A 237,241-nucleotide genomic window follows, 5' to 3' on the forward strand; every position below is an offset into this window, starting at 1 on the left:
TCAGTGACCAAAACACAATCTGGTTGTCTTACATCTACGAATATTTGAAGTTAGGACTTTCTTGCTTAAGTGATAGTTCATTTCCAGTTACTTCTTTGAAGTTCTCTTCAAACTCAGAACTGTGATTTGCTTGAAATCTGGACAGCTTTGTGGTATATATCTGACCATTACTACTGAGAGGAAGAAAAATCAGGAGCTGGGTCTTTGATGGAAAATCCATATCTGCAAGGCTTTCGGGAGGAAATGTGTTTCAAAGTCTGGGCCTCCTTAGTTCAAACTAATTTCAAACATCATTAAATCAGTTGATTTTGATTCCTTCTTTGTCTAGTTCTAATATTTAGTGACAGGTTTTTTTCACTGCACCTGCAAGTTATCTCTCTCTCTCTCATAAAATTGAGAGTTGCTAACATGTCCTTACCTCTGATTCTATCCTCAGCACACAGAAATCTGGTCTTGGAATTTACCATATTGGGTAGAGTTCCCTGGAAAATTCTGTCAGAGGACTAATTGCCATTTCTGGACAGGAGGCCTTCTGTCCACCAGTGTCTTGCATGGCTTTAGGGTTCCTTGGGATGCATTTAGAGCAGGTTTGACTTCATCATGCTACAGATGTACTTTAGTTGCATCTGGATACTGTTTCTAATGTTCCAACTATCCCCAGGTAGAAGGAGATCAGACACCTGCTGTTATACATCACCTCCTGGAGGTCTTACGTCCCCATAGAACAGCTACGTGCAACCTGCCTTACTTTGTCCTTTAATGTCTCAACCCCTCATGGCTTGAGCAGCAGATTGCTTCTGATAACATCTTTCCATCCACAAGACACCCAGTGTCAAGAATCCTACTTGCCTAAAATCCACCAATGGAATTAGCTTCGAAACCTAGGTGAGTACCATGCTACACCTCACAACAGATTTGACCCACTGTTCACACGTGGTTGAATTACTGTGAAGAAACTGGCCATGGGCAGATAAAAGCTGAGGTGAGAGGCCTGCAGACAAGAGCATGTTTCTTATGAGAAAGTCATAGATCACAAAAAGAAATATTTTATTAAAGGAATATTATCAAGCTTGGAATATAACTCAGTGGTAGAGTGCTTTCCTATTGTACACAAGGCCCTAATTTCACTGGTTAAAGAATAGAAGAGGAGGGAAAGAGGGGGAGAGAGAGGAAAAAAAGAAAATAAGAGGAAAGAAAAAAAGGTCATTCTAAATGTCTGTCTTAGACAGCATTTCTATTGCTGCAACAAAACCCCATGATCAAAGAGCAAGTTGGGGAGGAAAGGTTTTATTGAACTCACCCTCCTACATATTGTTCATAAACCAAGGAAGTCAGGACAGGAACTCAAGCAGGGCAGGAACCTGGAGGCAGGAGCTATTCAGAGGCCATGGAAGGTGCTGCTTACTGGCTTGCTTCTTCTGGTTTGTCCAGCATGTTTTCTTATAGAATTGATGACCACCAGCCCAGAGATGGCCCCACACACAATGGGCCGGCCCCTCCCTCATTAATCACCAATTGAGAAATGCCATCCAGCTGCATCTCATGGAGGCATTACCTCAACTGAGAGTCCTTCTTCCCTGATGACTCTAGCTTGTATCAAGTTGACACACACAGTCAGTACAAAGTTCATAGCCACATCTCTGGACCCCGATAAGGAAAGGGCTAGAAATTAGGGCCACATGAATGGGGAGACCATAGAATGAGCTTGACAATTGCTGGCCTGGAACTGGAGAATAAATTTTAGTGAAAATAATATAATGGATTATATATGGCCTCTGAATAGCTCTGGCCTCCTGCTTCCTGACCTGCTTGAGTTCCTGTCCTGACTTCCTTTGCTGATGAACAGCGATGTGGAGGTGTAAGTTGCATAAACCCTTTCCTCCCCAACTTGCTTTCTGACTGTGGCGCTTTATTGCAGCTGTAGAAGCCCTGACTAAGACAGACATTTATAATATCTAATTCCAACATCTAAATATAGTAAAGAGAAGGGGTGGGAAGCACAGTCAAGAGTGGTAGAGCTGGGGGTGGGGAAGACAAGAAAATATGCCAATAAAGGACAATCGTTCAAGAAGACACCTGTGAGGTGAGATAGCCCAGGTAGACACAGCATAACCTCCATCATGAATTTCCAAAGTAAGAAACAAAACATGTAGTGTTGTCTCTTCTGTTCCAGCTGATTCTCGTTTTCTCGGGGAAGCTCATGTACCCAGAACGGGATGCTGTTGTTGCAAACAACCACACAATAAAGACTTGAGCCTCATTCTCAGGTTTGTAAAGTAATGAACAACAATATGTGTGAGTTAAAGATGCTAACTGTGTCTAATGGGAGACATATGTTAGCAGGAGAGCAGTTTAGATGGAGCCATACAGTTTGTACTTACTAAAAAAACTCCCTTTGGTTGTATTCTCTGTAGATTTTCCTCTTAAAAACAGTCTTCCTTGAGATCTACACATATGTGAACATTCAATCCAAGCTTCTGAAACTGTGGACTTGTCATCTCCACAGGTCACAAAGCTGAATGTGGTGGTCACAAAACCATTGGCACTAGCAAAAGGTTTCTGGACATGCAGAAACCAAAAATAAAGTGAAAAGCAAACAGGTGAATGAACAGAGTTGTGTCAGGGCTCACCTGTGACATACACGTTCCCTGGAGCTTGCCCTCTAAGCATGTATGTTCTTTCCATGTGTGTGACATCACACCTCACAACAGCAATGAACACTGAGGTATTTTCAGATCGAGCTGGAAGCTACTATACGTTGTTCTTTGCAATGTTTTACTACGAATACACCCAGAACCATAATTTTTAACAGCAAATGGGACTTTTAATATTTACCTACCACTTCCAGGACATAAGCATCAAACCATATCTCTTAATCATATCACGTTAGACAAACAAGTGTATTCACTTAATTAGTGTAAAAATTTGTCTTGTCTTCAATTAATGACAAAGTTGTATGTATGTCAAATAATGGTTTTGAAATACATTGATTCATAATATACTATGAATATATGTTTTAGTTATATACGTGTTTTTCTGTTACTGTATGCTCAGGCATGCATTTAAACTTCTTGGGTAAAAACCAGGTCATAAATGAGAATGGTCAGGAAGCCGTGATCTACATTCTATGGAGTTTTCCACTTAGGTCATTGCTGAACATTTCTGTAATAACCTTTGAAACTCTGGTACAGCTCTAATTAAGCCTTTGTCTAGAAATCCCAAGCGGAAAATCGTTTCTCCAGGCTGTCAGAGAAGTATGCTTCTCCTTCTCTGAGCTTTCCTTATCACTCCACAGTAAAATTAAATTTGGCTTTAAGATTAAGAAGGTGATTTCACAAATAATTACTACCAACGAAATCAAAGAAATCACCATTTTTAAGTTGTGAAAATAAAGCTTAAGAGCACAGTTCTCTGTGTATCAGTGTGTTTGCATTTATATGTGTGTATCTGTGTTTGTGTGTATGTTAAGTGAACTTTATTATATATGCTAATATAGTGACAATTTTCACTTCAATGTGATGAGAACCCATGGAGAAACGCAATGACTGGAGACTGAGGTGCCACATAGCTCAGAGCAGTGAGACTGACCCACGTTCAACTCATCTTAGGAGCAGAAGTTATCAAAGCTAAATATTCCTGTGTTATGCTTGAATGGCAGTAAGATTCTCTCCTCTCTGTCTCTCTCTCTGTCTCTCTGTCTCTCTCTCTGTCTCTCTCTTTCTCTCTCTCTTCCCTTTCTCTCATTCTCTCCTCCCCTCTCTCTCTGGAAGCTGGAAGGTAATAAGGGTGAAGGCACAAGGAAGGTTTTGACAAGGTGAATATGACTGGGTTCAATCCTTTGCACAATTGTAACCTGATGAGACCTATTTTTAAATTATTATTATTATTATTATTATTATTATTATTATTATAAATGTATATTTTTATTTACATTTCAAATGTTATCCCCTCTCCCAGTTTCCCTTCTGTAAACACCCTGTCCCATCCACCCTCCCACTACTTCTGTGAGGGTGTTCCCCCACCCAACCACACACCCCTTCCTTTACATTCCCACCCTTACATTCCCCTACTCTGGGGCATCAAGCTTTGGCAGGACCGAGGGCCTTTCCTCCCATTGATGCCTGACAAGGCCATCCTCTGCTATATATGTAGCTAGAGTCATGGGTCTGTCCATGTGTACTCTTTGGATGGTGGTTTAGTCCCTGGAAACTCTAAGTGATTGTCATTGTCATTCTTATACAGTTGCAAACCCCTTCAGCTCCTTCAATCCTTTCTCTCACTCTCCATTGTGGACCCCTTTCTCAGTTCAATGGTTGGCTGTGAACATCCTCCTCTGTATTTGTCATGCTCTGGCAGAGCCTCTCAGGAGACTATCATATCAGGCTCCTGTCATTATGCACTTCTTGGCAACAGCAATATTGTCTGGTTTTGGTGGCTGAATACGGGCTGGATCCCCAGGTGGGACAGACTCTGGAGGGCCTTTTCCTCAGTCTCTACTCCTAACTTTGTCTTCATATTTCTTTCTGTGAATATTTATAATCATCATCTAAGAAAGACTGAAGCATCTGCACTTTGATGGTCCTTCTTCTTCAGCTTCATGTGGCCTGTGGATTGTATCTTGGGTAATCTGAGCTTTTGGGCTAATATCCACTTATCAGTAAGTACATACCATGTGTGCTGTTTGTGTGTGTGTGTGTGTGTGTGTGTGTGTGTGTGTGAGAGAGAGAGAGAGAGAGAGAGAGAGAGAGAGAGAGAGAGACAGAGACAGAGACAGAGGGAGACAGAGAAAGACAGAGGGAGACAGAGAAAGACAGAGAGATTGGGTTATCTCACTCAGGATGATATTTTCTAGTTCCATCCATTTGCCTATGAATTTCACAAAGTCATTATTTTTTAATATCTGAGTAGAACTCCACTGTGTAGACACACCACATTTTTCTGTATTTATTCCTCTATCCAGGGACATCTGGGTTCTTTCTACCTTCTGGCTATTATAAACAAGGCTGCTATGAACATAGTGGAGCATGTGCCCTTCTTAAATATTTGAGCACCTTTTGGGTATATACTCAGGATTAATATAGCTGGGTTCTCAGGTAGTACTATGGAGGTTCTGAAGAACCTCCAGAATGATTTCCAGAATGGTAGTACCGGCTTGTAATCTCACAAACAATGGAGAAGTGTTCTTTCTCCACATCCTTGCCAGCACCTGTTGTCACCCTAGTTTCTGAGCTTAGCCATTCTGACTGGTGTGAGGTGGAATCTCAGGGTTGTTTTGATTTGCGTTTCCCTGATGACTGAGGTTGTTGAACATTTCTTTAGGTGCTTCTCAGCCATTCTCAGTTGAGAATTCTTTGTTTAGCTCTGTACCCTATTTTTAAATAGGACTATTTGATTCTCTGGAGTCTTCTTGAGCTCTTTGTATATATTGGATATTAGCCCTCTATTGGATGTAGGATTGGTAATGATCTTTTCCCAGTCTGTTGGTTGCCATTTTTGTCCTATTTAAGTTGTCCTTTGCCTTACTGAAGTTTTGCAGTTTTATGAAATTTTATGAATATCAAGTTAATTCTTGGTCTTAGAGCATAAGCCATTGGTGTTCTGTTCAAGGAATTTTCCCTTGTGCCCATGTGTTCGAGATTCTTCCCCACTTTTTCATCTATTAGTTTGGATGTATCTGGTATTATGTGGAGGTCCTTGATCCACTTAGACTTGAACTTTGTACAGGGTGATAAGAATGGATAGATTTGGGGACTGGAGAGATTGCTCAGTGGTTAAGAGCACTGTCTGCTCTTCCAGAGGTCCTGAGTTCAAATCCCAGCAACCACATGGTGGCTCACGACCACCTGTAATGGGTTCCCATGCCCTCTTCTGGTGTGTCTGAAGACAACAACCTTGTACTTACATAAAACCAATAAATCTTAAAAAAAAAAAAAGAATGGATAGATTTGCATTCTTCTACATGCTGACCTCCAGTTGGACCAGCACCATTTGTTGGAAATACTATCTTTTTTCCATTGGATGGTTTTAGATCCTTTGTCAAATATCAAGTGACCATAGGAGTGTGGGTTCACTTCTGGGTCTTCAATTCTATTCCATTGATCTACCTGCCTGTCTCTGTACCAATACCATCCAGGTTTTATCACTATTGCACTGTAATACTGCTTAAGGTCAGGGATGGTGATTCCCCAAGAAGTTTGTTTATTGTTGAGGATAGTTTTCGATATCTTGGGTTTTGTGTTATGAAATGAATTTGCAAATTGTTCTTTCTATTTCTATGAAGAATTGAGTTGGAATTTTAATGGTGATTGCATTGAATCTGTAGATTGCTTTTGGCAAAATGGCCATTTTTTTTTACAATATTAATCCTGTCAATCCATGAGCATGGGAGATATTTCCAAATCTGAGATCATCTTCAATTTCTTTCTTCAGAGTCTTGAAGTTCTTGTCATACAAATCTTTCACTTGCTTGGTTAGAGTCATGCCAAGGTATTTTATATTATTTGTGACTATTGTGAAGGGTGTCATTTCCCTAATTTCTTTCTCAGCCTGTTTATCCTTTGAGTGGGGGAAGGATACTGATATATTTGAGTTAATTTTATATCCAGCCACTTTGATGAAGTTGTTTATCAGGTTTGGGAGTTCTCTGATAGAATTTTTGGGGTAACTTAAGTATACTATCATTACTATCATATCATCTGCAAATAGTGATATTTTAACTTCTTCCTTTCCAATTTGTATCCTTTTGACCTCCTTTTGTTGTCAGATTGCTCTAGCTAGGACTTTGAGTACTATATTTAATAGGTAGGGAGAGTGGGCAGCCTTGTTTAGTCCCTGTTTTTAGTGGGATTGCTTCAAGTTTTTCTCTGTTTGGTTTGATGTTGGCTACTAGTTTGCTGTATATTGCTTTTACTATATTTAAATATGGGCCTTGAATTCCTTATCTTTCCAAGACTTTTAACATGAAGGGCTGGTGACTTTTGTCAAATGCTTTCTCAGCATCTAATGTGATGATCATGTCGTTTTTTTTTTCTTTTGAGTTTCTGTATATAGTGGATTATGTTCATGGATTTCCTTATATTGAACAATCCTGGCATCCCTGAGTTGAAGTCTACTTGATCATGATGGATGGCAGTTTTGATTTGTTCTTGGATTCAGTTTGCCAGAATTTTATTGAGTAATTTTGCATTGATATTCATAAAGGAAATTGGTCTGCAGTTCTCTTTCTTTGTTGGGTCTTTGTATGATTTAGGTATAAGCGCAATTGTGGCTTCATGGAAAAAATGAGTAGTGCTCCTTCTGTTTCTATTTTGTGGAATAGTTTGGATAGTATTGGTATGAGGTCTTCTATGAATGTCTGATAGAATTCCGAACTAAACCCATCTTGCCCTGGGCTTTTTTTGGTTGGGAGACTTTTAATTACTGCTTCTATTTCTTTAGGAGTTAAGGGACAATTTATATGCTTTATCTGATCCTGATTTAACTTTGGTGCCTGGTATCTGTCTAGAAAATTGTTCATTTTATCCAGATTTCCCACTTTTGTTGAGTATAGGCTATTTTTTTAGTAGGATATTTGTTTTATATGCTGAGAATAAGACAAGATACCCTATAATGTAATTACAGCTGGGTAAGAAGAGATATACATGAGATGTGTCTGGTTAAAAGCATGAGAGCAAGGGGCTCTGAAAAGGAACAAGTAGAAGCTAAGGAAGGAAATGAGGCAAATAAGTAGCTCCAAAGAGAGCATAAAAAAGGTCTGAAGTGGAGGGCCCATGCCTTCTGCCTGTACCGGTTAGCCATTGAGGCGCTGTGCTGTTGGCTCTCTGAGTCCTTTCTGATCACTTCTTCATATGGGAATCCTATTTTTAAATCTCTGGCTTATACCCCAGGCTTCATCATGCACATAGGCACACAAAGTATCCTATGCATTTCAAAAACCAAGACCTTTTTTTATGAGAAAAGGCCCTGTAGTTTCCACTGAATTGTAATTGCTAAGACCTGGAAATTGCAGTAAGAGTTATAGTCCTTCCCACTTATCAGCCCACACTCTGAAATGCAGCTGGTATATCTCATGGTAGAGGAATTCACAGCTGACAAGCAATTTTTGCTGGACCTTTCTTCAAACCAACCCTCTCATTCCTTTACCTCCGCAAAGAAAGCTCATTTGTAGAAGTGTTTGGAAAACAAAGGTGCTGTGCCTCGGTTTGTGGCTTCATAATTACATTCTGAAAGTAACTCAACTGAGGGACACAGAAAGAGTGCACCCCTCAGACAAGACAGAGTGGTATGAATCCTCCCGAGAAATTACAGCAGTAATTAATGAATTCTAGCAGCTGCGTTTAAAAACAAAAGAGATGACATGAACAATGAAGTTTCAGGTCAGTACAACTGTAAGCACACAGTTAGAATAGCTGGTAATTCCTTTTCTCAGCTTCCTTGTTAATTAACACCAGAAGCCGGATTTCCTGATGGACTGCAGGATACCACGTTAATTTTCTGTAGGACAACAGATGTTCATCATCCATTGCTCCTTACAGGTTCCTTATTTAATAATAATGTTGAGATTATTGGCTACAAATACATCAGAGTAAATGGCCCAATGAGATCAGTATATCCACAACCCTAGAGACACTTTAGCCACCCAAAGCTCTGTTGTTTGACACGTACTGAAACCATATATGGACCATGCACGTTTTAGAATAAGAGCCTGTTAAAATAAACACCTTCCCTACATCTGCTACATGACAGAGGGCACACTAGCAATGAACCCACTAACCATCCTAAGCTCTGTTCACCCAAATTCAGGGGTATCAACAAAAACCCTAGTGGCAGTGAAATGAAGCTCAGAACCAGGTTTGGCTTCAGAAAAGGATAAAATATGCCCATGGCTGGGACTCAATCTTGGTGTTCTAAATCTCACCACATGGCAAGCACATGATAGAACTTGGGCACAAACAAACTTAACTAATTAGTACACTGTTTTATGCTGCTAGAGAGCAATAACAGCAACAGCAGCAACAGCAGCAACAGCAGCAGCAGCAGCAACAGCAGCAACAACAACAACAAAAGATCCCAAAGCAACACTGTACTGGTGCAGGATGATGTCATTACACAGGTGAAAGTAGGTTCAAGATACAACAAGACCTGTCATTGGACATGAAGGAAGGGTGGATGGGAGAAAAGTTTGAGAGGGAGGAGGAGACTGGAACAAGAGACAGGGAGAAGCAGTGGAGAGAATATGAAGGCAGATGTTAAGATTCCTCACTGCACATTTACAGATTGTTATGAATATTCTTAAGGGATGGATGTGGACAGGGCTCTGTATATCTAGGTGGGCAATTATATCTTATCAATTGGATCAGAAGTTATTGTGTTGTGTGTTCTTTCATGTGGCAATTTAAGTTCAAGAGAGTGTGTGGTGGCTGGAGACACTAGGCTGTCACAGAATTGGGATGTATATTTCTGGCATGGTGGCAACCTGCCTTGGGAACTAGATTGGTAGAGAGAGGTTGTTGCCAGGCTCAGAGAGAAGCCATCAGCAGTGTGATATGGGGTAGAGCAAAGCAGGTGAGAGGTGTTGCTGACTGAGATGAAGGTATCTACCAGATATCTTGGGGCCCTATGGTGCCAGGTCTAGTGCAGGGTAAAAGACAGCATTCTTCATAATTTTACAGCAACATACTGGGAATACAAGTTTTCTCATTTTAAGTAATATGTAATCAGGACTCACCATAATTCTGTGATCAAACTGTATTTTGTGTATAGGTTTAGCAAGCTCCCTGAATGACTTCAAAATAGCAAAGGGACCAGAGAATCAGGTGATACCCATAGGGTATCACTATTCCAAGATGGAGCACTATTAGCTCAGAAAAATAGAATTGCTATTGTAGCTGCTCTCAGGGTCTTCCCTGCTTCTGATAGGAGAAGATGATACTAATTGTGAGTCTAATACCATGGAATGCATGTACGCGCGCACGAGCACACACACACACACACACACACACACACACACGTGTTATTTTGTGTGTGGGGGGCATATTGGCTACCCATGAGGATAATTCTTTTGAGTATGAGTTGACATAATGACTGATTTCTAATGACTAATATATAGCAAATTATAGGGAGCTTCATTGATAGTGCCAGGAAAATCTGATTGTGCCATCTCTTAAAACTTTCTTTTTGATCTGCCCTTTTCCTCTTTCTTAAAAGAAAACCAGAATGCCTGGTTGTGTGAGCCATCTTATGACCAGGACTTCATGGCCTCAGTTAAAGACAGTACACAGTTAATCTGTCAGCATCCATTCGAATGTGGAAGTGTATTGTCTTCTTGGTAGTCATCGAGATGGCTACAGTCTTGCTTGATACACAGTAGCCTTTTGAGACCACTCAATTTAGGGGACCCAACTAATTCAACTTCATACCTGAAACTCAAACATCTATAAAGATGATAAATTTTATTTTATAACTCACAAAAAGTTGGTCTAATTTCTAATGTAACCACGGGTAATAAAATTTTGGTATGATCCCTAATATAAGTAGCTCAAAGTTTTGGTACAACTTTTAATATAACCATAAACAGCTCAAAGGTTTGATGACTCAATAAATCTGTTTAAACATCAGCATCGAAGGACAGGTCTGCTGAGATAGAACACTCAAGGTACCCTGCAATTAGCCAGGGCACTGTCAAGAAGTTTCAAGCTGTGGCATACCAGGGGAACACTCAGATGTTTGGTAGCCAATTCCCTGAGATGAAAGGGAACTTAGTTCAGAGGAGAGAACAGCCAGGATTGATAGAGAATTTGATTTCATAAGTCAGAGTACCAGAGACAAGAGAACTTGTAGATGTAAATTGCATTTGCCTGATGTAATTGTCATCTCAAAGGTTACAGCTGAATAAGCTCACCCTATGTAGTTATTTCTAAACTCTGGATGGCTGGTGAAAATCAGCTGTTCTGTCTCAAACTCCTCTCCAAGCTGACTGATTTAATCTTGCTTCTCTCAGTTTCTCACCAAGTTGCTCTGCTCAGCCTCAAACTAACTCTTGCAGTTTGTTCTAATCTTTTGGCCCATTCTTATTCTCCGGCTTTAACTGCCTCTGCTGACCTGCATTGAAGCACATAAACTCACTAAGGAACTCATTTCTACTGCACTGCACTCACTTCACTGACTCCCTACTGACTCACTCTCTCTAGCTGCACTGCTATGAAATAGCTTCTCTTTCCTGTGCTATCCTCCTGAGAGTTGTCCTGTCTCTGACTCATCCTGTCAAATCCCTCTCTGATTCATCACGTTGTCTGCCCCTCAATTATATGTCACTTTCAATTATAGCTGTTTCCTTCTAGAAATTAATTCCACCTTAAAGATGCATACTAAGGGCATGTCTATACTCCAGCCTGAGGGATTAAAGGCATGCCATTCCAGCCTGATCACACAGACTTAGCAGGTCTCTGGATGTGCTCCCTTGCCAGAGCAGTCACATTGCTGTACTAAAATTTTTTTATGAAAGTTCTGCAAGGGAAGAAATCTCTGGACATTCAGAAAATGCCTCTGAGAACTACTGCTGACAAGGATGAGAACCATGGAGAAGGTTAATGATAATATTGCCCGGAACCCAACAGGGAGAATGGGAAGGCTGGTTCTGTCACTTAGGATGGAAACTCTAATGCTTATGGGAGTTAGGCAATGTATTCAGCATAGATGGCTACAGTAAGTAGTGGTAAGCTTCACCTGATGTCTGCCTCAATCATGCTAACTAATTCTTCAAAGGTGAGTCTGAAAGCATAAAAGAGTATCCAAGGGTATTATCTGTGACTCAGTGAGGGTCTTGACAATACTCATAGATTCATATCTCTGGGGATTCAAAATATCCAGCACACAGTTTCATAGTATTCCCAGTGTCTAGGATCTAGTCAGGAATGCTAGGGGTACAGAGGCATAATGTATGACATTCAGTGAAAAGAATAAACAACCAAGTCTTACTCAGAACTGAGAACTGTCAGAATCACCATGAGGGATAGCAAAAGATTGTACGGTAGATACTGAAATCACTGTGTGGTTAGACATTGTCTTAGTTGGGGTTTTACTGCTGTGAACAGACACCATGACCAAGGAAAGTCTTATAAGAGCAACATTTATTTGGGGCTGGATCACAGGTTCAGAGGTTCAATCCATTATTATCAAGACCATAGCTTGGAAGCATCCAGGCGGAAGAGCTAAAAGTTCTACATCTTATTCCGAAGGGAAACAAGAGGAGACTGGCTTTCAGGCAGCTAGGACAAGGGTTGTGAAACCCAGACCCACAGTGACACACTTCCTCTAACAAGGACACATCCCTTAATGGTGGCACTTCCTGGACCAAGAATCTTCAAACTACCACATATGATAAAGACCAATGTCCAACTTACCGAGATGAAAACATAATATGTAAAGTTAAAATATTTTAGATAATATGAATAACTAACGGTATGGAAGGGTATTTGAATAATTCTGATAGCCTGTTAACCAATACGTGAATGAAGTAGAGAGAGGAAGGAGAACCCCCTCTAAAGGGAAGAGCACTGAAGAGACTTCAGTCAATGGATGCAGTGGCTCACGTCTCTGCATATCTATTTGTCCCCTGGTGTTCTCCTCCACCATCTCCTTGTATAGAATGTTCATTCAGATCCTTGGACCACAATCATATTTGACTGATGAGAACTTCATTTCACTGTGTTTAGGAAATATATCACTGGGAATAGAATTTTAAGTGATGAACCTTTAACTTCTGTCCATTGAAACTGTTCCTCTTTCTTCTCATTTGCACTCACTCAGACAGGGATTTTGCTGGACTCACTACTTTTGTCCCTAGGGACATGCATGCTTTCGCTTCCCTGGCTTTTATAATTTTTCTCTTTTGCACCTCCTTGAACAGTTTAGTGACCATGTTTTAATAAGTTCTGGATTTTGTTCAGCCTCTCCTGTTCTGATGGTATCGAGTTCCTTGTGTAGAAGAGCTTACAGTTTAATTAAGTTGGGAAAATGTTCTCACTATTTAAAGACTGTGTGTATCTCCTTCCAGTTACTCATATATCACTGGACAATTGAATGTCGTGATTATCCTCCATACGACCATTGGGTCCTGGTTCAAACCCATTTCTAAGGAAAGACCAAAGGCAGAAACACTCCAAAGGCTCCTTAGGCAAGAGCATGCCTGGCACAGTTGGAGTGAGACCAAGAGAGAGAATTAAGGTAAGAATAAAGTGAGCATGCTTGTTCTGAGCAATACAGGAAGGCTGTGAAGCCGGGCAGGAATGTGTATTGACATGTTCTGTGACACATGTCACCACAGGCTATAGCAGGAAGAACAAAAGAGACAACAAGGCGCCACTTCCAGGCACAGCCACAGGGTGAGATTTTGCTACCATGGAGATTTTGTTTGTGTGGTTACTTCAATGCCTGTGTCTTCCCCTTGGGGAAGCTCTGCAAACTAGCACTTTTTTTAAGGCTCGAATCAGCTGGGGTGAGGCAAGAAAAGACCTTGCAACCTGTTAGCTGTTCAATAGACATTTGGTTAGTAATCCAGTAAGGGGAAGGGTGAGCGACTGATGTTTAGAAAGTATAATTTATACTTCTTTCCGTTTCTACAACTGTCCCACATCCTTGTGGATCTGCATTCGATAAGTCTCAGGGTATTATTTCCTGCTTCTGACCAACTTTCACACATTCTTTGGCATAAATTCCCCTAAAGAAAATTTGTAGAAGAGGAAATAAAAAAGGCCTTCTAGACTATCAAGGTTAGCTCTTTGAAGTCTAAACAGTGGACACAGAGTCTCAAGGTTTACATATTGCCAAAAACTAAATGCACACAAGAGAGAAGTGGTGATGAATTTTCCTGTCCTGTGGGAAATAAAACTGGATAATAGAAGTCTATTTATAGTCAGAGCTGTAAAGTGCCTCTGGGAAAGCAATAATATTGGGGCAAGTGATCTTGTTTTCTTAAAATTTTAATTAAAAAAAAAAGAAGAAATCTCAGTTGCATTTGCCATCCATACATAGAAGGAACCAAGCCTATAGAGTTCACCAGGTCTGAACCCAGTCCAACTTTCTGACCTCCAGCAGCATAGGTAGTACACCAGCATAGCATGAGTGGTAGGGGAGACTGAACCATAGCAATGTACCGCAATTGGTTGGCAAGACTCGATACATTTTACAGTGATACATTTTACAATGATACCTTTTACAATTGATACACTTTAGTTTATTCTCTAGTGACCCCTTATTGGGTTGAAATTTAGATTTTCCTATTTACATAGCTCTAAGAAAAGTTTAAAATAGAACAAGAATGGCTCCCATCCTTTTGATTGTTTCACCTCTGAAGAGACCTTTTCTTGGAGAATAGAAGACATTTCTCTCACTGTCAAGCAAGTTCCGATGACTAACTAAAAACAAACCCTGACTTTTCTTCCTGAACAATTTGCATACAAGCCATTTGTTTATATAGGTGCAAAGGCTTCAAGATGCTGCCATTCCCCAGTGACACCCTCAGTGTCCATATTTTTGACCAGCATTCCCGGAGGTGCCAAAACAGGCTTTCTGTGCTCCTTTCAGGACAGAACAAACTGAAAGTGAGATGGAGATTTAAAACTTAATCAAAGGTTTTTCCCTCCTTAAGTCTATGTCTCAGGTTAAAAAATAATAATAATAAATAATGTGAGGTCCGAATTGAACTTCTTCCAGGGCCTCCTAAATGAGACCCACAGAGGCAGTGATTGATGTAAAAGCAAGAGGCGTTTAATCATTCTGACATGTCGGGGTCCTCCCACTTCAAGGGGAGACAACCCTGAAGAGGTATAAACCTTGCAAACAATTGGGACAGAATTCAAACAATTGGGGCAGAATTTACATAGTGGTAACTAGGCAAGGCACTATGGGCATTTGGTGAAGCAAAACAACTTTAAGATCAGACTCAGTGTACTGTTCAAGACTTTCCAAGGAGGGTCAGTAGAAGCCACAGGTACTTTGTATGATGGTTTGGCTTGTAGCTGTTCCAGGAACTAAACCAGCTTTTTTCTTCCTGGAAGGGAGGGGTTCTTGTGCTGGGAAGTTTGTAGTAGGAATTTTCCCACTGGCCCCAGACTGGCCCCAACTCTGACTCTTTCACTATCACTACCCAAAGTAATTTTGCGAAGTTCTAGAAAAAATAAATATAACAGATGAGTTATGACTGCTTCATATAACCAAGCATTTGTTTTCCTCCAAATTCGAATCAAATTATTATAGGCAATTACTATCTATTTTAATTTATCTATTGTTATGGTTAATCTTGATTCTCATCTGAAATCAGCATAGAAACAAACTTGTGGAATCATCTAAGTTAGATCCATTGAGGAGGAAGATTCAAACTAAATGTGGGTGGATCCATCCCATGGGCTGAGACCCTGGTCTGAATAAAACGAAGAAATTAAGCTGTGTACAAGAATGAATCTCTGCTCCTACATGACTGCATGGGGGTGTGGTGACTAGGTGACTCGAACTTCTGATGTCATGCCTTCACAGCCAGGATGGACTATACACTCAACTTGTGAGCTAAAATGTATCTGCCCTACATTAAGTTACAGTTTTAGTTTTTCATTTTTAAATGTTAGTAAGAAGATGAATAGTTAATGCTTATAGTATCTCACCTCTCAATACAGCCTTGGGCATTGTTTTAGTAATACTATTACTGTGATGAAATACCACCCTTGAGGAGGAAAGAGTTTATTTCACTCAAAATTCCATATCACAGCTCATCATTAAAAGCAGAAACTCAGTTATATGGGCAGAAACTCAGGCTAGGCAGGAATCATGAGGTAGGTGCTGATGCAGAAGCCATGGAGGGTGATGCTTCCTGGCTTGCTTCACATGGCTTGTTCATCCTGCATTGTTATAGAACCCAGGACCAGTCAGCTAGAGATGGTCCCACCCACAATGGGCTTGGTTCTCCTGCTTCGGTCACTAATTAAGAAAATGCTTTATAGGCTAGACTACTGCCCAATTTTGTGGAGTCATTTTCTCGCCTGAGCTCTCATATCCCATTGATGTAACTTATGTCAAGTTGACTTAAAACTAGCCAACACATTTATGTTTCACTGAGATGGTTTAAGGAGTGTTCTCCTGCCCTGAGGAGGATCACAGAGTCATAGACCTCATGTCTATGGTGATCTGAGCTTGACACCTCATGTCTGTGATGATCTGGGCTTGATTTAGTGTCCTGCTGTCATTGCCTTGAAATTATTCCTCCTGGGGTTGGAGATTTAGCTCAGCTAGCAAGCGCAAGGCCCTGGGCTCGGTCCTCAGCTCTGAAAAAAAAATTATTCCTCCTTTTTTTCTTAACCTTTTAATTGTTTCTTTGGAATTTTAAAAGCAAAATACATTTATTTGTAAACAATGATACATTTAAAGTTATAACTTAGAGTCGACAAAGCAAGTTTCTTTGGGGTTTCAAATTCCTAGTTATGCTGTTCTTTGAGATTGAAGACAATAAATTAGGATTGTCCAGAATTCTCAGAATTTTCAAATTGTATTATTTTAAACATATCACTAAAAATTACTACACGCTATTTTAAATAGCTGTAATACTTTTTAGTGACTAAAACACACTGTTTAGTGTAGCTTACAAAGAAGTACATCCTTTTACAGGAAGTGAAAGAGTAGAACGTAGTCAAAGCAATTTTAACACAGACTAACTAATCCAAGTTGGCCCAAAGCAGCCTTCTCAGGAGAGGGCAGGTGGCCCAGACTGTGGTAGTAAAATTGCAGAGATTAAGAAATGGGGCAAAGGAACTCAGCAATGAAAAAGACAGTAGCGGGCATCCAGGAAACCCACAAATATCCCTGACTTTCATTTTAACATTACCTCCATGAGGAGTTTTTTTTTTTTTTTTCATCAATAACTAGTGGAAGGGCCAGACCCCAGGGCCTCCCTCTTTCTAAGCCTGATGATGAAGGAAGAAGGTCAGAAAGGATTTTTTAAGATTGACTTTGGGAAAATTTGCCAGAAGAGAATAGTCTGAATAATCAGGAATTGACATTTTTTTCCTAATTTTTCCTACTAAGTAAATTTCTTTCTCTCTTGCATATGTATATTCCCATTTGCATATATGTGCATATTTATATACTTTATTGCATGTACCCACATTTTACACACACACACACACACACACACACACACACACACACACACACACACATTTAAAGTGAGAAAGAAAGAGAGAGAGGGAGAGAGAAGGAGAGCTCTTAATTATATAACCTATGCTGGCACTGAACTTACTATCCTCCTTCTTCCTCTTCTAAATTCTGGTACTACAGGCAAGAGTCATCATGTGCTTTTTTTGACATAAATCTGTTTGAATTGTAACATATAATACTTTTGTGTCTCCCAGTGAAGTGGGCTAGATAAAAATTCAAACCTACAGGCTCCTTCCAAACTACATCTGCACGGCCCAGAGTTAACCCTGTGGCACAGTTCTTTGGACCCAAATCCCTCTGGAGAGAGCTGGTCTTCTAGGAGTGCTGATACACTTAAGATCACAGGCTCACTTGCTTACAAAAGGGACAGGCTCCAGTCAGAGAGAGCAAGATCAGATAACACCAGAAATAACAAGACGTCGAGAGGCAAACACAGGAACCTAAGCAACAGAAACCAAAGCTACTTGGGATCATCAGAACCCAGTTCTCCCACCACAGAAAGTCCTGGATACCCCAACACATCGGAAAAGCAAGAGTTGGATTTAAAATCACATCTCATGATGATGATAGAGAACTTTATGGAGGACATAAATAATTCCCTTAAAGAAATATAGGAGAACACAGGTAAATAGGTAGAAGCCGTTTAAGAGGAAACACAAAAATCCCTTGAAGAATTACAGGAAAACACAACCAAACAGGTGAAGGAATTGAACACAACCATCCAGGATCTAAAGATGGAAATAGAAACAGTAAAGAAATCACAAAGAGAGACAATTCTGGAGATAGACCTGGGAAAGAGATCAGGAGTCATAGATGTAAGCATTAACAAGAGATAGAATAGAGAATCTTAGGGGCAGAAGATACAGAAAACACTGACACTACAGTCAAAGAAAATGTAAAAAGCAAAAAGCTCCTAACCCCAAACATCCAGGAAATCCAGGACACAATGAGAAGACCAAACCTAAGCATAATAGGTATAGAAGAGAAGGAAGATTCCGAACTTAAAAGGCCAGTAAATATCTTCAACAAAACTATAGATGAAACTTCTCTAACCTAAAGAAAGAGATGCCCATGATCATACAAGAAGTCTACAGAACTCCAAATAGACTGGTCCAGAAAAGAAATTCCTCCCATCATATAATAATCAGAACACCAAATGCACAAAAAAAAGAAAGAATATTACAAGCAGTAAAGGAAAAAGGACAAGTAACATATAAAGGCAGACATATCACAATTACACCAGTCTTCTCACCAGAGACTCTAAAAGCTGGGAGATATCATATAGACCCTAAGAGAACACAAATGCCAGCCCAGGCTACTATACCAAGCAAAACTTTCAATTAACATAATGGAGAAACCAAGATATTCCATGACAAAACCAAATTTATATGATATCTTTCCACAAATCCAGCCCTACTAAAGATAATAGATGGAAAACTCCAACACAAGGAGGGAAACTACACCCTAGAAAAAGCAAGGAGTAAGATTCTTGCAACAAACCCAAATAAGAAAGCCACACAAATGTAATTCCACCTCTAACAACAAAAGTAGCAGGAAGCAACACTTTTCCTTAATATCTTGTAATATCAATGGACTCAATTCCCCAATAAAAAGCCATGGACTAACAGACTGGATACATAAACAGGACCCAGCCTTTTGCTGCATACAGGAAATACAGCTCGGTGACAGTCACTACCTCAGAGTAAAAGGCTGGAGAGAATTTTTCCAAGCAAATGGTCCCAAGAAAAAGCTGGAGTAGCCATTTTAATATCAAATAAAATTGACTTTCAACCAAAAATTATCAAAAATGATAAGGAGGAACACTTCATTCCTGTCACAGGAAAACTCTACCAAGATGAAGTCTCAGTTCTGAACGTCTATGCTCCAAATGCAAGGGCACACACATTCATAAAAGAAACTTTACTAAAGCTCAAAGCACACATTGCACCTCATACAATAATAGTGGTGGACTTCAACATCCCACTCTTATCAATGGAGAGATCATGGAAACAGAACCTAAACAGAGACACAGTGAAACTAACAGATGTTATGAACCAAATGGACTTAACAGATATTTATAGAACATTTCATCTTAAAACAAAAGAATATAGCTTCTTCTCAGTATATCATGGTACCTTCTACAATATTGATCATATAATTGGTCACAACACAGGCCTCAGGAGGTACGAGAAGATCACAGTAATCCCATGCATCCTATCAGATCACCAGGGACTAAGGCTGGTCTTCAATAATGGCAAAAAACAACAGAAGCCCCACATAAACATGGAAACTGAACAAAGCTCTATTCAATGATAACTGGGTCAAGGAAGAAATAAAGAAATTGAAGGCTTTGTATAATTTAGTGAAAATGAAGGCATAACATACCCAAACATATGTAATACAATGAAGGCGGTGCTAAGAGGAAAATTCATAAAACCTCCAAAAAGAAACTGGAGAGAGCATACCCTGGCACCTTAAGAGCATACCTGAAAGTTGCAGAATGAAAGGAAGCAAATGCACCCAAGAGCAGTAGACAGCAGGGAATAATCCAACTATGGGCTGAAATCAACCAAGTCAAAACAAAGAGCTCTATACAATGTATCAACAAAACCAGGAGCTGGTTCTTCCAGAAAATCAATAAGATAGATAAACCCATAGCCAGAATAACCAGAGGATACAAAGATGGTATCCAAATTGACAAAAATCAGAAATAAAAAGGAGACATAAGAACAGAAACCCAGGAAATCCAAAAAAATCATCAGTTCCGACTACAAAAACCTATACTCAACAAAACTGGAAAATCTGGATGAAATGGACAATTTTGTAGACAGATACCAGGTACCAAAGTTAAAACAGGGTCAGATAAACTTTCTAAACAGTCCCATAACTTCTAAAGAAGTAAAAGCAGTCATTAAAAGTGTTCCAACCAGAAAAAGCCCAGGACCAGATGGGTTTAGTGAAGAATTCTATCAGACCTTTAAAGAAGACCTACTACCAATACTCTTCAAAGTTTTCCACAAAATAGAAATAGAAGAAACAGTACCAAATTCATCCCATGAAACCACAATTACACTCAAACCTGAGCATACAAATGCCTAAAAAAGAAAGAAAACTTCAGACCAATTTCCCTTATATCGTTGCAAAAATACTCAATAAATTTTCACAAACCAAATCAAAGAACGCATCAAAACTGTCATCCATCATGATCAAGTAGGCTTCATCCCAGGGATATAAGGATGGTTCAATATACAGAAATTCATCAACATAATCCACTATGAAAACAAACTAAAAAAAAAAAAGCCCACATGATCATTTCATTAAATGCTGAGAAAGCATTTGACAAAATTCAACACCGCTTCTTGATAAAAATCTTGGAAAGATCAGGAACTCAGGGCCCATACCTTACGTACAGTAAAAGTTATATATAGCAAACAAGTAGCCAACATCAAACTAAATGGAAAGAAAATTGAAGCAATCCCACTAAAATTAGGGACTAGACAAGACAGCTCATACTCTACCTACCTATTCAATATAGTACTTGAAGTCCTAGCCAGAGCAATTAGAGAACAAAAGGAGGCCAAAGGGATACAAATTGGAAAGGAAGAAGTTAAAATATCATTATTTGCAGATGATGTGACGGTATACTTAAGTGACCCCAAAAATTCCATCAGAGAACTCCTTAAACTGATAAACAACTTCAGCAAAGTGGCTGGATATAAAATTAACTCAAACAAATCAGTAGCCTTCCTCTACTCAAAGGATAAACAGACTGAGAAACAAATTAGGGACACAACACCCTTCACAATAGTCACATTTAATATAAAATGTGTAACTCTAATCAAACAACTGAAAGATCTGCATGGCAAGAATGTCAAGTCTCTGAAGAAAGAAATTGAAGATCTCAAAAGAAGAAAATATCTCCCATGCTCATGGATTGGCAGGATTAATATAGTAAAAATGGCCATCTTGCCGAAAGCAATCTACAGACTCAATGCAATCCCCACCAAATATCAACTCAATTCTTCATAGAGTTAGAAAGAGCAACGTGCAAATTCATTTGGAATAACAGAAGACCCAGATAGCAAAAAAAAACTATCCTCAACAATAAAAGAACTTCTGGGGGAAATCACCATCCCTGACCTCAAGCAGTATTACAGAAAAACTGTGTAGTATTGGTACAGAGACAAGAAGGTAGATCAATGGAATAAAATTGAAGATCCAGAAATGAACCCACACACCTATGGTCACTTGATCTTCAACAAAGGAACTAAAGCCATCCAGTGGGGTTCGGCATTTTCAACAAAATGGTGCTGGTACAACTGGAGGTCAGTATGTAGAACAATGCAAATTGACCCATTCTTGTCTCCTTGTACAAAGTTCAAGTCCAAGTGGATCAGGGACCCTTACATAAAGCCAGATGCACTCAAACTAATAGAAGAGAATTTGGAGAAGAGCCTTGAACATATACATGGACACAGGGGGAAATTTCCTGAACAGAACACACCAAACACTTATGCACTAAGATCAAGAATTGACAAATGGGACCTCATAACATTGCAAAGCTTCTGTAAGGCAACCAACAGATTGGGAAAATAATACTCTTGTGGTAAAAAAAGGGGGGGGGAGGGAACTGTTCTGGAGCATACCCTGGCAGTTGGGCTTTTGCTATTTCTGGCTCCAGTGGACCATTGGAACTAGCAATAATTTATCTCAGCAGCTCCATGCTGCCTCAAGTACTCTCTGACTAGGCAAATCACTGCCACACCAGTTTCATACAGAGACTGCCTATCTTGCAGCTCTCTTACTGTGAACTCTGTTCACATTTCCAGCATCCACCCCCTGGTACCAGTGGCTGCTCCCCCTGTTAAATGTCTACTGCTGCTCTGTTTACATGCTCAACATCTACAGACTAATAGTTACGGTGTAAATTCTCAACGACCCGTTAAAATCAAGACTCAACACACTGCACCTCAACCATCAGATTTATACGTTAAATTCTCAATCCACAAGACATGCGTATGCACGTATGTATTTATTGTGTAATAAACTTACAACCAGTTGATAAGGATATAAACCACCCACCTAGATAAGATAAATTTACCTACAGAAATCCATCCCAATTACCTTGGCAATTCAAGACCACCCAGATCTGGGTCATCTTTCTGTCTCTATCTTGATTCTTCTTTCTTCTCCTTCTCTACTGCCTTACAAAAACTTTGTCTCTGCCTTATTTTTTACTGTTCAATCATGGCCTTGATGTAACTTGTGCCAGCCCTCACCTGCATATAGACATCAACCTACTTAACCTTACTACAAAATGGGGTACAGAGCTAAACAAAGAATTCTCAGCTGAGGAATATCGACTGTCTGAGAAGCACCTAAAGAAATGTGCAACATCCTTAATCATCAAGGAAATGCAAATCAAAACAACCCTGAGATTCCACCTCATACCAGTGGAATGGCTAAGATCAAAAACTCAGGTTAGAGCAGATGCTGGTGAGGATGTGGAGAAAGAGGAACACTCCTCCATGGGTGGGATTGCAGACTGGTACAACCATTCTGGAAATCAGTCTGGCAGTTTTGCAGAAAATTGGACATAGTACCTCCTGAGAACCCAGCTATAACATTCCTGGGCATATACCTAACAGATGTTCCAACATATAGCAAGGACATATGTTCCACTACGTTCATAGTAGCCTTACTTATAATAGCAGAAGCTCGAAAGAACCCAGATGTCCTTCAATGGAGGAATGTATACAGAAAATGTGGTACAAATACACAATGGAGTACTACTCAGCTATTAAAAAACAATGACTTCATGAAATCATAGGCAAATGGATAGAACTAGAAAATGTCATTCTGAGTGAGGTAACCCAGTCACAAAAGATCATACATGGTATGTACTCACTGATAAGTGTACCTTAGCCCCAAAGCTCAGAATATCCAAATACATTTCACAGACCACAGAAGCTCAAATAGAAGGAAGACCAAAGTGTGGATGCTTCAGACCTTGTTAGAAGGGGGAACAAAAATACTCACCAGAGGAAATATGGAGACAAAGTGTGGAGCAGAGACAGAAGGAAAGGGCATCCAGAGACTGCCTCACCTGGGGATCTATCCCATATACAGACACCAAGCTCAGACACTATGGCAGATGCCAAGATGTGCTGATTGGCTGAAGCCTGATACAGCTGTCTCCTAAGAGGTTCTTACAGAGCCTGACAAATACAGAGGTGGACACTCATAGCCGATCACAGAATTGAAAATGGAGTCCCTAGTGGAGGAGTTAGAGAAAGGACTGAAGGGACTGAAGGGGTTTGCAACCCCATAGGAAGAACAATATTAACCAACCGGACTCCCCCTCCAGAGCTCCCAGGGACTAAACGACCAGCCACAAAGAGTATACATGGAGGGACCCATGGCTCCAGCCACATATGTAGCAGAGAATGGCATTGTCAGGCATCAATGGGAGGAGAAGCCCTTGGTCTTGTGAAGACTCATTTCCCCAGTGTTGGGGAATGCCAGGGTGGGGAGGCTGGAGGGAGTGGGGGGAGAACACCCTTATAGAGGCAGGGGGAGGGTTTCTGGATGGGAAACCAGGAAAGGGGGTAACATTGGAAATGTAAATAAAGAATATATCCAATGAAAAATTCCAACCTAAGTAATTTCGACAGTCATTCTCCATTTTTACTTTCTTTGTCTTAGTTCCTTTTTAGTTCTCTTAACATTCTTTATCAAGTGCCCTGTATTCTGCAGGAAGAATGCACTGCCCCAGACATACATCGGCCCACACTAAGCATTCTGGACAAAAGACAGGAGAACACCACTGGGAAGCAAGAAGCACTTGTAACCATGGGTCCTGAGCTCTAACTGCTGGTCATCTGCTGTGGTGGTTACTGACCATAGAGATGCTGTCCCATGGTTTTCCTGGATTTTAACATTTCTTTCCCTTTGATTGCCATGTGCATCACAAATTATGAAACATAAAGCAAAAAAATAAACCAAACCAAACCAAACTACCACCACCACCACCACCACCACCACCACCAACAACAACAACAACAACAACAACCAGTTGATCACATCAACACACACAGTCCTCAGAGTAAGAAGTCTAATATTAGGCACACCCTGAAATATTACTTATCTATGCTAAGCGTGAGGAGCAACTCCCTGAGATTCTAAATGGATCTCAGTAAAAAGAAAGCTCAAATTCCAAATGGATCTAACTATAAAGAAAGCTCATAGGCTGTCAAACTAAAATGCTATTGATTTTAGAAAATCAGAGAAGTGTAATACAAAGATTCCTAGTCTCTACATCAATTACAATTAAACCCCAATGTTGGAGCGCTTTCTTCACAAGACACCTTCTTGAAGGAAAGAGGAAGGAAGGAGTTCCTGGGTGCCCAATTCAATGCATTCAGAGAAGAGACTCAACAAAGAGTCCAGAAGTAGAGGCTCTGCCATGTCCTCTATGTTGAAAAGTATCCAAGGGGGACGAGTGAATGGACATCTCCCAATTACACTGAGCCCTAGTGTCTGTTCTTGATACTTTCACAAAGTCCATCCTGTGAGGTTATTATGAAATAAAAGGCTTGCCCATACTTTTGGTCAAGTTCCAGGCTCCATACTGTTGTCGGTTAATATATCTCTAGTGATCTTCATTTGAAAAACAGAAATACCAGTTCACTAGAACCAGGGAAACTTATAATTGGACTAATGGTTCTTTTTCAATAAGGAGGAAGCTAATTAAGTAATAATCAGTTTTAGGAGCCTCCATTGCATGACAGATTTTTTTTTTCCCTGACAGTTAGAAGCCTGCAAGTTCTGAATTAATTTGTATGGCTATAAGAATGGCAAACTTATTAGTGTAACTCACTCTAGCTCCCAAATTGTCTCACACTTCTGAAAGAACAGTAATGATTAAAAAGTTCTATTTTCTTCAAATGCTCAACAGCTCTAAGGTTGGCGTAGGGCATAGTTTAAAGGCAGCGATTCTTGCTCTTGGAGGTTCTGAAACATTGAAAATTAAAAAAAAAAAAAAGAACTTTCCTAAAAATGAAGCAGAATGTCCCTGTGTGGAGCAAAAACTGTGCTTTCCTGGGAACCAGATGACTCAGAGTTGTCTAAAATCCAGCCTTGCTTGCGCTGTAAGCAGTTAAGGGCAGCAATCCGAGGGGGCAGAAAGTTGCCAAATTTGACTATTTTTCAGGTAAAAGAGGAAAGCATAAAGATCCAAAGCACAGATCACTCTGGGTGCTGTGAGAGGGACAGGAAGGGGCAGGTTTCCCATGACGTCATTTCCTCAGAGGTCCATTGCAATCCACACACCTGTGTTGCCGCGGGAGCAGGCTTTGTCACAAGGATCGCTGTTTGCTCAGAAAAACGCAGTCTGACCTCTACCTCACATAAGCTCTTCAGATGTCAGCAATTTCTCGGACACACCCTGCTCTGATTTGGGCTCTTGACTTCTAAGGAATGGTTATATGAAACCAGACAAATAAACAGACCATTCTTGACGTAGAGAAGTCAGATCTTCCCAGAGAGACTTAGTTGTAAAAAGATTCTAAATATATCCAAGAGGAGTCCTAAGTGTGATATGCTGGGCACCTTACTCATTTATTTCTGAGTGTTGATGGGGGCAACTGAAGCGTGGGCCGAAAACAGCGGTGACTCCTGCTCTAAGACACAACTGAGCAAATACCTGGGAAGACTAGGAGAAGACAGCCATGAAGGTCATGTGATCAGATACCTCTGTTATGTTTGCTTAACTCAGCAACAAAAATAAAACAATTACCTGAGCTGATGTCACGACTGTTGCTTATGAAACAAAGAACAATGCCATCTAGACACCTCCATTTAAAGAAAATCTTTTAAGTCTACTGCTGCGTGTAGGCATACGCTCAGCAAAATTATTGAACCGAGGTACAACTTCTCTATTTCTATTATCTATTTTCAAATAATCAAAGAAGTCTCACTTGTAATTGTGGAGAAGGAGCTTTGTGTTTGAAGGAGTTATCTCGCTCTGCTGGGAGGACTTCTGAGGAGCACCAGGCAGCAAAGTCCTCATTTATCTGCTTTCTCTGCACCAGGCCTGTTTGTAGGGGGCTGCCTGGTCAGGTCATGTGCCCTCCTTAGAGAGCAGCCAACATCTGCTGGGTAGTAAAGTCCCATGTATAAAATCTCGGCTGCTTCATTCTATGTTGGAAATCCCTTGGGAGTCACTCCAAATTCAGAGCTTGTCATGGACTGACTGGGACAAGCCCCTTTCATCCATGCTTTCTTCCCCTCAGACTTGTTCAGCCTCCAAGCTTGATGCAGTGAACACTCTGACTCTTAGGAACTTGTGCTTGATTGCTTCTGGTCTATAGTGCTTTCATCCTGACTCAGTCTCTGACTGTACCTCTTTGAGCTCCCTTGAGAATCATTGTTGAAACTGACCATCAGATAGCCATTCCACCCAGATGCTGTCTACCCTCTTTCCATTGTCCTTGTCCCATGATGCTCCTCTCTCTACCTTTTCTTACTTCAGACATGGGAGTCAGTATCAGGTTTCCTACCTTAGCTTCTGCTGTGTTTACACACACACACACACACACACACACACACACACACACACACACACTCATCCTGAAGCCATGTGGATTTATGTCACTCATGGCTCTGGGCTCTTTAGTTAATGCAGTACTTAGAACAACAGAGTTAAAAACAAATATGTTTACATTTGGTGACAAAGCAATGAATGGACTTACCTTCCTGCCAGGACAGCACAATAACAACTCAGAGAATTAGGGTTCAGACATGAATTAATTTTCCTCAATAGAACCTTGACACATGCAGCTAGTTTTTCTACATTATAGCAGGCATCTATGAAATAAACACAAACTCAAGGAATAGCTAGAACCAGGCAGGGAGTTTGAGAATCACACTGTGGTATGTTCCAGCACACTGGGGCAAGAGCGGGGTTTATTAAGACTTTGAGCTTGAAATCTGGGCAATTGCAGCTCTCCAGGCTTTCTCCTGACTCATTTTGCCCTCTGAAACATCATTTTAACACCCTTCCATACTTGTCTTTAATGTAGAAAGGGAAGACCCACAATTCCTGTGAGCTGGGAACAGTAAGTAGGCTGAGCTGGTGTCAAGCCAGAGCGTTCTCACAGAAAGCTGAGATCCCAACCCACCCTTAAATGCTTGTTCATTGGGTGTTTAATATATTTGAAGTCAATTCCTCATACTAAGGAAACTCTCATGGTCCACAGTCCCTCTCTCCTGTATCTCTCTCCATTTGGAAGTCCTTCAGAAATTCATGTCTTTCTAACTACATCCCTAGATACCCAGTACATTGCTTGGAGTTCTGCTTCTCATATTTTATAACATATTCCATTTGTGGTTGAAGATGCTAGAACAAAAAATATATCCTTGTACTATGAAAAAAAATCCAAGATGGACACAACTGTATAAAATCCCAAGTCATGAAATGAAAAAGGTTAGTAAATAAATTATGAAGCGAAATATATGGAATTTTTACATACCTCCCACCTAATTCTTAACTCAATGTATTTATTGTAATGCCAATATCAGTGCATAATTCCATTTTCAGTTAACATAATATAGCGAACCCCAGGTTCCTCCTCATTCATCAGATGGAGAACTGTCTGAAGAATCCACTCTGTCTGCTCTCTGACATCCAAAGTCTCCTAGATACTGTAAGTTACGCCCAGAGTCCAGCAATGTAGACCTGCTTACACTCTCCCTCTGCAACAATGCCTCAGACATGATAATACGCTGTTTTCTCCACTTTGAATGTGCCCACGTCCAGCAGGGTGACATCATTCCCCCAAATATCACACGAGGACAGTGAGACAAATAAAGAGAGAGTCAATAAAAACTGCTTGGGAAATGCCTGTATATTGACACACTTGAGAAATAACTTCCGGGTGACATAACTTGCAGACAATTTTACTGTCTGCGAGAGTAGGCAAAGAGAAATGTGCTGTGAGCAAATCTAACGGGAAGTGTTTTACCAGATTGCTAACATCTACTTGATATTCAAGTTTACAAGAGATTGGACTCACGTTAACAAGATAGTAAGGAGGGGGGTTATGCTTACATATTGATAAATCACGTAGCCAAGAACAAACCTCTGCATTCCATCGAAAAGATGCAAAAAGCAGTCGGCTCTAGTAGCAAACATGGACAGACAGCCCCGCTGTCGGCACACTGCAGGCAAGGGCTGCTTTGCTTAGAGTGGCGAGAAATTTGACATATTTCATTAAACTCCTGATTCAGGACAGTTTTTTTTCCTTGCTTTATTTCCCCCCTGAAGAGCAGGTCCTCACTCTCCTTCCACTTGTGATATAATTCAGAAAGAATAATATCATGTCTTAATTTAAAATGAGTGATGTGCTGTGGAGTCTCAGGCCATCCATCTCTCAGAGCTGGCAGCTTCCTTTCACCACTTATCCTATCGTCCAAAACACGTTTAAATTAAACACATATCAGCAGTAAATCTGTCAATGGCTGCCTTATTTATGACACTATTAGAAGAAACATTGATGCCCTTTTATAAACAGTGATAGGCGTGTTCCGATTCCTTCAGAGCTGAGATCAAAGCAGCTGAAATGGACTCTGATCCCTCACCAAGTTCTACTGTTTTGATGACCTTCAGGGTAGTTTACTAAATGTGTGCTCACACTCATAAAATACAGACAGGCAAAGGCAACATGGAGAAAGGCCTCCGTTTTGTGCACCAAAACTTGGAAAATACAAAATTATAAAATAACTCAGGGATTTGAAGGAAGGGAAAACTGTGGAACAAGATGGTTTAATCAGATGTCTAGAATCTGACCTACCTTTGATTTATGGTGCCTACAAAATTTAGATAATTTAATCTCAAAAGCTGAAAGAGGAAAACTGTTTAAGCACCAGCATGAACTAGTGAAGGCATGCAAGCCAAAAGACCACCTTAGTACAGTCACACCAAGGCAACCTACAGTAGAGCAAATATGCATGATGCCAGCCTGCAGTAGTGCAAGTATGCACAATGCTAGCCTGCAATAGTGCAAGTATGCACAATGCCAGCTTGCAGTGGTGCAAGCATGCACAATGCCAGGCTGCAGTGGTGCAAGCATGCACAATGCCAGGCTGCAGTGGTGCAAGCATACACAATGCCAGGCTGCAGGAGTGTAAGCATGTACAATACCAGCCTGTAAGCATACACATTGCCAGCCTGCAGTAGTGCAAGCATATACAATTATAACCTTCAGTAGTACAAGCATCTACAAGGCCAGCCTGCAGTGGTGCAAGCAAATTTATTTAAATTGTACATACATTCACATACAAGAGTACACAGTAGGTGATTCTATGATCCTTATCCAAAATGTGTGAAGTGATCAAGAAATCTTTCTTCCAGCAATGCTCATATTTAGCTGTTTTTCTTGATTGGCCTTAGTGACAGCAGGGTCGGTGTCTGCCTTTAGAATAAGCATTCCACTGTTGTTTTCTGTGCCTGCTCTACCCTGTATGATGGGTGAGTTAGAGACGGGCATCTTGTCTCTTTAATAAACTTGGAATCAGATGGAGACAGAGCATCGGGGGTATAAACGCTCTGTGGTCCTCACCTTTCTTGGGTTGGACAAGGACCCATGCCAGCATGAGGCTCTTGGATGAGTAAGAATATTTCCCTTGGGTTATAAATAATTTACAGTTAAACAACAGACAATAGAGACTTTTAAAATATGGTAACAACGTGTTTGACACTACTGAGAAGCAGAGAAAATTTCTCCTCCCTTTAAAACCAAGTGGCTTTGATTGCCTTGATTAATAGAGTTCAGTGGGGGTGTTTTGTAGCTCTCGAGGTCATAAAAGGCCATGAAACTTCTAACTTATTTATTGAAATACAAACAGTTGTAGCCCCTTGGCACTTCATAAGAAATATGACTACCCTGGCTTGTTGTAAGAAAATCCAATCCAAAATAAATGAAAGTAATATATTGAAAACATTTCTGCACCCCATGTCTAGTGTAGCATTGTGAACAATAGTTACTATATAAAGCAACCTAGCTGTCAATTCTCAGATGAATGGATGAGGAGAATCACACACCTCCCCCTTCCTGGTAAACACCAAGGGTTTGGGAGGCCATCATCATCAAGGTACCAGCATAATTAGACTCAGGAAGGGATCTACTTTGTGGCACCATGATGACTCCTCTGTGTGACTTAACTAGTGATATATAGTCTTCCTCCCCAAACACTAGCAGGTTAGGAATCTGGTTCTCTACAGGGATTGGGGGAAACAACAGGGGCAGTGTATTCATCCACTACACAGTGAGTACAGGTGAGGTACTCAGCTTGGGGCAATGAGGTCTGGGGCATGTGTGTGTGTGTATGTGTGTGTGTGTGTGTGTGTGTGTGTGTGAGAGAGAGAGAGAGAGAGAGAGAGAGAGAGAGAGAGGGAGAGACAGAGAGAGACAGAGCGACAGAGAGAGACAGAGATACAGAGAGATAGAGAGACAGAGAGAGACAGAGACAGAGAGACAGAGAGAGAATGTATATATGTCCATTGAGTGTATATTTTGTGGCCTTGGAGGTTGACATTGTGGATTCCCACAGTGAGGGTCCTGGGAACCAATCAGAGACCTTTTGCAAGAACAGCAAGTACACATGAACACTGAGCCCCAGAAAGAAAATATTTAGGAGTATATTAGAGAAAATCCTTCAGACAGACACAAAATGATTACAAAATATCATAGAGACATAGGACCAAATAGAAGGGGTTGAGAGCACACATAGCCCAAAGAACACTGAGTGCATTTGAAAAGAGTCATCATTTGAAGCATTTTAAATTCTTAAAGAATTAAGATGTGATAATAAATTTGAAAGGTAAGATACAACAAGATGCTAAAGTGCTCAAAGATCTTTCACAATTTGGAATTGGCAAGGTTGAGTGTACTGTAAGAGGTAATTTATACCGATTTTCTAACGGACGAAGAACACAATGCACAACATGATCCTCAGGTGCTTTAAAGACCCCCATTCATTGTTGTTATTTGTTACTGCAGAAGACATCAAAGGTAAGGAAGGAATAGATGGGACACTTAAAATCAAACAGTGAAACAATATTTTAAGCTCAAAGATATCAATGAAATGAAATAAAAGTTTAAATGTGTACTAATCTTCACAGAATTCAAGAGATGCGCCTTAAATAAGATGTGGAAATTCAGGAACAAACACTCTAAACAGAAATGTCTAGCATGTCATGACCCTGGCTGAAGAGGAAGGGAACTTTCAGACGAGGACTACTAGGCATCAAGAGGAACATTTTATAGCAAATGAGACCCGGCCTCACTGTAAAGACGCAGCAATTCTATAACACATTGTGTACACCCCACTAACCTGAACCCAGATAAAAGCAAAGCATTGGGAAATGAAAGGAAACGCAGACCTCCCCTCCTGCCATGGGGACGGGGTGTCTAAAGCAGCTGTCTCACTGGCAGACCGAAGAAATGCAATGTATGGAACAGTACCTGATCAAAGTGGTCAGCAAGGTGGGCCTTGGTGGCGAGTGCAGAGCCATGGAGGGACATCTGTCAAACTGACCATATGTTGAGCCCAGAAGCCATCCTGAAGTTTGGTGTCTGTGAAATGCAAGCTCAACTCTGACCCTAGTGGAATCCCTAGTGGAATTACACTAGAAATCAGCTATAGGAAAAAAATGTTATCTAGTGACCTCCAAGGCATTCAGTAATGCAACTGTATCAAAGTAAAGGGTCCAAGTGACAAAGAAGAAATCGAATGGAAACTAGAAACTGTTATACTGGGTATGAATCTGAGAAGTCATCTGACCTGAAGGCAACATGTGGGGATGCCCTCAGAGGCATGGGAGGTTATCAGATCATCCAGGACCTAGTTTTACAAAGAGATTGTAAGTTGACTGATGGGGATGCTGGGCAGCAAACTCAGGTCCCTCCTCTGGAAAATCAGCAAGGATTCTTAGCCACTGAACCATTGCTCTGACCTCTTCTTAGGCCTGACGTTTGGACTGGGGTGAGATGGGATCTCAGTATCTAAATTTGCATTTCTGTGATGAATACAGACGTTGAGAACAAGTTAGCGTGTCTGTTGGTGGTTTGGACTTCATCTCTTGAGAACTGTTGGTTTGTTTTATGTGTGCAATTATCAGCAGGATTTCTCGGTTCTTTTAATGTTTGAAGTTCTTCGAATGGTCTAAATATTAGTCCTCTGTCAGATGTGTAGCTAGCAGATTCCCGCTTGCCCTGTAGGCTGCCCTTTCCCTCAGCAATTTCTTTTGTTGCACAGAAACTTTTTAATTTTATGTAATCCCACCTGTCAATTGTTGGTTTTATTTCCTCAAGTATTATGGTCCTTGTAGGAAAATCCTTGCCTTGTAGCTTGAAGTTTTTTTTTTTTTTTTCCTTGAGCCCTTTCAGAGTTCCTGGACTTAAATTAAGTCTTAGATCAATTCTGAATGACTTTTTCATTTAGAATGAAAGAGACTAGGGCTTCATTTCATCCTTGTACATGTGGAAACTGGTTTTGTCAGCACTCTTGGTTAAAAGAGGCCATCTTTTCCAGCTTTAGACAACTCTGTCACAAGTCAGGTGTCTATAACTATATGGGCTGAGTTCTCCATTTTACTTCACAGGCTGACATGGCTGTGACATGCTGGTTTTGTTGCTGGGGTTGTAATGTTAGCACAGGAAACCTCCAACAACTTTTGTTTTCCTTGGGATCACATTGGCTAAAGCGTAGTGATTCATGTAAGAAGGTTAAGAGAAAAAGAAAAGGATTCAGCTCTTACTGGAGCTAAGGAAACTGCTAAGATTTTGCCTTAACAAAGCATTTTAAGTCTCTCTGACTTTACCTCACATTTGCAACTAACTAAAACCCAGTACCAGTGTATTAATAATGTTTACGTTGAAACTGTCTGTTGATTTCGGAGTCAGAAGATAAGAAATGTAAAATGGGAAACTGTGTCAAGAAAGAATGTTCTGTCAACACATCCCTGGGCTCTTGTGTATCAGGAGCGCAGAGCGCTTAGCCAGTTGAGGGTGGCTACCTTGCCTGAATCACGGGAAGGTCTTCCTTTGCTGGCAATACCTATGAAAGTTTAAAGTAGGTTTTAGAAGGGAAGTAAGAAATGAAGCTTAAAAGAAAATCCTGGGGCTTTCACTGTGATCTTCTATAATTTCAGAGCTAGGGTCTAGGTTTCCAGAAGGCTGTGTTATCATCCTTTCTGTGGTGTTCCCTTTTTTCTAGATCAGTGACTCCCTTTCTGGAAGAGCACATCTACAGCACTCTCAGTATCATTCATCTGAGGGTTTTGTGTTTAGTTGAGCAAAGTATTAGGTGGAAGGATATAAAGTTTCCAAAGAGATTAGGTTGATTTAATGTCATTCTGTAAGTGTGGAGTTATTAGAGAATGGAACATGTGTAAATAACTCCAGATCCCTATCTACTGTGGTAGTTTGTAATGGATACCAGGCTACTGGAAAGGAGGCTGCATGCATGGCCGCATAGCCCTGCAAATCCAGAACAGAATGTTTTGCCAGAGAGATAGATTCTCGTGTCAGACTAGAGACACGATTATTGATTAGAATGGAGATGAGAAAAATTCTGCCCAGCCACAGAGAGATGTGTGCAGACCTCCAAGATGAATGACGCCCCCACAGTATGGCAGACTTCTGGCTTTGAGGTCAATGAATTCAACCCCTCTGAGTTTTCAGGGATAAAAAAAAAAATCTATCAGTAGATGAAGTCAAATTTCCATCGCTTCTCGGCCTTTTGGCTAAGATCAAGTGTAGATGAAGTCAAATTTCCTTCTCCTGTTTTAAACAGGTCAAGTATACATTAGAGGAGGAGAGGGGATGGGGCAGATCTTAAACAGAGAATTTCAGGGCATTGCTGGGCCATACTTTAAAACTTTCGAAGACTCTACAAAGTCAGTTGTTAAAGTTGGAATTCTGTTGGTTCCTTTCTATTTCTGTTCTGGCAGGTTTTGTGTGTCAACTTGACACAAGCTGGAGTTATCACAAAGAAAGGGGCCTCTCTTGGGAAAATGTCTCCATGAGATCCAGATGTAAGGTATTTTCTCAATTAGTGATCAAGGGTAGAAGGGCCCATTGTGGCTGGTGCCTTCCCTGGGCTGGTAGTCCTGGGCTCTATAAGAAAGTAAGCTGAGCAAGTCAGGGGAAGTAAGCCAGTAAGCAGCATGGACTCCATGGACTCTGCATCAGCTCCTGCTTCCTGACCTGCTTGAGTCCCAGTCCTGACTTCCTTTGGTGATGAACAGCAATGTGGAAGTGTAAGCTGAATAAACCCTTTCCTCCCCAACTCGCTTCTTGGTCATGATGTTTGTGCAGGATTAGAACCCTGATGAAGACAATTTCTTTATCCTAAAGACATTCATTTAACTATTCAACTCCTTTGGGAGTTTATTTTCAGGTACTTTTTTTAAAAAAAAGGTTTTGCTGTGTTCTGCTTAAATGTTGAATGTGGAGAAATGCAGTTGAGAGCACCTCACTTGCTCCTCCAGCACGAATATGTCTTTTTCCATGTTACTGAATATAACGTCTTATTGGGCCTTTAAAATCACTCTAGGGCTTTATTAACACACACACACACACACACACACACACACACACACACACACACACACACACGCACACACGCACGCGCACACACACACACTAGAATGGAACTGATTTGTTTCTTTGTCATTGGTTTCACGTGTACACATTTATATTTCTCTGTTTAAAAGAGAACTACTTGAATCCTCAGCTTACTTTTAAGTAGCTGTATCTATCTATAGGCCCTTTAAGGAGCTGATTTAGTTCCTTGTGAAATTTGGACATTCGTTTCTCATCAGATACAGGGCTGGCAAATATCTTCTCCTGGGCCAAAGAATGTCTTCTTTCTTCTTGACTCCTTTAAATAGGTGTGATTAAAAATTCTGCTTTCAAGTCTGTTTCCGTTCCATTGAGACTATATTGAAACAAGTCAGTATCTGTCTCAACATTGAGATTTTAATAGCTGGGAGGTGGTGGTGCACGCTTTAGTCTCAGCACTCAGGAGAGGCTAGCCTGGTCTACAGAATGCTGGGATACATAGAGAAACCCTGTCTCAAAAAACAAAACAAAACAAAACAAAACAAAACGAAACAAAACAAACAACTAAATAAATGTAAAATGTTTTAACTGTGTTTTTCTAGTGATTTTTTCAGTTCTGGGTCTTAAAGTTTAACTCATGTCTACTTTGAACTGATTTTTACTATTTGTGTGGGTAGGTGTTTTGTTTTTGGTTTGGTCCTTTGGTTTTTCAAAGCAAGATTTCTCTATATTGCCCTGGCTGTTCTGAAACTCGCTCAAACTCAGAGATTCACCTGCATCTGCCTCCCAGGTGCTGGGATCAAAGGCTACACCACTGCCCAGTTCTTCGAAGTTTACTTTATTATTTTTAATTATGTGTGGGCAGGCGTATCTGCATTTTGGTATATGTGCAGAGAAATTCAGGTGCCAGCAGAGGCCCGAGTTGCTGAGTCCCCTGGAGCCAGAATTACCCGGTCATGAGCATCCACCTGACAGGGGTGTTGGAAACAGAACTTATCTTCAGGAAGAGCATCAAATGCTCTCAACTCCTAAACCACATCTCCAGTCCCTCTGTTTGATGTTTTTAAGGATCTGGTTCTACTCTTCTTCGTGTAAATAGATGGTTTTCTCAATACTGTGCATTGGTGGAGCGGTGTTTCCCTTCTGTGTGTTTGCGGAACCTTTGTTTAGGTAGCTCCATCTGCGACGTCAGCCTGTATGGGGGACACTGCTTTCCCGTCAGGACTGTCGGCATTCTTCCAGCATTGCTGACCATTTGGTGATAAATCATCTGAGTTTGCATGTGTTTCACATGCTTCTCTGGATAGGAATATTGTTTTTCCTCTCCAGATTAGGAAGTTGTCTGCCATTATTTCTGTAAATAGGCTGTTTTTACCTTTTTCTTTTTGAACTTCGACAATGTATGTTTGGGTGTGTGCCATAGCACCATTAAAAAGCTCTGGGTTTTCTTCCCCTTTTGATTTTTCTGTTCATTCTTTTCCTTTCTTTTACCCCTCTCTTTTGGTGGTTCCAGATGACTTGTCTTTGAACTGAAAGGCTCTGCTCACTCACATCAGCTGCTGAAGCTCTGCAAAGTTCCTTGTTTCACTGTGTTCCCTGTGTTCCTTTATTTCTGTTTGGCTCTTGCTTATCTGGGCTGAGCATTTTATATTTTGCCTTTAATCTTTGTTTCACAGCTCTGTTTCTTGTTCATCTCTCCTCTGTTGTGATTCACAGAGTTTCCTTAGGGTGATTGTTTTGAAGTCTTTATTGGGGAATGTGCAGATGTTAATTTCTTTACTGTCTGGAATGGAGACCTTATTTCTTTTCCAGTCATCACAGTCTGTGAGCATCTGTGGTCCTTGTGACTTTGTGTTGATACTTGTGCTTGTAGAAATAGACTCTCTTCTAGAATTTAGATTGATTTACATGTGCGAAGTTTTTTACCAGTCATCCTGTCCAAGGATTCTAGAGTGACCAGCTATTATAGTAAGATCACAGAAAGGAATTTTTGCTGGTTTTAGATGGGCAGCTACATTTTAGGTCAGTGGGTAGATGGACTTGGTGCCTGGGTTCCCAAGTGTCCATATTATGTCTTGTGTTTAGGGCCAAGTCTAAAACCCAAGTCAACTGGGATAGGATTAGACCTTTGATGTGCATGAACAGGCCTGATGACCTGCTCTATAATGGGAAAAGGAGTCTTAGAATTTAGATGTCCAAAAGCCAGTCTGGATTCTGGACCTACAGGAGCTGGCCTATATCTTCAGTTTGTTTAGAAACTTAGTATATAGGTCCCAACTTGGAAATGGGGACAGACTGGATTTAGGGCTGGACTAAAATAAAAATTTCTAAGAGTAGGACTAGAAGTGGCGGCAGTGACGTCCACCTCTTTCTTCATCCTTATCTGTCCCTTGGAGTTGATCCTAGAGTTTGGAGAGGACAGCCTGTCCCTGGGACAGGTTGAGAAGCTAGGGCTTACGCCATATGCTGAGGTCACTAAGACACATTGTGAGGAGCAGCCTCCCTCCATCTTCCACTTAGACACAGGCTACCTATGTTGTACTATCTGGGCCTGGACTTTGGGGTGGGATAACTCTCCCCACTATGTGTGATTATCCTTCCTAACATCTTCAGCGCTCTTTCTTTCATTTCAGCAATCCACCTGATGCGAGAGCATCTCTTCCAGAGTCCTAAGATTTTGAGAAGAAGGTATTTCCTTGAAGGAATGCTTGTTCAAGTTGATATTTGTGTGAGGGGATGAACATATGGGACTCCCATTGTTCCATTCTGAATGTCACTTGAATACTTTCTTTGTACATGCTGTGATACTCGCTTGGATTTTGTGGTTTTTAAAGATTAATATGTATGAAGGTATTTATGAAAATTTCTTGTGATTTGATACCCTCATTTCTTCATGAACAGTGTCATTATAATCTACCTGTGCTGACTTTAAGGAAGAGACAAGTAATTTTCCTCATTCTGTATAATTTCTGAAACACTTTGGTATTCATAAGTTTAGTCAGTTAGCAAACACTTATTAAAAATCTACTGTAGAGCTAGGCACTGTGGTAAATGCCCCTAACCCCAGCACTGAGGAGACTGAGATAGAAAGATCATAGGTTCAAGGCTGGCCTGAGTTACCTAACATGGACACAGTTTCAGAAAAGAAAAACAAGAAACCAACTATCTAAATACTCACAAAGCATACTCCATGTACCTGTGAGGTCTATGAAGACCTTTCAAACATTTTGTTAATACATTCAAAAACCTATTATAAATGACCAAATCAAGCCATGCTTCTGAGACAAGTTGTCTTAAATGATAACAGGAAATTACCTAACATGCTCTGGTTGATTAAAAGACAGAGATAACTTCAGGGTAGAGAGACTTAGCGGTATGATAAAAACAGATTTGCACCTTGGCTTGGGGAAACTTAGAAAGCAAAACCTAGGGACTACGTTATGATAAAGGCAGAGCACATTACAATGGGAACAGTTCATTTCTGCCACAGCAGGTCTTGTGGAAAAAGGAACACAACGTTTTCTACCTTCACAGGAAGAGACTCTGGACCATCCATCCAGGGAGATGGAGTTGGCAAGGCTTTCTCAGGCAGGAAGTGTCTTTCCCAACATCTTGGTTGATAAAACATAAACGTTTTCCGGGGATAGTGGGTGTAGTGGTTCAGTGAAGTGTAAGCATTCTGTACACAGGCCTGATGAACCAGGGCATTTGCTGCAGAATAATGTCATTGTGAAAGCAGAAAAAAATGGAACATTCAAGACAGACCTGGGAAATGTTTCCAGCCATTACCTTTAATTTAATAAATTCTACCAAATCTCCTGGATAGCTCAATCTGTATCTTCCCAGGAGGGTCTTACATTGATGAGTTCCAAGTGTGGAAATATAACAATTTGAGACTGTTGGGTTCAGACCTAAGAGAGTTAGAGTCCAGAGATCTCAAATGCATGAGAAAAAGGAAAAGTACCAACATTTTATATGCTATAAAATCCCAAGGAACTGCTTCTCAGAGCAGCCGCAGAGGTGTGTGTTCTTCCTGGAGTGTGTGTGTGTGTGTGTGTGTGTGTGTGTGTGTGTGTGTGTATAAATATATATATATATATATATATATATACGTATATATATATATATTCTCATCTGATGCATGACTGTGCAAGAACAAACATGAGGAAGCAGTGGTAACACATGCTTCTGAGGAACACATTAAAAGAGAGATGCTACCAGAGGCAACAACCGTGGAGAACCAGTCATAGGTTTCTAGACTCTTCCTGCTCTATCTGAATCTCCTCAGCACGCTTCTGAAGGTTGTTAGAGATTCCCCAAAGAGAGCTACAGAGAAGAAGTCATGTGGTGTTCTTAGGAGGCCCTAGTGTTTCATCATGGACTCCCTAAAATCTTCCCCAGGTTGAATAATTCCTGATAAAAGTGGAATAGTGCTCAGTGCATGTCCACAGATCACTGTACGTCCACAGATCACACTTCAGGTCCACAGATCACTGCACATCCACAGATTGGGAGCAAATACTAATCTCCCTGTGGATCAAAGGTAAGAATGCTTGTTTCTAAACCCCCAAAACAAAAAATAAATTCTGGTATTCTAGCAATCTGACTTGACAAAAACGTAGAGACTTTTATTTATGATGAACTGTTGAAATCCTAAATGCAAGACTTTCAGCTGCGTGGCAGTATCCTAGAAACAGCTGGAAGGTGCAGCAAGTATTACTTCCATTTGGCTGATATATCACATACTGTGGGGATATGTATATGTGTGTGTGCATGTATGTATGTATATGCATACATGTGTATGTGGGTTTGTTCATGTATGTATGTGTATGTATGCATATGTGTATATGTTTGTATTCATATATATGTATGTGTGTGCACACATGCATATGTGTTTACATGTGTGAGGACACATTGGTGTGTATGTATCATACATGTGTTTGTAGAATGTATAAAAGAGTGATAATATTTGAATCAATATTAGCACCTAGAAAAATTGGGAGAGAAGCAGATTTTCACAAGACATTAACTGGTTACAAAGGCTGTCTCATTTTGGGTTGATTTGATTAGCAATAATCTTTGAATCTAATTTCTCAGGTAATGCCTCTTTTGTCACTTTCCAGGGTGGAAAGCTGATTAGCATCTAATTTACATTTTTATTAGCCCATAAAGCTTTTCTGGCTTGTGTCCTTCTATCTATCTCACGCCCAAAGCAATACTTACTGTCTAATAGTAGCTAATGCAGGCTATGTCAAAGGTCTGAGTGAATGCTAGGGCTCTCTTTTTTCGTGTCTTACAAATGATACATGCTTGACGCTTTGCCTATGGGAGTGTAAAATAAGATGATTCTAAGGTATGACCTATTATCCTGTCTCAGTCTCCAGACCAAAAGCCTAGACATGAGACATGGCCTCCGCCTTTAATAAAAGAAGCTGCCGCAACATGGAACACAGTAATTGGGAACACAGACTCTCTGGTTTCAACTTATGAGAAAACTACTTTTGAATGCCACAGGAGAGGTAGTGTCCCTAAATTGGATCTTAGCTATTTCAGACTGTATGTTTAATAAAAGTTTAGCATCATAAACTAACCACATGACAAATGGATGTCAGGTTCAGCATGAGTGAGTGGTAGCTCAAAGCGCACATGTAAATATATACAATTAATTCTGGTTTATGGGAATAACTTTGTATGCTGAACTAGAGCATACTGATCATGCTCATCTCTGTCTGAATTATTGTGGCCTTGAGGGTTCAAATTTCATAGATTAATTTAGGATATATTTCTTGATCTGAAAAAATTTAGTGAGAGAATTGCCAGTCGATAATAGCACTCCTTGAAATAACAATATCTGGATATATCCTGGTATCTGTGTGAGAGAAACTGATCACATAAACACTTCTCATATGTCCCATGTAAGACAGAGTTTGGTATTTGAGATGGGTGATTGCTGTGGGCTAGGCAGTGGTTAACTCAGACTTGTTTCTTGAAGCATTAGCCTCTCAATACTCTAAAACAGAATGCATTTAAAACTGTATATTAAGCACATAATTGTGCTTAAATGTGATAATTAGTGAGCTTTGATTATTAGGTGAGTTTAACCCACTGATTATTGTTCTTAGAAGATAAGGAGGCAGAGGCAGCTGCACAGAGGTGGGACCATAACCACTGTGAGAAAGTCCCACCTGCAAACCAAGCAGTAAGCTATGGAACAAACCAAACTTCTAATGCTATGGCTTGGCCCTTAAAGGTCTTCTTTCCAAGTGCGTCCGTTTGACGTTTCTTTATTTTTTTTTATTGTTCCTAATAAATTCTAGAGCGGTGTCTCACCTTGGAATGTTCTGGGAATACCTAGGTTGCGAGGGTCAGAAGTACAGATTGAAGGGTATAGATCATGCTTCCAGAGGGATGATCATGTTCTGAAATTAGATTGTGAAGATGTCTGTCCAGCTCTGTGACCATGCTAAAGCAACAATGACTTGTGTGCTGTGATTTTTTACAATAGACTCGTTAAATCTGCAATGCCTAGTCAGAAAGGTATCATAGTCTTGAAGAGGCACCAGGACCCCATTATGCCTTATGGTGAAGATTCAGACCTGCACAGGCAGTGTTTTCTAGACATGTGATGTGTTAAACTTCCATCTCCCATGCTCCAGGCTTCCATTCCTATCAGGTGAAATGACAGCCATATTTGGACTAAGAAAAGGATGCCAGCCTCCGTAAGGGCAGCAGCTTTTCCAGTTACTCATTTTATCGTCTTGGATGATGTTTCCAGATTCCTCTGTACTTTTGGGGTTTTTTTGTTTGTTTTTTCTCCTGACAAAGGAGGAAGAGGAGGAGGATTAAGAGGAAGAGGAGGAGGAGAACTAAAGGAGACTTAAGTCTATATATTTGGGGCAAGATTATTGAAAGGTCTTGGGTTGGGATTCAAGGAGGACATTGAAGCAGAATGCCCCTTAAAGTAAGAGATTTTTGAGATGTTATTGTTTATTGTGTTAACAGAGCGTGGTGGGGGCTCAGAAGAGAGTTCAGTGCTATGAGATGAAGTAGGTGTCCCTTCTTATGGGCCTCAGAAAGAGGAGGTCCCACAATACTGTTTGTAGTCAACCTTTCATTCCTGGGTGGCAGATGAGGCTAGGAGCCAGGGCTGGTAACCTTCCTTGGGGGAAGTGAATATTCAGGTGGTCTCTGCTCTCCTGCATTCTGAGGACCTGTGGAATAGGAAGAGGCTGCTGCCGGCGCACATGGCCCCTCAGCCTCCAGCCCAAATCTGATAAGTGTCACCTCGGTGTGTAAATTCTTAATTGTTTGTTGCAATTTGTTTGTATTTCAGATAAAGTTCACAGGATACTGGAGGCAGCTCTGGTTCTATTATGCTATAAATTCATCAGAAAAAAGGAGAGAACATATGAGCAAGATAGTGAGGCAGACACACATTGTAATTTAAGCATTCTCTTGTCTATGCCTCTGGGGAGAAAACTAAAGCCATTACAAAAGAAATAATGTGGAGAGTCTTGCAAGCTTTTTTGGTAAACAAAACTCTCTACTGAGACACTGAGATGATTTAGTTAAAAATGGATTGAAAAACCATCAACTACATTTCAGTGAAATCAGAAATAAATTCCAAAATAACTGGAAGCGCTTCTGGGCCATGCTTGGGTAACTGTTTACAAGCCGAAAGGGGAACAGGCTGGGGAGAACACCTTCAGTGTGTTTGCCCCACCTGCACATGCTCTCCCAGTATGTAGGCCTATCTGTGAACAATGAAACACCCCATCTCCACATTGCATGGGCATCCTGGCTGCTTTTCCTCTGCTAATGCAAAGGGACACACAGATGCCCACTACTGTTTTGTGTACTGTCAGTCACAGAAAGAACAGTGGAAACAAGTTTGACAGCATTCTACAGATCTAAGTAATTAGGCACAGAGCAGTCTGTGTGTTTGGTGTGTGTCTGTGTGTCTATGTCTGTGTGTCTGTGTGTCTGTGTATCTGTGTGTCTGTGTCTGTGTGTCTATGTCTGTGCCTGTGAGTCTGTGTATCTGTGTGACTTTGTCTATGTGTCTGTGTGTCTATGTCTGTGTCTGTGTGTCTGTGTCTCTGTGAGTCTCTGTCTGTGTCTGTTCCTGTGTGTCTGTGTGTCTGTGTGTGTGCCTATGAGTCTGTGTGTCTGTGTGTCTGTCTCTGTGAGTCTGTGTCTCTGTATGTGTGCCTGTGTGTCTGTGTCTGTGCCTGTGTGTCTATGTCTGCGTGTCTGTGTCTGTGTGTATGTGTCTGTGTGTGTCTGTTTGTCTATGTCTGTGTCTCTGTGTGCCTGTCTGTCTGTGTGTCTGTGTGTATGTGTCTGTGTGTGCCTGTGTCTGTGTGTCTGTGTGTGCCTGTGAGTCTGTGTATCTGTGTGCCTGTGTGTCTGTGCTTGTGTGTCTGTATCTCTGTGTGTCTGTGTGTCTGTGTGTCTGTGTGTCTGTGTCTCTGTGTGCCTGTGTGTCTGTGTGTCTGTGTGTATGTGTCTGTGTTTGCCTGTCTGTCTGTGTGTCTGTGTGTCTGTGTGTCTGTGTCTCTGTGTTTGTGTGTCTGTGTCTCTGTGTTTGTGTGTCTGTGTCTGGTGTGCCTGTGTCTGTGTGTGCCTGTGTCTGTGTGTCTGTGTGTGCTTGTGAGTCTGTGTATCTGTGTGCCTGTGTGTCTGTATCTCTGTGTGTCTGTGTCTCTGTGTGTGCCAGTGTGTCTGTGTATCTGTGTGTTTGTGTGTCTCTGCCTATATGTCTGTGCCTGTGTGTCTGTGTGCACTATTTCTCACTGGGTTCTCACACTCAGACAGTAAGGACCAAGTAAAGTTATCTTTGAATCAGTCAATGATGCTATAATAGTTCAGGTAACGACTCTTGTACTTTATTTGTAGCTATCTGAACATATTTTGTTTGTAGATTGTGAAGATCAGCCCTACTTTAGCAGTAAGTCTGAGTCATTGTGAAATACTGTCCCATTATTTATGAAATTATGGCTTTGATGTTGGGTGATATAAATTAAAATTCCTGAAAGAAAGCTGTGTTTCCCTATGTCCAAAAATCTCCCGGGAAAAGTCTGTGTCCACAGTTAATGAGGGAAGAGCTGGTATTTCAGTACCATGGGGGGATTGGAACATACATACCTTGGGCTAGTGTTAGCCTTCTGGAATAACCATTCCTTGCCCCATTCTCTCTATGGACTAACATCTCCTAAAAACCTCTTAGATCAGTGGTTTTCAACCTTCCTAATGCTGTGACCCTTTGATACTATTCCACATTGTGGTGACCCCCAACCATAAAATTATTTTTGTTGCTATGTCATAACTGTAATTTTGCTCTTGTTATGGATCATAGTACAAATAAATACCTTTGTTTTCCGATGGTTTTAGGTGACCCCTTTCCATCCACAAAGGGGTCAGAAACACTGTCTTAGAAGCTACTAACTTAGGAGAACCCTAAGAGTGTCTGTCATCAGATAGCATCTCATCAGTAGAATAGCTCCTTCAATCTCAGCGTACCTGCCTCTCTGGTGTACCCACAAATGTGTTTCAAAATTGCCTTGATTTGTAATTTTCTTTGTTCTCTAAAACTATGAAAAACTTCAACTAACTGTTTCTGCATTGGAATGTGGAATTTGGGATAACCTACATCTCTGTTCGTGGGCCATGCTCATTCAAAATGGCTCCAGAATAAAGCATTTATTTTCCTTAAGATTAGAGCTCTGGTTTAACAGTGACCAGGGTAGTCTCATCTGATTAATTTCTTCATTATCTGAATGCCCCACACAGTGGTTGGAAGTCAATTCTCTAATTCTTAGTCTCTTTGCTGTATAAAGTGAGGTTAACGGTTATTTGAGGGGAGAACAAACAGCACACTACACTAACAACAGAGAAAGAACAAGCCTAAGCTTGTTCATGTGAGCCACCATGTGGTTGCTGGGAATTGAACTCAGGACCTCTGGAAGAGCAGTCAGTGCTCTTAACCACTGAGCCACCTCTCCAGCCCCATCAACTTCCATTTCTAAGCGCACAGCTTTAAAAGCCATGCAGTGAACGCAAACTTCTCCAGTAGTTAGTTGACAGCTATAAGCGGTAGTATCCCTGATTCACGGAATGTCACTTCTGTGGTTCCCACCGGCAGTACTGAAGTTGATGCACATTGCTTTTCTTGCTACCCATGCCTATGATGTTTGCTTTACTTTATAAGTTAAGTGCAGTCCACAGTTAGATAATAAGATACATCAATTACAACAGGACGTAAGAAAACTTAATCTAACGTTGAGAATCGTTTCTAGAATTTCCCATCTAATGCTTCCAGACCAAAGTTGACTGTGGCTAACTAAAGCCTCAGGAAGGGAAACCACACTAAAGGAGAGGCTGCTTCATGGATACTGCAGAATTCTACCGGAAACTAATGGACCGGGTCAGCTGACTCCCATTCTGACTGAGGAGAGAATAGATTGAAAATATTCACTGCAACTGTGAGTTCTGAAGTGAATGAGCCATGAAACTTTACATTTTTTAAGATGTATACCTTTTATTTTTATTTATGTATGTCTGTGTGAGTATGTGGTACGTGTGTCCAGTGGCCTGGAGCTGGAGTTAAGGTGGCTGTGAGCTGCCTGACGTGACTGCTGGGAATGAAATAGCTCTCAACACTTGGCTGCTGAGCCATTTCTTTAGCTCAAACATTTACAATTGAATATGGTGGTGTAGGTTTATTTTTTTTGTGGTTCTTTTGGAGGGGGACAGATAGCATTTCAGTGCATTATTTTTCTTATCTGACCAATAACTTAATTAGTATGCTTATGCTGTGTAAGAATAGGACAATGGGCGTTGAGTCCAAACACATTTCATGTGTAGCTGGTTACTGGCTATAGGAGTGGTTGAGCTTTGTACACTGGGTAAGGAGGGGAATCGGGTGACACACTAAGAGATTAGCACTAGTAGAGACCTACCTGAATTGTTTTATTAGAGTTTGCCCTGAGCAGGTGGAATCAATGATCTGTCTGCCTCTAATTCACAGCCTAAGAAAACAGGGTCATTTGAAGATGCTGAAGAGTCTGGCCTGCTAAACAGCACGTGCAAACACATCAGCTCACTAAAGGTCGGGCGTCCTTCAGAGGAGTGCAGCAGCCATTCACCAGTTCTTCTACTAGGGTTTCTCAATGTTTATGGCTCTAGTTGAAATTTTATACTTTAGACAGCGAAGAAGAAAATGCTTTTAAGTAAATGTACTGAGATTTTTTCTTTCCTCATAAACAGTGAAAACTGATGCTATACATTTAAGACAATATCTCTGGATATCTGTATTAATTTTGTAGTAACAAGAAAGAATAACATAAAGGGAAATCTTCTGTTCTCAACATGATACTGTTACCTGTGAGGACCTGCGGGGAGGCATCATTATTAGGCGCCATGGCTCAAATGTATTTCAGATTTTACATATGGCTTTATTAGTGTCTTTGTTCCCACTTGTTAAAGGTTCAGTTGGATTTGGGATATGAATTTTTTTAAGTAACTATTTAATAAGGAGGTGGAAAGCTGCTCTTTATTACTTGAATGAGCTTCGTAAGCTGACACGTCTTAGTAGAGTACGAAAGAGGTGGGACTTTGAATACGATGACCAGGATTCCAGACAGAATCTGTGCTCAATGGCTCTGTAATTGTAAGAAAGTTTCTCTTAGGAGACGTGATGTTCTTACCTAATTTAGCGGAGATGATAAAAAAACTATTCCTACTCGAGTGTGTGTCAAGTGAGCCACACACATGTTTTAGCAGTGCTCTGTTTAAAGTGTAATACTCGATAAAGTTATGACTAGATTGGATGCCTTCTCATGGCTTTGTCTTGCTGACGATGCATCCAGTGTCCCCACCCTCCAACTACCCATGATTACTTGGCTCCTGCAGCATCTGTGCCTTTGTGAGTGCTAGGTCTGCAGCCTGTGTGCTCACACTCTCAGGTGGTCTCACTTCACTCAGGTCTCTGGTTCAGCATCATGGTCCTTCAGAGCCTCTGACGTAGAGCTCACATAAGTATCGTTCACTACTCCATAACTGCCCATACTTCATCGGTCTACAGTACTCACTGGCAGCTCAGATTATATCATATCTTCCTTTCCTTATTGTCTGACTCTTGTTTGAAACTGTGCTCCCCAGAAACGGAGATTTTGTCTGCTGTCCTGGCCCTGCCGTCTCAGCACTCTGAACAGAGCCTGAGTGTATTTTTGTGTTTTGTAAATGCTTTTCCAAGTGATAGAAGAGGAGAGATTAGAGAACAGGCTTGCATCTCACCTCACTCTGTAGGAAGCAGTCTTCAGAGTGTTTTCTGTGGAAACTTTAATTAAACACTTTACTAAACCTATAGTTACTTTCTAGGAGTTGAAGCCAGAATCTTGCATGTGTCAGGCAATAGTCTACCGCTGAGTCACCTCCCTAATCCTTCGATTAGTATTGTCCAAGTAAAGAAAGCAGCTCACGAGAGTCAGTAACTTCCTCAAAGAAAGGAGAGAAAGCTGGGGCGGCCATGCTGCCTGAATGCAAAGTGTTTCCTCTCAACCACAGTCCAGCACCTCTTATGCCCAGGTACCTTTATATTAACTGATGTTTGGCTACATTGCTAAATAATGCATTGAACTCATTATAAAAATCACATTTACATAGCCAAATTTTACTGTCAGAGTAAATGAGTATGTCCAATGGTTAGAAAGAAAAACAACAACAACAACATAGTTCTAGGATCTGAAAACCAGCGTCTCGCACAATGGCAAACAATTAGAAAAGGCAAGTAACATTTTTTTCTTTTCACATGATGGAGGCAAGACTCACCTCTGGGTGTCCAGCTATTGCAGCTATGTGGAGGGCTGTGAGGCCACCGTATCCCACTTGCTGAACATCTGCTCCGCTGTGCAACAGTGAAGTGATAAGTTCCGGGCTGTCCTGTAATGAGACACAACTTGAGTGTTTTTTTCCATTAGCAGCAGATGGTGAGGCTGTGCACAGGATGCTGTTGATTTCCTGGTTATAGGAGGCTTGGGTGTTCAAAGAAAGCCTAAGTGTGACTTCTGAGAAAAGATTGCATCGGCAAGCAGAACGGCTCAGGTGACTGAGACATCGGGCCAAATGGCAGAATGGAGCAGCAGCAGTCAGCCCTTGCCACGTAGCCAGGAAAGGTGGAAAGAGTTCCCGTCCGTGGCAAGGTTGCTCAGCAGTTTCAATCTTACAAGTGTCACCCTGCAAACATGACTTCTCGGTAACCAACATCAACCCCGAGTCAGCCACGAGCTTACAGGGAGAGGGCAAAATTGAAGTTTATTTTTCTTTTGAGAATGAAGATGAAACCTTTCTTCTAAGATGAAAATGTAACAAACACAGAATAAACCACAATTCACTGGACTTTCGTGGTAATTCCATAATTCTTCTTTCTAGTACGATGGCATCATGGGACATGCACAGTAACTCAGTATTGTTTAACTTGGTTCAGAGCATGAGAGGGTGGTGTGATAGCCCCTGCATTCACAAACCCCCAGATGCCAGTGGAAACACAAAGTTCTCTCTGCTTCACCCTCTATTAAAAACCGAAAACAGGTATTATGGTGGTGCATGCCTGCAATGCCAGCAGTTGGGAGGCTGAGGCCAGTCTCTACCTCAATAAATAAATGCTTCATAATAAGTAAATAAATAAATGCATAATCTCAATGTCTCTAATACTTGGCCTATGGATACACGGGTGTCAGGAAAGAGGAATCTTTACAAGATGGATCATTTATGAACTAAATCTCGTAATTTCAAAACTCAATAATACAAATAAAACTCCACTGCTTGCAAACTATGTTAACTCTTTAACATCACCCTATACACACATATGAAGGTTTTTAAAAAGTAACTTAAGGGTTTAAAACTTAGGCGAAGACCTTCAAAATACAAGAATGTTAAATACTTGTCCAGCAAGTCTTCCAGTTTGCCTTTCTGTTGTCATGACCAAAATAACTGGGGAAGAGAGGGTTTGTTTCATTTTTTTCTTCTGAGTCACAGTCAGTCTTTGAAGGAACTTACACAGGAATTCATGGCAGAAACCTGGAAGCAGGAACTATGGTAAAATGGTGCTTGGTAGCTCTCTCGGTCTCTTTCTTATACTCCCCAGGACCGACTGCTCAACAGTGAGCTGGGCCTTCTCACGCCAATCACCAATCAAGACAATTTCTCACAGACACCACTGTGGTGGTCCCTTCTTCCCAAACGATTCTAAATTGTGTTCATTGGACTAAACCCAACTGGGACACATTGTCTCTTCCCGCTTCACCCAAATACAAACAAACAAACAAACCCTCTTTTTCTCCACTCAGAAGACACCACACTGTGATCAAGTGTAAGCTCATTTCCTATCGCCTTGCCTTTACTGTCTGATCTTCTGGAATATGCTATCAGCGCTGGAGAGGGCCAGTCAGAACTCTGCCGTGGCTCGGTCCACTCTGGGCTGTCTAGTGTAGGTCCGATCTGGTCTTCACTATGATCTCCTCCTAATCCTGATTCTGTTGTTTACCTCAGAAGGTGTCACTTGAAGCAATTTTCTTGAAGCTTTCCATTCTCAGACTCTGCTTCTCAGATGCCTCTGTGGGCATTCGGGACCATACAGTGAGCCTCCTTGATAAGTTTAGATTGAGGCAGGGCTGGGAGTTGAACTTAGGCCTACTAACTCTGAACAATGCGATTTTCTTAACAAACCAAGCTACCCCTAGTCCCTGACTCCCATCTCCTTCTTATGTTGTGATAGACTGTAATGGGACTCACATAAGAAGTCTGAACTGGGGCTGAACAAGGAAGTGCACCCTTCCCACAGCCTGCCAATCTCTGCCCACTTATTTCGGAAGCACCGAGTCCCAGTGTGGGTTCCAGCATTGTTTGCCATGTTATCTAACATCTGCTTATTTATCATCTGTCTTGTTCCTTAGCCACGGAGAGTGTGAGCCCTAAAATGGAGAAAGTGGGGGGATGAACAAAGCATTCATACCAGGGCCATGCAGGACTGTTTTGAAGGCTCAGCTAACTCAGGCTTGGAAGTGAAGGCGCTCCAAGAAGTAACACTGTCTGATGTAAGGACTGAGAGAAGATGATGTTTGTAAGTTAATTATATATCAATGTACGAGCATAAATGTTTAATTAAAGCGAGGGACTGTTATTAACACCGTTTATAAAAGTCATCGTTACTTGGAAATTTCGGTTGAAAACACCTCCCCCCAATGGGATTGTTTTTTTTTTTCCTCCTTTAAAGAATTTTTTATTACTTTCTTGACCAATTCCCATTTGGGAAAAACGCAACCCTTAGTCAAGTCATTTGTACAAATAGAAAGACGACTTGGATTAAGAAATCAATTTAAGTTAATGAACCTTTTAATCTCTCCTCTGAATCATTGCTTCTTAGTTCTCATCTTGGGGTTGTACTGTGCTTTTGTTTGTCAAAGCTGGTAATGAGGGCAGTGACTAGGGCCGCATGTAGAAAAGAAGAAGGGGATGCCCCAGAATGCTTTACCACACACAGAATAGAGCTTCACCCCAGGCTTAGTTAATCCATAGTGCCCACAGAGTTAATGCTAAATAGCTCCAGTAGGAGAACAGCCTTTGGAAGCTATGGGGCACTTGCTCTGGGGTCTGTATCCAGGATGGCTGAAAGGAAACTCTCAAGTTGTTAATCAACTGCATATGCTGAGGAGGCAGAAAGCACTGGGCTGGGGAGTGCAGCTGTCAGCAAGCTCAGGACCCACAGAGGAAGCCTCAGAGCTCATGACCCAAAGGTCTGGGTTTATGGAAAAGACCAAGGGCTATCCTCCCATCTCCTTCCACTTTGTAATAAACATGTACATGTAATATGTACATATGTAATATGTGTCCCTGACATAATATGTAACAAATACAATCTGGGATGAGATCTTAAGAGAAACGCACAGAATGGAATAGATAAATCACCTTTCTGCATCAGCTTCCAACTTAACGAAATGCTGAAGACCTGAACTAAAAACGGCTGCTCCTGAACCTCTAAAGACATGTCAGTAAGCAGGTGAGCCACAGTTTTCCTGTGCGCTGCCTGTGAGGCAGGTTCCGGGCTAAGCTGGGTGATCTCGTCTTTTGTTCCTTTGAACTCCCAGGTGACCTTATGAACCCTATTAAGGCTCAATGTTTTCACTCCAGGATCTGCATATCATCTTAGGAGCACACAGTATTGAAATATGAAGGCTGGATAGGCAGAACTCTCTCGGGAAGGATTCAGGAAACAAGCTGCAGGGTTTTTGTTTTTGTTTTTGTTTTTGTTTTTGTTTTTTCTGAGAGATTCCCATTTCAGCTAAGTGAGCCGACTGAATTAATTTAAACAAAAAACGACCGAGTTCAAGGAATCTGAGCTTACAAAATGACAAATGGCTTCAAAAGATGTCTGTGAACAAAAGCACACAGCACATACTGTTAATTTAGGCAGCACAGAGACATGGTAACGTGGCTTTGTTTTTCTTTGTGAGAGTGGATGTCTCCCTACTACCGGTTGCCAGTAGGAGGAGTGAGAAGGATCAAACTGCTGAAAAGACTCTTCCCTCCTAAGTGTTTTGCAAATCAAATTTGCAATCAAGCCCATATCTGAAGTCAATTTGTCAAATATTTGCATATGGATGTATTTCCAAAGAGCGTATTTTTTCTGGTATCAACTGGTTGTTTCGCTCAATGTGTGTGTGTGTGTGTGTGTGTGTGTGTGTGTGTGTGTGAGAGAGAGAGAGAGAACAAATTCTTGCATAAGAGAATTTTACTCTTAATAAAACGAGAGCAGAAATCTATGTATCAGCTAAAACTTTTGATGTAGTTCCCAACCTTTTTCCTGTTACAAACCGATGACAGGCCCATTTCATTTTATTTTCTGTGTAAGATAGGTAATAAACAAGCGTCTAAAAATTGTTTCTTAAAAAAATTAAATTGCACAATGATGGTTGATTTTATTAGCATTTTCCTTGTAATAGTTATTTTGCTAGTACTAAATAGGGTTTGTTCTTTAAAATCTCCCAAATCATCTAACCAAACAGTCGATTATGTTTACTCCAGCTTTTCTTTTACGGGAGGAAGGGACACTAGAAATAAGCCTTGGCGCCTTGCGCATGCTCAGTGAAGAATAAGCGTTAGCACTTTGCGCATGGGTGGCTGTAACTAGCTACGTGTACACCCCCCACTCTGCTTTGGAGATAATAAAACTGGAGGAAAGAGGGAAAGATCAGATTTTTATGAGCATGTAGCCCTTGCTAGAAAGTCTTAAAGCTGACAGATAAGCACTAGCTTAGCTTCTAGGCTGCTGGCACTCTTGAGGCTGAAACACATTAAGGTAATGTCCAAATACTTGACAAGTCCTGGACGCTATTCACCCAGGACCCTTTCGAGGTTCTATATGGTAAAGAATCCAAGGAAAGCCCTCAATTCTGACGTTGAGAGTTCACAGAGCAACGTGTAAAACACACAAATAACCCAGAAATTATGAGTGCTGCACTAAAAGATAATATAAAGTTTAAATTGGAATCCAAGATTGAGTGCAATAAAATCTGGGAGCTCAAGAGGGCTTAAGGAGGCTCAGCTTGTGATGATTTAAAGTACCTAATAACGGTGCGACGAGGAAAAAGAACTGAAAAATATTTTAGCAGGAAAATTAGAAGGAGAAACGGAGATATGTGGGAAGGGGATAGAGCAGTGCTCTCCAAACCCTTGCCTGGAAATACCTGCATGTGATTAGAAAAAAAATATTCATTTGCCTGTGATGGCTAAATTTATACTTTAATCTGACCCAGCTCACTGCAGACAGGTATTAATCAGCTGATGTGGGCTCCTGGTGAGCACATGGACTTTACACGAGTTTTGTATTTAAATGGCACCAGTGGCTTTGCCTGCTTTTACATCTGTGAAGGATCCAGGGCTTCTCTGGATGCTGGGGTGGGGGTGGGGGGGTGTCTACTTTGCTTCTTAAGAGCCTACCTTTCAACCATTTTGAAGAAGTTACAGTCAGTGCCCTTTCCACAGCAGATAACATAAGAAACTGAGCAGAGAGATTCTAAAAATGGAAATTCAGTTTCTGTGAGGAGTGGAGGGTAGAATGCACTGCAGGAATACCAGGACACCACAGCATTCAGAAACGTCCTGCATGGCAGTGTCACAGTGACTCTCAACACAGGTGTCATTATAGAAAAGAACTCCAGGCCGAGACAGAGTCCGGAGTCTCACAAAGCCCCTCGGCTGTCAATCAGCCCCTCTCTAGTCCTTGCAGCTGCATTGTTATCCCTTCTCTGCCTTTCGGGGGGGGGGGGGTGTTTGTCAGACATTATCCTGAAGCTGCCCCTGTTTGAGTTTTGCAGAAGGAGTAGCAGACATTAAAGAGAACTTAACACTTAGCTGCCAGTTCTCCAGCAAGCAATTGGTGATGACCAGGCATTGACTCTAGATGCACAGAACAGCTTTAAGGTATCTGCAGGCAGGATAAATTGAGGGAAGTAAAATCTGCATCGTGAGTGCTAAGTAAGTTTTGCTTATGGAGTCAGCATGATGTAAGTAAAACCACCGGTGTAGAGTCCCAAGGACAATCTGCAAGACCATGTTGGTCGGTGGTAGGAACTGTCCTGACCATGATAACTGGAGTGGGAAGAACTGCCCACTGTGGGCGTCACCATTCCCTCAGAAGGAGACACTGGAGTAGATCTAAGTGCTAACAGTACATTGAGCACAAGCGTGTTTTCTCTTCCTGACTAGGCATGTAATGTAACCAGCTCCTTCCGGTTCCTGCCACTATAACCTCCCTGCAACGGGGAACTGTAAACTCAGGTTATGAGCCAAACACCCTTTCTCCTCTGTATTGCTTTTGTCAGACTATTTAATCAAAGCACAGGAAAGGAAAATAACACAGTGGGAATGTGTGTCCCTCTCTCCTCATGGTGTAAACTTGTAAGATGTCTGTGAGTATGGAGGGTCTTTGACAAGCTAATGACTGCTTCTTTCCAGACCTACAAACAGGGAAGGGTGCAGTAAAACTCTGTCATAGACTCACAGGAGATGGAGAATAAGCTCAGGATTTGGAGATGGGGTCAACTGTAGCAGGTCATAATCACTTTTCTATGATCAACCAGGCATCTGACACCCATCTTCATTTCGTGCTTCTGTGAAACACATACTAGCATTTAGAGTTTTATGGTTTGCTTTAGTGGCCAAGGAGATGATGCCCATTCAACATCTGAAATTAGTCAGAGTGGCCGACTGAGGGAAAGTCCCTGTGGATAGAGTGTCATATCACTTACATGTCATATGAACGTATATGATTGACAGTCTTGAGGGTCACTTCCAACACCAAATATTCCAAAGCACCTGTTGTAAGCATTCTGTCTAAGCTCCACCCCCACAGTTACCTGGCAACAGTCAGATATGCTCCATCCCCCAATCATCTGGCCACATCCAGCTGTGACTGACACTGTAAAAGGGGCTGCTTACCCCCTCCTCACTCTCTTGCTCTCGATCTTCCCCTCCTCCCCCTTTGTCCCTTCTCTCCCCATTCCCCTCCCTCTTTTGATCCACGTGATCATGGCCGGCCTCTTCTCCTTTCCTCTTTTTCTCTTCTCTCTCTCTTCCCTCTCCCTTGTCTCCTTCTTCCATTAAACCTCTCCATGTGGAGAGGTTGGTGTGGTTTGTCCGGACGGGAGCTGAGATTTCTACCCCAAGACCCCGTCTCTTTTAATACCAGTACTGTGGTGTTGGGGTGGAGTAAACATCAGGACACAATGTTGTCCTTGACCCTAACAAAGTCCTTATAGAAATGAAAAGGTCAGACCTTGTAAACGGCCAGGTGCAGAGCTGGAAACCCATTTCTCGTCAGTCTGGATGGACGGAGCCCTTTTAACATAAGGGCACGGATATGTGACTTGTTGCCTAGAGAGAAATATGAAAATTGATTTGTTTGTTGCAGGGGTTGTCTAAAGCACTTCACCATCTTCCTCCGACTTAAAGAAAAATGCCGTTCAGACTTGTGAAAGTGTCTGTCCACAGTTCAAACCCACGCCTGTGCACTTGAATTCATTGACACTGATTCGTAACTCACAAACTTTCCTCACACGTACGCAACTTTGCATGGATGCCGTGTGCCACAGTCGACTTGGCTCACAGGCTTTAATTCTTCCAACATCATAAGATTCTAGACTCTAGATTTCAACTGGTTCAGTGGCTGATGTGTGTAATCTCAGCACCTAGGGAATTGAGACAGGAGGACTGCCACAAATTTGAGGCTACCCCAGACTACAGAGTAGATCTTGTCTCAAAAATGCCAAGCAAAATGAAAAAAAAAAAAAAAGCCACGCAGTTACAAGTGAATCCATCATCATAAATCACTAGTGGAGAGCTGAGGTGACAAGGTAGTCACATGGGATCCTACAGGGGAGTAAAAACTACTGATGCGGTAGCTCTGGAAGAGGCTAGGCAGCCAGCTCCCGTTGGGAAGGAGGGGATAGAAAGCTGAGTCTGTTCTGAGGGATCAGGAAAGTCTAGGCGGCTCTTGCCCATCGGTAATGCAACACCATTTCTGCATCTCGAAAGCTCAGCTCAGCTTGATCAGTAAATAAATTCCACCTTTCCGCTTGACAATTCATTACCTTTACTGAGCTGCTACTGTACGCTGAGACCCGCCATAAGTCGGGACCCCTTTGAAATCAAATGAAGTACAAGCAGAATGAGACTCCTGTTCACTTGAACAATCTCCTTTATCAGATTCTATGTTTAACATTTTCTTCCCTCCTCACATACACTTGTTTCTTAGAGGTAATCAACTGTCTGATCGCATCAGGGAGTGCTTTCAAGACTCCTCCATTAAACGCAATTCCCAACTTGCTGTATTAAGAAGCACTTGTTGATATCCCAGCTAACTGAACTACTTGGTTTAGAAAAGAAGATCAATAGAAATTCAGAGATACGGAACAAGCATCTACAGGGCTCGTCGCTCCTGTGAATGTCAGCAGGCTCCTAGGAGCAAATCCTTAGAGAGAAATTGGGTCTGATAGGGTCTTCCTTCTGGCCACTCAGCACCTCACGTCCCTACCTCAGAGGGATAGCTCTGGCTTGAACAGGTTCCAGGCCCAGGCACTTACCGCCACAGACACAGCAGAGGTGTAGCAGGGACAGGCCACGCTCTGTGCGGTAATTTAAACTGACTTCACTGAAGGCTTCATCAGAGCTGAAAAGGCATGGGGTACATGATCAGAAACTCACCTCGTAGCATGTTGCCTTTGTTTGAGAAGTTGTTCTGTAGATTCAGAACTTTATTTTGCCTTACATCTTTGCTCTTGGAAGAATCGCTTTTCAGTGATAGGAAGAAGTAAAATTTGGTGAAAATAATATTAATCGTTGAAAGGCTCCAGTTAAGGTAAAGATTCAAACACACACTGTGTTCTGATATAATTAAATAAATATATAATCTAATTTTACCAAACCCCTTATAAAGAAAGTACAGATGTGTAAAAGTCAAATGGTTTCCTTTACATTCAAACATTTGTATTATATTCATAGATAAATTAGGATATTCACAAAGTGAAGAAAAGGAGGGAGGAAGGTCGGGTGATAGAGAGGGAAAGGGGGCATTGTGCTGTGTTTGATAAGAAGGTGGGAAAAGGGATGTAACCCACATGTATGACATGTCCTGCCTGAGGCCACGTTTCCTTGCACTCTGGCTGGGTCAGCTGCCTCAGATCACAGAAGATACAGCTGGCCGCTGGTGAGCAGAGGAATGGTGGCATTAATAAGTTTCAGCCTTTGTCCTATCAAAGCCTTTGCTCCCCAGAGGGCCCTGGGAGCCACAGGCAGACTTTCAACAGGAGGTTAGAGCTAAATTTTTTGACCTTTTTAGGTCCTTGGCACTCCCAGGACATTATTCAGTAGAAAGATCATGTCCTTGGCCTCCAGGTCAGCTTCAAGGGGCCTCCAGCCTATTTTAATCTTGGCAGCTCTAGAGATGTCTGGTCTCTGGTGTGGGGTTCGGGGGATCCTATCACCTTTAAAGTACTTACACTTGAAAGGCTCAATAAACGCGGCCCATTTACATCAAGGCTTCCAGTTAAGAACTTCAAAGGCTATTGGAATTTCGAAATAGAAAAAGTTCTATTCTCCTGGGTGCTGCTAAAAAGAGCAGGCCTCTAATTCCAGGGACCCTGAGAGGCCCCAAGAAAAGCTTTAATTAGCAACTTTAAGCTCTGTGGTCTGTTTTCATAGACAGGGGGATATTCATCCCCTGAACAAAACAGGCTTAGCTGCCCACACTAGAAAAGCATTCAGACCACATAAGTTCGGTCCTCACTCAGAGGGACTGGGAGATGGTTTGATCTGAACCAAGTTGTGTCACCACAGGCTGGGGATGAAGGTCACTCTACATTGCATATCCCGAAGTGGAAGTCACATGGGAACGTATACAGTCTTAGAATGAAACAAGTCACGGGTCGAACCATTTAGTAAAATATTTGGTTTTACTTTTTAAATTTTGTGCTCTGTGTTTGCATGTGGGTATGAGCACATGTGGGGCTGGGAGGCCCTGGGACTGTAGTTACAGGTGACCACAGGATGACTGATATATTTAAAAAGGCACTTGTGTTCTCAGCAAGAGCATTGTGTGCTGTTAAGCACTAAGCCCTACAAGTCGTTTCATTTACCAAACACCTCGGTGGGGCTAGCAGGGTACAGAGAGGTGGAGAAACTTCCCCACAGTTTTCAGCCACATCTGATGACATTCTGAGCTTGTGGATTGGCGGAAGCTACTGACCAATTGAGTTTACTGGAGCTGATGTGAATGAACATGGGTTTGGAAACGAGATTTAGGTTACCCAAAATCCCTTGCTACAGCATGGTAACAACTCAGAAAAGTTTCGATAGTAAGAGAAGAAGAATCATAACTCAAGGCATTTTTCAAATACATTGGCAGAAATATTAGGTGAGAAAATAGAGCATTAGGTGAGGGAGTTAGAGCATGGGGGATGGGTGGCTCACAGCATGGGGGATAAGTGGATTACTCAGATACTATCTGACAGCATTCCTACCCTTTCTTGGTTGGTTGGTTGGTTGGTTGGTTGGTTGGTTGGACACTACAGGTCTATCCTTACGTCCCAGAAGATTTACCTAACGATCCCAGAGATGGCTGGTCACATCCAGAAGAGGGCATTAAATGATTTTTTTTAAGGGGGCTAAAGATGCCCCAAGGTAATTTTTCTCTGGACTTACAACATTCCAAATGTCTCGCTGAGGATCTAGTCAGTAGAATGTTTCAGTGAGTGATGAAATACTTCTCATGAGCCTTTGCTCACAGAAGCCAGAGCACAATACGAAGCCACAAGTCCCCACTTCTAGCTTGTGGGACCCATGAATGGACCCAGAGACAGGTTTGGTGGCAAGAACTGCCAACACCCTCTGGTCATCTGTCAGGTCCATTGCTGTATGTATAACCTTGGCAATATAATATAAATGAAAGTTAACTTTTACCCAACTATTCCAACCTGGCTCTTCTCTCAGTATACCCACCTAAGTTCAAACAGTTAGGTCAAAAGTCCCATCCCTTGCTATTCTGGGAGTTCTTGTCAGTTATTTAGTTCTGTCCGTTAACAGAGGCCCCCTTTCCCTTGGCCACCCAACAGCACTTTTCATGTCCTATGATGTCATTTTTAGGGTAAATGATACTTAAGAAAGCCTATCTGCTCAACCCAGGGCATCAGAAACTCTTCCCACCAGGAACTGGACGCATGTCCTGCATAGTTTTTGAAGACAGAGAATCCAGTCTCGCTTGCTTGCAAAGCAAGGACATGTGCAATTTAAAGTCTTGGACAGATTGTAACCTGAAGTCCCCAGAGGGGGAAAAACCACACCTTCCTAAGAGACTGCAAGGCCCAGTGTCCAATACAGCTCAGTGACTGGGGCGAGCTGGGACTTTGTTGTCTTGGGTTATATTCAGTTGCTTCAGTGGCCACTTAAAGCTTCCTTTGGTGTCTGACCTAATATCCTCATCTCAAGTAATACCCTGCTGCATTACACTGCTTCGGAGCCAGCCCCTCGCAGAATGTGATACCTTTATATGGTTTCTGAAAACCTTTGTCCGTTTTCTTTTTCTTTTGCTACTTTTAAACACTTCTATTTCACTTGCATTGTGTCCTTGTTAGCACTTTTATTAGATTGACAAGAGTTATTTTGGGAAAAGGAATCTCAACTGAGAAATGATTTTCTCAAATTGCCTATGGGCAAGCATGTACGCCATTTTCTTGATTACTGATGGATGTGGGAGGGCCTAACCCAATGTGGGTGGTACCATTCATGTGCAGGTGGTCTCAGGTTGTATAAGAAAGCAAGCTGAGCAAGCCAGGATGTGCAAGGCAGTAAGCAACATTCTTCCATGGGCTCTGCTTCAGTTCCTGTCCCCCAGGTTCCTGATTTGAGTACCTACCTTGGTCTTGATCTGCCACAAATGATATTTAAGACAAATAAACTCTTTCCTCTCCAAATCCCTTTTTGTCAGTGTTTATCACAGCAATAGAAACACCCTTTAAGACACTCTGTTTCTGTATGTTTTTAAGTCAGGAGAAATTTTAACAGGGTGCCAATGTTACTGGCAAAAGTACCTTCAAATCAGCTTAAACTTTAACATGAAATTTGAAATACTGCAAGGCTACCTCAGGTACATTGTAATTTTCAAATACCAATGACTTATGGAACAAACTTTTCTGTCTCAGTTTTAATCTGTTTGGGCATGAAATAGACATACACGAGCTGATAATGATGCTGTTGAATTTTGAAAGTTGTTGAGTACAAAACGTTCAAAGTAATGTTTTGTTCAGTGAGAAAGCACAATGTGTGCAAGGAATTAAAAAGGAGATAATGAAGTCAGTGTGAGGAGAGGCACCTTCTATTCACCTCCTGAAAAGCCGCTCTGGGCCCTGCTGTACTCCTCTCAGCAGCTTTCAGAACCACAGCCAACTGTGGGATTTGGGTGTTGCCTAAGTCGCCCCAAACACTGTAAGATGACCATTCTGAGGAAGGGTGAACAACTCTTAAGGTTTCAAGAAGCCTTGGGAAGCCATGTGTTCTTCCACAAAGACTCAAAGCATTGTCTGAAATGTTTGCATAGCGTTTGTGCCAATAATCAACAAAACAAACACAAACACTGCCAAAAACAGAGACTGGAAACCAAATTCATGTTGTCACAGGTTTGCATCTCAAATTCTGTCCTTTTATTGAGGGTATCTCCCTCTCCCTTCCCTCCACCTCTCCCTCTCCGACTGTCACTCCCCCTCCCCTTCCTCTCTGTCTGTCCCTGTCTCTCTGTCTCTCTATCTCTCTGTCTCTCTCTGTCTCTCTCTCTGTCTCTGTTTCTCTCTCTCTCCCTCTACCCCCGTCTGTCTCTGTCTCTGTCTCTGTCTCTCTGTCTCTGTCTCTCTGTCTCTCTCTCTCTCTCTCTCTCTCTCTCTCTCTCTCTCTCAGGGCTTAAGGCTCTCCACACCTCTTTATCCACATACTGTATGGCTTCTTACCTTACAGGCTCCCACTCAGTCCTCCTCTTCCCCTCCCCCCTCTTTCTTCTTCCAGAAGACACTGCCTCTAATGTTCTTGTTCCTCTCCTTCTCAAAAGCAAAGCTAAGCGGTGAAGTCAGAACCAACCTAAATCAATGCTTTAGAAAAAAGCAGACTGTTAAAGGCTGCTAGTAAAAGTCCTACAATGTCTCAGCCGTCAAAACCTCACAAGACCTTACACCAAGCTTATTATTATGTAGCCACTCTCCACCACCTGCTCTCTATGGCAGTAATGGATGAGTTTAGAGCCTAAATTTGTTTCAACCCTCTCTGAAATAGTAACAGTCAACAGATGCTTCTGAAACAGATAACATGAGAAACAGAGTAAAGGGACCACTCAAGATGGGAATTCGGTTCCATAAACAGAGGTGGGAATGAGTGAAAATGATTCTTGTTGTAAGTGTGGGGCTCCGACGTAGAAGGTATTCAGTAAACATGCTTGTGGATATTCATGGGACACTTGTTGGAAAAGATCTGGTTGGTGATTTCTGTTTCACTGCTCCATGGGACTCTGCAAAGCACTGAATAAGAAGGCATAACTAACCATGTGAAACACAATAGAAAGATGATATCTTAGTTGGGGTTGTTATTGCTACGAAGGAACACTATGACCCTGATAGCTCTTACAAAGGAAACAATTAATTGGGGATTTCTTACAGTTCAGAGGTTTAGTCCATTGTAGTCATGGCAGGAAACATGACATCTATGCCAGCAGACATGGCACTAGAGCGGTACCTCAGAATTCTACATTTGGATTCTTGGGCAGCAGGAAGAGTGAGGGACACCGGGCTTGGTTTGAGCATCCGAAACCTCCCTATGAGCTTATGGGGTGGGAGTGGTGTCCATTTTCACTCAAACCATCATATTGTACTTCCTGGCCCCCATAGGCTTCTACCTGTATCATAATACAGAGCTGCATTAGGTCCAACTTTAAAAGTCCCCATCCACAATCTGTCATCATCTCTGCACTGTTTAAGGATCCAAATTTCAAAGTCTCTTCTGAGACTCATGGCAATCACTTAAGTCTAAACCCTATAAAATGAAATAAAAAAGTGTCTCCTGGACTTCACAAATAGTGGCACAGGATATACATTCCCATTTCAAAGGGGAGGAGAGGGATCTCAGTGAGGAAATAACAAACTAAAGCAAGACTCATAACCGTCTGGGCAGAGGCCAAACTCTGCATCTCCATGTGTGAGGTCAAGCACTGTTCAGATCTTTAGCTCCTTCCAACTTGGTTGACTATGACATGCTTCTTCCTCTTGGGTTTGTTCCACTCTCTGTTAGCAGCTTTCCTCAGCAGCTACCCCATGACTGTGGCACCTCCGTTTTGGGTCTCCAAGTCAATCTTGGCTTCACCTTTACAGCTCTACACAATGGCTTCTCTAGGCCTCTATTCAGGGACACCCCTGACACATGCCTGGCCTTATCAGCTTTCCTTAGTCATGGAGGAAGATTCCATCGTTCTTGTATCCTTGACAGTAAAGACCGAGCCACGTGGTGGGTGCTGCAAAGCTCTGGTGCTTGCTGAGGCTGGAATATGGTCTCCTTGTTCAAATCAGTTTTCACCAGCTTTCTATTTGTAATGATCTCCTTCATTGCCTAAACTCGGCTGTCCTTGAACTCATTCTGTATGTCAGGCTGGCCTGGAAATTGGTGATCTGCCAGCATCTGCCTTCTGACGGCTGGGATTAAAGGTTTGTACTACCATGCATGGCCCTAAGCTTTTCTTTAATCAATTCCTCTGCACAAGTTGAAAGCTCAGCTAGGTGGTCGTCTTGGTGGGAGTCTTGGTGGAAGGTCCCCACCCCGTTTATCCCACTTAGCATTTTGCTTTTCTTCAGTCTGTGTACACTTCCTAGAGTCCCCTTTGCCCTCAACCTGTGTGTTTCATCTTTTTAGTTGCTCATCCTATGCCTTTTCATAATACATCTGCATAAGCTTGGCCACTAATAGCCAAGCAACAGAGTCCATACTAGACGGTCTGAAAATCTCCTCTGCCAAAGCTGTTAATCTATAATTTTTCAATTTGACCTCAGGAAGATTTTGGGGGTGGGGGGCAGGGGCAGATTGCAGCCACATTCTTCACCAAATGTTTTCTAGGCCACATATTAATATTCTTCCCTCTCTGAAACCTCTTGAGCCAGTCCCTCCACTTCAAATCACCCTCTGTCTTCCAGGGCGTCTTCAGCACCACAATCTTCCAGACTCCTACTAGTATGGCCCATTAAGCCCCCATGTAAAGTGTCCAAAGAGTGAAATGGTATTACAGCAATATCCCACTCCTACAACCAACTTCTCTCTTAGTTAGTGTTTTTATTGCCATGAAGAGACACCACAGTCATGGCATCCCTTATAAAGTAAAGCCTTTAATAGGGGTGGGCTAATAGTCCAGATGTTTAGTTCATTATCATCATGGCGGGAAGCACAGCAGTATCCAGGCGGACGATGTCCTGGAGAAGAAGCTCAGAGTTCTACGTCTGGATTCTCAGGCGTGAAGAGGAACGAGAGACCCTAGGTCTGGCTTGAGCATTTGACATCCCAAAGTCCTCCTCCAGTGACACATCTCCTCCAACAAGGCTACATCTACTCCAATGGGGCCACACTTCCTCATAGCGCCACTCCCTATGAGCCACTAGGGGCCCTTTCCATTCAAAGCACCACAGGTTTTGGACAGTCATCTTCTTTCCTCTCTTGCATTTTCTCTACGTTCGGGAAGACTGATTAATTTTTATCTGCTTTGCTCAATATTTCGTCCATCAGTATACCACATCAGCCAACTTCTCAAACATTTCACTTTCGTAATTTCCCACTTGTGCTTGTGTCAGATGTCCTCCGAGAGAACGAGGTCATGGATAAGAAGTTTAATTGGATCACACAGCAGCACACTTTTATGGCTAAGAGTTAGAGGCTAAGAAAAGAGTTTATTACGCTTCAAGGCAGAAAGTAACCTTTAGGTACAGAACTACCCTTTTAATAATTAAGGAAATAATTTACTATTAGAAAAATATTCATGAGTGTGACTTAATCTTAATTAGGAATGCCATCCAGGACCCAGAAAGCACTATGAACTCATTAGAATGTATTGTTGGTGAGGGGCATAGCAGGTGATAAAAATGCAAGAAGGATTCAGAGAATAAATTGAGCCCCAGGCATTAGAACATGCAACCAATGCCCAGTTGTCAAGGAATATGATGCATGCAGCTCCTTTAGAAGACGTGACGGGAGAGAAAACAGGTTGCTTCAAGATCTTAAATATTTTAATTGTGCTTAGCAGAACAGAAACATTTGACTGGATATTGATGGGAGATGAGAATTGTGGCTGAAATTTAGGATGTAACTTTTTGAAAAGATTTCATCCCCATTTTAAGTTCAGCCAGTAATTTTGCTCAGAATTGCATCTCCAGACGTTGCAGGATATGCACTCTCCGAGTTCACTTATTTGGCCTGCCTTAATAGAAGTCGCCAGAGTCCCCTGTGGATGGAGTCTAAGAGGATAAAGACACCTTAGCAGCACAGCATGCATGTGGTAGGCACCAGCTAGGCAGTTTCTTTATCGTTTTAGAGGTAACATACCAGTGTTATTCATAAACACAAACACAGAAAATCCTCACAGGGTGGAGATGCACTTCTAGTGATCTCTTAGAGCAGAGAGGAGTCTGGCCCACGGATAGATAGATGGTGTTGTGAAGAAGTGAGTATTGAACTGATAACTGTGGAGATGAGAAGCAGCAGAGGAAGTACATTGTATGTGAACGTAAGTCACATTGTATGTGAACGTACTGCTCTGCCTTCCCTCCTCTGGCATCTGTTTTCATCTCATTCCTGCCTCCTATTTATGACTTCAACACATGTCCAAAGCCACAAGTGAACTTGATTTTGCATTAGAGAAGAGAATGGACCATTTCCATCCCCTTCACCTTCCCCCCACATCAGGGTCTCACTGCAAAGCAGCTGTAAACTGCCACAGACACAAACTGAATTAGCCTGAGTGCCTTATGTCTTTTCTGCACTCTAGTTAAAACCAGGGGTATTATGCGCGTGAGCGGATGAGGTGGTGGCTCATTGCGTAGTTGACCTTCTCTAAATGAATAAGACCAGCACCTACTGATAATGTCAGAAAAAGCTTCCAGGAAATGGACAAGGGACCACAGACTGAGCAGAGAACTCTGCCCACGACTGTGCTAACTGCACATACGTGGACAGGGATCCGACCCTTCATGCAATCTGCATCCTTAGAGAAAGGCACACTCCCAGGCACCCGGTACAGCTGTTTGCCACAGCATAGCTCCATGCTACACAATCTCTGATTAAGGTTGCGGCATGAAGGCTCTATGCATCTACCACCGAGCTTCCCAAAGGTGACTCTGTCATAGCTCAGCTGATTTCTCCAACAACCCTGAACACTTTGTTGGATAAACCACCAGTTAAGACCGTTTAGATTCTCGGCACAGCCTCCTTTCTCTCCCCTGTCATCTATCATTTTAATCCAAAGAGAAGAAAGTTCTCCGAGCTCGACCCTGAAAGCAGTTGACTTTCCAGATGGAGCTGTCTGAAGTGACAGAATCAGACAACAGGCTCACCCTGACTCCGTGGGCTGCACCAGATACTGACTTCCTGCCACCTCATCATGAGTCCTACCTCTCTCTGGGAAAAGAGAACCAGGTATAGCTTCTTGGACGTTATCCTTACAGATTGGGGTCCTCTGATGAAAGACGGACCCATTGAACTGAGAACATTAGCAGATACCTGTCACATGGTGAGAATTTCATGTGCTTCCTAGCACCTGAGCGCGATGTGGTACTATGCAACCAGCGATGCCTCAGTGGCCTCTCATCCCATCCTGCGTGTGAAGACCTGAGAAGCCCCGTTAGTTCTGTTGGCGAGGCTTCGATAAATTAAGGGAAGTTGGTGACATTGTTCCCCAGCCATGCACTTATGATATCTGAAATTTCTTTTGAGGAACATGGCATTTGGGTATGACTCCTTTTTTCTATGTAAAATAAGAATGGTCTTTGTTAGGAGTTCACTATGTGAATGAGAGCTGAGACAGACCAGGACAACTGGCCCACGTCTAACTTCTTGGTTGGTGTGCTGGCTGTTTTATGTGAACTTGATATAAGCAAGAGTCACTGGAGAGGAGGGAGCCTCAATTGAAAAAATGCCTTGGTAAAGTGGGCTGTAGGCAAGCCTGTAAGGCAATGGTTTCCAACCTTCCTAATGCCGAGACCCTTTAGTACAGCTCCTCCTGTTGTGGTGACCCCAACCATAAAACCATTTTCATGTCATTTCACACCTCTGATTTTGCTACTGTTACTAATCATAATATAGCTAATATAAATATCTGTGTTTTCCAATGGTCTCTGAAAGAATAGTCCCATACCCAAAGGAATGACAACCCACAGATTGAGAACTATTGCTCTATGGCAATTTTTTTCTTAATTAGAGATTAACGGGGGGAGGGCCCAGGTCATTTCGGGTAGTGCTATCATTGAGAAGGTGGTCCTGGGTTCTGTAAGAAAGCAGGCTGAGCAAGCTATGAGGAGTAAGCCAGTAACCAGCACTCCTTCATGGTCTCTGCACCAGCTCCTGCCTCCAGGTTCCTAGCCTGCTTGAGTTCCTACCCTCACTACTTTTGATGATGAAATGTGATAGGAACCCATGAGTGATGAGAGAAGCCCTTCTCTCCCCAAGTTGCCTTGGATGTGAAGTTTCATCACAGCACTGGTGACACGAAGACGTTTGGAGAGCTTGCTACCTTGAAGCACACCTAGTTTCTCAGAATCACATTCAATTTCTCTAGGAGGTTGTTGGCACAAATTGGGTTCCTGCCCATCTTGTCTAAACATTGTGTTCAGACTAGACCAGGATTGTTTGTTTTCCTTCTTTGTGTTACGGAGCAGAAGCTGATATCACACATATTACAAGAATGAGGGTAAAATGATACTCTGTTCCACGGCAAGATGGCCTTCGATGTCTACAGATGTCTACTCTGTCCCCCTGGGAGATTGCCTCAAAGTCTACAGGTTGAGGAGGTTGATAAAACTTATCCTAGCCCTCCAGGGAGACTCAGGTTAGTACAAGCAACCCTTTCAAATAAGCAGTGCTGTTGGTTAGTGGCACAGACTAAAGAATTTAGTGATTAATTCCAGAGCAGGTTACTTGGAACACTGGCAGTTTGTATTCTGTTTTGTATTCTATTTCCCAAGCTCTTCTCCCTCAACTTATCTGAGGACAGAATGTAGGATATAGTATTCTGAGGAAGCTGTGACCTTTCAATTTTGGGAGCCGTATGAGTGCTTATGAGCAGACAACTTGGCATTCTAAAGTTTAGTCTGGTTACACCTAAGACCTACCTTAGACTGTCTATAGCTAAGGCTTTATGTTTAAATGCATGACAGACCTAAAAACAAAATAATGGAGACATGTATTTTGAAAAGTCAAAACTCTGACTTTACCCAAAGATGTGCCTTAGTTCTTGAAATTCATTTTCTTTGATCTGCAGGTTATCCTCCAGCCTTTCTATGATAATAGCGTAAGATTCACTAACTTTCTTCTTCCATTCATCTGGAAAAGAAAAACAAATGGGATTGATTCATAATTGCATTTTGCAAAAATGTAGATAGAGATCATAGCATACAAGTAATCAAAACCCTGCTTTTTATTCTCAAATCTACAATACTTAATTTAAATGACTGATTGTGGGTTTAATGCAGATGTTTATGTTTGTAATGCAATCACTTTGGGATTGTAGTAATTGAGAACCCATTTGATATTGTACAATATATTTACATAAAAGAATATATTTGACTTATTTCATTTGATTTTATTGCATTTTAATTGCAGCAATCTCAATTCTAGACAGTGTCTTTTAGCTTTTAAATGCTAGATACTTAAGATACAATTCTAAAATTTCTATATCTAATAGTTCTTCAAACTTTCTATCGTATTAGACCAAAGGACTAAACTAATATTTTTTTTACAAGAAATTCTCTGTTTTCCTTCAGAACTCTTTCAGAGAAAAGGAGTAAGTTCAAATAAACTCGTTAATATACCCTGCATTCAGATTGGCACACATCACAGTGACTTAACGCTCATTCACTCTTACAATTGAGTCGTGGTGTGTAAGAAAGTGAGAAATGTTAGCAGAACATGGTGAAAGTCAGAATAGTTACCAGAACAAGTCTGTGTTGGTCTGGATTTGTAATTCCCCATTTTAAAGAAGTCTTTGCTTTTCTCCTGTGCTGCTGCCCTTCACGGTACAAGATTCCAAGTCCTAGTGCTGTGACAGACCGGTTGAAAATATGTTGATAGTCTGGCTAAAAATAAGCCAAGTGCTGAACGGAATGTCATGCATGGATGTCAGAGAGCAAAGCGGAGTGTGCCTTCAAGGGTGAACTGATGGAGGAGCGGCTGGGCTTGTTTTAGGGGAGCTGCCTGCAAAATAAACAACAAATATTTCAGTTGTGCTATTGGTTTCCATCAGTCGATTGCCTGTTCATCCACACATGCCTTCCATGTAGACGAGTTCCTCAGGGAGTGAACCTTGTAAAGGGTTGGTGATTCTGAGCTCCACTGAAAGAGACTCCAGCCAGCCAGCCAGTGTTCAGCATCTTTGGCACCTGGGGAACAGTGATTACGGTGGAGAAGCAGAAATTCCTACCAACCAGCACTGGGTTGAGACCTGCGTGTGTTTCTGTAGGGACTTAGGGGTTCACACACAACATGACCATTTCAGTTGATTATTCCTACCTTAGAGTCACTGACAAGAAAATAGGCACGGAGCTTCATAAATATCAATTTACCAGGAGAACAAGGGAGATCAGGAAAAAATTCTCCTGGGCTTGCCATTTTAACATTGTTTTCTCACACATTCCTGGGCACTAAACAGAGTTCACGTATTATGATTTTTGATGTCAGTTCCAGACAGGGAGAAGTCAGTACCGAACCATTGGACACTGAAGTCTGAGATTGCTGTGTTAGTTATTTCTGATATACTGTGTCCTGAGTTATTCCACACAGCTTCCATTTACTTCACACTGTTGCCTTTTTTCCATGCACATTTGCACTGAAATAAATGAACTCGATGTGGGATGGAAAATAAATGAAAACAACAAAGAAAATTTATTGGTTATTTTCTATATATTTCTTCTAGGTGATCTCACTGCATATGGGAGCTATAAATTCCCATCTTGAAAATCACACTTAGCTTTAATGTATCAGGTGTGGATTTCACATTTACCATGGCCAAATATTCAAATGACTCTTCATAAACAAATGCTTGGGTGAGTTAAGGAAGCCTCATCCCTCTTCCTTAGCCAGGAAAGGAAAGATCCCGGGGGAAGGGCTGCCCTCCTGATGAAATACAGTTGAACTCAGTACCTGGCTCTGTATATATGTCTACCCTTGGTGGTTAGGACTCTCTCCTTGTCAGTATAGACCTAACTTAGATATACATAGTTTATGCATATACAGTGCAGGGTCCCCTGGCCACTTTGGTCTATAGTTCTTCAGTTTTCTCATTTGAAAGCTAGATACACTCAGTTTACCATCTTGTTCTCAGTGCTGTACACCCTCCATGCAGCTTGTTCTAAGCACTGGGAAACCCCAATTCTCTCTGTTTTCAGAGCCTAGCTTCTCTCAGACAAGCCGTTCTCAGGTTCATCAACCCAGGAAACTGAATTCTCCAGTATTTCTCAGTCTTAAACCACACACTATGCCTTAGGAATGATTCTCCAGGGAGATGTAATGTGCATGTACATGACTGATAGTACGATCTGGGAGTTACTGCATTAGTTCACAGGAAATGATAATGTCAGTAGTTATCAGAAGTATTCACTCATTTTAAGATACTTGCTTCATTATTTTTAATTTTTAGCAACATATATTTATCGTACAAAAGAACAGGGCTCAGTGTAATGTCAATAAAAATGGATGTGAAAGCATCTATTGCATGAAAATTTGAGTTTTCAGGTAAATATGTCACGCATTTTGGTCACACCCCCCCATTACCCTCTTTCTCGGACTGAATTAATTCTTTAATGTGATTATCTCAGGTGAGTCTACTTTTCTGCAAAAAGCACAACTTCATTATTTATGGAAAACTCTACCATTCACACATGTGGCATTTTCTCTGTTCACGCCCCTGCCCCTGTAGAGAAAGGTGGGTTTTGTAGCTTGGCCCTTGTGCATAGCGCTGCCATAAAAATGGGTGTGTAGGTCCTCTGTCATTGGCTGAGTTCAGTCTTTCAGGTAAATATCCAGTAATAATAGGTGAAATGTATCCTTACCCACGGCATCTAAGTATTCTTTGTTCCTTGAAACCAGCATCTGTTGATGCTTGTCATTCTGGCTGATTTGAAATGGAATCTGAGAGCCAGTCCTACTTGTATTCTGATTGCTATGGATGCTGGGCAGTCTCCATACATTAATTGGCCAGCTCTTTTGAGAACCATTGGTCCGCATTTTCCTTGCTCATTTTATTGACTGAATTACTTGTGTTTTGGGACTAATATTTTGAATTCTTTGTACGCTTAGAGAGCAACCTGTCAGATGAAGAGCTGATAAATATTTTCTCCCATTCTGCAGGTTATACCTTTAAATATTTTTTGTGAAATGTTATTCTGTTAAATGTTTTTTTGGCATAACGTCTGCAACTTAGTGCAATTCCATATGCTACTGCTTGCTGTGGTTTGCTGAGGTGCTGCGATGTGATTCAAAAAGTCCTCGCCTAGACAATGTACTGAAGACGGGTCCTATGTGCCCTTGAGCACATTCAACGTTTCTGGTGATGCTTTTCAGGTTCTTGATCTACTTCAAATTGGTGTTTCATGCAGAAGGAAGGGAAGGAGGGAGGGAGGGAGGGAGGGAAGGAAGGAGGGAGGGAGGGAGAGAGGGAGGAAGGAGTTCATTTTGACCCTCCTGCATGTGGATATCCAGTGTCCTCAGACCAGATGTAAGAGCTACACACAGTGACAATCCCTGGGAAGGAGAAATGGGATGCATGGTCTAAAGTTTAGATACCGTCCTAGTTATATTTCATGTATAAGTGGATAAAAATGTAAATGCATTTATAAAGTAGAACATGACTTGGTAAAAGACAGGTGCGAATTCGGACTATTAGCTTTCTCTGTTTATCTGACAGGATTTTGAATCACTGAAGAGGAAGTGTCTACGGTAGAGTTTCCAACTGGGTTTAAGTAAGGAAGGAAGACTCACCTTGAATGATCATGGTGCCCTCCTGTGTGCTGGGATCCTGAACTGATTAAAAAGGAGAAAGCAAAGGGAGTAATCTCTTCTCTCTCTCTCTCTCTCTCTCTCTCTCTCTCTCTCTCTCTCTCTCTCTCTCTCTCTCTCCCTGCCTCAGTTCCACCTCCCTTTTGTTTCCAGAGCAACTTTTGTTTGCAGAGCAACCTGCTGCCCCATCACACAGTCAGTTATGACCCCACCATTCCACTCTGCCCGTGGTCTATAGTACCCTCTGAAATCATGGACCAGAACAAACCCCTCTTCCCTTAAGTTACTTTTTCCAGGCATTTTGTCACAGCAACAAGAGAACATTGTTTTCGGGCCATAAAACTTTACGGGAAAGCTTTGTTTAAGTTGAAATTTTTTTCATACAATATTCTGATCAGTTTCCTGTTGTAAAAATCAAAAATAGGCGGAACCGGTTCTGTGCATTCCCACTCTGCCAGGATCTGTGGAAGCGGAGTGCTCTGACTGTTTCTCTGCCAGCCGCTTTCACACACTGTCCCCTTGGCAGGTTGTTACCACTCCTGACACACACATCGCATTCCGCAGGCCATTCTAGTGTGGCACCGCGCCACACTAGCCCCAGGCATTCCATAGCCTAGCACAGCTTCCAGAACTGAGACAGGCTGTCTCTCTCTGCCTGCTGGGAATTTTGCTCACATCCCCTGTAGCCCAGTAAAATCAAAACTCCTAGAAAGTTGTAGTTTAGCAATTGTATTTATATGTTAAATTCTCAATCTACAATACATCCACAGAATAAATTCACTGCCAATTAATAAAGGTAGAAACTGCCCACCTGGACAAGATAAAATTGACCCAAACCACATGGATCGGAATACTCCTCCTTCTCTGCCTCTATCTTCCTTTACTACAACAGTTCCCCTCCCTTAATTTCTCCCGGATAGCCCCCTTCCCGGACCCACTCAACTCCAAGCCTTTTCTCTCTCCCTCTTCTCCTCTCTTCCTCTCTCCCCTCTCCAGTTCCCTTCCTCCCAAACATACAGGTAAACAGAAAAATAAAACAAACCAGAATTAAAAAAACAAACAACATGGGGTTGGGGATTTAGCTCAGCGGTAGAGCGCTTACCTAGCAAGCGCAAGGCCCTGGGTTCGGTCCCCAGCTCAAAAAAAAAAACCAAAACAAACAAACAAACAAACAAACAAAAAACCAACCAACCAAACAAAAAACAACCAAAGAGAAAGTACAAGAAACACGAATCCCCTAAAACCACAAAACCAGAAATCATAAGTGTACAACACGTGTTAAGACAAAACAAGGAACTATGAGACAAAACGCCTGCAAAAATACTGTTGAGCTCATTCCGTGTCCGCCATTTCCTGACAGACGTGGGGCCTGCCCTTACCTGTGCTTTGTGCACCCAGTGAAACTGCAGTAGAAAAAGCCGATTGTGCCTTTGCAAGCAGATATCAATTCCAGATGGTTTCATGGTTAGGGTTGGGAGATAATGTGCAGTGTGTGGGGGAAATGCTACATGCATAGCATAAGTGAAAGAATACAGCTACACAGTTCACCAGTCGGACTCCATGGCATTCAGGAAAAGGCAGATTTGTACATAAACAAGTTTTTGTGAAAAAGAGGAGAAAAGATTAAGAGACGGACCCTTGGAACAAATGAACGCTTGAGGGGGGGGCAGAGACTTAATGACACTAATGGTAGAGAGATGTACACCACACGACTTTGTATGAACCAGCCATGCTAAGCCCAGACTTTGGCTGATCATGACATACAAACACTCGGTGACTGACGGTCCATTAGTGACAACAAAAGAGCTACAAAGACAGGAATTCATGATGAGGAAAATCATGATGGGAAAGAGTAACTAGGAACTTACATTATGACTCATTTTTTCTTAGAATAAAACCACTATAACAAAAACATTTACCAGCCTTAAAATTTAAGAAAAATTATACAAATAAATATGGCTTCCAAAGTTAGACTTTCTGGGTAGGTGAGACAGCAAAGCAGGTTAAGGTGCTTGCTGTCAAGTCTAAGGACCTGAGTACACCCTGTGAAACAACATGGTGGGAGGCAGAAACCAGAACCAGCTCACAGAAACTGTCCTCATGTGCACAGGAGCACAGATCTGCCCCTGCACACACAAACACAAACATTTATATACACATGTATATACACAAGCACACACTCAAACAAATGCATGTATTCACACAAACACACCTGTATACATACACACATGAACACATTAATACTCACGGACAAGCACACACACACACATACATACATAAATTCACACATATACCCACATACATACTCACACAGAAGCACATCCATATACATACATACATACATACATACATATAATACTCACTTACAAGCACACTCACATACACACATACATATGGAAACATAACCCACATATATACACACATACACATATACACACATATACCCACATACATACTCACATGGAAGCACACTCATATACATACATACATAAACACACACATATATACATATACACATACACACATACATACATATACATACATACACACACTATTATTATATACATATACATATGCACACCCATATACATACACACATTCACCCACACATACACACAAACACACCCATATTCATACACATACATACTCACATAACACAAACACATACATACACACATACACATGTACATACACATACATACTCACACACAAGCATGCGTATGCTTGCACACACACACTACTTTGCTAGTAAGATCATTTGAGTCAAATGGACAGTTTCAAACACAAGGAAACACAGAGGCAAAGCATGATTACTAGCATTTCCCCTCGTGCTCACTTGTTCTTTCACCGTAGAATTCCACATGGGTTTAGTTAGCATCTTATTTTCTCAACTCTCCCCTTTTGACTAAACTTCATGTGCTACCGGCACTAATGCCCCTGCCCCCACCTTATTTATCTGCGCAGAAGTGGAGCCGCTCTAACACCCCTAAGAGCCCATTTACATTCTTCCCCAATTCCTTCATTTTGAGTTCATATGATTTATTTATCCTGATCTCCTCTTATGCATCTGCTATTTATATTTTATACTGCTTTCTTCATACATATTTAAAAGGATGCTTTCAAGATGAAATGACAAATATTAACCTTGGCACTTCTTTTACCTTTATCGTTTCAATAGAAAAATTATAAAAACATGTATTCTATGAAACAAATCTGGTGTAAGTGGAACATTTTTTTCATCACATTTAAAATATGAGTTAATTTAGAGTTAAAAACCTAGATCCTTCTTTCTTGTGTGAGTGCTTATTAATCTATTACCCGTGTCAGAGGGGCCCAGGTGTTTGATGTGTTCATTTGGTTGCAGGTAAGACAACAGTTGCCTCAAAAATCAGAAACAAGAACTTCTAATAGTTTATAGTGACTTTTCTTTCTCTTCTTTTGTATAAGCATAAAACTGGCAGGCATTGTGTTGGTAAGAATTCATCTTGATTGAAACACAATCACTTGAAAATGAAATTAGTTCCAGCTGTGATGGCCCACACCTTTGATTCAAGCACTCAGGAGGCAGAGACAGACAGATCTCTGTGAGTTCATGGTCAACCTGGTCTACATAGTGAGTTCCATAAATTGATCATTGCCTAAGAGACTCAAACTTATTCTAGTTTATACAATTTGACTTATTTCATTATAAACTAAATAAACAAGTATAATCCCCATGGCTCTTATTCACCAATGCTACCATTTCTCTAGAATATCTGCATCTACAGTTGCCTTCACGTGTAAACCTTGTTTATTCTTCAAAATGAGCAGGCCTTGAGAATCCCTGTGCTAAGCACCAGTGTGAGGAACCATTGGTGCTTTATCCTACATGGCCATCATCCTTCCATAACTGGGGGAGCATATTAATGAAAGGCAAGAAGAACACTGTGTTTTTTGGTGGTTGAACATGAAGCAAAGTTTATGAAGAATTTCAATTCATCTGTGCAAGGGTTAATACTTCTTAGCTATCACTGGATTGAGTCATGTGCTTAGTGAACTTGCACTGTGCCCATGTTCCTCCAAAGAGTTGTGTTGGTCCACAGCACCAGGCAGATGCAGCTCATAATCATCCTGCGATAGACACACAGGTCTAGAGAGACGAAAGCACAGATTGTGAAGCCTGGCTCCAACCAGGGACAATCTCTCCAGGTACTGCATGTTTACAATAATATGAACCTCACAGCTCTCCTCGCTTAAGTCTTCCTTTTCCCTTCCTAAAAGTTGACTTGCTAAGAAAATAATACTGTTATAACTACAATAGGATAGATGAGTAATATTGTTCTGGGCAATTATTTTCATGCCTACAGTACCTCTCTTAGAACAAACAAACAAAAGATAGAAACATAGTAAATAAATTATACTTTGAGCTCTTCTTTTCAGTTACCAATTACCTGTCCAAGGCTGTGCCTCAAAGTGCAAAGAAAACTAGTCAGATTCAGGGACAACAAGTTATTTCAAGGCTCAGAAAGATTCTCCACACAACATGGTTGCTGGGGGAACCTATGGTCATGTAGCTAACTACTGCATAGATCCTTTAGATGAAAGTCTTAGAAGGTTTGCAAGAGTTTGATTTAATAGCATTTCCCCTGTTCTTTCAAACAGGATACACCAGTGCTAGAGAGAATCCTAGGCTTCTAGATTTGCTGACATGTTCTCTGTCTTCAAAATATCGGGTAGTCACCCATGGCAGTTCTAAGACTGGGGAGATCCCATACCTACTTTTTCACATGTTCCCAGCCCTGAGATAGAAGAGCACCGTGACAGTGGTGAGTTTGTGGTTTCATGGGTATTCCTGAGTTGTTGTGCTGGGTGCTTCCTCATTGGTGGTCTGCTCAGTGCCTTCAAGAAGAGGCAGTTTCAGAAATCTGTCCCACCACTCTTCTCTCCCATCTCTTGGTAATCTCCTGCATGGAAAGCTAGTAGCCATGACTACCAATTCATTTGCATTAGCTCCCTCCAATGGACAGGGAGCACATCAGTGTGTAGAAATGGCATCAGCCTTTCACATTTGCCCAGAGACTCAATGCCCTCAGAGCAGGCTTCTCCTCCAGCACACAGAGCTGCCTTCTGCTTGTCTTTCTGTTTCCATTTTATACATCACTTGTGCAACTAGGCTCAGCAGCTAACAGCAGAAATACTACACACATGTCCCCAGAAACCCTGAATGAAATAAAACAATAAGAAATCAGGGTTATCAGGCAGGTGTGATGCAATTTAACATGACCTCATTAGCAGGTGACTCCATTTGGCTCAGGGAGTCAACAGGAGGGCAGTTCATGGCCACAGAACTTGCTGAGACTCTCACCTCTAAAGTAAAATGCTTAGCAGACATGAAACAGCCGATATCTACATGCTCAATCAGAATTTCTGAAAAATTTACATGTGTTTTAGTTATAAAATTATTCTTTTAATACACATTATCAATGACAGTCCATAATTACTATAACCTGTATGGCCTTTTTATTTTTCATAAAAAGACTTTAGTTAGCAATGAGTGAGGGAGTGGGCCTCTATTACATACTCTGTCTGGAATTCTAAGAGTGACTGTCTCCACTATATTTGCTAACTGAGGAAAGTCATGCTGCTATTTCATGGTGCTGCGTATATTTCCTGGGCTTCCTGACCAATGCTACAATCAATGTTGGCCAAATTCTCCCTGTGGTCCTCAAGATTTATCTCTCCTGCTGTGCCTTAGTGTCTCCCTCCTCTCCACAGCACCAAGCTTGACATTTAAGGTCGGTCTTCCTGAGAGTTGGAGCAAGAGATGAAAAGACAGTTCCAGCGTGAGGTACTCAGTGACTGTAGAGAGGGCCTAACTTGGTTCCAAGCCTTGCTCACTGTATTATAACATTTTCTGACCAATAGCCAGTGTTTCCTAAACATAGGCCTAGGGCTGACTACATAAGTAGTTACCTTACTTTGTTCTCCATATGAATCCATAGAAGAAATGTTCTCTCTGAAACTGACTGGTCATGATTCTTGTATCCATTGGGCAAGCACAACACTTACGTGTGGATCCTTCAGGGATGTACTTCTCTTTCAACTACATGTAGAATTAATTTCCTCTGGAGAGTCTGAACTGGTTAATGCATTTAATCCTCCTGACGCAATACATTATGGCAGTAGGTCTCTGTAACTTCACTAAGGTAAAGTTTTTAGGAATGATTTGGCTTTTTTTATTCTTTAGACAAGGTCTCAGGAATTCCAAGTTGATTTGAAAGCATAATGTAGCCAATGCTGGCATTAAACTCCTGATCCTACAGCCTCCACCTCCCTGCACTGGAATTGCAGATGGGTGCCATCACACTTAGCTTCCAGTAACCATTTCCATAGATGGCTATCAAATGTTATATGTAACATATATAATATATTAAAATATATATAATAACACATATTATATATGCAATATTGCATATGTGTGTATATATGCACACATATACATACATGTCTGAGTTAGGCTTTTATTGTTGTCAAGAGACATTATGAATATGGCAACTCTTATAAAGGAATACATCCAATTGGGGCTGGCTTACAGATTAAGAAGTTTAATCCATTATTCTCATGGTAGGAAGCATGGTAACAAGCAGGCAGATAATGGTGCTAGAGGAGGAGCTGAGACTTCTATACCCAGATCTGAAGGATGACTCTGTCACACTTGCATAGCTTGAACATAAGAAACCTCAAAGCTGCAACAGTGTGCAGTGACTACAATGGAGGCCATGCCCATCCCACAGACTAAATGCTACAATGTTGTAAACTTCCAAACATTCTCTTCTTTTTTTCTTATTTTTACATTAAACATTTCACTGTCCATTATGACCTTGTAAAGTCTGGTGTTGTTCCCTGTCTTAGTGTTTTACTGCTGTGAATGGACCAACACTATTCTTATTAAGAACAACATTTAGTTGGGGCTGGCATACAGGTTCAGAGATTCAGTCCATTATCATCAAGGCAGGAGCATGGCAGTATCTAGGCAGGCAGGATAGGGGAGGAGATGAAAGTTCTTCATTCCCTTCCAAGGGCAAACAGAAGACTCACTTCCAGGCAGCTAGGATGAGGAGGGTCTTAAAACCCATGCCCACAGTGACATATCTACTCCAATAAGGCCATACTTTCAAATATTGGCACTCCCTGGGCCAAGCATATTCAAACCATGACATTGGGCTTAGTTATTTTGTCCATTTTTATTGGTTATTTTATTTATTTACATTTCAAATGTTATCCCCCTTTCCAGTTTTCCCTCTTCAAGTCCCTATTCCCTCCCCTCCATCTGATTCTGAGGGTGCTACCCCACCCACCCACCTACTCTTGCCTCAGTGGCCTAGTATTCCCCTACCTTAGACCATCAAGCTTCTACAGGACCAAAGAGCTCCCCTTCCAGTGATGCCAGATAAGGCAATCCTCTGCTACATATCCAGCTGGAGCCATGGGTCTCCCCCTGTGTACTCTTTGCTTGGTGGTTTAGATTTGGGAGCATCTAGGTGGTTGATACTGTTGTTCTTCCTATCGGGTTGCAAGTCCCTTCAGCTCCTACAGTCCTTGCCGTAACTTCTTCATTGTGGTCCCTGTACTCATTCTGATGTGTGGCTGTGTACATCCATATCTGTATTGGTCCAGCTCTGGAAAAGCCTTTCAGGGGACAGCTATACCACACTCCTATCAGCAAGTACTTCTTGGCATCAGCAATAGTGTCTGGGATTGGTATTTGCAGATAGGATGGATCTCTAGGTCTGGCAGTCTCTGGATGGCCTTTCCTTCAGTTTCTGTTCCACTCTTTGTCCCCGTATTTCCTTTTGAAAGGACGAATTCTGGATTAATATTTTTGAGGTGGGTGGGTGGCCCTATCCCTCATCCAGGGGTCATACCTATCCATTGCATATGGTCTCTATAGGTTCTATCTTCCCTTTTTAGGGTATTTTGGCTAATGTCCTCCCCTTTGGGTCCTAGGAACCTCTTGGATCCCTGGCATCTGGGACTTTCTAGTGGCTACCCCCAGGTTTCTCTCCCCCACTGCTACATACCTCCTTTCAAATGCCTGACCCTCTGTACTTCTACCCCATCTCTTCCCATATCTGAACGAACCACCTTTTTCCATCTCTCTCCTCTCTCCCTCCCAAATACCTCTCTCCCTTTACTTCCTGAGATTACTTTCTCTCCCCCCACCTACTGAGTAGGACTGTAGCATCCACATTTTGGTGAGATCTTCTTTCTTCTTGGGATTCATATGGTCTGTGAGTTCTACCTTGGATATTCCAAGTTTGTATTTGGCTAATATCCACTTAGCAGTCAATACATACCATGTGTGTTCTTTTGTGACTGGGTTACTTCACTCAGGATGATATTTTCAAGTTCCATCCATTTGCTTAAGAATTTCATGAGGTCATTGTTTTTAATAGTTGAGTAGTACTCCATTGTGCAAATGTACCACGTTTTATGTATCCATTTCCCTGTTGAGGGACATCTAGATTGTTTCCAGCTTCTGACAATTATAAATAAGGCTACTGTGAACATAGTAGAGCATGTGTCCTTGTTATACGTTGGAGCCTCTTTTTGGTATATGCCCAGGAGTGGTATAACTGGGTCTTCAAATAGAATTATTTCCAATTTTCTGAGGAACCACTAGACGATTTCCAGAGTGATTGTACCAGCTTGCAATCCCATCAGCAATGGAGGAGTGTTTCTCTTTCTCACATTCTCGCCAGCATCTGTTGTCACCTGAGTTTTTAATTTTAGCCATTCTGTCTAGTGTAAAGTGAAATCTCAACGCTGTTTTGGTTTGCATCTCCTTGAAGACAAAGGATGTTTAACATTTCTTTAAGAGCTTCTCAGCCTTTTGAGATTTCTCAGTTGAGAAGTCTCTATTTAGCTCTGTACCCCATTTTTAATAGTGTTATTTTGGCTCTCTAGAGTCTAACATCTTGAGGGTTTTTTTGTATATTTTGGATGTTAGTCCTCTATTGGATGTAGGGTTGGTAAAGATCTTTTACAAATCGGTGAATTGCCATTTTGTCCTTGTGATGGTTTATATTTGCTTAGGCCAGGGGGTAGTACTATTAGGAGGTGTGGCCTTGTTGAAATACTATCTCACTGGGGTGTTGGCTTAAGTCCCTTACCCTAGATCCCTGGAAGTGAGTCTCCTCAGAGCAGCCTTCAGATAAAGATGTTGAACTCTCAGCTCCTCCAGCACCATGCCTGCCTGGATCCTGCTATGCTACTGCCTTGATGATTATGGACTGAACCTCTGAACCTGTAAGCCAGTCTCAATTAAGTATTGTTCTTATAAGAGTTGCCTTGGTCATAGTGACTGTTCGCAGCAGTAAAATCTTAACTAAGACAGTACTATTGATATTGTCCGTTGCCTTACAGAAACTTCAATTTTATGAAGTTCCATTTGCAAATTCTTGACCTTAGAGCATAAGCCTTAGAGCATAGGTATTCTGTTCAGGAAAATTTCCCCTGTGTCAATGTACTCAAGGTTCTTTCCTACTTTCTCTTCTATTAGATGCACCTTATCTGGTTTTATGTGGAGATCCTTGATCCACTTGGACTTGAGCTTTGTACAAGGAGATAAGAATGGGTCAATTTGCATTGTTCAACATGCTGACCTCCAGTTGAACCAAGACCATTTGTTGAAAATGCTGGTTTTTCCCTCACCACTGGATGGTTTCAGCTCCTTTGTCAAAGGTCAAGTGACAATAGGTGTGTGGGTTCATTTCTGGATCTTCAATTCTATTCCATTGATTTACCTGTCTTTCTCTGTGCCAGTACAATGCAGTTTTTAATCACTGTTACTCTGTAGTATAGCTTGAGGTCAGAGAATGGTGATTCCCCAAGAAGTTCTTTTATAGTTGACAATAGTTTTTGAAATCCTGGGTTTTTTGTTATTCTAGATAAATTTGAGACTTGTTCTTTCTATCTCTGTGAAGAATTGAGTTGGAATTTTGATGGGGATTGCACTGAATCTGTAGATTGCTTTTGGTAAGATGGCCATTTTTATTATGTTAATCCTCCTTATCTGTGAGCATGGGGGATTTTTCCAACTTCTGAGGTCTTCTTCAATTTCTTTCTTCAGAGATTTGAAGTGCTTGTTATAGAGACTATTCACTTGCTTCGTTAGCATCACACCAAGATATTTAATATTATTTGAGACTATTGAAAACGGTGTTGTTTCCCTAATTTCTTTCTCTGCCCATTTATCCTTTGAGTGGAGGAAGGCTACTGATTTGTTTGAGTTAATTTTATATCCAGCTGCTTTGCGGAAGTTTATTAGGAGTTCTCTGGTGGAACTTTTGGGGGTCACTTATATATACTATCATATCATCTGCAAATAGTGATATCTTGAGTTCCTCCTTTACAGTTTGTATCCCTTTGATTTCCTTTTGTTGCCTAACTGTTCTGGCTAGAACTTCAAGTACTATATTGAGTAGTTAGGGGAGAGTGGGCAGCCTTGTCTTTCTCCTGACTTTAGTGGGATTGCTCATTATCTTTAGGTATGAACCTTGAATTCCTATTTTTTCCTGTATCTTCAGCAGGAATGGGTAGTGTATTTTGTCAAAGGCTTTTCAGCATCTAAGGCAATGAATTTGTTTATATTGTGCAATACATTGATGGATTTCCATACATTGAACCATTCCTGCATCCCAAGGATGAAGTCTACATGACATGGTGAATGATTGTTCTGATGTGTCCTTAGATTTAGTTTGCAAAAATTTTATTGAGTATCTTTTTTCTTTTCTTTTTTTCGGAGCTGGGGACCAAACCCAGGGCCTTGCACTTGCTAGGCAAGCGCTCTACTACTGAGCTAAATCCCCAACCCCTTTATTGAGTATTTTTACATCAATATTCATGAGGGAAATTGGTCTGGTGTTCTCTTCCTTTGTTGGCTCTTTCTGTGGTTTAGGTGTTAGTGTAACTGTGGCTTCATAGAATGTATTAGATAGTGTTTTTTCCTGTTTCTATTCTATGAAATACTTTGGGAAGTATTGGTATTAGGTCTTCACTGACCTTGTGATATAATTTTGCACTAAAATGCTCTGGTCCTGGGAATTTTTTGGTTGGGAGACCTTTAATGACTCCTTCTATTTCCTTAGGGGTTATGCGACTGTTTAGATGGTTTATCTGATTCTGATTTAACGTTGGTACTTGGTATCTGTCTAGAAAACCATCCATTTCATCTAGGTTTTCCAGTTTTATCTAATATAGGTTTTTGTAGTAGAATCTGATAATTTTTAAAATTTCTTCATTTTCTGTTGCTATGTCTCCATTTTCATTTCTGGTTTTGTTCATTTAGATACTGTCTCTGTGCCTTCTGGTTAGTCTGGGTAAGGGTTTATCTATCTTGTTGATTTTCTCAAATAACCAGGTCCCGGTTTCGTTAATGCTGTGTATCATTTTTTTCTACTAGGTTGATTTCAGCTCTGAATTTGATTATTTCCTGCCATCTACTGCTCCTGGATGTATTTGCTTCAGTTGCTTCAGAGCTTTCAGTTGTTCTGTTAAGCTGCTAGTGTATGCTCTCTCCAATTTCTTCATGGAGGCACTCAGAGCTTTGAGTTTCCATTTTAGCACAGCCTTCATTGTGTCCCATAAGTTTGGGTATATTGTGCCTTCATTTCATTAAATTCTAAAAAGTCTTTAATTTCTTTATTTCTCCCCTGATCAAGTTATCCTTGAGTATACCATTGTTCAGTTTCCATATGTATGTGAGCTGCCTGTTTTTGTTGTTGTTGAAGACCACCCTTAATCTGTGGTGATCTGATAGGATACATGGTATTATTTCAAAGTTCTTATATTGTTTAGGGCTTGTTTTCTGACCAATTACATGATCAATTTTGGAGAAGGTACTGTGAGATGCTGAGAAGAAGGTGTATTCTTTTGTTTTAGGATCAAATGTTATACAGATATGTGTTAAGTCCATTTAGTTCACTAACTTCACTGTTAGTTTCACTGTGTTTCTGTCTAGTTTCTGTTTCCATGATCTGTCTATTGGTGAGAGTAGGGTGTTAAAGTCTCTTACTATTATTGCATGAGTTTCAATGTGTGCTTTGAACTTCAGTAATGCTTCTTTTACAAAGGTGGGTGCCCCTCCATTTGGGGCATGGATGTTCAGAATTAAGAGTTCCTCTTGGTGGATTTGTCCTTTGATAAGGATATGTTTTGTCCTTTTTCATCTTTTTATGATACCTTTGGTTGAAAGTCTATTTCGCTGGATACTAACATTGCTATTCTAACTTGTTTCTTGAGATGGTTTGCCTAGAAAAATTTTCCAGCCTTTTTCATTGAGTTAGTTTCTGTCTTTGTCATGGAGGTGTGCTTCCTGTATGCAGCAAAATGCTTGATCCTGTTTAAATATCCAGCCTTTTAGTCTATGTCTTTTTATTGGGGACTCGAATCCATTAATGTCCAGAGATTTTAAGGGCCAATGATTGTTTCTTCCTATTATTTTTTTTGTTACAGGTGGAATTATGCTTGTGTGGTTCTCTTCTTTTGAGTTTGTTGTGAGAAGATTAGTTTCTTGCTTTTTCTTGGGTGTAGTTTCCCTCCTTGTGTTGGAGTCTTCCTTCTTTATACTCTGCAGGGTTGTATTGGTAGAAAGATACAATTGAAATTTTGGTTTTTCATGGAATATTGTGGTTTTATTTCCCTCTATGGGATTGAGAATTTTTATTATAGTAGCCTGGCTGGCATTTTTGTTCTCTTTGGTACTGTATGCTATCTGCCCAGGATCTTCTGGCTTTTAGAGTCTCTGTTGAAACATCTAGTGTAACTCTGATAGGTCTCTCTTTATATGTTACTTGACCTTTTTCCTTTACCTCTTTCAATAGTTTTTATTTGTTCTGTGCATTTGGTGTTTTAATTATTATGTGACGAGAAGCATTTCTTTTCTGGTCCCATCTCTTTGGGGTTCTGTAGGCTTCTTATATGTTTATAGGCATCTCTTTCTTTAGGTTAGAGAAGTTTTCTTCTATAATTTTATTGAAAATTTTAGTTGGCCCTTTGAGTTGGGAATCTTCACTCACTTCTATACCTATTATTCTTAGCTTCATTCTTCTTATTGTGTCCTGGATTTCTTGAGTATTTTGATTTAGGACGCTTTTGTATTTTCTTTGTTGTGTCAATGTCTTCTACAGTATTTTCTATGCCCGAGATTCTCTCTTCCATCTCTTGTATTCTGTTGGTGATTCTTGCATTTGTGACTCCTGATCTCTTAACCTAGGTTTTCCATCTCCAGAATTGTCTCCCTTTGTTTTTCCTTTAATGTTTCTTTTTCCAATTTTTGATCCTGGATGTTATTGTTCATTTCATTCATCTGTTTGTGTTTTGCTATATTTCCTCAAGAGATATATTTGTTTCCTCTTTAAGGGCTTCTACTTGTTTACCTGTGTTCTGCATTTCTTTAAGCAAGTTATTTATGTCCGTCTTATATTCCTCTATCATATTCATGAGATGGGATTTTAGGTCTGAATCTTGCTTTTCAGGTGTGTTAGGGTACCCAGAGCTTGATGTGATGGAAGAACTGGTTTCTGATGTTGTCAAGTAGCCTTGGTTTCTGTTGCTTTTGTTCTTGTGCTTGCCTCTCACTATCTAGTTATCTCTAGTGCTAACTGTACTTGATGTCTCTAACTGAAGCCTGTCCCTCCTCTGATCCTGGTTGTGTCAGAACTCCTCAGAGTCTAGCTGTTTCTGTGATCCTATGATTATGAAATCCTGAAATCCGGAGATCCTGGGTGTGTCAGAGCTCCTGAGAGTGAAGCTGCCTCTGGTATCCTGAAATCCTGTTGTGTCAGAGTTCCTGGGAGTCAAAGTTTCCTCTAGGTGTTGCATGAGTGGATGGGGAGCCAGAGCCCTGGGTCTGCTCCAAGCACAGGTGCAAGCCAGAAGGAACCTGTCCTGGCTGGGCGGTACGTAGTTCATGCTTCCCTGGTTTCTGTGGGGGGGTCACGGTAATACCAGATGTTGGGAAAGATGTGTGGCCTCAACAGTGATCTTGAGTGTGTCAGAGCTCCAGTAATCCTGGGTGTGTCTGATTGTGGAGTGGCAAGCTGTGAAAGGTGCCCCGATTCCTGGTCGAGACAGGTCGAATTCCCAGAAACCCTAATAGGGACAGCAGGCGCATTCCCAGCCTCCCAGATCAGGGCCTCACAAGCTGCAGCCCCCCCCCCCCCAACAAACCCCTGTAGAGAGCAATGCCCCAAGCCCCTCCTCCACAGGTGAGAACGTGACCACAGTTCACTTAGGCTCAAGACAGACCAGTCATAGAAACAGGACCATGCCCCTGAATACGTAGATGAGGTCTTCCTAAGCTCTTTGGCCAAACCAATAGGAAGTACCTGCTGTCAGACATGGACCCATCCAAAAATCTGTACTTAAGGGTCGTGCTCAGAATTAAAGGTGTGCAAGAATCACTTTGTCATCTGAGAGCTTTTGTCATAAGAGCTGCAAAATCGCCACTTGGGGGAAGAGACCTGCTCTCCCAAAATCACCCTCAGAATCCCTCCTGCACCCCTCGGTGGCTACTCCGTCTCCTGATGGCTAAGCCTGGCCTGAAATGGAGGTGGAACAACACCCGCCCGAGTTCTCTTCCTTTCTCCTGGACCCACAAACCTAGCCCGACCAGAGATCTCTGTGGAAAACCTCTGGCTCAGAGGCCCACATCTGATCACCTGCGAGCCAAACTTCCTTTGTGATTCTCCTGCGAGCCAAACTTCCTTTGTGATTCTGTGATCCTGAGATCCTGGGCGTGTCAGAGCACTTGGGAGTCAGGCTCCCTATGGGTGCCTATGGGTGGGTGGAGAGCCGGCACCCCTGGTCTGCTCCAGTAACAGTTTCCTGGCCTTAGTTTTATAATTGAGAGTACTTGATGGCTGAGATCTTATTCACAAATAATACTTTTCGGAGACTGTTAAAAAGGTGTACTACCCAGGCCTAAATATTAATTTTAACACACTTTTAGATTTTTTAACACACTTAGGTTGTACATGTGTTTTGATATACTGGTATGTGCAGTTATGGGAACAGGTACAGCAGAATTCCCAAAAGGGTGTTGAATCCCCTAATGCTGGAGTTATAGGCAGTTGTGAAAGAATTTGAATCCTCTGCAAAAGCAGTATGCGCAAAACCACTGAGCCACATCTCCAATCTCCTGACTTTCTTAAAATTCAAGTGGATTGTGTGTGTGGGTATGCTCATGTGTTTGGCTTGCATAGACTCATGTGTTTCAATGCTTAACCCATAGGGAGTAGCATTATTAAGAGGTGTGGCTTTGTTGGAGGAAGTGTATCATTGTGGGCATGAACTTTAAGGTCTCCTATGCTCAAATTATGCCCAGTGTGACACACAGTCACCTTCTGTTGCCTGTGTAAAATCAAGATGTAAAGTTCTCAGCTCCTTCTTCAACTAAGACATTAGTGCCAGGAGTGGGGTATTGCAGTTATAGTCCTGACCATGTTCTCATTTGGAGAAATGTGGATTTTGTAACTTTGGATTAGGTAAACAGTGGAATGTTTTAAACAGGGCATAATGGGCCATCCTAGCAAGAACATGGAAGCTGGTGCTCAGGGTGACTTGGGTTGTGAGGGCCTCGCTCAAGAGGTTTCATAGGAGATGAAATTTAGTATGTTGCTTAGAGATAGTTCTTGTGATATTTTGGTAAAGAATATGAGTGGTTTTGTCATTGTCTAAAGAGTCTGCCTGAGGCTAAGGTGAAGAGATTTAGATTAGTTGCACTGGCCAAAAAAAAAAAAAAAAACAAACAAAAATCAAAACAGCCTAGCATAGACTCTGTCCTGTGGTTCACTCTTATGATGATCATTTTGATAAGATGGAGGAAACTAAAAAGGGAAAAATACAAAATGTATAGTTCAAGGATTAAAGTGCCACCAGAAAGTAGACTGGACCTAAAACTTGAGTTCAAGAAGATAAACGGATTAAAGCTGTTAAATAGAATTAAGGGAGTGGTGATTTTAGGGCAAGAACCTACTCAGCTAAGCTTCCATCTTGTGCAAAGGAATTAAGGGAAGTCAAGGGCAGATGTAGTGGTACAGGCCGTTTATCATAGCACTTAGGAGAGCAGGGCATACAGTTCTCTGGGGTCAAGGTCAGTCTACAAAGCTAAAAGGGGTTGGAGATCTGACAAACATTTTGACATCAGACATGGTAGTATAGAGTTTAGTGTTTCCCCAGTTTTGCCTTGATCCAGGATTTCCTCACTATGCTCCCTTTTGAAATAGTAATGCATATCCTGTGCCAATATACACTGTAAATATGAGATATGTTTTTACTTTGATTTTATAGGGAGTTGCAGTTAATAGGTTGTATGAATCTCAGAAAAGACTTTGAACTTTGGATTTTAGAATTTGTTGAGACTATGATAGGACTATGTTGGGACTTTTGTTGTTGGACTAAATACATGTTGCCTTATGTTATGGCTACAAGCCTATGGGAGCCAGGGAGTGGAAGGTTGTAGCTTGAATAGGTGTAGTATCCATAGACTTATGGGTTTGAATGTTTGGAATATAAGAAGGGGTACTGTTAGGGGTTGTGATTTTGTTGGAGAAGTATGTCACTGTGGGGACAGGCTTTAAGGTCTATGCCCAGTGTGGTTCTCTGTTCCCTGCAGATCAAGATGTATGACTCTTGACTCCTTCTCCAGTACCATGTCTGCCTGGATGCAGCCATGATTCCCATCATGCTGATAGTGAACTAAGTCTCTGAGACGGAAAACAAGCCCCAGCTAAATGTTTTGTTGTTGGTGGTGGTGTTTGCTTGCTTTGTTTTGTTTTTTTTGTTTTGTTTTTTAAATAAAATTTGCCTTGGTCTTGGTATCTTTTCACTACTCTTAACTAAGACAATGACTTTTTGGAGTTGGTTCTCTCCTTTACCATGTGGGTCCTGGGTATCAAACTCAGATACTCAGCCTTGCTGGCAAGTGTCTTTAATGGTGAAGGCTTGTCACAGGCCCCTTATGTAATTTGAAATTTTAACTATCACCTATCTACTTATCACCTATTTATTGTGTTAATATGTATGTGTGCCTGAGAGTGTGCACATGCTATGTCAGAGAACAATTGTCAGGAGCCAGTTTTCATCTCCCACTGCCTTGAGGCAGACGTTCTGCTACACTGGGTGTCCAGGCTAGCTCACGGTCTATTCTTGCTGATCAGAGCTCCAAACTAACTGGACTATGAGCTTTGCAACTGCCCTCTTTCTTTTTTTTTTCTTTTCTTTTAAGCATTTTGTAATTGATTCTTTGTGAGTTCCATACTACATACCTGAGTCCTACTCATCTCCCAGTCCCTTCATATTGGTCCTTTACACTGCAACTCCACCTTCTTCCCAAATAAAAGACACAACCAACCAATCAATCAAGCAACAGCATAGAAAACACTTCGTCATGGAAGTTGCATATGTTCCCAGTCAAGGTTCAGGACCTACTTCTCCAAATCCCACATCCTGTGAGGGACTGGGCCAGCTCTCCCATTCTCATATGCTTGCAACTGGCTCACCTGAGCCTTTGTCAGCGGGAACAGTTCCATTGTGTTGCTCAGGCAAGGTGCAGGGCCCCCTCTCCTGATTGCTACAGCCAGTGAGGGAGCAGGGCTAGCTCTGTTGCTCTCATGTCCAGCTGTTGGAGATGGTGAAGGGGGAAAGAACCACCCCTGTATTCATGCTTCCTCATGCCAGATGAGTGGTGGGGCCAGCTCTCCCTCACTCTGTCCTCAGGGCAGGCTTGCTTGCTCCTCCTTGACCCAAGTCATCTCTACCATGCTGTCCAAATGAATTGCAGGACCTACTCTCCTGAGTGCTGCAGCTGGTGAGGGGAAGGGCTGGGTTCCCCATCTCATGACCGTGTAAGCAGGTTTCCTGACTGTCAGAAGTATGTGTGAGTGGTGGGCGTCACCTTTCCATGTGTGCCCACCCCCTTGGCAGAGGAATTGCAGGGTCAGCTGTCCCACAGTCTTGCTGACAGGGCCAGCTCCACTGTGGTGCCTGGGTGAGATGTGAGGCCAGCTCGCCGTATTTCACTGTATCCAGTGAAGGGTTGCGCCAGCTTTTTTCAAATCCAGATTTTTGTGGGTTCCTAGGGTCACACTGTGGTTGTCAGGTTTGTATAGCAAGCACCTTTACCTGCTAAGCTATGTCACTAACAACCTCAGGTCCTAACACTCTTCATCAACATTAGAATCTTGGCACTTACGATGACCTGAATTAAGAATAAACAAAGGAAAGTTTCAAAGTGTTTTGTACAGTTTGCCCATAAGAATTATAAGGCACAGTCACAGCCTGTAGAACTTGAGCAGAACGGAGTGTGGTTTGAGCGTCTAACTTTTTCTAGAGTAGTTGGTGATGACTGGTGAGAAAAACGTGCACGCCATGATGTGCAGTTTAAAAGAGGGAAGGAGTTAAGCTGGGTTGGTAATAGAAGCAGAATCACAGAAATATGTCTTGTTGCTTCTGAAGTTTTAAATAATCTTAGAGAAAAAAGAACTTAAAAAAACCATTTAATCTCCAACATATGATAAATTGAGAGCTTGGACACTATTTAGATCATTATATCACTTCAGAGGATTCAGAGAAATTATTAAGACGATGTTCATTAAAATCCCCATCATTGCTCTACACAGTAAAACAAATTAAACAAAACTGAGGGGACCAAAGCAATTTAAATTTCATCTTGGATTTTTTTCTGTGAGAGTAAAAATTGATGAGGCTAAGTTAGGCAAAGTCATAAATACCAAATGACAGAGGAATTATACATAAAGTGGCAGCGATGGTGTGAAATATGAGTGTAAAAGGTAATAAGTTTTAAGAGGAGAAACCATTAAGCCAAGACATCCCAGAAGAGCCAGAAAGACCATGGCTATGGGGGGAGAGGGACTGGGAAGGCAAAAGACAATTTTTGATGAATGTGAGGAACATGCAAATTACATGTAAATCCTGGTACATTGAGGAAGATGAGTGGCTTTAAAGAGAGGCATCATAAATTTCGAAGAAGAAAATGTAATTAAGTGTTTTCTTACTTAAATCTGTTGGGATTATCTTTGAGATGTCTCATTATCATGAAAGACAGAACATTTTTATTAGAAATAACCATATTGTTCATGAGATTCCTATTTTGGACACAGGAGGTCTTGTACATGCTCTTTAGATGTGCTTTAAGTAATCTTATCAGGAGTTCCTAGACAGCGTAGTTGGCAGACAGCATGTTTCTACACATTTGGAAGAATTTTTTCTTTCATTTTTAAAAATATCATTGAGCGACTTTGATGGAATCACTTCAGTATGTCACCTGGTACAGTCAGAGTTCATTTCTCTTGACTTTGAGTCTCATGTGGGCTGCAGTGAGCTCACAGTGACACTCACGTGGATGGTAGTGAGCTCACAGTGATGCTAAAGGGGGCTGTAGTGAGGTCACAGTGACAATCACGTGGATGGTAGTGAGCTCACAATGACACTCACGTGGATGGTAGTGAGCTCACAGTGACGCTCACGTGGATGGTAGTGAGCTCACAGTGACACTCATGTGGATGGTGGTGAGCTCACAGTGATGCTCACGTGGATGGTAGTGAGCTCACAGTGACACTCACGTGGATGGTGGTGAGCTCACAGTGATGCTCAAGGGGGCTGTAGTGAGGTCACAGTGACAATCACGTGGATGGTAGTGAGCTCACAATGACACTCACGTGGATGGTGGTGAGCTTACAGTGATGCTCACGTGGATGGTAGTGAGCTCACAGTGATGCTCATGGGGGCTGTAGTGAGATCACAGTGATGCTCACGTGGATGGTAGTGAGGTCACAGTGACACTCACGTGGATGGTAGTGAGCTCACAGTGACACGTGGATGGTAGTGAGCTCACAGTGATGCTCAAGGGGGCTGTAGTGAGGTCACAGTGACAATCACGTGGATGATAGTGAGCTCACAATGACACTCACGTGGATGGTGGTGAGCTTACAGTGATGCTCACGTGGATGGTAGTGAGCTCACAGTGATGCTCATGGGGGCTGTAGTGAGGTCACAGTGATGCTCACGTGGATGGTAGTGAGGTTACAGTGACGCTCACGTGGATGGTAGTGAGCTCACAGTGACGCTCACGTGGATGGTAGTGAGCTCACAGTGACACGTGGATGGTGGTGAGCTCACAGTGATGCTCACGTGGATGGTAGTGAGCTCACAGTGACACTCACGTGGATGGTAGTGAGCTCACAGTGATGCTCAAGGGGGCTGAGGTGAGGTCACAATGACAATCACGTGGATGGTAGTGAGCTCACAATGACACTCACGTGGATGGTGGTGAGCTTACAGTGATGCTCACGTGGATGGTAGTGAGCTCACAGTGACGCTCACCTGGATGGTAGTGAGCTCACAGTGACGCTCACGTGGATGGTAGTGAGCTCACAGAGACGCTCACGTGGATGGTAGTGAGCTCACAGTGACACTCGCGTGGATGGTGGTGAGCTCACAGTGACACTCACGTGGATGGTGGTGAGCTCACAGTGACACTCACGTGGATGGTACTGAGCTCACAGTGACACTCACGTGGATGGTAGTGAGCTCACAGTGATGCTCAAGGGGGCTGTAGTGAGGTCACAGTGACAATCACGTGGATGGTAGTAAGCTCACAATGACACTCACGTGGATGGTGGTGAGCTTACAGTGATGCTCACGTGGATGGTACTGAGCTCACAGTGATGCTCATGGGGGCTGTAGTGAGGTCACAGTGATGCTCACGTGGATGGTAGTGAGGTCACAGTGACACTCACGTGGATGGTAGTGAGCTCACAGTGACGCTCACGTCGATGGTAGTGACCTCACAGTGACACTCACGTGGATGGTGGTGAGCTCACAGTGATGCTCACGTGGATGGTAGTGAGATCACAGTGACACTCACGTGGATGCTAGTGAGCTCACAGTGACGCTCACGTGGATGCTAGTGAGCTCACAGTGACGCTCACGTGGATGGTAGTGAGCTCACAGTGACGCTCACGTGGATGGTAGTGAGCTCACAGTGACACTCGCGTGGATGGTGGTGAGCTCACAGTGACACTCACGTGGATGGTGGTGAGCTCACAGTGACACTCACGTGGATGGTACTGAGCTCACAGTGACACGTGGATGGTACTGAGCTCACAGTGATGCTCAAGGGGGCTGTAGTGAGGTCACAGTGACAATCACGTGGATGGTAGTAAGCTCACAATGACACTCACGTGGATGGTGGTGAGCTTACAGTGATGCTCACGTGGATGGTAGTGAGGTCACAGTGACACTCACGTGGATGGTAGTGAGCTCACAGTGACGCTCACGTGGATGGTAGTGACCTCACAGTGACACTCACGTGGATGGTGGTGAGCTCACAGTGATGCTCACGTGGATGGTAGTGAGCTCACAGTGACACTCACGTGTATGGTAGTGAGCTCACAGTGACACGTGGATGCTAGTGAGCTCACAGTGACGCTCACGTGGATGGTAGTGAGCTCACAGTGACGCTCACGTGGATGGTAGTGAGCTCACAGTGACGCTCACCTGGATGGTAGTGAGCTCACAGTGATGCTCACGTGGATGGTAGTGAGCTCACAGTGATTCTCACGTGGATGGTAGTGAGCTCACAGTGATGCTAGGGACAGAGCTAGATGGTTGTCCAATTCGGACACTTTTCTCTGCTGAATCTTTTGCTTAGCTAGGGGGATTATATTTCATTTTTATTCACTGAAAAACTTTGAAGACGATTTCATTATTGTAGCTAATCGATGCACTATCAAGTACAAGTTAACGTAAATACTTTAGTTATTCAGAAGTCATTTCTAAGAGCCATGACAGAAGATGCTATTGTGGAGAAGCTAACTACACAAACACAGACGGACACAACAGTAGCCCTGCAGTTCCACTTCTGAATCAACAGATTCATCTGCATAGGAAAGTCTCCCCCTACAACCTTTAGCTCCATATGCATGATAAATTCTTGTAAAGACAGAGGTGATATTTGCATTTAAACAAAACATTTCCTAGACATTGTTCTTAAATGAGAATATAAAATACACCTTTGAAAATTAGAGTTTTGAAATTTAAATTTCAGGTCAGAGTAAATATTCAAGAATCCAGTCAATGTTATGGTTTTGTGAGTTTTTCCTAGCCCTGCCTACACTCAGTTCTACATAGTTCAATATGGAGTTTATGGTGACCCAAAGCTACCCTCTCCACTCCATCTTCCCACCCAAAGACAAAATCAGAACTATTTTTATCTTTCCTTTAGGTTAGTTCCCCGGGAACTTCTGCGTGAGGCAGTCTTTCTAGTGACTGTATCTGACTACTCTATTGACATCCCTTACTTTATTGTGTAATTCTAGTCACAGTTGGTGGGGATTTTTCTGTGTTGTCAAGAATGTAGAAGAATGATGAAACATCCCTGTGTCTATCAAAGACTGACAGATGATTAATATTTGGAATATATTTGATTTTTGAAGTCAGTCTATACTAGTGTCTATCTGATTTATCTATTTTATATGACCTTGCTTTTGAAGAAATTATATAAATTCATTTTTTAGCCTAAAAATTATACTTTGAACACAATTTCTGTCTTGATATGCTGCTTTGACTTCCTCTGGAGAAGATTTAAAGTGTTGTACCGCTATCTACCAGGCATCAGGCAGGTGGACTGTCTAATCTGTGATACATTTTAATTTACATGGAAGCAGAGGGGGAGGGGCTACAACTTTGACTCATTTATTTATTTATTTATTTATTTATTTATTTATTTATTTATTTTTACATTCCAGATTTTATTCCCTTCCCAATCCACCCTCTGACTGTTCCACGTCCCACACCTCCTCCTGTCTCCATGAGGATGTCCCCACCCCATCCACTTCACCAGACCTTTAAACTCTCTTGGAGTCTCCAGTTTCTTGAAGGTTAGGTGCATCTTCTCTGGCTGAACTCAGGCCAGGGAGTCCTCTGCTGTTAAAGGCCTCATCTCGGCTGGTGTATGCTGCCTGGCTGGTGATCCAGTGTTTGAGAGATCTCAGGGCCCAGGTTAATTGAGACTGCTGGTCTACCTACAGTGTTGCCCTTCAGGATCCCCTCAGCTTCTTCCAGCTTTTCCGTAATTCAACAGAGGGGTCAGTGGCTTCTGTCCATTGGTTTGGTGCACATATCTGCATCTGACTCTTTCAGCTGCCTGTTGGATCTTTCGGAGGACATCCATGATAGGTTCCCTTTTGTGAACTCTCCATAGCCGCCTCCATAGTAATGGTGTCAGGCCTTGGGGCCCCCCTTGAGCTGGATCCTGCTTTAGGCCTGTCTCTGGACCATACTATCCTCAGTGTTCACTCTCACTGTCTTCAGAAATACCAGAAGAGGGCATCAGATCCGGCCCCTTGATCCTTTTCTTTATTCCATTCAAATATGCAACATTTTAGGTCATGGCACTCCACGTATATAATACGCCTATAAATTTATCAGTCAGTAACACAATCCCTTTCACAAAATTTTATGAACAAAGAAATCCCATCAGTAGAGAATATAACCAACTAGTCAACAAAACAATAGCTTGGTGTTTAAAATAATGAGAATGGATTTTTCTTCCCACTGTGTAAACTATAAAACTCATCATGGTTACAGAAGACAGAAAACTAAATCAGGTTTTATGTGCAAATCACGATAGGATAAACTCAAAATCAGGAATGTGTTTGAAATATGGACTAGGTCTTTGCCCTAGGGGTTTTCCAAAAACATTTTGAGGCTTCCATTCTGCAAAATCAGGGAGTGCATAGAACTCTGAGTCAGCATATTCTCAGAAAACAATTTTTACATATTCAATTGAGCTCCTTAAGAATGTATCTCAGAGTTCACCCAGAAGTTAGCCTGTTATCCTTTATCCCAATCAAAATGTACTATGGAGCAGGTAGCCTTGGTTTAGAGACAGATAAAGAAAGGAAAAGTAAATCAAGGACTCCAAAACATCATTGGTAAATCACAGTCATTACAGATTTCCCCCAGGTTTGAAGGACTTGGTGGATGAAGAAGCATATCTGGTTTAAATTACTCTAAGGTTGTTAGCAAGGAGCCGTGAGTCTCCAGTTTCCAGCTAGAAGCAAATACAAAATCTCTGTGAGCTGGTGCTAGCATTCTGTCTAAGCTCTACCCCTACAGTTACCTGGCAACATCCAGGTATGCCTCACACTATAAAAGGGGCTGCTTGCCCCCTCTTCACTCTCTGGTACTCTCTTGCTCTCTTGATTTTACCCTCTTCCCCCTTTGTCCTTTTTCTCCCCATTCCCCTCCCCACTTCTTTCTGAGAGCTCATGGCTGGTCTCTACTCTTCTACTACTCCTTTCCTCTCCCTCTCTCCCTCCCCGCCCTGCCTACTACCCTCTTAACTGCCCTCCCCATGCCCTGAATAAAGTCTATTCTATACTATACCTTCATGTGGCTGGTCCCTCAGGGGGAAGGGATGCTGAACATGGGCCTGCTGAGGCACCCCTTTTCCCATACCTCACCACACCTCCATAGAGCATAATGCCCCTTCTCTTTATCTTTTTATAAACACATCAGCTGGTTCATGTATGTTGGGCCATACAGAACTTCTAGAATATGATTAACCAAGAGCAATGAATCTTGGTAACAACCAGACATTTGAGAAATGATTCCATAAGCTGAGTAGCAGAACCAGACAAATGCTGACCCCTGGCCACAGAACTCTCTAGAGAAGTTTATAACACAATGGTGATTGATTATAAGGCTTAAAAAGATGTAAAGTGTGTGTGTGTGTGTGTGTGTGTGTGTGTGTGTGTGTGTATGTGTGTGATAGATATATATGTATGTATGTGCACATGGAATATATATATATATATGTGTGTGTGTGTGTGTGTGTGTGTGTGTGTGTGTGTGTGTGTGTACATGGAAGGGGAATATCTAAAGAGGACACATCAGCTGTATATCAAAACTCCTGGGCACTTGCAGATGGGGCTCAAGTGGTAATGTGCTCTCCTAAAATGCACGAACATCCAAGGCTGATCTCCAGCATTGATATATAAAAGCTTCAAGCAGAGGCCTTTTGCAATCTCAGAGTCTTAGCCCTGGGGAGGTGGAGACACCGAACCCCTGGGGTCTGCTGGTCAGCCATCCTGGTGTTTACCAGTGAGCTCCAGGCTAAGGGTGTGACAACCAACTTACAGGAGGTACATGATGTTCTCTGGACTTGATCACTGGCTTCCAAATTCACATGCGTACACACACATGCACATAAGAACAAAACCTTGTGAGTGCAAACAGAAATTTCATTCTGCTCTGCAGAACACATGCACAGAATTACCTCCAAAGAGAGGATCACTTGTTTGCTTCAGATTCCATGAGATTCCATTCAGATTCCATGAGCCTGAGAAAGAAAAAGTGGACATTCTTCAAAACTGTCAAGTTAACAAGAAATACCTTTTTCCTTTTTGTTATACATGTAAAATTTTAGAGACCAGATAAAATTGTTTAAAAATTAAAATTTAATTTTAATGATGAAAAACTTAAATATTAAAAATTCTTGATTGAAAAGTTAAACTCTTGTCTCTCTTAAACACATTATTTTGTATTCTGAATATCTCAGGAACTAATAGAAATAGCTACATTGATTTTATTGTAATTCACAGATACTTGTGAAATCAAGGTTCAGTTTAAAATATGGTTATCATTGGACACCTGTTATTCCTTGATTCCTTTCTTCAACAAACTTATTAGCAGTCTGTACCATGATGATGGTGTATTTTGTGCACTTCTTCAAATAAATAATGTAAAGAGATCATTCAAATTGCATCTTTAGTGGGAAGCCATCTGCTTCATGTGAATTTATGAATATTTTAGCTTTTTCAGCTAGTCAAAAGTGAAATCTGGAACTAGGAATTATTGTGTAGATTTGTGGCAGTATCATAAAATATTGCTTCTCTAAGTCAGTGATTGACACATTTACTGAAGTGTGAGTCCTTCTCTGTTATTGCAGACCGAGTCCACTATCACAGGGACAGTGTTATATGATTATTTCAAGCTATTGCGGCTCAGTTCCTATTGTAAGAACAAGCATTTTTTAATAGCTCCACATGAAACTGTGGTGGAATGGAGCTGGGCTTTGTAAGCCGGGATGGACACTTGCATGGTACCCATATCCTTCCATAGGGAAAGTGATCTTAGCCACTGCAATGCTATAGGAAGATGAGCCCCAAACAGAGAGCCTCAGCCACAAGGGACTCCCTGGCCCATGTGCTCTATAGTGGTATGCCATATGGATTCTGAACTCTATGTTTCAGTCTTGTAGCAGGGTTCCCCGCTGTGATCTGTGAAGCAGGACTATTGTTCCATCTTCTCTTCTCTTATGGGTAGTCCTACTCAATACTGTGTGTGGTGTTAATTCTGAGCACGCCCTTTAAGAACTGTGTTGCTTTCTCATAGTTACAAATATATCCCAGATACAATTTTCAGAAATCCTGGCCTGTAGTCATCGTACCTTTCTATTTATTACATAAAACAAGAACCTCTTGGGGAAAGTTTAGTAAATTGTCCTCCAGACACATTGCTTGAATATTCCTTATTAAAGTTATTTCAGGAGTCCAGGCATAATGGCACACGGCCTTCATTCTATTACTTGTGGTAGAGCAGGAGGCAGATCTCTTTAGCTTCAAGGTCAGCCTGGTCTACGTAGTGAATTCCATGCTAGATAGCATAAGGAGACTCAACATTTTTTTATCCCAGATTTCAACAAATTCGACTCCTACACAAAGTTCTTGAAATACCATTGATTTCCTTGCAGAATCTAGGACAAACATAAAGCTGGCTTCCTTACTTTGTTTGAGAGGAATTACTGGGAATAAATGAAGTCCATGGGGATAAATGAAATACAGTTGTGTGTGTTCACGGTTCATAAGATTGTATTTTAATATGGACTTATACATTGATACCTATAAATACTAATGTGAAAAATGTTAGCACATGTATGTAAAAACAATTTCTAAAGGTGATTGTGAGTATATAAATTCAAGTACAGGTGATGGTTGTTGCCTTTCTGTGATACCAGGCAACAGGAGAAGGAGGAATCTAGTTAGAGACTTCAGTGGATGACTAATGTCCTTGGGAAATATTCAGTAGTATTTCTTACTCTGGAATCACCTGGAGAATAAATGCTAGAGAAAATACAAAGGAGGAGGAGAAGAAGAAGAACAAGAAGGAGAGGAGGAGGAAGAGGGAGAGAAGGAGAGGGAGAAGAGGAGAAGTAGGAGGGAGAAGAGGGGAGGGAGGAGGAGGAAAACAAGAGGAAGAAGAAGAAGCCAATAGAGATATATGCATGATGATATGCTATATGCTAATCAAGGACAGCACTGGGAATCTCAGAGAAATTCAGAATAGCTGTGGTTGTATAAGTGTGGGCTGTGTTAATTACTTTTCAGTTACTAATATAACAAATGACCTAGACAATTTATAGAAGAATGTATTGGGACTTATGGTTCCAAAGGTTAAAAGTCCACCATGATAAGAAGACATGATGGAAAGTATCAGGTATGGTGGCCAGGAACAGGAAGCAAGGGGCTCATATTTTAAACCACAAGCTTGAAGCAGTGAGAGTATTGGAGAGGCTGTCAGCTTTTAATCCCTCAAAACCTCCAAATGACATACTTCCTCCAACAAGGACACATTTACACCCCAAACTTCCCCAAACAGCACCATGAACTGGAGACCAAGTGTTCAAATACATGAGTCTATCGGCGACCATCTCATTCAAGCCACCACAAGGACTAAGCACCTGAATAGTGCTGGAGAGTGAACAGGAGTTCAGATCATCTCTTCCAGGGACTTTAGCATAAAGGAAGCACAGAAATGACTGCTGAAGAGTTGTAAAAGGGTTTTTGAAAATTCTTTAATTGGAAAATATTAACAATTTGTGGAATTGTGAGATTAGTCCAGTAGTACAGCCAAAGAACAATGAACAGGGAGGAAATGGTATTCTTGCCCATAAGAAGGAACTGTTACAAAGAAATTGTACATTCAACTGAACATTATTGTTAAATTATGCTTTTGGAAAAGTAAAAAATATTCCTTAAAATTTCAAAATTGAAGATAAGTTTACGAGCAATGTGCTGTATCTGTAGAACGAATTTCAGAAGTTGTGGTCTCTCTGAAGTCACACTATGTGCTGTATGTGTAGAAGTAACACAATGTGCTGTATCTGTAGAACCAATTTCAGAAGTTGTAGCCTTTCTGAAGTCACACTATATGCTGTATGTGTAGAAGTAACACAATGTGCTGTATCTGTAGAACCAATTTCAGAAGTTGTAGCCTCTCTGAAGTCACACTAACATTTGTATTTGGGACACAGTGGCCCTGTGGCATTTCTTACCATAATATCTTAAATATAGTTGATGAAAAATAAGCCTTCATTGGTTTTATTGCCTAAAATTCCTTCCATAGGATACTTACTACCAATAGCAATCATTCAGTTCAGCTTAAGGACAGCCCTTCTGTTTCTAGAGGGATTATCATCCTTCAGTAAACAAGTCCAGTTATCTAGAAAGAGTTTGCAGCACTGATGGGAGGAGCAGTGAAATGATGACCACAGGGGCATATTTTACACTTCAGGTTAAACATCATCTGTGAGCGTGGGTCTGCAAGTAGGGAAAGGGCATCGTGGAAATGCAAAGCACTTGGTTCTATTGAGAATCCCTTCCAGTGTGGATGTGACAATAAGCTAAAGCAGTCTATGCGTTTCTAATGGTATGACCCTTTAGTGCAGTTCCTCCTGTCGCGGGGACCACCAACCATAAGGTTATTTCATTGTTACTTGCTGACTGTGATTTTGCTGCTGTTATGAATCGTAATGTAATTATCTGATATGCAATCTATCTGATATGCGGCTACAAAGGGGTTGAGAATCAATGGCCTAAAGTAAGAGAGAAAGAAGAATCTATTAGTATCAGAACAGTTTCGTTTCTAAGGGATGTTATTAAATGTGTGCTTGTTTAGTTACAGGGATTGGCTAAGTGAAGAAAGAGAAAAATTGTCAAGGAGAAGGGTGTAGATTACAGAAGGTTTGGATTACAGAAAAGCAACCAGTGGCTATAGTCTCTATAATGAGAATGGTGAACAATCAGTTATGTGCTGTTTGTGCTGGTCTATATCCTTTTCTCTCTTACTGCTTTCCTCCATAGCTCAAATTATTCTAAGCAACCTGCTGCAAATATTATTTATGTGAAGATGTTTCATCTTATTAGGAGAATGTGGCGTATATCAGGTATAAAAAAAAAATCTTTCAGATTTACACACTCCGCAATAAACAGGAGAGTCCCAGAACTGTGAAAGAAACACTTGCCAAGTCCCTGAAGAACCAATTCATTAACACATGTGTTTACAGCTATGGTGTTTGTGTGTGTGTGCGTGTGTGTGTGTGTGTGTGTCTGTGTGTGTGTGTGTCTGTGTGTGTGTATGAGAGAGAGAGAGAGAGAGAGAGGAAGAGAGAGGAAGAGAGAGAGAGAGAGAGAGAGAGAGAGAGAGAGAGAGAGAGAGAGAGAGAGAGAGAGAGAAAGAGAGAATACATCCAAGAATTCCAGACACTTGTGAGCTCTTGACATTCTTGGGCAAAGTAACTTTTATTCACCAGATATAATTGTCATATTCAAGACTTACTTCTGAATAAGCTTACCCTTTCTAGTTCTTTCTGAACTCTGGCTGGCTGGTTCAACTTAACTGTTCTGGCTCGAACTCCTCTCCAAGCTGACTGATTCAGTTTAGCTTCTCTTAGCTTCTCACCGAATTGCTCTGTTTGCTATCAGACGAACTTATTTGTTCTAATCTTCTAGCTGCTTCTTACTCTCTGGCTTCAACTGCCTCTGCTGACCTACACTTAACTGCATGGAATTGTTAATGAACTCAACTCCAGTGCACTGCACTCACTGCACTGACTCCCAACTGACCCTAGCTGACTCTCAACTGCCTGTACCAAAGAACTCCTCTCAACTGAACTCAACTGTTTGCACTACACTGACTATATAGAATTGAACAGAATTCCACTCAGTTGAACTCCACTCCATTCTCTCCATGCTCCTTTAAAGTGGGTGTTCTCCTGAGAGTTGAACACATCCTATCTCTTACTCATTCTCTAAAGTCTTTCTCTGATTCATCAGGCTGTCTGTTCCTCAATTAGATATTATTGTTTAGGACTAAAAGTATGTAAGTAAATACACACTAAGGGCATGTCTGTATTCCAGCCAGGGGATTAGAGGTGTGTTGCTGGTCCAACTCTGCCCTGTGGCTGGACACTGGTAGTTTGACTACCCTAATCCCATGCCTATTGGGGGACAGAGCTTGATGAATGAGATAGTCCATGGTTCTAAGCAGTTTATTGGTTATTTGTGGCAGAAAATGGATGCATAATGTGCCACACCCACTTCTCAGGATGACCCTGTGATTAAATATCTTTTGCAGGAATGAATGTCTGGGAAAGGGAGCTTATTGGCTAAACCGTCAGGTACCTCATTAGCATGGAAAACGCTATTTTGGGCCTATGTGACCATAGAACATGTTGTTATTATTTTTTTTTATGTGAGGAGCATGGCACAGGTTCCAGGTTAGGAATCTGGCAGGGAATGAAGTGTCAGGTCTCAGGTATTTGCCCAGTGAGTCTCCAGGTCTCAGTCTACTCTATCTTAAACTCCCTGGAATGGTTTTACAGTCAAACAGTATATGGCATGTCTGTATTCTAGCAGGATCACACAGACCTATATCTCTGGATTTGATCAGAATAGACATAATGTTGGCTTAAAATTTTTCTATATCCCTGGGATTTAGTATAGTCTAAGGTAATATTTCTTGTATCTAACTGTTGGGGTCCAGAAATTGCCTCAAAAACCACATGAACACCGATTTCAGTCAGACGAGGATAGTTTATTGAGCAAATGCCACAGGACTAATTGACCAGGGCCATGGTCCAGATTAGGGAAATGAGCCATGATCCTGAGTCCTATAGGACTTTTAAGCCCTGAATCCACAAACATTTGTACCAAGTTATTCCACCAATCAAGATTTAGGGATAGAGGGATTTTCCTAGGAACATGTCTTTTCTTTGTAGTACACTTATCTAGCTCCTATTGATTAGGGTAGTCAACTATGGCAGGGGACTTGCCTTGTTTAATATGCGTGTCCTAAATTGTCTACCTAAATGGATCTTGTTTAACATTCATGTCATAACTAGCCAACCAGGATGTCAGTTACCCACATACATGTCTCTTTCTGCCAAATTGGATGTCAGTTCCCAGGGAGGTCTTAGAAACTTAAAGTTCACTCGATATTCCAGATAGTTTCTTATATTGGCACAGTTGTCTCTTTTATGTTGGGATCCATCCCAGGGGGCAGCCTTTACCATAAAAGTTTATACCCAGGTGCAGAAAGTGCTGGTGGGTAGTTAGTTTAGGTCCAAACTTATTGTGGGTAACTATATAAAACAGTTCTACTGATTTCTATCATGATTGGTCTCCAAAGGCACAGCACATAACAGAATATATAAACAGTCTTGGCATTAGAAAGTTTCCTAGTATCAGCAGAAACATATGAGAAAGTTTCCTGGAAGGCTAGCCAGGTAACTGTTTCCTAGGCCTTAACATTTTACATAGGCCTTAATATTTAACCTAGGCCCTAACACTAACAAAGTTCTAGCTAGCATATTGTTATACTGTCTGCAAACACACACACACACACACACACACACACACACACACACACACACACACACAGAGACATACACACACACACAATGTACATGGGGAAGAGGTTTCAGACCATCACCAGGCACATGTTTATAACAAAAAAACCACTGATAAGACTCCCATCCTTAAAGGCACTCTTTAACAGAGATAAGTAGCGTTAAAGGCAGATCAAACCAGCAAAGTCAGACTTTTTCTTCTCAGTATTCAATACAACTCAATGTCCATGTTTTAAAATATTTACTTTTGTAATCTCTATAATTTTGTCTTCATGCACAATTATAAAAGGTCAGTAAGTTTATTATTACTGTGTTGAAGGGATCATGCTACTTATAAAAAGGTCTGTATAATTAGATTTGGTAATGATTACAGCTCAGTAATAGAGAAAAGTGGTCGGAGTTTGTGATTTCTAGAGAGTAGACTGCCTGAAGAACTATGTGAAACAGCTGAAATAATGTATGTTAGTCATGGATGAAGCCTTGGAATTTGCCTTGATTAATTCTGTGGATGTTTGGCTCACTTATATACATTGAAAAGCTCATTGGAATTAGTATTATACAGAAGACAATTTTTCTAGTGGGGATGGGCGACGGTACAGACAAGTGCTTATCTAAATCTAAAATTTGGTATTAGATCTGTTAGTTAGTAGACAACTTCAAAAATTTGGAAAAAAATACACAAATGAATATATCCTGAGGAAATGGCATGGTCCATTTTATTACTGATCATTAGTGGTGTGTGTGTGTGTGTGTGTGTGTGTGTGTGTGTGTGTGTGTGTGTGTGTGTACATGTGTGGTGTTTGAGGTTATATGTGTGCTACAGCATGTGTAAAGGTCAGAGGATAACTTGTTGGGATCAGTTCTCTTCTTCTGCCATTGGTTCAGAGGATCAAACTCAAGTCCTCAGGTTTGTATAGCATGTCACAGAACTGGTGCAGTCTAGAGATAGAATAAGAAGCATTTAAACTCTTCACAAATTGGTACTTCTTTTGTCGAACTCATGGCATACTGTGTGTGTATACGTGTGTGTGTGTGTGTGTGTGTGTGTGTGTGTGTGTGCATGTGTGTGTTAGGCACTAGTTGTAAAAGGTCATTAAAGCTATTTTTCTACCTCCTTCTTCAGAGGGCAGCTTCTGTTAAAAGCTCTTCATTGAATTAGGTTTGAGTTTATTAGAAGTTTGTCCAACTTTAACCAATCATAATTTCTTCTTAAACTTTAATAAAGTTGATTCTAGATATGTGCAATTAGAAAAATTTTAATACATGATTTTACAAGTAAGGCAGTGTATTAGAATTTGTAGTCAGGTCATTAGTAAACACAATCATATTTTGTAGTTTTTGAAGCTTTACTAAAGCTACTTTGAAACCCCTCTGAAAAACAGCATATTTGTGGCTATAATTTACTTTTCCAAACCCCAATGCAACAAGCAATTGGAAGAAAACAAGTCACGTAAAACTTCATTGCGCTGCACAGCGTTCCTCAAATAGTCAATGGAATGAGCAGTTGAGTCAACCTAGCTGTGTTCTGAAAGATTTTTGCCTCAAGATGTAAATGCTTTATTTTCTGGGCAAGAGAATGATACATTCAAGTTAACCAGGACCACTCACACATTTTAGAGTGGAAGCTGTTGAACAATACATTTTGTACATGTGCTACTAAGGTATGAGTGAAGATTCTGAAAGCTTTGAGGGCACCTGGAGATTCAACAAGCAGGCCAGGAACACAGCGTCTGGGAGTACAGAAGAGCACAGATCCTAGGGTGTTTTCTAGCAGATGGTCCAACACTACATAGCAGGAGCAGCAAAAGCCGGACTTCCTTACTTACTTAAAAATAAACAAACAAACATGAAATTAGATTGCCTCAGAACTACACAAAATCACAGTTGAATTACCATAGCACACATGGCCAAGAAAGACATGAACAGGACTACAGCAGGCTACTGCAATTGGCAAGGTGCTGTCTGTATGGCAATATTCATGTTGAATGATTTAGAGATCATTGCACCTGGCAACTTTCAAACCATAGACCACTGACCCAAACAGCCCAAAGGAAACAGTGTTAGCCACTGCATGGGCGATGGTGCCTTTTGACTGACATCTTTAGGCCTGGGTATCACCAGGACCCTGTACCTGGATGGTGTTAGTTATTCTTCACAAGTATCCTCCTTTGACCATAATTTTACAATACCAATGCAGTGTGGAATCTGCAGATTTTATTACTCATTTACCTTAAAATCTTCCCTGGCTCAAAATGGTGGTCAGCCAAACTACTGCCAAATTGGCCACATGCTAAGTTTTGTCTATTTTTGCACATGTAGATAAAAGGTAACTGTGCCAGGAGCAGAACTGGTACTTTCCAACCAGACTGTGATAGCTTGTCTTTTTATTACACAGAAGTACACAACCAGAAATTTTCATGTATATAGACCAATGTGAGGAAAAACAGAATTTAATGCTTTGGTGTCACACTGAGAGCAGGAAGGAGATGTATATCTGATCAAGGGGCTGAAAACAAAAGAACAAGTACTCATGTCTAAATCGCACATGTATACCAACCCCTTCCCAGCAAGGCTCAGAAGTGTCTATGAAGAGTCTGAGGAAAATGTAAGAGCAGAAGGATGGGAAAGACTCTCTCAGAGAACATAGACAATGTTTAGGACCCATTATTTTTTAGGGAGTAAATTGGAGTGAACAGTTTCTAGAGGAATGAGAATTATTCTGTTTTGAGAATGTGACCACTGATAGATGTGTTCCAGTGGATGACCCCCATACCCATGTATACACGAGAAGCACTAACTGGACTTAGTAGTTTATTAAAGCAAAAAGACATAAAACTGGAAGGGACTTATGTTAAGGGTATGTGGATGGGAAAGTTGGGGGATGCAGGATAGACACGATTATATTCATTGTATACATATAAGAATTTCTAAAGAATAAAAAATGTGTAAACTGCAGCCTTGTCAATACCTTTGAAGTCACAATGGTACTCATATAACAGGTATTTACCAACAAATATAAGTTGACTTCTGAGTACTTCAGGAGTGTAGGAGCTGGACTCTAAAATGGTGAAATGTTTTGATTATATGTGTACATTGTATGTTATTTGTTCCTTTATGTATATATGCACAGAGAAATGATACATATTTTGTCTAAACGCACCTGTAAGAAATCTATAATAATAAAAAAATTCAAGTATGCAAGGAAGTGATGGTATTCTTTATTAATAATAGATTTTTTGGAACATGCAATCATAATTCTAATACTTGATGGGACTTTAGTTTTGAACATTTAATAGCATTCAACATCCTTTGAGATCCCTGTAAATCAATCACTGTCAAATATCATCACGTATACTTTGCTTTATTGTCTAGAACCTCAAAAGGTTAAATACATATTCATTATAAATAATAAAGAGGGGTTTGATAGATATCTTGTTTATCATATATTTTTATGAAAACTTACATATAAGTAATATGTCACAGTAGATATTACAGTTTCCTTAAGTATAAGTCTCGCCTCGATTCAAGTTCAACCTAAAGACATTCCACTAATGTGTTTATTTCAAAATAGATGCATATAACCAGGAATTCTACCTGTTATGATCTGAGTATTACCTCAGATTTCCTATTGGAATTTCCTGTCTTTGGGCCAATTGCTTGTCCACAGCATCACTACCACTATGGACACAAAACGATGTAAGGCAAATGCTCATTGTCAAGAGACTTGTTGAAGGATTAATTAGGAGAGGATAAAGTAATGTCCACGCTGAGTGAGCACTGGCTCTCAACTATTCCTACCACCTCCTGAGCAGACAACCGCATACTGTGTGTATGCATTTTCCAGTGCAATAGATCAGTGATGTAGTTTATAAAATATGGCACCCCATGTTCAAGTGTATAAGAATAACACACACGTACATTTTAATCTCATTTTGGCAAGATCAGTGAGGCACAAACATCATTTTATAGCACTTTCATAGGACTAAAGTTGACTTGCAGACTAAACAATATGGAGGTTGTAACCATCTATAACTGATTCCAACAGATCCAATGCCTTCTTCTAGACCAGTGGTTCTCAACCTTCCTGATGCTGCCATCCTTTAAAAACAGTTCCTAAGGCTGTGGTGACCCAAACTGTAAAATTACTTTTGTTGCTACTTCTTAACTGTAATTTTCCTGTTATAAATCGCAATGCGAATATTTTATTTTCCAGTGGTCTTAGGTTACCCCTCAAAAGATTGTTTCATCCCCAAAAAGGTCACCACCCACAGGTTGAGAACAGCTGTTTTAGCTTCTATGGGCAGAGCAAGCATGCGGTGCACAAACATACATGCAAGTAAAGCATTCGTACACATAAAACTAGAACAAAATCTTGAAAGAAAACCTCAAATAATGATATTTCTTTTAGGAATTTCTAACAATGTATTGTTAGATGTTGTCTCACTGTGAGAAGTAAAGTAATATAATCATCAATATCACCTAGAACTTTATTGGTCCAAATTCCAAAAGAAGATAGGAAAACTGTAAAGGTATGTTTAGAAAATCATCCCATAGATCAGGAGTATTTATTCTGTGAACCAAACAGTGCCCGTAAATGGACCTTCACCCAAAAAGCAAAATTAAGATGATGCAAACATCTGAAACAGCATTGCTTTCCTGACTTTAGTCCCAGAATGTCCTTCCAGCTGAAGTGCTCAGCCATACCTTATTCATTACCAAGCTACAACGCTTTTTATTAATATAACTTTTATTATATTGATTTACTAAACAAAAAGTCAGGTCTATAGAAAAATATCTGCATTTTCAATTTTGTTTACAGACAAAATATGTTCAATTTAAGATTTCTCTAAATCAGATTGTTTTTTATTTGAATTAATTTCTAGAAAAATTTGCTCCCTATAAGCTAGCATGTCTTGTACATCTTTGTAGACAAGCATTTCCTGGATGGACATCAGCTTAAAGTTGCTTAGGCTGAATGGTGAATGGCTCCTTACAGCACTTAACATCCCAAGGGATGCTGTAACTGACTCACTCAGAGAAGGACAGACAGGGAAAATCCGTGCAGTCCACAGGCTCAGGTTCCTCTTACTTCCAGAGAACAGTTTCTCTGTAGCTTTAAGGTTCCAGATGTCTAAACAAGACAAGAAACAGACTCCAAAGAACTGAAGTGCCTTTATATCTTCCAGGGTTTTAACACTGCCTTTCAAGTTGTCCTGCACACTAAACACCATGGTAGAATATTCCAAGAGTCCATTTGTCCTCACACTTAGAGAACACACAAAAGAATATGCCGGCACAGCAGTGTTTGCTAGGACAGAGCTGCTGACAATGCAGTTTTCCCCAATGGACACCTCAGGCCCCAGTCTAGAATACTCTACAACTGAGCCAGGTGCCACACAGCATCCTGAATCCAGTATACTGTGAATGATACAGGCTGTTTCATTGGAGGATTCAGGGATACTTGGAGAGACACTGAAAGCTATGGACTGTAAGCCTAGCTCTGACCTTAACGTACTATCAGACGTGAAATGAAGCAGATATTCTTGTGTTGTTCCAATGTGATAAAATCTGGAGTTATTAAGAACAACAACATTCAGTGGTGTCCCCTTGAGGAGGTGGAATATTTTCTGCCTCATGTCCAACAACTGGGAGTCTTCTTTAGTGACATGTGATGTGTTCCTGGTATACTCTGCAGTTGCTCCAGGCCCCAGTGCCTGCAGAAAGTCACCATAGGCATCTATTTCACAGTTCAGTTGGTTTACACTTTTATAGAAATCAAGTAACTTTTTGGCCGATTTGTGGTCCATGTAAAACAGGCTATCTGTGTAGACATACTCAGTGTGCAATGGAAGACACGCGGTGTCACCTCCAGGGAAGTCCTGTTGAGCAAAGCTTCCTTGTCTTTGCACAGCATTAAACTGATGCATGTTTTCAATGGTGGGCTTGTGGAGGAAACGGTGGCATTGTCTGTACTGAAGGTCACCATGTTGTAAGGAACTGGCAGAGTGCAAGACAAATACTCCGTGTGTGGTGCCTACAGCCAGACTGGAAGGATGGGCTAAGGCAGTAAAGCCAGGCTGGTCAAAGGCAATGTACTGACAGTCCCCAACACTGTACAGTTCAATGTCATCTGCACAGGTGACCAAGACTCCAGGCTTCATGTGTGAGGGGAAATCCACGTACATGGCTAGTTTTAACTCCAACATCTGATAGATGGGTTCACCAAGTGGTAAGGCTGTGAAGATCTTTCCTAAAGCACTTGCATTGGGAAGGCGTTGACTGTAGCCACCTATAAAAATTGTAAAGTATTTAAAAATATGTTCTTTGATAGACTTTCAAAATCTGGTAGCACCAGTTATAATATCTGAAGATATTTAATACTAAGTAGCTAATCAAAATTCAGGGTAGAATAATTAAGTCTAGACTTTAAAAAATCAAAAACCATTTCCCTTACAGCAATCTGATGTAATACAATTTTAAAGACCCTAGGTCAGCAAATGAATTGAAGACACCCAGAGCCTGGCTAGCGAGTGTTCAGAATCCATTGTCTAACTTCCAAAGGGCCATCTTTAATACTGCTCTTTCATGTACACTTCTAACAGTATACTCCAAACATGCTTAAGTCATGTATTGAGGGATGTACTGCACAGGAAAGGTGTGAGAGAGCAGGGAGAGTAGTCTAACAGTTTCAAAGTCTACCTCTCTGTTCCACATCCACTTCACGAGGCACTGTCTCAACATACAAAGCACACTTAAAGAAAGTAAAGGCAAATTTACTTCAGTACACTTTTTAAAATTTATACCACCTTTTCATTTAAATTGGCTTTTCCCTTCCAAAATTGAACATCATAATGTCCTGATTCCTGAAACATGCTCTCTCAAACACAGTAACTGTCCTAAGTCCTTTTAGTGTGGAGAGACGTGTGTAATGTCTGCTCTAGCTTGCTTCATGCTGGTAGTAGCATGCTTCGGTCACCACCTGTGGATTACTAAAGTCCTGCAGGGCACCAGGAAACAAGGAACACACTTAAAGCACTTTTGTACAAATATATTATACAAGATATAAGAGAGAAAATAATTTTCATTGTTTCCTTTTTCCAAAGACCAGGCAATAGTAAAGTTTTCACTGAAAGAATTATCTTCAATTATTCCTCCCATCCACAGAGACTGGTTCACAATTGTAGGCAACACCAAAGTCTGAGGGCACTGACCTCCCTGCCCTGAAGTGGCACTGCATTTACATGTAGCTCACCCTGCCTTACTGGAAAATATATTTATACAATCTAATACAATGTAATGTTTATATAAACAGTGGTTATGCAGAAATATTCAGGAATTATAAAAAGCTACGTGCTTGGTATAGAGACATTTTTATTTCCTCTCAAATACTTCTGTCCTTGGTTGCCTGAATCTGAAGGGATGGACGGAATGCCAGGATTCAGAGGGCCCACTCTATGTGTTGCTATTTATTTTCTAAGTCTAACTAATTTTACTAAACTGATAATAAATCCTTGATTCTACAAGACAGTGAATTGCTCTATATTCTTAATTTTTCTTGAAAGCAGGACTGAGACGTCTTTTGTTCATGTCATTTGTACAGAGACAAATGTTGCATATTGCTGTGTATGTATCTAAAGGAAGCATCTTTAAAGCTGTGAATATGAACACTTTAAATTATAAGTCCTGGGCTAAGGCTGAGCCTTGGAAAATTCGCACCAGCTCCCTGGAATATAAAGATGAACTGCAGAAGTTTCTATGCAACCAAGATTTCATACAATTATAGGTATTAAACTTACACTTCTGATACTGTCCTTCTGACTTTTCTCACTTGAGATGCTCTACATGCTTTCACATATTTTTGTCACCTTTTCTTTCATTTTTAAAACTACTAAGCATTGTAGCTTTTTTTCTGTCAATAATCAGATGAAAATGCAAGGCAGAAATTTTGACAAAAGTGTAATCGTCATCACCATCTTCATCACCACCACCACTACCACCATCATCCCCTCCATTTTCTTCCACAACGAAAGTCCTCTCAAGGCTCCTAAGAAATGCTCACATTTTCATGAGTTTTGTAAAAATAATTTTCTATTTGTAAAACAAATCGAAATGAAAAGACATCCATGAAGGTTGATGATATAAATAATCCATGTTAAACATAAATTTTGTGAAAGTTCTACTATTTACAAACTGCACATAACAAAAGAAAAAAATGAGTATTTATATCCCAAGTAAAATACCATCAGTGAATTTCAAGACAAAATAAAAGGGAAATCGTTGCAAGGGAGACAAAGGTGTCAACGGTAGAAAGCTCAAGGGCAAATGTAAGTAAGTAAACAGTAAATTACCGGAGTGAATTAACAGGACCTTGAAAGAATTCCATTCATCTCCATAGAGGCTTTCTAGGCACTGAAGGGAACAAAGTGTCGATCCTCCATTTCCTTAAAAACAATTCAAAAGCATACTTTGCTTCAGACAAAATTATGAGAATTTTGATATAACTGAGGTTACTATTTTGAAGATGTGAATTTTGTCAATAGGAGGTAGGGAGACTGAAAAGTTATTGGAAGAAGAATTGATCAGTTACAGTAAATAAGGAAATGAACAGCTAGTCAGGCAACATAGTGAGTAAAGCTAATAGTGTCTCAATGTCATGAAGTGATAAGGTCTGTGACTGCAGACTGGACACTGATACCCAGTGGTCAGCACGCAACATGCCTAATGGGCTCTTCCTCACCACACACCCGACACACTAGTTGGGAGTTTTTTTAAATGTAAGAACCTGGTTGTACAAAATATGTTAAATACTGCTAACCTACTGTATCCCTAATTCTCTATAGAGGAGACGACATATGGGTGCTGGCCTTCTTCCTGTGACGATGAAATGAGCAGTGGAAAATCATAACAGTGTCAGTGCTGTGTACATGTATCCTGTTCCTAGAAGAGGCTTGACCTTTCCTTATCACATGAGCCACAATTTTAGGGATAAATTTTTATAAAATCATACTATTTACAATCTAAACATAGCAATTAAATAAGTAAATAAAAGATGAATGTTGGCCTTCTTTTAATGATTAACAATAAAACAGTAGGAGAAACATTTGCAGTTCTCTCCTTAAGGAATCAAAGGTGAAATATAATTGACTTTTTTGCAATGATGAGAAAGTTGAATTTACCAGGGTTTAAGTAAATATTTTAAGGTATTTTAAATTACTGGTCCTGGTGTGTCTGTATCCTGTAATTTGGTCCTAAGAGGCCAAGTATATACATCAGTTTCCTGATTTGTTTTCTTCACCTAACTACTTCATGAAATGACTATTTGGTAAAGACCTTAAGAGAACCTCCAGCAAATTCCAGTGTGAATCATACTGGAGGAAAAAGAATTCTTTTAAATAACTTTCTGGACAAGTTTCCCTGTAAGTCATAGTGGCTCAGAACCTATATTTGGACTTTTATGTTTTTAAGAGTTAATTTTCAGATTTTAAAGTTTTTAAAGGCCATGTGTGGAGATAAACAGTTTTATAAACGATAAAGAAAATTTATCATTCAATTATTATTTTGCTCAGAACCCTTGAAATGTATACCAATTTTGGTCCCAGCAGGATCAGGAAAAACATGGTATTGAACTCCAAGAGGCAATTCCTTTCTTCTCAGCTTTTCTGACAACTGCTGCTTGTAAGCGAGCTCCTGCTTTTCATCGGCTGCTGTTATCGCAACCACATCCCAGAATTCTCCAGCTGCCACAGGTTTGCCTGTTGGAAAAATAGCAAGAAAATTTCCTTTACGAGCTTACCAGCTTGCCTATTTCAAAAGAGAAGCAGACAAAACGATAATCACTACCATCTCCCGAAAATAAGGGGATACAATTAACCAACCAACCAACCAACCAACCACTGCCACCACCATCAGCAAAAAAAAAAAAAAAAAAAAAAAAAAAAAAAGCAGACATTAGCATCTAAAGATAGATTTTGTGAATCAAGGCCCTTAATGTCCCTGGCTGAAAAATTTCAACTCAAGGATCCACTCCTTCTATGCTTATCATTTAGGAATGTGGTCTTTTGTTATTGTTGCTTATAATTTTTCTTTTTTATTATCTATCTATCATCTATCTATCATTTGTCTATCTATCTATCTATAGAGCTGGGAACTATCTATCTATAGAGCTATAGGGAATTATCTATCTATCCATTCATCCATCTATCCATTCATCCATCTATCCATTCATCCATCGATCTATCTATCTATCTATCTATCTATCTATCTATCTATCTATCTATCTATCTATCTATAGAACTGGGAACTAACCACGGCAGAGCTCTCCTCATGCCAGGGAAGTGTTCTATCACTAAGCTATATTCACAGTCCTTTATTTGTCTAATTAATTAATTAATCTAGTGTCGTATTACTGTTCAGGTCGAGACAATTGATGGTTCACAGTCAGTCACAGATTGAACTCCTGTCCTGTACTTTCCCCACTTCTCACCTCTGCACTAGACTAGAGACAGAATAAGACAAAGCCCACCTACCCCAGAATGCCTCTAATGTGCTTTAAATAGGGCCTGAAAGCTCACTTCAGGGTCTCTCTATCTTGGCAATGGGAGACCCCAGCATACTTGACTTCTGCAGAATAAAACACTCTTTGCCGAATAAAACACTCTTTGCCTTTGCATACTATTTAAGTCTGGGGTACCATTCTTTGGTGAATCATTCTTCAGTGAATTATGGACCCTTACACTAATTGACAGACTGGCCCTGAACTGTCTGTCTGTCTGTCTGTCTGTCTGTCTATCTATCTATCTATCTATCTTCTCCTCCTCTATCTATCTATCTATCTTCTCCTCCTTCTTCATCACCATCTATCTATCTATCTATCTATCTATCTATCTATCTATCTATCTATCTATCTTCTCCTCCTCCTTCATCACCATCTATTTGTCTGTGTAATTCATATAGGTTCTGAACCTCTTTCTTGCTGACTGGGCCTCCCACGTAGATGAACATACAGGCTTGCAACACCAGTCCTGGCTTTTAATATTTGTATTAACTTATGATAATCAAACTGAACTGATAAACACAATCAAAATACTACACAAAGCCCAGGATTAAACTTCCCAATGAACTCTTTAAATGACAAATTGCACTTAAGGAAGCAGTAGAACGGAACCCTCTTTTCTACCATCAAAAATAGAGATAGGGTTTTAACAAGATGAGAGAGAATGAGAGGGAGGGGAAGGAGAGGCAGGGAGGAAGGAATGGGGAGAGAAAGGGAGGGAGGAGGACGGGGTAAGGAAGGAGGAAAAGAGGGAGAGGGAGGGAAAGAAGGAAGGAGATGGCAAAGAGTCATAGACTGAGACAGATAGGTCAGCTAGGGTTTAATAATTCCAATCATTCTGGTATCCAAATGTAAACCCCTACATTTTAGGAAGTCAGACATAACAATTTTGCCAGACAGCTGTTCAGAGAAGGACAAGTACCTGTCTGTTTTTTCTTTAAAGGCCAAACTTACATTAGCAATTTTAATAAGCCATGATTGCCTTCGTACAGAGCTTACATAGGAATAAACAGGAATCACGCAAAGGCTTGGGAAAGGGGAAGAAACAAGGTAAACTGACTTCTACCACTGAGTTAGGCGGTGTGTTACTTTCCGTTAGTAATTTTCTTCCTGTTCCTTCCTCACATCTACATTTAGGCTCGCAGAAAGCCAGAGGGGTAGAAGGGAAAGCCCGGCTGGACAGGAAGAGGAAGCGAACAGGAAGCGGCGCGGGGTCCTTGCGAAGGAGCCCTCCGTGCAAGGGAGCAGAGAACTCAGTTCCGCCGCGGTACCTCTCAGCTCCGAAAATCTGCGCAGTTTCCGCAGGGTGGCTTCCCGGAGAGTCTCCATGGCCGACTTCCGGGAGCCCACTTAGCACGCATGCGCACTCCGAAAACGCGCACGCGCCCGCCTCCGCTGTGCATGCCACGTCACTGCGGCTCTGGAAGCGCCATGAGACCTGGAAAGCTAGGATGGCGTGAGCGTGCGCAAGCGGCGTTTCCTAGGCAACGCTCTGTGGGGCAGATGGGCGGGCACCTAGCGGTGCCGGGCTGCGCGGGAGCAGTGGGTTCCCGCTTTACCACGTCTGACAGCCCGTCTGCGCCAGAGGAGACCAACCCTCCCACGATAGTGGATCTACCACCCAGATGCTGAGGTGACCTGCCCTCACCAAGCTCCTATTCCTGTCAGAAGCCTCCCAAGGAGACCAGGTCCCTGAACCACAGGCTCGGCCTTGTGGGATGTATCTGGTGGGCCAGACCACCCTGTGCCCTTCAGTTGGCCATCTTCCCAGGCTCAGTCCTGAAGTAGCGCCTTTAGGCAGCAATGGCACACTCAGTTGTATTCACTTGCTTCTAGGAGATTGCCAGAGATTGGGAAGAGCCTCTTATTGAATGAACACACTTTTGGCTGGTTGGCTCGTTATGTCTTTCTCTCATAGAGCTCGTAGTTCATATGGGTACTACAGGTTAATCTCTTTTAACCTTACACACAGGACATAGAGAGTAACAACATTTAAGGAAGACATTTCAGTCTGAAACCCGGAAACCTTACCCCTACAATTTGACTTGAGAAGTTTCTCTTCATTAGAATCTAACTCAGAATTCTGAATAGCAGCTCCCTCTGAACTTAAGTTTCTGAGTAAGCTTAGTTGTACATTTAAAGTCTTGACCTCAGCATTTAATTCCGTATTTAAAGTGAACAAGTTTGTGGGGAGGAGAGTAACAACGATAGAAGTCAGAGTTTGTGATTTATATTCTTGAGTGAACTGGAGTCATCCCAGATTTTGGTGACCTGCATTATGTTTAAAGAGGACACACTGAAGTGTGTCAGTGGGTAGGGCAAGAATATAAGCAGAGAGGTTTATTTGGAGCTTACTACAGTAGCACAACCAGGAGAGATTCAGTGGGAATTTAAAAGATAATAATGGGAGGTGGGAAGAAATTGCTTAGATTCTAGAAACACTTTAAAACGAAGACCAGCAACATCTGTCCACTACATGATGAATCGTGTACACTTCTACACGAGTGTGAATCGTGAGAGAAGTTACCAAAAGATGCCTGAAAGTGGATGACAGGGCCTTTAAATGAGCTGAGGGAAGGTATGCATGGAGAAGCATAGTGAAGTCATAAGAGTAACCCTGTAATAATACTGGATATGTAGAACAAAACATGTGCAAATATAGCATAAATTGTGTGTTTGTGTGCATCATGTATGGTGGTTCTGGAGAGCAAGATGGGTCTGGCTAGAAAAATTTGTGAATTGTCAGAATGGAGATGTAATTTATTTTCAGTTACAGTGCTAGGTTGGGATCCAAGGGGAACAATAAAGGTAAAAAAGGCCCACATATCTGAGTACCGCACATTCTTGTGGAAGTGGAAAACAACAATGTGACCAAATTTAAATGTATTGTATAGTATTTCACGCCCACCCTTCCATTCCGTGCTGAAGTGTGCCCTGTCTTGAACTTGTGCAGGCCTCGGGTTCTGTTACAGCTGCTGTGAGTTCATGACTGCAGCTGCCCTGCTGTGTCCAGAAAACAGTTTCCACCACCTCTGGCACCTCCCTTCTCCAAAGATCCCTACCCTGAGCCTTGGGAGGAGAGGGTATAATATATCAGTTTCAGAATTTGAGCATTACATAGTTGTACTCTCTACACATTGACCAGTTGTGAGTCTCTGTGTTGTTAGCTACACGTTGCAAAAAGAAACCCTTCTGATGAGGGCTGAGTGGTGCACTAATCTATGGGTCTAGCAATAGATCGTTGGGAGTTAGCTTAGTGCTATGTCTGTCAGCAAATTAATAGTAGGTTCCCTTCTAGAGCTTTATGATCTGTCTGGCCACAGGTTCTTGCTTCTAACAACAGTGCCAGATATGGGCTCTATGTTATGGAGGGTGACTTAAATCCTTAAATTCAAATCAGAAAGTTGTTGATTACCCCTGTGAAATTCTTTTCACTAGTGCGCCATTAGGTGTACCTTACCAGGTCAGTCTTTATAGCTTATCCAAGACCTATTTCTACCTGAGGGACTCTAGATCATTCATAGCTGCTGGGAGAGGCTGAGTCAGTTTTCTTTAAGGCCGTGGCATCTCTGATAGGTAAACCATGCTTTGGTAGGTGGCCCCACCCATGAGGATATTGACGGCACAAAATAGACCCAATGACCTTTGACAAAAGAAGAGAGGCAAAGCTGTTTGAATGAGTATGTTGCATTGTCTGGAAAGTCGTTTTAAAGTAAATAAGATGGAATCATTAGCATGATGAATAATTGGAGATAAAAGCTTCATATACAGTGATGTGGCCATATGAAGCTACACGTCTTACATAGTGTTTGTGTACTGATGCAGTGAAGCACGTCACTTAGAGAGATGGACTCCTGATGCCGTATATGGATGGATGCTGATTGTATAAACAATAACAAGTCATGTGGCTCCCCTGGAGAATACATTGTAAAACACATAATTGGTGAAATACCAACATCCAAAATAATACAAGACACTCAAACTCAACAGTAAGCAAACAGCCAGCCAAAATACAGTCAGAAGATTGAAGAATACCTCATTGGAGGACACACTCAGACGGCAAAGCAACAAATAGAAAGATGTTCAATATCAGACATTTGTAGGAATTTCAAATTCAAAATCTGAGGTACCCCTTATACAGCTATCAGACTGGCCATAATTTAAGATACCAGTACACCAAAAAACTAGTAAGAATGTGAAAGAATAACGCTTCAGCTTGTTGCTGATGGAAACACAAACTAGTGTTTTTAAAGACAAGCAGTTCACGGCGAGATAAAGCATATATATGATCCAAAAGTCAGCTATTTGATCCGTACTGAACACACACCACATAGTATACAAGTGTGGACCCTCTTGTGAGATGTGCACTATTACCTGCAGATCCCTGCTGGGCTCTTCACTATAACAAATGAATATTACTCCATAATACCAATTTCATAACGGAGAACTTCAATGTTAAGGAGTCATCATAGGAAGGCTGTACCTCTAAATTCTTCTATTGACCTAAGACAGCAGAGAACACCCTTTGCAGGAAAGATGTGATAAAGATGTCCTAGTTATGGCAGAGTGTTCCAAAGTGTCTTACACTCTGCATGTTGTCTAATTGTAGGTCTCCCTCTTTATTATCTAATGTAAGAGGAAGCTTGTCCAATGAGGATTGAAAGAAGCACTTTTCTATGGGTATAGCAATATGTCATTTTGAGTCATTTTATTGCTATGTTTATTTAGCAGAGTCATAATATTAGGTTTTCCCCTAGGGCCCATGACCTATATAATCTGAGATTCTTCGCTTTCAGGGTCAGGTATGGATTTCAATTTATGGAGGGGATCTTAAATTCAATTTAAAGTGGTTGATTATTACCATAATATTTGGGCCATTATTACACTTGTGCCTTCCTTGCAGTAAGGCCACTATTGTAGCTCACACGATGTATAGCTATGTGTGATTTTTGATAATGTTTCTCCTCTGGTATCGTGTATAGTGCCTTCTAACAGTGCGATGACTCGAATGATAATGTGTCCCATAGGTACATATATTTGAATTCATGGTCTCAAGATAGAGGAACTGAGGAACTTTGTAGGAAGATTAGGACATATGCCCTAGAGAACCCGTGTCACTTGGGACAGGTTTTCATACACCAATATCTTTGGGTGATTTTGTTGTTGTTGTTGTTTTGTTTTGTTTTGTTATTTGAGGGAAGATGAAGTTGATGGAGTATGGGAAGCATTGTGTTGGTAGAGGAAAAGAAATCTGATCAAAGTATATAGTATGAAAATATTTAAAATTAAGTCAAATGATCATAGTAAATTGGCACATTTATTGTATGACTCTTACTCTGCTATTCCTTGTGGAACAGTTGTTAACTCCAAATGAAAGTACACGTATTTTCTCTTCTGAAACATGCCATGTTTGCCTGTTGTGTACATGGTGCTTGTAGTCGTTATCTTCATGTAAAATAAATAAAACTTTACACCAAAATGTAAAAAAAAAAAAAAAAAAAAAAAACTAGGTCATTGGAAGGAAAACCCAAGGAGAAGATTCCGTAATTGTGTGCTTAAAGCAAATGAGACACAATGTGGGTGCACCTGCATTTCACAGTCTACAGAACTTGATGTGTTAGCTCCAGGTTTGTGACTTTTCATTTGTAATTTGGGATTATCTCTGTCGTAGTACTCATACACTTCCTGATGAAAAGACCCTGTCTCTAACTGGTCTTCTAACAGGGTAGAGCATTTATGGTTATGGACCCTCCTACTTAAGATATTGTTTAACCGCCTTCCATGAAGTCTGAAAATGTATGCCCCAGAGTGAGGAGAGCTCACAGATATGGAAGGTACCATAAAAGGTTATATAATAAAACATGAATCTAAAAGTTTTAGATTCAAGCTCTAAAGTTTTTATAACCCTTAACACTAGTTTCCAGACAGTAGAACATTAAAGGCAGACTTTAAAGATGGCTGCCTTTCTTTAGTCTGTGTGGGTGACCTTCACTGTGCCTGCACTTCCCTTGGCTATGTTTTCCAGCCTCTTCCACAAAGGCTGGACTTTTCTCAACCAATTAGCACTTTATAGTGCTTTTTATTAACATTGACTTTAAACCAGGGCAGCGATGTATATGCTACACTTAGGTTGTAGTTTTTGATTATCCCTTGATTGATGCCTTATTTAGAAATGATTATTTTATAAATTGTATGTTCTTTATTCTGTGGACAATAATGTTTTGTTTTGTTACCAATTAATATATTTGCAAGGACAGTGGCATTTTTTTCAGTGTTAGACATTTAAGAAATGGTAGAATAGATGATTCTAAGAAAATTAAGCACTGTTTTTATTTTAATATAAAATTGTTTAAGATTATAAAATATATAATTGTATTAGCAAATATGTCTCGTTTTGGTGGATTTCTAAAATTTAAAGAATAATTTGAAATATTTATGTCTTTAAAGCTTATGTGTATCTGTGTATGTTTTTGTCCATGTGCACATGTCATGTGAATATGGCTGTGCTTAGAGGTCACAAAGAGGGTATCAGAAGCCCTGGAGCGAGAGTTACAGGAAGTCTGAGCTGCCACTGTGGTGCTGGGAACCAAAGTCAGGTCTTCTGGAAGAGTAGCAAGTGATTTGAAGTGCTGAACCATGTCTTCAGCCTCCAGAGTCATTCTCTGATGATGATGATGATGATGATGATGATGATGATGATGATGGTGGTGGTGGTGGTGGTGGTGGTGGTGGTGGTGGTGGTGGTGGTGATGGTGATGATGATGGTGATGATTAATTATTAGTTATTATTATTTAACGTTTTTACAGTTAAGACTTTATCCCCCTCCCTATCCACCCTCTGACTGTTCCACCTCCCATTCCTCCTCCCCCCATCTCCAAGAGGCTGTCCCCACACCCCCACCTCCACTGCAACAGACCTCTCCACTCCCTGGGACCTCCAGTCTCTTGAGGGTTAGGTGAATCTTCTGAGTCCAGGCCCGGCAGTCCTCTGCTGTATATGTGTTGTAGGCTTCATATCAGCTACCTGGTTGGTGGCTCAGTGTCTAAGAGATCTTGGTGATCCAGGTTGGTTGAGACTGCTGGTCTTCCTATTGGGTTGCCCTCCTCCTCAGCTTCCTCCAGCTTTTCCCTAATTCAACCACAGTGGTCACCAGCTTCTGCCCATTGGTTGGGTGCAAATATCAGCTGACTCTTTCAGCTGTTTGTTGGGTCTTTCAGAGGGCAGTCGTGATAGGCCCCTTTTTGTGAGTACACCATAGCATCAGTAATAATGTCAGGCCTTGGAGCCTCCTCTTGAGATAGATCCCAATTTGAGCCTGTAACTGGATCTCCTTTTCCTCAGCTCTTCTCCATTATTGTCCCTGCAGTTCTTTCTGATAGGAACAATTCTGGGTCAAGAGTTTTTGACTGTGAGATCGCAACCCCATCCCTCACTCGATGCCCTGTCTTTCTACTGGATGTGGGCTCGACGAGTTCCCTCTCCCCACTGTAGGGCATTTCATCTAAGGTCCCTCCCTTTGAGTCCTGGGAGTCTCTCACCTCCGAGGTCTCTGGTACGTTCTAGAGGGTCCCCCCACCTCCTACCCCCCGGTCACCTGTTTCCATTCTTTCTGCTGGCCCTCAGGCTTTCAGTCCTTTTTCCCCCACCTCCTTAAATGTAAATCTGAATCTTTCCTAGATGTTTCATGGAACAATCACAAAGGAGCTTACCAGCCATGAGGAGTGGAGTCATTATAATGAAAATATAGTAGAAGATCAGAAAGACTTTGTTTTTGTGAAGTATAATGGCCTTCACCTGAAGTCCATGGAGAACCTGCAGTCCTGCATCTCTCTGAGGGTCTGCATCTTCTCTAACAACTTTGTCACTGACATTCAGCCACTGCAGGGCTGCAAAAAGCTCATCAAACTTGATCTCCATGGAAACCAGGTAAGCACTAACCTCTATCTGTATGCCAGTGAACCTACAGTGTAAGTCTACAACTCTCTTCCTGTCTTAATAGTTTTTCTATTTCTAGGTATACTAGGATTTTTTTTTTTTTTGCTGTGAAGAGACAACATGACTGTGAATACCTCTTATAAAGAAAAACTTTTAATTGAAGCTGGCTTACAGTTCAGAGGTTTAATCCATTATCATCATAGTGGGAAGCAGGGTAGACATGGTTGTGTGAAGGGAGCTGAGAGTTCTACATTCAGATCAGCAAGGCAACAGGAAGAGACAGTGAGCCATACCTGGCATGACTTGAACATCTGAAACCTCAAAGCCCACTTCTTAGTGACACATGAGCTTCAACAAAACCAAATCTACTTCAACAAGTCCACACCTCCTAATAGTGGCCCTCCCTATGGGCCTATAAGGGCCATTTTTCTTTAATCCATCACATTCCTCTCCCTGCCTCTTACTGCCTTGTAACTGTATCATCAACCCAACTTCAAAAGTCCCATAGTCAATCACTGTCTCAATGCTGCTTCAAAGTCCAAAGTTCAAAGTCTCTTCTGAGACTCATGCACTTTCTCAACTGTAATCCTCCTGTAAAATCAAAGTCAAAAAGGTCACATACTTGCAACACATAATGGCACAGGATATACATTAGCATTTTTAAAATGAAAGAGAGGGAGGAAACACCAGACTGAATCAAATCAAAACAAAACAAACAAACAAACAAAACAAAAGCCCAGCCTCTCTGAAACCACCAAGATTTCCATCTACTGAGAATATAAAGAAAAGCTTAAAAGTTTGTGCAAAATAAGTGCATAGAAACAAGACATAACATGTAATCTAAAGTTTTAAGTGGAATTCTGTAAAAGCACATGCTATATTGTGCTTTACTTCACTTTCAATTATGGATGTACAGAGTCTCTCCTGTCTGTGTCAAATGTGTAGGTATCCACAGTGGACTCTCTCTAGCTGAAGTTAATATGGTTGTAATCCATCCCATATGGGTTCTGAGAACTGAACCCAAGCATTGGAGGAACAGTGAGCATTCTTGATCACAGAGCCTTCTCTCAGCCGTCACTTCTTTTAAAGTTATTATAAAGATTTATTTTGTTTCTATTAACCTGTATATTTGTGTGTCTGTGACTGTTTGTGTATGTGAGCGCAGGAGTCCATGGAGGCCGGAAGTGGTGGTGGATCCCCTGTAGTTACTGGTAGTTGTAAACTGGCCAGTGTTCTGGGTCCTCTGGAAGGGGAGCAGGAATTCTTAATCACAGAGTCATGTCTCCAACCCCATATCTTACACCTTCAGTACACAGTGTGCATGAGTAATATGTCCGAGTTCTTAAATTTTATGAGGAGCCCCACTTGGAGTTGTACTAGGACTTCTCCCTGAGAGACCTCTGTCTGTACATACCCATGAGTGCATCTGTACACTCACTGTGCTAGCACTTGAAGTTTAGTCCCAAACGCCCAGGGTATCATGTGTTTACAGCCTTTTGTTTGTTTTTTTGAGTTTTGGAGATTCTGGGTTTGGTTATTTATTAGGCATGCACCATTTACAAAACACTGGATTTTAGATTATATTAAATGTGTCACCATCTTTTTCTATGGAGTTTTTATGAATGATACATATTTTAAATTTTGTTTCAGATAAAGACTCTTCCAGATAGGACATTTTGGAATGGACTCAAGAACCTCAAACTCCTCTATCTGCATGACAATGGGTTTGCCAAACTGAAGAACATCTGTGTATTGTCTGGTTGTGTAAACCTCGTAGGCCTGACCATGTTTGACTGCCCAGTGAGCCTGAAGAAAGGCTACAGGCATGTTCTTGTCAATAGTATCTGGCCTCTAAAAGCTCTGGACCACCACGTGATATCCGATGAAGAAATCATTCAGAACTGGCATCTTCCAGAGAGATTTAAAACGTTCAGCCAAAGTCTATTCTTTAACATTTGCCCAGCACCGATAAAGGTAACTCACTCCATGAGCGTTTGTTTCACAATCAGCTCACAGACACAGGTGTTTGGCTCAAAATTCTATACTTGAATATGTAATCTGTTTAATAGTTTTGATCTGTATCTTTTAAAAATATCCATTGGTAAAAACATTAGCAATGGCTTTATAGCTGATAATTTATAAAAGCTTGCATGCCTCTTAAAGAAACATGTCAATCATAAGATCAAGTAGTGTTTAAATACATTTGTAGCTGAAAGGTATTTATTCTTATATATGTTTATTCTTGTGGAAATTATTCTTTATTTCTGAAATGGCATAAAATATAATTTACATTATTATTGGGAGAATGCTAAATAATTACTTGTGATTGAATTGAATTAGTGATGCTGGCATAACCAAGCATTTTTGACATGACATAGGAAAGTTCTTAGGAAAATGTGTAACCTGAGGTTACACATTATTGGACAGATGTTAAAAGATAAAGATTCATTATAGCACTTGAGTTTTATAGCAGATAAGAATAAGAAGGAAGGCTTGACACTGCAGCTGTTAGAAAATATAATCAATTAAACCCAGGACTGAGTTTGAACATGGATTTGCAGAGAAGTATTTTCAGATGTGGTATGAATGAGTGTGAGCCCACATCAGCTGTACAGTGCATGTTACATGCATAAGTCTGAGCTCACATCAACTGTACAGTGCATGGGATATACAGGAGAGTGAGCCCACATCAACTGTACAGTACATGGGATATACAGGAGAGTGAGCCCACATCAACTGTACAGTGCATGGGATATACATGAGAGTGAGCCCACATCAACTGTACAGTGCATGGGATATACAGGAGAGTGAGCCCACATCAACTGTACAGTGCATGTTACTTGCATTAGTATAAGCCCACATCAGCTGTACAGTACATGGGATATACAGGAGAGTGAGCCCACATCAACTGTACAGTGCATGTTACATGCATTAGTATGAGCCCACATCAGCTGTACAGTACATGGGATATACAGGAGAGTGAGCCCACATCAGATGTACAGTACATGTTACATGCATAAATATGAGCCCACATCAGCTGTACAGTGCATGGGATATGCATGAGAGTGAGCCCACATCAGCTGTACAGTGCATGGGATATACATGAGAGTGAGCCCACATCAGCTGTATAGTGCATGGGATATGCATGAGAGTGAGCCCACATCAGCTGTACAGTGCATGGGATATACATGAGAGTGAGCCCACATCAGATGTACAGTGCATGGGATATGCATGTGTGAGTCCACATAGCTGTACAGTGCATGGGATATACATGAGAGTGAGCCCACATCAGATGTACAGTGCATGGGATATGCATGTGTGAGTCCACATAGCTGTACAGTGGTATACATAGTGTGAGTCCACATCAGCTGCAGTAGAGTGTATTTTGTTGGATGACTAGTGACTCTATCACTGTCAAAACTCCACTGAACTCTCTTGAACAAGGAAAGTCAGTTGGGACACAGCTGATGTGACCTCATGAGATCTTTACAACATATACAATCTGTCATTGACCAAGAGTAATCGTGTGTTACATGGTTACATTTATGAGGGAATGTGAGGAAAATAAGGATTAATGTGGACAGTGACCAAGCGAGGGCCATATGGGCACCATTACTGAGAAGACTGAGTGCCAAGCTGCAGGGCTGTCCTGGAACTGCCTGTGGTCCTTGAATATTATAACCGCATGTGTTTGCAATGTTAGTTGAATACATTTTGGGATTTGGTAATTATTTTGCAATAATTGTATAAAAGAAACAGTGAGGCAGCATTTAAGCCTAGTGTCTTAACCTACATCCTAAAGGCAAAAAGATCACTTAGGTTCTGCCTTGTGGCAGTGTATGTGATGGTCAACGTGGCTGAGGTTACTTCCAGAAGGTAAGAAAAAGTCAGGAGGGGGACAGCAGGATGAAGAGCTTAAGCTTCTCAGTACAGTGAGCTCTTACAGTTCTACTGGCTGCAGAGATGACCGTCTCTCACACTGTGTGTACTGGACATGAATGGCATTACCAACGTTCATTAGAGAAAATCCAGTCTTTTCTGGAGAGGAGGAAGGGATGGAGAAGGGAAAGGAAGGTAAAAGGAAGGAACTAAGAAGATGAATGGCTTGGAAAGTTAGACTCTGATAGATGGGAAGACCTTTCTGAAAAGATGTATTCAGTCCTCAGCATATCCTTTAACATGAAAAGGCTTTGCCTTTAGAGAAGAAAACAACATGTAAAGAGTAAGACCCGTGAATTCAAGTCTGTCTCTTTTCCAGGGTTTTTCAGCCAACATCATATCACAACAGTGCAAAGATTTAATGATCTTTTAACACTAGAATGTGGGAGGAGAATTAAGGAAACAGATTTCTAATATGTTGAACCTGGGTGATTGGCATAAAATAAAATGGCTATATGTAACATTTCATTGGAAATATAAATTTGACCCTTTTTATTTTGATTGTGAGAGATTATATAAGCTTGGAAATGAAGAGCTAAACTTTGGAGAGAAAGTTCCAGGCTTGTGCTGTGAACCCAGCCATTTGCTTGAATGTCATAGTTGAACCTAAACACTCTGAGGACAGCAGAGAGATCGATAGAGACTGAGATAACAAGAATCCCTTGAAGCACATTCTCATTTTTATGTAGAATGCACTGCAACTAGTGAGGGTGAAGGGAATTGATCTTGAGAAGAGAGAAGAAAGGCAGACACATAGAACTTACTATCACTTTCCATAGGGAAAATAATTTTTAAAACAATATGTAAAAAGTTTCCATAGGGTAGAAAAAATGAGCACTGAGGTTGTGTTGCAAAGCAGGTGGATGTGAAGCGTTTTTCAGGTTGAGAATCTCTCCAGCTTGCAGGTGTCAGGGATGAAAGGGCAGTGGGCAGTGTGATTGCCACTATAGAATGGCTCCCCAGACATCTACAGAGAGGGAAGGTCAAGCCTTAATTATTTTAAATAGAATGCATGAAGGAAAATGCTTTGACTTAACAAAAAAATTACAATTTAAGAAATATGGTACTAGTTGGAAAAGAAAAGCATTTTGTAGTCAATAATATATCAGGGAAGGATTACTAGGGTACTCCCTCCCTGTTGAACTATTGGCTACTGTTGCAGTCAGGGATGGAGAGTTCTTGGGTTCACTGAAACACCACTGAGAGGCCAACAGGCTCTATGGGAAAATTCTAACTTCATAGTCACACAGATGACCCTGTTGGAACCAGAGCAGTGCAAAGCAAAGCAAGACAGCACAAAGTTATGAATATGTTGAGTCTTATTGGAAGGAGCGACCTAGTAGGGGAGGGGGAAGATAGGGCTATAATAATCAGAATGTCTGGAATGGTTGAAGAAAAAACACAGTAGAAGCGACAAAATTGTTTGAAGAAAGTCTGAACTGAAGACAGCACACATGGAGCAAGCCCTGAGCTCTAGACTCAGAAGCAGCAGCACAAACAGTATGAGTGGAAGAGAATGAGATATGCCAGACAGTGTCTTGAGCTCTTCCCATGAGTGGGCGGCACTGCAAAGCCAGTGTTCTTTATCACTAGCTGATCATAGAACGACAGCAGATACACTCAAGGTGGAACGCACATGCGTCTGAGGAGAAATTTACTGAGCAGTGTTTGGAATAATTATTTCAGAGCATATCATTGTTATATAATGAATACAGAGTAATGTGAAAATTAGAAACAATGAACCTCATTGGAACTGGAACTTTTAAGAGTTTCTGGTTCTAACTGAGGACTGCGTGAGTGTGCAGAGGGAAGCATATGCATGTTACACGGACTGCGTGAGTGTGCAGAGGGAAGCATATGCATGTTACACGGACTGCGTGAGTGTGCAGAGGGAAGCATATGCATGTTACACGGACTGCGTGAGTGTGCAGAGGGAAGCATATGCATGTTACACGGACTGCGTGAGTGTGCAGAGGGAAGCATATGCATGTTACACGGACTGCGTGAGTGTGCAGAGGGAAGCATATGCATGTTATACAGGAAGTAATCCAGGAGTAGAGTTGGAAGTTTTGCCCTTAACTTAATAAAATAGGTAGGTGTTAATTACTTTTAATTGTGCCATAAATTAATTCTAAACATTTTCTTTGATAAAGTTGCAAAATTTTTAATCTTGAATTTAAAAAGTGGATTTTTTATTATGTGAGATCAAAGTACTTTTAGAAATCTGAAATAATTTATGTTGACATTTTATCTATCTCTGTCTGCCTAATTTTCTACTCATCATCATCATTACCATCATCTATCTACCATCCATTGATAAACTATTATCTATCTATCTGCCTATCATCTGCTGGTCTGTCGTGATATGTACCTATTTTCTATTTTCCTATGTATGTATCTATGGGTCTATGATGTATGTATATATGAATCAATCATCTATTACCTATCCATCTATATTATCTGTCATCTATTTACATCTGCCTCTTATCTTCATAAATACAGAGGTTATCTAGCCAAGGAACTGATGTATCACTTAGGATTGCATTTTGTTTTCCTGTAATAATAAGCCAATTAAGATTTTTTATTGTTTAAGTGTAACAAAGAATTCAGGCATGAAAAATGATCCTATCTCATTCTATTCTCACTCATGGAGTGAGCTCCCACATTGCTGGCTTTGTTATTATCCATTTCCTGTGATGTGCAATGAGTTTCTTCATGTCCAGCCATGTGCTGAGCAAGACTGAGGCAATGGTGATGTGCAAAAGCTCATGTCTGCTAAGACTGCCAGGAAAACAGCACCTCCTGAAAATGTCTTAGGAAAACAGCATCTCCTGAAAATGTCTTAGGAAAACAGCATCTCCTGAAAATGTCTTAGGAAAACAGCATCTCCTGAAAATGTCTTCCCTGGCTGATTTCTGCAGACTTTAAGGGAAAGGGCTCCAGTGGCTACCATTACCAGAGGGTATGTAGAGGGAGAAATGTATTTTTTATTGATTCTTTGTGAGTTTCATATCATGCAACCCAGTTTCATTCATCTCCTTTACCCTTATATCTGTTCTTCACTCTTGCAAGTCCCCCACAAATACACACACACACACACACACACACACACACACACACACACACACACACTATAGAAAAATATTTCATCAAGGAAGCTGTAGTATGTCACAGTGTGTCTCTTAGTATATCACTCTGTCCAAACATCTTCACTTGCAAGTATTCATTGCAACGAGTCATTGGTCTGGTTTGAGGTCTCTGGCTTTTGTGACATCATCAATATAGGATCCTCACAGGGACTCCTCCCTGTTATCCTGTTGTTGCCCTGTGCCATGGAGAGCCTGAGCTTTGGATCATCAGGATTGGCTCTTTCACTCATCCCAGCCTTTCTCAGATGGTAGAGATTTTGGGGTGGGCCAAATTAGAACCATGGATCTGGACTTAGATGGTAGCTGGGCGCATTAGCTGATCAGCTCTCCCTTAAACACAACACCATGCTTAGCTCTGTAGCACTGCTCTGCCTAGGAATTCCAATGCCTCCTTGACAGGAGGCAAGGATAGCTTTCTTGTTCTCAGGCTCTTAGGGCCAGCTCACCCACCCTGACACACCCATGCCTCTAGCGCCAGCTCTACTGTATTGCCCATTCAAGGCACAGGGTCCTCCTTTCCAAGTGCTGTAGCCTATGAGGAAAGGGGACAGCTCTCCTGCTCACTGCTCTCACACCATCAGGGCTGGCTCACTCTTGCCTTCACCATTAGGGCGAGCTATACTGTGTTGCCCAGGACAGGTGCAGGGCCAGCTCTCCCAGATGCTGCAGCCAATGAAGAGGCCAGGTTAGGTATTCAGCTCTCCTGTACTCTGACCCTCAACTGGCTCACCTGCACTCCCTCCACCAGGCATAGCTTTACTGTGCTGCCTATGCAAGGTGCAGGGCCCACTCAGAGAAATGTTTTCAAGTAGACATGTGTTCTTGTTAAACAGAAATCAACGTTCTGTAAATACCAAAGGAGAGATGATGCATCTTGGAAAACAGCTAATACTTCTTTCACAGATAATGAGTGCAAGAATGATAAGTATTGAAAAATCTATTGTTCTTATTTTCAAAATGAATAGCAATGAATATACAAGTATATCCATGTAGTTATTCAGTAATAATTGCATTGTTGTTCGTTTGTTTCTTTGTGAGATTTTGTTCTTTAGAGATGAGAGTTTATTAGTTTTACCAGGTTGGTCTCATTTCTTCACAGTTTGTAATCCAGGAAAGTCCATTTTTATTTTTAACATAATACTGCTGGTCAGTATTATAGCAAAGAAAAACAGATGCTTATGAGCAAGTGGACACAGAGATCTACTTTGCTGAAATAACCACCTATGTGGGATATCCAGGAATACATACAAGATATCTTATAACTTGTTAGCAAGATAAGCAGGTCCTTGTATAGTAGATAAATATGTGAAATTCAGTTATTTCTATATACCAGCTACAAAATGAAGCTATAATAAAATTTATAGTCACTCAATATGAACAAAGAACAACAACAACAACAGGAAAAAAAAACAACAACAACCACCACCACCACCAAAACACTCCTCAAGGGTTTGTAACAGTGTGCATCACAGGGTAAGTGGTGGCAGAGAGAGCTTAGTTTTATAACAAAGCTACTCCCTCTTTAACCAGTTAATCCATTCATGTATGCAGAGCACTCAAAATCCACTTATGGCCCAAATCAGTGTCTTTAGCAAGACAATAACATACAAAGGTGTAGATTGTTTCTAATATGGAGAATTTGGAGGATATATTCAAGCCATAACATTTGTCTCCACCCTTTGTTATGCCTTTACATGAAAATACATTTATTTCAACTTAGTAGTCCAAAAATTAACCCCCAAATCCAAAATCCTGAGTCTCTTTCTTTCAGATCAAGTCTCATCTAGGTTAAGTGGGACATCCTTGGAAATGTAAGAGGATATCCACATGTCTCTTTCTCTTAAACTCTGTGTGCCCATATCAGCAGCACAACCTGAACATTAACAGGTTGACTTACAGGTTGTCACTAGACTTACAGCTCTGTCCAGTGAAGAAGGCACAGACACTGGAGCCATGGTTTTGGCCTGCCAGGAACTCTCTGATTTGATTTGAGAGAAGTCTTAAGGTAACTGAGTAGTCAGCTCTTTGGGAAAGTCATAGTCCTGCCCTTTAAAACTGTTCTGCCTCTAGGGTTCTGCACTATGATGGGAGAGACAAGTTTAATGATCCTTTTATTAGGAGCAAGAGCTGATTTCTAGCTGGATGTGAAGTTACCATGCAACTCCCAGCACTTGGGTGGCAGAGGCAGGAGGATCTCTGTGACTTCAAGGGCAGCTTGATCTGCAATGCTAGTCCAGGATAGAAAGAGATGGTTCTTAGAGCAGACCCTGGTTTCTTCTGTAATGGTACTGCTTTCACTTTCAGACAGGAAGGAGATAGAGATTCCACCCAGCCTTTCTGCTTTGTCTCCCCTTTGATTACACACTGTCTTCAAGTCATTGTCCCTTCTGGCAGTATGCATGATGTCAATGGCTAAACACAGCAATGGCAGAGTGTTCCTGTGCCTTGTGATGCCCAGCTCCTTTCCCTTAAGTCTGTGTTCCATAAAGCCTGCAGGTGTGTTTACATCCCTGATGAAATTTTGGTCAGTGTGTGAAGATGTTAGTCTAGTTCCTCCTTCCAATACCTTTTCACACACCGTCTGAGATGTCACAATGACCCAGTCTGCATTTTCCTATTAGCATTCAGCTTCAAAACTGTATGTTTTACAGATACAGATGGTGCCCTTGCTTCAGCCCTGATAAAGTCAGGTGACTTACATGACAGAGGAGAGCGTGATAACTTCACAGACAGGAGGCATTGAGGCTCAGGAGCCAGGCTTTCTTCTTTTGTAGTAAAAACGTAGGACTGAGGAGTGTTCCACTAGAATCCTTCCCAGACTAGCCACATGAGTCGTGTAAGCACAGTAATAAGGCAATGGCTCCTAAAGGCTCTCCTATCTCCTCTCACTGGCATTCTGATAAGTAAGCTCCCTAGGGTCAGACCCTGTGGTAATTCTCAGGAAAACCTTGTCCAGGGTACATTATACCTAGGCTTAGTGGAGTTTAAGTTAGCATGGCGAGGTCCTCCCAGTGCTGTACAAACCGGAGAGAGGTATCATCATGACAGCATGTTCTAAGAGCTCTAAGAGCATGTCCTAAAGAGCTCAACTTAGAGTAGCAAAGCCATTCCATAGACAAACCATTCACTCATTGATCCCATAATAGATATGTGTTTCTAATATATTCAAGAGGGCAGAGACATTCTGAAACAATCCTCAGTCATCCTGTCTCTAAATGCCATTAACATATATATTTGTAGATTCCGTCCAGTCAGAGAATTTCCTCAGTTCTTTCTTTACACATTCTTAGTAGTGGGGTTAGGCGTTGAACAACTAAAAAGAGGGAAGATAACAATTCACCTCACTGATAGCAATATTTGATCCAGGCTTAGGATCAATGAAAAATGTTCAGCTTTCAAAGGTGAACAGCCAAAGCACAACTGTTAAACAGTGGGCAGAGTCATCAGTGGCATCTCATCGAAGCAGGGGCACAGGCAGCAAATGGAGTGTATATTAGCCATCCGCCATCTGGGAGATACAAGTTAAATAACGTTGTCTTTTCATTTGTTCTGTGTCTGTTTATTTTCAAATACAAGCTAAAGCAATAGCGATACTCTGTTCTTAAAGAATGAATAAGCCAATAAAAAATTACTATCACTAAATTCTGATAAGAATACAGAGAAATCTCTGGGAAGGATTTTGCTAGTCTCTTTTAAAGTTGGTCATGGGGTGATCACATAGCACATAAGTTGCTCACCTCAGAATTTATATCAGAGAAATAAAAGATCAAGTCTTGCAAAAATAAATGCCTAATGAATATTTGCAACAGTTTCTCCACAGTGACACACATAGACATGAAGGTTACACTCAGAATGAAAAGGGGAGAGCCCTGTATAAGCCAGACTCAGGCTTTGCAGCGATCTGCTCAGAGCTACTCTGTCCTGTCTGTGGTCAGTGCAAGGATTTGAAGATCCCTACTAGGCACCAGCTTTTAACCTCCACCTCCTGTGCTATGTCAGGAACAAAACCTTCAATACATGGATCTTTGAAGACAAGCCACCCCCCCCACCCAAGCCACAGCAACTTTCCCAATGGAAATTACCAGACCTTCCCAGTGTGGGAATGGTTCGACAAGCTGATTCACCCTTACAATGTGATAATATGTCTGTACCAACCTAGATGGGCGTCTGGAAATGCTGTGTTAGCTATGTGTGTAAAAGCATATTATCAAGAGAACAAAATCCCTATAGCCCACCACAGTCCATGTTCTTCCTAATACTGGACCTTCTGTGAATTGGGTTATTTTTGTTCTCTGTCCTCGTTCTACAGTGCTTAATAGAACAGAGCCAGCCAGCATAAAAGTGGTCACCATGAGAACGTTAGAAATACTAATTTATGCTACAAAATTCTTGAAAATGTAGAGAATTCACATATATGTAAACCATTTTGTGTTATGAATATACTAATCAAAACAATATGCCTTTCAAAGGCATAAAATGATAAAATACGTGTGGTTTTAGTTTATTTGAAACAACACATGATTATATTATTATGTTTTAGTTTTTTCAAATATCCCAAGAAGCAATGAACCATATTAGGAAATTCTGATTAAAAAATACTCACAAATGGAAAAAGAAATGACAGACCTTGTAGACGAGATGCAGGTAGAATAAACATTGTAAGTAACTGCAGAAGCTACTTAGAGTAAGAAATTGATTGAAAAATGATCCCATCTTAGAATTTTATGCCATTTGAATAGCATGCACTTTTAGAATTAGCTTTTAAAGCTTTCCTGTTGCCAACATGTAAAGTAGATTGCATCTGAGTCATATGACAGCCAGCGCCTTACTATTCTCTCTTGAAATGCTTCTCTGTACTTTACGCCAGCATTAACACTAACCTCTACAGCTCTGCCTTCTATTAAGATAAACATTTGACCATTATTGTGCTATATATCTTATTGATTTTTAATATTTATGCTTTAAAGTATTCGTTCTTTGTCCAGATTTTATTACAATTCCTCTAATTAGACTAAGCAAACATTTTTTTAGCTAAGGTTTTCATTTCATTACATTACTGAGTAAACTCCTTACTCAACGCCTCTTTTCCTGTTAATTTTGTGATGAATATAATAATGTATTCAGAAAATGTAAAAAGGCTGCATCACTGTCACTTTATTTAATGCTATAAAACTTTTAGGAGGAAACCTTGTTTGGATGGCTGCAGTGACTTCTCCAAACACATTTATCAACAGCCCAGTGAGACAGCACCACAGAAATGGATACATAACTTATTTAGCCCAGATCAAAGAGCTGATAAAAGTTGGGTTGGCATCCAAGCCATCCAGCTTTTATGCAGCCAGAGCTCCACCTATGATAGCAGTACATGGCTTTTCTTTGGAAAAAGAATGATTCCACTTGCTTAGATATCAGAGGTCTGGGCATTTGGATAAGTCACCAATGTCATGATTGTTGGTATTCTACAAGGTAATTGTCCAAAGACTTTGGGAAGTTTAAGTGTTACTCAGTTACTCTGTGTAAATATTGGAAAGAAAAAAGACTACAAAATAGAGTCAAAACCTAGGATATCTATAAACAGTTCAAAACAGTACAGAGAAATTAATGCAAACTCCATAAATGCAATAAAGAACGAATGTAAAAGCTAGGTCTGGTGGCTTATACAGACAGGCTAGTACCAGGAAGTCTATGAGTTCAAATCACATGGTTCCATAGTGAGTTACAGACCAGGGTGAAGCTATAGAGGAAGACTGTCCCGGATGGAAAAGTAACAAGAATACGGGAATGAAGGGGGTAAGGGGAGAGAAGAATGGTTGAAAATATCATGAATACTGAGCAAAGTCTATGAGATTAAAAAAATATTCAAACTGTTCCATTCTGGTTTAAAATAAAAAGAAAGCACCAGCATTTGTACTTAAGATTCTTTTGCTAATGTAAGAAATCTCTGGGCAAATAGGAGTGTTGGCATTGTTACTGAGCAATTGAGACAGGAGGAGGCATTTGCAGACACAGAGGTGTTGAAAGAGGTTGACAAATTGGAGTGGCAAAAAGTGGTTTAGTGTTGTTGGAGGTTAGAGGACATGTTTGAACATGTCAACAACACAGTAGTAAACTATTAAATGTAAGACAAGGAGACAGGACTTCATTTGTAAAATTCTAGGGAAATATTTAAGAGTTTTACATTCCAGAGGAGTCATTCCGTGTGCTAAAGAAATGACCTTATAAAAGAAGACAAAAGACTTACACATTTAAAATTTAATGAGTTTGTATAAACATTTTCTGATTCACATATCAGAGAAGCATCAGAGTGCAAGCAGCCAGCACTCTGTCTGGGGAAAGAGAGCCATTTTATGAAGTGGTTATGGAACAAGACAAAGAAAACAATTTTGATTGAAGTGAGAAGGTCCCAGTTAGAGGCTAGGTGGCTGATTCTGATTGGTAGTTTCTAATTAATTTTATTGTTTATGATGGGCTTTGCTTTATTCTCTTGGGAATTCAAAGTACCAGAGCTGTCCTAATTTAATGGTTCCCAATTACTATTTTTTTTCTATCAGAGTGGTAGGGCAGAAGAGAGGAGTTATTACCAAAGTTTGCTCATTAGTGCATAAAGTCTTATTTGATTCATTGGTAGAATAGAGCAGAGATCCTTTAAAATCCCTGGATGGGAAGGGATGAAATATTATTAACTTAGTTGACATGATGAAGAATGCTTTTAATGTCCTTAAAGACATCACAGAATGAGGTGTGCATTGGTTGAAGAAGGAGGATAATGGGCTCAGCTTTTTTTTTTTTTTTTTTTTTTTTTTTTTTTTTTTTTTTTTTTTTTTTCGGAGCTGGGGACCGAACCCAGGGCCTTGTGCTCGCTAGGCAAGCGCTCTACCGCTGAGCTAAATCCCCAACCCCGGGCTCAGCTTTTAATATATAAGTGGAGAAGTGGAGCTGGAAGTTCATTTTATAGGCTGTAATTTAAGAGGTGATTCCTGACAGGAAGTGTAGTTGTGAGGATAATTTGCATATGGAAGGCAGAGAGATGTAGCAATGAAGATGAACATCAGAATTTAGCAAGGGAGTAAAAAGTAAATAAATAAAAAGAAACCCTTACCTGTCTGAAGTTTGTAGAAGAAGAATAACCATGGTTCAGACTGAGAAGAAGAGTAGAAGTAGATTATAACGCCATCTCAGCTCATTAAAAGAACTGAGATAAAGATTGGGTCCCAGTGCCTTGTGGCTGTAATCCCTGCATTCAGGAGGCAGAGGTAAGAGGCTGAGAAATGTATGGCTACCTTGGGTTATAGAGAGACTCTTGTCTCCAAGCGGAAGAGAGGGCTGGGGAGCTCACTTAGTGGGTAAAGTGCTTTTCGTACAACATGATACCCTTGGTTTTAACCTCCAGAACAAATTTAAAAGCCTGTCAGTAAATGTCTGCAATCCTTGTGCACCTATGTTGAGGTGAGAAGCAGGGTCTGGAGAAGCTCGTGTGCCTGGTCTAGTGCATGCAGTAGTGGATAACAGAAGAAATGGTCTCAAAACAAATTGGAAGCTGAGGACCAATACCCAATGTTTCTTCTGATTTCAAACACATGAACGCGCATTCATGATCACATACATACCAACAATTCATATACATTTTTAAAAGAAGTAAATAGGTCAGTGTGGAGTAGTGAAAGTATGGGGGTCAGGTCAAAGAGGGAGAGGCAGGAAAGATGAAAGAGAAAATTGAGTGGGACAAGAATATATTGATTGGCAATGTCCAATCAAACTTGAGGGCCTAAGAAACAGATTAGTTAGTAATGCTGCAGCCATTTGATGTCCAAGTGCCAGTGGTAATCCTGAAGATTTACCAATGTCTGTCTACGTAAATGAAGAACTGTTCAGCTATGAAGTAAAGACAGACTAATGCATTGTGATAGAAGCTTGCCTGATCACAAACAAAATTAGGATTTGGTTAGCAGATCTGTTTTTTGGAAGAGGGTTGCTGTCCTAGAGAGGACTGATATGGTGCACACGAAGTGGTGACCCTATGCTCTGCAGAGGTCTGAGGGGATGGCAGAGGGTTTGGATTTAGAGCTTAGCACAAGAAGGTAAGATGAAAGTGGGATGACCGTAGATGGGAGAATGTCCCACTCTGAGAGTACCTCAAGAAGCACTCTCAGAGACTATGTCCTGACTCAAATCAAGGGCAGTCCAAAGTTCATATGAACAGGGCAAAGAAAGAATATGTTTGGCTCAAAAACATCTTGTTATAGTAGATCAGGGGGACCAAACAATTCAGCACATTATCTGCAGGTAAATTGTGGAATATGGAAGATCTGTATCAAGTCTAAGGTAAACATAAGGGGGATCCCGGAAATTTGTATAAAGCAGTGGTCAGAGAAAGAATGCTTTTCTGCAATGAGTCGTTTTGTGGTTGCTAGGTTTGCTAGCTAGTTTTGTGTCAATTCACTGGAGAAGAAGGAGCTTCAGTTGGGAAAAATGCCTCTGTAAAACCAAGCTATAGTCTTAATTAGCAATTGTTGTGGGAGGGCCCAGTACATTGTGGATTGGACTATCCCTGGGTAGGTGGACACGGTTTCTATAAGAAAGCCAGTTGAATAAACCATGAGGAACAAGCCAGCATGCAGCACCCCTCCATGTCCTCAGCACCAGCTCCTACCTCCCGGTTCCTGCCCTGTTTGAGCTCCTGTCCTGACTTCCTTCTATGATAAGCTGATATGAGGATGTAAGCAGATGGTATTACATCACGGTAGTAGTAAACCCAGCTAAGACATCGGGGTTAGGCAAAGCTTGAGACTCAGTGTATAATGGACGAGTCATAGTATGGTGCTGTCTCAGGAGACGATGATTAGATCAACATCAAGAAGGAGCTGACTCCAGAAGACTAAGACCTGAGACAGTAGCTCAACCACACGCGAGTACTGAGACATCTGTAGAAAGCTGTGAAACTTGATTCTCAGTAGTGCATGGGGATTAAGAGGAGGGATTTTTGGCAGACTTAGAGTGGTTATTTGGAGGGCCAAAGCTAGGAAAGAGGGAGTAGTGAGGAAACCTCTAGATGATGAAGAATAGACATTGCATGCCAAGCAATCTGATGCTGCCCTTCAGTGGGGTCAGAGAACTGTACAACGCACCAAGCTCTCTGCTCAGATGGGCACCGTGGGATCTCTGCTTTGACAAGACCATGTGTGGTGGCTCAGAGGAAGGGATAAGAATGAATTCACAGTTCACTTAAGAGTGGCTTGTTCATTTTCATCTGTTTTAGAAGAAAGTAAACTGTGGCCAAATTTAAAAAAAAAAAAACTCAGTGATCTGTAATGAATTCTCCAATGCTTTCTGACTTGTGGGGAAGGATAAAGCTTAGAAAAGTGTATTCTGAATGATTCAGGACGGATAGTTCTTAGAATTAGGTCCATTGTGTAAGAGTTTTCTTCTAGGGAGCTGGTTAAGGCTTATTGGGTTTAAATAAGAAGCACTTTAAAACTCAGGAAGTCCCTGAAAGAAACCCAGTATATGCACAGGCCTAGCCTTCCCCAAGGCTATGCCAGCAGTGAGGACTGCTGAGGAGCCCTACCAGCCACAGCCACAGTGCCTGAAGAGAGACCCAGACCAGCGGAGCTACCTGGAAGACAAGCTCTGATCTGTTCAGCTGCTGGATGCCATCACACGAGCTTCATGCTTTTGGAATCTGTCACCCATGCTGGGATGTAGGACTGGTGATGCCGCTGCCTTAGACTCATCCCCGTCCCCATAAGTAACCTCATGTCCACACTCCTGTAAATAACCCCAGTAACCTCAATGGTTTCCTCAGTTGGACATTTGAGTTTTCACTCCTGTATGCGTAGGCATTTGTTCTCATCTCCTTAGGAACAGGGTCACCCAACAGTGCCTTAAAGCAATGTAAAGATTTTATTTCTAATGTACAGGAGTAAAAGTGACCATATTTCTAACTAGTCAGCAGTCAGTGAGACAGAGTGAGCCTGTGACCCCAAAGTCTGGAGATCTACAAGAAGACACTGTGCGTTTCCAAAGGAGAGTGTTCAACAGCACAGCCGAGGTGCACAGTTCAGAGGAGCTGCACCACTTTCAGGAATCCCACAGGCAGCCCCTTCTTTACAGAGCATAGCACAAGCCACCCTCAGGTTAAATCAAGCACCAGTTCCTACCTATACTTTTCTGAGAGGAAGATTACTAGGGTGACAATTTCATGTGTGTTTCCAGATTAGGGAGGATGCTATCATGAACCTTGTATATTGTGCAGAAAATTAAAATTATTCTAAAATAATAATGTTTATATTTTAATACTAAAGTATTATTTACTATTTAACTGTTATGCTGATGAGAGTTTGATGAATGTTTTATTACTTTACTTAGATATCTCTGGGAAATGCTCTAACGAAATATAAAATTTACTGGATAAAATTTCCTCACGCAGGGCACAACCTATGAAGATGAAATAAAAAATATCAAGCATATAATTTCAAGGATCAATGAAATCCTGGCTCATAACTCACCGGTATTGATCATCCAGAGGTGGATCCGCGGTTTCATAGTTAGGAAACACTTAAGGTAGGTTTCCTTTCCTTCACCGTTCGAATGTTAAAATGACATCAACATACCAGGGACGAGAAGCAAGTTCTCTAACAATTTAGACTTTACAACCTGCGTCCTTAACAAGGTACTTGTGCAACGCTTGGCTTGGTCTTAAGGGAATGCCGTTATGGTCATCATCAGAATTGGATGCTCCCATTCACAGACGCAGTCTGAAGCCTTTATACGATAGGATGGACATATGCATGGTCGTGGGAGCCAACACACTTTGAGAATAGAAGAGGAATCTAGATTTTATTGGGATCTGTAGACTATGCCATCAGGATTGCATTTTACGTCTCAGAGTTGACGCACCTTCTGATACTGGTGTGACACGGGATAAAATGTCTTCTCTCTGGAAGCACCTACAAGACTCCCAGCCTGTGAAGGCGGAGTCTGAGTGTTGTGGGAGGGAGTCAGCTATGAACAAACTCTTCTGTGGCTCAGGTCAAACTGATATGATGCCTCTATTTTAAAGCTTTGTTCCATTAGGCACATCACTTAACTGCTTCAAGGCAGACTTTCTTCATCTGTAAAACGCTAAAGAGCCAGGCTAATAGCAGTGCTTACGGATTGGCTTGTAGGAATTGAGGTGATGAGTAGCATACTGGCGCCTGGCGCTAGCAGCTGCCACTTTTTTATTAGCTTTAAAACACCTTTCTCATTGTTCTCTGGGGCTGTCTGCATTATCCAGCTCTGGAAAACGTGCCTTGGATTTCTCATTCCTCTTTCTCCCCTGCTTCCTCAGCACACAGGATACCCTCTTCAGAGTTGAGCTCTAATCAGGTTATTCTCCAACTCCACATCCTCCAGTGCCTCTGAATTTGCCTAGGAGCAATGTCTTAATCACACGCCTCTGTTCTCACCTACGACGCAGCATATTACCCTGCAGGCATCATCATTATTGTCTGCACCAAGACGGGGCTGGAAATTCCCTGAGACAGACTCAATAGCTGTTTTCTGCTCTGTGTATCTAGAACAAAACACAGTGCTTGCATCATTGAGGGTTCAAAAATATTCTTGGAATTGATGAACACACTAATAAATGAAGATACTCTGAGATCTGGGACCAGGAATCTTTCTCTTCTGGAGTGTTTCTATGAGAGAGTTGAGGGTACAGGGGAGGAGACTCACAGAGTAGCAGACAGCCTGGGGTCCCCCCCAACCCCGGGATGTTAGTCCCTGGAAATGTCTCCAGGCAGAAAGATATTTGCATTTCCTGTGACAATTTTCTACCGAAAAGCCCCAGTACCATACACTTTCCTGAAATCCCATATGTACACTAAACATAGAATCTTGCATGTTTCTGAGTGAAAGTTTTCTTGGTTTGTGGTGTGAGGGAAGTCTGCATTTAATCTTAGCAAATGAGAAGAGGTATATACCTAACACAGATGCTAATCAATGTGCACTTCATGTGGAGAAGTGAGTGCAATCTATATGTCTCAAGGGAAGGAGTTCGAGCTTGTCCTCTAGTTCGTGTCTCAGGTCTTGGTCGTAGTAAGACTGGACTTGATGGTCAGTTTGCATCTGTATTGTACACCACGTAGCTGCTCCGTGTTGCTCACCTGTGGCTACAAAGAGAAGGGCTACAGTAAATCTGACCTATCTGAACAGCGCTCTTCTGTTCCACACGTTTTCAGTCGTGGGCACCTTCTGCTTATCTTTTCACACTTGTCATGGAATATCACCAAAGACCTCCAATCCTTTCAGAAATGAATAACATTTGTAAAGTAAAACATAGGAATCAGATATGCCTTGTGACAGCTAGGGGTCCTGGCTCCTAAGCCATGTCAAGATGCTTAGCATAAAATGGTCTTTCCATAATGACTTCATGTGCTAATCTTTCCCACAGGGTTCTTCACTGCATGCATTGAGCACTGTCCTCCTTTTCCTCCTGGAGAATCATGATTGTCAACTTATCAATAATTTCATACACCAGTTAAGCCCTGCAGTTGGAATTATGGTGTACACATCACCATCGATGGTGTGTTCAGTGAGCCTACAGACCTACTGGACGTTCTGCATTTAGACTGACAAGTGCTGCATAATATTTGTTCAGTTTATCAGTGTGACATGGGCTCCTTGCTTAGTGACTTTATCTCATTAGATTCATGAATATTTTATTTTAGTCTGTTTTTATTGGAGCATTTTCGGTTGTGCTTGCTGGCAATCATACCCCTTCTCATTTGGTCGGGATGGGTTTTAAAGTGCCGATGCCTTTCCTGCACTCTGTCCTCATTTCTTCATTTGCTGAATTCTAGCCAGTGTTGCTTTTCTGAGTCCTGTGCAATTTCACTTCATAACAATAGGTTCTTGTTTATTTTATCTTTTTCTAACCAGGCTTTTCTCTGTCTTACTCTCATTGTTGAGAGTAATGCAATTTTCCTCTGTTTTCTGCTTATCCTTTATTTTGTACAGATCTGTATGGCATTGGATGGAGTTTTTCTTTTATTTCAACCATTTAAGAGAAAACTAATTTTACTGAACCTTAAGGACTGCTTCCAGTTCTGAAACCATTCCCTCTCGGCATTGGAGTGTCTAACCCTCTGTCTGTCCTCCAGGGCCCTGTGGCTTGGGTCTCACTCCCCTTTCTGCCCCCATATGCTGCTTCCCATCTTACTTTGATTCGATCCTCAGGTCCTCCTCTGATCAATTCCCTGTACGCTGTCTCTTGCATTGAATGTGTGGTTGGCAATTAAGGCCTGCTGGGATTGTATTTCTGTTTTCTTTCTCTTCATCATTTCTCTGAGTTCTTTCCTCTGTCTCCTCCTTTCTGAGTTCCAGAGTCTATCAGGTACCCCCCTCTTTTTAAACCACCATCATTCATATTTTATGTTTTCTGAAAATAACTTTTTATACTTAAAATCTCTTATAGTTATGAGACTAACACTTAAGGAAACTGGTATTTAAGCATGGCCAGAGTTTATAGGTTAATTCAAATAGCTGATTTCAGGGGGTTGAACATTTCTTGTGTATAAAACAGGTAAAAGAATCAGGTATAGTTCCAGAAAGACACAGATTTAGAAAAGTAAAGGTCATCTTGTTTAGAAAAGACTATGTATGCTATTATAGTCTGTACTTTGTGACTACAAGTTCCTTTGTCAGACAGGGCCATATGGAGAGAGCCTTTTGAATGCTAGGCTTTTAGTTAGTTAGATTTTAGTTGAGGTCATCGTTTATTATTAAGTTTGAGATTTGTCTGAACCCAAGTAAGTATGATAAAATGTATTTATGCACATATAGCAAGGTGATAAGAAGACAATAGATTGTATTCATAGAAGGAGTAAAATAGGAAACCCTATAATTATTAGTTTATAATTTTTGAAAGCTTGAACAAACTTGATATGTTTCCAAAGAACATTATATTTGATCAATAATTTCCTTAATTAATTTATGTATGACAAAGGCTCCCTCAACTGTGAGTGAGCAGAGGCATACATTTTGTCTTGATTTTTTTCTGTTGAAGTTTATATTCAAAAAAGTTGAGATCCTTGCCTCCAAAAACTTTTAACAACCTAGGCTTCCTAAACTATTACTTCACATTCTAGCTACATTCCAAAATCACAGTAGTCACTTATGATCCTCAGTGGTCCAATTCTTCTCAGTGATTGACAGGTAGTGGAGGATCAAGATTTGCCTTGTGCTTCAAAGTTTGTGGTATGTTCTGTCAGTGTCCAAGGAAGCTGTTTTCCCAGTCCTCACGTGAGTTGGTCGAACCTCTCAGACACTCTGCTTGAAGGTTAACTGTTACAAACAGCCACAGTTTCATTCGCCAAGCTCCGTTTTACCTCTAACTTAAGGTGGTTAGGAAGGGAAAGCATGGAACAAAGGCCCAGTGGGACAACTGGAAAGTCCTCCTGTCCTGTGTGAATTAAGGAAAACAAGATGCAATTAAATCATGGCCACATGATGTGGGTTCACAACAGAGCGTGGCAGGGATGCCAACCAGCCTCCATAGGAGCTCATCATAGCAGTACACTAGCAGAAAGGAGTGGCAAAAGCTGTGTCCCATGGATGGGAAACTCCGCTACTTAGGGTGAAAGGGGGACAGGGAATTGGGCTCTGTCAATCAGTTCTGCTATATAATACATGGAAAGAAAAGACAAAAATCCAACTTACTGTGTTGCTTACTTGATTGTATGTATGGAAAGAAGAAAACTGATATATTGAAGATTAAGCATTTCTCCACTGAAGAAAGAAAAACAGAAACTTCATTCGGTATGAATGAAAATAGATGTAATGAAAATATAGGAAACTAAAGAAATGGAACATAAATATATTATTAACAATAAGAAAATATTTATAAAAAATCAATAGTCTAGAATTGGTTCTTTTTAAAGAGAAACAAATTGGTAATACTCTCATAAGACCAATAAAGCACACACAACACACACACACACACACAGAGACAGAGACAGAGACAGACAGACAGAGAGAGACAGAGATAGAGAGAAAGGAGGAAGAAGAAGAAGAAGAAGAAGAAGAAGAAGAAGAAGAAGAAGAAGAAGAAGAAGAAGAAGAAGAGGAAGAAGAAGCAGCAGCAGCAGCAGCAATAGTAGTAGTTAGGACAGCAGACATAAACTACAATAAGCAGTTACAACATTATAACTGCTTGATATTATCTTGTGAGAAATGGATGAGCTCCTTAAATAAAATCACCTCAGTCTCCAAATTAATCAATGAAGTCATAAGAGCACAAAATAGAATCAAAGACATCCAGTATATATTAGAAATATTACATAGCATGCATGACTACATGACTTTAATAGTCATACTGTGTCTCAAAAGTTGTTAGAGAGCAAAGGATTCATGTTGCTCATTGCTTTGAATGGTCACAAAACTGCAGGAGGAAAACTGTAGGCCAGTCAGTCCAGAATACAGATGTAAAAACCTTGAAATAGTAGAGCATTAGGTTCAGCAGTGCATAAAAGGTATAATAGCCTATAAGCAATGTAAGTTCATTCCAGCAAAAAAAAAAGCTTAGCTTATCAGAAACACAGTGAATGAGATATACCATTTCTGACTTGTCCATTGAAGTGCCAGCTGGCTCCTGTGCAAACTGAAACTTTTGTGTCTAGAGTTTTAAAGTCCTGTCTTGTTGTCTTTATTTCACACAAGGCAAGACTTCCTACTTGACCCATGTGACCTTTACTCCCCTCCCCTAACTCTCTCATAATTACTTTTAGATTGTCTATCTAAGTGGTATCCACCCAATCCCATGAAGACTTGAAAAGCAGTATAGATAGGACCCATGAGGAAATTTAAAACACAAGAATTTCTTTATCTTCTGTTAGCTGTCACTTATGGGGACGAATACCTGCAAAGAACCAGAGAGCAGTCATCACTAGCTGGGACTCACTCCTTATGAAGGCCAACCAGTATATGGAGGAAATAACTGTACTCTGCCTTTAGAACTAGCTCAGAAATGAGTATTCTTTCCAGCTTGGAGCTAAGACCCTCTGTCCAGCCCCAATCACAAAAAGTCTCACTAATGCAGTAGTCTCTAAGGTAGCAAGTTCAGGGACCATCTCAGTGTTTCAGCAATATGATCTGATATAACTCAGCATACCTTTGAAGTTAAATTAAAGCTCAGTAAACTGAATTAAAAGGTGACTCCCTGCTCTGGGGATATAGCTCAGTTGGCAGACTGCTTTCCTGACATTCACAAAACCCTGGATTTGATCACCAGCACCACATAAAAGCCAGGTGTTGTGGTGCTTGCTTGTAATCCAAGCACTTAAATGGTGTGCAGAGGAGAGTCAGGAATTTACAGCCAGCCCTGGCTACACAGTAGTTGAATGGCAACCCATATTACATGGCTCATAGTAACAACAAAAACAAACACCATTCCCAAACCAAAACCAACACAAAATACACTCCATAACAAAAAAATGGTGTTTTGACTTAGATATTAGACAACAAATGCATTTATTATCACGCTGAAGTGAAGTAACTCATTTCCCCGACATCATCAGTGCGTGGAAATGCCAATTCTGGTCATTGTTGAGCAGCACAGTGTACTGAGTCTGTACCTCAGTGAGACAAATAAAAGTTCCCACAGAAGTAGAAATATGCAAATAAAATATTCTTCCTGATGTCACAATGTAAGTTTGGAAGCCCAAAGCTCTAATCCAAAAGTTAATGATACTTAGATATATAACTAGTTAGGAATTGGAAAAGGAAATTAAAATCAACACATAAATTGCACTCATTTTATGGTTTGTCTTTGAAGCACAGGCACATGAGATAATCTTTTCAACAGGTCCTGGAGAAATGCATTTCACATACAACGTGAGGGAGAGGAATGTAGTCAGAGGCTGCCACTTAATGAATCCGATACCTGTGAGGAGACAGACAAAATAGCATATGGTGCAAAGAGGCTCAGGTAGCAATCTAATGGAAAACTGATGACGAAGTGATCTGAGGTGCCCTGCATCAGGCTGAAATAGGCTGTCAACGTTGTCCCCCATGTGCTGGGTCATTGACTTGGGAAAGTCTTGGGGCAAACAAGGACATTCAAAAGAAACAGAAGTTGGGATGTCAGCTGTATATCTCCCAGTGGGCTCACAAGGAGATCTGAGCAGCACATGGCATGGCTGTCATCTACTACGTCTAGGAAAGATAGGACTTGAGACTCAGAACTAAACTGCCAAACAGTATTGACAGAGTAAATTCAAGGATAGATTATTTTCACAGTATTAAATGGATCAGTGAATAAAATGAATCAATGTATGGTTCTACAAAAAAAAATCATTAATTAAAACACTTCAGGATACAGATGTAGGCAAGGACTTCATGAATTGAATAGGTCTCCAATAACCCTGCAAACGGGAGCAAAAACTTACATAAAGGATCCTATCGGGTTTAAACCCAAACCCAAACAAACCAAATACACCACCAACAAACTACTCTTAAAGAGTAAGGGAGTGGGCACTGGAATGGGGAGGCCGAGTGCAGAGGAAAAGAAAGTTCTGCCAGTTACTCATCACACAGGCGATCCAGAGTACATAAAGAACTAAGCAAGCAACACACACACACACACACACACACACACACACACACACACACAGACACACACATACACAGAGACACATACACACACACAGACAGACACACAGACACACAGAGACACAAACACATACACAGACACACACAGACACACACACAGACACAGACACATACACATACACAGACACACACACACTGCAAACAGACACACACACACACTGCACACAGACACACACAGAGACACACACATACACACACAGAGACATACACACAGACACACACACACACACACACACACACACACACACACACACAAAACGAGCGTGAGAAACAAAGTTTTTCATCCATTATTGTACCCAGATGAAAGCACCATCAGTTTTCATGTCAACCCATGAAACAACATATGTTCTCTAGCACAGGCGGGCAAGAGGACCCTGGTACATGTTAGTGAAAGTGTCAATTATGGCAGATGCAACAAAAATGAGCAAGAGATTTTCTCAGGCTCACAAGACTCAGGAGTACCGTTCCTTTGGATGCACTGAGGGCCTTTCAGTCAGTCTGCCACATAGATAGACCAGCAGTGCACATTTATCAGACCCGTTAGACAGAATAATAAAGTTATGGAGTTAGTCAGGAGTCCACTGACAGATTAGTGGATGAAGAAAATGGAATATATTCACAATTGAGTTTTATTCAGTGGGGTGGGAAAGAATAAGACAAATTATGTCATTTGCAAGACATGGTTGAATTTGAGGTTATCGTGTTGAGAGAAATAAGAATGACTCATGAATGTGTTTCTTTTCTTATATAGAAATCAGGTTTAAACAATCTAAACACGAGAGGAAAAGTGGCACTATTTGCAAAGTGGAAAGGGACAAAGCATAGACAAACTGGGCAGGAATGAAGGTGAACATGATCAACACGTGTAAGAGCACATGCGAACAAAGAATTGTGAGACCCAGCCTTTTGTGAAGTTGACATACGTTGATAATAATTTGCAGAACAGCACTCCAGAATGTAAACAAATTCAAACTTGGATTTTTTTCAGTAATTAAAAAGAATAGGAAAAAAAAACCAGTATGTTGGAACTGTAATCTGTCCCTACACCATAGTGGGTTTCTCAAAATCTTCCCTGAAGAGGAAAAAGACTCAGTTGGGTAGAGCTTACAGATAGTAATAAGTGGGGTATACCTCAAATTTGTAATCTCATGACATGGGAGCATGAGGCAAAAGGATTTAAGACTGCCTAAGCTATCTCTAAAAACAGTGAGAATTGTAGATTGTATTGGAGAATACATGCATCAGATAAAATCTGCCTCTTTTATTTGTATTAAGCAATTCTAAATACTCTATCTTTTTATATATTTATATAATTATATACTTAAATATATCTAAACTTTTTTTCTTTTTCTGGTACCACTGGATAGATCCTAGAAGATCAAAATTTTATGCCAGGGTAATGATATTTTACAAATAGTTGTTACATCAGAATGGGGCAGCATCCTACACCTAGATATTCATACAAATATAATTCAGAAATTTAACTACATTTACTATATCTTAGTAGTGGCATTTGAAAAACGTTAAAAGTGATGCATCAGGCCTAGGAGTTTGCAGCTCCTCAGAGGTACCATTTGGTAACTTTGTAATTCTGTGCTCACAGAGCATTTGCTGTTACATTGTATCATCATCAAAGCAAGAACATGTCTTGCCCATCCTATGTGCTGTATTTCGACCTTGTAGGGCCTGTAGCAACAAGGCCCTCCCTAGTGATACCGTTAGTGTAGGACTTCCTTGCTTTTTAGGACTATTAGAAAAATCCCTGTTCTTCATACATTAATCAGTCTGAGGCCTTCTATTGCAGCAGTATCAAAAAGACAAAGACAAGTATTAGAGTGCCTGAAGACAGTGAGACTTTTCTTTATGGTTTTCGATTATTCTATAGAATAGTTCTCACCCTGTGAGTAGAGACCCCTTGGGGTGGGGGAGGTCTAATGACCCTTTCACAGGAGCTGCCTAAGACAATCATTTTATCATTGAAGAACTGTACTAAACATGAGGAACTATTTTAAAGAGTCACAGCACTAGGAAGGTTGAGAACAATGCTCTAGAAAGCATAAATTCAGGAAGAAGACATTGAACTTGCTAAAGATAGATTATGTGACTTATGACTTAGTTTCCAGGAAACCAGATAAGAATGTCCATTTTCCAAAGTCTTGCTTACATTGGAGATAAAAATGTTCATTACTACAGGTTTCATACTGATCTGAAAATGTAGATCAGGTTATGGTAGACCATATTATCACCACAGGTAGGCTGTGTATTGCTAGCACTGCATCTGGAATGCCCTCCAGGGGTTCGTGAGTTGAGGCTTTGCCTTCACCCAACAGTGTTATTGGCGGATGGCGGAAGCTGAAGAGGAGAAGCTGAGTGAAGGGAGCGCATCGTCAGCGGTGGGATGCTTGTGATGGGGTGCTGTTCTTTGGAGAGTTGTAAGCAACTGTCTATTCACAGCAGAGAGGTAGCATCGATAGAGCAAGGAGTGTCCACTGAAGTCTGGCCTCATAATGCATTTGTTGGGGTTTCTTATAGGAGTATGAGTGCAGGAGAGTGTGACACTAAAGGCATATACACCACTGAACAGCTGACCCCAGCGTAGGTGAAAGCTCATGGAGCCCTGGAGCTCCATGCCCACATTACAACCACGTTCATTCATCCCAGAGATTTCTCTTGCCCAGCTATTGTTTAATGCTTGTGAGCCTCAGTGTAGAGCCTGGTGAATCATAACCTTCTCAGCTTCCTATGTCATGGAGTGCTATGAATTTCTGGGAAGTCAGCTTGTGAGTCTTTCCCCTGCAGGAAGTAATTTCTCAATTTAGAGGGAACATCGCAGAGCAAGGGCTGGGAGGACTTGAATTATTTCTTGCTCTTTGCTTACCAGCCACCAAGGTGAGCAGCCTGGTCCCCACATGCCCCCTGCCATGATGCTCAGCCCCAAGCCAGGCCCAAGCAATAATGCCCCTGGCCAAGGGCTGAAACCTTTGGCATTGTGAACTAGAAACAATCTGTTTTCTAAGTGCGTTTCCTTGGTGCGTCCTACTTAGCATGCTCCGTCCGCTCTATGCACGCACTGTCCTCTGCATCTTACCCTATCCCTTAATGTCCTATTGTGCTTCTATCTATATTACAACATTCTCTTAGCAAACTTAAAGTGTACTGTCTCAAGCACTGGTTGTAGTGACAGGAATCTGGTTAACATTTCTGTGTGTGCATGTGTTTATGCTTTCATTCTTCCCTGAGCTTCTAAGGCCAGTGGAGAAGAGTGTATGTGCATTTGCATATGCATGTGCATGTGTGTGTGTGTTTGTGAATGTGTGTCCAGATCAGTCCAGATCTGATGGCACCTGACTGACTGAAGGCACTGCACAAGCTGACATGGCCTGAATTTGAGAAGAAATGGTTTCATGGTTTTAGATTGTCATAAAAATGAAAAATATGCAAACAGCATGATACTAAAAAAACTTAAAAACTTGCTCCTTTGCTTTGTAGAAAACGTAATTGCTCAACCTTGATGTAAATGCTGAAATGAAGATAAGAGATGACCCCTGACAGGACTGCCATCCTAAACCTTGATGCAAATGCTAAAACAGAGATTAAAGATGAACCCTGTCATGGCTGCCATCCCTGAGGGGTGTCGCTGTTTTGCTGCTTTCTGTTGTGTATTGCAGTCCTCTGAGATGAATCTGGGGATTGCTTTAGGTCATGATGAAACCTTTCCTACGACTTGTATTTTGGCAGAAAAAAATAATCAATTTATTTTATCTCAACTGTAATGTTTAAAAGTATAAGAGGCCTCATGCTAAGTGTAGCTGCAAATCTTTCTTCTGGGTTAGATACAGTAACTTAGAAATTGCAAAGTAAGTGTCCTAGCAAGTGAGCAGTGTGGTAATACTCTGAGAAGTTTAGACCCAGGTCAGGAAGACACAGGTAGAATAGTATCGATCCATTAAGTTTAAGGCCCCATTGCTTAGAGGAAAAGAAAAAAAGTTCAACTTACCAGATGAAAGGCCCCACGAGGGATAATGAATAAATAGTAGCTGAGTATGAAATCAAGTCTTTTCTCATTAATACCCAGCATAGTGAAGAGTCTAAGTGACATATCAGTAGTTTGTAAGTGACATGGCAGATTTAAGTGGCAACATTACAGTTAGTAGGAAGCGTCGGTCCCTCTGATTTATGAGTATTCTCATTGAAGCTTTACCCTGCATGCACTAGTGCTGCTGCACACGGAAAATGTGTAAGCATCTTATCTGAGATGTTTGACTTTCACCCCTGGCGTGGTCCTGGTTACGAGCTGGGCACACCGTAGTCATTCTGTTGAGGTGTCTTCCTCCCACCCTAGTCTTTAGGGAGCTTTTATCATAACACTTATCTCAGTGCAGATACATTGAGCAACTTTAGTAACATGTGTTCATACTTAACTTTTTGATAATGGAATTCTATTTTTTCACATTTTGCCTTACTAAACTCTATTTAAAAAGCACTCTCCTTATATCTACAGACACTATTTCCCCTAAAAACGCTAATGTCACTTGGCTCTTCCTAGAGTTGCTGTGTTGCTAGCCTCTTTTCAGCATGGCTCACATTTTTACTCGTCAGGACATTTAAAAGTGTGCAGTGTACTGTGTTTATGTTCTATGCCATGTGCAGGATTTATTTACTGAATGTCTGTTGTTGTTGTTGTTTAGACTGCTTTAGTTATTACATACTTCCCTTGAACCATGAAGCACTTTACTTTCCTAGTGACCAACCTATGATGAGTGGCTCAGCGCCAATGCCTTCCGTTTTTTCTACAGCAGTCATAGGCCTGAACATAATATCAGTCTGTCGACACAGTCAAGTTACCTCACTCTGCAAGATCATGTCAGCTGTGTGATTTTATATTCTGCTGGGATCCCGACCCTGGGAAACCTTTGAGTCTTTGCCTAGAGCAGGGGCATGAGGTGAAAGGACAGCTTTCTCCCAGAGTGGAGCCCTGAGCTCTGCCTGCCACTGCAGCTGGCCAAGGGCTCTCTGAGGACTGGCGGCCAGTGTTTCTGTGTTCTGTATGTCATGCTCCTGAGCCCGAGCAGAGGGAGACGGTTTAGCCCATCAGCCTTTCTTACTGGGCAGTGAGTGCCTTTGGGGCACGAGGCCCCAGCCTTTCTCATGTTGGTGTGAAGCCCTGACGTGGATCCTCCTGTAAGAGGCGGCTGGTGTTGGAGGCCTTTTCCACTCAGGGACTTGTCTCCCACAGAACTACATTGGTAAAAGTGTGTATGCGGTGGCTGGACTAGTACTTGTCCTTACATTTCCAGACTTGGATTTCCTTGAGTAAATGTACTCTTCTCTTGGCTTGTGTGCTTTGAGAATTCTTGGATCTCTTTACCTTTTAACTTTTACTAGTTACAGGGTTTCTCTCAGAACACTATCTCTATTCCAGTAGTAGTCTACCCAGCAGGGTCTCTGCTCAGAGCTCTGGAGTGATTTTCAAATTCAGTGACTTGCCTTTGGTGCTTCAAACAGGCTAAGGGTGGTGTTGTCTCAAGAAGCATCTGCCTGGTTGTCTCTTGTTCTGACTGACTCTCTCTGGAAAGAAAGCTGTTTGAGCCTCTCACTATGATGTCCTGAGCTTTATTACTATACTTAATGGTTTGTTTAAATAATTTGTATTTATTTAGGTGACATAGACCTCATAAGAGGCAAAACTTTCTCTTCTCACAAAACACACTGTGGCTTATGCAAAACCTTGCCTGCTCTATGAATATCCATGCTTTTCTTTGTGTGACAACTGGCTGATCACAAAAGATTGCATCACGAGTTTCCCTCCTGGATAAACATGTTCGTCTAGCTGCATCGCTGGCTGTACTTGAAGATGAAGCCCCAGGAAAGAATACAGCTGCTTAGCATGCTCGAGTGCTTACTGTGTTCTGCTTGGTTTCATGCACTCATTTCCCCATGGGCTTCATATATGTGAAATGACATGGAGCAGCAGAGGTCAACTATTACTCTGATCTATTAAACGTTTTATTACATCTTTTTGGTTTTTTAATCTGATTTGTTTTTATATTTATTTTTATTCACTTTATTTCCCCATGGCTGCCCTCCTCCTTCCTGTCCTCCCAGCTCCACACTTACAAATTCCTCCCCCATTGTCCCCTCCCCTTCTTCTGAAGAATGGAAGGCCCCCCTCCACTTGGGTACCACACCACCCTGGAGCATGTAGTTCCCCACCAGGACTAGGTACATTCTCTCCCTTTGAGGCCCAACCAGGACTCTGAGCAGCAGAGAAGAGACAGCCCCTGCTTCACTTGTTAGGGGACCCTCATGAAAACCAATCCCCACACTTGTAACAAATTATGTAGGGGTCTAGTTCTAGCTCCTGCCTGCTCCCTTGTTGGTGACCCACATTCTGTGAGCCACATGGCCCCAGGTTGGTTGACTCTGTGGGTCTTCTCATACCTACAAAATTGGTAGACAAAAACATCAAGAATGGAGTGTAAATAGAGTCCGTTTATGAGGTAGGAATGATGCCTCCTTTGGAGTGTTTTGTTTCTGGTATTACTGAGGATAAACTTCCCAGTTGGCTTATCATTGTAACAATGTATTTCTTTTTGTCACGTGGGGAGGGTGCTGCTTTAGCTGCTCATTTGCTCAAGAGCCGCTCTGTTCATTTCAGTGTTTCCCAAGGGGGTTAAATAAATAATGCCTTCGGCATTGTGTCTAATCCCTTTCCTGTCCACTTACACAGCAGCAGCCCTTTCCTGCAGTCACCTCCTCCTGCTGTGAGACTCACCATCACCAGTGTGCGCCTACTCTTTCCCTAATACTGAACTCGTTCCTCTGTAATCAGAGGCCAGATTATGCTGTGTTTTCCCTTTAATTGTAAAATGGACCAAATGAGAATGCTAGCACAGCACTGACTAGCTAGGAGAGAAGGGGCACCTCTTCCACTCCTTCTGCATTTAGAGGGGGGGATATTCAGTATCTCGCCATTGATATGATGTTCGTTTATTGGTAGCGACTTTGAGACAATAGTTCCTTAAACACAGCATAGGAATAAAAGATAAACATGGTTTGCCCCTTTGTTTGCCTGTTAGTGTGGCTGACAGAATTGTCACAGTTCTTTTGTGGCCCCTGTTTTGTAGTCATCAATGCTCTATGCTTCCTCTGTATTTACAAAGTGGAACAGATAGAAACTGTGAGGCCCAGCCACTGCCATGCTGCAGTGCAGGGAGGGAGGAGTCACCGCCTGCAGTCGCACCCAGTTAATACTCAAGTGATCTTTGTGGTGACATGTTCCTTGCTACCCATCCCCAGAGTTCTGGGTTCCCTAATGAAAGACCTTTACAGTTTGATACAGCCTAACAGCTGTAGCACTTGCAGCCTTCACGTGGCTAATCCACTTCCTCCGATATCCCCACGTTATTACTCACTCCATATTATATTTCATCTTTGCTGCGGTGGACAGAGACGTGCAGCCCTCTTGGACCGCCTTCCCTTGCCTCCTACATGGTGGCTATGCTCTCTGTCCCATACCTTCTCAGGCGTGGTGGTGTCTTTTCTTTCCTTCTCCAGGCATGGCAGGTCTTCTCTCTCTTGGTCCCTCACCAGGGAATCCTAAAAGTCTGTCTGCCCTGCCCAGTCATTGGCTGCCGGCAACTTAGTTTACCAATCAGAATCAACCAGGGGCAGGGTCCCTCGGTGTCTGATGTGCAAATATGCAGATACTTGTGCAGGACCCAAATTAACATAATGCAAGCATCCCTCTGCCACAGCCTCCCACCTCTTCCTGCCCAGTGCTAACCCAGACCTGCCAGTCCCTCCACTGTCACCAACAGCACAGAGTGGGGTGTCAGGAGGGACAATTTTTAGGGTGTCGTTCTTTCATTCCTCAGTTTGCTTACCATGAAATGAATATCTGAACGTTGAAGGTGTATTCTTGGTTCTTTTTTTTTTTTTTTTTTTTTTTGGTTCTTTTTTTTCCGGAGCTGGGGATTGAACCCAGGGCCTTGCGCTTCCTAGGTAAGCGCTCTACCACTGAGCTAAATCCCCAGCCCCGTATTCTTGGTTCTTAAATGGCAGTCAGGTCAAACAAATGGTACAGTGGACTCTCAGTGTGAGTCCTAAGATACGGCTAATTTGTAAGTAGTTTCCACCTTTTTTAATAACTATCATTAATAGTTGTTTTTTATCCCTTGTATCTAGCCCCTATTTTACACGTAAAAGGCATCACGACAGAATGATTAGGGTACTTGAAACAAAATTGATCTGCATAGGTAGAAATAACGAAGACAAATTCTTGGAGGATATCTTCCTTATCAAGCCTGAATCTAATATAAAAGGGAAGGTCGCACACTGGAAACAAGTGAGTATAATTAGTTATCTGACTTATTTATCATTCACAACAGTAGTGTTCTAATTTATGTAATGCAATATCTCTGGTCATTTATGTTGCTAAGAGTCTGCTTTAGAATCTGTGGGTGTCGGAGAATCATGTGATGTTGAGTCTAGTATTAGATGGTGCTTTGGCAGTGCCCCGCCCCACACTCGCTCTGTGATAGTCGCCGTGCCAACCTATGCTTGCCCTTGTTTAATTACCGTGAGTAGTAAGAGTCCCATAAGGGGTTGGGGATTTAGCTCAGCGGTAGAGCGCTTGCCTAGGAAGCGCAAGGCCCTGGGTTCGATCCCCAGCTCCGAAAAAAAGAAAAAAAAAAAAGAGTCCCATAAAACTTCCTAGTTGTGAAATATAAAGATATTTTATATGTAGCTTCTTAAGGATTAGTATTTTTAATTTTATGTCCAGTATAACATTCATCCAATGTTTTTTGATAAGCCAGGAATTGTTTTGAGAAAAAATAATTGTAAGAGAAAGAAACTAACTTTTTTTGCTGAACTCCTACTATGTGGCAGGGGCTGTTCGGCTGTTTTGATTGTGGTCACAGGACAGGTGTTTTTTTTTTAAGATTTATTTATTAATTATATATAAGTCTCTGTCTTCAAACACACCAGAAGAGGGCATCAGATCTCATTATAGATGGTTGTGAGCCACCATGTGGTTGCTGGGATTTGAACTCAGGACCTCTGGAAGAGCAGTCGGTGGACCAGGTGCTCTGATGAATGACCCAGTCAGCACCCGTTATTTTTGTGGTTTCCTTTGGTTGGATGTCACCAGTGTAGTAATCCAAAGTCGTGTGTTGCTGATGGCCTGCCTAAGTAGACTTTTCTTTTGAACAGGGGGAGCTACTTGAGCATAGGGGAAGGTGTCGTCCCTGTGGTTTCAATGTTCTCATGCTACATATAGCCTAGAACCATCCTGCCAGCCCTCCAAGCACATAGCTGCACCTGGATACAGTGATTGTTTTAAAGACAAATGTACTCTACCCTAACCACTTTTCTCCTCAAAAATCAATGTCACCTCTCTGAATTTGCTCCACAGGACAGGACCCTTCATAAACTTAACGCTCACAGGCTGGAAAAATAAATAAGGAAACAAACAAACAAACAAACAAAAAAACAAACCAAACCAAACAAACAAACAAATGCCAAGCAGGCTGTGCATCCACCACCTGAGCAGTGTCTGCTTTGCAGATTCTCTGCTGGTTTTGTAAAATGACAGCCCACTTCCTGTATAACAATATGTGTGAACGCAAGTCACTACCACACGTGTAAAAATGAGAGCAGCACCCATTGTTTGAAGATTATTAAAATTGATGAGTTATCAAAGAACATAACATTGGGCTTGAAAACACTTGAACGCTATGACATTTTGCTAAAACATAAAGAACGCTCTACATTTCTTTTGTGTTGTTGATAATTTTGCTAGCCATCACTTGTAAATCCCATTCTTTCCTCATATATAAATGTGTGCATTGTCTCGTGCTCTATGGTTGTTCCTAGTTTATAAATGTGCACATTGTCGCATGCTTTCCCATTGTTTATAGTTGCTGTTCCAAGTCCATCCTAAAAGCTCATCTCAGTTTCTTAAGATACTGGTAATTATCTTTGTCAGTCTCAGTTATATGGGATTATTTGTTCTAATTAGAACCGGCCTTCGATCTCTTTCTGGCCATGATGGCTTTGATATCAGATTTTATCCTTTATTGTACCACTCTCCTATCCAGTTTCTTTGTTCTACCTTGGAACTTGGCTTATTACAAATTCAGCGATGAATGTTTCTTCAGTGTGAACCCGAGAAACCAGGATCTAAGCAATAAGAAATGGAAATATAGGTTAGAAACTAAGAGAAGGAGTTAGCAAGGCAAGCCAGGAGACAGGGAATTCGAGTTTGTAAATTCCATCAATAAAACAGTAGTATGGGTTAAGCAGAATACATTTCAGGATTTAGTAATTCGGCGAAGCAGTAGGTACCTAAATTTGGTCCTGTCTGAGCTGACAAACTCCTGACCAAAATAATTTAAAATTTCTCCTGGTTTTGGTATCCTAAAGAGTGGGACAGGCCAGAAGATAGAGTGTGGATTACATTTGGGGGGGGATGTAAAGTAAGCATCTAGAGTTTGTGGAAAGACAGTGTGTAACACACAGAACTGGACTCAGAAGTCAGGAGGAAAGTGGAAAAGTGTGAGTCTGACGCAGGCGTGAGGGTGGGAACAGCTCTTTCCACACTTACCGCTCACACTTACCGCTCACACTTACCGCTGGCCTGCAGACACTGCCAAGGGCAGCAAACACAGGTTTACAGAGACGCAGTAAGAGTCAGGTCGAAGGAAACTCTTACCACTCTGAATGATTTGGGGAATTTTGGATACTAATATTAGGGAATTTGGGGGGGGAGCATGTGAGACTATTTAAAATACCCTTTGGTACACCAATTTTGTTTTTTCTCAGGTTACTGGGAAAAATTATACCCGTATGTACTAGCTAATTATTTGCAGACATGGTCTCTTGATTTTTTGTTTTTGAAAAGTAGGCATTTTAGCGGTAATGTGGTGTAAGAGAAAAGTATACCCAATGGGTGAGAGGGGAACGATTCGGCAGGGGTGAGGGCAACATTTTCTCTCCTATTTTTCATGGGCACCCTTCCTCCCTCAAAGCAGCAACTTGGATAACATGGCTCAGTGTCTGTTAAGCAGACAGGAAGGCCTGCTGAGTAGTCATGTGATGGCAAGAAGCTTCCTGCTGAGCCCTCATGGAGAAAAACAAAACACACAAGCCCAACCCTTAGATCTAAGAGCTGTTGGTCTCTTTTGCTGAGCATTCTAGACATGTGACCCATCTCAGGATTCCAGGCATGGCCTCAATCCACCAACCATGGAAAGCAGAATACCCATCACTTTGTTCATTTTTTCTAGTTATCATGAAACCAGAAGGGTGATCTGTAAATACTGCAAAGCTGCAACTGCCTACTTTATTATCCCTGAGTGACTCACGCGACTCACCCGAGTGACCCACGAGGCTCTCCATGCTTCTGAATGCTCACTTGCTATCTGGATATTTTCTTGGTGACATGTAGTTCTCTTCCTACTATTACAGTAACTAACATTTGTTCCAAAGCCCGTGGAGGCAGAGAGGAGTCCCCATCCGCAGAGGTACTACGCTACAAATATGGTGGAAAATCCTTGGAATTTTAAGACATGCACGTCCTTCTCAAGATTACTGAGGGTTGAGTTCTTATTTCATTCAGCGCCCATTCTGACTTCTCCTTTTGAAATTCCCGCAATGCAAATGTTTACTTTACATAGTGGCGTCCTGTATCTCTCTTGGACATTTTCATTTTCCCTTTCATCTAGCCTAGCTAATTCAGAAGACTTGTCTGAGTATAAGCAATTCTGTTTGTTCTGGTGTTTACTGGAAGTTCTGTGCTGTAGGCTCCCCCACCCCCACCACAGAGCCTTAGTTCTACCATCTCTGGTTGCTTAATGGTTTGTCTTTCTCATTCATATCTTAAATTATCTGTTTTGTTTTATTGTTTGCATTGTTACATCTCACTAAATTAGTTAAGATGATGACTTTATCTTTAAATGTGCTTTGCAGATTTTGTTCCCATTGAAATCAGTGTCTAGAGAACGGTGTCTAGAAGTTTAGAAGCTTCCTAAGGACACTCGTTGTACATGCGGTGAGGTGTTCGTGTTTTCATGTTCAGAATAGTATTAGCAGTACGTGGGTATTTCACTTAGGGGACTCTAGGATGGAATTCAGGTGGATGGTCGAAAGCCTCAGCTCTGCGTGAGTCACCGTCTCTGACCAACTGTGTCTGTGTGCGCTGTATAGAATGCAGCAGGCCATTCAGGGTCGGATGACTTTACAGACTTCATACCTTTACAGACTTTATACCTGTTCCTTCAGGCCCCACAGCGTCCACCTGTTGTTCACACAGGAAGCAGCTGGTTAGTATCACCAGCATGGGATATAGAGACAGCGTCCTTAGCTCCATTTTGGCAAGTACAGGAGGCTCTAACAGTACCAGTAGCCATGGTCTTCGAGCTGTCAGAGTGAATGTGGGCTGTGCCCTGACCTGTGATGGACCACACTTCTGATTTATAGAATTGGTCCTTTCCCGGGTCCAATAGGATGAGCCAATACTTACAGGTTTGCTATGTGCCCTGAGGAGTTGGTCACTGTGGACCTGTGAGTTTGACACACGAAAAGGACCTTTTCCACTTTGAATAAAGTGACTACTGTTGATGCTTGGGCTTACATAATGTGACCTATTTTACCGAGCTTCAGTAACCCTCTCATGTCTGGCCAGGTCCCATTCAAAAGCATGGTTAGAAACTGGGGTGGAGGGTTGATTCCAGAACCGGTGGATTATAGAGGTGATGTTTGCTGGGCATTTCTGGTCATGTATGAGTTATATCTGAACCTACAGCAGCAGTGCCCTCAGTCATGGAGTCGTTATACACAGAGGAGATCTTTCTTGGGGCTGGAAGGTTCAATGTAGTAAGTGGTTTGTGGCTTGTTGGTTTGGTGCCCAGACTCCTTGATCTTCATTCAACAGGGAAGACTATCTCAAGGCTATGTAGGGTCCAAATTCTTAAACTGTGGACCATGCCCCTTATCTGAACACAAGACAGAGGCATGAGATGTTTGCCAATAGTGAAAGGATCCTGCATGGAATGAATAGAATTGTATGCAATGGCACAAAGTAATGCAAAATCCAGCCCACATTGTTTCTGTGATGTCTCCATTGGCCCCTCACTTAGCCATCGTCAGCTTCACTGCAGCCTCAGTTTTGAACACAACATAAGTTTTGCACCGTACAAGCCACTGACTGCATGCTGTAGTGCAGAGAAGTGCTGCGTGAGGCATCTTCAGAGTCCATGGCTATCATAGCTTATGACTACCGTGTGCCAGGAAAGGTTCCTGTCCTTTAGCATACAGAACAGAAATACCTTTACTGTTTTTCTGTCCTTAGTCTTTCATTCCTTAGTACATATCAAATCAGTACTTTTAGACTGATTCTTATTAGATTGTTTGATAAGAAAAATGCTATGTGAGTTAACCATTTGAGTACATTGTTAAGTAAATTTGACTTGGAATTAAAACAGTAGAATTAAACACTTTCTAACACTGACTGAAATGCCCCTAAATTGATGTCTAGTATTTTATAGTGTTTTCATGTGAAGCAGCATCCTTAGGATTGATGACTATGAAATCAAAATATCATTCAACTCTGAAAAACATTCTGAGCCCTGCAGAATCTAAATATTCAGTCAAGATTTAATTCTTTATCTAAAAATAAGTAAGCACATCCATCTCATTAATATATAAATTTAATCTCATATTTATAAATGGTAAAATTGTGTATACAAAGTGAATTGTTTTACGGTAAATTTCAGATGATTTATTATGAATAAGTGCTTGGTTTTATACACGTTTATACATTAATGATTATATAAAATTTTCTCTAGTGAAAATGGGCCTTGAGTGCAAACCTTTAAGGAGAGCTGATGCAATGGACTCTTTGCCGGGAATGAGTGTTGAGGGGTTAATGATCTCATTACCTTGAAACTGATGACCATGGACAGTCCCTTTTATTGGTGCTAGGGAAAAGCTTGAGCAATCTGAGGAGCTGAATTAGGGAGATGGAGAGGAAGAGGGGGAGGGGGAGGGGGAGGGGGAGGGAGAAGGAAGGGGGGGAGGGAGAGGGAAGAGTTGAAAGGGAGAAGGGGAGGGTCAGGGAGAGATTTAGAGAGGATCTAACAGCAAATCTGTAGAGCATTTCCCCTCTTATGGAGATTGGACTAACTCAGTTCATGAGGCTTCTGTGACAAGTGTTCTAAACCGCTGAACCATCTTTCTTGCTCCTACAATTGAAATGCTGCGTATCATTATACTCAAGTTCAGATGTCAGCACACAAACCACTCAAGTGCTCATGGGTAAGAATAATACACTATTTTACTTTCTCCTAAAAATTGTTCTTGAAAAATTTTCAATCCTCAGGTGGATGTATCTTACAGAAAGTTTCTGGTAGTTGACAAACAGAGAAGATACTCAATCCCAGAGGCAAACGGTACCTTTTCTATTCATAGAAATACTGATTGATATCACTGATAAGAAACATGGTACAGTGACCATAATGGCTTTATAATTAAAATAACGTTTCGTTCAGATAGCCTGTGTGTGCTTGTGTGTGTTCACATGACTTTATATAAATTCTAATTTACATTTATACATGGATATTATGTAAGTGCTAAAATTTCAAATTTAATTCAAAACTTCAAATTCTGAACCAGCAAGTTGGCTCAGCAGGTGATGGCTCTTGAGCAGGTGATGACTTGGGTTAGATCTCAGGTGGGCAGAGGGAACCAAGTCTACAACGTTGTCCTCTTACCCCCTCGTGCTTCCTCTAGTGTGCACATACAAACTGACACAGTAATAGTAATAACTTTTGAAAACTTAAAATATTCAAATGCTCTACTATGTCATCAGTGCTTTTTCTACTTCTGGGTGGTCTCAGAAAGTGAAGAGTGAGTTGCTTTCTCTTTGGGAAATTGTTCTTTAAGTGAGGAAATAAGTTAAAACAGTGAAAATGACAGCATCATGTGGTTGACAAGAAATGCAAGACCTGAGATGAGGGATCACCATTGACACAAATAAAGTCCAGGCCTGGGGCCCCGAGGGCGAGCTTGGCAGAATGTGGAAAGGTGGGAAACTGTCCCCTTTCCAAGAGGCCCATGAGGCAGAATGGAGACACATTAGTTAGGTTCATTAAAGAAAATTTAATTCTCAGAAGGAAATTCAGATAATCACTGGGCAAGAAAAGTTACCTGTCTCTGTTTCAGTACCACATACCACATAACACAGTACCGTGTGCATGATGAGCCTCATAGCACTTTTAATTAAGAAGTCACATTTGTTATTCAGACTGTTTCATAGGCAGCAAATGTTAGAATTCTCATTTACTGATACTATGATTTAAGGGGAAGTGTAGGGGAAAAAACAAGGTTCCCCATTGGTGTCAAGATTTCTGGGTAGGAAATGTCGCAGTTGACCCTGGAGCATGGTCAGTGCAGCCTGCTAGTGGCTTCTGCTCTAATGTGGGCCTTGAAATTTTGTTTACCTTTTCAGTCTTCTTTGCTAAGTATTTTCTTCCCATGCTCTTCATTCTTGGCTGTTGGCCTCAGGCAAGCTAAGGCCTGTGATCTGTATTCCTGGGTCTTTCAAGATGCCCTCCACTGAGCTCTAACTTCCTACAAAGTTCAGAGCTTTTGACAACTTGTTCAAATTCAGATTTAAACATATGCTTTCTCTTGAGTTCAAGGTATTGGCTTATTGTAAGGAAAAGAGTTAATGGCAAAAGGATGGAACTGACTACCCAGACACCTAGGGCAGGACAGCTACGAGGACTAACTGAGATGTGTCTCTGCAGTGAGAGTCAGGGAACATTGCAGCTTTTACATGGAGCAGCCTCTGATAGGAAGCTAGCATATGTGATTGTTCTTGAGAGATCCAGGCACCTGAATGTGCCCAAGCTCTGTCTTAAGAAACTGGGAAAGTTTACCAAGAAAGAAAGAGATATGGAAGGCTCAGAAAGAGATATGGAAGGCTCAGAAAGAGATTGAAACCTGATTGTTGACATTGTACATTAAGTTATTAGCAAGGGCAGATTCTTAGGGGGCTTCCTGGAGCTGGGCGAGGGGCAGGTGTGTGGGAGGGGCATGAACATGGTGAAGAAGCTCTGGTGTGTGTGTGTGTGTGTGTGTGTGTGTGTGTGTGTGTGTGTGTGTGTGTGTATTACTTTTGATTGGTTTTGTTTTATTGTTGATGACTAGAATTAAGATCTTTTTCCCAGGCCTGCCTCAGACTTGCTATGTGGCTAAGGCTGATCTTAGATTTCAGATCCTCCTGCCTCCACTTTCCTAGTTCTGGGATTACAGACAAACACCACATAGTTCTGTCCATTTGGTGTTTAGAATTGAAGACCACATTCCATACTCTGAATGAGCTCTCCATCCCCTGAACTATGTCCCCATCTTGTAGGAAGGTCATATTCCTGCCATTCCTGTTTCCCCCATGAGAGGCATACTAGCACATGGGGAAGGGTTTTAGTATTAGAGTTAAGATTTTAGAATTGACATTTGACCTTTGCCCCTAAACATCGGTTGTCTATTTACTGAGATTGTGCTCCCTTCATAATGTGTAAGGCCTCAGTGTGTCCTCCTCTTCCTCCCCTTCTCTCCACTATGGTCATTTTTACTGTCTTAGATGATGATTACCAAACATCCTCTCTTCTAAATACGTACTAAAACGCTTCTTACCCTTAAAGTAAGTTCTGAGCTCCAAAACCAGCACCACTGTATCCTTTCCTTTTGTTTGTCTACTTCTGTGAAAAACTCCCAGATGTGCCTCCTCCCTGCTTCCCCTGTCCTTCAGCTTGCCCTCATCCTCCATGGGATCCCCAGAAAGACTCACCCTCTTTAATACAGCTCTTTACTGTGAGGAGAAATGAGTATGTCTGCTTAAAGAAATATACTGTCTTGATTTCTACCGTTGTATGTCTTCTGCAATAATTTAAACCCTATCTCCTTCAAAGACATCTTTTAAATGAACGTGTTTATGTTTTTAAGCTACAGTATGTCAGGTTTCCTGACACAGTTCTTTTGTCTACCATGTTACCTAGTACACTAATATATTTATTAGAGATATTAAAAAAATGTAACCTACTATAAAATTAATTTTTATTTTTAAAATTTCTTTGTTATTGTTTTTAACTGAAATAGAAGTACATCGGTTCCCTCCTCCCCTTCCTTTCTCTGGCCACCACCAGTTACTCTACCTCAAACTTCTGCCATGTACCCCACTCTCAAAATGATTCTCACTTTGATTATATTTGATTTTATTTGTTATGTGTGTATATACAAGTATATTTAAATAGAACCTACTGAGTCTATTAAAAAAATGCTACATTTAAAAGAAGCATAATCCAATCTGTATTCCTATAGTTTTGGTATATACTTCATGACTCAGAGATATTCAATGTACTTTGTAAACATATTAATCGAGAATGTTACTGTGAGAGTAGTAACCTACAGCAAACACTTTGGTAGTTGGTTTTCATAACACATTCCTATGCCCTGTGATTAAAAATAAGAAATGTGCTATCAGCAATAATCTGACTCAGTACGCCATGGTTGTCACTTGGAAACATAGCAGGTGAGTGCCTTCTGAAAAGTACCCGCTGACATAGCATTCCGACACTGTGATGTGGCCCCACACTGCTGCTTTTGTTTGGAAAGTGGTGTGCAGTCTCTACAAGATGAGTAAACATACGTATTCAACTGTTCAATGAAGACACATCTATTTCCTTAGACAGAAACTTTCATGGGCACTACGACCATGAGGGAGGGTTCCAAAGTGGCTTCCCGATCTACCTTTGATGCAGTGGAAGTGTCAAAATTCACCCTGTTGGTTTCTCTGCCTTGTGGGAGCCACCATTAGTAGAATTCCTGAGCTCTGGAAGCAGAGGCACTGACTTCTAGACTGAGTAGAATGTTTGCTAGCTATTGTCAGATCCGATGAGGTTAACTGTATGTTTTCCATCTTTAAACTTTATCACTGTATTTTTCTTCAGGATAAAACAAAATTATGGGTCAATTTTCACTGAAATGGGCTGGATGTCTGCACTCACCTTTCATCAGTACAAAGGAATCACGCACTTCATTCCCTGGACAACAGCAATGAAAACCCGCCTCTGATTGGACACTAGGGATGTCAGCTGTACATAGAAGATAAGTGTGAGGTGGAAAAGAGAGCTTCATCTAGTAATACATCTAGGAGAAAGTATTTTAACAAATCAAATCTTTCATTAAAGTTGCCATGAAGTTACTCTTCATCTAAGATAGCTAGTGAGACCAGCCCTAATCTGAAGGAAATGCACCGTCATATACTACTCTGAAAAGACAGAGCAGAAAACTTAAGCTGCCATGCTATTCTAATAAAAAGACAACAAATCAATAAAAGGATCATTCCTTACCTAACTTACTTACAGCAGATTTTATTGGTTTAAGGCAGAAGGCGTTGGCTGTTTCCGTGTGTTGTGCTTTTGGTGAAAAGAAGCCCCTGCCACAGCTGTCTATTGTCTGACTCGTGTCTGCACCTCAGTCTATTTCCAGGAAGCCATTTGTGGAGACGTCCTGCTGCTTTGTCGTTTATGGAAGGCAGTGTTCAGACTCAACACCTAAGTGTAGGTTTTGCTGAGACTATTCCCCCAAGAAAGCCGGAAGATGCTCCTAAAATACTACTTTACAGCCTTCGATTAGTAAAATATACACGTCTAGCAATGCTGACAAACAGACTGGGGCCATTTGGTTTTTGCAAAATTTGGCAACGTCTATTTTTAAATAATTGAATTTAGTTTAACTGGTAGTTAAACTTCCTGAAATACATGTTAATGATGTTTGCACTAGTGAGCCTTATATCGTGCTTGCATCAAGGAAGCCGTACCACTTGTCTGTGGAGAAAACGTGTGCAGAACATTATCGCCTTGATGCACCAGCACACGGGACAGCTCCCAAGCACAGCTCAGTATCCGTGGATCAGCCGCTCTCCACCACTCCACACAGCTGCCAGGAGACACCGTTCTCCTCAGCTGCTAGGACCGACCTGACAGCTAGTGAGTGAGGTCAGGGATATCCCCTTCCTGTGCCTGGCTTCTCTGCATAATTATCTCTAACGTCATAAATTATGGTAACTGGCTAATTTTGTCCTCCAATATTTCAAATCCACTCACTGGTTGATGAATACTGGTACCACACAGCTGTACGACCAACACAGGGAGAGGATAGTACCAGGGACCACAAGTTGGAAGTCAACCTGATGTGTACACAGCAATCCTGTCTCCAAAAGCAAACAGCCACACAAGCACGTGGGTGGGTGGAGAACATTGTGAATGAGTGTGAATGAGAACCTTAGGGGCTACCCTGTGACATCTGGCCTAGTGACTGATCCGGTTAAGAAAACCACGTGCTGCCTTGCACAGTGTGCAGTTTACACTAATTTATATTCCTTACTCTCACATCTTGGTCAGCACTGGCTGTTTTAGTCTAGAACACATAGACATTTGTGTTGAGGTGAGTTCTTATTTTATTGATGTTTTCATTTGCATTTGCCAAAATATTAGTCCTATGTAATGTTTTTATATACTGGTTGGCTATTTGTACATCTGAAATAGAAATCAATACAGAGTGAACTCCCTAAAGCACAGACAGTCCTAACATAGGACTCAGCTCTACCCCTTCTGGGCCTTTACCCAAAGACGCCAAATCTACAGGTCGCAGAGACGTCTGCCCATCTGTGTTCATTGCATCATAATTCAGAACAGCAAAGATGTGGATCCAACCTGGAGTCTGCACACAGCCCACCACAGGAAGGAAAATGCAAACGTTTTTCTCCTTCTAGTTGAATGGGAAATGGAATAATTAAGTCCTCTACCTGTAACTGAAGACACGTTACATCACTCACAGAAAGATGCATATTTTATATTTTCCATAATTTTGGGGTTCTGAACTTCAGACACACAGTTGTGAAGGTACAGATAACCCGAAAGTGGAGCCGAAACATCTACAGAACTGGGGAATTTAATGTGGTAGGTAGGGTAATGGGATATGAGCCGGAATATGTTCAAGTCACTTTCTATACTTTTAAGAAATTGTTCTTATGTAAGCTTGCAATATAAAAATGAAAAACAATGTGTAAGTCTGTCCCCAGTTTCAGTAGGGCGAGATGATTCTTCTGCTATAGAGTTCTCACTCTGTCTCAACTGGTTAGCTGAAAATTCGATTTGGCTTGACCAACCTCCCCCCCATTCTTGTGCTAATTTCCCAGCAAGCATGTCCATGTTTCTTTGAAGCAGTGAAAGCAACACCTTGTCTTAGTTCATAGTTAGAGGGATCTGGCTCCTCCTCCCCATTTTGCATAAGCTTAGCAGTCGGTTTATTATAGGTTTATTATAGGTGGCCTCATAGCGTTTAGATACGGTTTTTCTGTGTCTGATATTTTTTTTTAAACCACAAAGCCTGTTAAATTTTATAGGCTGATTTTCCTCCATCTGTTGAGATGCTCCGATTTTCTGTCTTTTACCCCGCTGTGAAGTCCTGGTGTCTGTTTGCATACAGCTACTAACCATTGCACCTTACTGTGCTTTTGGATTCATTTGCTGATATCTTTTGGGAGTTTTTGCATATGTATCTACAAAGGACATTGGTTATAGTTTATATTTTCTGGTTGCTTCCCTATCTGTTCTAATGCCTGAGCATTGCTGGCCCCTTGAATACATTTGCAAGCATTACATGTTCCTCTGAATGTAGAAATAACTTAAGACGTGGTGATAGTTCTTTCAATAGTTGATAGAAATCAACAGTGAAGCCATCTGGCCCTGGTCTTTTATGAGATACTTTTTATGAGTGATTTAGTCTTTTTAATCCCTGTGAGTTCGCTCAGCTTTTATACAGAAAATCCAGCCTTAGTGACATGCAGTTATTTGTTTTAGTTCATCAGGATTGTTTTTGCTGATTTATTTTTTATTATGTGTGAACATGCGGGTGTCATCCTCTATCCACCCAATGGATAAAGCAAAACCTGTGATGAATAGGTTCCATGGGTCTCAGTTTGGCCAGGAAAAGCAAAAGTGTTACCGCTCTTAGAAGACAAACAAGGGGGTTTGGTTGACCTGGGCAGGACAGGTAGCCCAGATCCCACTACAACAGCAACTTCAGTGCTGGAGTGAGGGGTGACAGTGGCATGAGCCCATCCTGCCAGTTGTGTCCAGGGTCTAACAATGAATACTTAAGGAGAGAGAACTCTTGCCCAAGTGTTCCATAAAACAGCCACTCTCAGATGATCCTTGGTGAAATAACTTGTGCACTTTACTCCATATGAATTATAAACATTGAGGAGTATGGTGTCATTATGTGTTCCAGAGCAGGTACAGGTAGGGGGAAATGGATCTGTTTCTGCTGTTATCAATTCTGAGATCCTCAGGATGTGGGCTCACTCAGCCTTACCAGTCCTTCTGTCTGGTGTCATGGTGCACTTGCTCCACATTGTATGTCTGTATGGGAGCGTGTGCCTGCGGGGTGGCTGTACACGTAAGTGAAGTTACGTGAGAGTGCAGGAAAATACACCAGTGCTTGTAGAGGTAGAGTTGTAACCTTTCTCTAGAGTAATTAATACAGGCGCAGGAATCACCCTTGGGTCCTCCGCAAAGACAGTCCATACACATCCCAGCCACGGAGCCATCATTTCCGTATCTTGTCCTTTGCAGCTTTTACTAAGCTTCCATCTTGCTAGGTCTTCAGTGATGACTCTTGTGCCTGTCTTAGAGGTTGATGCTTGACTCCCACCTTGGTTTTGAAATAGGGTCACTTTGTTGTTCACTGCTTTGTGTCCCAGGCTAGCTAGACAGAAAGCATCTTGAGGGTTTTTCCCATCTGCATAGTTTCTTTTAGCATGGCAGCTGTTTTATAGGTGTATATTATCACAAGACTCTCCACGGGCTCTGGGGATTTGAACTCCAGTTCTCACACATGGTCAGCCAATGCTTTCCTTCTGACCCATCTCTTCTGCCCTCCAGTAGGTTTGCATCATTTCATTGGGTAACAACAATATTATATTTATGTAAACAGCATTGGAGATGGGCTGAAATATTGTCCATGTGAGTAGGACACTTTATAAAGAAAGCTGTATCAGCTGCACTGTGACATCGGACAGAATGACGTTTGCACTGAACTGGAGAAGCTGTGGGCAGTATTCTTGTTGGTGACAGAGCTGGAGCCTAGTCTAAGCATTGATTTCCCTCAAGTTGAAATAAAAATCTAAACTCCTGTGAACGTTTGCAGGGTATTTTTTTTTATTAGGCTCCAAAACTCTACTGCTAAGCACGCATGGTAGGACAAAACTGAGAGCTCAATACTGGATTTGGCAGTGTCTCTAGTATTGGTTACGGTGGACCTAAAATAGAATAATCTTGAGCTGAGCAAACATGGCATTTCTACAATGAATTTTTTATATACTCTAAAACTGGACATTTGCAATAAACATATCCATCACCTTCATTTTCTATGACTATTTTTGTTGTATTTTGTTTTATACAGAAGAGTTATATACTTCCTATATATGTACTTTGCCTCCTGTGCTTATGTGGGTCACTTTTTGTGCATTGACTTCATTGCCTTAGGGTACTGTCTTGCTGACTCCTCTTTCAGATCAAGCAATATTGGCATTGGCATCAAATGTAAGGTAGTAGCAGTTCATGAAGTAATGCTTACATCTGCCATTATATATAAAGGTTATCATCTCAAACTATAGTCTTTACTCCTAAAAGTGTATCTCTCTGTCTAGTTCTGGGAATCAGCACGTACTCTGGAAAGCTGATTGCAGGTACCGGCCTGCATTTAAGAGGTCCGAGACAGATGTATGTGTTTGCAGCCTGCTTCTAAGAGCCCTGAGGATATTGTATGTGTTTGCTACCCACAGCACAGCAGCTCACTGATAGGAAAAGCTTTCTGTTGTTTCAATAAGACATAGATCTGAACAGCAGAACCAACAGTGTTCATTAGGATAAACTTGATTATCTGTTTTGTGTAACTCAAAAGTTAGATCTTTTGAGTAGTATCTGAAAGCTCATTTGTCTGGGTTAACACATTGGGGTCTAGAAGCCAATTTGTCAGGAAGTCATTAAGGAGAAAACCAAGCAGAAGACATCAAGGGTTGTAGCTCAGTTGTGATTCTGAACAGGTTTCTAGGGTGATCCTCAACACAGACTCCTTCACCCCCAGTACAGCATGGTGGTGATAAAAATGCTTCTATAGATGTAGACATAGTACTGACTGTACCACGCACGAACTGCTTAGATCAAATGCTACGATTTCCAGTCAACTAGAAACCCACTGACTCCATTGCAGAAAAGGTGAAAACAGATGCCAAGATAATTCATAGGCCGGAAAAGGTTCAAAATGCAGCCTGAACCCAAGAAAAATGAATTGACTGTAAAGTATTTAAATGTGGGTCAAGAAAGAAGGAAGGAATGTTACCACCGAAACCCACTTGTCACTGTGCAGAACAGTAAATTATTGTCTCCCAAAGAGGAACTCTCTGCCACAACTGTCTATCATGGTTTTGCAACCAAATAGAGATGCATTTTGTGAACCTCAAAACTAAGTTTATCCTCAGTTAAGCAGTCTAGTGTTTAGTGATGCCACAGATTGTATTCCTTGCTATGATTGCTGTGGCCTCCCTTTCTGTGCCCTTTACAGATTATGTATTAGTATCCCAACTGAGTCCTGCATGAGAGATTTTCCTTAGTGCCTCTTCCTCTTGACATAAGGATGTGTAGCCACCAGAAGGTCAAAGTGGCGACTGAGAAAAGACAGATTAATTCCTTCCAGAGGCTTATATTTACCTATTGTAAGGATGTGGCAAAGTCGGGAATTGGTAACATTGTGGATATTTTAGAAAAGTCCATGCCTGAGTCGGTATACAGGAGAAAGAGCTTAGAAGAGGGCACGGTGGTTATGAAGAGTTGCTGAGTGAAAAGCACACACAGTGGTATGAAATAACTCCAAGATAAGTGACAGTAGTGTTCCAAGTTTTAGGTGCTATAAAAGATAGACTTTAATTTTCTAAAGCATTTTTCTGGTTATTGGATTCTCACCTAAGGATGGAGGAGTGCCGTGGCCTATCACATGAAGTATTAGCCGAAGTTCTACAAACTCTCCAGTCTCACCACATTGAAGTTTGTCTGTCGGTTCGTTGGCTCGCTGGTTTGTTGGTTTGTTGTTGTTGCACCCTTAACACAAGGTTTGGATATGTTCTGACTTTCAGGACCATTCACATCTCCAAGGAAATACTGTAAATGAAGTCTTTCCTAAGGACCAGATTTTTAGGGAAAGTTTAGCCCAAGTAAGCAAGCACTATGGTAAATGGCTGATGCAGTGCACATAGGATTCAGAGTGGAGACTGGGGGCAGGAAGAGCTTCTCCTAAGACCGTGACAGAAGTTTTTCTAAAGAGAAGCTGTTTGTGGTGAATGCTTGAAGCATCGGAAGCTAGCCATGCACAGTGCTGGGAATAGAGGCCCCTGCACAATGCCCTGGGCCATGTAATAGCTTGTTTTGTTTGGGATGTGTTTCTGAGGTTGAATGAAATCCAGTGTGGCAGGTGTTCACTGAACCACAGCCAGAGATGAGATGAGTTTGGTGATATGGTCACAGGTTATATTTTTCTGATTTTTTTTTTTTTTAGTTCACAGTAAAAAGTTAGTAACCACAACAGCCATCAGGGCATTTAAAAGCAGAAAGAAATCTGTTTTGATCATTACAAACGTATCTTGTTAACTCCAATACAAGAGTTTGGTTTGGACTGGAAAGGGATGATTTAGATTTAGGCTCAAAGAAGAACAGCAGGAATGCACAGACATGTTTATAGTGATTTTAAGAGAAAGGAGTGATCAGCTTTGCCACAGGCAAGGTATGAAGTTTTAGGGAAAGATTAGTATGGAAATTTTAAGCTTTGCTCGAACTTCAGAATTCCATTAGAAAATGAAGAGTATTGGGAAAACTTGAAACCTGAATTACTCTATTACCTTTTCTTTGCCTGGAATTGCACAGAACTGAGTTACCCAGAGTGTGCCTTCATTATGTGTTAGTCTGTAGAGTACACAGTTGGTAGACTCCGCTTGATGGTCTAGGATATCTGTAGTCATGTGAAACATGTTTCCAGGATCTGATGGAGTGCTCCAGAAGGGAAGAGAACGTTAGAACAATCCCCTCATTCTAGATGCCATTCTAGCACACGTCCCAACCATGCCTCAGAGCTTTTGTCTTTTTCACCCATGTATTCGAGTGATTTAATGTAATTTAATTGATTTAATTTAATGACAGCAATTTAATTTAATTTATCCAACTACAATATAACATCCTCTATACAGCTAGTCCAATGACTCTAGTCTGTTAATAGTACTGTTAACCAGTCTGTTAGTAGTACTGTTAACCAGTCTGTTAACAACAACTGAAAGCTCTAGTTGCTGTTAAGTGAGGTTGTTCCTTTGCCTGTCACATCAGCAAATGGGATAAACAGGTTTTTTTTTTATATTTTCATTCAAAGCTTGCGTAAAATTATTGATACACACTGGGGTGAGAGCAAATAACTCATAGCATTAGAGCAGACCCTTGATGATATTGTCTCACTGATCATTACTCTTACCCACTTGGGAGCTGTTTTTCAGATCAGGAAGCCACTAGTTTCTCAGATCTCTACCTAATTAGACTGTCATTCCACAAACAGCTAGAGATGTTATCAGACATTGCTTTCACTTCTAAGTATGAGTTAATGCTGATTCTGTTAAATGAATGCATTTCTGATTTATTTAATTTATCATCAGTTTATAATGTTCCCTGGCCAAATAGCCATAAGTATTTTCTAAAGTCATCATGTACAAGTGCCTGGTATACAATGCTGTGACTAGTAGAGAGTATACTTTGTGTCAGTGAAAACAAGGTCTCTCTTATATATGGTCATATACACACTGTGGCTAATAGAGTATACTTTGTGTCAGTGAAAACAAGGTCTCTCTTATATATGGTCATATACACACTGTGGCTAATAGAGTATACTTTGTGTCAGTGAAAACAAAGTCTCTCTTACATATGGCCAGCATTTTGATAAATTTTCTTCTATAGGAGCTCAAGGATCAGTATGTGGGTGGCTTATATGCACTCTCTGTCTCCTTACAAAGCCACCTTTGCTAACCTATGTAATTTTGAAGACGCTAGGTTAGCTATAAAATATTTGATTATTTGATGCTCTTCCTACAGATTTGTCTCAGTGTAACACATGAGCTTTTCTTCATGCACTTTTGTCTTATAAAAACCAGGAAAGTCACAGTGATTTTAAATGAGAGACAAATGAATACATGAAGGAAGATAAATTGAATAATTTAGTATATATTTATTATATGTTGTTATATATATACTGCCTATGTATTATAAGTGCTGTACTTAACTATAACTCTTTTATTTGACTTTTTATATATTTGTATATATTCATATTGTATGAAAACAATATAATTTACAATAGAGATTATATTTCTAATATTTGTCAAGCAGTATACATTTTTTGTTTTCTTTTGGGTAATGGAATTGAATAACTACAGTAAAAACAAAATTTCTGGGAAACTCATTTTCTAAAAGAGAGGATAAAGTATAATCTCTAGAAGAAAAAGTGGGCTATTTTGTTTCAAATGGAACTTAACACAATCTCTTTTTTTGCCACTATTATATGCACCTATGTTGACTTAGGGCATCTCGCACTCTCTGTTGCCCTCTTTCATTGACTTAGGACACTTTCCTTCCCTGTTGCCTTCTTTCAGGTCTCCTGCCTTCTACTGTAGCTCTATTTCTTCTCAACCAGTCCTCGCTAAGTTTAATGATTGTTTCTTGAAAGAGTGTGAGTGCAACCTATTTAATGGAGCATAGGCAGATTGTCAGTGATTACAACAAAACTCATTACCTGTGCAGAGTCTTTCAGCAGGGTTAGGGTCTCACCAGCCCTCATCTCCATGCATGTGATATGTCCACCCAGTGAGTTCATGAATTCTATGGCTTTGTCATGTCCAGAATAACCCAGTTCCATAGCACTCCTCCCTTCACATCTGGCTCTTCTATTTTCTGTACCCCTCATCCATGATGTTCTCTGAGTCTTGCATAGAATAATATGGATGCTCTGTTCATGGTTCAGTACTCAACAGTCTGTTATTATACATATTTGACCAGTATGCCAGCCCTTGCTCCCCTTCCTTCCACTGACTGTTACTACTACTGACTGTTCCTACCACTGACTGTTACTACCACTGACTATTCCTACCACTGACTGTATCTATCACTGGCTGTTCCTACCACTGACTGTTACTACCACTGACTGTTCCTACCACTGACTGTATCTATCACTGGCTGTTCCTACTACTGACTGTTCCTACCACTGGCTGTTCCTGCCACTGACTGTTGCTTTCACTAACTCTTTCTACCTCTGAGTGTTCCTATATATTTCCTATGACTGTGGCTATCACTGACTATTCCCAGCACTGACTGTTCCTACAACTGACTTTTCTTCTCACTGACTGTTGCTATCATTGACTTCTATCAGGTTGCTTAACAAAGCAATAAAAAATGGAGCTTTTAAAGACTTATTAATGTTAGTTGTCTTACAGAGTTTTAAAAAATCAAAATCATAGTACTGAACTTCACATGCAAAAGCTCCTTGAAGCCCTGAAACATTTGATATCACTGATTTGGTTAGTTTTTATTATCAACTTGACATGATGTAGAATCAGCTTGGAAGATTTTTGTGGAAATTTTATAGATCAGCGGGACCTGTGGGTGTGTGCATTTGGGTTATCTTGACTAGCAGAAGTAGGAAGACAAATCCACTAGAGGCAGTGCCATTCCTTAGGAAGAGGATTCTGAGCTATAATAGAAATGGAAAAAGTTAACTCTGCTTGTCATTTATGCATTAATTCCATGCAGTTTGCCTTTGACAATAACTAGCTGCTCCAAGTGCCTGCTGCCTTGACTTCCCCCAAGTGATGGACTATAACCTGGAGAGGCAAATTCTTCCTTATATTGTTTCACTTGTCAAAGTGTTTTATCACAGCAATAAGGAACAAGACCCACCAATGCCTTTATTTGTCTTCACAGATGAGATATTCTCCTGATGACTTTAAATATTCTACTGAGTACAGAAAACACATTTCCTGTCTTTCATATGAGTTGAAAACAAAAGATATTGCTGGAAATTCAAAACAACCAAGACATCACATTCAGAAAGGTTGGTATGTTTTGATGTGAGTGAAAAAAAAAGCAACAACAAATCAAGCACACAGATTTTGAGCTATAAATACTGGATTCTGAAATGCACATTGAGGTTTGAGTAATTTTTCACTATATTACCTCAGTGTTCTCCTTTACGGTATTTCATTGTGACACACCCATATTTAGCACGTGCTATAATAGAGTCACAGTCTTTACAATATTATCTTGGTGATACTTCCAGCAGTTTGATTACTATATAAGATTGTTTTAACTATCCCACTGTTTGTGTATTGATATGTATGAATTTGCTCTAGAAAGCTTTTGGTTTTTTCTTAATTTTTGTCTGAACAATTTCTTTTATTAATTATTTTATTTATTTACATTCCAAGTGTTACCGCCCCTCCTTCGTGGTCTGCAGTCCCAGAATTCTTTACCATATTCCTTCTCCCCTTTTCCTCTGAGAAGTGCCCACCCCCATCAGTCATTCTCCTTCCCTGGGGTTTCAAGTCTACAGGATGAGTCACATCCTCTCCTACTGAGTTCAGTCAAGGCAGTCATCTGCTACATAGGTTTCACCTGCCACAGAGCAGCCTATATGTGCTCTTTGGTTGGTGACTTAGTTTCGGAGAGATCCCAGGTATCTGGATTACACTGTTGGTGTGCCTTCAATTCTTCCCGTAACTCAACCATAGGGGTCCCTGACTTCAGTGAAGTGGTTAGCTGTATCTCCATCTGTCTCAAAGAGCTGCTGGTAGAGCCTCACAGAGGACAAACATGCTATGCTCCTGTCTGCAATCACAACATAGCATCAGTAATAGTGTCAGTTTTGGTGCCTACCCATGGTATGGATCTCAAGTTGAGCTTGTGACTGGATGGCCTTTCCTTCAGTCTTTGCTCCATTTTTGTCCCTGCATTTCTTTTACACAGGAACAACTGTGGGTCAAAAATTTTGAAAGTGGGTTAGTAACCCCATCCCTCCATTGGGGGGCTCTATCTACTGGGTGTGGTCTCTTCAGGTTTCATCTCCCCACCATTGGGCATTTCTGCTAAGGTTATCCCCATTGAGTCCAGGAAGCCTCTCATATCCCAGGTCTCTAGGACATTCCTGAGGCTCCCCCATACCCACTCCAGGCAGCTACACATTCTCATCCATTCTTCTGGCCCTCTGGGCTCCTCTTCTGTCTCCCCCATGTCTGATCCTGCCCTGCCTCTCTTTTCCCATTACCTTCCCCTTTCCTACCCAGGTCCCTCCCTCGCTCTGTCCCCATGATTATTTTGTTCCTCCATCTAAGTGGGATCAAAACATCCTCACTTGGGCCTTCCTTCTTCTTAAACTTCTTATAGTCTATGGGTTGAATCATGAGTTTTCTGTATTTTTTTGCTAATATCCCTTTATCAGTGAATAACTACCATGTAAGTCCTTTTGGGTCTGGGTTAATTACTCAAAATTATGTTTTCTAGTTCCATCCATTTGCCTGCAAAATTTATGATGTCCTCATTTTAAATAGCTGAATAGTATTCCATTGTATAAATGAACCAGATTTTCTGTATCCAGTCTTTGGCTGAGGGACATTTGAGCTCTTTCCAGCTTCTGGCTATTAGAAATAAGGCTGCCATGAACATAGTGCAGGAGGTGTCTTTGTCATATAGTAGAGCATACTTTGGGTGTATGGGCAGGAGCAGTATAGTTGAATCTTTAGGTAGAACTATTTCCAACTATCTGAGGAACTGCCAGATTGGTTTCTAGAATAGTTGTACAAGTTTGCAGTCCCACCAGCAATGGAGGAGTGTTTTTTCTCCTCATCCTAGCCAGCATGTGCTGACACTTGAGATTTCTTTTTAACCATAAAATTTATTTATTTTTAAATTTATTTTTACACTCTAGATTTTATTCTCTTTCTGGTCCACCCCCTAAGAGTTCCACATCTCATACCTAAGGTCCCCTACATACACTGCCCCCAACCCCATCTGCACAAGGATGTCCCCACCCCATCTACCCCAACAGACCTCTAAACTTCCTGGGGCCTCCAGTCTCTTGAGGGTTAGGTGCATCTTCTCTGACTGAATCCAGACCTGGGAGTCCTCTGCTGTGTATGTGTTGGAGGCCTCATCTCAGCTGGTGAACGCTGCCTGCTTGGTGATCCAGTGTCTGCGAGATCTCAAGGGTCCAGGTTAATTGAGACAGCTGCTTCTCCTTTAGGGATGCCCTCATCCTCTGCTTTCTCCAGCTTTTTCCTGATTCAACCAAGGTGTGTCAGCAGCTTCTGTTCCTTGGATGGGTGCATATATCTGCATCTGACTCTCTCTGATGCTTGTTGGGTCTTTTGGAGGGCAGTCATAGTAGATCCGTTTTTGCCCCATAGCTTCAGTAATGGTGTCAGGTCTTGGGGCCTCCCCTTGAGCCAGATCCCACTTTGGGGCTGTTGCTGGATGTTCTTCCTCAGGCTCTTCTCCATTTCCATCCCTGCATTTCTTTCAGACAGGAAGAATTATGGGTCCGAGTTTTGATTGTGGGATGGCAACCCTATCCCTCACTTGATACCCTGTCTTTCTGCTGGAGGTGGATTCAATAAGTTCCCTCTCCCCACTGTAAGGGCCTTCCATCTAGGGTCCTCTCCCTCCTTTGAGTCCTGAGATTCTCTCACTTTCCAGGTCTCTGGTACATGCTAGAGGGTCTTCTCAACCTCCATCCTTTCAAGGTTGCCTGTTTCCATTCTTTCTACTGACCCTCAGGGCTTCAGTTCTTTTCTCCAACCTAATACCAGATCATGTTTCCCTCTCCCCCCCCCATCCCCATCTCCTTTTCCTCTTTTCCCTCCCAAGTGGAACTGAGGCTTTCTCACTTGGGCCCTTCGACTTGTTGACCTTTTTGAGTTCTGTGGACTGTATCCTGGGTATTATGTAGGTTTTCTTTTTTTCTTTTTTCTTTTGGCTAATATCCACTTATTAGTGAGAACATACTGTGCATGTCCTTTTGGCTCTGAGTTACCCCTCAGGATGACATTTTCTAGTTCCATCCATTTGCCCGCAAACCTCAGGATGTCCTCGTTCTTAATAACTGAGTAATATTCCACTGTGTAAATGAACCACATTTTCTGTATCCATCCTTCTGTCATGGGACATCTAGGTGGTTTCCAGCTTCTCGCTATCACAAATAAGTCCACTATGAACATAGTGGCACATGTGCTCCTGTGGCATGGTGGGGCATCTTTGGGCTATATGCCCAAGAATGGTATTTCTTTAGATAGGTCTATTTCCAATTTTCTGAGGAATCTCCAAATTGACTTCCAGAGTAGTTGTACCAGTTTTCAATCCCACCAGCAATGAAGGAGGTAACATGTGTTGTTACCTGAGGTTTGACCTTAGTCATTCTGACTAAGGAATCTCAGGGTTGTTTTGATTTGCAGAGTGGGAGGCTTCAACACCCTACTCTCCCCAGTGGACAGCTCATTGAACCAGAAACTAAACAGAGACACAGTGAAACTAATAGAAGTTATGAACTAAATGGATTTGACAAATATCTATCAAACGTTTCACCCTATAACAAAAGAATACACCTTCTTTTCAGGACCTTGTGGTACCTTTTCCAAAATAGACCCTATAATTGGTCACAAATCAACCCTCAACCGATAGGAAAAGATTGAAATAATCCCATGTACCCTATCAGACCACCATGGCCTAAAGCTGGTCTTCAATAACAGCAAAGGCAACATGTGCATGTGGAAACTAAACAACTCTCTACTCAATAATAATTTGGTCAAGGATGAAATAAAGAAATTAAAAACTTACTGAAATTTTATGAAAATGTTGACACATCATGCCAAAACTTATGGGACACAATGTAAGCAGTGCTAAGAGGAAAATTCATAGCAGTGAGTGCACTGGTAAAGGAACTGGAGATATCTTAAGCTAGCAACTTAACAGCACACCTGAGAGCTCTAGAACAAACAGAAGCAAACTCACCCAAGAGTAGAAGGTAGGAAACTCAAACTCAGGGCTGAAATCAACCAAATAGAAATAAAGTGTGCAGTACATAGAATCAACAAAACCAAAAACTGGTTCTTTGAATCAACAAGATAGATAAACCCCTAGCCAAACTAACTAAAATTTCTAGAGGCAGTGTCCAAATTAACAAAATCAGAAATGAAAAGGGAGACATAAACACAGAAATGGAGGAAATTAAAAAAAAATTATCAGATCCTACTAGAAAAGCCTATACTCAACCAAACTGGAAAATCTAGATGAAATGGATGAATTTCTAGACAGATACCTTATACCGAAGTTAAATCAAGAGCAGGAAAACTTTCTAAACAGGTCCATATCCTATAAGGAAATAGAAGTCATTAAAAACCTCCCAACCAAAAAAAGCCCAGGGCCAGATGGGTTTAGTTCAGAATTCTACCAGACCTTCAAAGAAGACCTGATATCAGTATTCCTCAAACTATTCCACAAAATAGACACAGAAGGAACACTACCTAATTCATTCTATGAAGACATAGGAGTTTTTATCTTAGCCATTCTTATGGTATAAGGTGGAATCTCAGAGTTGTTTTGATTTTCATTTTTCCTGATGACTAAAGATGTTGAACATTTCTTTAGATGCTTCTTAGCCATTCAAAATTCCTCTGTTGAGAATTCTGTTTAGCCCTGTACCCTATTTTTAAATTGGGTTATTTTGTTCTTTGGAGTCTGAGTTTTTGAGTTCTATATATGTTTTGGATATTAACCCTTTATGAGATGTAGGTTTAGTGATCTTTTCCCAAACTGTACGTTGCCATTTTGTCCTATTGGCAGTGTCCTTTGCCTTACAGAAGCGTTTTTGTTTCATGAGGTTCCATTTGTTATTTGTTGATTTTAGAGCCTGAGCCATTGGTGTTCTGTTCAGAAAATTTTCTCCTGTGCCAAGGCCTTCAATGCTATTTCCCACTTTCTCTTCTATTAGATTCAGTGTATCTGATTTTATGTTGAGGTCCTTGATTGACTTGGATTTGAGCTTTGTGATAATCCTTCCAATTCATGAGCATGGGAGACCTTTTCCATCTTCTGACATCTTCTTGAATGTGCATTTTAAATTGTTTCTAAGAAAATTTGTACTTGACTCTTATTTCTCTACTCTGCCAAAATGGCCCAGCTGATACAGAGGTTTTTGCATTTTGCATTTTCTTTGACTGTTGAGTCAATGTTTTCTATGGAATCTTCTGCACCCGAGATTCTCTCTTCCATCTCTTGTACTCTGTTGTTCATGCTTGCAGCGGTAGCTCCTGATCTACGTCTTAGGCTTTCCATCTTAGGGCTGCTTCCGTTTGAGAACTCTTTATTGCTTCGATTTCCGTTTTTAGTTCTTGGACTGTTTTGTTCAATTCCTTCATCTGTTTGATTGTATTTCCCTGTGTTTCTTTAAGAGACTCATTTGTTTCTTCTTTATGGGCTTCTACCTGTTTGCCTGTACTTTCCTGTATTTTTATTTATTTATTTTCATTGGATATTTTATGTATTTCATTTCAAATGTTATCCCCTTTCCTGGTTCCTCCTCTCCCAGGCCCCCTCCCTCTCCTTCTATGCGGATGCTAGCTCTCCTACCTACCCACTCCCACCTCAACACCCTGGCATTTCTCTACACTGGGGAAAAGAGCCTTCACAGGACTAAGGGCTTCTCCTATTGATGCCAGACAATGCCATCCTTTGCTACATATGCAGCTGGAGCCATGGGTCCCTCCATGTGTACTCTTTGATTGGTGGTTTAGTTCCTGAGATCTCTGGGGTTCCGGTTGGTTGATATTGTTGTTCTTCCTATGGATTTGCACACCCCTTCAACTCATTCAGTCCTTTCTCTGACTCCTTCGTTGGGATCCCCATTCTCAGTTCAGTGATTGGATGCAAGCATCAAGCATCATCATCTGTATCAATAAGACTCTGGCAGAGCCTCTCAGGAAACATCCATATCCTGTCAGCAAGCACTTTTTGGCATCAGCAATAGTGACTGGGTTTGGTGGCTGCATATGGGATAGATCCCCAGGTAGGGCAGTCTCTGGATGGCCTTTCCTTCTCCACTCTTTGTTCCTGTATTTCCTCCTGTGAGTATTTTGTTCTCCCCTCTAAGAAGGACTGAAGCATCCACATTTTGGTCTTCCTTCTTCTTGAGCTTCAAATGGTCTGTGAATTGAATCTTGTGTATTCTGAGCTTTTGGACTAGTGTCCACTTATCAGTGAGTATATACCAGGTGTGTTCTTTTGTGACTGGGTTACCTCACTCAGGATGATATTCTCTAGTTCCATGTATTTGCCTGAGAATTTCATGAAGTCATTATTTTTAATAGCTGAGTAGTACTCCATTGTGTAAATGTACCACATTTTTCTGTATCCATTCAAGGAAACTATTTATACCCTCCTTAAAGACCTCTATTATCTTCATGAAATGGGATTTTAGGTCAGAGTCTTGCTCTTGTGGTGTGTTAGGATATCCAGGTCTTGCTGTGGTAGGAGAACTGAGTTCTGATGGTATCAAGTTAAATTGGCTTCTGTTACTGATGTTCTTGTGCTTGCCTTTTTCCATATTGTTATCTCTGGTGTTAACTGGCCTACGTGTCTCAGACTGGAAATGGCCTCCTTTGAGACCTAGGTTAGGGCAGATCTAAGCATGTAGTGAAGTTTCGGGGAGAGGCATGCCACTCTGCCAAGGGATCGGGTGGAGGTGCAGATTGGAAGGAGTTGTTTTGACAATTTTTAATTCAGTAGCAAGTTTAGCTTCCCTGAGATTGTAAGCTTTTTGTTTCTGATATTCAGCTTTAATTCATTCGGTCCCCTGGGATTCAGGGTTTATTTCAGTTTTCTTATGTGTCTGAATATCTCTTCAAATTTAGAAAATGTTCCATGAGCTGCTGAGCTGAAAGTGTATTCTTTTGTTTTTGGTGAAATGTTCTGTAACTATTTGTAGGGTCAATCTGCTTTATAATGTCCAGCAAGTTAATAATGAAGTATTTGTCAACATTTCATTGAAATGTTGAAAATAATGCATACACACATCACATTGAAGTGTGTTCTTTTGGAGAACATATGTTTGAGGTTAATTTTGAGTGTCAGTATTCCTGGAACTGTAATGCAGCAGAGGACAAACCACTGGATTTCTTTTTATCAGATTATTTGTAGTAAGAAGACAGCCTTCTGGAATGAATCTTTGGGTTTCTTTTTCCATATAACTTTCCTCTAACTGACAAGTTTATCTCCATTTTTACTGCAATGCATTTAATTAGTACTTGCCGCACTTACGCTTGCGATGCAGATCCAAGACCAACAGTTCCCAGGAATTCTCCAGGTCTTCAATGCTAGACTGGTGCTGCTGAGGCAACTAGCCTGATGCACTGAGGTCTGCTAATGACTGTTTTCTGCCTTCCCAATTGGAGATAATTATGCTTGTTCTACATAGACAATAAGACAACCTAATTAATCCCCCTTTAATTTATATTCCTTCCATAATTTCTGTTCCTCTATTGAACCCTGACAAACATAATATGTATGGTGCTTGGAAAGAATTTTCTTTTACATTGGTGTATTAAATTAATACACACACACATATGTGTATTTATTGGGGAATATATGTGGGTCTACACTCAGAGAGAGACACACAAACACATATAATGTAAATATATGTACATACATTTTTTTCCAGATGAAAGAATTTCCAACATTTTAAATACATTGTGATTTCATTATATTATTTTGTGTGATGCTTTTGGTTTGTTTGTGGATGTGAGACACTGGAAACTGAATAAAAGGCCTTGTTTCTTGTATGTCCTCTACCACTGAGTTAGGCCTTCAACTTCTCTATCACTTTATGTGCATAAGTAATATGTATTCAGGTAAAGCCTTTATAGTGTTGATCCCTTATTTTATATTTTTAAACAATTTTTAATACTACTTTCCTTACAAAAATACATATATATGCATAAATTTGATAAGAATAAATTTAATTTTGTAATGGACTAGTATTCATCTGGTAACTAAGAACCCTGATGAAAAGAAGTTACAATTGAATATAAAGGAAGAAATGAAACAATTCTCAATACTTGTCTCTTCTCTGTAGTACATCCAATTTAAGCTTATTCCCGAGTATCTTACAAATAAATGAGACTCAGACTATGACTATTTCATTTGATTTTGACAATTACTAGGGGTATGACACCTAATCAATTCTTCTAACTGCTAGCCTGACTCTTCCCCAATGTCGTACCCTAGACATTCACTGCTTCTCCTGGCCATGAGTTCATTGTTCCTCTCCCCTCATGATAGCTTCCTCTTTCCTCTTGTTCTTCCTCCACCTCGGCAAGTCTCTCTCCCCCAACCAGGTCACCTCAAACCCACCTACCTCTAATTCCTCCAGTAATGGGCTGTAGCCAGTTCTATTTAACCAATACTATTAAATCAAGAAACATGGTGCAGTGCTTGGACAGACTGCCTGTTTTTGTGGGAATGCTGTAAACATATGAAGGGAGTCCCTCCCTCCCACTTCTCTCGCTACTGCAATTAGGATGTGCTTTGTGTTATTCCATATAGCCTATTGGATATACTGAATATGCTAGTTAGTTCAGTACATGTGAGACCTTAGTGCCACTGGATTGTGTTGTAAATAGTATCCACGGTGCTTGTATTTACAAAGTATTTAGGTACTAACCAATATCTGTACGTAGATTGCTTAGCATAGATTCATGTTTTTAATAATTTGAATTTTAATGTTTTCTAATCAAATAATTTGTTCTTCTTTTTGAAAATGCTATGTAATTATAACTCAAAACTTGCAGGTAATATTGTATTTCATTGTAGCTAATAAACACATTTCATATTTCATTCAAATTAGTGTAAATCATGCATGTTGTAATCTATTAACAAGAGTATGTTAGAAATTAGATGCTAGGACCTTGTCTTGGTGCTCAAAGGGCACACCCAGCTGGCATTATAGAGCCTGAAGTATCTGAAGTGAATGCCAGTACACTTCAGTCCCTCATTAGGACTGGGGATGGATGAAACTTTTTGTCATTCCTGCACACTACCTTTTTGTCCTAGGCAACTGAAAAGAAGCCAAAGTCTGGTAGGAAGCAGCAGCTGTTGCATAAATGCTATTTCTGAGAGCATTCTATTCAGAGGATAAGTGCATAGGTCAATTGTTTGAAGGTCACCTTGACAAAGTACCTGTGCTCGCAGTAATCTGCTCTCCCCCTATTTTCCTCCATCCCAGGCTCTGTCTCGTTGCACATCTACTTAGACTCTGAAATGATGACTCTCGGGATTGTTTTCCACTCTATGCCTCCAACCTTTTTCCTCCAGATGCATCATTCAGACCTTCCTAATGTCAGCCTTCTTGTCTACATACAATTTTAATAATCTTTTTCCTTACTTGTTTGCTTGAACTATGAACATTAGAATACAAAATAATATGAGTTAAGCTACTTCATGTAAACAAGTAGAATGCATGTACACATAAAACTAAATTTTTTCTTTGCAATTTAACACTAAAACAGTGCTGTATTTTTTACTTCTATATAATAATTCGGATTTCTTCATTATTACTGTTACTGGCAACAACAAAGAGGGATAGAATACATAGAAATCAAATAGGCTATATTTGGAATTATTTTGTAACTAAGCAACATTGCCACATAATTCATATTGCCAACCTCCTACAAAGCTAGATGAAAATTATGTGAGCAATCTCTCCACTTGACTGTGAGCAAAAGTGGAGCTCATCAATCCAGAGTGAAAAACAATAATGGAGATTATTCTATTGGTTTCTTTGTAAAGCTCAGAGGACATGGATTCCACTTGGATAGCTGTGAAGGCCTCCCGACCCATGGCTTCTTAAATATAGATCAGCTTCATTGTCCTGAGCTATTTCAGTTTTAGGGTTTGTGTGTGATGGGACTTGGGATGAATCATTCTGGTAAATGAGACATTAGCATCACACACAGACTCTGAGATACAGTCACATCGTAGTCGGTTGATACAAATGAGTAAGATGCTGCCAGTGGCTCAAAAGAGGGCAAGCATGTGTTTTGAATGTCAAATATTTTCCTGTAATCCATGAAATGCCAACTATTTTGAAGCTTCAAGGAAGAAGTCAGAAAACTAAGTTTGTTTCTTGGTACTTGACTTGGTATTGGCCATTCACCCTATGGAGAAAAGACCAGCATAGGAAAGCCTGTGGCTTGCAAAGTAAAGTGTGAGGATGGTGATTTCAAGGCCTGATTTGCTGGGGAAAGCTATTTCCTATCACGTTAAAGCACTGTCTAATAAACCTACGCCAAGTGCAGTTGGAAATAGTGGAAAGGATAAGAAGTTAGGTTGAGTGTGTGGACTTCTGGCCTACTGTTCTGGGACAAACTCTTAGGAATTTCTTTTCATTACCTAGAGTTTTTTGAAGTCAATAAAATGATGATTAAGAACTTAGGTCTGAAACACTACATATGCCTCAACAGGATGTCCTGTCATCAAGAACTGGTAGAATACAACACATCAAACATTGCCATTATAAGGAATGGTTTCAGCAGAGAATCTAATTCTAATTCAAGACTTTAAACCGGAGCTTCTAATCTTCAGCATACACAAAGAAGCACAGAAGGGAGGCTGTTGTAGCTTCCACTTGAAGTACATTCCTAAGTTCCCAAGTAAGGTGTAGCTCGGGGATTTGATGATCAAAACAGAAATTCCAGAGAGCTCAAAGAGGACTCAGAGAAGGTATGATGAGCTACTTGCCTGAGGAGAATCACACCCATCTGAGAGCACCCAGCTTGTGCTAGACACATCAGTCTACTGTGGTGCCCTCTGGCACCTGAGATTTATTTCCCTGTTCTTATTTTTTATAGTCAACATATCTGAGGGTTGGGTGGGCCGGATGGCAGAAGAATAGGATTACATTAAAATGTTATCCCAACCTTATGGGGAGATGCTGCGTACAAACTGTCGCATGCTTAGTTTTCTTTCATCAGTGTGTTGAATGTTTGGACAAGGAAAACAACAGGTTGTTGGTGACCAGTGGTCATCATTTTATGCTTAAAAACATTTCCTTCTTATGACTGTCTCAGCTTTTGTAGAATTTGGTTAGAAATGTACATTTTAGCTCTAGTCGATGGATTGTTACTAAAGTATGTGAGTTGCTTCTGGATTAAGCTGTAAAGCACAGCAAGCTACTGGGCATCACTGTGGTGGTGTCACTCTTATTTTCAACACTTAGTGAGTTTATTATTTACTCCAAACAAATAACCTGAAAATAGTTCAAATTTATAATAGAGTATGCATTGCTAGATGTGATATTCTCTCTCTCTTGGGGACTACTGATCCAGGGAATCTGAAACAGTCAAATGCATATCTTTTATGAAGTTTACATTCCAATGACTAAATATCCAATAAATGAATGAGTGAATAAAACACTTAGAAGTGGTAGTATGTCCTATGAAGAATCCTTACAAATGGAATGGAATTTAGAGAATAGTGAGGTTTAGGTAAAATAAGAGTTTTTTTTATTTGTCTGGTTGCATTACATATATAAGGAAATAGCTGAAGACAGGGAATTTATTCTTTGATGAAAAATAAATGATCCCTATAAAAATGATATGGAAGATGACTGCAACAAAAACGAGGTCACCAAAGGCATGGTGTGAGAACAAGCATCAGACATTTCAGGTGAAATGGCATGTACTGTGGACTGAACATATTCCAAGTACAGGCAGGTAAGCCTGTGTAGGCAGGAAGAAAGATCAACAAGAAAGCAATGTGCATATGTGAAGTTAAGGCAGTTCTGTGGTATTATTTTCTAGTTATACATATTGATAACTTTTTAATATGCCTTCATCTATACTCATATCAGAAGAAATTATCAGGGACAGTAAGGCCAGTTAACACCTGAGATAACCAGATTATGAGAGACAAAGACAAGAACATAAGCAGCAGACACCAATGCCACTTGGCACAATCAAAACTCATTTTTCTCACCACAGCAAGCCCTGGATAGCCTAACACACCTGAAAGACAAGATTCTGACCTAAAATCTCTTCTCATGAAAATTATAGGGGACCTTAAGGTAGACATAAATAACTCCCTTAAAGATTACAAGAGAACACAAGTAAATAGGTAGAAGGCCTTAAAGTGAAAACACATAATTCCCTTAAAAAATATAGGAAACACAATCAAAAGGAGAAAGGAATTGGACAAATCTGCCCGGGACCTAAAAATGGAAAGAGGAACAATAAAGAAATCACAGAGGGAGGCAATCCTGGAGATGGAAACCCTAGGAAACAGATCAGGAATCACAAATACAGGCATCACCAACATTTTAGAAGAGATAGAAGAGAGAGTTTCAGTCTTAGAAGAAAACATAAAGAATGTTGACACAACAGTCAAAGAAAATACAACGTGCAAAATGCTCCTAACCCAGTAACTTACAGGAAATTCAGGACACAGTGAATAGAAAAAAACTAAGAATAATAGAAATAGAAGAGAGTGGTTTCCCAATGCAAAGGGGCAGAAAACAACAAAATCATAGAAGAAAACCCCCCTAACATAAAGAAAGAGATGCTCATAAACATAAAAGAAGCCTACGGAACAGCAAATAGATTAGACCAGAAAAGAAATTCCTCCTATTGCATTATAATAGAAACACTAAATACACAGAACAAAGAACATTAAAAATGGTAAGAGAAAAAGGTGAAGAAACATATAAAGGCAGACCTATCAGAATTATACCACAGTTCTCAACAGAGACTCTAAAAGCCAGATATTGGACAGATATCATGCACACTGTAAGAGAACAGAAATAACATCGATGGAGAACGATACTTTATACTCATCAAAGGATAAATCCACCAAGATGAACTCTCAGTTCTGAACATCTACGCCCAAATGCAAGGGCAATTCACATTTGTAAAAGAAGCACTAAAGCTCAAAGGACACATTGCATCTCACACAATAATAGTGGGAGATTTCAACACCCCACTCTCACCAATGGACAGATCATCAAAACAGAAACAAAACGAGTCACAGTGAATCTAACAAGTTATTAAACCAAATGGATTTAGCAGATATCTATAGAACATTTCCCTGTAAAACTGAAGATTATGCCCTTCTCTCAGCACCTGTTTGTATCTTCTCCAAAATTGACCATATAATTGGTCCCAAAACAAACCTCAACCAATACAAGAAATTGAAATAATCCCATTCATTCTATCAGGTCATCACAGACTAAGGCTTTTCTTCAACAACAATAAAGACAACAGAAAGCCTACATACTCATGGAAACTGAATAACTCTTTACTCAATGATAACATTGTCAGGGAAGAAATAACGAAAGAAATGAAAGACTTTCTAAAATTTAACAAAACTGAAGGGACAGCATACCCAAATTTATGGGACACAATGAAAGCAGTGCTGAGAGGAAAATTCATAGCATTGAGCACCTTAATAAAGATATTAAAGAGATCATACACTAGCAATTTAATAGCACATATGAAAGATCTGGAACAAAAAGAAGCAAGCATACTCAAGAGGAATAGATGACAGGAAATAATCAAACTCAGAGCTGAAATCAACCAATTAGAAGCAAATTAGCCCAAAAGCTTGGAATATCTAAGAAAAAAACTCACAGAGTATATGAAGCCCAAGAAAAAGGAAGAGCAAACTGTGAACGCTTCATTCCTTCTTAGAAAGAGGAACAAAATACAGGATCAAATACGGGCACAAAGAGTGGAGCAGGGACTGAAGGAAAGGCCATCCAGAGACTGGCCTACCTCGGGAGCCATCCCATATGCAGCCACCAAACCCAGTCACTATTGCTGATGTCAAGAAGTGCTTGCTGACAGGATCCAAATATGGGTGTCTTCTAAGATGCTCTGCAGAACCCTACTGATACAGATGAAGATGGTTGCAGCTAACCATTGGGTTGAACAAGGGGACACCAGTGTCCTTAGGAACTAAATCACCAACCGACGAGTACACATGGAGGGAACCATGACTCTAGCCACATATGTAGCAAAGGATGGCCTTGTCCAGCATCAATGTGAGGAAAAGACCTTGGTCCTGTGAAGGCTCATTTCCTCAATGTAGGGTAATTCTAGGGTGTTAAGGTTGGAATGGGTGGGTGGGAGTTGAAACATCCTCATAGAAGCAGGGGGAGGGGAGAGAGGGTATGGAAGAGAGGGAAAGGAGATAACATTTGAAATGTAAATGCATAAAATATCCAAGAAAAAAATTAAAAGAGAAACAAAGAAAACTATGCAAGGAATCAACAAAACTAAGAGCTGTTTCTTGGAGAAAATAAAAAAGATAGATAAGGGCACAGAGACAGTATCCAAATTAACAAAATCAGAAATGAAAAGGGAGATGTAAATGTATTTCAAATAAAATATTATTGTTGAAAACAGCAAGAGAAATGTAGCTCACCATTTACTGGCAAATTTTATTGAGATCAATAAGGGACTGCTTATCAGAAATAACAGCAACCAGAAGGCAGTGAAATGACCTATTCTTATACTGGGGGAAAGCAAGAAGGCTGAACAGGAAGTACAGACCTTCTAACAGGGAGAGCTGAAGCTACAACTGATAAGAGACTTACCTAGAAGAAACGTAAAGATGGATTGTATCATGCTGAGAGCAAGCAACATCCAATATTTGTTCCAAGTCCACAAAAACTCCCCATGAAAGAATGACCCCAGTAATTGTGAAATACAGTATACACAACTAACCTTGCCATTCTTTAAAACTGATGTAGAGAGCAACTGAATTAGCCAACATATATAGAACATGCATTGCTGAGTCTGTAGCCAAGAGGAATGTGGTGTTGTTGTAAATAGACAGAGGAAGAAGGCAGAGTAACTAACGTACCACTGGAGTGAAGAGACGAAGGGAGGTAGATGTGAACCCATGAAAACAGAGGCAACAAGGAAGGAAAATAAGGAGAAAGAATGTGAGACATAAAAGAAGAATTATGTCGAAATAAAATTAAACATGAATTGATAGCCTGATTGGATAAAAGCATTCCATGTCTGTTTTTGAAACCAACCACACTTGAGTTTTAGAACTTCATATGCCACCTGACTATCCTGATAGGAAGGAATTCTAAGTAAAAATCAGTCATGGGGGATCAAGTGACTATTTTAATAGTATCCCAAACATGTTGCCAAAACTGTCACTAGGGCTAAAGATGTATATTTCCTGATAATCAGCCCTCTGGGAATACACAATACGTACAAGTATTCTAGAAGCATGTTCTCAAAACTGTGGAAAGCATAGGGTAGGAAGGAAAACAAAGGTAGAAAGAGATGGCACGATGATGACAAACCAGGCTTTTGCACATGGCCATGCAAGCATCTGTGAGTGTCCATGGCAGTCTGTCCATTTGCTCAGTCCTGGCAAAAACCTAATGATTAGTATCATTTTTAGAAATAGAATAATTGATTCTGAAATCCCTTTGGGCATGTGGAGTTTGTGCAACAAACTCCACATGCTCTTTTATGTGCAAAGAAAACTAAAGCAGAAACCCAGTGGAGGAATAAGGACATTAGTCCACTCATAAAACCTCTGATCCAATTTGTGTCTTTCTTACAAGTTCAGGGACAAAGATGAGAGGATCCACCCAGTAGCTGATGGAAACAGATGCAGAAACCCACAGCCAAACATTAGATGGAGCTCAGGGAGACTTATAGAAGAGTTGGGGGAAGGATTGTGAGACCTGAAGAGGATAGAGGCTGCACAGGAAAACCAACAGAAGTCAACTAACCTGGATGCTTGGAGGCTCCCAGAGAATGAATCATCAACCAAAGAGCAAGCGTGGGCTGGACCTACGTCCCCCACACATATGTAGCAGTGTGCAGATTTGTCTACATGCAGGTCCCCCAGCAACTGGGGCAGGGACTGTCCCTAAAAGTGTTGCCTACTAGTGAATCCTGTTCCTCTAACTAGACTGCCTTGACTGTCCTCCGTAGAAGAGGATGTGCCTAGTCCTGCAGTGACTTGATGTGCCAGGGTGAGGAGATACCCAGGGGAGCTCCCCCTTCTCAGAGATGAAGGGGAGGGGCGGGGGAGAGGCCATCTGAGGGGAGACTGAGAGGAGAGGGGGGCTGATACTGGGATGTAAGGTGAATAAATAAATTGATAAATAATTGAAAAATAAAGAATAAGTACTGAAAATTCAGAGTCATCACATTTATGAAACTGGCATAAAGTGGATAGTGACCTCAGTGATGTATGTGATTGGTGTGTGTGTGTGTGTGTGTGTGTGTGTGTTTACCAGTGCCAAGACAATTAGGGAGGAAACAACACCTTTAAAGAAAGTGCCACCGAGGTAGGGAATTCAAGTGTAACTTTCTCATACCAGAAACAAACTACCTCACCTCTGACACAGGCTCTAGTGTGTGTTGCGATGGGCACAGTAGTCAACTTAAATATGTCCAGAGCAATATGGGGTGAAGTCACATAAAAATCATTTGAAAGCCAACAGAGTATGAGCTTTGGGTGGTGCGATATGGCTGTCACCAGCAGGAGCAAATCACAACTCTGGAACTATCTGGGAGCACTCTGTCCAGTGGGCTACCAAGTCCCAAATGTTTAATTTAACTTCAAATGAATATGGATGGTCCTTAAAATTTATGTTGAAGTTATTTTTATTGTTTTAATGCTCATTGTTTCTTATTTATAAATTTGAAAATTGGGTTGGATTTGGGTTTAGAATATAATGAATAATATTTTTCAGTTATATAGTGCAGAAAAAGGTGCTCTCAGAGAGTTCTTCTACGGAATGGGTAATTTTCTGAAGGAGACGGCTGAGGTGACTGAACAAATGCCCTGACATTGAAGAGTATACACTGGTTTTGCATAAACCCCCAGCTCTGTTGCAAGTACCCACTCTGGGTGACCCACAATTTTCTCTAACTCCAGTTCCAGGGAATCAAAGATGTCTTACCTCCTCTGGCATCTGCACACTCACCCCTCCTTGCACGCACACACACACACACACACACACACACACACACACACACACACACACACACACACACCGGGGGAGGGGAGGGGAGAGACGGATAGATGTTTCCGAGCAGGGTAAACCAGTCATCTACCCAGCTCACTTTCTATCCTTGTGCACATCTGTCCCAGCACAGCTCTTCTATGAGCGGAGTGTAGCATTTTCAGGAGCTTTAACTTTGGTAAACTTTGTCGTTGTTCCTAGTTTAGATAACCCATCTGCACTACTGTGGTCCCCACCAGTATGGGTATGGAGAAGGAATCACCGAAACTCCCCTGTGTTGTAGGTAACGAAACAGAAGATGGGAGGTGTGGGCCGGTACCGTAGATTGCATTTTCACACTTCACGTCCTGTACATGATAGGACTTGGTGCGACTGGCTCCTTCACATTATTCCCTCACCAACCCTCACGTACCCCACCCTTTTCTTCCCTTACAGCAATGCTGTAACCTCTGCACACTCGTTCAGGCCACGTCTCTGTGCTGAGAAGTCAGGAGAGTTTGCTAACAATAGGAACCACTTCACATCCATTTGTGAAGGGACATGTCATAACTACATTGATTTTAAATAAGGTGGCACGTCACAGATGTATCATAAACCTGTAATACATTCAGAAGTATCAAGTGACGTCAGTCTCAAATGACACAGGCTTCTGTATCCCAGGGCTCCATTGGCCCAAAACCTAGCAAGATGACTGAAAACCAGGTAGAGTAGCATCCAGTTGTTTGACTCTTGTGTACAGAAGCACACCTATCGCTGAAAAGAACAGTTGACTTAGGAATGAGTAAAACCATGTGTAGCACTATCTCAGAAATACCCTGTGCAAACTGAGAAGGAATGACCTGTGCTTCCAGCCTTTGACGTTGTCAGTAATAATCACAGAAGTCAGTTCCCAGAGGGCTTTCCGTTTTGTTTCTGGGGTTGGGAGTGTCTCGCTGAAGATTCCTCTCTGCTTTGAAGCTTGTTGATCAACTGATCTTGTTCTTCTGGGCTGCTACCTCCTGACCTCAGGTTTTATTGAAAAAAAAAAATCTCTAAATAGAAAAAAATTTATGCTGGCTCAAAGAGATCCTCTTATAAGAAGACGTCATTTTGAAAATGTATTAATAAAAACTTTAAATATGCTTTGTGGAAGTTAATTTGGCTATAATTTTGAATTGGTACAATGCTTGTGTACATGCTTAAGTATGGACACTATACACTGTGTTGAACAGCCACACATCACACACTTTTAATGTAGTTTACCAAACATTTTCTACAGATTTTCCTTTCCCCCAAAAATATTATCACTGCCCAATGATTAATGCAGTCTACACCCTATTAGTAATTGCTGATAGCTTATTTTTCTGATGTCATGTAATTCAACAGCAGTGTCTCTGGCTTTATGTGAAGCATTCCACACGTTTATATCCTTCTGCTGCTTTACTGTGTGTGTATCATCCCAGATTGAACCGCCATTTGGTCTCTTAACCAGTCACCCTCTCATACTCTTGTGGTCCATGTCGATATCTGTTATCTTCACAGTGAAATGCCGCACACCGCATGGCTCCGGCTCTTACATTGCTGCACAGCTCACACTGTGCTGGACCTACAGTGCTACCCACCCCTGAGCTCATTTCGTCTCTCTGGTTACAACTGCTACCAGTTCCCTTTGGCTCACTGGGGTCTGTTTTGCAATTTTCTGCCTCCTGACTTAAGCCTCCTGACTCTTTTCTTCTTGAATATTCATCGCTGCCTGCCCTGGTTGTTCTCTTTTTCCATCTTCTTCTTATATCTTACATCCATTTTCCTTACACTGTCTTCCTTGTCCACCCAATAGAACCCCTAGGCCATCAGCACCCGTCCTCCTCAGGGAGTTCTTATTGGAAGTTTCGCGTGGCGTCTGTCTTCCGTGCTTCAAGAGAAGTTTCTTGAGACAAGAAACAATCCACGTATTAACAGATCACTTAACTCCTTTGTTAAAAATATACCCAAAACACAACAAATATTCCACTTTCATATACCTTTTCCATGTATGTGTCGGTGGACATTTGTTATCTAAGGTTCACATAGACAGTTCACACAAGACAGTTTTGGATTAAAGAGAGATATGTACAATGTAATCAAGCAATTCTCAAATAAAAAGAAAACCAAATTTTCAGAAAATACAAGAACTAGGAACTAGAAAGAGTTGAGTAGGAATGTCATGGTTGTGACGTGTGTGCACAAATTACACACGCACCTGCTAATATGTAGATAGGTGACTTTAAGGTAGACAGAAAAATTAGGATACGCGATCAAAATAATCTTAGGAAGCTGGATCCTGTTCAGTTCTTCAGTGAGGTCACATGACATTTTAAGTGGCTGCCAAGGGGAGGGAATCGATGTCATTTATACTAGTAGACCACTGAAACTGAGACCCGAAACCAAAGACTACATAAATGCCCACATGGATTTAAATATACAAGCTCCGCTTCAGAAAAAAATTTAAGTAGAAGAACAATTAATACAACAGACTGAATTACTATGAAACAGTAGAAATAAATCACTCAGGAGAAAGACAATAATTAGCTGTGGTCCAGGTAGCAAAATAGGTAGCAATTAAGACACCCAGGTATTTTAAGAGACTGTGAATATATATGATCTTGGAAGGCTCTGTCCAGCTTCTAACACTTCTATTTATTTCTACTTTGGAACTTGATTCACTGAGCCTCTGAGGTGCTTCTATAAACATTACTTGAAGGTAATTGTTTAAGAAGAGAGTACAACCCTCACGGACACCCCAAATCCAGAAACAGAGGCTGTTCAAACTGGTACCTGTCTACTTGCATATTCTGACTGAATATCAGAAAGGAGGAGGGTGGGTCTGTCTCATACTTCTTTGCATTTTAGACAACTTTTAGGTTCCATGGGGAGGGGCAAATCTGTGCTAGGCCTACATTTCTGTTAAAAGTAAGGAATGACTTCATATTCTCAGACAGGCAGTGAGAGGCATGCCAATGCTTAGCTCACTGCCCCTTCGTTACCCATCCAAACAGGGTTAAGGAATGTTGTTTCGGCTTATGGATACTGGTTTAGGCTTCTTATTCAGGTAAAAAATCCCAAGAAATGAACAAAATGTTCCCATCATATTTGAATCATGAATGTGATAAGCTAGGAAACGTTTCTTTGCAACTGTCTGGTTCCTATTTTCAGGCCTGGAGGGCTGTGTCTGTTCCTTCCATGATGCCTGAGCCTCATGTCCCCTTGGCTGGAACAGCAGCCCTTGATGGCCTTTACTTTATCCAAGGAGAGCTTGCTGGGCTGATGACCTGTGCTCCTTCATGAGGTCCTCAACAGCAACAACAACAATAACAGCCCCAACAGCAGCAGCAGCAGCCACAACAACAACCACAACAACAACAACAAGAACAAGAACCACAAATCAGACATAACTTATACACAGGAAAGTTTTCCATTTTAGTTACTTGGTCAAAAATCACACTTTGTTAAAGCTGATAGCTATAGCCAGAGAATGAGAAAAATATTCATATTTGGTGGATGTTAAAGAGCTATGAAAAAATAAAGTTTTGGGGCCATCAATAGATGTGGTTAATTTTCCACCATAATATTTTACACTCTTGTCGTGTCTCAACCTAGCTAGAAATTACTCCAATATCTGTGTGTGTGTGTGTGTGTGTGTGTGTGTGTGTGTGTGTGTGTGTGTGTGCATGTGTCTATGTGTGTGTAGTGTCTGGACTACTATTTAAATCACCAAAGTAGCTATTATTTCTAAGCCAGCATTTCAAATGCCAATTCTTTTTCCCCTAAATTGAAAAAAATACTATATGAATGAAGAGGGTTAAATTAAACGACATGACCATATTCTTCATGATGCAGTAAGCTGGATAAAAGGCTCTTTCAAAAGCAGTGTCAAGCAGTGTCTGGAAAATGTGCGCCATTGTATCTCTAGGCGTTTCTCTGCACTCAGGCTGGGCCAGACACGCAGAACAAAAATGCACTAATGCCATTCTCCTCTGCTTCCTTGCACCGTAACATGACAGTCCACATTATTTTATGTCAGCGCCCTTCACATCCAAAGGTTGGGCCACTGCTGCTCTTGTTCCCTTCGCATACAGAGACAGGTAACCTTTAGCCCATTTGCCTGGGAGTGTATTTATTATCATTCCATTAATTCAAAAAATAGAACACTAATTTGAAATCTAATATTATCAAAACATTTTAAATGTAATTTTAATTAAAATATAATTACTTAATTTTGTCCCTAGTCTCCAGTCCCTCCCATTTTTCCATGTTTCCCAATTGTTTCCCTCTCAATTTGGATTCTATTTTATTATTTCACACACACACACACACACACACACACACACACACACACACACACACAAATACAGCCTGCTGCATCTCTTTTTTGTGTGTATATCATTTCAGGACTGACCTCTTTATACTGGATAGACAATTAGGGAACTCATGCCAGAGAGAGTCTAATTCTTCCTTTCTCAACAGGGATTACTGCCTGTACTTCTTTGTCTAGGCATAGGCCTCTGAGAGTCCTCAGGTTGGACATTAGCATATATATTGATATTGTTGTTCAGAGCTTGCCAGGAATTCTGCTGCTAAACTGTATGTCTGAAGAGTGATGATATTATCAAAATATTTTATTTGCCATCGAGTCACTCCAGACCATAAAGAAGCTGCTATGTGTGTTATCACCAATCTATTCCACAGGATTGAACTTGCGTGTACAGTAATGTGATGGTGACATTGTTGACTTGTGTGTAGTGTAGAGGAGTCGTGGAAACCACCACAGGAGCCTCTCACCTGCTTCAGCTTGTATTTGTGTCCATGGGAGATCTCCCATGCCACCTCCTCAACTAAACGTGACCACGGTCTCTTCGGTCCTGATACTCTCACTGAGGTCCAGTGGGAACTCCCGATGCCATTAGCAGAGCTGAGATATGGACGAGTCACAGCATAAATCCATGAGAAAGCTGGTCTCACATGAGTTATCAGTAAGATCAACATCAGATATTTCAGGTTACTTATGTTAACGTTCCATAATTTTCATGATTGAGATATCTTTTACCTTTGGTTAAGGCTATTCCTAAATACAATATTCAATTATTGTGGAGCTTTATGATCTCCTAAATCTTGTAGGAGGACTTTGGACTCGTCTTATAAAACAGAAATTTTCCTTAAGTAAAACAACTATTTAGAGTCAAAATAATTCCTAAAACTCTATTGTCACCAAAACAGACATGAACCAAAGACAGAGAATAAGAAACTAAGGAACAAAGCCGTGTGTGCCAAGAAATGAGATGCTGGAACAATTAACAAAGAGTAAGCAGGCTTAGTAATCAATAGTGTTGGAAAAGCTGGATATCTACACTCTAATTTTTTTTGCAAAAAGAACTCTAATACATTTCACAAGAATAAATTTGCAGTGAAATAGCAACTTAATTATTATAATATCTGAAACACCGACAATTGTAGAGAAAACAAGAAGGCATGAATCTTGACATGCATCTTACTAACATTTTATTTCTATATATATTTAAAACACAGATAACAAGTTAAATAAGACTGCATAAAATTAACAATTCGCTGTATAACAAAAAAGAAGACAAAGGAACTTATGGAATGAGATAAAACATTTACGCATTGCATATAGGATAAGGGATGATATATAAAATTCATAAGAAACCCGTATAATTGACAGAAAAAAACAATAAAAATTGGAAAGATGCCATGCATATTTTCACAACAGAAGCAAGCACTCAAAAGATTTACATGACTGGGTATAAAAGAATGAGTTATATAAATTGCACGTTGTTGTGTCCAAGCACGGAAACTAGTGAATTAAAAATCCTTCCTAGACCCCATGATGGTAGCAGTAGGATTTGGAGCTGGTCAGGCTGACTCCATGTTCAAGGCTTTAAGTACTTCAAGTGATTTTACTCTTGACAATCAAATCTATCTCTCCATTTGCCCACCCTTCCTCCCAACAGCAGTGCGGAAACAACACAAGAGTCTGAGAAGGTTTATATGTAAAGTACTAGGGTACAGTTGGAATCAAAGAAGATTCACCCTTAAGGAACCCTGTCCACTTTATTACCAGTGCTTGGACATTGGTAGCATGTGACCCACCATATGATGAAGGAACTGTCATAAGATTTTTTTTTATTGTTTTACTTATTTACATTCCAAATGTTGCCCTCTTACTGGTCCACTGTCCATGAGTTCTTCAACCCATCCTCCCTCCTCTTTGCCTCTGAGAGGTTCCTCTCCCACTCCCAATTCCCCTCACTCACCTGACTATCACCACCTCACTCCCCGATACAGGTTTTAAGGATCAATACTGTGTATTGATTATAGAGAAATGCTCTGTGAGAAGGCATTTAAGAATGGAAAGAATCTGGACAGTAAAGGAAACAGCATTCTACACAACCATAAATGCACCCTGAAAGTCTGGCGATGGGTGAATATGGTCTTTGTGTATATAGTGAGAATTCATTTATACGGCAGCTTCTTTCCATGACACGTGGCCCACAGTTAGAAGTTAGCACCGTCCTTCATCCTGCCAATGAGGAAATACCAAAGGCTATTTTGTTTTGTACAAAAGGTATGAAAAAAACCAGAGTCTTGCTAAGGAATGTAAATGGAGAGTTATGAGTAGGTTCTGGAGTAAGGCTGTGTTGGTTCAGAGGAATACCAGGTATAGAAGAACTACTCTGTGTGTGTGTGTGTGTGTGTGTGTATACGAGTGCACATGCAGAGGGACCACAGATACAGAAGAACTCCTGTGTGACTGCAGAGGGGTCACAGGTATAGAACGGCTGTGTGTGTGTGTGTGTGTGTGTGTGTGTGTGCACGCACGCGCGTGTGCATGCGTGTGTGTGTGTAGAGGGACCAGAGATACAGAACTGCTGTGTGTGTGCAGAGGGGCTCCAGGTACAGACAAGCTGCTGGGCTATCCAAGTAGACAGTGGGAGGTGGCTCTGCCATCACCAACAGGGACTCTACTGTCTGGTTTTTGCCAGTTTTTTATTTCCCTTTTGGATCTTTTGTGTTGGTATTCCCAAGTATTGTATTTTAATTATTTTGTGTAATTTATTATTTAATAGTATACACAGCTTGATCTCGTCATGAGGATCTCTTTGGGCCTTTAGTTAAAATCCCTGTAATGTTTCTATATTCCTGTCACCTGCTGGTGTCATGCATCCAGTTCTTTTCCACAGCCAACTTTGCTTCTGTGAACTTCCTATGATCTGTTTGAGCGATTTAACTTAAAGGCTCTAAGGAAGTCCTCTCCCAGGGATGATCTGAAGACAGCACTAGAGTCACAGAGCTGCGTCTCAAGCAGAGGAGGCAGCCTCGCACAGGAAACATTTTCCTTCTTGAGCTTTGCAAGTATATGTTATGTCTGTTTTCTTGTCCATCAGTAGGTTTACAAAGAGTACATATGGGAACCACAGAGTATTGTTATTGTATTTGTCAGACTTGTTGTCATAACAAATACCCCAGAAGTGGATATGGTCTCATGCATGATTCCCGTTTATTTTTGGCTTCATCAGAGTCCCAGCTGGACAGCTCTAGTGTGTGATTAGTGTTGCAGCTGCTGCTTCTATTACCAGAAACTCTTTGTCCCACAGCTCCACCGTGAGCTGGGATGTTTTGTCCTCGTGTCTGTAAAGGGGTCAGAAGGAAGTGAGAAGACAGCAGAGGAGTCACGTGTTGTTTAAAGGCCCTGGATGAGATGAGATGCTGCATTTTTGTTCAGTAGTGAGATTCAGCTTATCCTGACATGCAGTGACAAAGAGGCTGACTCTTGTGCCTTTTTAAAATAGAGGAGAAATACTTTGATGGCTGCTACAAGTTTTCACTACAGTTAGAAACGCAATGTAACTAATTGCAGCACTGTTGGAAACACACGGGGTAATGTTAAGTTGTAATATTTCCTGGAAAGCCTCCAGCCCAAGATCCCTCAACCAACAAACTTAGCAAGTGCACAAAACTAAGAACAGATCAGGAGAATAACTGTAAAAAGTTGTCACCGCCAACCACAGCAGTAGAACTGTGACCGTTCTCCAAGCTGGTAAATGATAAACTCTAAGGAATCCAGTTGCTCACAGCACAGAACAGATAACTCTGGTGCTGCCTGACTCAGGGCCTGTTTGCTCATGGTTTTCTTTTTAGCAAACTGTATATAAATTTCCCTGTGTAAGTATATGCAAACGATGTCTAACTCTATAAAACTTACCACTGAGTATATAAAAATTATGTCTCAGGTACACAAAACCATGTCTGAGGCTGTCTACTCAGTAATAAGTACTATGTCTAAGTACCACACGCAGGAGCAAGTGGTAACTTAATAATAAATCCTCTGAGTACCACACGTAAGAGAGAGTGGTACTACTGAGGCTATGCAATCAGCTTCACATGAGAAGTGATACAAGGAACAAGGGATTGTATGAGGTACAGTTACATGGGACGAGGCTGTAACGGTGGGTTTCATTTCCCATATCAGGAGTTGGAACCTGGGGAAATACGCTTGAGGTGATTAAGTTCCTCACAGTGCGTTTGGTGTAGTCGCCAGTGTGCCTGAAGTGAAAACAAGCTCAGTTTTCATGCTGTCTGTCTGTCTGTCTTTCTCCTCTGATACAGGTCAGAACGAGATGAAATCTGATTCTGAGGATGAGGAAGTGGACACCAAGTTTAGGATATCTGCGATGAAGATCCCTTTATGTCCTTCCAGATCACTCAAGTACCGGGCAATGCTGAAGGAGATAAAATGGGACTACTTCCCGGAGTATCTCCAGCCACTCCCTGCCACTCGTCAAAAGCCACAAGTTAAAAGAGAGACTCATGAGGAGCTGAAGGAAAGGAGAAATTTTCTAGCCTCACAGAGGGCTGGTATGGATCTCCACTTGTTCAATGATATTGATAAATATTACTCAGAGCAAAGGCAGCAAGAGGAAGAAGCAAGAAAATTTGCAGCCACAGCTGCAGCACAAGTTGCCCAGGAAAGAGCTAGGCTCAACACTAGTGAAAATTTAAGGAAGAAGATTTCTATGGCAAGAAAACTAATGCAAAAGGATAATGAGACAATCCAGAAAGGCTTACGGCACATCTGGAAGGAGAGACTCAACTACCTGGAAAAGGTTAGAGAGCGGAAATCCATGTTTCTAGCTGAAAAAAAACTGAATGCTGCAGACCAGTCTTTAGTTCTTTCCCTCAACAATGAGAGGTCCATTCTGCTCAGAGGAATCATTCAAGTTGACAAACTGAAGCGAGACTTGTCTGAAATGAAAGCAAAGCACTTCGATGTTATTGAGAAACGGGAAAAACGAAAATACAAGCAGAATTTGTTGACGGAAATGAAGAAGCTAAGGTAAGTTCATGGCGTAGGCACAAGTCCTCCTCAGTCGACTGTGATTTACAAAGCTAGTGCAGAGTTCTGTCAAGATGTATTTCCCCATAGCTTGATACTTTTATACTTTGGAAAGCGGAAGCAAACTAAATGGTGAAAATTACGTGCTGAGTCGGTACCAAGGATTGGGACTCAAAAGAACTCTTCCCTGAGTTAGCATCACTGACGAAAACCTGCTTATTTAGAATTGCACAGTCACTGCTCTTCCCCTCTGACTGGTGCTGGCAACACACTCCAGCTCCCTCTTGCACAGTGGGAATGCTTTTCCTCTCTTCAAATTTCTAAAAAGATAGTGCCATCTTTGTTATACCAGTGTCTCTTCTAATTTAAACTGGCACAGTCTCAAAGATCTCACATGATCCCTCTCGCCCAGACCTCTATTTCTACTCTTCAGCCTTTCCTGAACTCATTTCCATATACTATCCTGCAAATTTTAACTAATTCTGTTTGTTTATTTGAGACAGGGTCATAAATAGCTCAGGTTGGTTTCAGGTTCTGTGTAGAAGAGAGTGACCTTGAACTTCTAACCCTCCTGCCTCCATCTCAAGAGGGCTGGGATTTCAGACATGTGTCACCATGCCAAGTTAATGTGGTGCTAGGGATTGAGGCCAGAACTTCATACATGTTAGGCAAGCACTCTGTCTACCGAACTGCATCGTTTTCCCTTAATAGTTCTGCCCATATAATTCTTATTGAAGTGAATACCTTGCCATTATTCACAGAATTATATTTGACGTCTGAATGTTGTTTCAGATGACAGTTTGTCTTAGTCTAGCTAGTAAAATTTCCAGTGTGCTTTCACCTCTTGCCATAACAGCAGGATTTCTTATAGAGAGCAAAAGGCTCACCATTTCATACCCAACTTTGCATTTACTTATCCTTCTGACTTTACTCATATTATTTTGTTTTTTAGTCATATGCACTCTGCTAGGGCATGGCATGCCTACAGTTTCAAGGAGGCTACATCAGCATAATAACCTGGTATTATGGGGAGAATCTCAATACTTTGTGATAGCCACTGAGAGAGACTTCTATCAGCATATTCACAAGAAGACCTTTTTTCTCCATGGAGACACAGGGCATGTAGACGACCATGTCCTCTGTGGAGCTGCCTTTGGTCTGCAGTTTCCACTTCTGTGGAGCTACGATTTGTCTGCGCAGCCTCCATTTTAATGCAAAGAGTACACAAAGTGGGGAAATCAGATACTGTTACCTACCATGCAGTGGCTAACTCCCAAAGGCATTTTTAGTTCTTAACCATTGGACTTTTGCAATTTCATTTTTTTAGTCTTTAAAATTTAATTTCTTTTCTTACAACATACTTTGATTACGTTATTCCGTCTTCCATTTCCTCCCCAAATCTTGCCAACTCTCTAGGCCACTCTGTCTCTCTTTTAAGAAAATCTCACTCTCTCTCTCTCTCTCTCTCTCTCTCTCTCTCTCTCTCACACACACACACACACACACACACACACACAAACACATATACACACAGACACTCTCACACACACACACACTCTCTCTCTCACACACACATACACACACACACACACTCTCTCTCTCAAACACACACAGACTCTCTCTCTCTCTCACACACACACAGATACACACTCTCTCTCTCATACACACAACACACAGACACACACACATTGTCTCTCTCTCTTTCTCACACACACACACACACAGAGACACACACTCTCTCTCTCATACACACACACAGACTCTCTCTCTCACACACACACAGATACACACTCTCTCTCTCATACACACAACACACAGACACACACACACACTGTCTCTCTCTCTCACATACACACAGACACACACACTCTCTCTCTCATACACAACACAGACACACACACTCTCACACACACACACTCTCTCACACACACAGACACACACTCTCTCACACACACAGACACACACAGACACACACACACTCTGTCTCTCTCTCTCTCACACACAGACACACACACAGAGACACACACTCTCTCTCACACACACAGACACACACACACACACTCTGTCTCTCTCTCTCACACACAGACACACACACACAGAGACACACTCTCTCTCTCTATCTCACACACACACACACTGTCTCTCTCTCTCTCACACACACACACACAGACACACACTCTCTCTCTCTCTCTCTCTCACACACACACACACACACACACACACACACTCAAAACAGAAGAGCAATAAGACAGAAGAAAATGACAAGCCAAATGAAGCCAAAGTTCACAGTCAGGACCAAGGCTGAGGCACCTGAGCTCTCAGAGGACATTTTGCCTTCAGGTCGCAGTGAACATTGTGGTCTTTGTATCCTGACTTATAAAGTTTTTCTTTTTCTTATACAGCATCTCGTATATCCATCATCTCCAAATTCATACAGACAGTTGCCCTGTTTATGGGACAAGAACATGTTAGGGCTCCAAACACATTTCACATTAATAACTAGCTAATAATGTATCCTCACATACACATAAAGGACCCCTATTCACTAGAGACTGCTCTGTCTCTGAGCAGGTGAACTTCTCATATTTATTTGTGGCCAAAATTCATCACCTCTTCTAACCCTTTGCCTTCATGACATGCATGCTTAAACTCTGTGATGGCGCTCGCCGGCCTCATGTCTACCTGTGCATTTCCTGTCTACTGAAGGGTCCATGTTTCCCAGGTTGTTCTGTGCATTCTGTCTAGTATTTCTGTAGCCCTTCTCTGTGCTGTCTTCACAAAGCTAACCATCCTTTTCTGCCAATTCCTGCCTATAGGCATTTCTGCCATCTCCATCATCTAATTCACCAGTTAGAGAAAATCACCCTGTGACTTTTACAAACCCAGCTTCATTAGTCCCTCAGTTGCTCACTCTTTCTCCTGCCACCTACAAGAACAGCTTCAAGCCCTCACCAAATGTAAAGCTTCAGATGCAAGCACCACTGTGTTCTCAAGTTCCCCAGGAGTCTATTTACTAAAGGGATGATAGTTGAATCCCCTCTCACCGCCGTATCCATATGCATACAGTTACAGGTGGCGTAGATTAGTCTTACATTCCGTGTCTGCTGCTTAAGACTAGAACTCTACTTTTCTTATTTAAAGTCAGCGTTAGCTCCCACTGTCAATGTTCCTGATATAGAGATTGGGATTGTGTGAAATGGCTTAGTTTGAGAAAACTGGAAGCGTAATTATATCTTCAAATTCTTGAGCATGGTACAATTCCCATTAGTTTTAGCCTTCTCTACTACCAGCAACATTGTATTTGATGGAAAAAAGTCTGTTAGAATCACTGAACCAAGAAGGTGGTGACTGAGCTCTGGTCCTCAGAGAGGTGGCAATGCTCAGTGGCCGTGCTGCTGTACATGCTGGTGGAAGACTCCACACTGGTATGTAAGGGTATTATTATTAGTCAGTCCCCATCAGAAGTGTTATCCTGCATCATTCACTCTGGCTTTTCAATGCAGAGACATCATTTTAGTTACGGACTTGCTGTAGCGTTTCTTAAACATCCATAACTGTGGGTTTTATTTCTGTGATCAGTAGAACTGACTTCCTTTTCCAATTCTTGGATGCCATGTTCAAGTACCATTGACTCACATGTATTAACGACTCATTGATTCTTTCAAATAATCATTTAAGTTTGTCCACAGTTGTTGATCTTTACCTTTTCATGATGATTTCAGTGTGATACCTTTAACTTTCACTTTTCTTTGTATGTTTAAAGTACTTTTTTCTTTGATTTCTACCCAGCTGCAACAGGCATCTATGTGCATAATCTGTCTTCCAAGCTGAGAACTGAAGTGAAAGTATCTGGTTTCTCTAACAACTCAGTTTCGTCACATGATGTTTTTCTCAAAGCTGTCTTGTGAGAGGGTGTGTGATATTTTGCTGAAAACAGACACTTGAGGGGGCAAGTAATAGTTAGAAATAATATAAGCAGAACCCCACAAACTGTGAGAGGAGGGTCTTGCATTATTATGCTATACGACGCTTCATTTCTTCGCTGGTCTTCGCTGATCTCGCTTCTTCACTGGTCTTTGTTCATCTTCACTTTGTAGAGAGAAACACACCACAGAACTAGGGGATTCTGGCTGACTCTGGCCACTTCTGCTCACGTGTGCTGATTTGTCAGGGCCTTGCTCTTTCTGTTGGACCAAGCAGCCTTTACTGACTTGTTTGCTATTGGACTGGACTGCTGGTGTTCTGATAGCAAAGAGTGGAATTCCTCCAAAGAACTACTACCAAACAAGTCCACCCCCCTTTCCAAACAAGTCCACCCCCCTTTCCGTTAACTTCTTTCTCCCCTACTCTAGTAGGTGGGCTAGAAGATGGTGAAGCATATAAGAACCCCAAATAAAGTAAATTTTGAAAACTCTAAGCCTAAATAGAACAGAGTAGCTAATGTCAACTGAATGGTTGTCCACTGTTGTGTTGTGTTTTGTTTTGTTTTGTTTCATCCCCCCCCCCCAGCACTGGATTGAAAGCAGAGTTTATTCCAGTTGGAAGCTCTGCCCCTGTGCTGCATATTCTTTCCTGTTCAATTGCTTCATATTAAACTTCTAAGCTGAATTGTCCCCTTCACGATGATGAAGAAACATATATAACCAACATACATAATGCACTCAAAATTACACCCCTTAAATTTCGTAGATGGATTTTATACAACAAAAGAATGTCTGTCAAACCTGCCTTGTAATGACCAGTATTAGATTCTTCATTTCCAACTCCCTGTGAGTGATCTCATGAAAGTCCTAAGGATGCGTGTTTCTAAAGAGAACTGTAACTTCGTGTTTCTAAAGAGAACTGTAACCTCTCTCCATCTTTTGGTTTCTCTTACACTTTTTGTAAACTATTGAGAAAAGGGCCTGATTAAAGGAAGGCCCTCTTCAATGCATTTGCAACCAGTAACTCATTTTGTCTTTTACTCAATGAACCCTATGAGTTAGACTATCCAGTTCTCAAATATGAAAAAATGAGGTAAAGAGAATTTTTAAAAATGTATCCAAAATCCAGATAGTAAATTGAAAGCTTATAACTCAGCCTTTATAGCCACCCTCTGAGTCAAGGTTTCTGATTATACATATGTAGAAATATAGTACTTCATGAGTCAAACTGGGGAATTTCACCAAAATTGAACCAAATAATAAGAAAAAGAATTATGTCAGTTCTCAGAACATATGTTGATATGCTGTTCTCTCTGCCTCAGTTTTAACCATTCATGCTATCTGAAATGGTGCAGACAAATGATCTGTCTGTAGTTCTTTGCCTGGAAATGTGTATATATTTTTAAAGTCTGTGGGTTATTTAAAGTTTGAATCTCTTTTTGACTTTTCTCCTTGTTTTACTTGTTCCATTATTAACATTTACCTCACTTCTTATCTTACGTTGTCTTTTCCATAATGGGTTTCTTGTTTTAGTTAAGTATTTGATGCCTCTTTCTCTTATGCCTATGCACTTTCCTTGATGATATCCTTCTATTTTCCTTTCATTTTGAAATACTCATTAACAATGAGTGAATGAATGAATGAATGAATGAATGGGTATAAATGAATAACTTGTCTTCCTTGTTATGACACTTTCTGGGTGTGGTAGAGTAACCTGATCTAGGTCTCTCTAAGTTAGAATATGTATTTCTCCAAAAGAGCTGCTATAACAAAATACCGTTGGCTGAACAGCCTAAGTAGATGAGATTTCTTTTCTCTTGAGTTCCAAGAAGTCTGACATGGCAGCAGAATTGTGGGAGGAGTCTCGGATTTTTGCAATGAAAATCTCATAAATATTAGCATGATATGCATTGAATATTACTTAAAAGGTAGTAATATTATATGGACTAAGCTCTGTCTTTTTTCTGCTTATGAATGTCTATTTGGGAAGCATCTAGTTTGATCTATACACCCATTTGTCCAGTCTTTGTCCACTAAAACGATCACATTTGACTTCCTTTTGCCTCGCAGGGCGGAGGAAATCCATAAAAGGCACTGTGAAGAGAGATTTGTCATTGATACGCTCATCTTTCAAAAAGGCTGTGAAAGACTTGAGGAGGCTAAAGCAAAAGTTGAATTTATTAACACATATTACACGTCCAAATCTCACAAAAAATATCATAATAAAACAATGCTCAATCACATCTGATGACAGTTGAGTTGTGATCACTAACGGATCTTGGGATCATACTTGGAAGACATGCTCCACACAAGGCAGGTCTGGTGATGACCGTGCTGCGGATCAGAGAGAAGACACTCCCTAGTGTTTCCGGTACCGAGCATAATTCAAATCCTATTGACTTTGCACTCCGAAGGGTCACTATGTATCTATGTGCCCAAGAGGGATCAAAACTGTATGACTTCATACAAAATTCTTCCAAAGACTGCAGATTTTCATAGGCTCTAACAATGACAAGTTGTAAAGCTACTTTCAATATTCTCTGGTAATTTTTATCTTATTGCCAAATTCTATTAAAAATGTCAAAATCTCTTGCTTAGTATTCTTTCATGATCTAGGGCAATAAACTCAAATGATGTCATTGTGACATCACTTGGTGGGGTACCATTCAAATCTCTCTTTAATTTTTACCAGCCATAAGCATAGACTTTAAAAGTAGTAATATTTCAGAAGCTTTCTGATTTTATCAGTCTACTATAATTCTATAAAAATGAAGTGCTTTACAAATGCAATTCTTCATGTGTGCTACAATGCTAGATTGTTATCAAATTAGGCTATTGCTTTCACAATGTGCTAGCTATCTATTTAAGTCCACAGAATGAGTTCCACCGTCCTGCTAATTAGCAGACTAGTAACAAGCAATTCATTTGGTATTTTTAATCATTCTGTGGAAATAGAGTTGACTACAGAAAGTCACACAGAACTGTCTTCCACAGCAAATGAGCAAATGAACAAATGTCTGTTACTCCCATTTTCTACTCACTTTTGAAAGTTATATGTATATGTTATATATTTAACAAAATAGTAATCTATATCAGTTAGTTTTATTTTAAGATTTAGATGTGGAATGAAACATAAACATCATGGTATTTTGCACAAAGTGAACATTTCTTGAATGTCAGTCCATAGAAGTGGGAAGAGTGCTTCTCTACTCACAGAATCATTTGTTAAGTCTGTAGGCACTATTTGACATACATCAACAAAGACAGAAAGGCTCATTCATGTGATGCATTAAGAACAATTTATTCATTTAGTATAGATATTGACTATGTTTTTTTCTCTTTTTCCACTCTATATTTTATAGTTGAATCTCATAATATACAACCAATGAATTCTTAACCATTTCTATTGAACTCCGAGCTAAAAGACAAAGAACATTCTAAAAGCACAAAGAACATTCTACCCGCTAGGCCTCCAGTGCTTCATACTAAAGTAGATCACACACACACACACACACACACACACACACACACACACACACACACGCACCCACGCACGCACCCACGCACGCACGCACCCACGCACACACTCTACAGAATTCCTTTTCTGTATGTATGTGTTCTCATCATGGCTGTCTTAAGTTGATCTCATTGTTCCTCGCTGTTCACATTTTGAAGAATCTCAAATCTGTCTCATATATCACATCTCTAGTTCTGATGTCTCTGATATTTCCAAAATATCAACACGACGCCCTTCATTTAGGACCTGAAAAGATTTTAAGGAACATATTAAGATTAAAGTTCTTTGTGTTTCATATCATTCTTCTTTCCTCCCACAGTGTGAGCCTCTAGTACTTGCGAGCATCATACATATATGACATTTTTTGTGGCCTCCCATACCACAAGCTTAGAGAATAACTGACTTCTCTTTCTAATTGTTAAATATTTTGTCCCATCAGTTATGCAATCTAAAAGTCTCTGTAGTAGACAGGCTAGCTTTTATCCAGTGGAGTTTCCATCCGAGCCTCCTTTGCAATGATCGAAGCACACATTAAAGTTGTGAGTGTTCTCACCAGTGTACCTGGGGATCTTCCATAATTTTTTCTGTATTTGATCAGTGGTTAAGACAAGTCAAAGGCCACTAAGCCACTACTTGGAAGGTATCAGGGCTCCTGTTTTGCTTAGAGTGTGTTATACTAAGTGTCACCTGTTAATTACATTTGTGTGGAAATTCTTCTCTCATACAATACATCCCAATTTCAATTAATCCTCCTTCTCATTACCATATACACATTCCATCTCCTCTATATGCACTGTTCCTCCATTTTTCTTCAGAGAACAGAAGGTCTCTCAGTGAGAACAACCAAACACAGCATAATAAGATGTAATAAGACCAAGACCAGGAACAAATGATCACATCAAAACTTGATTAGGTAACACAGTAGGAGGAAAGGAGTCAGAAGTACAGGCAAAAGAGTCCGAGACAACCCTACTTAACAGTTAGGAGTTTGACAAAAACACCAAGCTAACAACTATAATGTATGTCAAGGAGATAGAGGGAAGACTCATGTAGGGTCCATGGTTGCCATTTCAATCTCTGTGAGCCCGCAAGAACCTTGGCTTAGTTAATCCTGTGAGTTGTGTTCTTTTGGTGTCCTTGATCTCCCTGGATCTAATAATTCTTTCTGCTATGTGTCATAGAATCATGTGGATCCTAGGAGATAACAGCTATTAAGTAAATGGAAGTCTTGTAAAAAATGGCAGTGCTGCTATCACAGTATCTCAGCCTGTCTGGTTGCAGCATCCCTGGTTTGTGAGCACAGCAATACTGAGAATAAAGCATGAACCAGGTCTGCTGTTGATTTGGCCCAAAGATAGAGGGAATTTCTCTGAGGTAAATGCTCCAGACTCTGGCTCACACGGACTGTCACAGCCACGCAGCTCTTGTTGCAGCTCATATGCAGCTATGGTAAGTCAATGGTTAACAGTAGTTGTTTGGCAGTAACTTGTGCTTCACCGAAGAGGCCAGCCAGCTAGCCCAGGGGACATAACTCTCTAGATGCTCTCCATTGGTAAGTATGCAAAGTCCACAGGTCATCAGAGTGCCAGAGAAAGCAGTCCATGCAAGTGACCCTTAGGAACTAAGGGACATCACAGCTTTTGGGAAATGACTCTCTGGAAATTACCTGGTGTTTTATTTCTGCCTTAAGTCTTGTGGTGTATTTTCAATAAAATGTTTCCCACCTCCCATACTTGTTTCTCATCCAGAGTGAGTCTTGAGGGTCAGTGAGATGCTTTTCCAGGTAAAGTCTCCTACCAGCTAGAGGAAGACCTGTTTCAAGAAACCCAGGGCCCACACAGTAGGCAGGAACTGAGTCCTCGGTGTTAAGCTCTGACTTCCCTATGGTTGCCATGTCTCACTCACACATACACACATGCACACACACACATGTGTGCACACACACAGACACATGTTCCACATGAAACACTTAAAAATACAGGCAATTTTCTTAAAAGAATAAATCTCAAGGTAGGGCTAGTTTGCATGTTTGCACTTCCCAGATGCCTAAAGATTTTGAACATTTTTAAAAAGTTTTCCTCAGCCATTTGAGTTTCATCTTTTGAGAACTCTTAGTTTTATGTACCAATTTAAATTTGGATTATTTACTTCCCTGATGTTCAGCTTTTTTTCAGTTTATATATTTTAAATACTAACACTCAGATATGTATATAATTGTATAGTTCAGATGTATATGTGTGTTGTATATAACTGTATATGTATATTGTACATAATTGTATACTTGTATAATTATACACGTGTGCATAATTGTCGAAAATCTTTCTCCATTTTGTAGACTACCGCTTTGCTAAAATGTTGGTGTGCTTTGATTTACAGAATCTCTTTAGCTTCATGAGGCCTCATTTATTAACTGAACATCTTTCTTTCCTAGGTTATCAACATTATTCATTATTATGTCAATTCATTCCTAAGAGTCTGTATTTTTCTTTTTTTTTCTTTTTTTTTTGCCTTGCAGTACTTAAGAAGACAATCATTTCCCTTAAGAAAGGAAATGTATTCTTTTGGTTTATGTAAAAAAATGCTGGCCTAGGACAGAGACACCTTTCTGAGGGAGAGTGGAGACTGACAGCATTAGGAATGTGTAGGTGGTTTTTGTCAGATTATCTTTGCTTCAGAATGTCCCCAATTATTTGACCTGAATATCACTTTTCTTTGAGAAACACCACTGCCAAAAATATATTTTTAGCAGAGGGTCATATCATAACAACAATAATAATGTTAGAGAGATCAAATAATTTCTTCACACATATCTATCATATAAGGTCAGTTATGTAAAGACACCATATTTGACTCTCTTGAGCTTCAATTACCACATAGTCAACCATGAGCAGAGTCAAGAGATTTCCTGATGCTCACACAGTATGCTTGCTTTTGTCATTTGCCAAGAGGTTATCGCATCATCCTGAAGGTTTTGCCAATGCCTATAATACACCAATGTGCAGAACGGGGTCAGCAGAATGGACCATGTATTCTCTATTATCATTGACCATTTTCTCTGCCATGACCCTTCCATTGGAGGGTAATAGCAGGCAATGCATCAAATTCTGCTAATCTAGAGGCAAATTAGATTAAAGGTCAGTCATGAAGCATTGAGCACTCAGCCATATGGCATATATCTGACCCAGTCTTTCATTCTAGACATCTGTCTATTTGCTTAATCACCTTAGTGAGGCTGTAAGACCTTTATGCTTGGGGAATGTATATTACTGTCTTCCTATTCCCATCCTCTCAATACCAGAATGCTCCTTATTTGCTACTTACTGATAGCATCCTCTTTAGGATAAATGTGAGCATTGAAATAATCAAATCAACCTTCTCATTTCGGTGAATTCATCTATCTACACCAGCTTTTCTTTCAGCTATTTATGATCCCCTTTTTGCTAAATGTATGCATTCTCAAGCCATTCAAATCTTATTTAAAATCACTTCCTCTCTAATGATGTCTATCAATCCTACACACTCAGAGTTCTGCCTCCTCATATTGCATTGCAGGTTTTGAAAATACCTTCAACAAAGTTACCAATGACTTTGCCATATTTCTATGGAATTTTTGGAAGCACTTGATGAGACTAAATTTCTCCTGTTTATTATTTTTCTTTGTATTTATTTATGTGAATGAATGTTTGCCCTGCGCACATGTTTGTGTGCACCGTGTGCATTCCTGGTGCATGCAAAGGTCAGAAATGGGTAAGGCCCTGGAACTAGAATTATGGATGATCATAAACTACCATGTGGGTATTGAGAAATATATTCATATCTTGGAGCAACAGTGTTAACCACTAGCTATCTCTCCAGCCCATTCTTCTAGTTTAAAAATGATATTTTAAATTTTTCTTTAGATTTCTGTATTTGTATACAATGCATCTTGGTCATATATACCACTCCCATTCCTTTGACAAACTCCCAGTTAGTAGTGCCAATTTTAACCTTCCCCCTAATTTTATTCTTGTATTTATTTATTGACTCAATGAGGCTGGGTATTGCTGCCTATATGTTCATGGTGAGGAGACACAATGCATGGGAAGCCACATCAAAGAAAAACGACATCTTTTCAACCATGGTTTCTAGGACACCACATGCTGTGTGTTCTGAAAGTCCTAATTTTTTTTTACACTTTTAAGGATCTATTTTCATTTACGTAGATGGGCATGCTGTTTGACTATATGCCATGTGAGGGCAGGCTACCAGCTTGAGATCCCATGGAACTGAAGTTAGAGATGGTGGTAGGGCACCTGATGTGTGTGCTCACAACTGAGAAGGGTCCTTTGGAAGGGCAGCAGTGCTTTTACCTGCTGCTCCATCTCTGTCCTCCATCTTCACTTTTGATGGGAGTCGTTCTCTCCATGTGGTTGCTGATTTGTTTGTAGATGAATATTTGCTCCCCATCCCGACAAGACTTAAAAACCACTTTGTGAATAAGGGCTTTTTAATGCTTTGACCCCTTTCTAGTCTACCATCCAAAGGTAAGAGAGAAAGGATGATAAATAGGAAAAGGGGCATGGACCTGTTTAGAATTATTTCCCTGGAGGCCATTCCAAGCTCCTTGTCAAGATACCAGCCTTCCAGTTCAGTAGTCTCAGGATACCAAACACAAATTAGCAGCAGTGGCACAGTCTAGCAGAAAATGGCAGCCCTCCACCAAATCAGAATGGGTCAGTGGGAGCAGCCAGGACCAGCCGGGATGCCAGGAGAAGTTCTCTGCAGTGCCTTTCGCAAAGAAGTGAGTGTCAGTGAAGACGAAGGTGTAAGGCCAATGAAGCGCTGCAAAGCTAACTATGCAAGCCCCTCCATCGCACTGTGTTGAGTCCTATTTATACTTTCTCCAAACAGCTGTGTCTTCCCATGTGTCTTGCCTCAGTGAAACACCATGGGAGTCTGTCTTAGGAAAACACATAAGTCTGCATCACATGACATATACAGAAACTTCCACTGGATGACCCCCCCCCCCCCCAACACACATACACACACTGACAGCCAATCTCCAAAGTTTAGGTTAGAATCTTGGAAGGTGACTAGGCAATGAGGGAGAGAAGCTCATGAATGAGATGAACTCTCTTAGAAGAGAAGTTCTGGGGATGACTTCTGCCATAACATAGCTATATAAACCCGGACATAAGGCTTCACCAGGTGCAAAGTCTGGCTGCATTTGACTTTGGACTCCTTGGTCTCCAAGGCTGAGGAATCAAATCATGTTTTCATGCCACAGTGTGTGGTGCATTGCTATAGGATAAAAGCAAATTGCTCTCTCATTCTTGCACACCCCACCGTGTCCTCTCTTTATGTTTCCAAGCTCACAGTATAGGGGGATTTCCTTAAACAACACACCCATGAGGAAAACATTACCAGCGCATTTTCTGAGTTTCAGAAATCTCTTTTCAAAAGCTATCGATTTTTCTGGGTGTACATGGTTTGTACATTGGGTGTCTTCTCTCACCCCACTCCTTGTCTCAGAACCAGGCAGGCTCTCCCTGAACTTGGCCTTTGGTTTCTTTCCTCACTGAATCCTGCAGCCCCCATTGTGATTTGCCTGTCTTTCTTCTCTTCAAACCTGGGACTACAGGCATGTACTGGACTTTCAGCATGTTATATTTATGCTGAGGCGTGAACTCTCATTCTCATGGTTACATCACAAACACTCTTACCATTTGTACATCTTTGCAGCCCCTGCTGATGTATTCCCAGCCACACACACTGAATGGGCCACTTTTATTTTCACACAGCTCCAAAGTCAACACTCAATAAGCGATAACTGCGCTGTCCCTCCCAGAACTTATTTTGTGGGTATCCCTAGCACCCTGGTCAACGCCAGCTCTTTTTAAGCCATATTCGTCCAGCCCTGTTTTCTTGACGCTCTGTATAGCCTTTCCCTCTCACATTTCGTGGCTTCTTGTAGCTTTCCTGCTCCTTTTCTCACTGATCTGTATTTGTCTACTTAGGCTTGTCAAGACAGTCTCCATTGTTCTCTACTTCAGTTATCTTATCCTTGTGCAGGCTTTGATTGATTCTGGCAGCACAGGGGCCTGGTTTGATTGCATTTTCTTACTGTTTCTGTGTTGCGCTTATTTGGAATTACAATTTGATTAAATACTTTGTTCACCCAGTTAGCTATGGATCTCATGTATTCATTTCAATTGCCTTTAGTTAAGAAAGAGGACTACTTCTAATTACTTTTAATTATTATACTTAATTACACTATACATTGCTTAGCCCTTGCAAGGATTTCAATAACAAACTGTTACCCTGTAAAACACTTGATTATTTCTATGAAAATGTTTTGCCCTATATCAAGACAACATGTTGAAGAGTATATTCTGTAGATTGGCAAAACCAAGACAAAAAAACCCACTCTTCGCTGTAAGACTTTCAGATGAAAATGTGACTGGGTAAACTGGTGGGAAGGAACTGTATCAACTCTGTATCAGTGACACCAACTTTGGGATTAAAAGCCCCATTTATAGTAGAAAAACACACACCTTCCCACACATATACAGGAAGAAAACTAAACCTAAAAACTGACTTTTCTTTTCGAATTTTACTTGTGAAAATGTGGTTCCTTAGATAAGGAAGAAGAGTGATTATGAGAGTTAAGTAAGGAATGAAGCACTTTATCATCATGCTGGAAAGGGCACTTCCACTCCCTGCATGCACAGCAGTTAACTGCTCTCTCTCTCTCTCTCTCTCTCTCTCTCTCTCTCTCTCTCTCTCTCTCTCTCTCTCTCTCTCTCTCGTCTCCTCCCCTCCTCTGCCTCTCCTGCTTCCCAGCAGGCACAGAACCACAGCATCCTTCCTTTAAGAGAAGGATTTTGGTCAAGAGGGAACCAAGTACCATCTTTCTTCAATTTGAGGAAACTCAGAGCTGTAGCTTCAAAGGCCCTCACATGCAAAGTTAAACAGCTGCAGCTAATGTGTTTAACATAGTGTATGACCTCATGAGGAGACCTGTACTGACAGTCCATGTTCCCAGACTTTAGTCTTCTCATCTTGTACTGATAACTCATAAATGTATCGATTAAGCTGAATGCCTTTTCAGGTGGTTTACATGAGAATGACCCCTATAGGCTCATAGACAATAAGAAAACCCTCACTTAAAGCCTTTGTAAGAGTTGCCTTGGTCATGGTATCCCTTCAGACCAATAGAACAGGGACTAAGATACCTTCTGTCTGAAATGTGCCTTCTCTATGTCTAAAGGACTTTTGGGGTAATGTGTTTTTATATTTATATGAATACACACAAGCAAAATTGGGCTAATAAAAGATTGATGATAGGAATAGGAGTGATGTAATCAATCAGGCACAGGCTTCACTTCTCATGCCTTATAACACAAGAAGTCAGAATATATAGGCCTATTCTCCATGCTGTGGAGAGATGCTATTTGATACTTTTGCATAGCGAGAAATATAACTGATAAAAATAGAACAAGAATACATCTTAGGAGAACAGCTGAAACTGGCCAATACTGAAAAGGGATGTGGAACTTATTCCTGAGGATCCCTTTTTCTGGGAAAAATACATAGAATTACAAAAGTAAAGTTAAGTAAAAGTACAACAAAGGGGCCCAAAGAAGTGAGAATTACTAAAGCTTCTCACTTAGCATTTTCATTATAGATACCTCTTTTCAACCAGAAGACCTGTGGTAGATTAAAGAGGAGGACATCAAGGGCTGAGGTATCTTCTTGTTTTCTCATGGAGAGAAGCAGTCACTGACTAGGCAAGATCACAGGGCTACAATCAAATGATGAGCAATATCTCTGAACTGATCAGTGCTCTCTAATGTTGCAGTTTAATTTCTCTTGCTGTGGCAAAAATTATCTGACTAAAGTAATTTAGAAGAGAAAAGATTTTGTATTAGGTTATAATTCCAGATTACAGTCCATAATTGGGAAAGTGGTCAAAGAAAAATTCTAAGACAACTAGTCACATCATTTTTGGAGAGAAAGGCAGAAAGGATAAATTCATGGATGCCTACCTGTTTCTGTGCTTGCACTCAGATGGATTATTCTACATTTATGCAGTTTAGGACTTTTTATTAGGGAATGGTGATGCCCACAGTGGTCACATCTTCTCAAATTAATTATGAAGATTCTTCTGAGACAGGTACACAAGCAAATAGAATGCGGACAATTCCTCATTGAGACTCTTTTCATTTTCTGTCAAGCTGACAATTAAAACTAAACATTTGAGTTATAGGAATGATAAAATATTTTAACAATTTTAAACTTTGCTTATTTGCAGATGTGCATTTTCTCACAAGAGTGTGAAGTTCAGAGGACAACTTATACAAGTCAGTTCTCTCTGGGTTCTAGGGAAGAGACCTATGCCATGACGGTTGGTCCCAAGAATCTTTACCTGCTGGGGGCATTTATCAACCCAAGAAGTCAAGAAATACCTCTGTTAACATATTACTATCACTGGCTTCATGTCATTACTTCTGCCATAATTTCAATTTCATTCTTATATGCTTAGCAATCTGAAACATGTTAAGTGATGCTCAAATATAAGTATTATATGGTTCACTAGCTTTATTAATTACAATTTGAGGTCATTTTATAGAGTAATGGGTTTCACTGTAGAGTTTTCATATGTGTGTATGTGTATGTGTGTGTGCCTATATGTTGATGGGAGAAAATCTTACTTTGTTCTAATACATCTCCCTCCCTTACTTGCTTCTATGTTATCACACATAGGACACACACACACACACACACACACACACACACACACACACACACACACACATATATGAGAGAGGGATAGAAAGAGAAGAGGAGAAAGATATCTTAAGGAACATATATATATAAATAAATGAGTGTAATGAAATACATGGGACACAAGCAGATATGGAGGGATTATCTGGAGGAAGAAACAGGACCAAAATACTGTGATATTTCCCTCATCAACAAATATCTAGAGATAGATATAATGTTCACAATTTTAGCATCAAAACATCTTTTTCTGAGATGGACTTATTTTATAATAATTTCCAGTTGTACTGATTTTGTTGCAGATTTTGTGAGTTCATTTGTCTCTATGAATATCCACATATCTTGGGTATGACATATATACCTTTTGGTGTTGGGGAACATCTAATGCTATGTCCAGCTTTCATTAGTATACCTGTATGTAGTGATAATTTCGGCATTTTGGTTTCTCTAAAACCACAAAAATATGAGAGCATGTTTTCATTTTAATCCCTGGTACAGGATACGAGGCTGCTTCAGATTGTCCACAGGAGCTGACTGTGATTTGACTCTTGAATAATTTTGCCAGCATCAGATAGTTTCTGTGATTTGTGTGGTGCTGGGAATTCTGGGGACTTCTCAGAGAGTATGTAATGCTAGGGCTTTGAGAGGTCAGGAGGGTTGTTGGTTGTTGGTTGTTGGTTGTTGGTTGTGGGTTGGTTGTTGGTTGTTGGTTGTTGGTTGTTGGTTGTTGGTTGTTGGTTGTGGGTTGTGGGTTGTTGGTTGTGGGTTGGTTGTTGGTTGTGGGCTGTGAGTTGTGGGTTGTTGGTTGTTGGTTGTGGGTTGTTGGTTGTGGGTTGTTGGTTGTTGGTTGTTGGTTGTGGGTTGTGGGTTTTGGGTTGTGGGTTGTGGGTTGTGGGTTGGTTACTGCCGGTTGTTGTTTGTTGCGTAGTTGTGCACAAAGAAGAAAAAACTAGATATCCCGACTGTGAAGATCAAAGGTGGCTCAAGGAACTCAACACCCCTAATTCATAGAAGAAGTGTAATGATAATGTGCCCTTTTCTTTTTATCCTTTTTACTCTCCTGTCTGGTGATAGGGGTTGAAAGGTCAGAAAAAGTATGGAGAATGATATAAGAACGAAAACCTGACAAAATAGCATAGACTAGCTACATGTTAATACTGATTTCTATAGTAGCTGTCCCACTTCACACTCCTATCAGCATCTATTCCCATTTCTTTTCTGTATGGTAGCCAATTTTAATTCATACTCTGCTACCAGTATCACTGTTTAGTGGTTTCAGTGTGAGTTCTATGTGGCCTACAACACTGCTATGGCAGAAGGCAGGAAGGGAGAGTGGCGAAAACCTGATGGCTTTCCAATGATTTGACATTCAAGTGACATATGCCCAGTGTGCTCAAAGCTCTTCAGCCAGAACTTTGAGTTTCTTAACCTAACACAAAACGTCTGTGAAAACTGCCTCAGGGGTGCAGGAGCAGGCAAGTGTACACCTGGTTAAGAGGATACTCAAACATTCTCTTGACTAATCGTACAAAGGAAGCAATTTCAAGTACCTCATATGTTCAGACATCAATGGAAGATCAGTGTCAACTGTATTTAAACATGAGTATAGGAGTTTAGGCATAACCCTAATTTTAGAATGTCTCTTGGTCAAATGACTAAACGATGCAAGAAAAGGTTGCAAAAAAAATGATCTCTGTGATTCCTACTCTTATGAGAGTCAGAAACCAGGACAGCAGTTCCAGAAGCATCGAGCAAGAGGCCCACAGGGCAACCCAGATCAATGCCTTGCCTTCTGGTTCTTTCTCAGATTTGACTTACTAGATTCTCCTAAATAAATTACTATCGTAGCAAGTCATTGCAATCTTTCAGAGAAGCCAAATTGAAGAACCTAAACAAACTCTTTGGACTGGTATATTTTTAATGAAACAGATAAATATGGAGCTTGAAAATTAAATGAAATTAAAACTTAGGTTGAGACTAGGCAACACTTAGGTGACAACTACAGATCCACATATCAGTTGTAAGAAAGGTGCTGAACATGAATATTGAACAAACAGGAACTAAAAATTAAATTTTAAACTTCAAGTACATAAAATTTTCTTTAAAGAGGGGGAATATAAAATTCTATTGAAAGGGTCTTTATGATTCTTTTATTGATACTTGCTTTCAGTGACAAAAATTGACTGTTTTATCTTTTTATTCAAGCATATTTTCTTACTATACATATGTATTTATAATATTATCAGTACTTATACAATCTTAAGAATTATTAACATTTTATATTTTATGTGAATGTATTTCTGTTCTTTTTTTGTTTGTTTGTTTTGTTTTGTTTTGTTGTAATGCTGGATTGTGTGACAATGCTTGTTTGCTGAAAACACAGAGAAACTTTGCTGTCTTTTATTTTCAGTGGTTGACATCTGCCCCTGTCCATTTTGTCCATTGTTCCACAGTCTTGCTATTCTGAGAAGTATTATTCTCCTGAATTTGCCTTTCCCTTCTTCCTGTAAATGACAAGGGACAGCTTCTGTTCTCCAGGTGGTCTTTTCTTTAAGAGAGAGATCACCCTTATTCTATGGTGCCTGAGCCCATCCCGGAATAAGACCCTGGGGGACAAAATTCTCCTAATGAACTACACACTCCCCAGTGTGGTTAATTTCACCCTTGTGGTCAGAAAGAGATAATGTCCTTCACTACCATTGTGTTACCATGGACACAAGAAAGACGCTGATGTCCTGTGTTTTCTGAAATGGGTGTTTTACAAATCTTTGACAATCTTATCCCCCAGCAGTCTTGTTTCCCTGTCTCTCTTCCTTTCCTACACTTTCCTTCTTTTCTTCTTTATTTCCTTCTCTCCCTCTCCCTCCCTCCCTCCCTCCCTCCCTCCTTCCCTCTCTCTCTCTCTCTCTCTCTCTCTCTTTCTCTCTCGCTCTCTCTTTCTCTCTCTCTCTCTCTCTCTCTCTCTTCAGAATGTTCATATTTACACAGTATGAAAACCATTGCTCTTTGGAAAGGGCATCTCAACAGATTTGATTTTCTTCTATAATTTTGCTTTTCCAAAAAAAATAGATGAGTTGCTTCATTAATTTCTCGGTATCTCTGCCTCTCCCCCATATGGCATGACTGGCAGATGGAGACAGAATTGCTCGTATATAAAGGGAGAGGCTCCAACTACAAATATATCACAAGAATAGCAAACAAAATCTTGTGATTCTTGGACAGTAAAATGACAAAGCCCATCATTGTCTCATGTGGATGATGGCTTTCAATGTGCACACCATAGCCAAACTAGTTTTGTAAGCTGCAACTTTCTGTCATGCAAAACATTATTAAAATATACATTTGCCCAATACCTACTATGTGTTGTGAAAGCAGGTTGAGTTAAAACAAAGGTAAAATAAGATGTAAGATTTGTGCTAAAATGTAAATAGTAGTTTCTAAAATGTCACACATTTAGTGATAGTTTTAGCATATTTATCACAGAGGATTTTCATGTCTGTGCTCTGCATCTTCATTTTTATTTTTACCTGTAAAATTTCTGCAAGGCCTTCCTAAGTGACCATTATCTCACTTTTCTTAATAAATATTAAGTTAATCCATTGCAATCAGTCCATCCATTTGTCAAGAAGGAAATGAAGACTTCTTGAGCCCCTCTGTATATAAGCAATCCAGGTCAAAGAATTGTAAGGCACCAGCTTTTCTTTTTCCAGTGAAATAAAATAGAAATGTGGTGGTCAAGCTAAGCATGCCCATGAATGACGGACAACAGATGAAGCAAACTCATAACATACATATACCAAGTAACTCAGAGAATTATCGTACAGAGTTAGAAGTGTGCCACATACCCCTCATGCTTTAATTGATGCAATGTGCATCTCTCCTCCAGCTTTGCAGCATCCCAGCATCCAAAGTAGGTGTTGGGGTATAAACCTAGATCCCTTTGCTCATTTACTGTCACCTAAAAGCCTATAATTTATCCCCATATCCATACATTTTAAAAGCTACACTGTGTGTTTCTTCGACTACTTCAGGGGCCTTTTCATGTGACTTACATGTACCATGATACACAGCAGCAACAGAGTGAAAAAGAAAAGAAAACAAAACGAAACAGAAGGCCAACTCTTTCTTGTGGATTTGATTAGTCACTATTGCTAAAGTGTCTATCCTACCCAAATTCAATAAAAACCCTATTCAAACGTCAATATTTCTCTTTAATGAATCAAAAAATGATTCAAAAATGTATATGGAACCACACAGAGACTTGTGCAGGTACCAAAGCCATCTGAAAAAAAAAAGAAGCAAGGGACATAACACCGCCAGGCTTTGTGATTTATATCACAAAGGAAGTTGTAGCAATGAAAGTAGCAGGCCACTGGCCTGGACAAACTGAGCACTTGGTCCTTCTCCTTTGAATTGATAATTAAGAATCAACTGTGATTACACAGAGGAAGGTGAGACAGGTAAATCCTTCTCTGTTTGGTAAGAGGTTTTTGGAATAAAGGAGTTTTGCTATTAAAATTTTAAGATTTACAGACTGTGTGAGAACTTGATAAGAAAATGCCTAAAAGTCAAAGAAAAGGAATAGACCACTTCTCTGAATACTACAGCCACACAGATGAGTGGAGGTGGCAGGGATCATCTCAGAAAGCTATACATCTGATTGGGGGAAAGCTGAGGCCCCTTGTACTTTTATAATATTTAGTGTAGAGACAGAGGAGTTGGCTCAGTTGTTCAATTTGTTGCTGGGTCAGCACAAGGACGTGAGTTCGGTTCCCAACATTCTACTGAAGAAATATTGTTTGTGGTGGCACTACTTGAAATCCCAGGACTGGGAAATGGGACACAGACATTCCTTAAATTTTGCTGGCCTAATGAACTACTTGATGAGTTCCCTGCCTATAATTGATATGTGGATGATGCCAGAGGGACAACCTCCGAAGTTATCCCAGGTTTCTACATGTAGGTATACACATGTACATGTCGGAAAAAAAACTAGCAGATAGCATTCATTTGCTGAAGTCATGCAGTAGAAGGAGAGCAGACATAGATGTCCAGAGGCATGGCAAGCTGTGAACTGAAGAAGCTTTAATGTATTCTGAGGAAATGGGAAAACTTACACGTCGAAGTAAGAGCATCTTGTGTTCTCTCGCTTGGTAGTATATCTTTTCATATTACCACACAGTTTTCTAAGCAGGACTAACCCAATGTGGGACCTGTAAGTATGATGCTTAGCTTTTGTCTTTGCCAACAGATATGGGAAGACACAGCCCACTGTTGGCATCACAATTCCCTAGTCAAATCCTCTAATATACATACATACATACATACCTCTCTCTCTCTCTCTCTCTCTCTCTCTCTCTCTCTCTCTCTCTCACACACACACACACACACACACACACACACACACACACACACACACACACTATCCAGTTGAGCAGGAGCAGGCAAGCAGATGAGCATGCATACACTCATTTTTTCCTGTACTTTTGACTGTGGATGTGATATGATATGACTTCCCAAAAGTGATGTGCTATAACTGTCCCTTAATTTAATTGCTGTCAAGGCATTTTATCAGAGCAACAGAAGTAAAACTGGATCAGGATTAAAACTTAAATGTTCATAAGTCCAATGTGAGCCTCCTGTGCTGTCCAGTAGACATCCTGTGAAACCACTGCTTGACTTGTGCAGACAAAAGTGATTTTCCTAATGTTAGCAATGGCATTGCAGTGAGCACTTACGAACAGATTCTTAACTATGAAAATTAAGTTTGGCATTTGACCTTGGACATTTATAATGTGTTTCTCTAGTACACCACATGCTTCAGAGAGTACATGTCACACAGAATCCATTAGCATACTCAATCATTATCGAGGTCTACAGGAAAATGTCTATCGCCTCTTCTTCCAAAAATGCAGAGGGCCACCTGAGATGGTACATACAACTGAAGGGCGATTAATGGTGTCATTAGCAAATGTTGCCAGGTAGGAATTAGAAACAAATAGAGAAGAAAATATTTTCTCTGTTAGAAAGGACTCGGTCAAGTACAAAGAATAACTAAAGCAGCTTATAACATGAAATAAGTTTCATAAACTTAAGTGTGAAAAGTCAGGAGTTAAATAACATAAAAATAACTTGTATTGTTCCTACTTAACCTTAGCTAAATAGTTCAGTTAGAATTACCACATAGATTATTTTCAGATGACCTTGTTCTTCTTGAAGTTAAAAACATACACATGGGCATTTTTATTTAAGAAGGTCACAGCAGTACATTTTCTTACAGCTAAAAGCATCAGCATTCTCTACGACTTAGATAAGTATTTGCTTGACATCAGATTTCTTCCTTGTTCACGGGAGTCTCATTTTTGTCTTGCGTACTTTGTGTAACAAGTTGAGTGTCCACAAAACACCCATTTCTAAATGACAAGTGCAAACCAGCAACACAGAGAGTTTCATTATGCACAAAGTATTTTCTATATATAGATTCATGTTGTTTGAAAACCATAAAAGTAAGGAAAAAAATGATAAGATTCTCAAGCTGTTAATCACAAGAAATACCAAATATATCGATCACCATCACAGTATCTTCTATCATGGAATACAATTTTATCCCTTCATTGAGTAGATGCAGGATGATTTCTAAGATTCTGTTTGTCCCATTCTGTGTCATGAGCTGTGTGGTTAATTTAAATCTCAAGATATCTTCATCAACCCAGGAGACCAGTAATTCTTACAAGGAGAAATAGAAGAATATGTTAGTCATTTGTATGCTAAGGAGACAAAATCCCTCAGAAAAGCACATTTATGTTGGGTCATGGTTTGGCACGTTTCGATTTGAGGTCTTCTGGATTTACCTCATTGGGTGGAAGCAAACCTCATGCAAAGTTCTCAATGCATCTTGACCAGGAACCACAGAGAAGCCAGAGAGAAGAAATGGTTTTCAAATGCCTGTTTTTAATGACCTGCCTCCTTCAACTACCTCTTCCCTTCTACAGCACCATCACTGCCCAAAAGTTTATTTAAATTAGCGTCTTTTGGCAGATTACATCTTGATTAGGTCATAACCCTTGCAATCTGATGGAAATGACTTACAGACACACCCAGGCCATAATTTCCTGATCTCCTAGGTATCCCTCAATCTAATGCAGCTGACAAGTAAGATTAAACATTATAATGAAAGTGACAAACATGACAATAAAAATTATTTCTAGAGATCCATTTAATCAGATGAAATGTGTAAAGAAATTATCCTAGCTTTCCAGAGTGTTAGCAAATATTCATGGACGCACCTAAAAGAGATGCTTTGAAGTGATTCCTAACTTGGCATTTGATATTAAGATCCATTGCAACACAAACTCAAAGAGCACATGCAGATCTCACACAGGATATGCATGACAAGTGCATGACAGTGGAAGGAGCAGGAATGAGCTTTGCTCTAGCTTAGAAGGCTATAATCCAGAAAACAACATTAGACATCTTCCTGTTGACAAAACTCTTTCCTCCGACCCCTGAACTTTGCCACTCATATTTTAATTAAAAGCCTTTCTTTAATGCATTGAGGATTAACCTCCATTTACTCCCAGAGAACAGGATATTACATATGACCATGTCATCAAATCATGCATTTTCTGCTGTTACACTCTGTGTAGGCTCCTTGGGAGAGCACAGGGATCATTCACGGTAGGCATGCAATAGCCAGTGTTATTGTTATGGTAAGGAGAAGACCATAGTCTTATACCTACAAAGGCTCAAGATTGCCTCTGAGAAGAAAGTGTTTATACCAAAGCTTGATCAATCATAAAAAGTGCTTTCATGATTACTGTCTGCTTGCTGATCTAATAACTGAAGTGTCATTAATTGTGCAGTGACTTGATTTATGATGCTCAGAATTTCTAGCTATGCAATGACCAGGGAAAAAGAATTTGATATATTTCCATGATTCCATTCTAAATGAACGACATTTTTAAAAGGTGATTTCAGCTTAACCTACTGAACAAAGAGACATAAACTGGAAGCTGCTACGAAGAGTAAAATCCAAGCTTCGTACTCTCAGAATAGTATCTGTATCACCATCTGGCCCACTAACCTCTTCACTATGCCACAGGGCATATTTTCTAACCATATTATTTTAGGATCGAGTCTTTGAAGACAAATTATGAAGATTAGTGTTAGGTGACCAGTATGGAGATTGGTACATCAAGATTCTGGGGTCTTCGCTGAGTTCTGGGAAATCACTTAGAATATTGCCTTATAATAAGACCAATTCAACTAAAGTTATGAAGAAAGTGTCTTGATTGCGATTGATTTTCTTTGTTGTTCCTAAAACTTATTTGGGATTCTCTTAGGTGAAAGTTTCTCACTTCCTGCAGTAGTTATGCTGAATAAAATACTTTCATTCTGTGCTATCACCGTCAAAATGCGTAGGGCTATTGATGAACCAGCCTGACTTCATCCTTGACATGGGAGCCATTTTGTTATAAGATCAGAACAAAGTTTGTCCAGTGCTGCTAGGTCTTTCCCCACCAAAAAAAGCAAAACCAGATAAGGGGAGATAAGAAGAGACAGTCTAATGGAAAAAAAACCCGCCCCAGTTACCTCTTGCCTGGCCTGCTTGCCCCGGAGCAAATTTGAATGCAACTTGACAGCTACCAACAGCAACCATCATTCTTAACTGGCTCTTCTGATTAAAATTTTACTTAAATGGGTCATCAGAGCTTTAATGTCCTGAGACCAGATCTGACCGTTTTATATATATATATACACACATACATATATCATATATACATAAAGCACATATATGTGTGTATGTAGCACATATATACATAGCATATATATATACATATATATCATGTATGTGTATGTGTGCACACACACGTGTGTGTGTGTGTGTGTGTGTGTGTGTGTGTAGGACTACAACTATTCACACAAAAGCTTAAGATATTGTCCTTTCGGTAAAGCACAGAGGCCCAACTGAAGTGTGTCACTATGCCTTAGCAAGTTTTTTCCCTCGGCATCACGGATCACTTCCTGTTTGATATTTTGATGCAAGAAGGAGGACTTTTCCAACAAACATTGCTAGAATGTTACATGAAATGATTTCCAGGTAGCCTTTGATATCTATAACTATGCAGTGATTTTTATCACCAGAAGATCCAATGAATGTCTCATACCAAGTCCTCAGAGAAGCAGGCTGCTAAACTAAGGGTCTAGATGAAAATGGCTAAAAAGGGCTCCAAAGCAAAATAGGAGAAAGGTGATGGGTAAACGACAAAATAAAACAAACTGAGAGGGACAGGAAGGTTTCAAAAGTGCTCGTGCCACAGGGAACTCAGAGTAAAGTCAAGTTGGCACCTTTAAGTCTGCATTTCGGTGAAGCAATGATGCTGACTTTGGTGGTGGACAGAAGCCTGGTGCTGTCCCTGTGTGACTTCGTGATAGGATGGGAGCCCAGACACCTGGATATTCAGGTGCTGGTTATTGGAGCAAACTATGGAAAGCTAAGGACCGGCTCCTGCTGCTGGAGGAAGGTGGAGCATCAGTGGCTACTGTGCTTCCTGTAAATTCTACTGGGCCTACAGCAACCCAGTCTAAAACCCCAACTGCAATTTCAATGTTGCTTAGGGCTATTAAAAATGCTGTTCAGTTTAGAACTAAGTTTAAACTAGTATTTAAAACTACTAGTATTTTATAAACCGTTGAAAAGTTAAGTAAGACTTGTGGGTTGATAATCACTGGTTCAAATGCCATTTATTTACAGGAAAAACCTTTATTTAGACTATGTATGTTTTCAGAGTTAAGCCTAAAGCCAATAGTTAGAACCAACATTTATTTAAAATCATCTATAAAAGTGCCTAATAGATGGCCCTCAAAACTTTTCAGAGATCTGCTGAATATGGCGTTTAAAAAGTTTAATGGAAAAACTTTCCCAGGATTGACAGAGAAGCAACTCCTGGGGCAGCCCTCCAAAGAAGACAGAGAGGCACAGTGACTCTAACCACTGAGAAGACCTGCCCCATGCCTTGCCTTCTGCCAAGGCTCTACCCCAACTGTAGAGGCTGTAGGATTAACTTCCATATTCTGCCTCAGCGTGGTCAGTTTTCCAAGGCTCCTTCTCCACAGAGTAATCTCTCAGAATTTCTGAATCTGGTGCTTAATGGCGTTCTGTGTGACAAATGAAGGCTGACCTCTTCCCCCAAGGAAACTACAGCTAGAGACTAGAGTAACCATCCGGAAAACAACAGGTCTGCCTATTTGGATTCTGCATTCTTCTCTAATTTATCCTTCTCAGATCTCTGATGGCATTGAAGGCTAACATGGCTTTATCAGTTTAACAGTTGTTGCCTGGTGAGAGCATTACATAAGGCCTGGTCTTCCTAGAACTCTTGGGTCTCCTGGTGAGAAAGGGAATTCACAAACAGGTTTGCTTTACTAACAGTCTTCACATTAAAGGATAAAGATATTTCAGATGTAACTTTTAGTATTTAATGGAACTTGTCTTGCCAAGACTGCTCTCAGCAATCAACCGCCCTTGTCTCATGGTTAATAATTAAATAAAAAGGTTTTAAATTCATCTAAGTTCTAATTGGGTAAGAAACTATTCCAAGATAAATACAAGTTATAAAGGCCTGAGGATATAAAAATCTAAATGCATTATGAAGTTCTAAGAAAATAATTAAACATAGACATACAAGTTACTCTATACTTCTGTTATGCTAAGATTTCAAAGGTTCAGAGTTTTAACATTGATGAGTAGAGTTCTGACAAGCTCTGAGTACTCACAGTCACTAGCTCAAGATTTTAAATTTCCTTTGATTGTCCTCTAAATATAGACTTGAAGGTGCTTCTCATAACGCTAAAAAGAATCTCTGTCCATTCTTACAGCCCTATGGATAAGAAAGGATGTTTGTGCTTTTAGGCCAAAGCCATAGCTTTTGCCAAGACTCAAAACCACAACTCTACTCCAGCTGTCTCACGGACATCTGCTCGCTCCTTTTCTATAATGAGGATTTTAGCACAGACTGCAAGCAATGGTAATGGTAATATATCAAAAACTTTTTAATCTGTTCTTCTAGACTAAAAGAATTCATGTAAGGTTCAGGAAGTTGAAGAAGTTATAAGACTTGACTCCATCTCCCAAGCTCAAAAGGACTCCAGATACATAAACCAGTTAGCCAATAGCCCGAGTTTCTATACTTGCCTATTCCTGAAGGTGGAATCTATCTCCCCTCTGGCCTTGGGACACCTTCCCTCCAAGAACTACTAGGACTATTGGCCTAGAAGCACCAAATACAAAAATTTCCTCTAAGTTCTTTAACTTCTGCCTTTAGTCTATACCTGGATTGACTAAATTCTAATAGGCGGGTAGAACTGGACACCATCCAGAGTACAGCTGTGAACTGCAAACTGATCTTAAGGTGATGTATACCATGCCAGCCCCAACTAACTAGTCCTAGAAACCCCAAAGCCCTGAACCTGCTGAAAACTGATGTGATTGCTCAATGTCTCCTCAGCTGGGTCAGCAAACCAGATGCTTCTGATGAATATCTGACTGCACTAATCCCCTTTCCTATCATTCCAGCCTTACAGAGCCTGACAACAGCATCCTAATTTCAGCAGCAAGTAGTTAAGAGAATACATCACATCACTTATCATCAGTAAAGGCCGGAATCAGTTAGAGCTACAGAAACTCCTCTCCCTCCCCCTCCCCCTCCACTTCTCCCTTCTTTTTCTTTCTCTCTCTCTAACACACACACTCCCCCACACATACCCCTACCCCTACGTGCACATGCGTACAAACTCACACGTGCACACATGGACACAGCCTATTGGCATACCAAGCTCTGTGACTGTCAAAATGGATGTTTTAAAATCAAATAGATGAAGAAATAACAATAGGTAGATTTATTAACTAAAATAGTTCTACAACATGATAAGTAACCTGCTCTATACAGAACAAAAGAGATAGCTTTAGGAAAAAAATATTCTTTCTGTGCTAACCAATCAGATATAATTACAGAGGCCTTAGCCATGATTCAAATATTGTGTCCCATCAAATGAAAAATGCTAAGATACTTGTCCTCCACTGGGATTATCAGTACATACAATAGACATAAATGACAGTTCCCTATCAAGGATTTGAACGGAACATAAGACAAGGTGGCAACAATAACAGACCAACCTGACTCCATCTTAAGGGTAAAAGCCATTTTGTTATATGGTCAGAAACAAATCCATTACTGTTTGATGTAAAATTCAAGGTGACCATGGTTCAACCTGTTTCTGAAATTTGAGATGCTCCCCACCATGTGAAATATGGTGACTAATAACTTGTATGCACTTTGACAAGATCAGATGATCTGCCAAATAATTTTGAAATATTTATACAAGTCCCCACATAACCAAAATTCCTCTGGAAATCTCCGAACACTTAACACCCCCTACTTTTGCAGATTTTTTTTTTACTACATAAACTCTATCTTCTCCCATGTTCAATGATAGTCCTGTCTGACAGAAAATGAAGCTTATTTAATTTGACCAAAGAATTTAGGAATGGTTTTTAATCTCATTCAGTGGTATTAGCACTGTACACTTAGGTCCAATATGTACAATATTTATACAGTTAGATCATGCTTTGCAATTAACCCATGACCGACAAAGACTTGTTGAGTTGAATGACCACCAGTGACCCTTAAACTATACATACCCAGAAAATAGATAGGGCTTCTAAAACTGTTGTTTTTTGTTCTTGTTTTCCTGAAATTTTTACTTCCTCATAGATTTTGCCATATTAAATAATTGATTAATTAACTGTAATCACTACGTGTCTATTTTCCTTGTATAATCTCAACAGCAGCTTCTTACTACCCCACAGCTTCCCCTGTACCCTCAGGTACACAGGAAATCTTTCATGAATGTCAGAAAATGCATGACCAATTTTTTTCTTCTTCAGTTGCATGAAGTAAATTCTTACTCCATGCTGGGGGCCTGCCTGGCACTAGGGGAAGGAGCTGAAGTGGACACACGTGTAAGATGCACACAGGTCAAAAGATTGATTATTTTCAGACTTTTAACTCTCTATGCTGGATGGTATTAGTTGATGGCTACTGGAGACTTAACACTCTCCTGCTTATTCTGTGACTGAAAACTTCTGGCGTATTTTCACTGTAACTCCCTGTGGCTTCTTTTCTCTTTATCTCTCTGTGTTCATGTTTACCCTATAAATCTCTGTGCTTTATTAAATGCTGTCTCTTTATTTTATAACTCTCTATTAGTGTTCTGTGCTTCATTAAATGCAAAACTTAACTCTTTCTTACTGTTCTGTGCTTCATTAAACACTGGGCGCTTAACTCTCTATCAGTTATAAATCGCTGTGCTTGATTAGCACTAAAAAAATCTTAAGTCTTGCTTACTTTATAATTCTCTGCTTGATAAGTGCTAGAAAACATAATTCTCACTTACTTTACAATTCTCTGTACTGGAAAACTTAACTCTTACTACTTTATAAACTCACCATATAATTCTCTGGCAATTAACATATGCTGTTTAGCATCAGGGAAATTCAGTGGAGGATTTATTGCTAAGGCTCCTTTCTCTCCTGCCCAGAAGCCTCGCCTCAGGCAGGCCAGGTGGAGGAGGGAGGTTTGGAGCAATTAACATTTTTTGAACCAGGAGAAGAATATCATGCTCATAAAAGGAAAAACTTTTACACGAGCAAATATGTATAAACACACATACATCCATTCTCCATTCATACACACACATTTATACATACTTTATACATTCTTGCATGCCCCCTGCTACTTGTCTCATCCTTACATACTTACACACACACACACACACACACACACACACACACACACAGCCTACACTTACATATGCATATAATTTGGTGAATGAAGCATAAGTCCCCTGAGCAAGCTCTGCAGAGCGACTGTCAGTGCAGAAAGAACTTGCTCCTTCTAGATGAAGCATAAGTTTCAACATCTATTGCTAGAGAAAGAAAAAGCTCTACCCTTCTATTGCTAAAGGAATTTTAAAAACCCATCTCATCGTTTGAAGATCCTGCATGCTGCATTCTGCTTTCTCGGCAGGTCCTTCTCTCTTAGTCTCCTTTCTTTTTCTCCTTCTGCACTGTTATACTTTGTTGTCTGCTGTCTCTTCTGACTTTATTTTGGTTCTACCTGCTTTCCTCCTTCCTCCTTCCCCATCTACTTTAATTCCCCTCTCCTCTTTGTCTCTCTCCATCTGTCCATCTCCTCCTCTCTGTGTTCCACTCCCCTTTTGCCTCCTTAACATCATCTTTCCTAGTTTGTATGTACCTTTTCAGGAGAATAGATTGCATGCTAATCCAAAAGTCTGCAACAATTTCAAACATTAATTTGAATCAAAGATTGAAGAAGAAGATACAACAGAGATGTTTACATGTGTTTCCATTAACACTAATTATCCAACCTGACAGTCGTTGTATTTCACTTGCTCCCCAGGTTCATTGAGAGTTTAATACTATAATTATTTGTTCTAAGTTAACCTCGATGTTTTATGCAGGTAAATCCAGTCAATGTTTTATCTTCTGTCCTTGCACGTACAATAAGCTGTTCTTATCCAGTTTATGGCCTTTGGTTAATGGTTTTACAGCCTAAAGGAATATGTTCCTAACTTGTAAATCTATATCAATGCCTGTTTTCTCTCTAGTCCAATTAACTTGTGATATGTGAAGACTGGCAGAGTTCTCATTGCAGTTTTCATATCAGAGAGGGCTTTAATTGCAGTTCTTATTATAGAGGGCTCAATAATTACTAGCATAAATTTAGGAAATCTGATAGAATCATCATTAGGAATCAATAAATCATCTATTTGTCTATATTGCATCACTACAGTATGATGGGCCAATAACCAGGGATTGTAATATTAATCTATCAATAGCAAGAATCAATCCTGAGATCATTTGCTTAGGACCTTACCTCCAGAGCTAATTCATCGCACTCTATTCAAAATGGTGGACATCTCAGGAAAGTCATCTGCTAGTCTTAGCCTCCCCTAGATGGCTCTTGATAAATCCACAGCCTCATAAAGTGTATTTGTTTATTACTTGTTTACACCTTAAAATGTAGACTTTTGTGCACATATAACCTATACTCAGAAAAGGCAAAATTTAGTTAGATTCTACTCAATACATAATGTTACCCAATCTTCAAACCCTGTCTACCTCATGAAAATATATTATGACCTGAGAGTGCAGCTAAATCGTTTTCCAAAGTCTTTATTACATTTATGTGTTAATAGTATTTTTGGTGATTAGTATTATTATCATTAGTGATTTTTGGCTCACTAATACATTAGGTTGAGGCACAGTAGCCCTTTGAGGTTTGGAAGATGAAATCTGGGCCAGGGAATGGCTTTAAAACTGAGCTTGGTTACTTCATTCTATAATGCTTTTGAGGTAACTGAGGATGAACTTAGCGTACATCCATGAGAGTGAATCCAGATAGATCTCCCGAGTGCTCCTAAGAGCAAACTCAGATTCAGTTATGATGTTGGTAATATAGATGAGAGTGACATTCGACTGTCATCTCAGAAGTCATCCCACTTCAGAAATAAGTACTAAAATGTAAGGAGGGATTTTCTGATTATTTTTATTTCAGTTTAAGAGACGAGACATAATGAATTATTTTAGATTCTAGTGAAATTTGTATACAGATTGATTAGAGCATAGAATTGTGCTTCACTAATAATTTCATACCAAAAGAATGGAAGAAAGGGATCTTTTTCTCTCTGGGCACTGAGAGTGTGGAGAGAAATATTTTCCCTTAGAAAGCTGAGTGACTGTGAAAGGAAAAGGATTTATCTCTGTTACTTTTTGACTCGAGGCTCAAATGACCTGTCCTTAAGCAGATACTTTTGTAATGAGTTTGATGAGATAAGGTAGGGTCCAGGTCTCCAACCCCTTCTTCTAAAGGTCTGCAGAGCTAGGGTAATGGAGAGCCAGCTCAGAACAATGGCCTACATGAAGTTCTGTCACCCTTTGAGTGAACATGTGTGTGATACGTGTCTGAGTTTCCAGCCACACGGAGCCATGTATTAGGTCATAGTAATATTTACTTGAATATCAGTACTTTATTTATAAAACTATGCCAAATAAATAACTTTATGAATAGAAATGCGCACGTGGGAGTGCACACGCATACACACACGCATGTTTGTTCTAACAGCACTGTTTTGTGAAAAAAAGTTTCACTCCTGCATTTTAATATCTCACCTGTGATAATTCACACATTTTATTTTGTGTCTCCCATTTCTGCACTCAAAGTCAAAGCGATAATGGAGGCATTTGGGTCAGCTTTCGACATTTAAGATTTGTAAGTCTAGCCATAGTACAAAGAATTAGGAAAGTTAATGCCTAGCCTGATTTGGATGAAACTCAATGCAGGTTCACCCTACATTTATTTTGAAACTTTCCCTTCACATTCCATTATAATAATAGTAGTGAATCCTAGTCACTAAAATGAGCGTGAGGATAAAAAAAACATCTTGATAGCAACCAATGAATTTTTATCCTGAACATTTTGGTTTTGTCCTTTTATAAAGTCTTCATTGAATATCATGTGAAAGGAATATCACTAGGCATTGGAAACCCAGTGGGTGAATAGGATAACACACGATGTGTCTACAGATATTTAGAGAGGAGCAAGAGAAATAGAAGAGCGCTTTCTAACAACAAAATCCTAAAAGTAAGAAGAAGAGTTAACTACTGAGTCCTCTAGAAGCTCTCCATGGGGTGGAAATTCACACCTAATCTAGCTCATAGAGAATATGCAAAGCTTAGGCAAGGATCAAAGACTTGACTCAGAGATGGCTTTGAAAGAATATTCTAAGCAGAAACAAAGACATGGAAACTTCCACAGGGGCAGAGAGAATAAGGTGCATTTATATCTTGAGTCTCACTTAAGTAAGTGCCTGAAAGTCACTACCAAAATATGGGGACATTATCCCAAGGGTCATTCTGAGCTGATACAGAATTGTTGAAGGGGAATTTGGTAATGTAGAGCCTCCTGGGAAATGCATTTGTAGGAGCTGAGAGTAGAGGCAGGAATCCCATTAGGAGGAAATTGTTCAATGATCTAGGCACAAGGTGGTAAGACTAGAATGTAGGCTATAGCTGTGACAATAATGGAAGTCTGCACTTGATGGTAGTTAATGTTACCATTTCCACATCTCCAGCTCTAAGTGGTGAGTGTCTTTTTAAAGGGTTTCTTCATCTACAGTGACAGAATACCTTTACATATAGAATACTGGGATCGTTAACATTAGGAGGGAGAATTTCTTAGAAACTCAGTGTAATTCTTGAAATGACTACTAGGCTCTTTTAAAAGCAGAAATCCTAAGGAAGAGGAATTACTGTTGAACATTTAGTCCAGATGAACAGAAAGGTCAATACAATATCAGTAGTAAGGACACAAAGAGCTGGTTGGTGTCTTGTATTAAATTACAAGATGCCAGGATGCTGTAGTTCTGCTGCCAAGACTTTTTGGGACAAGGAAGGACCTTGTTGGAAACAGACTCTTTGCAGACTATATACACAACGAGTCCTAATCCAGTATGATCCTGTCCTTACATCAAAAGAGATACCCTCTGTGTAGAATTATCTCACCTCAACCTAAGAAACAAAGGAAACTAGGAGAGAGGCCTGGAACAGATGCTTTGTCCAAGCTTTAAGAGTATGGATAGCCCACACATAGCCAAACACAGAGTTTGGATTTCTAGCTTTGACAATTAGACCATAAAACATGTCTGTTCCTAAGTCACTCCGGCTATAGCACTATGTGATCGCGGTGGTCCCAGAAAACCAGTCCAACTTAACACCCGGGTGATTGGTAGAAAGAGGACTGGAAGGGAGGCAGCTGCATCTCAGAAATGTCCCATTTCTGAGTATGATGTGAGTCTACAGTCCATATGCATCCTGTTCTTGTTCGTTGTTTATACAACTGAATTATGTGGAGAAAGCATACTGGAAACGGAGCTGAGTGGATTCATGATGCTGAAGCAGACTATTGAGTTGATGGCTCTCTGGACTTTCTTTCTGGGGACTCCTGTATTGAATGATGTTCCTCCTTGTGTCATTACCCCTGTTCTTAGGTGTCTTTCATGATGTAATCACTAAGAGGCCATTGTTAAACTATATTGGCTCCTTCGATAAGTCCTACTGCCCCACTGTCCTTACTCCAAAAGCCTCATCTAGTTGTTTTACTTCTGTTACTGACCTGAAGAAGGTGAGGCTGCCCCGAAAGCAATTATCTTCTTGCATCCTTATGGTTTAATGACTTTATTGAACCCTGACATGTAGTGTGGAAGGAAGTGCATGTATCTTTTTTTTTTTTTTTTTTGGCTGGGAATTTTTTTATTTAGTGTTCTTATTCTTTTGTATAGTCTGGACACAAATCATATCAAATATATAAATAGGAAAGAGCGCTTTCAATTTTTTCAGGCTGTCTTCATTATGAAGTTGTTCCCTTCACTCTGTAGAAGCCACTTAATGTTATATAATATTGTTTGTCAGTTCCATCATAGCATTTCTTTTTTTTTTTATTAACTTGAGTATTTTTTTTTCTGTCTAATTTTTTTATCTTTATTAACTTGAGTATTTCTTATTTACATTTCTTTTTTTTTTTTATTAACTTGAGTATTTCTTATATACATTTCGAGTGTTATTCCCTTTCCCGGTTTCCGGGCAAACATCCCCCTCTCCCCTCCCCTTCCTTATGGGTGTTCCCCTCCCAACCCTCCCCCCATTGCCGCCCTCCCCCCACCAGTCTAGTTCACTGGGGGTTCAGTCTTAGCAGGACCCAGGGCTTCCCCTTTCACTGGTGCTCTTACTAGGATATTCATTGCTACCTATGAGGTCAGAGTCCAGGGTCAGTCCATGTATAGTCTTTAGGTAGTGGCTTAGTCCCTGGAAGCTCTGGTTGCTTGGCATTGTTGTACTTTTGGGGTCTCGAGCCCCATCAAGCTCTTCCAGTTCTTTCTCTGATTCCTTCAACGGGGGACCTATTCTCAGTTCAGTGGTTTGCTGCTGGCATTCGCCTCTGTATTTGCTGTATTCTGGCTGTGTCTCTCAGGAGCGATCTACATCCGGCTCCTGTCGGTCTGCACTTCTTTGCTTCATCCATCTTGTCTAATTGGGTGGCTGTATATGTATGGGCCACATGTGGGGCAGGCTCTGAATGGGTGCTCCTTCAGTCTCTGTTTTAATCTTTGCCTCTCCCTTCCCTGCCAAGGGTATTCTTTTTCCTCATTTAAAGAAGGAGTGAAGCATTCACATTTTGATCATCCGTCTTGAGTTTCGTTTGTTCTAGGGATCTAGGGTAATTCAAGCATTTGGGCTAATAGCCACTTATCAATGAGTGCATACCATGTATGTCTTTCTGTGAATGGGTTAGCTCACTCAGGATGATATTTTCCAGTTCCAACCATTTGCCTACGAATTTCATAATCTCGTTGTTTTTGATAGCTGAGTAATATTCCATTGTGTAGATATACCACATTTTCTGAATCCATTCCTCTGTTGAAGGGCATCTGGGTTCTTTCCAGTTTCTGGCTATTATAAATAAGGCTGCGATGAACATAGTGGAGCACGTGTCTCTTTTGTATGTTGAGGAATCTTTTGGGTATATGCCCAAGAGAGGTATAGCTGGATCCTCAGGCAGTTCAATGTCCAATTTTCTGAGGAACCTCCAGACTGATTTCCAGAATGGTTTTACCAGTCTGCAATCCCACCAACAATGGAGGAGTGTTCCTCTTTCTCCACATCCTCGCCAGCATCTGCTTTCACCTGAGTTTTTGATCTTAGCCATTCTCACTGGTGTGAGGTGAAATCTCAGGGTTGTTTTGATTTGCATTTCCCTTATGACTAAAGATGTTGAACATTTCTTTAGGTGTTTCTCAGCCATTCGGCATTCCTCAGCTGTGAATTCTTTGTTTAGCTCTGAACCCCATTTTTTAATAGGGTTATTTGTTTCCCTGCGGTCTAACTTCTTGAGTTCTTTGTATATTTTGGATATAAGGCCTCTATCTGTTGTAGGATTGGTAAAGATCTTTTCCCAATCTGTTGGTTGCCGTTTTGTCCTAACTACAGTGTCCTTTGCCTTACAGAAGCTTTGCAGTTTTATGAGATCCCATTTGTCGATTCTTGATCTTAGAGCGTAAGCCATTGGTGTTTTGTTCAGGAAATTTTTTCCAGTGCCCATGTGTTCCATATGCTTCCCTAGTTTTTCTTCTATTAGTTTGAGTGTGTCTGGTTTGATGTGGAGGTCCTTGATCCACTTGGACTTAAGCTTTGTACAGGGTGATAAGGATGTATCGATCTGCATTCTTCTACATGTTGCCCTCCAGTTGAACCAGCACCATTTGCTGAAAATGCTATCTTTTTTCCATTGGATGGTTTTGGCTCCTTTGTCAAAAATCAAGTGACCATAGGTGTGTGGGTTCATTTCTGGGTCTTCAATTCTATTCCATTGGTCTATCTTTCTGTCTCTGTACCAATACCATGCAGTTTTTATCACTATTGCTCTGTAATACTGCTTGAGTTCAGGGATAGTGATTCCCCCTGAAATCCTTTTATTGTTGAGGATAGCTTTAGCTATCCTGGGTTTTTTGTTATTCCAGATGAATTTGCAAATTGTTCTGTCTAACTCTTTGAAGAATTGGATTGAATTTTGATGGGGATTGCATTGAATCTGTAGATTGCTTTTGGTAAAATGGCCATTTTTACTATATTAATCCTGCCAATCCATGAGCAT

At 40.7% G+C, this 237,241-nt stretch overlaps 3 protein-coding genes across 13 annotated transcripts in view; 1 reads left to right on the forward strand and 2 right to left on the reverse strand.

The window, feature by feature from the left end:
- Tnni3k (TNNI3 interacting kinase) overlaps positions 1–68,053 on the reverse strand; it is a 267,980-nt gene extending 199,927 nt beyond the window's left edge. Inside the window, exons 1-6 of one of the 3 annotated variants that reach the window (XM_087620881.1) lie at positions 67,928–68,053; positions 67,595–67,852; positions 66,878–66,986; positions 55,970–56,055; positions 54,664–54,761; positions 47,661–47,771 (exon numbers count right to left, since the gene is read on the reverse strand). In XM_087620881.1, the coding sequence (XP_087477007.1) occupies positions 47,661–47,771; positions 54,664–54,761; positions 55,970–56,055; positions 66,878–66,986; positions 67,595–67,634 (444 nt within the window). In that variant the 5' untranslated portion in view covers positions 67,635–67,852; positions 67,928–68,053. 3 annotated transcript variants of the gene reach the window in all.
- Positions 68,054–93,412: 25,359 nt separating this feature from the next.
- On the reverse strand, positions 93,413–114,317 carry Fpgt (fucose-1-phosphate guanylyltransferase). 4 transcript variants are annotated; one of them, NM_001389223.1, is given in 5 exon segments: positions 93,413–94,773; positions 96,001–96,063; positions 110,760–110,852; positions 111,996–112,163; positions 114,235–114,317. In NM_001389223.1, coding segments are annotated over 5 exon segments (414 nt in total). In that variant the 5' UTR covers positions 114,293–114,317; the 3' UTR covers positions 93,413–94,741.
- Positions 114,318–114,451: 134 nt separating this feature from the next.
- Lrriq3 (leucine-rich repeats and IQ motif containing 3) lies at positions 114,452–206,761 on the forward strand. 6 transcript variants are annotated; one of them, NM_001024307.1, is given in 8 exon segments: positions 114,452–114,596; positions 120,642–120,890; positions 122,550–122,873; positions 138,414–138,547; positions 153,824–153,983; positions 173,767–173,896; positions 199,523–200,249; positions 206,243–206,761. In NM_001024307.1, coding segments are annotated over 7 exon segments (1,902 nt in total). In that variant the 5' UTR covers positions 114,452–114,596; the 3' UTR covers positions 206,421–206,761.
- Positions 206,762–237,241: the final 30,480 nt, after the last annotated feature.

Source organism: Rattus norvegicus, chromosome 2, assembly GCF_021556685.1.
Source record: "Rattus norvegicus strain SHRSP/BbbUtx chromosome 2, alternate assembly SHRSP_T2T, whole genome shotgun sequence".
Taxonomy (NCBI): Eukaryota; Metazoa; Chordata; class Mammalia; order Rodentia; family Muridae; genus Rattus; species Rattus norvegicus.

What these genes read in the sequence shown, in the direction of transcription:
- Fpgt (XM_087625092.1), bottom strand. Translation starts at nt 108,617, where the DNA reads ATGTTGGAGTTAAAACTAGCCATGTACGTGGATTTCCCCTCACACATG.
- Lrriq3 (XM_087631307.1), top strand. Translation starts at nt 153,858, where the DNA reads ATGATTAGGGTACTTGAAACAAAATTGATCTGCATAGGTAGAAATAAC. An exon ending in AAGACATCACATTCAGAAAG is followed by an intron (nt 173,897 to 199,522) that starts GTTGGTATGTTT and finishes CCTCTGATACAG; the next exon opens with GTCAGAACGAGATGAAATCT. An exon ending in ACGGAAATGAAGAAGCTAAG is followed by an intron (nt 200,250 to 206,242) that starts GTAAGTTCATGG and finishes TTTGCCTCGCAG; the next exon opens with GGCGGAGGAAATCCATAAAA.